The 288,358-nt window shown below is 45.3% G+C and overlaps 1 protein-coding gene and 1 long non-coding RNA gene across 3 annotated transcripts; one reads left to right on the top strand and one right to left on the bottom strand.

Moving 5' to 3' along the window:
- Positions 1 to 55,294: 55,294 nt before the first annotated feature.
- On the bottom strand, positions 55,295 to 235,893 carry GXYLT1 (glucoside xylosyltransferase 1). 2 transcript variants are annotated; one of them, XM_085653073.1, is made up of 8 exons: positions 235,670 to 235,893; positions 190,046 to 190,138; positions 152,956 to 153,130; positions 133,681 to 133,806; positions 115,196 to 115,447; positions 102,800 to 102,923; positions 71,964 to 72,136; positions 55,295 to 57,647 (listed from the first exon to the last, which is right to left on the bottom strand). In XM_085653073.1, the coding sequence occupies exons 1-8, from the start codon at positions 235,891 to 235,893 to the stop codon at positions 57,486 to 57,488; spliced, it is 1,329 nt and encodes a 442-aa protein (XP_085509199.1). In that variant the 3' UTR covers positions 55,295 to 57,485. The 2 variants fall into 2 exon arrangements, with proteins under 2 accessions (XP_085509199.1, XP_085509200.1); XM_085653074.1 differs by lacking the exon at positions 190,046 to 190,138.
- Positions 235,834 to 254,676, top strand: LOC146855351 (uncharacterized). Its single transcript, XR_014981311.1, has 2 exons — positions 235,834 to 235,969; positions 253,172 to 254,676. It is a non-coding gene; the product is annotated as an uncharacterized LOC146855351 (long non-coding RNA).
- Positions 254,677 to 288,358: the final 33,682 nt, after the last annotated feature.

Raw genomic sequence — 288,358 nt, 5'->3', positions numbered from 1 at the left:
ACAAGGTTAAGAAACAAAGAATCCTAAGAGCCACCCTCACCGAGATCAAACTTGAATGCTGGATCCATAGCCCAAATCTCCTAGACTTGTTGTGGTGGAGGAAAAGGCTTGAACTCTATCAGTGATTGTCCCAGTAAATGGAAGCCTCTGTAATTGAATTGGGTGGGACTTCAACATTGTTGAGGCAAGCCTCAACAATGTTAGGAGTTATGCTATCATCCAGAGGTTGAACACAACTGACTGAAATGAGCCACTTTCAGCAGCCAGTACTCAAGGTCTTGGAATAAAGGAACCCTGACCTCTAAAGATGGGCAGAGATTACTGCCATCACTTTCATACAAGGGGCATTGGTAAGACTGAAGGGGGCATAGCAAAGTGACTGAAGGGGGTATAGCAAAGTGAAAATAGCACTGGTCCACCTCGACCCGCAATGAGACTGTAGGATGGATATTTGAAAATACACATCCTGCAAGTCGAAGGGAGCATCCAGTCTCCTCGGTGCTGACAAAAAGGAGAGCATTTTAAATTTGTCCTTCCTCAGGAAGGTGTTTAGGCATCAGCGGTCCAAGATAGACCTAAAGCCCCAGTCCTTTTTTTTAGCAGAAATGACAAACCCTACTTTTCTCTGATTCAGGTCCCTGCTCCGTGGCACCATTGGAGAGAGCAAGAGGAATACCTCCTGCAGAAGAATGGGCAGATGCTCTTTCAAAATTACATTCGGTGAGGGAGGAATATTGGTTGAGGAAGAGAAATCAAAGGTATGTTGTAGCCCTTAGAATCTACAAGACCAATTTGTCAGACTGATGGATAACCAGCCTGGGATTTAGTGTTGAATTCTGCCCACACAGGTTGAGCATGAGCCACTGAGGACAAACTAAAGAGGTTTTGGGCTGCTGTAGTAGAAGGGGAACTGGAGGACTGGTGCCCCTGCTGGCCTGTGCGCTGTCTTCCGGTTCCATCACTGGCTGGGAAGTGTCACTGCGTATATATCAGCCCCTGGGTATAGCACCTACATTTTCAAAACTAGTGGTAAAATTGCTTTGCAGGGTTTAACACCCCCAGAAACATGCTTTAGCTCTGCTATCTTTAATGTTCCAAAGCAGAGTCCGTCTTCACTACAAAGAGTCAAGACCCATCAAAGGGCATGTCCATTAGCAATTACAGTTTAAAGGCTAAGCAATGAGAGTCTCTGGAGTCAGATGTTTGGTGAAAAAATGTGGTTCTCTGGGTACTAGTCTATGTCACCTGGCTACCTGCTCGTTAATAGGCGGGCAAGAACTTGGTTTTGACCAGGTACCTATCAAAGTATTGGTGAGGGATTAAATGGAAGTAAGCAATCTGATGTTGCTGACGCAGTCTGTAAAATGTCTGTCAAAAAAAAATTCTTAGTCTCAGGGGAAGGCAACTGTAACTCAACAACTCCGGCTGCCCTCTGAATCACCACTGCAACTGAGGCCTTTTCTCCCATTGGTGGTCCATGTGTCACTAGTCAAGTTATGTCTCAGCGGCTGTATGAAGCCCACTGACATTTTTTTAAATCAAGGTATAAGGCATCATCAGTATAATGAAGGGGAGTAAGACATTTCCTTCACCATCATCATCAGTATCCACACATGCACATTGCTCAGGCATAGAATCAAGTAATCACCAAAAAGAAAATGGATCCTGTCCTCATAGTCGCAAAGCAGTATAGGCACCGGGTTAGAGTCAGGCTGCATGACAACTGACAATGTGAAGCACATGAGTTCAGTGTCCGACATGGGTGCATGCACTAAATCATCAACAGGTGCCAGAGGAGTTAGTGCTGTCATTAGGGACCAGCATGAATCTCAAATAGGAATAGAAGTCTGTACCAGTTGGAAGTTTTGCAGCTATTCCAACTGGTTGTGTTCCCTACACCAAGGTTGGGTCACACTTTGGACCCCATTTACTCTAATTTATTGAACTTATCCGTTGACCCCCCCTCTCCCATTTCCATGATCTGATCATTTTGAGATATCAGTTCAGGTCCCCATCACCAAACCGAGGCCTACTTCGATTTCTGGTCAGTCGATCAGAGTACGGAAATGGGCAAGAGTGACTGGTGCCGATTTTACACAGTCTTGGATGTGAATTGCCCTATTATAGATAGCTGTACAGATACAGCTAACTCTCAAGTCGAAGATTGAATTACCAAATTGCACCTTTGACAGACTACACCATAAGAAGAACTAAGTCTTCAGTGAAATGGTTCAATGATGAACTACTTGCTCCAAAGAGAAACTGAAAGTACTTAGAGTGTATGTGGTGCAGGAACTGTGGCCTTAAAGACATCGCAAATTTTACACTAGGAAAATTGGGGCAGCACAGAACTCCTCTCGAGACATGTTCTCGATTGTAAAATCTCTATCCTCATTGGACTGAGTTTTGGCATCTACACCACCTTTGGTGGAATATTGTAATTCCTTAGCCCAGTTCTTCTTTGATAAAGGGGCATCGATCTACTCCTCGTTTCATGAAGTCTCCAGAGATGCCTTCTGCTGAAAATGTGTGGTCTAAACCCCTGAACGATAATTTAGACTAATCACTTTTTAAGCCTATTGAATCTGGGGAACTGTCTTCCCTGTTGGTATTGGTTAAGTTGGGCTCTCCCTCTGACCCCGCATCTCCAGCCATTCTGGGACGTGGAATGGTATCAGTATTACCTGTGCTTGGTGATCCAATTAACAATTTTTTTGAACAGGGCCAGGTTCCACAACACTGGAAACATGCTATTGTGGTGCCACTTCTTTAAAAAAATCTTTTAGACCCTACCAAGCCTAAAAACTACAGGCCTATTTCACTGCTTCTGTATTTTCTAAGGAGGCAGAGAAATATGTGAAGCAGCAGCTCTCAGCTTTCATTGAGGCAAAGGAGCTTCTCCACAGGACTCGATCGGGCTTCCGCCCCTTTCATAGCACAAAGTCTGCTCTATTGCTTGCTTTTGAGTCTGTTTTTGCTATCATTGACAGGGGTGATACCGCAGTGCTGATGGAGGACCTTAGTGTTGCCTTCGACACAGTTTTACTACAGCACTCCACTTGTGTGGCTGTGCGATTGCGGTGTCAGTTATAAAGCTTTGCAGTGGCTTGCTTCTTTTGTGCACAACTGCACTTTCCAGGTAGCACAGAAGCAATTTAACTCTCAGGTCTTCACAATGCTGCAGGGGGTGTCTCAGGGCTCTACTTTGAAACCTACTTTATTAAATCTGTATATGCGTCCTCTGGCTGATATCATCGAACGTTACCAGTTTAACATCATATCGTACACGGATGATAAACAATTGATTATCACCCTTTCACAGAATGGAGGCAATGTGGCTGCACTGCTAGGGATCTCCTTTATCAGAGGTTACCAGGTGGATGGAGCTCAATTGCCTTTAATTGAATACTGGAAAGATGGAGGTCCTGTCGTGGGCAAGCAGCCTTCAATTTGGCCCTCTGCTTGGTGGCCAGACTCACTAGGACTATTACCAGTTCCAAAAGCTATGGTTAAGAAACTTAGTATTTGGTTCGATGCCAAGTTCACAGCCTTGGTAGGAAAGTGTTTGGGGATTCTAAAGACCCTCAAAGATTACTGGTCTCCTTCCCGAATCTGGCAAACAGTAGTCCAGAACTTGGTTATGTCCAGTCTGGACTACTGTAATGTTCTGTATTTGGGAGTATCACAGTCTCAACTGATGAGACTCTGTGTGCAGAATGCAGGAGCACGTTTGCTGATGAATCTTCCTAGGCTGGGCCTCTATGGGCTCTGCACTTGCAAAACTGCACTGGTTACTTTGAAGAAAATGATCTCCTTTAAGGCCCTGTGATACTGCTACAGGGTCTGTATGAATAGGGGCCCTTGCTATTTGCACCCCTTTTTCAAGCTTTGCTCCTCCGCAAGGGATATAAGATTTGCAGGGACTTTGCTGGCTCCTATCTCCACTATAAAGAGAGCTCCTATTTGGCGCTGCTCTTTTAGTTTTCTGGCAGCCAAGCTGTGGAACTCTCTTCCTCTTCAAAAATGGGACTGTCATTCCGTAAACAGCTGAAAACATGGCTCCTCAGGCTGGTCTGATTCTGTTCTCCTACTAGTATGCTGCACTGTTTACGTTTCTGGAGAGGGAGATTGGAGCGCTGGGACACTTCGTCAGAAGTAACCAGGCGATTTATAAATAATATTATTATTATTATTATTGTTACCAGAGCCATACAGGCCAGATAATGTGATCCAGGAGTACAGACGGTCCCAGGGAAGGACCCGCCAACGGTAACCCAACAGGAAGCCAGTGTGGGTCCGCAGGGTCCAAAAACACACCAGAGTGTAGCAGTAGCACACTAAAGATTTGCAGTATGGTTTCAGAAGCCCTCAGTCTGCTCTGGCATCAATGACTGGCCAGGAAAATTGGGGCACGTCTGGATTAACTGAGATCTGTGGCCAGAGACCAGGAGGCAATGTGACTTAAATATTGGCACCCTCCGACTTGTCTTTAGAGTCAGAGTGGTGCAATGAGGTCGAGCCCTTCTTCGCTTTCTTATGCTTGCATTTCTCACATGACTGTTAGTCATGCCTGAGCCCAGGCACAAACACAAGATAGACAAGCAAAGTCATATAATATTTTGCGAGCAAGCGAGAGTGACAATAGAGATAAATATTGGTAAGCTATGGGCAGGCTTTAAGCCGACTGTAAGATCTTGGTAAGCTGACAATAGGTCTTTTACAAACAGACAGTCTGGTAGACATGAGCTAAAAATTAATGCATCCCAAAGCAATACAAATATTTTCCTGAAGAAATCTGCATCTTGGTGCAAAGGACGATATGCTGCGTTCATTCATCAATTCCAAGTGCTCTCCCCAACGGGTTGTCAAAGAAACGTCACTCAGGCTAATTGAACTCTTAAAATGAGCACTACCAATCAACATCAAGATACAAACATAAAACATTTTACAAAGTCTTCGACTGGATTTCCATGGCTTTGGGAAAATAAAGGAAGCACAGGCTACTGAGATTACGAGAAAGGAATGAGAGGAACTTCAGTCCATACAAGAAGGCCAACTTTATAGGCTGAACAGGTTAATGAACTTGTTCTCACTTTGAGTGCCAAGAAGTGAAAGAGAGGCTCTAAACATCGAAGAGGATCACATCACTTAGGCAGTGAGCGTGTGCAAGAAAGCAAGACTGCAGCAATTATTGTTCTGCAAATACAATGGACCACCTAGATATCTCCTCAAAGTACAGGAGACGGCATTTCTTAGAACTCTTCCATGATAGTTCTCTTTATGTCGACTACAGAATGACACATTGCTCTTTTGCCACTTTCCATGCCCACAGATGCTCATTGCTTCCTCTGGATCCCCGCTCCAAAGCTCTCTCTCTGAAGACCATTTCAAGGGCATCTTCTTTTGGAGGGAAATGTGTGACTAGGAAAAGGTCTGAAAGGGATGTTTACTAGCAGACCTCCGGTAGGGCAGCTACGAGGTTTGCACCAGAGGTGAGATAACCTGGCAGTGTGGCTGACACAGGAAGTGATTAAATACGTGTGTTGGTGTGCGTGCCTTCAAGGTGCAACAGATAGGTGATCATGGACACGAATTTCTCACACTACCTTGTTGGCATCGAGTATCCACAAGTAAGTAGGAAGAAGTGAAGGCCCTCTTTGCTGCTCATACCAGAAGAATGACCATCCATAAGAGACACAACCCAAGATAATAGTCACTCAGCTACCATGTAGAAAGATGTGGAGCTGGCAACTGGGGACTTGTGGGACTAGCTAAACGTAGGCTTCTTTTTCGACTTGCTGGAAAGCAGAACTGGTTGCCCCGCTTACTGGCTGGGCACGACGGCTAATTACCGCAGCTGCACCTGACCTGTAAGTACTGGACAGTAAACACAGCGTGCCAGGGTCCATCTGCAGGTGTAGACATATGGGCATTGGTTGTATTGGGGGAAGCAGCCCTAGAAAGCCAGTGGGAAGTTAACCACACAATGAAGGTGTGTCTTCTGTGAAGAATACATTCGCACAACTGGATTTTTTAAACAGCAACATCTTGTAATTGTCATCTCTGAAATTATAATTTTTTAAATCCAATATCACTGAACATCAGCACTTTAAACATGGCTCGTAATGTACCAGTGGGCATCTTTTAGCATACCTCGACATAACAAAAAGCAGAACACAAGACAATGAAAAGCTTAAAAAAATCTCTACATTAACGCCGCCTGCCACTGAGCAATTTTTTACATTAAATAGCTTTTGATGTCTGCCTAACACCGGTAATATGTCTCTACTTCAAATATCTTTGTGATATCAAAACACAATCCAGCTGAAACTCAGGAGTTCGACACTGGGTTGCTTAACAAGAAGAATGCTTCTCTGCAGCGCACGTCCATCCCGCACATCTTTTTTATCAGCTTCTTTTCACAGGACATGTAAGCTCTGTGGGATCCGAAACAGATTTCGAGAATCCTTTTGATGTGCCTGTTCCAGACAGCACAGAGCTACTCTCGTTAAACAAAAGTCAGTGATAAATGATCGCCGCACTGAGCTCCATTGATCTTTCCATCACAAAGGATTTTGAAGGATCAGAGATTCTCGAAGCTCTTAACTATGTGTTTTTCTTGAGATATAGACGGATGGCAGTGACTCAGATATTGTGGTATTCTGTCCGTGCCTATGCCACCTGTGGAACATCCTTTAACAGGCGGCAATCATGATTTGGACAACGGATCAGAATCGCCAGTGGCTGCAATGGCCAGCACCATTCTTAATATTCACACTGCAATGTTATTTTGATCCCCCAGGCGGAGTAGAGGTCATACATTTTGTCTGTGAAGAAAAGACTTAATCTGGCGCATATATTGAGTTAGAAATGCTACTAAAATAGCTAGGCGCCTCCTTCCCAAAAAAGACAACAACATGTTTTTCACATATTCTCCACAAAGAATCAGCTACACATCAGAAACTATTCTGAGGCAAATGTGCATTTTGTCGAGTGCATTCAACTCTGTTAAGAGTCACGTAGAGTATGGCTGTAACACAAAAGGACTAACTGTGTGCTGGGCCGGCTACTCGGATAATATCAGGCTAGCCAGTCCAGGTGGGGGTTTCTGTTGGCTGTTCCCAAGCAATGGTAGGGCTCACAGGGAGAGCTCTGGTATGCACTTGCAGTGGAGGATGAAGGGATTAATGAGTTTTGCTGCAATGGCGCTTTCCAAGCAAGAAACAATTGTGGATACTCTCATGTCTCTGGAGTCTTATACAAGGGGTCATGTGGATGCTGACATCACAACTGTGTTTTACATAGCGCAAGCACCTGTATCTACTGGCATGGTGATAGTGCTTTATAAGCAGACGCTTTAGGGATGCTGGCATCTCCATGCTGCTTTACATGCTGAGGGCAAATGAGAACATTCAAGTGGCTGGTGACTTACTTGCTTGGGGTTAGTTGCAAGCGCTGCCATGATTCTGGTGGTTTACAGGTTGAGGAGACACGTGAATACTGGCATAGCCAGGGCGCTTTACGAGGCAGCAGCACCTGCAGATACTGCCATGGCTCTGGTGCTTTACATGTGTGAGGAGCTACAAGAAACTGATGCTGTTTGGGTGTCTCTATGTGGGTAGCAGTTGTCATCAAAGTCACAGTAAGGACATTTCGTGCACACAATAAACATACACAATAGTAAAACTGATAAAACATCCTAATGCCACAGTGCTTATGGTCACCATATAAAACAACCAATCACAACCATCCATCACATCATAAATAAAATCCACAACTGATGAAAAAACTCATTTTCATATATCAAATCAAGACACTGTATGCCCCACTATCAGGTGCCGTCCTCTGACAATAAACCCTGAGATTGCAGACACCACCAAAAGGTAAACACATTCCAACATAATGGTTCATAGTCTGCATGGGGTCTTGCTCTGGGGGAGAGGGCCTCTGTTTTCCCGAGATGGCATTATCCTTATCTGATAATCTCTTACCATGTTTTGTAAAACATCAGCCGTCCTCGCCAAGTCACCCAGTGAGTGAGATCACAGTGTGTGTGCAAATGCTGATTTCAGGCCGACTCGGATTCCCGCGGATGACATCTGTCCCCAGGCGTTCAAGGGAAACCTTTGCAGAGTGAACTGCTTGCCAGGCTATAGGCACCAGAATCAAGGATGCTAAAATGAAGGGAACAAAGCAAATATGCGGGGGTAATGGGCGATATGGATGTGGGATCTAACCTGCATATTTCAGATAAAGCGCATTCCAGAATCTTTCTACACCTCCCCACCGTAACATTCAAGATCTCTAGCTGATCTACTGTCCGACTTCAATCTCTGACCCTCTTGCTCATTCTGGAAACATTGCAAACGTGTGCTGATTTGTATAACAAGACGTAATTGAACAAATCCAAAGCTCAAAATGTCATAGGTAATAGAATAAAATCAGATTTCTTTAATAAACGGACTTTTTTGTATATTATGACATTCAAAAGGGGTGCTACAGGCGGGATTACTAAACAGCTAAGCGGGGTCTTGATGACTGCAAATTGGGAGGGTCAATACAACCTGCACTTTTTTTAATGAGACTATTTTCAAGTGGTATACCATTATTTTGTTGTACTAAAGTCAATGGAAAATAATTTAAAAAGAAAACTGCATTGAAATGAAGCGTGAATTACTTAATAGAAACCGCTTCTCAATCTCGAAAAAGCATGTTAATATTATTATAGGCTTCATTAATGTAGTTAATTAGGGGGAAATGCTCCACAGTTACCATGCTGAGTTACAGTCACATGGGAAAGGGATTACTGGATTTACCCTACACTTACTAAAATGTTCTAAATTAACACACGAGGACTTCTCTTTGCTGTGATTTTCAATATCTTTAGTTATTTATAATTACAGTGTACTGTCAATTAGAAAACCTGAAGTGGTGTTGCTGATGATTATCTCTTGTGTAACTGCTGTGTAAGCAATGTATTGTTACTAGTACTAGAACATGATTTCTCAACTCTTGGATTATAAACGCCCAAATGATGAGAACATTTTATTATGTAGCTATGACTTTCAAATACTGGGACCCCAAACCCAGTGGCGGACGGTAATTAGAGCATGAGGGGGCTGGGAAGGCCACCCAGGCACACTTGCTCACACCCATGCATTCACAAGCACATCCATTCACGCACCATACATTAAATAAAAACACATCACTTGCCTTTTGAAGGTCTCTGGAGTGAAGCCTCAGAGGTTCCAGGAGGGTTGGGACTGCTGCCTCCAGTCCCTCACACGTCCCAAAGTGGGATGGGGTGTTTTCTTGTCTGCTTCTGGTCCTCGTGGTGCTTCTCTGCTACCTCCGCTGCATTTTACTGCCTCTGCCGCATTCCTGCAACTGTTGGATTTCCCCTGGTGGGACGAGGGTCCCAGGGGCTACGCAGCAACTGCTGTACCACCGGCGCCACATTAAGTCTTCACACTCTGGGGTGGACTTCAATCCCCAGAGTGCACCGCTGTTTTCCACACCTGCCACGAGTGAGGGGGAGGCGGGGCCAACGCGCTCATAGCGCAGCCTCTCCCACCGCGATACGGGACGCGCGCGGGACGAAGGCCGGACCAAGGGCGGGCCCGTCTGAGGCCGAAGGAGGCTGCATGGGCCACGTTATTTGGTCTTGGCGGAAGCCCCCTATGCTGTCCTGACCCCTGTCTTGGGAACATCCGGCTTCAAGGTAATGTGAAGCAGTTTGCTACTTATTGCCCTTACTGTATTGTTTGGCGGGTTTGCAACTGGGCTACCCGGTCATTACATGATATATAATGAGTAAATTAAGAGGTGTAGCTGGGACCCTGGATGCATTTATCATAAGGGCCGAGTCGCTCCTAACGCACGAAATCCATTTGACCGAGAGACGGCTGTCTTTGGATCCCACCACGCTACAGTCTCGTCTGTCGCTGGGTGGTTCAGCTTCAGCTAATATAACATGCCCAAACACAATAATCACATCACCAGCGAGGACTGATTCTGTTTCCCCCAATCCACCCTTGCCACTCTTGGACTCTTCCAATATGTGTGCTCCAGGTGCATTCTGTATCGACACTAGGGGACAGGCTGCAAAGTCGCAAAGGAACATTGAATTAAGTGTCCAACCTACCAAAAAGAAGAGAAATGCCGCCATCGCTAAGCTCAATTCCAAAAATGCAAAAGGTCGTCAACTTGCCAGCAGCCCAAATGATCATGTGGCCGTTATTACAAACTCAGTAGCGACCCAGACAGACATTACTTTAGAATTTAGGTGCAATGAGGCTGACACAGGCGCTGTTGGGGGAGCTATACACACAGGGCCTGCAACGGGAGCACTTGAAACTATGCTGGTTAACATCAAGGACGTGATTGACAAAAACTTTGATTTGCTTTGGGGGAAATTAAAGCAATTGGACTGTATCATGGATAATCTAAGCGGTGGAAAGTTGAACAAAGTTCTTGATGAAGCGGGATGGGAGAACCCTATAACTTCTGGGGCCAACAAACATGGGCTTGTCTTGCAACCGATGGGTTACAAGATACCCCCTTTGTTAACCCCAGTGTCTCTTGTCGTAACCGTAATGATTTTTCTGTACCGAACCCCACTCCCGCGCAGAGGGAAAGTTTGGGCATGTCCCAAGTGCGCAATATAAACAACCCAAACTCAGCCCTAGGGAGTGTGAACTGTAATCAGCCTCAGCAGGGTATTATTGCGGCTGACCCAAGCATTGATGTTGCAGACTGTCCAAGGGACACACACTTAAGTCCAAATACTGATGTCCTGAGCCTACCACCGGCCTCTAGTCCTTATGTGCTAGTTCTGACTGGTGTTCCTAATCTTGTTGGGGGTCAGAGGGAGTCCTGGCCAGATCTCCGCAACCAATCTGTAGATTGGCTACGTAAACATAAAGGTTTCCACCCTTCCTCAGTGGATGAAATTATTATATGGCCAGGAGAGTAGGGTGAGTTGGCCAATCGGACAAGAACATCAACGGAGACTGTATCGTCCTTAATGCTCAGGACATCAGTATTTGGACCGTCGTTTATTAAGTGTCCAAGAGCAATCTTTCTCACAAAGCACTGGTATTTGCACACTCCCCTTAGTTTACTTTTACAAACCACCAGCCACACCGTTCAGGGATGTTTATGCACTACCGCTGGCATGCACTTTCCAATTTAGATGCCCAGGACTGACAATCACCGCTGATGACTAACACACAGGATTATGAAGAGGACCAACTAGGTATCATATTCCCATCTTACAACGATAAGCCAGTTTTAACTAGGGCTAACAGGGGAGCTGACCTGAGCATCTTAAGTTGGAATGTAGGGGGGCTCCAATCCAGGCTTGGCGACCAAGACTGGCTCCGTATAATAAAGAAACAAGACAAAGTCATGTTCCAGGAGATCTGAGCCACTGATGAAGGGTTCCACTGTTTCAGTGTAGTAGCCTCAAGCCCCAAAATGGGTAGACCATCGGGGGGCCTATTTATTGGGATCAATGTGGCTGCTGGAGGCAGTTTCAAGGCCCTCCCAACTAATAGTAAAAACTATCAAGTTGTGTTTTTTTTAAAAGAGAGTTTGTATTTACTTGGTACATTTTCATTGGGCTTTTTGATTTTATTTCTAACTTAGATAGCCAGCAAAATATGGAGGGACCCATTGGGATTCTCTTGGGGGGAGATGTTAATGCCAAACTTACCGATATGGAGCATGATGAAGGTACAAGCAATTCTGGTCCCTCATTTCGTAGGGGTGCAGAGCTAGCAATGTTCTTACGATCATATAATTTGGCTAATGTTATGGATCTGGTGGGCGGTCCTAATGTCACCAACCATAAATTACCAACATTTAGGGGAAGGGGAAGGGGATGTTCCTCAACTATCGATTTTATTTTTATCTCCGCTTCTCTTGAAGATCAACTAATGGCCGCAGAGGTCATTGCCACGGATCATGAGGATCATAACCCTATTAAAATAGTAATGAGTTCTGCACCTCGACCCGTGTTTCCTTCTGAATACGGGGCATAAAATCTCACGCCCTCAACCGATAATTTAAGACTAACATGGAAGGGCGTTGATAGTGGCGAACTCTTTAAAACATTAGTCAAGGGCCATATGTATCTCATTAACTCTTGCTTGTCATCACAAACTGCACACACTGAGGTAGTCCAGGATTTTTCTAAACTGTGCATGGCCATCAAAACTCTCCTGTCGAAACCTGTCCCCTCAGCAGGGAACAAGCCTAGATGGTTCGACCGTGAGTGCACATTGGCCAATAGGAATCTCTGTAGGACATTGTCATCTAATCCGAGGTGTGCCACAGCTGTACAAATGGCAAGGCAGAAATATAACAGCAATTTCGAACAGGAAGGGAGCTCTTCTAAACAAACGCTCGGAAACCCTATCACAGGCCTCAAGTATAAAAAAGGGTAACATCTTTTGGTCCGCAGTAAGGGAGCTCCGATTGATGGGTCAGCTATTAACCCCCATCAGCTGTAATATCTCTAGTGAGTCTTGGGAAAATCATTTCTCAAAAATGTATGCTACCCCCAATCAGAGTCAGATCAATATGACCATGGACCACTTACCACCATAGAGTTAACCATCTCTGAAGTTGAAGAGGCCATTCAACAGAGCATTGGGAACAAAGCACCTGGCCCAGATGGGCTACCAATTGATTTAATAAAATGGAAACCAGACTTCTGGGCCCCGTTACTTTTGAATGTTTTAATAGCCTAACCCACGCTACGCTACGTGGGCTAAGAGTATCATAGTTCCAATTTTTTTAAAAGGGGATCGGTCCCAGCCTAGTAATTACAGGCCGATCTCACTAATTGACAATACTCTAAAAATATTGGGAAGAGTTTTGTATAATAAGATCTTAATCTGGACAGAAGAAAATGATATTTTAGAGCCCTGTCAGTTAGGCTTCCGTAGCAAGGTGGGCACAAATGAACAATGTCTCAACCTCAATTTGGTTATTGGGAAATATACCATCGCACGGAAGTCCCCGGTCTATTTGGCCTTTATGGATTTGTCCTCAGCGTTTGATCTTGTCAATAGGTCACAGCTTAGGACAATCCTTCTGGCATCCGGGCTGGATGAGCCTCTGGTACATTTCCAAGCGTACCTTCATAAAGACCTCCAGGCGCAGGTGAGGATCGGCATGGGGGGAGAGGTTTCGAGAGCCATTAAGGTAGGAAGGGGGGTCAGACAGGGTTGTAGCTTGGCCCCCCTCCTATTCATTATTTACATTAATGGGCTGAATAACTCGCAAAAAACCTCGACCTACGATGTTCCCACAATTAATGGTAAAACTCTTCCTGTGCTACTATACGCAGATGATGCGTCCTTATAGGCCGCACTCCCAACTCCCTGCGTATTTTAGTACAGACTTTTGTCAGGTATATGGATAGCTTGGATCTATGTGTTAATTTTAATAAATCATTTTTAATGTCCTGTGGTCCTGGGAAGTGACAGTTAAGTTCTATTGCATTGGGTAGCCAGAAACTGACAAGCACCCGCACATTTCCTTATCTTGGGTTGGTCTTTGCTGCAAACGGCTCCTGGACTGAGCATCTTGCTCACTCCAGAAGCAAGTTCTCAAAGGCCACCAATTAAATTCTTAGTCTTCCCCGCCCAAAGGCCACTGGTGCTATTTTAGCTATTCAAAAATATTTTTAATTACAGTGCGTCCCTGTGGCCACATATGGGGCTGAGATTTGGGGTATTGCAAACAGTTCCTGCATCCAACAGGCAGAAAATAGGTTTTGCAGGAAACTGCTGGGTATCCCAATCTCCACCCCACAATACATTTGCCACAGAAAACGTAATCTTAATTTTATATCGGATTTTATACGCGCACGACCTGCTCTTTTTTGGTTATCAGTATGGAAGAACCAGGCCGCCTCCCTTACTAGAGAGATTATTAATGACTGCGTCATGTGTGAGAAAGGGATGGAAATTCCTTGGTTGAGTGGAGTGCATCAAAGCTTACGCAGTGTCAACAAAGAACGTATCTTTTTAAACCCAAATACAGCTGAAACTGTGTCTAAAAAGGAGCTAAAATATGCCCTCTATTCTTTATACAATATAGAAAGGATTAGATTGGAATCCAAGAAATCTTCTGTTCTTAGCTACATGTCTATTGAACAGTATCAGCATCCCTTACCCATATATCTCACCCTATGCATGAGTCATTGGGAAAGGAGCCTACTATTCCGCTTAAGAGCAGGAACTGTCAGATTTGCACTGTGTTTTCCCCTTGGTTACCACCCTAACCTCGATCATGTACCATGCCCTTGTGATGGGGTGAGTGGCCAATCAACTCTACACTTTTTATTTTTATGTAAGTATTATATAAAATACATAAAGTGGCTTTTATAACCATTTTTTAAAAAGAGAAGGCCTGGATAATGGCTACTCGTGTTTAGTCTCTTTGGCTGACGAAGAGTTGATTTTTCGTACAAGTACATTTTTGAGAATTGCTACTAGAGCACGTAAGACCATGTCCGACCCCTGAGATTTTATTATGACTGACTATCTCTGTACAACCGTAGGATGACATAATGTTTTATATAATAGTAATTTATTTATTATCAATGAAGTTCTTTTTAACTTGTAATCTAATTCATCAAAATGTTATGGTTATATCATTGTAAATGTTCCCATTATCATGTATTTCTAACTCTCCGCTTGTTATTTAATTTGCTATGATGTTGTGCTTTTATGGGTACTAAGTTACCCGAATAAAGTTTATGAACTGAACTGAACTGACTACTATTATGTAGCTATGACTTTCAAATACTGGGACCCCAAACCCAGTGGCGGACGGTAATTAGAGCATGAGGGGGCTGGGGAAGGCCACCCAGGCACACTTGCTCACACCCATGCATTCACAAGCACATCCATTCACAAATAAAAACACATCACTTGCCTTCTGAAGGTCTCTGGAGTCAAGCCTCAGAGGTTCCAGGAGGGTTGGGAGTGCTGCCTCCAGTCCCTCACACGTCCCAAAGTGGAATGGGGTCAGTGAGAGCTGGTGGCCCACCCCAATCTGTGACAAGGTGTAAATGGTAGACACTCGGACCAGGGCACTTCAGAGCTTAACACTGAAGCACCCAGGTCCAATGCTATCAATCACACTCCACCTCATCATGAGGGGGAGGACCGCCAGGCACTTTACCAGGATTGAAGAAGTCACATCATCAGAAGCTGTGACATCTTCAGCTCAGAAGAACTGATCTCAGGCAGCCAGGCGCCTGGCATTTAGCACATGTATAGCACCTGGCTGCCTGACCTGAACATAAAGAGTGTCCGTCAGGTTGACCTTTCCTCAGCCTGACAGACACTCTTTATTTCGGGAAAAAGGTTTGGGCATGGCTCCTCCGTGTTAAGGATGCTGCTCGATCCTTAAATGAGCCCTAAATTGTGCATGCATAACACATTTGAATACTTTCCAAGAAATCTCTACAGATGAATTAAAAAAGTTCATCAATACATGTAACTCCGGCTCCCTTCTAAACCAACGGCACGTTACCGAATTATAAAATTGGTTTAGAAAGTCATAATGAATCGCTGTTTGGAAGGGGTATGTTTAGAGCGTCCAATCCCAATAGCAATTTTTTACAGTATGTAGTAATGTTTTGGAGCTGTAATTTGGTCAAAAACCTTGAACAATTTGTGACTCCCAAGTAACAGTGATAACACATTTGCAAATGAATAGAGGTCCCCTAGGGACCCTTTAAAAAATGTTTGTTGAAGAGTAGGCAGTGGTCCACAGGGCCACTGCTAATTCTCAAACAAACTCAAAAATAATACACTTTTCCTTTATAATGCAGTTCCTTTCATTTCCATGGACCACCAGCAGACAAATGAGATAGATAAGTAGCCTTTTGTATAATGAGCAAGGGTAGCAATGAGGCCAATTTTAAGTCTATGTTGGATACAAAAAATCTGTTTACCACCAGATAGCTCAAACTAAAGCTATGTTTTCCATGACTGCATATTGCAAAACTAGAGGCTATGATCTAAGGCTGAAAGAGGTAGGAGTTGTAAGAAAATAGTTTGAAGGATATATGAATGCATGAAAAATCTTCCCAGCAGTAGCGGTGTAGGCATAAGTAACACATTAATTTACAAAAACTTGAGACAGGTACGAAGAACAAATGTTTTTAGTAAAAGAGATTACATCGAAAACCACATAGGAAATGTGGGGTACGGTATGCAAGAAATAGGATGACTGTTGCAGGGTGATTGATAAACTAGCATAGGGAAATACTCATTAGAAGTCTGAGTGTATTCTGGGTTTTTGCCAAAAGCATGGAGAGTGCCATGACCTATGTCACTTTGTACCTATCGCCTTGATTGCAGACCCAGCTGCTGCATCTACAGAGCAGTGCCCGGCTGCACCACTGCTGCTTCTTTTCCCTAACAACTCCCATCAAGCAGGTAGTCCGGGCTTGCTGCTCGCAGCTTCTTCAATGTTGCGCTGGGCCTCGCATGGGTTGGAAGTGCTTGGGTTGTTAGTGACTACTGCTTGTCTCACCTGCCTGACCCGATTCTTCAGCTCCAGGACATGCTAATGAGTCCAGAAAAAACAAGGAGTGGTCTGTGGACCTCGCAATCAGACTCTGCCATGGCCTACAGTGTTAGGATGCACCAAGGGTCCGGCCCAACATGGCCTACTGACCTAGGACACGATGGGGGCACACTACAGCTTGTAGACAGTTACAGTGTCATGAGTCAATCCTCAGGGCCTGAAAAGGGTCTCAGAAGTGTGGTTAGGGACTACGCCATATAAGATTGTGTATTTGATTGCCCGATGGGGAGAGGAGCATATTAGCCTTTCAGAGTAAGTTCCTGGGAAAGGCTCTAGATAGACTGTATTGTGTCACCAGATCCAGTGAAAGGTAGGGAAATGGGAGAAGTGCTACTTCAGGTCAAGACTTAATTGGTAGTAGAATATAAGATATTGCTTATATGAAGGGCATGTGAACGACTGGAATGGTAAGTGCCGGGGTCATGGGCATACTGCATTGTTGGCCCTTTTGGCAGGTTCAACCCTAAACATTTTACCTCTTCTGTGACCTGGTGATGGTGGTTTTAGGCCTCTGGGCACTTTAGCACTGTGGTCCAGTGTAAAGTGTGTGCGCTCTCTGTGTTACATTTGGTAAGGTTGGCCTGCCCTCCCATAGGAATACATTGGGGATTCCCTGATCAGTGTCAGTGGTAATTCCGGGGATGGGAGGAGCAGCGTGGTCGAGTTTAGTATGTATGGAATTCTAATAATAAATGCTGCGCGATGGTGTGCGCAGATTTATTATGAACATGGGAGAAATGCCACTTTTAGAAGTTGCACGCGCAATAAGACACGTATATTTCGAGCTACCGGTTTCAGTAGCGCGGTAAAGGGGTCATCGTTGTATTTTTTAGAGGTTGGAACAGCATGGGGAAAGGGGAGAGCATTTTTACGATATTGTGCCTTTGCCTTTTAGTTACGATCACTTGGGAACTTAGTAGGATGGATTATAGAGAAACACTTTCTGATTTTAGTATGTTTATATGAATAAGGGGTTAGGAGAGGACTCTAGATCACTTTGATTAATTTAACACAAGAGTCTACTGGGCGTTTAGCAGAGGGGTAAATTTTTGGAGAGGTTTCCATTAATGTTAATATTTTCAGTTAGTATATGTTTTGTACTCTGGACTCATTGTTCATACAGTCTTTTTTGATTTATTACAGTACCCCTGAGGAAGAACTCATGAGAGTTCGAAATGCATGGAGTTTTTACTGTGCTGGCTCGAAAGAATGTTAAAGGCACGTATCTATGTTCAAGCTTATTTGGCGACATATGATATTTGAAAATGCGCAATAAACATTCTAGCACCATCAGGCTGTCTCTGGAGTGATTCAATAAACTGGGAGTACATGGATTATTTTTTTGGATCACTATGAAGTACTACGGATTACTGAGAGAAATACGGTTTACTTTGGAGGAAAGTCTCCTTATTTTGGCAGTGCAGCAGCAGGGGACACTAGAGTTGCCCTCTTGGAAGTATCTTTTGATATGCTGTGAAAAGGGACGGTCATGGCGCTGTCATGCACGCATCTACCTGCAGTTATAGCAAAAATTTAATTATTACAGAAGAGAAGGAGTGCACTCACCATTTCACTTTTTTGCTTTTTTACTTTTAGAAGTTGGCATTTGTGTGTGCTATGTGTCTGCCTGCCTGATGTGAATTGCATGTCTGGCTTTTGAGTGACAGGGGCTGAGAGGTGTGTGTGGCTCCATGAGGGGCAGAGTGAGTCAACGCTAGGCTAAATGGGACATCTGCAGTGGGACTAGTGGGAGGAGTAATCCCCTGTCTCTGAATAGGACTGTGCCCAGCCTGTACAATGCTGGCCCTGCCCCCTGTGGTGTCTCTGATCAACTAGCCCCCACCTGACAAAGGGGAAGAGGAGCTTGGAAAACAAAGTGCTCCAAATCCCCCCTGAACCAGTTGCATCTGGTTCCCCCAAACCCTACACTGCAGACAAAGGAATGCTTCATATTAATATATGGGCTGTGACCCAATGAAGCTGTTCTGTTCTGTGTGTTGGTGCTGTTCCTGGCTTGGGGGCGTGCTGCTGCTGGGGACCAGGAGGAACCGCCATGTAGGCTTAGCTCCCTGCTGGACGGCCCTGTGTGCTGGCCTCCCTGGGCCCAGCTATGCCCCATGGACCTTTTGTTTTTTTTCATCCCCCCGGACCTAAAAGATCTCTTTGCTGCATCTAGCGCCTCGTGAGCTCTATATTTTAATTAGGGGGAGAGCGTGGGCTGCGCAGCGCTGAGCTGCCGCCCTTTGAGAGGGAATCCCCATCGCAGGGATTCCCCCATGATGCCTTTATTTTTGGGGGTGCCCACCCCGCTTATCGATATTTAAATAGAGGGAGCCTACCATGCTTTTATGGATTTTTATCGCGAGCGCCCACCCCACATTGCGGCCGAAAAGGAGAAGCCGCCGAAAGGAAATGCCGGGCCGCTGCTGACTGCGACCCGGAAGTCAGGCGCGTCTACCTGTCTATGGGCGTGGCCTGCAGCGAAGAGCTGGAAGTGAAGGGCATGAATGGCCGGCCCGAGCGGGGCTCCCGTGAGCTGTTGGGAGCCCCGGCGCCAGAAGCAGAGGATGAAGGCAGGCAGGAGCCCACCCCGCCTACGAAGGAGCAGCAGAAGTGCAGCAGGAATCCAGGCGAGGCTCTCATGAGAGAGAGAGCCCCACGTGTTGCTACGCCGCCTCCAGCGCGAAGAAGTGAAGAGGAGCAGAGTTGTCTGCCCGGTGAAGAGACCGGACGAAGCCTCCCCAGCGAGGGAGCAGTGCAGAGTCTGGTGAGTGGAGCCTGGTGGGGAGGGAGGGGTGTGTCGAGGCACGCTATCGGTGCCTGCCTCCGTAGTTGCTACCCCGAGGCACAGAGGTGCCGGTTCAAAGCCCAGTGTCGATGCCCATTTTCTGAGCGGCCCGCATGACAGAGGGTCGCTCCAACGATGGGGGCCATTCTTCCTTTTGGTATTGGTGCTTACGAGGCACCCGGGCAGCCATGCTGGATTTCCCGAGCGTCCCCCGCCTGATAGGGGGTCGCTCCAACGTTGGAGGCCATTTCCTTAATGGAGCCCAAGAGCGGGGCCGCACAGCCCCGTGCTCTTTGTTTCTGAACAGCTGCACCGCCGTAGCGGGCAGCTGCAACGATGGGGGCATTTTTGTTAGAGTCCCAGTGGGGGTTAGAAAGGCACAATGGTGCCAGGCCCTTTACCTTGTTCTCAGCTGCACCAAACCAGCGCGGGCAGCTGCAACATTTTTACATATTTAGTCAGAGGGCACAGTGAGTGCCAGGCCTTCTTTGCATCACAGCTGCACGGCAATTAGCGGCAGCTGCAACGTTTAGGCCAACAGTTCTTTGGGGGCATATTGGAAGAGAGAGGAGTGAGATACACTCCTCTGCCCCAGTGCAATTGCGCACTTATGGATTCTGCTGCATTGGCAGCCACCCTGACATTTGGGACATAGGGCATTTGAGCCATCTGAGGAGGCCAGTTGGCCATGGGGACGGTTAGTTTGATAGGGCGCCAGGCCCTTATGTGATTTATGTGGTGCGCAGTAAATGTGATTCATGTACTGTGTTTTATGCACCGTGATTTACGCCTCTACTGTGGTTTATGTTATGAGGTTTTGCATTTTTTGGTTTGTGCTTGGGAGGTTATTCTGCACTGTGATTTATGCCTAATGTGAGTTATGATTAGGAGGTTATGGTCTAATATATTTAGGCTTGTAAGGTTGGCTGGTAATGTATTTTGCGCCTGATGTGATACTGTGCATAATATGGTTTATGTTGCAGGATAATGCTGAGTACAGTATTTGCCAGTAATTACTGGTTGTGTTCTACGTTTATTATATGTTCTGCATTTACTATGTTCACTTTGTGATGGTTCTGACAGTGGCCCAATTGACCCTGTCAGGTGTATATAATCCCCTGTAAATATTGCCTAGTGCCAGGTGGCACAGTGTATATTGTGTGATTACTTTTCTAATGTGTTTATGATAATACAAAGGCTATTTTTATATATAACCTTGTGTGGAGTTCCTTTTGTGGCGTGCCTAGTATGTTGTTGCTGTGTGTGTGTTGCGCAAACGCTTTACACATTGCCTCTGGGATAAGCCCGACTGTTCGTGCCAAGGTACCAAGGGGGTGAGCAGGGGTGATCTTCAGCGTGTAACTCCCTTGTCCTGACTAGAGTGGTGGTTTCTGCTTTGCTTTGGCACAAGCCTTAGCCAACCAGAAATCCAATTTCTAACATGCATCTTGAATATTTTAACTAAGACTGCCTTTGCAATCTGCTACGCTTTAGAAAAAGCAGGTTACTTACCTTTGGTAACAATCTTTCTGATGGATAATCTACCCAACCACAGACTCCTCACCTTGTGAATACCTCCCCTCCCCAGGTGTTAGACTTGATCTTGAATCTTTTTAGTAGTATGTCTGTGTGCATTAAAGGTTAAAGGGCATCTTCCAGCTCCACACCAACGTCGTTTCGATCCAGAAGTGACGTGTTGAGCCAAAAATAAGCTCCATCCATGCACACTGACATCAATTGCTTTCTAAGCTGTACTCAGAACCCATCGGCAAATTAGTATGACAAGTGTGAAGATCTCTAGATTGGGACCTTTTTAGATGGTAGAGTTCAGTTCACAGAATGGGGAGACGATAGGGTTGATGAGCAATCTGCAGATAGAGTAGCCACCAGAAACGTTGTTAGCAAAGATAAGTAACTTGTTTTTCTCATGGATACTTCTAACCGCCAATTCCTCATATTGTGAACAGATACCAAGGCAGTATCTCCCAACGTGGTTGGTCTGTGAAATGGCTCATACCAAAATGTCCAGCAGGACCAATCAGGCAAAATTCCCTTCTCGATGGACCGGATGTTTGAGGCAGTGGTGCTTCGTGAATGTGTGTACTGAAACCTACATGGCAGCATGACTGATGTACAGAACAGGTAGAAGTTTGTGCCTGGTGTAATGCGCCTGTAGGAATTCTGGAGGCTGCTTCTTAGCAAACACATAGCAGATCTTTATGCAGAGAAACAATCCATCTGGAGATAGTCTGTTTTTGCACTGCCGTACTCTTTGCTCTGGAAAAGCCTAAATAGAACAGATCGTCCAATCTGTGTTCCTTGGTATGGTCAATATAGAAACTCAATGCTCTTCTAAGCTCCACACAATGAAGGCTCTCTTCATTCTTAAAGGCATGAGATGCAGCAAAGAATACTAGAAGGGTGATAGCTTCACCGACATGAAAAGGAGTGATCACTTTTGGTAGAAATGAGGCTCGGTCCTCAAAACCAACATATCAGTAAAGAAAGTGGTTTAATGTGGATTGACACAGAAAGCTTGATGTTCCCTCACACACCTGGCTGATGTTATGGTGATGAGAAAGTCTACCTATAAGATCAGAAGTCTCAAGGTACAACTGGGAGGCTCAAAAGGAGTGTACATCAAAAACATGAGGACTAAGTTCAAATCCCACTGCAGCATCACAAATGGTGTTAGTGGGAACAAGTGTTGCAAAACATCAAAACTGGAGATTGAAATAACAAAGGTTGATCCGGCAACCACAAAAAGGCTGAAAAAGCCAATAAATATCCCTTAACAATAGCCAAAGCAAGTCCTTGATAGGTGAGGGGCAAAACAAATAGCAAAACTTCAGACAACTTTGCCTGTAAAGGGTAAATTTGTCAGGTGCTGCACCAATCCACAAATTTTTCCCAAAGGCTGGTAGTACACAGATTTAGTGGAAATATGTCTTGCAGCAAGGATGACCTCAACAAACTCAGGTTGCACTTCAAAGGAGGTCAACCACTGCCGCTCAATTTTCAAGCATGGATGTTAGAAATGGGGATATCTAGTTGGCAGAGGTAGGTACCTTTGTCCAAATAGGGACCCTTGCTTCTAGTCAGGGTAAGAGGGATACACTTCTAAAATAACCCCTGCTCACCCCCATGGTAGCTTGGCACAAGCAGACAGGCTTATCTCAAAGGCAGTGTGTAAAGCATTTGTGAACACATAGCGTAATACAGTGAAAACACTACAAAGGGACACCACACCAGTTTAGAAAAATAGGTAATCTTTATTTAGCCAAACCAAAGCAAGACCAAAGGACAACAATCCACAATACAATAATAAAAATATGACTTTCAGGCGAGGAGCCTAGCGTGCAACCAAGATGGCCGCGTAGGTGCGAGGCTCCCGAGGACCTCCGCGACCTCCTGCATAAATCCTGATTATATCCTGTCCTTGACGAGGGGACTGTGTTCGTGAGACCGAGCTGAGGTGCCATCCGTTTTCCGTTTCAAAATCGGACCTCGGACACCGGCGGGAGCATCGATTGAGGTTTGCGGCCTTCTCCACGCCGGCCCCCCGGATTGGAGTTGTGGGGCGATCCGGAGACAAAGTGAACAACAGCGGCGGGCGAGGCTGGGAGATTCGCGTACCCCACACTTTCACTTTCGCTTTCGCGCCCTCCTTGCTGCCAAGCGAGGTAGGGTCGCGAGGCGGCGTGCGGTGGTGTGACTTCATCGGGGTGCCCTGCCGGCCCGCCAGCTGTGATCTGCCCTTCGGAGCGGTGGTCGCCCTCCCCCGGAGCCCGTGAACCGGTGTGTCAGCCCCTTTCAAGGAGATTGGCACGAATTGGGGACTGGAGCCATGTCCACGAAACAAGATGGCGACCGGGCAAAGGTGAAATCGACCCGCCGTGGCGCAGCCCCTCAGTCTAACAGTATGGACCGCTACACCCTCCAGAAGGGATCTCCAGAGGCGCCGCGTAGGTCCCCTGTTGGCCCGACTGATGCTCCTGCTTTGCCAGCGGATCTGACCCTCCGGGACGTCATGGGCGCCATCGCCGAGATGAAGGCCTCAGTCGACCAGCGCTTTGACACTCTGGCGCAAAAGATTGACTCGGTCCTCGTGGATGTGGGCCTGGTGAGGGCCGATCTGTCCAAGACGAATGACCGGGTCGACTCTTTGGCCCACACCACCTCGGGCCTCACAACGGACGTGGCGGCCCTCCAAAAGGAGGTGCGCCGACTGGGCCAGGCGAGCGCCCTGATGGATCGTCGACTGGAAGATTCCGAGGGTCGGGCCCGGAGGAACAATGTTCGCATTGTCGGGGTGCCGGAGGGACGTGAGGAGGAGGCGGCGGATCTGTTTGTGGAAGACCTGATCCTCACCCGTCTCCAGCCCCGGGGGCTGAGTAAACTCTTCGCAGTGGAACGTGCCCACAGGGTCCCCGGAGGGAGACCTAAGATCGGAGCCCCTCCGAGGCCTCTCATTGCCCGGATCTTCAACTTTCGGGACAGAGACGCTATCCTGCAGACTTCTAGGCAACAAGGACCGGTTAGACTCGACAATATGGATGTAAACTTCTATCCTGATTTTACTCCGGCGGTCCAGAAGCAGAGACTGAGTTTTCTCGGAGTCAAACGTCGCCTACGGGACCTGAACCTCAAGTATGCGATGCTTTTTCCAGCGAAGTTGAGGGTAGAGGTGGATGGCCGCACGCACTTTTTTGATCGTCCCGAGGCGGCCGGGGACTGGTTGGACACTTTGCCCGGGGATCGGGGCCGGGGGGGGTGGGGGGGGCGCGGTTGGTGGGGAGGGCTTGCCGGATCAGGACTGAGGGACTAATAGTAGGCCTTGCTCTGGACAACATTATTGTCATCATTGACTGATTGTGTAAGTTCCCCTCCCGTGGAGGTCGTTCGAGGTCTCTTGGGGGCTTTCCCTCCTCCTCTGGGGGACTAGTTAGTGTTTTCATCTATGGGGCGACAGGCACACTGCACTTTGGGGGGGGCTGTTCGGGCTCATGCAGGGGTGCAGGGAGGGGGGAGTTCTGTTGGGACGGGTGGGTTGGGGTGGGGTGTTGTTCGTTTTTACCGCAAGGCAAACCCTTTACTGTATTGGTGTTTTTGATGTGCTCTCGGGGGGACGAGTGATGGCTTCTGTATGTGATGGGGGGTAGGGACTTGACTTTGTTGTCTTGGAACGTTAATGGCCTGGGGGACAGGATTAAGCGAGGTGTGGTCCTGCAGTATCTGAAACGAATTTCGCCAGATGTGGTCTTTCTGCAGGAGACACACCTTATTGGTAATTCCTTCTTTGCCATGAATCGGCGTGGCTATCGTTTGGTGGCCCACTCGGGCTTCACGTCTGGCTCGCGGGGGGTGGGCATCATGGTTAAGAACTCGCTCCCGCTGGAAATAGATGAGGTGCGCCATGATGAGAGGGGACGCTATACTGCCTTGGTGGGGAGAATGGAGGGCAAAGTGGTTGTCTTTGTTTCAGTGTATGTCCCACCGGGGCTACAGTCTACCACTTTTGCGGACCTGGGGCGCCTCCTCCTTGACCTTCCGGGGGGGCTTCTGGTGGTTGGGGGGGATTTCAATGCGGTGGTTTCTGGGACTATGGATCGTCACCCCCCTAGGGACCTCCCCCGGGCACAGGCATGGCTGTCCGGCCTTTTAGATACATTGGGATTGGTGGACTGCTGGCGCTTAAAACATCCCACGCAGCTGCAATACACCTTCCATTCGGGTGCCCATGGTAGCCTCTCGCGGCTTGATCATATCCTTGTCCCTGCGGCCTATGCTGGGAGGGTGGGAGAGGTGCGTCATCTGGCGCGGGGTATTTCAGATCACTCCCCGCTCCTGTTGCACTTTGTTGTCCTCCCGAGGGGGGAGGGCAGGGTAGCTCCAATCAATGCCTGGTATCTGCGCGACCCCACTATTCGCGCTGACCTGATTAAATCCTTGCAGCGGTATTTCGAGGAGAATGTGGGGTCTGTCCCTTCGGCTACCTCCCTTTGGGAGGCCTTCAAGACAGTTATTAGGGGGGAGGCCCTCTCCTTCATATCCCATGCCCGGAGGCGCGAGCAGGAGGAGGTGACCCGAGTGGAGGCCGAAATTACTGAACTGGAGGGTGATTTGGGGAGTGGGGTGACGGATGCTGCACTGCATGTTTTGCACCTTAAGCAAGCGGCCTATAGGGCCCTCGTCACGGAGGCAGCCAGGGGCCTCAGCAGAGAGCAACAGGGGCGACTGTATGATGTGGGTGATAAGGCTAGTAAATTGATTGCGTGGTTGGACAAAAAGGAGAGAGCGAGTCGTGTGGTTCCGCTGATTGAGAGGATGGATGGTGTACGTGTCACCGAGCCAGAAGACATTGTCTCTTGCTTCGCGGATTATTTCCGCGAGGTGTATTCCCCGGTCTCTCCCTGCTCGGAGGCGGATTCTCATGCCCTGCTTCGAGATATCGCGCTGCCCTCCCTTTCGGTGGAGGACAGGGAGTCTTTGGATGCTGCTCCTACCTCGGACGAAATTGCCCTCGCTATACGCTCGGTTGCATCTGGCAAGGCCATGGGCTCGAACGTCATCCCTATCGAGTTGTATAAGCTGCGACCGGACGTACTGGCACCCCACATCCGCGCGATGTTCCTTGCGGCCCACTCGTGGGGCTCCCTCCCGCCGGACCAACGTCTGGCTACAATCGTGGTGATCCACAAGGAGGGGAAACCCCGAGACCGGGTTACCTCCTATCGGCCTATCTCGCTCTTGAATGCGGAGCCCAAAATCCTTGCCAAGGTGCTTGCCAACCGGCTGGTCGGCGTGGTGGGCGATTTGGTCCACCAAGACCAGTCTGGCTTTATCCCCCATCGCAACACGGCCCTCAATCTGCGGCGCTTGCACGGGGTGCTCGCGCGTGTTCCGTTTGTGCGGGAGCCGGCCATCTTGGCGTCCTTAGACGCCACCATGGCGTTTGACACGCTCGAATGGCCATACATTTGGGCGATGCTGGCGAAGTTCGGATTTGGACCGGGATTCATCAGCTGGGTCAAATTGTTGTACTCTGGCCCGTTAGCGCAGGTGGTAGTGAATGGGCGAGTCTCGGCCCCATTCGCGCTGGGACGGGGCACGCGACAGGGTTGCCCCTTGTCGCCGCTCCTGTTTGCATTGGCCTTGGAACCCCTGGCGGAGTGGCTACGGTGGCACCCTTCCATCCGTGGTCTCCGTTGGACCCCTGAGTATGAGGACCGCGTGTCCCTCTACGCTGACGATATCCTGTTGTTCCTAGCCTCCCCGCGCAAATCACTGATTGTCCTGGTTGATGTCCTGCGCTCCTTTGGCCGTAACTCAGGCCTAGTCATCAACTGGGCTAAATCGTGTGTCTATGTGCTTTCCGGGGAGGCTCCCGTCCTCCCGCGGGGATGTCCGATCCAGATTGCCTCGCAGGGGTTTCGGTACCTGGGTGTCTATATCACGCTGGACCCGGCGGCCCGCTACGAGCGAAACTTGCTTCCCCCCCTCCAGCGCTTGAAGGAGGACGTCGCGCGCTGGCGGCACCTGCCGCTTTCGCCGCTCGGCCGGGCGGCATTGTTTAAGATGATGTCGTTGCCGCGCTTCCTGTACGCTCTCCAGAACACTATGGACCTAGTCCCGGCGCGCTACTTCCGTGAGGTGGAGAGTCTACAGCGCCGCCTGTTCTGGGACGGGAGGCCGCGTATAGCCCTGGCGAAGTTGACGCTCCCGTGGTATGACGGGGGTATTGCCCTCCCGGACATTAAGCGGTATTACTGGGCCTCCCAGCTAGCTGCAATTAATCACGGCCTCTATGGGCCCGCCTTGAACCCGGCATTTGAAATGGACAAGATGCTCCTGCCCGGTGGCGACTACAATCGAGCGCTCTACTCTGGCGCGCCGGATCCCCGCTTGACGGGGCCCACGCGTGTCATGGTGCGGGTGTGGCACGCGGCCAATGCAGCTATGGGGTGGAAGGACCGTTTGACCCGGGCGTCGCCGTTGTATGCGCCTCAGCGGTTGGGCTCCCTGTGGACCTCGAAGGGCTTCGAGAAGTGGGACACGATTGGCATCAGTAAAGTTGGGGACCTCTGGACGAGAGGGGGATTTAAAACATTCGAGATGCTGCAGACGGAGTTTCAGCTGCAGGGCAGTGAATACTTTCGGTACTTGCAGGTCCGTCATGCGCTGGGCTCCGTCTTCCCAGACGCCGCCTCCATCCCGGAGTCTTCCCCCCTGGAGGATAGAGTGCTGGATGGCCACGTTCCGGATAGCACGATCTCCCTCATTTACAAAAAATTGATTAATGACCGCTCGGGCCTGCTGACCGGCCTCCGTGAGGCGTGGGTTGCCGACGGGCTGGAGTTGGACGACGAAGACTGGATTTCCGCGGTGGCCTCTCCGAAGGAGGTGGCCATACCGGCTCGCCTTCGCTTCGTCCAGCTTAAGATACTCCACCGGGTTTACATGACGGGGCCAAGGCTTCTGCGTATGGGTTATGCTGGAGATGGGTTGTGTAAGCGTGGGTGTGGTGCTTTGGCGACTTTTTTGCATATTTTGTGGGAATGCCCGAAGGTGGAGCGATTCTGGCGTGGTGTGCATGAGGTCCTGCGTCTGGTTACGCATGTCGCACTGTTGCCTGAAGCGAGGAGATGCTTGCTGAATGTGTGGGAACCAACTGATTACTCGGTTCCGCAGACGCGATGGGTGACTCTGGGATATATGATAGCTAAGCGTGACATCGCTCAACTGTGGGGATCCCAGCGGCCCCCGGAGGTATCGGCCTGGAAAGAAAATATGGATTGGTGCATGTTCCGAGAAAAGGTGGTGTATGTGGCGAGGGGCAAGCCTGGGGCGTGGGTGAAAATATGGGGCCCCTGGAACGCCTACCGCGGGGGTATCTGCGAGCCACCACTGCTGCCTGCTGCCTCACCGGCTCCGTCCCCCTAGTTGACCCCCTCCCCCAGCCCCGGGCACAGAGTTCCCCCAGTCCTGGACCTGTTTCCCTTCCCCCTCTTCAGATTCCTGTGGATGGTCGGGGTCCCTCATTCGAGGAGCACGTGTGATTACCTTCGATTGCGGGTTGCCTTGCGGGTGTGTTTTTTCTATGTTGTTGCGTGTGTATAAAATGAAACCGTATTGTGGGCTTAGAGTCATGTGGCCCACGTCGCTGATGTCTCTTGATTTGCTTCTCTGTAACGCCAAGTGCCCTGTTGTAAGTTTGTCATGTGCTCCTGTCACTCTAGCGGCCGGCCGGAAGGTTGTAGGCCCATACATGTATATACTTGAGATTGCAATAAACGGTTTCAAAAAAAAAAAAAAAAAAATATGACTTTCAGATGGTAGAAATAGTTCAGTTCAAAGCAAATTGCAGATGCTACACTTTTCTGACAGAGTACCTGGGAAGCGTCACGCAAACGAACAAAACGGGCCGCAGGGAACGTGATGCGTCGGTTACTTACACTCAGGGAAGGTGATGCGGCGGTTCCTTGCTCCGGGGGAGGTGTTGCGTCGGTTCCTTACTGCAGGCGAGGTGATTAGTCAGTTCCTTACCAGATAGGAGGTGATGCGACAAACTTGGCGCCACGATGCGGCGATCCGGAACGATGCGTAAACTCTTGCAGCTGCACAGCAGGCGTTGCGTCAAACTTGGTGCAATGATCTCGACTTCGGAGATCGGTGCACTCGATGCGGTATGCGGCAAATTCTCAAGACGTGGCAGGCGCTGCGACGGTTTCTTCTGCGATGCATTGGAAACAGGTGCGGATGAGTCTCACTTCAAAATTGCGTTACTTTTCCAGCTCCCAGAGTAAAACAGTCTCTGGAGGTCCAAAACAACAGCAGGCACCTCTTTAAAGGCTAGAATTCCCAGCAAGGAAATTCAGGGGAGCTCATGGTGAAGTCTTTGTGTCCCTGAGACTCCAGAATAGGAAGGAAGCTCAGTTTAAAGCCCTTGGTGACAAAGCAAACAGCGTAGTCCTTTTCTTCTTTCCTTGGCAGCAAGTAGCCACTGCAGGCCAACCCCAGATAGCAAACAGCACAGGGGCAGTATTCCTCAGCTTCTCCTTGGCAAAGGTTTCTCTTGATTCCCAGAAGTGATTTAAAAGTCTGGGGTCTGTGCCCCTATTTTCATACACAAAAATCCTTTGTTCTCTGAAAGCAGAGAGTGTCTGTACCGAGCCAAAACCAGTTCTGTCCTCACTGGTGCAGCTTCCTGGCAGGAGATGGAGGCAGGATTGTGGAAGGCAGACCAGGCCCATTCAGGTGAAAAGAAATCTCCTCCCCCTGCTCTAAATGCAGCCCAGGTCTATTCAGCCCAGCCCAGACTCATCAGGCTCTCTGGAGCCACTGCTTCTCCCCAGCCCCTGTCATCCAAAAACCAGACATGCAAAACACAAACCTAGCAGAGGTACACTGGATGGCTAAGCAAGAAAATACCTACTTTCTAAAAGTGGTATTTTCAAACACAGAATGTAAATATCACCCTCACTAAAAGATGCATTTTAACATTCTGAGTTCAGGCATACTAAACTTTATTTCCCTACCTTGTTCCCAGGGGTTATGTTTATAAGATGTTATAAGCAAACTCCCTATTCTGTCCGATGGGAACAGGTAGCCTTGCAATAGTGAAAAAGGAAATTGGCAGTAATTCACTATCAGGACATGCCACACACACCAGGGCATGTCCTACCTTTCACAAACACTGCACCCTGCCCAGAGGGGTACCTTGGGCCTACCTTAGGGGGTGACGGACATGTAAGAAAACGGATGGATAGGGCCTGGCAAGTGGGTGCACTTGCCAGGTCGACATGGCAGTACCAGACTGCACACATGCTGTGCAATGGCAGGTCAGAGTGACATTTACAGGCTGCTTATGTGGGTGGCACAATCAGTGCTGCAGCCCACTAGCAGCATTTGATTTACAGGCCCTGGGCACACACAGTGCACTGTACTAGGGACGGACTAGTAAATCAAATCAGCCAATCATGGAAACACCAATCCATACAACAATTTACAGGAAGAGCATACGCACTTTAGCACTAATCAGCAGTGGTAAAGTGCCCAGAGTCATAAAACCAACAAAAACAGGTCAGAAACAGGAGGCTAAAAAGCAAAAAGTCTGGGGATAAACCCGCTGAAAAAGCCAGGTCCAACACGACCCCCTTCCAGCCTAAAGTCAGGGTAGACTAATCAATTCCTTAATGGGCTTCCCTGTTTGAGGAGATAGAACCTAGACCTGGCCCACAACGGCGGGGGCAAGTTCTGGTTCTACACCTTTCTGAACCCAGTTGGATCCCTCAGTCCATACTCTCAGGGCCCACCAAGCTAACCCATGGGCAACCCTTCTCCTCACCTGTGGACACCTTCTGTGCAGCACTTAACCTTAGCTTGCTCACAGGTGTGTCCCAAGAGACAGACAGTACCCACATGTCCAACCAACACAGTGGTGTGGCCCAGTCCACCCCTGGGGTGTGACTCCTGGCCCCCCTCCCGGGCCACTCTGTCCCCAAGGACAGCAAGCCACAGTGACCACTGACAGTTGTCAGTGATGAGACACAGGCCTTATGCCTCTGAAGGTTCTCAAACCTCTTTGGCATCAGAGAGCGGGGGCAGTAGCCTCAGGTGCCTGGCTCCCTCCTGTCAGGTAAGGTATGACATCCTGACACTAACTCACCAGCCCCAGGTCTGTACCCGGTGGCTGGACAGGAGGCTGGGGCAGGCTGTCCCACACCCGGTCCTCCTCCATGGGGCTCTGCACCCTCCCACCTGGAGCAGTACCCCCTTCCAGAATTGTCAGGCCACCTGTGGCAGGTGTCCTGCACAATTCACCCACCAGTTCAGATTCTATCCTGCAACTGGGATCCCAGCCTAGGGTCTGTACCCTTAGACTGGGCAGGGGTGAGGGGTAAGGCTGCCCTCCCCCACCCCCCTTATGGGGCCCCTGCACTCTCCCACCTGGAACGGTGTCCCCAGAAGCCAAACCGGTAGGGGCACTGTTAGCAGTTGCCCCTTCCTCTAGGTCAGGGGGGACACCCTGAACCTGGCCCTCGAACCCAGGGACTGTGCCCTTAGGTTGGACCTGTGCCTGGCAACCCAGGATTTCTGGGGGAGTACACCAACCCGCCGCCCCCCTAGGTAACCACGCTCCTCTGCCTGCCTGCCGCAGGTCTCCAGCCTTCTCTCTACCTGACAGAGTATGAAGACCCCTCACCAGGGTCAGTCCTGGGGTGCTCTGACTCCAGAGAAGTGCCCAGAGTCATAATACCAACAAAAACAGGTTCGACACAGGAGGTCAAAAAGCAAAACATCTGGGGATAAACCCACTTAAAAAGCCAGGTCTAACAATGGGGATACAAAGTGTGCAGACTCAGTGCAGAACCCTGCCCTGCTGCTGTGACAGGAGATCCCCCTGAACTGGCAGCTTGATTGTAGGGCAGTGTCACTAGGATTTCCCTGATGATGTTTTTCCTGGAATTTCAGGTCCCATTGATTTGCCTGTAAGTGACATCAGGCACGTGACACAAGCAGAATGCAGGTCAACAAAACCCAGCAGCCTCAGAGTCCTATGCACTGAGATTCATGATTGAGGCTGCAACATTGGGATCATAGCCCGAATGTCCGGGAGTCTCCGTTCAGGGTAAAGGCATGAAAAATTACTTTGGTGAAAGGGAGCATTTGCGAAGGAGTCAAGTGTGACTTAGGCTTATTCACAGGGAATCTCAAAGATGTTTGGAGGTTTGCCATTGTCTGGAGGTGGTTGGCTGCCTAGGGTGAGCACACCTTCCGCAGCCAGTCATCGAGGTACGGGAAGAGTGGTAATGCTGCCTCCAAAGATGTGCTGCGACCAACGCCATCAGTTTCATGACCATCCAAGGGAGCACTGCAAACTGAAAATACTCTTGGCCCACCGTGAACTGCAGGTTGCACCTGTGGGCCTGTAGGAAAAAGATGTGAAAATAGAGGTCATGAAGGTTGAACACTGCCATCCAGTCTCCAGGGTCATGGGCAGACAGGACTTTGAGAATTTGTCCTTCCAGTGGAAGTTTTTGAAAGGGCAGGAATCTAAAATAGGATGTAGGAGTAAAACCCAGTTGCTACGTCCAAGGCTGGAAGCCTCTCTTTGGCCCATTTGGCCAAAACGTCCTGCTGCAAGACGGACAGGCGGTCCTCTGTCAGCTTCCCTGAAGACCAAGGAAGGTGCAGAAGGGTAAACAGGAAAGGGAGAGTGTCAGTTCAGTGGGAAATTTGTAGGACCCACTTTTCTATCATGATGGCCAGCTACCCCTGGAGAAAATATTGGATCCTGCCTCTGAAAGGGTGGCTGTGTGCCATTAATGCGGTTTTGCAATTGAAGCTGCTAAGGTGTGGGGGACTTAGCTGCACGTTGCCCCTGCTGACCTCAATGGCTCTGGGAACTGCGCCCTCAACCACGAAAGGGCTTAAACGCCTAGTGGGCTTGAGGTGGGAGTATGGTGTTGATGGACGGGAAAACCTCTACCATAGCAATGAAATTGCTGGTAAAATTGCCTCATGAGAGTACACAGGACCAAGGAACGTGCTCTTTTAAAGAGCTCAAAGACTGAGTCAGCTTTATCCACAAAAGGCAGGATCTGTCAAAGGGCATGTTGATTAAAGCTACATGGCCGTCACCATAAGAACTGGTGGATCTCCAGGCGTGGAGACGGAAGGCCACAAAGGTGTCCATGGCACGTCACAAACTAACAGTTGTGTCCAGTCCTGAGTGTATCACAGATTTACCTGCATTGCAGCAGTCCTGAATAGCCTGGGTGAGAGATGCCCAAAGGTCACCTGGAACACTCACTAAAACCTGAGCCACCGTATACCAAAGGGCATGGGAAAAAAGGCCAAGGAGATAGTTGGTATTGACAGATCTTAAAGCATGACTTGTGGAGGAGAATATCAGTTTGCCAAAGGTCTTGGTTTGTTTGTTCTCCCAACCGGAAGGTGTGGTAGGAAAAGTGTTTGGATTGAACCTGCTGGAAGAGTAGACTACCAGTCTCTCCAGAGTGAGATGTTGTGTTAGGAAGGCAGGGTCGCCAGGTCAAGGTTGATGGGCAAATTATCTATTGATGGGTGGTCCCGAATTGGTTTTGGCCCAATCTGAAAAGAAGTGTTACACTGAACAAATAGCCCCATCCAAAAATGCACCTAGAGCGGTTTTAAAAATTGTTAAGTCCTTTTTAAAAAAACGGGAGAGGGACCCCAATGACAAAGGAGAGGGGCACCAACAAAGACCTCAGTCAGGAAAAAACCTCCTTGTCGACACACCATTCAAACCTATACTCCTTTCATACCAAGGGGATGAGGATGGACAGCAGCAGCATAAAACACCGATAAGAAGAAATAAGTCAGACAAATTTATTGGACACAATAAAAGCAATGTACACAATCAATAAAGTTACTGGTGCAACAAAAAAACAATTTCTTTGTATCAGTATATGAATATTAAAAAACATGTAATGTACTCAAAATTAAAACACGACCTATACAATAATGAGAAACACAACATTAAAATTGGGAGCAGCATAGGGGGAATATATTTTACTTATAATCCTGTTCACATAAGGAAAACACCAAATCAAAAAGTTGCATTAGTTGTGACCCGAATCAGTGTCCTTTTCAATAATATGTCACACAGATCAGTATTACTGGATTTTGAGTGGTTTCCTTTATAAAAGCATCGACGCGTTTCGGTGGGCCAAGATTCACAGCCAGCACCTTCTTCAGGAATAATATAGTACAGTCCCAACAGTTAAAATCCTATAGAGATACAAAAAAGACATTATGTAGTCCCAGTTGTAGCAGCTCTATAGGGAGCATAACATTAAAACAATCATTGTTAACATATTATGTCTACACCAATAGTTATCAGTGTTATTTCTTCTTGAAAAAATGCTAGCTGTCCAAAAGCATCCTCCGTACTTTATCCATTCTCACCCTAACCAAACAACGATCAAACTCCATTCATATCACACCACGAGGTGGAGTATTAGTGAAATATCACTTGCACATGTACTGATGAAAATTAAATAATGTCATGTGTTAAAGGGACCAATACACGGGCTACATTATGAGTAGCAGTATTGAAAATACCTAGTTTGGGGTCGCATTGCTAAAATATATGCGTACCCATAATCACACAACTTAGTTCACCATATTATAGTGCTAATTCTAGTGTAATACATGTCCCAAATATAATATGAAAAGGGGACTTACATGAATCCTTTCATGAATCCTTTAGTAGGCAATGTCCATAAGGATCCTGCCAACACTTCTGAACTTTAACTTATTTGTATTTTCTTTGACGATTCTTTAGTTGCAAACACCCTATTAGAAAAAATGGAAATACCGTGACAATCTGCTAGGATTTAGTCTGGGCAGTGATATCAGGTTTAAACAATCTCGGATCTAGATATAGCTGATATATACCTGGTATTTGATTACATCTGGGTCTTAATGGACCAAAGGATAGCGCTTCTTGCCTGACTCACAGACATGCCACAGTGTCTATATATTTTGAGCATGGGTTTTCATAAGACCTGAAGAAAAAATATATATGTATTTGGTTTACATTCTATTGTCAGTAGCCCCATGTTACCAATTTTTTTTTACAATTTTGTCTACGTTGAAGTCTTTTCTTAAAATATAGGACTACTCTTTTAACAATGGGCAAAAATTGTGATTAGCACAGCTCAGTGAGCCTTATTAGAGCAAGCCTATCGCTATAGAAGTGCACGCTAAAAGCGGCACCCGACCAGACGGGTGGAAAGAGCCAGCATATCATGAATTGCGAGCCCCAAAGAAAACTAGGCAGTGCCAAATAAGCCTAATATGCAACCTATAATGGTCTCATTATATCTAACCATAATGACATCTATACGCCCACCAGAGCTCACACGTGATCATAAGGCAATATGGAGATATAACCAAAGTATTCCTGACAGGGCATCTAGGTACACAGATGACACAGAATGAAAGTACCCCGGCACGACTGTATGTCGTAACAACCTGAAAATGGGCTGAAACTGGCTATGACCGAGAAAGGCGATCCGAAGGCAAATGGCGATAAACCGGCATATGTTAAGAGACCTAACGTCAATCTGGGGCTTAGCTAGGACCCAGCGACACGGTCCAATCTTCGTTAAGTAAAGTGTCACCCGGTTACTCATAATGAGAAGGCAAATCACAAAACAACACAAGTTGGCTAATATACCTTAAGTGCTGTCTCTGTGGTCGGTAACCGTGCCAACGTCTGATGTATAAAAAGGGATAAGTTGTATCCAGAGACGGTGCCGAAAGATCACTAAGGAAAGAGTAATCTAATCAAGACACGTATACTGAAACTGGTCAAAAATACCAACAACCATCGCTGACTATGCTGCAGCCTTACCTCAGTCTCCACTTGCTCAGATGTACGTGGCACGGTCTTCCTCGTCGGGTAAATATGAAACTCGGACAACGCCGGAATACAATACCGGGCATTAAATAGCCACACAGGTCGGAAGTGAATACATCTCTTCCGGGATGTCCATGCCTAACTAAAGGTCCTATACATAATGCCAACAAACGAAAGCGCCATCTTGGAATGGAAAATTAAAATAAAAATAAAAATAAAAATAAAAACCAGCTGGCATCCATATCAATATAGCTAGCATCCAGCCATATATCTAGGATTCGACCCGAAAAGGTTTAGTGGTATTTAATATCCTATAGGTACCTACACAACGATGTTGAGCTGGGTGACATTAAAGTGTATTAATACTGTCTACATCAGCAATAACAGAACCTATTCCATCCACGGAAAGTACGTTATGTTGAAGAAAAAAAAATATTGGGTTGCAGCAAGCAGTACGATCACGTGGTTGATAGTAAAACCAGCCGGCCCTTGAGAGTTTGAGAACGCCATATTGGAAAGGTGTGACAGATACACACACTCACCATAAAAGTTAGGAGAACACAGAGTGTATAAACGATAATAAATCCAGAAAACTAATTTGTAGAAAGCGTATTGTGCTAAACCTACAGGGATACAGAAGTAGGTGATATACAGCCACTCGCTAATAACACGCACCTAGATGGACCTATATAGAAGATTAAGGTTACCCCAGTACGATACAGGGGTCTGAGTAGGAATATTTAGAGCACAGAGCCGTATATGCCTGATAGCACTAATTACCTCGCAAAAAACGGTGTGAATATAGGTGACATAACAACAAATTGACTCTCCCAGTATTTAGGGAATAATGGATCGCAATTCATCATACTCACTGTCAAACTAGAAAAGTGAGAAGATAGATAACACGACACTAAAGTATGAGCGGCATGGCAAAAAAATGACAAAAAAATGACTCTCCCAGTATATAGGAAAGTATGGCAGCAGACCCTGATTCCTGGCTTAGTCGCGTTTTAATAATACTACTAGCCTGTCTGCAAAGGTAAGAGTACAGACTACACAGCACTAAAGTTATTCTGCCAATCTCGATCATCTTGCAGCCAATAGATTGTCCCATTCCTCTCTTGAATTCAGACCCTTGTAGACAGTATTGAGATGGGAAATGTACCATTGTTCACGAGCTTTGCGTTTGCCGGCAATATTACCACCTCTTCTATCTATTCGGACCTTTTCCAGAATGAACCACACGAAGTCATTCTCGCCGTGTCCAGAATCAAGGAAATGGGAAACAAGAGGGGCAGTGAGCTTTTTTTGTTTTGATTGCCGATCTATGCTCCTGTAATCTAACTCGTAGCTCCCTACCTGTTTCCCCCACGTAGCCTAAACCACATGGGCATCGGAGAAAATAAATCACATTTTTACTCCTACAGTTGTTCAGAGTATTAGTTCTCATAGTGCGGCCGTTATGGGTGATCTCTTTCGTTGGTAGGCATAGAGGGCAGATATTACAAGTGCCGCATCTATAGTTACCAAAGGCGGGATAGTTGTCAATTGTTCTCTGGCTATCAGCCCTTCCATCCCGGTAAGTATGCACTAACATATCTCGTAAGTTGTTGTTCTTTTTAAATGCATATAAGGGTCTTTCTAACTTGACCTCTTCATCATGGTTGAGAATATGCCAGTTTCTGTTAACAGCATTCTTAATTTGATTGCTCAAATTACAGAATTTGCTCACGAACACGACTTTATTCAATGGCTCCTTGGTTGTAGCCGGTTTGTTGACCAAGGCAGTTCGATCATAGAACCGTGCACGTTTCAAGGAATGAGTAAGAAGTTTTTTGGGATAGCCCCTATCTCTAAACTTGCCTTTGAGAACATCTGCGTGTTTATAGAAGTCCTGTAGATCCGAACAGTTCCTCCGAAGACGGAGGAACTGGCTAAACGGTATGCTCTCCCTTTGAGATTTAGGGTGAAAGCTTGAAAAGTGTAATAGAGTGTTTTTAGCTATTGGCTTTGTGAACAACTCCACTTCCAATGCCCCGCTTGCCGCTTTGATTGTAATATCTAGAAAATCAACCTTGGTCCTGCTATAGTGAGAAGTAAACCGTAGGTTGGTATCTCCGAGATTCAACCAATCCAAGAACAAATCCAAATTGTCAGTGGTGCCCTCCCAGATGAAAAAAATATCGTCAATGTAGCGGTACCAACCTGCTACATTTTCGAAGAAGGGGGCCACCTCGTTATAAATGTGCTTGACTTCAAATTGGCCAACATAAAGACAGGCCAGACTAGGAGCACAGGTAGCCCCCATGCTGGTCCCTTTCAACTGTTTAAAGTATTCATCCTTAAACAAAAAGATGTTGTTTTTTAGAATCAAGTCCACACAACTAACAATAAAGTCTGCATTAGCTCCTCCAAGATCACGGTCCACCAGTATATCTCGAATTACTTCAACCGTGTCACTCTGAGGGATGTTAGTGTAGAGAGACTCAATGTCCAAAGTAACTAGACACTGAGTCTCTCCACAAAAAGGCTTCCCTTCAATGAGGGAGATGATATGGGCCGAATCTCTAACATAGGAGCGCAGACCACATACAATGGGCCGTAAAAAGTGATCAACATATTTACTTAAAGGCTCCAGGAGAGAGCCAATACTGCTTACTATGGGTCGCATGGGAGGATCAGTACAGTTTTTGTGAATCTTTGGCAGACCATATAGGGCAGGAGTCCTGGGTTCTAAGTTGTTAAGGAACTTAAACTCGTCTTCACATATCCAGGATTTATCTCTCGCTTCTATGAGCAGGGTAAGACATTCTCTAGATACAGATGCTAGACTTCTTTCATTTGTGCGTATATAATGTTCCTTAACATTCAACATCTCAAGCATCCTATGCTCATAATCAATGGTATTGAACAGCACTACGCCTCCTCCCTTATCGGCAGGTTTGATGGTTAAACTGGCGTCTGCTTTCAAGGAATTGAGAGCCTGTTTCTCTGCCCTACTCATGTTGTTCTGTCCATGAAACTTATTGGATTTATTCAAGATATTTTGAATATCACTTTCCACTGCTCTTTCAAAAACTTCAATATTTTTGCCAACCATAGCCAGACTAGGGGTAAACTGGGATCTTGGTTTAAGGCCTGAATGATTAATACGTTCTTGTGTATCCCTATTCTCAAAGAATCTCCTTAGTCTAACCTTTCTAAAAAATGAGCGCAAATCCTTCTCTAATTGGAACCTGTCAATGGATGCTGAGGGTACAAAACTAAAGCCTTTGCTTAGGATACTAATTTCTGTCTCACTCAAGGGTCTATCAGACAGGTTAATTATTGGTGCTCTGTCTGTCTCCAATAGCGCTGGCTCCGTGTGCGCATGTACTCCTGTTGTTGTGGAGGACCCCTGTTCATCTGGCCTCTCCCCGGGTTCCCATTGAACCGAGCTCCTCTCCTCGGACGTGAGTCTAAAAAAGGAACATAGTCTCTGCTGTTATCCCTATTACTAGGCTCGTCCCTAGACATATCGTCATCTTCACTACTGGAGCCAGAGGTGTTGGAGAAGGTAACTTGTTTTCTCCCACCTCTGTTGTATATTGGTCTATTGTACGGTTTTTCCCAAGCCATATCATTCCTTTGTTGGAAGTAATTTTCCTTCAGGAAAGGATAGACCTTTTCCTGAGGGAAACGCTCCATATCCTTTCTCAATTTGTTGGTTTTTTTGTTTAAAAGGTAATCTCTGTAGCCTTCCACGTCTTTGTTTATTTCATCCAACTTTTTTTTGGCTTCATCTAACGCTGAGCAGTTGTTAAGTTCAGCCTCCAATTTATCGATTGCTTCTTTTTCAATAATGATCAATTCCTGGGCCGTTTCAATGATTAGAAGCATCCAATCACGGCTGCATCTATTAGATATCATGGCCCAGGTTTCTAGAAATTTTTTATTTTCTATAAATAGCCCAGGTTCATTTCGAACCTGTAGCCCAATTGGGATAGTGCCTGATTTGACATATTCTATTAGAAATTCGGCATGAGCCTCTGTACGTATTAGTTTCTTTTTTAAATTCAATAGCTTACCCCAATTATCACCTCTGCCTGATATGACAGTGATCTTATTGCCATTTTTCGTATTAATAATTCTATTTAATTGATCATCACTGAACCCAAAAGTTCTAAAGTGGTCCATGAGGAAGCCAACGGTCACAATAGGACTCGTCAACAGAGAGGGGATATACCCAGCGACAACTCTCCAGCACAACAGGCTGTACCAAGTATTTCAAAAAACGGGAGAGGGACCCCAATGACAAAGGAGAGGGGCACCAACAAAGACCTCAGTCAGGAAAAAACCTCCTTGTCGACACACCATTCAAACCTATACTCCTTTCATACCAAGGGGATGAGGATGGACAGCAGCAGCATAAAACACCGATAAGAAGAAATAAGTCAGACAAATTTATTGGACACAATAAAAGCAATGTACACAATCAATAAAGTTACTGGTGCAACAAAAAAACTATTTCTTTGTATCAGTATATGAATATTAAAAAACATGTAATGTACTCAAAATTAAAACACGACCTATACAATAATGAGAAACACAACATTAAAATTGGGAGCAGCATAGGAGGAATATATTTTACTTATAATCCTGTTCACATAAGGAAAACACCAAATCAAAAAGTTGCATTAGTTGTGACCCGAATCAGTGTCCTTTTCAATAATATGTCACACAGATCAGTATTACTGGATTTTGAGTGGTTTCCTTTATAAAAGCATCGACGCGTTTCGGTGGGCCAAGATTCACAGCCAGCACCTTCTTCAGGAATAATATAGTACAGTCCCAACAGTTAAAATCCTATAGAGATACAAAAAAGACATTATGTAGTCCCAGTTGTAGCAGCTCTATAGGGAGCATAACATTAAAACAATCATTGTTAACATATTATGTCTACACCAATAGTTATCAGTGTTATTTCTTCTTGAAAAAATGCTAGCTGTCCAAAAGCATCCTCCGTACTTTATCCATTCTCACCCTAACCAAACAACGATCAAACTCCATTCATATCACACCACGAGGTGGAGTATTAGTGAAATATCACTTGCACATGTACTGATGAAAATTAAATAATGTCATGTGTTAAAGGGACCAATACACGGGCTACATTATGAGTAGCAGTATTGAAAATACCTAGTTTGGGGTCGCATTGCTAAAATATATGCGTACCCATAATCACACAACTTAGTTCACCATATTATAGTGCTAATTCTAGTGTAATACATGTCCCAAATATAATATGAAAAGGGGACTTACATGAATCCTTTCATGAATCCTTTAGTAGGCAATGTCCATAAGGATCCTGCCAACACTTCTGAACTTTAACTTATTTGTATTTTCTTTGACGATTCTTTAGTTGCAAACACCCTATTAGAAAAAATGGAAATACCGTGACAATCTGCTAGGATTTAGTCTGGGCAGTGATATCAGGTTTAAACAATCTCGGATCTAGATATAGCTGATATATACCTGGTATTTGATTACATCCGGGTCTTAATGGACCAAAGGATAGCGCTTCTTGCCTGACTCACAGACATGCCACAGTGTCTATATATTTTGAGCATGGGTTTTCATAAGACCTGAAGAAAAAATATATATGTATTTGGTTTACATTCTATTGTCAGTAGCCCCATGTTACCAAATTTTTTTTACAATTTTGTCTACGTTGAAGTCTTTTCTTAAAATATAGGACTACTCTTTTAACAATGGGCAAAAATTGTGATTAGCACAGCTCAGTGAGCCTTATTAGAGCAAGCCTATCGCTATAGAAGTGCACGCTAAAAGCGGCACCCGACCAGACGGGTGGAAAGAGCCAGCATATCATGAATTGCGAGCCCCAAAGAAAACTAGGCAGTGCCAAATAAGCCTAATATGCAACCTATAATGGTCTCATTATATCTAACCATAATGACATCTATACGCCCACCAGAGCTCACACGTGATCATAAGGCAATATGGAGATATAACCAAAGTATTCCTGACAGGGCATCTAGGTACACAGATGACACAGAATGAAAGTACCCCGGCACGACTGTATGTCGTAACAACCTGAAAATGGGCTGAAACTGGCTATGACCGAGAAAGGCGATCCGAAGGCAAATGGCGATAAACCGGCATATGTTAAGAGACCTAACGTCAATCTGGGGCTTAGCTAGGACCCAGCGACACGGTCCAATCTTCGTTAAGTAAAGTGTCACCCGGTTACTCATAATGAGAAGGCAAATCACAAAACAACACAAGTTGGCTAATATACCTTAAGTGCTGTCTCTGTGGTCGGTAACCGTGCCAACGTCTGATGTATAAAAAGGGATAAGTTGTATCCAGAGACGGTGCCGAAAGATCACTAAGGAAAGAGTAATCTAATCAAGACACGTATACTGAAACTGGTCAAAAATACCAACAACCATCGCTGACTATGCTGCAGCCTTACCTCAGTCTCCACTTGCTCAGATGTACGTGGCACGGTCTTCCTCGTCGGGTAAATATGAAACTCGGACAACGCCGGAATACAATACCGGGCATTAAATAGCCACACAGGTCGGAAGTGAATACATCTCTTCCGGGATGTCCATGCCTAACTAAAGGTCCTATACATAATGCCAACAAACGAAAGCGCCATCTTGGAATGGAAAATTAAAATAAAAATAAAAATAAAAATAAAAACCAGCTGGCATCCATATCAATATAGCTAGCATCCAGCCATATATCTAGGATTCGACCCGAAAAGGTTTAGTGGTATTTAATATCCTATAGGTACCTACACAACGATGTTGAGCTGGGTGACATTAAAGTGTATTAATACTGTCTACATCAGCAATAACAGAACCTATTCCATCCACGGAAAGTACGTTATGTTGAAGAAAAAAAAATATTGGGTTGCAGCAAGCAGTACGATCACGTGGTTGATAGTAAAACCAGCCGGCCCTTGAGAGTTTGAGAACGCCATATTGGAAAGGTGTGACAGATACACACACTCACCATAAAAGTTAGGAGAACACAGAGTGTATAAACGATAATAAATCCAGAAAACTAATTTGTAGAAAGCGTATTGTGCTAAACCTACAGGGATACAGAAGTAGGTGATATACAGCCACTCGCTAATAACACGCACCTAGATGGACCTATATAGAAGATTAAGGTTACCCCAGTACGATACAGGGGTCTGAGTAGGAATATTTAGAGCACAGAGCCGTATATGCCTGATAGCACTAATTACCTCGCAAAAAACGGTGTGAATATAGGTGACATAACAACAAATTGACTCTCCCAGTATTTAGGGAATAATGGATCGCAATTCATCATACTCACTGTCAAACTAGAAAAGTGAGAAGATAGATAACACGACACTAAAGTATGAGCGGCATGGCAAAAAAATGACAAAAAAATGACTCTCCCAGTATATAGGAAAGTATGGCAGCAGACCCTGATTCCTGGCTTAGTCGCGTTTTAATAATACTACTAGCCTGTCTGCAAAGGTAAGAGTACAGACTACACAGCACTAAAGTTATTCTGCCAATCTCGATCATCTTGCAGCCAATAGATTGTCCCATTCCTCTCTTGAATTCAGACCCTTGTAGACAGTATTGAGATGGGAAATGTACCATTGTTCACGAGCTTTGCGTTTGCCGGCAATATTACCACCTCTTCTATCTATTCGGACCTTTTCCAGAATGAACCACACGAAGTCATTCTCGCCGTGTCCAGAATCAAGGAAATGGGAAACAAGAGGGGCAGTGAGCTTTTTTTGTTTTGATTGCCGATCTATGCTCCTGTAATCTAACTCGTAGCTCCCTACCTGTTTCCCCCACGTAGCCTAAACCACATGGGCATCGGAGAAAATAAATCACATTTTTACTCCTACAGTTGTTCAGAGTATTAGTTCTCATAGTGCGGCCGTTATGGGTGATCTCTTTCGTTGGTAGGCATAGAGGGCAGATATTACAAGTGCCGCATCTATAGTTACCAAAGGCGGGATAGTTGTCAATTGTTCTCTGGCTATCAGCCCTTCCATCCCGGTAAGTATGCACTAACATATCTCGTAAGTTGTTGTTCTTTTTAAATGCATATAAGGGTCTTTCTAACTTGACCTCTTCATCATGGTTGAGAATATGCCAGTTTCTGTTAACAGCATTCTTAATTTGATTGCTCAAATTACAGAATTTGCTCACGAACACGACTTTATTCAATGGCTCCTTGGTTGTAGCCGGTTTGTTGACCAAGGCAGTTCGATCATAGAACCGTGCACGTTTCAAGGAATGAGTAAGAAGTTTTTTGGGATAGCCCCTATCTCTAAACTTGCCTTTGAGAACATCTGCGTGTTTATAGAAGTCCTGTAGATCCGAACAGTTCCTCCGAAGACGGAGGAACTGGCTAAACGGTATGCTCTCCCTTTGAGATTTAGGGTGAAAGCTTGAAAAGTGTAATAGAGTGTTTTTAGCTATTGGCTTTGTGAACAACTCCACTTCCAATGCCCCGCTTGCCGCTTTGATTGTAATATCTAGAAAATCAACCTTGGTCCTGCTATAGTGAGAAGTAAACCGTAGGTTGGTATCTCCGAGATTCAACCAATCCAAGAACAAATCCAAATTGTCAGTGGTGCCCTCCCAGATGAAAAAAATATCGTCAATGTAGCGGTACCAACCTGCTACATTTTCGAAGAAGGGGGCCACCTCGTTATAAATGTGCTTGACTTCAAATTGGCCAACATAAAGACAGGCCAGACTAGGAGCACAGGTAGCCCCCATGCTGGTCCCTTTCAACTGTTTAAAGTATTCATCCTTAAACAAAAAGATGTTGTTTTTTAGAATCAAGTCCACACAACTAACAATAAAGTCTGCATTAGCTCCTCCAAGATCACGGTCCACCAGTATATCTCGAATTACTTCAACCGTGTCACTCTGAGGGATGTTAGTGTAGAGAGACTCAATGTCCAAAGTAACTAGACACTGAGTCTCTCCACAAAAAGGCTTCCCTTCAATGAGGGAGATGATATGGGCCGAATCTCTAACATAGGAGCGCAGACCACATACAATGGGCCGTAAAAAGTGATCAACATATTTACTTAAAGGCTCCAGGAGAGAGCCAATACTGCTTACTATGGGTCGCATGGGAGGATCAGTACAGTTTTTGTGAATCTTTGGCAGACCATATAGGGCAGGAGTCCTGGGTTCTAAGTTGTTAAGGAACTTAAACTCGTCTTCACATATCCAGGATTTATCTCTCGCTTCTATGAGCAGGGTAAGACATTCTCTAGATACAGATGCTAGACTTCTTTCATTTGTGCGTATATAATGTTCCTTAACATTCAACATCTCAAGCATCCTATGCTCATAATCAATGGTATTGAACAGCACTACGCCTCCTCCCTTATCGGCAGGTTTGATGGTTAAACTGGCGTCTGCTTTCAAGGAATTGAGAGCCTGTTTCTCTGCCCTACTCATGTTGTTCTGTCCATGAAACTTATTGGATTTATTCAAGATATTTTGAATATCACTTTCCACTGCTCTTTCAAAAACTTCAATATTTTTGCCAACCATAGCCAGACTAGGGGTAAACTGGGATCTTGGTTTAAGGCCTGAATGATTAATACGTTCTTGTGTATCCCTATTCTCAAAGAATCTCCTTAGTCTAACCTTTCTAAAAAATGAGCGCAAATCCTTCTCTAATTGGAACCTGTCAATGGATGCTGAGGGTACAAAACTAAAGCCTTTGCTTAGGATACTAATTTCTGTCTCACTCAAGGGTCTATCAGACAGGTTAATTATTGGTGCTCTGTCTGTCTCCAATAGCGCTGGCTCCGTGTGCGCATGTACTCCTGTTGTTGTGGAGGACCCCTGTTCATCTGGCCTCTCCCCGGGTTCCCATTGAACCGAGCTCCTCTCCTCGGACGTGAGTCTAAAAAAGGAACATAGTCTCTGCTGTTATCCCTATTACTAGGCTCGTCCCTAGACATATCGTCATCTTCACTACTGGAGCCAGAGGTGTTGGAGAAGGTAACTTGTTTTCTCCCACCTCTGTTGTATATTGGTCTATTGTACGGTTTTTCCCAAGCCATATCATTCCTTTGTTGGAAGTAATTTTCCTTCAGGAAAGGATAGACCTTTTCCTGAGGGAAACGCTCCATATCCTTTCTCAATTTGTTGGTTTTTTTGTTTAAAAGGTAATCTCTGTAGCCTTCCACGTCTTTGTTTATTTCATCCAACTTTTTTTTGGCTTCATCTAACGCTGAGCAGTTGTTAAGTTCAGCCTCCAATTTATCGATTGCTTCTTTTTCAATAATGATCAATTCCTGGGCCGTTTCAATGATTAGAAGCATCCAATCACGGCTGCATCTATTAGATATCATGGCCCAGGTTTCTAGAAATTTTTTATTTTCTATAAATAGCCCAGGTTCATTTCGAACCTGTAGCCCAATTGGGATAGTGCCTGATTTGACATATTCTATTAGAAATTCGGCATGAGCCTCTGTACGTATTAGTTTCTTTTTTAAATTCAATAGCTTACCCCAATTATCACCTCTGCCTGATATGACAGTGATCTTATTGCCATTTTTCGTATTAATAATTCTATTTAATTGATCATCACTGAACCCAAAAGTTCTAAAGTGGTCCATGAGGAAGCCAACGGTCACAATAGGACTCGTCAACAGAGAGGGGATATACCCAGCGACAACTCTCCAGCACAACAGGCTGTACCAAGTATTTCAAAAAACGGGAGAGGGACCCCAATGACAAAGGAGAGGGGCACCAACAAAGACCTCAGTCAGGAAAAAACCTCCTTGTCGACACACCATTCAAACCTATACTCCTTTCATACCAAGGGGATGAGGATGGACAGCAGCAGCATAAAACACCGATAAGAAGAAATAAGTCAGACAAATTTATTGGACACAATAAAAGCAATGTACACAATCAATAAAGTTACTGGTGCAACAAAAAAACTATTTCTTTGTATCAGTATATGAATATTAAAAAACATGTAATGTACTCAAAATTAAAACACGACCTATACAATAATGAGAAACACAACATTAAAATTGGGAGCAGCATAGGAGGAATATATTTTACTTATAATCCTGTTCACATAAGGAAAACACCAAATCAAAAAGTTGCATTAGTTGTGACCCGAATCAGTGTCCTTTTCAATAATATGTCACACAGATCAGTATTACTGGATTTTGAGTGGTTTCCTTTATAAAAGCATCGACGCGTTTCGGTGGGCCAAGATTCACAGCCAGCACCTTCTTCAGGAATAATAAAGTACAGTCCCAACAGTTAAAATCCTATAGAGATACAAAAAAGACATTATGTAGTCCCAGTTGTAGCAGCTCTATAGGGAGCATAACATTAAAACAATCATTGTTAACATATTATGTCTACACCAATAGTTATCAGTGTTATTTCTTCTTGAAAAAATGCTAGCTGTCCAAAAGCATCCTCCGTACTTTATCCATTCTCACCCTAACCAAACAACGATCAAACTCCATTCATATCACACCACGAGGTGGAGTATTAGTGAAATATCACTTGCACATGTACTGATGAAAATTAAATAATGTCATGTGTTAAAGGGACCAATACACGGGCTACATTATGAGTAGCAGTATTGAAAATACCTAGTTTGGGGTCGCATTGCTAAAATATATGCGTACCCATAATCACACAACTTAGTTCACCATATTATAGTGCTAATTCTAGTGTAATACATGTCCCAAATATAATATGAAAAGGGGACTTACATGAATCCTTTCATGAATCCTTTAGTAGGCAATGTCCATAAGGATCCTGCCAACACTTCTGAACTTTAACTTATTTGTATTTTCTTTGACGATTCTTTAGTTGCAAACACCCTATTAGAAAAAATGGAAATACCGTGACAATCTGCTAGGATTTAGTCTGGGCAGTGATATCAGGTTTAAACAATCTCGGATCTAGATATAGCTGATATATACCTGGTATTTGATTACATCCGGGTCTTAATGGACCAAAGGATAGCGTTTCTTGCCTGACTCACAGACATGCCACAGTGTCTATATATTTTGAGCATGGGTTTTCATAAGACCTGAAGAAAAAATATATATGTATTTGGTTTACATTCTATTGTCAGTAGCCCCATGTTACCAAATTTTTTTTACAATTTTGTCTACGTTGAAGTCTTTTCTTAAAATATAGGACTACTCTTTTAACAATGGGCAAAAATTGTGATTAGCACAGCTCAGTGAGCCTTATTAGAGCAAGCCTATCGCTATAGAAGTGCACGCTAAAAGCGGCACCCGACCAGACGGGTGGAAAGAGCCAGCATATCATGAATTGCGAGCCCCAAAGAAAACTAGGCAGTGCCAAATAAGCCTAATATGCAACCTATAATGGTCTCATTATATCTAACCATAATGACATCTATACGCCCACCAGAGCTCACACGTGATCATAAGGCAATATGGAGATATAACCAAAGTATTCCTGACAGGGCATCTAGGTACACAGATGACACAGAATGAAAGTACCCCGGCACGACTGTATGTCGTAACAACCTGAAAATGGGCTGAAACTGGCTATGACCGAGAAAGGCGATCCGAAGGCAAATGGCGATAAACCGGCATATGTTAAGAGACCTAACGTCAATCTGGGGCTTAGCTAGGACCCAGCGACACGGTCCAATCTTCGTTAAGTAAAGTGTCACCCGGTTACTCATAATGAGAAGGCAAATCACAAAACAACACAAATTGGCTAATATACCTTAAGTGCTGTCTCTGTGGTCGGTAACCGTGCCAACGTCTGATGTATAAAAAGGGATAAGTTGTATCCAGAGACGGTGCCGAAAGATCACTAAGGAAAGAGTAATCTAATCAAGACACGTATACTGAAACTGGTCAAAAATACCAACAACCCATCGCTGACTATGCTGCAGCCTTACCTCAGTCTCCACTTGCTCAGATGTACGTGGCACGGTCTTCCTCGTCGGGTAAATATGAAACTCGGACAACGCCGGAATACAATACCGGGCATTAAATAGCCACACAGGTCGGAAGTGAATACATCTCTTCCGGGATGTCCATGCCTAACTAAAGGTCCTATACATAATGCCAACAAACGAAAGCGCCATCTTGGAATGGAAAATTAAAATAAAAATAAAAATAAAAATAAAAACCAGCTGGCATCCATATCAATATAGCTAGCATCCAGCCATATATCTAGGATTCGACCCGAAAAGGTTTAGTGGTATTTAATATCCTATAGGTACCTACACAACGATGTTGAGCTGGGTGACATTAAAGTGTATTAATACTGTCTACATCAGCAATAACAGAACCTATTCCATCCACGGAAAGTACGTTATGTTGAAAAAAAAAAAATATTGGGTTGCAGCAAGCAGTACGATCACGTGGTTGATAGTAAAACCAGCTGGCCCTTGAGAGTTTGAGAACGCCATATTGGATAGGTGTGACAGATACACACACTCACCATAAAAGTTAGGAGAACACAGAGTGTATAAACGATAATAAATCCAGAAAACTAATTTGTAGAAAGTGTATTGTGCTAAACCTACAGGGATACAGAAGTAGGTGATATACAGCCACTCGCTAATAACACGCACCTAGATGGACCTATATAGAAGATTAAGGTTACCCCAGTACGATACAGGGGTCTGAGTAGGAATATTTAGAGCACAGAGCCGTATATGCCTGATAGCACTAATTACCTCGCAAAAAACGGTGTGAATATAGGTGACATAACAACTAATTGACTCTCCCAGTATATAGGGAATAATGGATCGCAATTCATCATACTCACTGTCAAACTAGAAAAGTGAGAAGATAGATAACACGACACTAAAGTATGAGCGGCATGGCAAAAAAATGACAAAAAAATGACTCTCCCAGTATATAGGAAAGTATGGCAGCAGACCCTGATTCCTGGCTTAGTCGCGTTTTAATAATACTACTAGCCTGTCTGCAAAGGTAAGAGTAAGACTACACAGCACTAAAGTTATTCTGCCAATCTCGATCATCTTGCAGCCAATAGATTGTCCCATTCCTCTCTTGAATTCAGACCCTTGTAGACAGTATTGAGATGGGAAATGTACCATTGTTCACGAGCTTTGCACCGTCTCTGGATACAACTTATCCCTTTTTATACATCAGACGTTGGCACGGTTACCGACCACAGAGACAGCACTTAAGGTATATTAGCCAATTTGTGTTGTTTTGTGATTTGCCTTCTCATTATGAGTAACCGGGTGACACTTTACTTAACGAAGATTGGGCCGTGTCGCTGGGTCCTAGCTAAGCCCCAGATTGACGTTAGGTCTCTTAACATATGCCGGTTTATCGCCATTTGCCTTCGGATCGCCTTTCTCGGTCATAGCCAGTTTCAGCCCATTTTCAGGTTGTTACGACATACAGTCGTGCCGGGGTACTTTCATTCTGTGTCATCTGTGTACCTAGATGCCCTGTCAGGAATACTTTGGTTATATCTCCATATTGCCTTATGATCACGTGTGAGCTCTGGTGGGCGTATAGATGTCATTATGGTTAGATATAATGAGACCATTATAGGTTGCATATTAGGCTTATTTGGCACTGCCTAGTTTTCTTTGGGGCTCGCAATTCATGATATGCTGGCTCTTTCCACCCGTCTGGTCGGGTGCCGCTTTTAGCGTGCACTTCTATAGCGATAGGCTTGCTCTAATAAGGCTCACTGAGCTGTGCTAATCACAATTTTTGCCCATTGTTAAAAGAGTAGTCCTATATTTTAAGAAAAGACTTCAACGTAGACAAAATTGTAAAAAAAATTTGGTAACATGGGGCTACTGACAATAGAATGTAAACCAAATACATATATATTTTTTCTTCAGGTCTTATGAAAACCCATGCTCAAAATATATAGACACTGTGGCATGTCTGTGAGTCAGGCAAGAAGCGCTATCCTTTGGTCCATTAAGACCCGGATGTAATCAAATACCAGGTATATATCAGCTATATCTAGATCCGAGATTGTTTAAACCTGATATCACTGCCCAGACTAAATCCTAGCAGATTGTCACGGTATTTCCATTTTTTCTAATAGGGTGTTTGCAACTAAAGAATCGTCAAAGAAAATACAAATAAGTTAAAGTTCAGAAGTGTTGGCAGGATCCTTATGGACATTGCCTACTAAAGGATTCATGAAAGGATTCATGTAAGTCCCCTTTTCATATTATATTTGGGACATGTATTACACTAGAATTAGCACTATAATATGGTGAACTAAGTTGTGTGATTATGGGTACGCATATATTTTAGCAATGCGACCCCAAACTAGGTATTTTCAATACTGCTACTCATAATGTAGCCCGTGTATTGGTCCCTTTAACACATGACATTATTTAATTTTCATCAGTAAATGTGCAAGTGATATTTCACTAATACTCCACCTCGTGGTGTGATATGAATGGAGTTTGATCGTTGTTTGGTTAGGGTGAGAATGGATAAAGTACGGAGGATGCTTTTGGACAGCTAGCATTTTTTCAAGAAGAAATAACACTGATAACTATTGGTGTAGACATAATATGTTAATAATGATTGTTGTAATGTTATGCTCCCTATAGAGCTGCTACAACTGGGACTACATAATGTCTTTTTTGTATCTCTATAGGATTTTAACTGTTGGGACTGTACTATATTATTCCTGAAGAAGGTGCTGGCTGTGAATCTTGGCCCACCGAAACGCGTCGATGCTTTTATAAAGGAAACCACTCAAAATCCAGTAATACTGATCTGTGTGACATATTATTGAAAAGGACACTGATTCGGGTCACAACTAATGCAACTTTTTGATTTGGTGTTTTCCTTATGTGAACAGGATTATAAGTAAAATATATTCCTCCTATGCTGCTCCCAATTTTAATGTTGTGTTTCTCATTATTGTATAGGTCGTGTTTTAATTTTGAGTACATTACATGTTTTTTAATATTCATATACTGATACAAAGAAATTGTTTTTTTGTTGCACCAGTAACTTTATTGATTGTGTACATTGCTTTTATTGTGTCCAATAAATTTGTCTGACTTATTTCTTCTTATCGGTGTTTTATGCTGCTGCTGTCCATCCTCATCCCTTTGGTATGAAAGGAGTATAGGTTTGAATGGTGTGTCGACAAGGAGGTTTTTTCCTGACTGAAGTCCTTTTTAAAACCTGAGTCAAGTAAACAGTGCACTCCGATCTCTCAGCAGTTCACAGAAGATCTATCATATTTTTTCGACTCCAAAGTGGAAAAAATATGGGCAATCTTTGATCAATCAGATAAGGCTCTCCCCCAGGTCTACATTTTGCCACCCCTCACAAACAAGAATGTCTGTTGCTGGAAGCTGTCAAAGGGATTTCTCAGGCAGATTCAAAATTTATCCTTGAAAAAGTTAAATCCGAATCCTTCCTTGATCCATGTCCCCCCCGACACACTTTTGCAGGTAGGTACCAGCATTAACCCTCCTATTAATTATCTCTTCAACTTCTCTCTTGAGCAGAGCAAATAGCCTTCCCTTTGGAAAAAGGTACTTGTTGGTCCCCTTTAAAAAAAAAAAAAATTGATGCTGATCCACTCACATTGAGTAACTATAGACCAATCTCCTATCTCCCTATTTTAGGAAAGGTGTTGGAATCTCTAGATAATTGTCAAATTACCAATTATGTTGAGTGGAACAACATCCTCCATCCTTCCCAGTCTGGTTTCTGAGCTGGATTCAGCACAGAAACTGCCCTCATGGAAGTCTCTTATGCAGGTGACACACAGCTTATGCTGGCCATTCAACAGCTTGATGATTCTATGGCCAGTGATTTTTAGGGGTGTCTTACTGCCGTTGCTGAATGGATGAATAATAGCTCCCTTTTGCCACCTGGATTATACCTGCCCTGATTACATCTAGTTTAGATTATGCTAATGCTCTCTATCTGGGAATCTCTCAAGACCTGCTTACATGGCTTCAGCGCATCCAAAATGCTGCTGCCTGTCTTCTACTGAATATTCCAAAAAGACATTTGACATAGGTCAGGCATAAAATCACTTCAATGGCTGCTAATCGGGAATAGAATTAAGTTTAAACCCCTTTTGATCACGCATAGAGCTTTTTCATAATGGCTCATCCTACATTCAGAACAGCTAAAAAAATATTCTCCCTCTAGGGCACTTCGCTCAGCAAATCATAATTTATTTCATGTCCCAAAAGTGTGTAGAGCCAAATCGGGTGACAGATCATTTTCTGTTCGTGCACCCAGCCACTGTTACTCTTCAATCAGGTACTTACTGACACCCATTTGGGCACTTGAATGAATACAAATCATGTATAGAGTGCAACTGCTGCTGTGCCCTCTATAGAATTAGACAGTGGCAGGAGGGGCTGTTTCAACTTAACATTTTTTTTTTGTTTCTTCTTACTTACCCAAAGAGTTCGAGCACAAAAAGGACCTGCCACTGGAATTCATTTGGGATTGGGGACGGGACCTGACTTTTGACTTCAATCGGTCCCAGTGATGTAGATGCTTGGCAATGTAGAGCATGGCATCACATTCCTGAAAAGCTTTTGGGTTCACCTGGGCACAGTCACCACAGGCCAAACAGACTTTGTACTTGCCGGTCACAGACACTTGAATGAGACAGGGCCAGCACAGATTGCATCCTGCCATTTTAGGGTGTGGTATTTCCCTTGCACGCTGGATATTTTGTTAGAAAAAATATGGTCAAAAGAACATGGAGAAGCTCTCGATCCTCATCTGAAAGGATGGAAAGAAAGGAACTGACATCAGTGTGCATGAGTGGCGCTTACTTGAAAATATACACATCGGAGCAGAATGACGTTGACGCAGAGCCACAAAATGCCACCTACCAGTGCAGCGATTTTGGAGAAAAGTTTCCAGGTCCAGTCTGATGCCTGGGGGGCGTACTCATAAGGTGAGGGATCCGCAGTTAGAAGTATCCATCCGAAATAAGCAGCTCTCTTTCACACCAGATTTATAATTGAACTCTCCTGCTTTGTCCCAGCAAGTAGATCCAAGCACACACAGCTGTATTCCTACGTTTGAAGATAGTATTTGGAGAAAATTATAAAACTGATCTTCAGAACATTAGGACTTTTCAAACAAGGCTGGGAGCACAACTGAGTCACCGCTGCTCTAGCACACTGCTAGACAGTCACAAAACAGCAAACTAGAGCTGGATTAGAAAAAAAGCAAAGGTTTTTCGCTTTCAAATTGCAGATAGTACCTCTCCAAGTAGCTGCTCCACCCGGAACCCAAAGAATATCTGCAGTTTCAACTGCATAGTAGTTAAACATTCCAATCCATCCTTTAATATGATGTAAAAAAAATCATACAGTGGTGGCAATGCATCACGCCACCAGTCACTAACCATCTTAAGTCTTCACAACCCAAAAGACAAGATGCATTGTGCATCATTAAGCAAAGACCAACAATGACTTTTTATCCAAACAACATTACTGACATGATCTGGTTGCAGTTCGCTCTTTTGCCCTTCTGCCCTCTCTTTTCCTGTCCTCATCTCTGTCCACAGAAGAACCCGAACACTACAGAGAGAGGATAGGAAAGGCCAAAGGGATACATTGTTGCTTCTTGTTCATCCTGTACTCCAGGATTGGTGCTGTTATGCCACCTGCCTTAGTCTACCCTCCCAGCATTCTTTCCCTGTTGCTGTTCAGGAACTTAAGTGAAAGACTCATTCCTGTAAAAGCCACCATGCTTTGTGAGGGATATGTGGACAGCATTTCTGTCGGCAACTGAGAGCTTGAAAAATACTGTCCCCGTCATCCTCTGTGTGAAGCCGCAGTGGCTCATGGGTGCTGCTGACTGAGTCAGTCAACGACTTGTGTGTATGAAGTCCATGATGGTGTCCCCGGCCTCACCGTTCACTTGCTTCACAAAGCATCTCGACAGAAGGCAGGAGGGGAGACTGGAGACAGACCTCTTTTCCAATCATGATGCAAAGTATATAAGAATGCAGTACACCTAACGGATGGTACAAAATGTGAAGGAGGCTTCATCAAGCAATAGCTGAAAGGGACTGACCGAAGCCAAACAATGGCTGAAAGGCGTTGACTTAAAGACCAGTCTCTGTACATTAAATACAGGAGGTCTTTGGCTATGCCTGGCCGAAAAATAAAACAGAGAGGAAATAAGAGAGGTGGCGCCGCAGTCAGGATAAAATAACTCATCAACCAGTAGAGGGCAAAGGGCTGGCACCAATCGAATACTTCCTAAGGGGCCCTATAACAGTAGTTACTGACTACTATTAACTAAGCTAACAAAGCATTGTGATTGACTGGACAGTGCTAAATTTCAATTTCCGATGCTTAGTATTTTCATAAATCACTGTTAGTATAACAAACATCAAGACAATGATTAAAATTCATTCACAATAAAACCAAGCAAAAACAATGAACATGCAATATTCTTTTGATATCAAAATGTTTATATAAAAAAATATTATATCATATACATCTTCCATTAATACAATCAGATTTAAAATCTCATTCGGCTTCAAACATATTTCAATATTTGTTATAAAATATAGTTAGCATATTCCACACTTCAATAGTAAACTCAACTGTCCATGTTTAACTATGGTCTACACATGGTCATGTGCACAAACATCATCCAGAAACACCGAAAAATTTAAAAATTAAAATAATCTGCAATTCTTCCACAGTTTGTATTGTATCCCATCATCATATCGCAAGTTGGCATTTACAACAGGTAATAAAATAGTTTAACAGAGTTCCACGGTTCAATTTCACAAATTAATAGTTTTAAAAAAAACTTGCTCTTATATCCCTCCACAACTGTATCAGAGTACACTCTAAAAATATTCTGTCAGAACATAGTGTTAAAAAAGGAATTCTTCTCTAAGAAACTATCAAGAGGTCATGGAGATACAGTACAGGGATTACTTAAATATCAATTATATGAGATGTACACTGCAACAAACATTTAACAAGTACTCCGCTGTCCAACTGCGGACAATTACATAGCCACCTGAAGGGAAAACTACTGTCTAGTTTGTAAGCATGGTAGGAGAAGACAGTGTATGCAAGGAAGCTTCTCTAAATAGCTCTCTGATTGGTGGATGTAAGACTGCAGCATACTGGTCGACACACCTTAAGTAACAAGTAGGGATGGGCAAATGTTATTTGTATGACTCTTGAGAGTTGGACTTTTATATTCATGTGAAAGGAGTTAATGGCATTTTGAAAAATATGTGCACTCTGGAGCAACTATACATCATTTAAAAAGGTATTATTAATTTAAAATTAAAACTGAGATGTGGTTAAAATGTGGACGCAGGTTCATCCAACAGTGTTCAAGGAGCAATTCAAATTATAGTATATGATCAAAAGTGGAATATGAAGACAGGAAAAAAAAAGTTGGAATTCAAGACATCAATCACATTTATCCCAACACAACGGGATAATGCTTGCAAAGGTGATGACATCGCAAACAACCTGATCCCCGTCTAATTTTCGATTTGATCAAATCATTCGATAATTGTGACAAAGGTTTTTCTAAACATGCGCTCGTCTAGGTAAAAGCTCACATTAAACCATCTACTCAAGGTAGAAAATATTTTCATTATTTAACTGAAGGTGTAAAGGACTCATTCATCGCAGGTTAAATATGATGTAAAGTTGTGGGATAAGACCACAATCAAAATGTGAGAAGGAAACTATGCTATTTTTATCACTAAACAACACCAAATAAGGAAAAAAAGGATACCTTCTTTTGCACTTTGGTGAAACTCCCAACTATACATTTTAGAGTTCTTTGTGACATGATGCTGCTGGGACTTTTTAAACTTGATTTTTGCTAGGGAAGGTAAACCTCTGCCTTAATTTGATTTTAATCTTTCCAGTATTGCCAGGATAGCTGAAAACTTTGCCTACAAAAGCACGCATTTCCAAATCAATAGTGATAACAAAATTTAACATAATGCACAAATAGATATATATTACTAAAATCATCCCAGTAGATTTTATATGAAGGCTCAATGAACATAACACGTTTATGTTTTGTCACAGATTTCTGTAGGTAAAACAGGAAACAATTTCCCGATGGAACTGCCATTCCAGTGCTTTTTTAAAAAACATCTGCAGTTCACTTAAGAGCGGCATCAAATTTCTGGGATAAAATGATTGTCAACATAATGGTAGCATAAAAGGCACTTATGGATTATCAAATACAAAACACAATATAATACATTCTTTGATTGTAAACAATTCTCATCTCACACTTTTAAAGTGAGGTTAGTGCTGAGTCCAATCACTGCTGCATTCACAGTTTAGCTGAGTGCTGAGGCTCGAGGCTTGCAACCCATTGTTCACCCAACTGGACACGAGCAGCGGGGATTTAAAGATGGAGTCTGAGTCTGGGTCTGCACTGCTCATTCTCTTAATGTCTCATATACCGAAACTAGAGTCTTGTGTTTTCATAATTCTTTCTTCATTTGGTTACGCAGCAGCGGATCAGTCAACATGTAACAGATTCTTTGAAAACCAGCACTTTGTTCGAGGGTTTCCATCTCAAACCACATTACGAGTCAGTTTTTGACAAATTCCAGTTCTTCCTTCGTTTTCGCCCCCTTAAGATCACCTCCCTTTAGGTGTCCTGTTGTAAATGTCTTCAATACTTTTTGCAAGCTGTTTTAAAAATACACTTGGTATTCTCCCACAGTAAGTGTGCACGGTCCGTTGCAATTCCAGTTTTAAAGGGTCTAACAGGGTTTGGACGAGATCACTCCCAAAAGAGTACTGTCGAAAAATGAAGAGATTAATTTACTTGAACACATAACATCAAGCAATTTGTCATGAAGGATTATCGTAAATTCATGCACGACATCAAAAAGAAGGTATTTACACATTACACAATAGGAACACGTGCCACTATCAACTTATTTTTTATTTTAAGTATTTGTTTATTGAAATATTTTTCCCTAATAGTTAAGTAAGACCGATGTATATATTGCCCATTCTTTTGACTATCGCACTCTTCACACATTTGTAGCAGGTCCTAAAATCTGAGATGCATCATTGCCAGATCTATAGAGTCTTTACTGCCGGTGTGCATTTCGCATTAAACTGCTTTGGGCTATTGTGCTATTGATAGGGAATCAGGCTACTGGGATAGTTAAATGTGGAGAGGGGAGAAGAGGTGCTGCGGGGGAAGGTGGGAAGGGACTGTGTATCCCAGTTTTTTTTTTGTGATTATCCTTCTCTAAAGTGATTGTGCGGGAGCTTTAAGAGTACAAGGATAAACTATTTTGCAGTTTGGGTTGCTCTACACGCTCAGTAGGTATACTTAGTTGACTGATGGTGTATTAGGTCCCGCTAAATTGTTATTACTTGTGTTCACCGTAGCTATGGAATGAGCCACCAATTAGGTCAAACATTGCTCCTTGATATCTCAGTCTAAGAGAATATGCTCGTCTGTCACAAGACATTACAACTCTGTAGTCCATTCTATACCTGTTGTTCTCCTGTGTCAGAGAATACATATGTTGGCTCTGGATAGGGCAGTGGACATCAATATGTTCCAGTGAAAATTAGAGCTTTCTGACTTGGTTGTGTGGTGTAGGAGTGTTAGTGTAGCTGAAGGCTGAGGGGATGTCGTACTTGATTTTTGCAGTATTTGACGAACGTCGTGCCAGCAGATGTTAATTTTGGGTCAAGACCATGAAACATGTAGAAGGCCACATTTCTGTGATCTGCCATTGCAGCAGAGGGTGTTTAGATTTAATCCTATGAGTAAGTAACTAGGGCGCTGTTGAGTGCCATTCATGCAGTATTTTAAAGTAGGTGTATTTAAGGTGTGCTTCTGTTAGTTCTTTCTATGAGTGGGGACCACACTTCCGTATGCACTCTGTTAGTATGACTGCCTGCCACTTGTCTCTAGATTCTGGCTCTACTGTGCTTGAGCATAGGCGGTGGGTTGGTATAGATGCCCAATACCACTCCTTTCCTGTTTTCCCATTTCATCACATATAACTGTATCAGTGAGGGTTGTAAATCTGTGTCTATGAGATTCTGTCCTAGTTTACTCCAAAGACTGGGCATTAGTTGTCTAAACCACCAGGCCTGTGAGGGAGAAACACAGACATCTTTTGGATCTAAGTCTAGGGATGACAGAAAGTCGCCTTGCTATATGACCATATAGAAATGCTCTGACAGGATGCAATGATTTAAAGGCCGTAGATCTAAGAATGGCTATTAGGAAATCGCAAATAGGTAGTGCTATTGCATTCCCACCTATGTGCCAAATATATTTCTTAATAGGAAATCGCAATTTAGAAAATACTAATCCAAGGGTGCCTCTGGTCTAATGCACCCAGAAATTAGTAGTGTACATGTAATTGCACATATACCCTAGGGGCATATGTGAGCTTAAGTTCACATTTAAAAAAAAAAAGCATTTTTAAATGCATATTTAATTTTGTACATGGTTACCATCAACTTTGAGTCGATGATAATAGCATTTCCTAAATGCCCAACTCGTATTTAGGAAATGCTTTGTATATGAGCTTTAGGAATCGCAAATGGGTAATCCCTAATTGTGTTTCCCAAATCGTGGTCGCAATTTGCGATTTCCACCAGGTCGAAATCGCACAAAGCGACCGTTTTTTGGTCTTTGTACATATGAAAAGGCTGTTTTGCATTTCTTAACTGGCCGAAATTGCGATTCGTCCTGTTAAAAAATGCAAAAAGCTTTCGTACATCTGGCCCATTGACTATAAATAAAGGCAGCGAAGAACCTCTCAGTAAAATGTTTCGAAAGCAAATGCTCAGAGGATGCAGAAAAATCACATTTTTATGGAAATACATTTTCCTTCACTGCAAAGAAGCCTCGGACCCCCATAAGTACTTTTCTCCAATGTCATTTCTGATGACAATCATCCATCAAGAACCATTAAAATGTTGTATTGATTTTTAAATGTTCTATACAACAGACTGACTTATGATATGCATTAATCCTAAATTATAGAAGAGTTCAAGAGTAATAACGTGTTCGCTAGAAGCCTTAGGTGCAATCTGGAAAAAAACTGTTTATCTAAAAATCATGGATACATTTAATGACAAATATAAACGGAAGGAAATCAATAGTTTTTTTTTACCCTACCCCCACAAGAAAGAAAGAAAAATCTTCCTAATTATGAAGTCTTGATTGAGAAAACCAAGTCTATGAACATTAAGTGTATAAACAAAAGACGTCTCTTTATAGGATCTATTCTAACTTACCTTATGACAAACCACTGTATACTACAACTGGAATTTCTTTTGCTTTGTGCAAAACTAAGCATGTTTATCCTACGAGAATAACAGAACGTAAGCCAGATACATAGGTAGAATGCACGTCGACAAGCCAGGTGGGGACCATGTAATTCCATGAAAAAAGTAAATCACTGTGTTGTAATTACGGACATGCATTGGAGGGAGATGTAAAAGTCTGGCACTGAAAAATTACAACACTGAGTAATGTGACCTGTGGGGGGCGGCTGTAACAACAAAGTAACTGTTATAGTTTTTTCTTGGTTGCCATTATAAAAAAATGAAATTACATATTAAAAAAGAGGGTTATCCTAAGAGACACGTCACACACTCATCTTTGGTTTTGCAGATTCTGTCAGGCCTACTGTGCATGCCAGCTGAGGAGATACTGTATTGTTAAATGCAGAGGCCAGTGATCCAGAAACAACTTGCTTGACAGTCAAGAGATAGGAATGACAGATCCCCAGAGATTCGAGCAAACAGGGCAGATTCTGTCCTTTGCATATTCTTCACTTACTCCAACAGGAGCTTCTGTCCTGTGATTATAAACACACTTTTTTTTTTTTTTTTTTTTGAAAAACCTTTATTGACATTTCAAGCAATAACAAGTATGGGCCTACAACCCCCCGGGGCCAGCCGCTAAGCAATCAGAGCAGTAAAGATCAAATGTGAACACAGGCGGCACCTCGGAGAGCAGAATCTTCATGCTAACATAGTCCGACCAGTGAGCAGCGCAGGTAGGACACCAGGAGAAAAAAGGTTTTTCATTTTATAATGGAACAAGACAGTAGGATCAGGTGCCAAATAATTTCCCAACAGCGATAAGAGGCAGGCAGAATAATAGACGTAAGCAATAAACAGCAATCTATTGGATCAATGGCGCAGACACAGGAAATTCAGGATGGGGAAGAATATCATAAACAGTTGCGCCTGCAGGCCCCCGCCCTAACGCCCAGAGAACACCCCGGAAACTGTGGCACACATGAAAAGGCAACGATTCACAACAAAGGAGGTGTACCACGCTGATCCCAGAAAAGAAAAAACAAGAAGAAGCGGAGAAGAAAAAGGAGGCCATGGAAAAAGAGATGAGAGACTAAAGAATCCCCTCCCCCAACCCCCCACCCTGCACCTCTGCAAATGAGTACGGCCCCACCCCCCAGCAGTGTGCCTGTCGCCCTGGAACTAGACCCGAAATATAGAAGAAACAGGGAAAAAGGAGTAAGAAAAGAACCCCACCAGACGGGGGGGTAGAGAAAGTATAATAAACTGGAGGAGGGCCTTCAAAACAGACCCCCGGCTTCTCCCTCCCGCACGGTGAGGTCTCCCCACAGCAAACAATAAGCAGCACAAAATCGACCATATCAAGAAAAAAAAAGGGATGGGGAGCATTATTCACCTAATATGCTAATAGCTATGTCATGAGAGTACGCAACCCCTGAGTCCGCCCGTCTACTAGATGACCACCCCCGAAGGATCAGCCTTATCCTTGACCACTCTTTGCCATTCTGCCCATGCCTACCCCTCGACCCAGCGCCATGTCCGATGTTCCAAGGTACAGGAGTGTCCAAAAACGACCGGGAAGCGGTGCACACAGGTGGGGTGGAAGTCTCTGAGTACCAACACAGTCCGCATCATGGAGGGACGTCTTTCCCAGTGCTGCCCCAGGATCTGCACTGCACACAAGGTCCAGGAAGGCGGAATCAGCCAAAGTAGACAACTGTTGCTGGAATTGTCCCTGAGTCGCCGGAGGCCGTGCACGGGACGAGGCCACCACCTTCCACTCAGGTCCAATACCTCCGGAACAGATCAAACCCTCAGCTAGCCGATCACACGGTAGCATACTGTCCGGAGTGTCCAGCTGTGCACTAATCGCAGGGGTGGCCGCGACATTTTCCTGTGTGCAGTGTGGGAAGTCCCTGTATACCTGTGGGCAGGCAGGCCGCCACTGTCCCAACGCTGATGCCACACCATCGAGCTTACTCCCCAAGACCCCGACGCCACGAGCCAAGGAGAAATGAAGGGCACCAAGGGCCTCTAGGAGGTCGCCGTACCCCAGCACAGCTCTCTGCGATCGCTCCGTCACACTCCCAAAAGTCACACACTCCCAATCCTGCTGCGACCCAGTGGACAGGATGGTAGGCTGCATCGCAACAAGATGGCCGCCGGGGAGGCCCGACCCGTATTGGGGCCGGGACCCAGGGACAAGCGCCTCGAGGTCCACGTCGCTGGAGACAGGGTTCCGGGGGCAGGCAAAAATGTATCCGTTGCGTGGTCACGGGCAACAGTCGTCCCCACCACGGACCAGCTCCCGCGAAAATCCGGGAGCAGCCCGCAAGGATCAGGGCGAGCCACGGGCGGCGTCCGGGCAGCTCACAGTCAAAGGCAGGGGCAAGCACCGGAGAATCTGAGAATTGCACCCCCGGGCATGCCCTCAGTCCGCTACGCTTAGCAGTGGGAGCGACCACGGCGAAATGCAGGCCGAGGTTAGCACCGCTCCGGTGGACCGACTCCACCCAGTCACCACAGGCCGCTGTTGTTGAACTGCCACCCGGCCAAGGCGTCCACTCGAGGTCCCGGCTCCAGGGCTGCACGGGCCGCAAAGTTCAAATGCACATTTCTCCGGCGGTACCGCAGCCAGAAACCTCGGAGTCACACGATCGGTTGCCACTCTCATTCACAAACACGATCGCATAGCGCAGACTAAGGATCTCGTGCAGGATATCCGTGCGGGATGCGGAGGTTCACGGAGCCGGGAGTCTACGCTGCCGTCCCGGTCGCCATCTTGGCTCCTCCCTCGATTATAAACACACTTACATGACCATGCGCACCAAGGTAAGTGAACAGTGCAGTAGATTAACCAAGATGTGTCACACTGGGATCATCACATCTAAAAACATGCTACCTGCTTCAAACTAAGCCACAGGTTAGCACACATCTGCTCGCACACAACAGCAGACCCCTTCGAAGCAAGACAACAGCATCATCAATACCAGCCATGTTCCTACTGTGAAAAGCACTATGGACCATGAGCCTGCAAAAAGAGCTCAAACTCGCTTGCAGTTCCAACAGGCACAAATACATGAGATCACTGATCACTGAAGAGGCCGCGATGTCTTCAGACATTCAGAATCACCAAGAGTCTCAAACAACCTGCTGAAAAACATGCTGCACACTATGGTGCCTGAGATGATCATATGCTGCTGCATATCCGGTGATAATTCCAACCCTGAAGGGGTTCCTATAAGTACTGCTCCTGGAGAGGTAGACCAATTAGTCTTGTGTCCGGAGAGCTAAATATGCTTCCAAATATAAGGGAGTTTCTTTTAGAAGAGTTGCCCCATCCGGCAATATTTGTTATTTGCACAGGGAACATGCCGCGGCCTGGAGATCTGAAGGGTTCTACCTAAACATTGCTGGATGGGGCAACTCTTCTAAAAGAAACTCCCTTATATTTGGAAGCATATTTAGCTCTCCGGTTACAAGACTAATTGGTTTACCTCTCCAGGAGCAGTAATTATAGGAACCCCTTCCGGGTTGGAATTATTACCGGAACTAAGAGACTACTTGAAACTGACCTCAGCCCTGAAGAAGTCGCGGGGTAATCCCCTGTAACAGCGACGAAACATGTGTTGGCTAAGAAGGCTTAAAGATCTTGAATTAAAGACATCTGAAAATATAAAGATAAGCATCGTTGTGATATTTAATGTAACTTTATGGATTTACTTTGGAACGTGGGCAGAGGATTTGTAAATACTAATGTAAAATCTGCATGTGATAGATACTGACCATTCAGTGAGTTCCTGGATTGCTGGAATGACACTGACATCCTGGACATGACCAGAGACCTAACACAAACGTGAAAACACATACAGTGGATGATGTCTAACTATGTCAGTTGCGCACAAAGTCAAACACAGCACAGAACCTGCTCCTCTGTGCCAATCCTGAAGGTTATAAATGTCATCATACACGTAACAGAATCAAACCCTTGGTGATATAACTGATGACATCTGACCACAAAAAAACCACTAGGGAGCAGAGGAAATACAACAGGCCACCGATCATTACTAGATGCACAGCCAAATGAGCCACTTGGTGCTCCGAGATTTATGTATCTCCATCTCCGAATTAGACTGGTTTCCAGTCACTGAAGGAAGGGAACCTGCCTAACATTTAAAAGCATCTCATGCTGGTTATTCAGAACCCCGAAAAATCCTTTAGCTTTTAGAAAGCATATGAGATTTTTTGTTAAGAACAATCAATGGCAGAGGACCAGGTAATTTACCATGGAACACAGAGAAAATTGCTTACTGTTCAATGAGATTTCCTGACTCAATAAGGAATAATCCTCAGATATCTTATCTTTTGTGTCCATTGTTGGGAAAATAAGAGTCACATAGAGTGCTTTTCCAGTGAGAGACTGTCTTCCCAGGAGTGTCAAACAAGGTTATTTCAAAATTACAAAATAAAGTGAAATTTTCAGGAGTGTGGGAAACAGTGTCCAAATCTTTAGACAAGACAGCATCACAATTTGAATATTTTAGGCCATTTTGGGAAACTCAAAACAGGGAGAACAAGCGGCATAGGCTGTGCATGCTCAGTTGGAGCCTGGTATGCTGGTGTAAAAGCAGGGTCCCTCTCAGGAGATACACCTCTAGAATTCATTCACACAAAGCATTAGCTTTTCCACAGGTTTGAATAATTTGTATTTTTATTGTAATGTTATCACACAAATTAAGACAGCCATAAATCTCAAGTTCCTTAAGTCACTTCCTGTCACCAACAGTCCTAGGGCTGAATATCACAAACGCACCTAATTACTGTCCTGAAAGTTATACAAAATGTGGAGAAATGACTTCCAGGCCATAAAGGGGGAATGGAGAAAGAAAGGAATGCATCAAATTCCAGATCTTCAAAGATAGGCATTTAAAATGTGCTGAGCTGCAATGCACAAGAAGAAATATAAATCGATATTATTCTGAAATATTCTCCTCTTATCTTTACAACCCCCATTCCAACCTTCCACTGTCCCCTGCAAATCAAGAGCCCTCAAGAACTTCAGCGGAGGAACTTCATGATGGCTGTGAGTTAGAATTCCCTGCTAAGATTTGCTTCTCCTATTCAAGAAGCTACCAGACAGGTGTAAGATGTCTATAGAGCTACAATCTCCTCAAGAACCACTCTCTACCTTGATGACAACCACAGTAATGCTTCAAAAAGGCGGGCTAACATGTTTTTTAATTTTCTGCAACCCAAAATTCTTAAGTAGCATGCTGCGACTCAGGTCAGGATATATGTGCACTTTTGCAGCCTCCATTGTTAAGTTTTCACACAAATTGCCGCTTTGGATGCCACATCTTTCATTTGGTGGCTAAACAGTGCTACCAAAGCATGCCCACCTATGCCTCTGTGTCTGTAGGGGCCCTCATGGCCTCATGGCCACCATCATCACTGGACCCGGCGACCGTCCACCCAGAAGCTTAGTGTTCAAGAAATCCTGCAGTACAAGACACTCAAACCTAAATGTAGTGGAAAAACCTCACTAAAGTCCAAACATATGAGACTCTTGTTGCATTCTGTAACTGCTCTAATTTACCCTAGAGTTCTGAGTTTGAGGTAACCTCACAGTCCTCTGGGTTCCCCACCTCTATAGCACCACATCATAGTCCTGAACCATCCCCTCCAACTTTCAGGTCCAGCAATGTAGATCTAAATCTCAGCTTTATTCTTTGCAACTCTACATCTAACATTTTTCATTGCCTTCTCTTTCAAAGACATTTTAGTTTGTATCCATTGGTTAGATTTGAATGAATGAATGAATGAAACAAATCTTATATAGCGCTACTAAGCCCAATGGGCGTCAAGGCGCCTACCAAAAAATACTGACTATAGGATAAAAGGAACTTACTGGTAGGCCTTCTCAAAGTACCAGGTCTTAAGAGATTTCCTAAAAAGAACCAAAGAGGGTTGAGATTTAATCTCCATAGGAAGTGAATTCCAAAGTAACGGGGCAACGGCAGAAAAAGCTCTGCTACCCCATCTAACCTTCTTGGTTCGGGGGACTACCAGTTGATTAGCATCCGAGGAGCGAAGATATCTACTAGGAATGTAACGGGTCAGCAAAGACCCCAGAGCATCCGAGGGGCCGATGAGAAGGGCTCCGTATGTGAGGCATAGGAGTTTAAAAGAAATCCTGTGATGAATAGGGAGCCAGTGAAGATACTTCCTGGCAGCTGTAGCGGAGGAATCTTTTGGGAGAGCCAAAACGAATTTGGCAGCAGCATTTTGCACAACCTGGAGGCGCTGGATAAGATGTTTATGAATCTCCGAGTATAATGAATTACAGTAATCCAGCCTCGAACCAACAAGGGCAATCACAGTCTGCTTACATGCCGATGGCGAAAGGTAATGGAGAATTTTTTTTAGGGTCATAATGACTCCCCAACAGGTAGATACCGTCCTGCTGACCTGCAAATCCATGGTCAACGAAGTATCAAAGATGACACCGAGGTTTCGAGCCGACTTGGAGGGGGAAGGGCAGGTTCCTAGAGATGTAGGCCACCAATCATTAGACCAGATGTCCTGGTCCTTACCAAAAACCAGGACCTCTGTTTTGTCGGCATTAAGCTTTAATGAGTTTAGGACCATCCACTCTGCCACCATCTGCATACATGACCTAAAACTAGCAGCGGAAGTGCTAACAGAGTGTGCTGGGGACACCATGATTTGAGTGTCGTCGGCATACGACACTACCTCCATCCCCTGAGATCTTACTAATCTAGCAAGGGGGGCCACATAGATGTTGAATAAAGTAGGGCTTAAGGCAGACCCTTGGGGCACCCCGCATTGCAAAGATTTGGCAGGGGAGAGGAACTCTCCCAACATGACTCTTTGCTCTCTAGAATGTAAGAAAGAGTCAAGGAGATCCAAGGCCGAGCCAGCCACCCCTGCCTCCCTTAACCTAGAAGTTAGGATAGAGGGAGACAGGGTGTCAAACGCTGCAGTGAGATCAAGTAGGACCAAAATGGTCGTCTGGCCAGAGTCCACCCTACAACGAATATTATTGATCACCATAGTCAAAGCAGATTCAGTGCTATGAGATTTTCGGAATCCATGCTGAGAACTATCTAGGAACTCAGAGGAATCAAGGAAGGTGGATAGATGACGGTTAAGATGGGCTTCAAGCAACTTAGCAGGGGCAGGTAGCAAAGAAATCGGTCTAAAATTCTTCAATACTCCGGGATCGAGGGAAGACTTTTTAAGAAGAGGCTTCACTATAGCCTTTTTCCAAGCCAGGGGAAAAATACCTTGGATTAAAGCCTCGTTCATTACTTCCAGCAATGGGGGCAAAAGGATCTCCCTGCACTCCTTTAAGACTTTTAAGGGACAGGGGTCCACAGGAGAAGCAGACTTAGTTCTGTCAAGTAGGACACTAAGACCTTCAAGATAGAGAGGCGGAAAAAGGACAAGTGACTTATTAGAGTCCTTACGCCAAAATTCTGAGGCCTTAATGTCCAAGAGGGAACCATCATCTAACAGGTTCCTTTGGGATTCCAGGTCCCCATGAATGTCCGAGATTTTCTTATAGAAGAAATCAGAAATATTGTTACAAAGCTCCTGTGAGTGCACCACTGGGTCAGGTGTCAAGTCCAAATTGTTACCGTAGGGAAAGCTGCGCGGCTGAGTGCAGATTGGATAATTGCCCCCTAGGTTCCAGATGTGACATTGAGTGGCCTCTATAGCATCTCCTCACCAATCCCGGTAAATCAGCAAATGCTGCTTGGGATCCAGGCTCCGCCCTCTCTCTAGTAGAGATAAAGAGCAAAGTAGATGGAGGAGCAGACAAGCTGACCGCGCCCACAGTCACCCTCATCTGCCTGCCGTCTTAGTTCGTTCTGAGATCAGGAGGGACCTTTCATCCAAGATTTTACAAACAGGCAGAGGTTTCCACATAGCAGGAGTCAAGTCAAACATCCTTCATTCGGCCAATAAAGGCCATAAGAGCACGCAAGTTAAAACAAGTGTACCAAAGACACATAGAAACACAAAAAGCTTCAAAGAAACCATGAGTACATAAGCAAGTCCATTTAACATGAATAAAAACATCTAAGACAATTTATGCAAAAGGTCAGGAATAAAACTCAATGTTAAAAAGAGGGACTACAAAGCACAAAATCGGGAGTAAAAAATTGGGCGAATAAAGTGTAGGTGCGCCAGTGCAATTACAGGATATGCTATGCCGTCTTCTGTAACTTTATAAGATATTACCAAAGTATGTTAATGAAGAGCCCACCAGGTTCTGAGGCCATTCAGAAGTAGTTTCCGGATTAGGATATCGCAAGGTTTCTTTTTTCAAATTTCCCATCTTCCAAACATTCACAGCCCAGGAGCAAGCATAGTAGATGAGGCTGTGGAACAGCAGTTTACCATTCAGCATCTCAGCAATAGAGCTATGAACTATTTGTGAGGGCTGAAAGCAGGAAAGATACTTTGTTATTTCTACTGTGTTCAAATTATGTGGAAAAGGACTAATGCCTAAAATCACTAAATGCATGTGTTGGAAATGGGGGTCTCTAGTTAGCAGTGGTATGCGCCCTGTCCAAGTAGGGGCCCTTCCTTATAGTCAGTAAGGGAGTAACACACCCTGCTCACCCCCCTTGTTGGCTTGGCAGGAGCAGTCAGGCTTCTCTCAGAGGCAATGGTTAAGTATTTGTACATAACACACACAGTAACACAGTGAAAACACTACAAAGGGACTCCACGCCAGTTTAGAAAAATAAGGTTTCTTAATCTAAACAAAACACGACCAAAACGACAAAAATCCAACATACATAACTCAAAATATGACTTATAAAAGGTTTCAAGCAATTCTGTCCATAGGACTCTATGGATGCCGTGATTTTACACAAAGTACCTCAGATATGTCAAAATCCACAAGGATAAACAGCCACAAAGGAGGGAAATGTCGGAAAACACAGTGATGCGTCAGTTCCGGAGTCCATGAGGAAGCAATGCGTCAGTTTTGCTGCACACAGGAGAAGTGTTGTATCGAATCTCGAATGTAGGGGGAAGCGATGTGTTGAAATCCAAGACAGTTCTGGTCTGCAAGTGATGCATCAGAAAAACGTGGCGCACAGGTGTAATGCATGGCAATGCGGACGTGCTGGAAATTGATGTGACGGCGGCAACTAGGCGCTGCGTCGATTTCTTCAGGTGTGGTCATACGATCCGTAGATGCTTTCAGCCGCACAGCAGGGCCTGCGTCAGAGTCAGTGAGGGAGTTTTGGACTTCAGAGACATGGAGCGCTGAACTCGAGCGGTGGCGGCTTCTTTGGCCGCTGACATGTGCTGTGTCTATTACTTCGGCCACACAGCGGCGGTGGGTGGACATATCTCCCACACGGCGGTGCTGCATCAGAAAAACAGGCGCTGGAAGGGCGATGTGTCGATTTTTATGGTTTCCAGCAGGTCTTTTCCTCAGGAACAACCTCTCAGGGCCCAGAACTGGAATTGACACCACTTGGCAGGTCAGACCTCCTAGCAGTGGAGTTCAGGGATGCTGCAGGTGAAGGCATTGCTGGCCCTGAGACTTCTAAACAGGAGGTAAACACACACAAGCCCTTGGAGAAACTTCACAAGCAGGATACCAAGCAATGTCCAGTCCTTTTGCTCTCCAACGTAGAAGCACCAACTGCAGGCCAACCCAGTAAAGCAATACACAGCAAAGGGGCAGTATTACTCCTCACAGCTTTTCTCCTTGGCAGAGGTTCCTCTGGATCCAGAAGTGTGCCAAATGTCTGGGGTTTTAGGTCCAATGCTTATACTTCATTTGACCTTTCAAAGGATTGTCTTTGTAGTGCACAAGTTCTTGTTCTGCCTGGTCTTGGCTCTAGACGCACTCCAGGGGGGTGGAAACAGCATTGTGAAAGGCCAGGTACAGCCCTATTCAGGTGCAGGTGACAGCACCTATAACTACACTAGCTCAGGAAGGTCCCATCAGCTTGTTGATGGGCCATCAGGATATGAAGGGCACACCTCAACTCCCTTTGTGTGACTGCCTAGAGGGAATGTACACAGAGGCACCTGTCAGCCTAATCCAGACATTGGTTCCACAGGCAGGAAGAGGCACAGGATGGTAAAGCAAGAATATGCCTACTCTCTAAAAGTGGCATTTTCAAACACACAATTTAAAAAAGCACCTTTCCTAAAAGATGTGTTTTTAAATTATGAGCTTAGAAAGCTCAAACTCCAAATGTCTAGCTGTTCCCAATTGAAAGTTACACTTGTAAAATGTTACAATGCAGCTTCAATTATAGCCTATGGGAGAGCTAGTCTTTGCAAGAGTGGAAAACGAAATTGGCAGTATTTCACTATCAGGCTATGTAAAACACACCAGTACATGTGATACCTTTCACATGCACTGCACCCTGCCCACGGCGGTACATTGGGACTACCTCAGGGGTGCCTTACATGTAGAATAAAGGAAGGGTTAAGCCTAGCAAGTGCATGCACTTGCTAGGGTGACATGGCAGTTTAAAACTGCATTCACAGACACTGCAATGGCAGGCCTGGGCTGGGGCACGTTTACAGGGCTACTCATGTGGGTGGCACAACCAGTGCTGCAGGCCCACTAGAAGCATTTGATTTACAGGCCCTAAGCACATATAGTGCACTTTACTAGGTGACTTACCAGTAAATCAAATATGCCAATCATGGATAACCAATCACCAATACAATTTAAACAGAGAGCATATGCACATTAGGACTGATCAGCCCTGCTAAAGTGCCCCGAGTCCTAAAGCCAACAAAAATAGGGTCAGAAAATTAGGAGGCAAAAGGCAAAAAGTTTGGGAATAAACCAGCAAAAAAGGGCCAGGTCCAACATCATGTAGTAAATGGACATGCTCCACTATGCACCTTTACAAGTATATGTGTAGTCATCCATTTCATTAAGGCTTCACCGACAGTTAAATGCTTATGATCAGTGGGTAGTCAAATATAGGACATCTTGGGATAATATTGAGCATCTTTTAAAATACATAAAATCTAAAAAACACAGAGTAACTAGATATATTATTAAAACATTACTGAGTGACAATAATTAAGATTGAAAACAAAACACAATTATATGGTTTTATTAGAATATTAAACATGTTTTTGTCAGCTATGGTATTTTTCTTTCATATGTGCAGCAAACAAGTTGTGATTTACTGGCAACAGGACTCTTGCAAACTGAGGTCTTGCGAATGGACTACATTAAGGTAAGTGAAGGAAATACAGAAATCCTAAAATATAAATGTGTTGAAAACTCAAGTACAATACGGTTTTATTCATATGTAGAGATATATGGAAGCTTGTGAAACTTACATGATGGCAGGCGCTATTTCAAAGGAATACGTATGAACATCTGAATTTTCCCACAACATATAGTTGTCATAAGATATCTACCTAAACTATGTTAACATTAAAACAGGAATATCGAATGGTCAGTGAACACTTGCAACTGACTGACATTCGAAAAATAGATTTTTAATTAACTATTCTACGTATGTTCAAATCGGGTCAAAAAGTAAACTGTTCAACCATATGCAAAACCTTATTGGTGAGAATTGCTTGAGAAAAAAAACTATAAGAATACGGTGATTAACTTTTTTAACACCAGCTCCAAATGTGACTGCGAAATAATAAGGGTGTATCACAATATTGTTTTAATTTCCACATATTATAGATTAATTAAACATACTTAAAGAAATGGAACAAAAAAGTAAATAAATTCTACTATTCGTAGGGATGAAAAAGCCTCACCTTTTTTATAGCTTCGTATACAGCTCTAAAGGCTGGCTGCTTGTCATCATGGTAGACACCCCTGTTCCCATGCAGGATAAAGATCCCTTCTTCCTCAGATTCACGACAGTTGCTTCCATAAATACAATGATCAGGGCGATAATTCCATTGACAAGGGAAAACATAGAGGCTTTCTGTTGAAAAAAGAAAAACAAAGTTTCAGAACAAAAGTATGTAAAAACCTGAAATGAATGTACCACAAGATGGCTTTTTGACAAATACAGTTGAAAGATTTCATATGAACTTGCCCACTCTAGTAAGTAGCATTTAAACTATTATTAAAAGATGGAGTTTCCCTGGCTAATAAGAGCAAAAAAAGAATATTAGCCCTTTGTAATACTATTCAAATACATAAGTGAAGTCACTCTGCATGTTGCTTTACACTTTGTTAACTAAAGGGTTAGTGTGTAAAGCACATCTGCCACAAAGGGCCTTGTGAGTTTTGCACTGATTCGTCTAGGTCTTCTGGCGTAGACTACAAAAACTACAGACCAAGTCTTGATTGGTCTAATAAAGTGCCTTCTGTGTAGTACCACTGGGAGCATGTCCCCTGTAATTCACACTGCAGTTAATAAGGTTGCCAACTGCCCAGTGCCTGGTAGCTTAGCCCTTATGTCTGGGATGTGCAGTTTTTTTGTGTTGGAGTGGCATAGCGCTATGCCACTTTGCAGGCCGTAAAATAAAGTGTCATTTACGTGCAACTAAAATGCACTGCTGTGTTTGTTGCCATGTATGGCAATTCGCTGCCATCTGCATTGTAGCCTTCCTCACTGACAGGTGTTTCAGGCCTGTGTAAGAGCTGACCTAAGGCCCATGGCCACCAACCTCTGGCGTGTAATCTTTCTTTTTGCATAATGTCAAATAAACTACCACAATGTTTTGCTTATGTTTTATTACTGGCATCAATGTTTATGATTGTTTTCCCATTTTCTATGAATACGTAGCGTAAAAGTATATTAGTGATGCTTACTATTGAAATGTTTACTATCAGGTACATGAGACAAATGTTATAGGCCAATACAAGCTACTTTCTCATGCATCCTTGTAAAGACCAATACGAATAGGGCACATCGCTTTGTATAAGGGCTGAGAGGACTGATCTAAAAAGGTTCCAACATCTCCAAGACACCTTGACCAGACACAGCTAGTATGATTCATGGGCTGTGTACCCTCAGGCTATATTCAGCCTCATCTCTTAGCAAAATATTGTTTTCCTACAACTAGACTAAGGGTCTGATTTAGATCTTGGCAGACAGGTTACTCTGCCAAAATGGTGACAGATATCTAGTCTACCGAAATACAAATCTCACAGGATACAATGAGATTTATATTTCGGTGGACAGGATATCCGTCACCATTGTGATGGAGTGACCCATCCGCCAAGATCTAATCAGTAATTTAAGTGTCAAGGCTAATCAGTCCCAATCTAAGACCACACCAGTCACACTAGGGGTCCCGCAGGGTTCCTCCCTCTCACCCACTCTCTTTCACCTGTTCATGGAGCACCTAACCAAAATTCTGAGCTCATCCAACATCACCTATCACATGTATGCTGATGACACCCAATTATACCTGAACGTTTCCTCCCCTGAAGACATCAGATCCCTCAATTCAACTCCATAGAAAACCCAACATTAACCACCCTCAAAACCGAATTCCTACTAATTGCTCCATCCAACCAGTCACCCATCATTGAGGAATGGCTGAAACAACTAACAGCCCTCAACTGCCTGCCCCAAGTTATGGATTCAGCGAGATCACTGGGAATAACTCAACGACAAGCGACTTAACATGCAGAAGCACATCAGAGCAGCCACCAAAGGAGCAAAGCTCCAAATTAACATCTTGAGGAAATTAAAACCCTTCCTCACCCCTAATGACTTCAAATCTGCAGTGCAAGCCCTAGTAATTCCTACGTTAGACTATGGAAGTGCAATCCAATGCGGCCTGCCCAGACTCAAAACGGCTCCTCTAAGGGCCTCCCTTATCTCTGTGCAAGGCTCATCATGGCATCAAAAAGAAACAGCCACATCTCCCCTGACTTAAAGGCCCTCAACTGGCTACCTTGTGAAGCAAGAATTCAATTAAAAATCCATGACCCATAAAGCCCTACATTTCAATATCCTGAGATACATTGTTTAGAAGTTGGAACTTTCTGGTGGCGACAGATCCACCCAAAGCTCCAGCACCTTACTGCTGAAACCACAGAGATTCTCTATATAACCGAGCTTTAACAGAGGTCGCATTGAGAATTTGGAACTCCCAGCCCCCTGAAACCAGACTGAATCCCTCAACTGTTTTTTTCAAGAAAGAAGTTAAAGTATTACTCGTGAACAAATGTATGCCCCAGATCCTAAAATTTCTTCTCCCCATACCTCTCGACTAGTCAAAGACTCTCATGACTAATGCTTGCTGTTATTGGTTAGGTTATCATTTTTCTTATGGCTCTTGTTTTATTGTTTTTTTTGTTATATTAAAATAAGTTTGTAAAGCGCACATACACCGGGGAGGTTTCATGGTGCTAATTTTGATTGAGACCCCGATCCTGGAGATTTATTCAGAAGGCCTGTCGGAATAACCAGGCTTTTAAGAGACTTCTAAAGCCAAGGAGATTGGTGCAAAAGCGAATTTCAGAGGGAAGAGAATTCCAGAACATAGGGGCCAAAATAGCAAACCTGGCACCCCCAGTACGCTTTAATCTAAAATGGGGGATAGACAACAGCTGCTTGTGGGCTGAACGGAGATTGCGTGTGGGAACGTATTTGTTAATCATGTTATTTGCGAATTTCGGGCTCCTTCCATTGAGAGACTTAAAAATAAGACATCGAACCTTAAAGGCACAACGCTGAATAACCGGAAGCCAGTGTAATTGCTTTAAAAGAGGAGTGACATGATGGTGCCTAGGCTGGTGAACAATCAGACGCGCCGCCTAGTTTTGTACCATCTGTAAACGTTTGGATAGATAAAGGGGGATGCCAAAGTATAATGAATTGGCATAGTCGACATGGGACATAACCATGGCGATTATCACCAGAATCCGGGCTTCATGGGTAAGAAATCTACAGATCTTTTTTATTTTCCTAAGTTGGAAAAAGCAGGTGGAAATCACCGACCCGACCTGAGGCTTAAAAGAGAGATCCTGACTGATTGTTACCCCAAGGCTCTTAGCCGAGCTAGATGGGGAGGGGGACTGACCCAGCTCTCTAGGCCAGAAGTGAGGACCCCATGGATTTTTAGAGATGCCCCCTGTTAACACCAACTCCGTCTTGTCCGGATTAAGTTTTAGATGGTTGCTGTTCATCCACTGACTAATGAACAGCATAGTAGATTGAAAGGTATGAACCGACTCCGAGGAGTTGCTGATGGAAAAGATGAGTTGGAAATCATCAACATAGTTGAACGTACAAACTTGACGCTCTTTCAGGGCTCGGACAAGCGGGAGAAGGTAGAGATTGAACAACAGGGGAGAAAGTGAGGAGCCCCGAGGGACTCCACAAGAAATTCTGACTCTAGGGGCAGTAAACTGGGCAGTACAGACTGCCTGGGAACGATTTTCTAGGAAGGAACTGATCCAGCCCAGAGCATGTCCCGAAATTCCCACGTCCCTCACACAGTCGACCAAAAGATTATGGTCAACCGTGTCAAAGGCCGCGTAAAGATCGAGCAGAACAAGGGCCTGCGAGGAGCCACAATCGACCTCACTACAGAGAGTATCCAACACTGTAAGGATTACCGCCTCGGTAGAATGAGCTGGGCGGAAACCCGCTTGGTGGGGATCAAGCAATTCAGATTCCTCCAAGAAGTCAGTAAGACGTCGTGTGACATAGGCTTCCAAAACCTTAGCCAGGTAGGGAAGGAGGGCGATTGGACAGTAATTTGTCAAAATTAATGGGTCCGCGCCCACGTTCTTTAAGAGGTGGGACAACAATTGTCTCCTTAAAAGTAGCAGGGACAATGCCCTGACACAGTGACTCATTTAAAAGATTGAGAACAGGACTGGGGAGGGCAGTAAAAATTTCCTTCAAGATACTAGGAGGGCAAGAAGATCTACGAAGGTGTGCTCACACATTGTGGGGAAATGCGTGAAAGTACTATGATTTAGGGTGGGATGAGGGCTAGAATCCAGATTTTGGCAAACCGGAATACTGGACTTGATTTTTTTAATTTTATCAATAAAAAAGAGATTCTATACATTACAAAAAATTTGAGGAGGGGTGGGCTTGACTAAAATTCTGTTGGGTTAAACAGCTCCTTCACAATAGAAAAAATCTCCTTCGAGCGGTTTGTTGCAGACAGGATGTTAGATGAAAAATATGCCGCTCCAGCAGTCAAAATAGATTTTTTTATATGTTTTCAAGGTGTTCAAGTAAAGCTGTTTGTCTTCAGATAGGTAGTTACAGCTCCACTTTCTTTCTAATTGCCGTAAGGCTAGTTTTGGTGTTTCAGCTCAGGGGAGAACCATTTTTTAGCATCAAGGCGGCGGGAGGCATGAATCTTCCTGAGAGGTGCAAATTTGTCGCGGGCTTGCCTTTGGTGCGCGTCCGCTGCGCTCCCGCGCTGCGACCGGCATGAAATAACCGGTGGCACCCTTAGCTTTACCCCCCTTCGCACTGATAGGCTCCCAGGTGGGTGTGACAGCCAGCAGCAGCTGTTCTATTGTATCAATTTGTATCTATATTTTGTGGTGATCTCTCCCATATCTTGGTAGCCTTATTGGTTTCCATATGTCTCTGCTCTCTGAATGTATGTAAAGCGCTCTGATACCTGCATGGGTCATGTTAGCACTATATAAAACTTTTTTTAAATAAATAAGATTACAGAGACTAATATAATGATTGCCTTCTTTATTCTGTATACTTCCTTTATATTTGTAATTTTTGTTCCCATAGCACTACATATATTCTGTATTAGGTTACAGTATAAGAAAAGCCTTTACTATTTGTATACTTAAGGTCTAGTGTTTGTGCTGTGCTGGGCGGTAGGCTGAGGGGAGGTCACTAACGTGACCGGACTTATGCAGGAGTGGGTGGCTGTCACAAATGTACCTTCTTCAGGTTAAATATGAAGGAGAGGTCATGGACACCAGTCCATTTTCTCTGATCCGCACGGTTGATATGTATACCTTTGCAGTCTGGGGACCTAGAGAAATCTACCAGGTACGACCAAAATCATCGACGGGCATTTGTCAAAAGGGCTTGACTTACTACAGTTACCCAATGGATAACAGGAATAGCACATATGCAGGCACATGCATCAAAAGAAAAACCGGTCGCAAACGGGCAGATTCTCACAATCTGCCCCTTTGCGACCGTTATTTTTGCATTTGGGATGCATCATCCCAAATGTAAAAATTGCAATTTAAGTAATCTCTAAATTGCGATTACTTAAATTGCGATTGTATTTAAGGAATCCCAAATGGAGATTCCTTAAATTCAATGCATTAAAGTAAAAAAATATCGATTTCGCTAATAGGGTGCGCAAATTACCATGAAGTTGAACTTCATGTAATTTGCAAAACCTTTGTAAAAAGCACTTGTGTGCATTTTTCAAAGTTTCATGTTTCGCACACACATGCCATTAGGGCATGTGTGTGCGCAACATATGTGCACAGGTCAATTCCAGGGGTGCAACAGGGTGTCCTTTTGACACCCTTGCACCCTGAAATTGCATGCGCAATTTGCGAGTACCTATAGGTACTCGCAAATTGCGCTTGCAATTTCCTATTCATTCCTATGGGCCTGTAGGCCCATAGGAATGAATGGGAAGCTATTCCTTACTTGCGACTCGCAATTTGCGAGTCGCAAATATTGAATGTGTAGGAATCGCTATTATTATTGCGATACATGCATAGGATTTTGCGAGTCCTTAATTGCAAACCCTTAATATTCGCTATTAAGGACTCGCAAAATTCTAGCTTGATGCAGGTGCCAGATGGAATTTCTACGGCACAAAAGGAATATGCTACTTACCAGTATGCATCTGTTCTTCGCATGTAGAGCTGCAGATCTACACACTTTTGCATAGATCGCCATCTGGTGTTGGACCCGGATGTTTGCAGTTTGTTTTTCCTCTTGGAAAGTCTTTGGAAGTCACGAGGTCGGTGACTCCTCCCTTGGTTCGTATTGCGCATGGGCTTCGGCTCCATCCTCAGATTGTTTTTCGCCAACAGGGAAAGATGGAGCGTAGTAATAATAGTGAAGAAACCCATGTGTGTTGTATCTAAATAAGATAGACTGGAACAGATACAGGTAGCCGGGGAGGCGGGTGGGCGTGTGTAGATCTGCAGCTCTACATGCCAAGAACAGATGCATACTGGTAAGTAGCATATTCCGTTCGAGGCATATGAGCTGCAGATTACACACTTTTGCATAGACTATATAGCAGTTCCCAACCCTAGCGGCGACCACCGGTATCTGTTGCAGTAGTTTGAAAAAGTGTTTTTAGTACAGCCTGGCCCACACTAGCTTGTTGATTGGTTTGCACATCTACACAGTAATGTTTAGTGAAAGTGTGCGGTGTTGACCATGTAGCTGCTTGGCAGATATCATCTAATGGGATGTTCCCTAGAAAAGCCATAGAAGCCCCTATCTTTCGTGTAGAGTGGGCTTTAGGGGGAACAGATAGCGTGCGTTTTGCCTTGTGGTAGCAAATCTGTATGCATTTTACAATCCACCTAGCTATCCCTGATTTAGAGATGGGGTTGCCTTTATGTGGTGGAGAGAAAGAGACAAACAGTTGTTTTGTCTTTCTTAAAGGTTGTGTTCTCTGGATATAGTAAAGTAAGGCCCTTTTGACATCCAGTGTGTGTAGAGCCCTTTCTGCAACAGTTTGAGGTTGCGAGAACAAAACCGGTAATTCTACCGATTGGTTTAGATGAAAGGGGGAAATTACTTTGGGTAGGAATTTTGGGTTGGTACGAAGGACAACCTTGTTCGGGTGCATTTGGAGAAAAGGTTCTTGTATAGTAAGTGCTTGTATCTCACTGACCCTTCTAAGGGAAGTGATGGCTACAAGGAAAGCTGTTTTCCATGTGAGAAATTGCAGTTCACATTTATGCAAAGGTTCGAAAGGCGGTCCCATTAGCCTTGTGAGAACTATTGTTTAAGTTCCACACAGGTGAGGGTGGTACTCTGGGGGGAATTATTCGTTTGAGGCCTTCCATGAAGGCTTTAATGGTAGGCACTCTGAAAAGTGATAGGTGCTGTCTGCTATGTAAGTAGGCGGCAATTGCTGCGAGGTGTAGCCGGATGGATGTATATGCTAGGTTACACCTTTGTAGATGGAGTAAGTAGCATATGATGTGCTGTATAGATACGTCTAGAGGGTTGATTGTGTTGTTATGGCAATAAACAACAAATCTTTTCCACTTTGCCACGTAGCAGGCTCTAGTAGTAGGGCGCCTAGCTTCTCTGATGACGTTCATACAGTCAGGGGGAAGGTTAAGGTATCCGAATTCTAGGATCTCAGGAGCCAGATCGCAAGGTTGAGCTGAGCTGGGTCCGAGTGTCTGATCTCTCCATGGTTCTGGGTTAGGCGGCATGGTGAGAGGTGTAACTTTGGTGTGGCACTACCGAGAGTTCCAGCAGCGTGGTGTACCACGGTTGTCTGGCCCATGTTGGAGCTACTAGAATCAGTGTGAGGGAGTGCTGTTGTAGCTTTCGCACCACTAATGGAATTAGTGGGAGAGGTGGAAAGGCGTACGCAAATTTGCCTGACCAGTTCATCCATATCGCATTGCCTTTGGACAATGGGTGTGGGTATCTGGCGGCGAAGCTTGGGCATTTTTTGTTTTCGTGGGTGGCGAAGAGGTCTATGTGTGGATGCCCCCACATCTGAAAGAACGGGTGAAGAACCTGCGGGTGAAGTTCCCACTCGTGGATCTGCTGCGTTTGTCTGCTGAACAGATCTGCCATGGTGTTTTGGACTCCTGGGACATGTTGGGCTAGGAGAAAGATTTTGTGTGGAATTGCCCATCTCCATATGCTCTGTGCTAGTTGAGAGAGCTGTGGAGAGTGTGTGCCGCCTTGTTTTTTAATGTAGTACATGGCCGTCATGTTGTCTGTGCGAATAAGGACTGCCTTGCCTAAAATGTGAGTGTGAAAGGATTTTAGGGTTAGAAAGATTGACAGTAACTCCAGATGGTTGATGTGGAGTAACTTTTGTTGCGGCGTCCATGTGCCCTGCACTGTGAGGTGTAATAGATGAGCTCCCCAGCCGGAGAGCGATGCGTCTGTTGTTAGAATTATTTGTGGAACCGGGTCCAGGAACGGTCGACCTCTGGAAAGATTCGTGGTGTTCCACCACTGCAGAGAGCGATGGGTGCGACCGTCTACCAACACCAGATCTGTCAGTTGCCCCTGGGCCTGGTTCCATTGGCGCGCTAAGCACTCTTGGAGTGGACGCATCTGGAGTCTTGCATGAGGCACTATGAAAATGCAAGAGGCCATCATCCCTATCAGTTGCATAAACACTCTTGCTGGGAGAGAGTGTTGAGGTATGAATCTTTGATGCAAAGCCTGAATGCTTGCAATCCTGGCAGGATTGGGGTAGGCTATGGCTTTTGAGGTGTCTACGGTGGCACCGAGGTATTGCTTTGTGTGGGATGGTATTAGCTGGGATTTTTGGTGGATCACCGTGAAACCTAGCTGGTGAAGTAGTTGGATTGTAGTGGCGGTGTGATGTACACATTGATTGTAGGTCGTGGCTTTTATTAGCCAGTCGTCCAAATATGGGAAGACGTGAATGTGCTGTCATCTGAGGTGTGCCGCCACTACCGGTAGGCACTTGGTGAATACCCTTGGTGCTGTTGTGACCCCGAATGGGAGCACCTTGAACTGGTAGTGTTGCCCGTCCACTACAAATCTGAGGTACTTTCTGTGGGCATGGTGTACCGGAATGTGAAAGTATGCGTCTTTCAAGTCCAGTGTGGTGAGAAAGTCGTTCTGGGAGAGGAGCGGAAGTACCTACTAAAGTGTTACCATGTGAAAATGGTCCGAATATATGTATGTGTTTAGAGGCCGGAGATCTAAGATAGGTCGTAGAGTCTCGTCTCTTTTTGGTATCAGAAAATATAGGGAGTAGACCCCTACATTTTGCTGATTGGCGGGGACTTGTTCTATCGCCTCTTTTTGTAGGAGGGAGATTACCTCCTGTTTTAGTAACGTGGAATGTTCTTGTGCCTGGGTGGAATGTTGGGGGGGGGTAGATGTCAATTCTAGGCAGTACCCTGAACGAATAATTTGGGTCACCCATCTGTCTGATGTGATGGACTCCCAGACGTGAAGGAAATTTTGTAGTCTGTCCCCGACCGGAGTGGGATGGTCTGGAGGGAGCAGGGGGAGGTCATTGGGTAGGCTGTGTGGCAGAGCGGGCGGTATTTGTTTTGCCTCTGCCTTTATTGTTATTGCCTCTATAGCCGCCTCTTTGATAACCCCTTGTGAAGGTGGATTGAGCAGGGGATTTGTAGGAAGTGGACGCGCTATCTGAGGAGTAGCCTTTGCCCGTGCCCCGAAAGGAAGAGCGGCGAAAGGAGCGCCTAGGAGGGTGTGACTGTAGGGCTCCCATAGATTTCGCCGTATCTGTGTCTTTCTTCATCTTCTCGAGGGCCTCATCTACCTTTGGACCGAATAGATGTTCTTGATCAAATGGATGATTTAATATGGAGGCTTGTACCTCAGGTTTAAAGCCTGAAACTCTCAGCCAAGCATGGCGACGGAGGAGGACACTAGTGTTAATGGCCCTGGAGGCTGTGTCTGCTGCGTCTAAGGCACAGCGTATAGAGGTGTTAGTTATGGTCTTACCCTCTTGAATTAATTCATTGGCCCTATTTCTGTATTTTTCTGGGAGATGGTGCATGATGGTTTCTAGTTCATCATAATGCGCTCTGTCGTATCTGGCCAATAGCGCTTGAGTGTTGGCGATACGCCATATATTGGCTGCCTGTGACGCAGTGCGCTTTCCTGACGCGTCCAGGAGCTTTGACTCTTTGTCAGGTGGTGGTGCTTCACCTGACGCCTGGGAATTTGACCTCTTCCGTGCAGTGGATACCACTAGGGAATCAAGTGGCGCTGGCCCTTTGATGTAGGCAGGATCTGTGGGGGCAGCTTTATACTTTTTCTCTATGCGTGGGTTTAGGACCCTAGCCCTGACTGGGTCTTTAAAAACCTCTGGCACATGTTTTATTACCCCTTTGAGCATAGGTAGTATAGAAGTAGACCTATGTGCGGTATTAAAGATGTCGAGGAGGAAATCTTCCTCTACTGGGTCGGTGTGTAGCTCTACCCCGTGATAATGTGCCGCCCTCTGAAGTAGGTGGTGAAAACCTAATGAGTCTTCTGGTGGAGATGGCCTGGATGGATAAAGGTCATCTTGTGGGACATCTGGAATGTCTGGATTATTATAATCGTCCCATGGGTCTGGGGATCCTGTAGGGGTGGGGTCTTGTGGCACATCCCCTGGATCGTAATATGGGTCCCCCTGATCATCATCGTCCGGAGACGGGGTCGGGGAGCGATGAGGTGGAGAAGGCGGAGGGGGCAGAGGTGGAGAGGGTGGAGGAGGTGGAGGAGGTGGGGAAGGCACTCTGAAAGCGGAGGTAGCACAGTCTTTCCTCTTTGGAGGTGGAGGCGGAGCTGGTTTGTCCAAATGTCTCTTTTTAGAAGAAAGTGCCAAATGTCCAGTTTTTGGATCCTTGGTAAGTGTCTTTTGCAAAGGATCCGGTTTAAACAGTTCTTGAGACAATGGCTGTTTGGTCGGCGCCGAAGGTTTCGGGGCCGATGGCTTTTTAGGCTTGTCCGTGCCGTGCTTTTTTGGAACCTCCGATTTTTTGGTCAGCGCCGAGGCAGGCTTCGGTGCGGGAGTGTCGGTGCCGAGGGCCTTATGATGTTTGGTCAGTACCGAGAGGCTGGGTTTCGACACCGAGGGCTTTGGTGCGGAGCTCGGTGTCGAGGTAGAGGCCGATCTCTTTTTCGGTGCCGAAGTGTGTTTATCGGCACCGCTGGCAGGCTGGCTCGAGCCCAAGCCGCCGGAAGGCTTATTAGGCTTCTTCACTGGGCCCGAAGGTGGGGTGTTCGAAGCAGTGTCTTTGGTCTTGCCTAGGCCCGGAGGCAAAGGCGTGACCAAAGCCTTTTTGGGTGTCGGCGCGGGTGTGGGAGGGGGTATTTTACTCACGACACTCTGCGCCGGGGTGATGTCTTCCACATCCGAGTCGTCGGCTTCGGAAGCACTGACGAGGTCCTCTTCGGTGTGCTGCTGTCCCGGAGCTTCGACGTCGTCCCCGAAGATGTCGACTGGAACGGAAGTCGAGGAGTGCGCCATGTTTCGTCTGGCCCTTCGATCTCGAATAGTCTTTTTGGATCTGAAAGACTTGCAGGCGGGACAGTCTCGAGCCTCGTGTTCAGGGGAGAGGCAGAGGTTGCACACCTCATGAAGATCGGTGTGGGGGAATTTGGACCCACATCGAGGGCACTTCTTGAATGGAGTTCTTTCCATCAGCCGGGACCGGAGCTTGGATGACTGGAATCGAAGGTGTGTCGAAGTAAAGGTGATTGAGGAGATCAGGATCTGAACAATACCGCGAAGAGCGAGGATTCCGCTTCGATCGTCGAACTGGAAATCTTTGGAACCGGAGCGCGAAGTATTACATCCGAGCCCAATGGCGGAAAAAAACAATCTGAGGATGGAGCTGAAGCCTATGCGCAATACGAACCAAGGGAGGCGTCACCGACCTCGTGACTTCCAAAGACTTTCCAAGAGGAAAAACAAACTGCAAACATCCGGGCCCAACACCAGATGGCGATCTATGCAAAAGTGTGTAATCTGCAGCTCATGTGCCTCGAACATCATGTATTCCAATTTCTAAGCAGGGGGCAATTTTGATCAGGAGTTCAAGCTACAGCCTATCTCAAACTTCCAACAGCAGGCAATCTCAAACGACAGTGTGACTTTTTCAGATCTTGTGTCGCGAGCTAACTAGAAAGGTTGCAACTTGAAAGTGTCTCTGAGTTATGGCCTTGATATTCAGACTGGGCATGCCTACCTCATGTCACATTACTGTTCCAAATCCTCCTTCAGGTCCCAAACTTTATTTGAGATGCCAGTCACCTTTACTGTGATATATGTAAACAATGTGCTATCCCTCTGCCCTTCTTACATTTTCTGCCAGACATTTTCACTTTTGTTTTTGGCAGGGACTGATGTGTCAGGGAAAGACCATACAAATGTCATTTTAACAGAAGGCATGCAGTGTTACCGGGCTTAAACACGATAGTGAATGGAACTATGGGGGATGTAGTCCAGAGTATTAAGAACTTCACAAGCTCTGGGCTCTCTCTCCCTACCTCCGATATTTTGACCTCAAAGATAATCAACCCCCCAATTTCTAGCGTGCTCAACGGTAACGAACTCTGTAAAGAGCCTGAGGGTGACAAATTCTTTTCTTTGTCAGAGCACACAGGCTCTTCTCTGGGTGAAGAGGATGAAGAGGATGAGCACGATCCTGAATGGACTGACGATGGCAGCGAAGCTGGTGATTGGTGGTCGAACGAAGCTCTCAATGAGGAGCTAAAGTCTTGCCGCCTTGGGACGGTACGCAAAAGTAAAGGGCCAAGATCTCGGGCCCCTGAAGCTTCTGTACCGCCGCCTAGCAATAGCTCCCTCATCCAACATGGTCCAAGCAGTAGCATAGTACCTGCCTCCTCCAATCAGCCTGATCTACCGTTGGGGGAAATCACACTTGCATTAATTTATCAGACGATGATGGTGCATCGGGAGGAGGCTAGGCAGGAGAATATCCGTGCACAGGGGGCCTGTCGAAGAGTACAGAATTCCATTCGCAGAGTCGCCAAAACCTGCACTGACATTGCTACTCGAATCGGAGCGGCCGAGGAAAGGATTTCTAATATTGAGGATGCCTTAGCAGCGCAGAAGAGCGTAACGGATTTGATGGGTGCTCAGAAAGATGACATTCTTTGGAAATTAACCGATTTAGAAAATCGAGCCCAAAGAAATAACCTCAGGATCCTAGGGATATCGGAGGGTTTGGAAGGCGGGGATACTAGGCAATTTGTTGTCGAATTGTTTTCTGAGGCATTCCCGGAAGTAAAGGAGTGGGATTGGCAGCTGGAGGTACTGCGTGCGTACTGCGTGCTCACCGCTCTCCGATAAAGCAGCGGCAAAAGCCTGGAATTTCCGGGGACAGACCTCGGGCAATATTGATATGCCTCAATAATTGTTTGGCAAGGGAGAAGATCTATGATTTAGCGAGGCCCGATAGAAAGAGAAGGGGGAAAGACTGTGATTTTTTTGTACGGCCGGACTTCTGTCCTGCCACAGTAGAGCGGAGGTGGCAGCTCCGACAGTTGATCTCTCCCTTCCAAGCAAAGGGTGCGCAGGCTTTTTTGCTTTTCCCGTCCAAATTGAAAATTATTTTCCAGGGGCAGACTAGATTTTTTTTGTCTGAAATTCAGGCTAAGGAATATCTGTGCACCATATAGTTAAGGTTCATCCCCGGTGCTCTCTTTTTGTTTTCTTTTCTTGTGGGAGGGGGCTTGGTTTAAATAGTTTTAAGAGAGATTGGGGGTCGGAGTGACGACAGGTAAGTGTGATTCACTTCGGGTTTATATTCATGGCTTTCCTCAAAGAAATAAAATAGTGAAAGTAGTATAATATATATATATTTTTTTTTATGGGACACAGAACTATTTGAGGTTGATTGTCTCTAGCTCGGATCTCTTATTTACTATTGAGGGGTGAGGGAGGCCAGGGGGGAATGCTTAACCAGCTCTCTCATCATTTGGACTTAGGTCCAGTTGCCACATATGGGTATTGTTAGGGGTGGGTGGGTGAAGGGGGAGGGTTATCTTGGGGGGTTTGGGATTGGGAGGGGGGTTCGAGGGGGGTTATGGGTATTTAGGTCTTGGAAAGATGCTACAGTGATGGCTTCAGTTTCTGATATATGCTTTTGTATAGTGGTTATTTTGGTTATTCTGTTTGTAAACTTGGAGAAAGTGCAGTCTAGGTGGAAACGCTACCCTAGATCTCATGGGGCAGGATAGACTTATTTGTTGCTCATGGAATATATGTGGTCCTAACGATCCTAAAAAACTAGCGCTATTTTCTAAAATTGTCCACGCTATGCATGTTGATTTACTATGCTTACAGGAAACACATATACCCTGAGGGAGGCGTGATTGTTTGAAGCTGCCAGGGTATGATTTAATTGCGTGCTCCAAACAGACCTCTATGATTAGAGGAGTGGCTATCCTTATGAAGCGTGGGACAGGGGTCTGTAGAAAATCTCGTGAGGATAAATTCGGCAGATGGACTATAGCCGAGATTTCAGTTGGGCAAAGATCACTAACCATATGTATGGTTTATGGGTCCAATAGCGACGACCCGGATGTATTCGAATTCCTAAATGTAGAATTAGCTACTTGGCCCTATCCACTTTTAATCTGTGGGGATTTGAATATCAATTTACTTAGTGACTTTAACTTGGTAGCTGATAGTAATTACAGTGGTAGGAAGCCTAAGGTGTTTAAAGCACTTCAGGCCTTAGTACAAGAGCATGGGGTGGCAGATTTGTGGAATCGACACAAAAAAATGGACGATGGGTATACATACTATTCCGCCCCACATAATAAATTGGTTAGGCTTGACTATTTTCTTGTCTCAGAGCAGCTTGCCGAAGCCTCCTCCATCTACGTCTCTCCTAGGACTTTATCTGATCACAATGCATTAATTGTCGAGTGCTCCTGGCCTCGAATTAGGAAGCCTCCCAGGGAGTGGTCTTTCGAAAGGAAGCTTCTGTTTGATGAGGCCTACCAGGCACATATAAGAAAATGGTTAACAGAATTTCTTGATATTAATAGAGGTACAGCCCCTGATCAGGTGGTATGGGACGCTTTAAAGGCCGCAGTGCGTGGAGAGACTAAAAGTTTCTCTTCATTTCGGTGGAAGCAAGGGCAAGAGCAATTGAAGTGTCGTATGGAGGAGCTTAGACTAGCAGAATTAGAATTAGCTTCTAAAATTAAGAATGCTTGTGATTTAGAAAACGCCCAGCAAGCTGTAGCTATACTAAAATCTAAACTTTTGGAGTCTTTCGGCGTGGTCCTAGCTACTAAGTATCTTCAATACCGTACCATGATGTTCGAATTTGGTGAAAATTCCGGTAGGGTATTGGCGAAGAGGCTCCATCAGAAAAGTGTACAGAGTCGTGTTACGCGAATTCAGGATGAAAATGGTATGGTTAAGGATACTCTAGAAGGAGTAAATGGAGTATTTTTAAAATACTATGCAGAGCTTTACACCGAGGACATGGAGAGCAGTCAGGTAGAATTAGAGATTGGGGACTTCTTATCGAGCCAAAAAACTTCTAAGATATCACCTCAACAGAACGAATCATTATCGGCCCCTATCTCATGGGAGGAGGTGGTGCTAGCGGTCAAAGCCTTGGCCAATGGCAAGGCCACAGGCCCAGACGCGGTGCCTTTCGAGTTCTATAAGATTTTTTTAGCAGAGATTCGGTACGGTCTCCTTGCTGTCTTTAGGGCTGCCCAGAAAGGAATGGTTCCTGACTAATGGGGGCGGACTACGATTGTCTTGTTTAAAAAAAAAGGTAAGCCAGAGTTGAGCCCTTCATCTTTTCGGCCAATTTCTCTTATTAACAGCGATTCCAAAATATTTTCGAAAATATTAGCCTCTAGACTAGTCGAGGTAATAGTCCCATTAGTATCCCTGCGCCAACATGGATTTATCCCTGGCCGCGATACAGCAGACCATGTTCGGCGTGTCATTGCGCTATTGGATTGGGCCCAGGCCACGGCCTCTCCCCTCGGGGTGATCCTGTTGGACGCTGAGAAGGCGTTCGACAGGGTCTCCTGGGGGTTCTTGTGGGCCGTGCTTAGGTGGAAGGGCTTTAGTACTGAATTTATCCAAGCTGTTCAGGCATTGTACATTTCTCCGGAGGCAGCACTCCGTATTTCGGGTCAGGAGACTGATTATTTCAATATTAGCAGGGGCACTCGACAGGGGTGTCCGTGTTCACCCCTATTGTTTGCCCTATACATTGATCCGTTTCTAGGTAAAATTGAAGGGGATAGGAGCATAGTACCTATAAGAGTTGGTGCCACAGAGTATCGATCCTTTGCCTATGCAGACGACATTGTTGTGTTAACATCGGAGGTCTCCTCTGCACTTCAGGTACTTAATGTGTCTGCAGCACAGTTTGTCTCAGTGTCTGGGTATAAGTTAAATGTGGCTAAGACCTAGGTTGTTCAAACACCAGATATGCTATATTCTGGGACTTTAGTAGTCAGGGAAGCAATGTATCTTGGGGTAAGAATTTCAGCGGCAGTTGACGCTATTCCGGATTTAAATATTCTTCCGGTAATAGACACAGTAAATACCAAACTTGAACGATTGGATCATTTACACTTGTCTCTTTACGGCCGATGCAGTGTTCTCAAAATGCTTATATTGCCAAAGTTCCTATATCTTTTTAGGACAATTCCTTTAGTACTATCTCAAAGCAGTCTGGCTAAGGCAGACAGGATCTGCTATAGGTTTCTGTGGGGGTATAAGCGCTCTCGCAGGGCTGCCAAGTGGATGTGTCTTCCTCGGAATCGAGGCGGTTGGGCAGTACCTAATCTGGTGCTATATTATTGGTCTGCAATGGTACAGACTTTGGGAGTACCGCTTCTAGGCAATAGATTCGAAGCTTCGTTATGTAACCATCCTACTATTTTTGAGATTGGCTTAGGCACTGCGGCTGAGAGTATTCTGGTTAAAATTCTAGAGCCGAGTTACTTCAAAAAAACTAGATTCAAGGTAATCAACACAACATGTTTCTAATCTGGCAGCGAATTCGGCGGAAATTGTCTATTTACCAGCTCAATGTATATACCCCTTTCAAAGCATCCCGACTTCTCTCTCCCTTCATTTTTCAAGATCAGGTAATGTCTAGATGGCAAGCACAAGGATTGCGGGTTATAGGAGATATGGTGGGGGATGGGCAACTATTATCTTTTTTAGGTTTGAAGGATAAATATCAGCTATATTCTCACGATTTTTTTAAATACCTTCGGGTTAGAAGTGTTTTGTTTGAACAGCTTGTAGGAAATCCCTCACTATTTGATAAAATTGAGATATTTGAACTCATTCGGAAGAAATCTAAAATAGGTATGATATATCAGCATTTACTATCTAGCCTACCGGATGATTTATGCGCACAAGGGTTAAGGTGGGCAGATAAATTAGGGAAGACCGGTATGGATTAAAATCCGGCCTTGGAGTTCGCTAGTAAAGTCTTGGTTTCTGGTAGTCTCCGGACTCAAAGCTACATGTCAATGTTTGACCTTTATTATACACCTGGAAGAATTACAAAATGGGGTAGTAGAAAAGGGGATCATTGCTCAAGGTGTAGGTTATACGCAGCAAATACAAGCCATATGTTTTACTTTTGTCCAAACCTGACTGAATTTATATCAGATATAAAACGTTTTATTAATTCTACGCTTAAGATTCAATGTACTTTGACACCTGAGATGGTGATAATGGGCTATGATGGGGTAGTATCATCGGGTAACTCATGGTACACTTCTGCGTTTTTGTTCATTGCTATATCCATGATCCGTTTATGTATAACTTCACAATGGCTTTCTCCCAAAGCCCCAACATTTATCAATTGGAGAACTAGACTGCTTGCTATCCATAAACTGGAATCCTCAGTCTATTCAATAAAGGGTAGGCGGAGGCGGAAGCTTGCTTCTAAGATATGGGCTCCGGTGGAGAAATGGATTAAATAGTTGTTATGTTAAAAATGTTACCCCCTCTTAATGTCATTGAATATGTCATTGCATATGAGAAGCAATAACCAGTGTAATTGTACTTTAGACTGAAAGCCATGACTGTATTGTTTTGTGTAATTATGAAAATTTAATAAAAATAGTAAAAAACAAATTTAAAAAAGAGCATGCAGTGCCGCATTCCGGAGCATTAAGGGCACCGACTTGGTATGGATTGGGTAGATGGCTGATGTTCTTTTCATTAATATATGCAATAGTTTTACAATTTTATACACCTATTGCAACAAATCCTGCCTTGTAACTCTCCTGAATACTTTTCGAGTCTTTCTGAAGGCTTTACCGCACTGAGGATAGCTAATAACTTTCACAGAGAAAAGGAGGCACCAGACTGGCACTATATTTTCTTAGCTTGTTGTTGGACAACCCATTGGAAATGCTTGGCAGCGCTATTCCCAGTCACACGAGTGACTCTGCCACATCCCTACTAGCCATCTATAAGAAAGTAGAGGTCAGGGATTCTCTGTATTTTCCTGTAGAGGGAGTCTGTCTCTGACCCTCCAAATTGCATGTGGACGGAGAGCAGGGCACTCCTGTCAAGTGACACATATACAGTGGCGGCTGCTCCTGGGCAATAGTTGTGGGGTGGGGAAAGGGGGAAGGGGAGTTAAAAAAAAGAAAGAAGAGACCAATTACCTGCCACTCGGCTGCCGCCTCTCATCCGTTCTCTCCTGTGCACGAGAAGCATGCAGGCTCCTAGACTCCCTTAGCCAATCACAACGGTGCAGCCACAAGCATGACAGCAGCACCATGATTGGTCTGAGTGCCGTGGTTCGGCGCTCAGACATGGGAGTGGGAGCCTGTGCATGTTCTCCACCAAGGCTGTGAAATACAGCTGTGTGGAGAACATGATATGTGCGCATGACTGTTGGCCAGTCCAAGACGGCCGTCCAAACCATCATATGCACTTAGGTGCACTCACCACTCATCCACTTGCTGGCTGCGACGACATCCAAGCCCCGCCCCAAAACTGGCTTCAGCAGGGAAACCTAAAATGACAATAACATCGTTTTATTATCATTTCCTTTCCTTTTTTGGACTGCTGAAAGGAAGTAGGGCGACGCTCCTTCGCTTTAGCGGAGGAGCCGCCCTTGCACATACACTCAGCTCTACAGGATCAGAGAAGAATCTCTGTGCAGGGGCGTGGTCTGGCCACGAATACAGATGGCCGCCTGCTCGGGAAGCTCCGCTCCGAGACGGGCTTTGCCTGGAGGCAGCAGCCTCATGAGGTGAGCAGGGGTGGCCAAAACATCACCCCAGGACAGGAGGGCGATCTGGCAGAGGCGGACCCACGGATTTCCTGCGCAATGGGGCAGATCCTCGCTACCGATCAGGCATGGATGAAGGGCTTGGAGGCGTGACCATGGCCCCGGCCATTGTGTAGACTCCCAGCCCCCCACCCTCCACCCGCCAAAGGCGCGCTGGCTGAACACTAGAACCAGACATCGCTGAGGTGAGTGCCAGCGGCACATATGGCAACAAGCGAACACATCCAGAAACTAGCGGGAGGGGCAGTGCACCCTGCACCCACTCCCCCCCCCGAACTTTTCGTCTAGCCTGGGCACGGGAGCTTGGCCCTCGCTTTCTGCCCCTCCTCCTCTCTCTCTATATCGGCGGCCTACAGAAAACTGCCTGCAGCCAACGGGACGGTCCGGCGGGGGGAAAGTCTGTCTTCTCGATTTGGAGACTCTGTGTCACAGCGAAGACACCTCTGCGCAATGCCCGGACCTGTGGCGGCCTTGACCCCAGCGTGTGCACTCTGTGCTCGGACCTCCACTATCATCGTGCCTGCAGGTGAGGGGGCTTTCACTAGCGGTGGGCGAAGGAGTTGAGGGCCTGACAAGGAGGTCATCTGCCTCATACCCCCCTACATACGCAGACACACCGGCAAGACAACTGGACTCATGGGCATCCAGGTCCAAGTGTGGGATCACACCCTCCACCTCACACATGTTACTTCTGCACCAGCGGGGGAACACGGCTCCAAACACGATGCAGTGCCGTTGAGGTCCTGGAGGGAGGAACACCGGCCACATACCCTAGCCACCAAGTAACATCACCTACATCACAACCAGGCCCCGGATTGCCTTCAAGAGACACTGCTACAACTTCCTAACCAGGGTGGTAGGCCCCCTGCCCCAGACCCTGGCAGGAAGGCGGTGCCCCCCGGCTAACAGGGTGACTCTACCCCTCCATCTACCTACCTCCCCACAACCAAAAGGCAGACGGTGCCTGGGGCTACTAACCGCACTGTGCAACAGCGCATCGTGAGGTCCGAGATGAGCCAGGGACACTACTGAGACCACGAAGGCGGTGAGGAGAGAGTTGCGGGCTGCCACACAGCTCACCTCGGAGTGTCCAGCAGGTTCCGCAGGGACACTCTGCAACTGCACGGAGAGTGCCTCCTTCGCAACCGCCTGGACTCTTGAATCTGCGGAACTATAGTAAGGGCAGAGACGGTGCCCCTAGGCTCCACTCCACCGTACCAGTGTACCACCAAAGGGCATTGACTTGTGATCAGAGGCGAATGTCCACTACCAAATCCAGGGGCAAGACCAACAAGCCCTGACGGCAACTTCTCTTCACGTAGGTCCTCAACAACTCACGCGCCATGGCCACAAAGAGTGCTGCCCGAGTGCAAGTACCCCCCCCCCTTCGCCTCCGCTTACCCCCTCGCAAGGCGACGCTAGGGACCGTATCCTACAGGAAATATCAGCTGTAGGCCGGCGGATGGAGGGAATGGACACCACTATATCAGACCTGGCGGAGGAGACAAAGTCGATCAGGGTAGACATTGCTGGGTTCCACGTGCGTGCGGAATGTCTGGATCGCAGGATGTCCACTGCAGTGGAACGCCTAGACGCAATACAGGACAGGGACCAAGAACTCCTTTTCCTCCGCAGCAAGCTGGTAGGAGGGACAATATCCGCCTTTTCGGTTTTCTGGAAAAAAGTGAAGGATCTGACAGAAGGGCATTTCTGGGAGACACCCTCCAGGCACTCCTGGGCATCACCTTTAACCCACCGCTGGAAATTCAGCGAGCCACAGAAAGACTCGGCGGCACGCCCTCGGCCCATCATCACCTGCCTCCTCCGCCATGAGCAAGTAAGGCAAATTATGGCTGCAGCACGTTCCCAAGGTCCGTTTGCCTAAGAGGGGAACGACATACGCATGGCTGCAGACTTCTCCAGGGACCCTAATGACCACCAGAAGGCATTTCTATCTCTCAGACCTCGACTCCGTCAAATGAACATCAATTATGGCCATTTCGAGCCTGCCCGCTCCTGCATCACTAAAGATGGAGATTCGAAGGACTTTTACAACCCCGAGGACCTGCGTCTGTTCCTGGACAGCCTTGGCTCGCACGACATGGAGGTCCTACATGAAACCTCGGATCAGGCTCACACGACCTCCACCTCCCCGACACTGGAAGGCAGACGGTGGATCAACACCAGCGACTCCCGGAATCGAGGTCGGGACCATGAGCGGCTGGCTCGCACCCAAGAAGGCAAAGCTTCTGTCCTAAAAACTGCTGCAGCTTTCATACATAATCAGCAGAGAAACAAATCCCTCTCTCCACTGAAGCCCGCCGGGGGGGGAATGAATAAGTGAGGACGGCCGCTGGAAAAAGGCTACAACGTTGCAGCCTATGCTGGAAACGGTGGAGGCCCGAGGAGTGGGTGCCCCCCTGGGAAGAGAGGCGGCGATCAGACATTGGACAGCTGAGTATCGCACACGCTTTACTGTTTATTGTGCAGTTGTATTAGTCTTTTCAGTTTTTTTTTTTCCTTTTATGTTATATATGCCATCTACTGATGTTAGCTGTTATTCATGATTAGGACGCAGACTATGTTATTCATGCTTATCACTGTTACTCGGTTTCGAAACTAGAATGCTGTGTGTTACCAGTTCTGTGTCCCTTATGGCATGACACCGGGTGAAGCGACACCCTATTGCACCCACCTTTGCATCCACCCTATATGCACATCCTGACCATTAAGGGACCGTGGGGGTCTGCCTCTTGCCACTCGTTCTCTTGCCACTTATCCTCCGATGTACATCCCCCTTTATCATCAACATCATCATGGTCATCACCATTATTGTTATCTTTCTATGACTATTAGCGTTATCACCATACTTAGTTGCAGCGGCTGCCTCTCAAGGCCACCGAGGCCACCTCGGACTGCCACCCCTCCCGAACAGAGCCAGGCAAGGCTCTGCCTCCTCGTCGGGTCCTACCCTCAGAGCGGTGCCCCTGCACGCTTAGACCCACGGTTGAAAGCTCAGAGCACCTAGAGCTGCACTGCTTAGCAGTTTGCGGCCACCCTACACCTGCTGTTTCCCCTCCCTTCTTCCCCCTTCCTACCCCTCCTGGTCAGATTACACTGAGCGCCCGCTACTTAGGATCACCCTCCCCCCGCCTTCCCCTCCACCCTTTCCTTTTGATACATGCCCTTTTCGACTAATGCACCAACAGAGTGGCGCCTCTCCTACCCCACACTCTACTAGTGTCCCAGGGACACACTGCCAGGGGGCACTGTGATACCCACGACCCTTCCCGCACCTCCCCTCTACGACTCCTGTTCTGTTCTCTCTCTTTACTAATCTCTGACTATACTTAGTGTCCTTCTTTCTTCACGCAGCCCTTTGGACGCACCATCCCTCCCTCCACGTCAACCCCCTTTGCCCCTCCTTTGCACAGAGCGCTATCCCACGTTCTGCTAACACCACACAGGTAACTCTCGCTGCACCCCGACACACCCCTGCCCTCCTCCTTCCGCCTCTGACTCGCATCATGGGTGATTCAAACCCCCTATGGGTCATCACCTGGAACGTCCATGGCCTCACCCACTATATCATGAGAAAGAAAATACACTCTTATCTCCAAACCGAACGGGTCGATGTAGCACTGCTGTAGGAAACCCACCTCGATGTCCTGGAATCTGACTAACTTCGTTGGGACTGGGTGGGCAAGGGGATACACAGCAGCGTACACTTTGGAGACGCCCTAGACTCTGGACCTAGCGTGGCATGGCGATCCTCTTAGGCAAATCTCTCCCGATCACTGTGATTAAGACGTGGTCTGACACAGACAGCCGATATGCGTTTGCTACACTGAGAATAGGAGATCAGTATATCTGCGTGGGCTCAGTGTATGCCCCGACGGGAGCGAAAAAGTCGTTCCTGCTTCAGCTAAACCGCCTCCCGGTGGAAATAGGCACCTTGCAGTAGCTCATAGGCAGGGACTGGAACATCGTGAGGAACCGAGTCCCGAACAGAACAGGACCCCTTGATAGGTGTAATGTTGTAGGACATAGCCCTGATGGATGATGTGCTAGAGGATAACAGGCTGGTGGATCCCTGGCGGCTTAGCCACCCGGCGGATTTGGAGTTTACCTTCACCTCCCCGACCCACGGCACACTTTCCCACCTGGATTACGTCTTCATTTTTCACAGGGTGGTGCAATTCACCCGGGAGTCTCAAATACTGGAGGCGGCACTCTCTGATCACTCCCCCGTCCTCATACTTCTGGAAGTAGGGGTCATTTGATGAGGGATGCAGCACAGGCCAACCGACAAGCCGCCGCCAAACAAAAGGAGCTGGAACACAAAATCCAGACCTATACCCACCTTTACTCGGCAGCCCCCACCCTACACCATCGCAATTTGTTGGAGCAAGCCAGCATAGCGATTAATGGCCTCTTCACCTCCAAAGCAGAATATGTTCTGCAGACAATTAAGGGGAGGCACTATGAATAAGGGGATAAGGCGGGGAGGCTCCTAGCGGCCCAGCTCTGTCAGTGAGAGGCTGCCATGGCCATACTGGCTTTACGCTTGACGGGAGGGGAAACCCTCACCAACCCCCAGGACATCGTGAACGAGTTTGCCAGGTTTTACGAGTCCCTATATACCCTGGCAGAGTTGGCCTCTCTGAACACTCCCCTGTCCTAATACTTCTGGAAGTAGGGCTAGCCCGGCCGGGCCGCAAGCCCTGGCGAATGAGCATTCAGCGACACTAGACCCCCTAAAGGCAAAGCACAATTACAAGCATATCTCAAAGTGTACCTATCTGAGAACCGTGGATCGGTATCCTCAGGTAGAACCCTCTGGGACGCTGAAAAAGCCACCATCAGGGGTCATTTGATGAGGGACGCAGCACAGGCCAACCGACAAGCCGCCGCCAAACAAAAGGAGCTGGAACACAAAATCCAGACCTATACCCACCTTTACTCGGCAGCCCCCACCCTACACCATCGCAAGGCGTTGGAGCAAGCCAGGATAGCGATTAATGGCCTCTTCACCTCCAAAGCAGAATATGCTCTGCAGAGAATGAAGGGGAGGCACTATGAATAAGGGGATAAGGTGGGGAGGCTCCTAGCAGCCCAGCTCCGTCAGCGAGAGGCTTCCATGGCCATACTGGCTTTACGCTCGACGGGAGGGGAAACCCTCACCCGCCCCCAGGACATCGTGAACGAGTTCGCCCGGTTTTACGAGTCCCTATATACCCCAGCAGAGTTGGCCTCTCTGAACACTCCCCTGTCCTAATACTTCTGGAAGTAGGGCTTGCCCGGCCGGGCCGCAAGCCCTGGCGAATGAACATTCAGCGACACTAGACCCCTAAAGGCAAAGCACAATTACAAGCATATCTCAAAGTGTACCTATCTGAGAACCGTGGATCGGTATCCTCAGGTAGAACCCTCTGGGACGCTGAAAAAGCCACCATCAGGGGTCATTTGATGAGGGACGCAGCACAGGCCAACCGACAAGCCGCCGCCAAACAAAAGGAGCTGGAACACAAAATCCAGACCTATACCCACCTTTACTCGGCAGCCCCAAACCTACACCATCGCAAGGCGTTGGAGCAAGCCAGGATAGCGATTAATGGCCTCTTCACCTCCAAAGTAGAATATGCTCTGCAGAGAATGAAGGGGAGGCACTATGAATAAGGGGATAAGGCGGGGAGGCTCCTAGCAGCCCAGCTCCGTCAGCGAGAGGCTTCCATGGCCATACTGGCTTTACGCTCGACGGGAGGGGAAACCCTCACCCGCCCCCAGGACATCGTGAACGAGTTTGCCCGGTTTTACGAGTCCCTATATACCCCAGCAGAGTTGGCCTCTCTGAACACTCCCCTGTCCTAATACTTCTGGAAGTAGGGCTTGCCCGGCCGGGCCGCAAGCCCTGGCGAATGAACATTCAGCGACACTAGACCCCTAAAGGCAAAGCACAATTACAAGCATATCTCAAAGTGTACCTATCTGAGAACCGTGGATCGGTATCCTCAGGTAGAACCCTCTGGGACGCTGAAAAAGCCACCATCAGGGGTCATTTGATGAGGGACGCAGCACAGGCCAACCGACAAGCCGCCGCCAAACAAAAGGAGCTGGAACACAAAATCCAGACCTATACCCACCTTTACTCGGCAGCCCCCACCCTACACCATCGCAAGGCGTTGGAGCAAGCCAGGATAGCGATTAATGGCCTCTTCACCGCCAAAGTAGAATATGCTCTGCAGAGAATGAAGGGGAGGCACTATGACTAAAGGGATAAGGCGGGGAGGCTCCTAGCAGCCCAGCTCCGTCAGCGAGAGGCTTCCATGGCCATACTGGCTTTACGCTCGACGGGAGGGGAAACCCTCACCCGCCCCCAGGACATCGTGAACGAGTTCGCCCGGTTTTACGAGTCCCTATATACCCCAGCAGAGTTGGCCTCTCTGATCACTCCCCTGTCCTCATACTTCTGGAAGTATGGCTAGCCCAGCCCGGCCGCAAGCCTTGACGAATGAGCATTCAGCGAGACTAGACCCCTAAAGGCAAAGCACAATTACAAGCACATCTCAAAGTGTACCTATCTGAGAACCGTGGATCGGTATCCTTAGGTAGAACCTTCTGGGACGCTGAAAAAGCCACCATCAGGGGTCATTTGATGAGGGATGCAGCACAGGCCAACCGACAAGCCGCCGCAAAACAAAAGGAGCTGGAACACAAAATCCAGACCTATGCCCACCTTTACTCGGCAGCCCCCACCCTACACCATCGCAAGGCATTGGAGTAAGCCAGGATAGCGATTAATGGCCTCTTCACCTCCAAAGCAGAATGTGCTTGGCAGAGAATGGAGGGGAGGCACTATGAACAAGACGATAAGGTGGGGAGGCTCCTAGCGGGCCAGCTCCATCAGCGAGAGGCTGCCATGGCCATACTGGCTTTACGCTCGACGGGAGGGGAAACCCTCACCCGTCCCCATGACATCGTGAACGAGTTCGCCCGGTTTTACGAGTCCCTATATACCCCGGCAGAGTTGGCCTTCGAGGACAAGATAACTGATTTCCTTAAAGGAGCCTGTCTTCCCCGTCTTTCGGATAAAGGCAGGAAACTACTAGAGGGAGAGATCAGCAAAGAGGAGATTGCCTCAGCGACTGCCAAGCTACCCTATCATAAGGTCCCAGACAAGTTTTATAGGTGGACTGGAGGAGAGGTGATCGATACTCTCAAAGCTGCGTACCATGAGGCCGAGCAATCTTCCTCTCTAGGCTCCCTCTCCAACAGAGCAATCATTACAGTTCTGCCTAAGCTGACAAAGATCCTCTGCTGTGTGGAAGCTACCTCCCCATCTCTTTGCTGAATTGCGACATTAAAATACTGGCCAGCATCCTAGCTTCTAGCGTCCCGCCTCCGTAGGGTACTTCCCTCGCTAGTGCACCATACACAAGTGGTATTCGTCCCCGGTCAGTCCTCCAGAAACCACTTACGCTCCCTGGCTCATATATTATTGTCGGCCAATGACCTTGAGACAGACACACTGGCACTTTCGCTCGATGCAGAAAAGGTGTTTGACCGCATTGAATGGAGCTACCTTTTCAAGGTCCTAGAGCACTTCGGCTTGGGAGACTCCTTCATTTCTAAGGCACGTCTGTTCTATGACAACCCCACCACGCAGGTCAACTGCAGGGACTTCATATCGGACCCATTCCCAATTCAACAAGGGACGCGCCAGGGATGTCCCCTGTCCCCGCTTCTTTTTCTCCTGGCCATGGAACTGGAACCCGTGGAGGCCACCATACACAATTCGGAGAGTGTCACGGGCATTCCCCTCCCCATCGGGGAATCCAAACTCTACCAGTCCTGGCTCCGTTGGTAAGCAGCGGGCATCCACACATTTGACCAGCTCCTCCTTGCTGGTGAAATTAAAACATTTGCACAGCTAAGGGAGGAGTTTGGCATTCCCACATCACAATCTTGCAGGTAAATCCAAATGCGGCACTGCCCGAGTAAAACTTTGGGTCTGCGCCCCTGGTCCCTGTCGATTTCACCGGTATTAATATACATCCACACCTGGGGGAAATACAAAGGTGTTGTGTCCGGCCTCTATGGAGGCCTCTCTTCTCACCTTTTATCGCAACCACTATCGCGAGCCCTCAGTGCCAGATGGCAAACGCGAATGTCAGTCTCATTTGAAGAAGACGAGTGGGCAGACACCCTCGAGGCCTTGGACAGGGGCACTAGGGAAGTGCAACTGAAATGTTACCTCTTTAAGACTCTGCATGACTGGCATTGGACCCCGTTGAAACTCCACAAAGCCGACTTACTCCCGCATGTGAACTGCTGGAGGTGCGCAGATACGCGATGTGATTCGACGCACGTTATGTGTGAATGCCCTTCGGTGCAGCCCTTTTGGCTGTATGTGGGACAGACACTGGGGGCTTCTATGCCCTTCCACCTCCCACTCACCCTGCCGCCACTGTCCTCCACGACCTGTGACACTCGCCAGAACTTTCACGGGCACAACGACGGCTCTTCCACACAAAGGTCGCTAAAATAAGCATTTTACATCAATGGAGGTCGCCGCCACCGCCCTCACAGGAGGCCTGGCTGGTAGCCATGATTATCTACAACCTGCAGGACCAGTCTGACCTGTTCCGACAGGTGTGGGCACCCTTCTTGCGTGTGGTGGAAGGAATCGGGACAGTCACGCACCAGGAAACCCGGATCCCATCTCCCCCACAGCCGACACATGACACATTGCTCTCCCCATTGCATCTAGCCACCGCAAATGACCCTACCTCCCATACCCTGCCTTCTCCACTATGACATCCCTTGGCACTATGAACTTATAAGGTCGTCCCTCTCTCCCCCTCTCCCTCCTTCCCATGCCCACCAGGTCTCTATGCACATCCTATAGATGGCACATACATCTCATACCTACCTCTCCCTCACCTCTTAGCTATCCCCCACTCGCCCCCTTTCTTCGCCCTCTCATTGCTCTCTCGGCTCTCTTTCTTCTGTTCTTTTCCATATATCTCACACAATGCCTCTGTGATCTGTGCTTAACCGCCTGCCCACCCTATCCCCCCACCTCTACCCCCCACCTCCCGCGCCACACCTACCTGCCCCCTGGCACCGAGACGCGGTACCCGATAGGGGCAGTCGAGGAAGGCCGTACACACCCTGGCCCTAAGGCTGGCGAGCAACAAGGCGTATGCCTTTCCTAACATCGCTTCCGGACAGGACTCTCCATCTCTCTAGTGCCTCGATGACCCCAAAACCTGGAACTGAGACATCTTCCTGACTGGGAAACTCTGGGACCTGATCACCGGCTCCCGCTCTGCCCACCCTAACGGTACCCGTAGACACAAAGCACGAGAGAGGCAGCCGGCAGCACCCCCCCACACACACCCTTCGACTATCCTGGCCCCCTTTGACATGTACCCTCTGGGGGTGGTTGTAGGCCAATGGGCTACCATGTTACTATGACGTGGATACACAGGACCGCCTATACTCACATGTATCTGTATCCATACACATCTTTTTGTATTGCATTGTTTGGGCTATCCGATAGAGCATCCATCCAGTTGAGGATGTTTCCTCATATTGCTGTACAATGTATGACTTTGTGTTATAAGAAATAAAAAATGTCCCCACAAAAAAAGAATCTCTGTGCACATACTATTATCCAGCTACTGTTGTCTTGGTGAGAGAACTGTGCCTAACAGACAACTTTCCAAGAAGATGCAGCTCATTCATTGCTTGTGCCAAACAAAGATAGAAGCAAACCTGCAGACAGCATTAATACAAATAGCTTTCTGAGGACAAGAACATGTCTATCATAGTTATGCTATTAGGCAACACCAGTAACAGACACAAAGATATTGTTGTGCAAAGTATTTGTTGCTGGTTTATTTTCAATACATGGGTGGGATTAACATATAAATCATCCAGTTATCAGAAACAAGTTAGATTAAACAGCAGACATCCATCCTCAGAAAGCAAAAGTATATGCTAACAAACCTTACCACGGTTATTATTTCCAAATTTATAAATTGTATAGTCTTTTAACACATTGCAACATCTTTACTTTATAATGCTGGAGTGTAAGCAGGAGCATAGCCAGGCTAGTCCCACACTGCTCAGGATTCCAACTGTCATTTGAAGGATTAAAGAACACTGTAACGTGGTTTTCAGTACCTTAAAGGTTTCCTGTCATCTAAGGTATAATCTTTGAGACTCCAAAATGTACTACCTTTGTGATTTACTTGTAACTCTGAAATTTCAAGATTGTTAGACAAGCAGAAAATCTTCATTAGTTGGACAGGAGGGTTATTAAACACTGACCACAAACAAGGTCCGGACCCTTGAGATGCGCCCTTAGATGGGACTTGCCTAACAATTCCTCAGATATGACGGCCCCTGGGGAGCAGCTTCAAGGCATACACACCCTGCCTGGTGCTCTTCTTAAGGAATTAGCAATACTATGTTGGTGCCCTACCTAACACCCTACTGTAGCACCATGGTTGACGTGGCCAGTAGCATAGCATTGCTACTCTAGCTTTCAGAGGATTACAACGCAGTTATGCTGTTCAGCAACGACAGTGCCTGACACAAACACAGTGTTTTGGAAAGTATTTCTCGTAGGTTTATTCAACACACAGGTTGTGTTAACTTGCAGGTGATCCAAGTGTCAGCAGTGAGTAAGAGTAACCAGCTGACACATATTGAGAAAGCATGAGAAAAAAGCACGATACAATTTTAAAATTTCCACTGACTGCATAGCACAGGGACAGTACAAACGCGCTACAGTTGAGATTCACATATAAAAACACAGAAACATGTTTTTAGCAATCGTATTTCCACATTGTAAAGATAGGTAGTACTCATCCCAACCAGTACATGGAAAGCCTGCTCCCTCCAAACCCCTAAAGCTTCTAAATGTATTCAATTCACTGTCCACAAACTTCACTCTGCCCTCCCTATAGCTCATGTCAACAGCAGGAAGTGGTTCTTCACCTTTATCACTTGGACGCTTTCTGTGTTTACTACCACCAACCGCCATCTCATGACATATCCTGCCAAGACCCATGATAAACATGTTAGCCCTTCACAATCTGGACTACTAAAAAAAGTCTCCCCCTATGTCTCGCACACATCTGCTTCACACCTCTGGAACAATCCTAAACTTCATGCCACACAGCGTCTTCAACACTTCAAGATTCACTACTCTCTTGGCCTACTGACATCCGAGACACTGGCTGCAGTGCTCCACAGGTTCCTATGAAAGTTTCTCATTCTGGCATTCAAAGCAGCAAGCGGCATGAAACTCCTTCCCTTATGCTGGCCCTGGCTGCACCTTAACTCACAAATCCAAAAGCGTCTCACTAACCTATATTTTTCCCCTTCGCTCATCCCTCCACGAAAATCCTTCCTGCTCAACCTACTCCTGAGAAATTTTAAAATTGCATCTAACAGGACCCTATAAAACCCCAAACAAGCACAAGTTTGATGTATCTGGCACAGAGTATATATATATATATATATATATATATATATATATATATATATATATATATATATATATATATATCTCGAGGACAAATACTAAATTCTAATGTACAGCATTCAATTGAATTGTTTTAGCTCTGGCAAATGCTTATATAAAATACTTTACCAGGATTGTGGTAAAACATGATGTTGAGTAGATCTTGGTCACCCCAAGTTATATTTAACTTGTATTTTTTGAGCAAGGGCATAAGTAATTCCCCCCATCGAAGACGAGCCCCTGTCATGTCATTCTATTAAGAAAGAAAGAAAAGAAAAGTGAAATTGTATTCGAAGTAAAAATAAAACAAAATAGACCTTAATACAAAATTCTACATTTTCATTAATGAAATAGTCTAAGCTTAATTTGTAAAACATTACATGCTCTGATCGCGCGAATCACAACATCGGGCTTTTTTTCCCTAAAAAAGCTTCTTAATTAAGCAATTACTGAATTCTCAATACATTTTCTGCGATTAATCGTCACGAAAAAAGAAGCATTTTCGTTAGGCATAAATGAACAAATGCAAAGGTAATTCAAAACGCTTTACAATACTGGGCATCCAGCCAAGCAAGGCACAAATTTTAAGTCAAAAATGCTGATCTTATCAATCTATTTTTTTCATAGAACCATAAAAGATTCATGGCGATAAAAGAAAATAGCACTTCAAAATAACAAGACCTAAATATTTTGCAAAACTTTTCTAAAGGCTTCTATGCATCATGTTAATTTTAACACAGTATGGTGGAACAAAAATCAACCTTTCAAAACACTGATTGTCCTTAACTCTGCCGTGATGTACAGATAGAAAAGTTGGCTGGACATGGGGGGGACCCAGGGGGTGCGAGGCGTGAGCCGGTCTCCCCCTGGGTTTTTTCGCACAATGGAGCGGCCACACAGGTGGAAGGAAGGGCAATCAGGGAGGCGGGAGGCGCGCGAGGGGAGGTGATATATAGAAGGCTGGCGGGGTGGGAAAATCACTGTGCCCTCGGGAGCTGGGAGGAGGGGTTTCAGGTCAATTTTGTCTGTTTTTGCCTACCGTAGTTACACAGGCGGGATAACGTAATCGGTGGAGGTGCGGGAGGCCGTTCAAGTGCTCTGCGCGGCCGGCAGAAGTGACTTGCTTCAACCAGGAGTTCCAGGCCAGGCGTGGGTTGGCCTGGACCGCACGCCGCAGAAGTCTGCAAGAGGTGTGCAGCGGGCGGTGGCGGCCTGTGTGTCCCCGCAGCCTGTGGTTGGTGTGGAAGACTCCCCAGAAGTGCCGGTAGGGCCGCAGCAGGTCGGGACTCCGTGCGATGAAGGGCAGGCTGGCTCTAGCGTGGTGCCCACAGGAGGGGAGAAGGTACTTGCGTCCGCCCGTCTTGCTGTGGGCGGGCGACGCGCTAAGGTGGGAGGAAGGAGGGGGCGGTCTCTAGGATCGGCTGGGCTGCGGGGGGAACGCTCCGTCGGCCGGTCGGGTCTGTCCATGGTGGTTGGCAGTAGGGGGAGGCGGGCAATGAGTGTGGAGGCACCGGATGTTTTTGGCACATTACAGGAGCGCGAGCCTTCCCCAGCAACAGTGCCTGCTGGTTTAGTTGTTCAAGGGTGTGCTCAGTTGGTGCAAATCAATGGGCAGGCATATGTCTTGAGCCCAGCACCTTCATTGCACAGTGTCTTCCCTCATGCTTTAACCAGGGAGGCCCCCTTGGGGGGGCAGGCAGGTGTATTGCCACATGGCGGAGGAAGTTTGGCCCAAGGTACCTTTATGCCAGTTACAGCCCCATTAGAGGCAGATATGTTGGTCCATGGAAGTGCACAGGATGGGGCAGGGGCCGTGTTGCTGCCTGCAGGGTCTCAGCAATTCTGCGCTGCGGGCCCCATTGTCCCAAGAGCCGATGGCAGCGGTTTGGCGGTTCGGCAGTGCACCAGCCCATCGTTCGGGTCGGGACCACAGGGAGCGCGCTTGGGTGGGTCATCTTCGTCGGCGGTGCAGGAGCCACGGGTGGGTCAGTGGGTATGGGTGGGTACTGATTGTGCAGCTTTCAGGGCACAGGGTGGCAGTACCGGGGTCACTGGGGGTGCAACAGGCGAGAAGGAACAAGACTGTCTGAGCGGCTTACGGGACACACTGCCAGTTTTATCCACACGGAGTGCGGCCGGCAAGCGCAAATTGCGGATGGAGCACGCTGCGGCTCCGTCTGGGGGGCCCCTTGAGGGAGGGCGATCTGGAGCGGATTTCCTTTCCCCTACGGGCCACCCCTCAGATATGACACAGGTTCATTGGAAATTGAGTCCTGGGGGACGGGGTGCTTTGGAGAAGACGGGGGCCAGTGGGGCACCTTATGGTGGATGTGGTGATGCTTTGCTATTGGACATTGACAGTGACGATTTGGAGGAAGGTGAATTGAGGGATGGGGATGGTGTCGGTGGGGAGCATTTTATGACATCTGTGAAGGGTAAGAGGGGTTTGTCGGGGCAACACAGTGTGCTTAGTCTTTTGCAGACGTCTAGTGCGGACCAAGCAAAGGTGCGGGAGCCTGCAGCTGTCAGTCGGCCACAGGAGGTCCGTCAAGTCTTCAATCAAAGCGCAGCTCCGTTGCCAACAGGTACGGCGGGTTGGTAGTCAGTTTGGCAACAAGGAGGTCACCCTCAGAAATTAACCAGGTCCATTGGTGTTGGTGGGGGGGGGGAGGGATTCGGGGGGGAGACATTGGGGGAAAAGGTGCCTGCTGGGGAAGTACAACAAGGTTCTTTGCTGGGGGAGGTGCGGGGGGGGGGGGTGAATCCGTGGTTGGTACTACGGCACTCCCAGCCACGGGTAAGGAGGTCACGGTGTCCGTGGAAGAGGATAAGAATATACACCAAAAATTGCCTTATATGGGGATTGCTATGCCATTGGGCTCCCATTTATCGGATAGGACAAAAAGCTGAATTTGGCGTCATGAGTTTGTTGACGTTTTTAAATTGTTGCATCGCGATATCCAGGCAAAAGAAGGCTCCAAGGAGGAGAAATGGGAGCTGGCCAGACGTCCTAGGGTCCCCAAAACTATTGAGAACTGGACTTCTGCCTTTCTTATTTACGCTTCCATTTATTGTGAAAAGTATCAGGACAGGGGTTTTTGCAGTAGGCAGTTTCGCAGGTACAAGCATGAGTGCTCCCAATGTGGAAGCAAGCATCCCCTCACACAATGTTTCGCGGGCCAGGGGTTCGGTGACCAGGGAAGGGGGCAGCGGGGAAGAGAGCAGGTTTTCAGTTTGCGGAGGCGAAAGGCTCCTACCCCAATTAGGTTTGAGGTTTTGGTGCGCTGGCTGGAGGACTATCCGGACGCTGCAGCTGCCAACAGACTATTTTGGGGTTTCAAAGATGGTTTCAAGATTGGTTACCAGGGCCCACGTCAGAGTAGGTGGGCTGATAATTTGAAGTCAGCTAAGCAGTTCCCACAGGTGGTTCAGCAGAAGTTGCAGTCTGAAGTGGGGGCGGGTAGAGTTGCTGGTCCTTTTGTTCACTGTCCACTGCCCAATTTGATTGTCTCCCCACTGGGGGTAGTGCCGAAAAAGAAAGCAGGGGATTTCCGTTTGATACACCACTTGTCGTGGCCTGAGGGTTCCTCAATTAATGATTTTATATCGCCTGCTAATTCTTGCGTGTCTTACGCTTCTGTGGATGATGCTCTGCGTTTGGTTAGATCAGCAGGGAGAGCTGCGCAATTGGCAAAGAGCGATATCCAATCGGCGTTTCGGTTGCTACTCATTCATCAGTCTGACTTTGAACTCTTGGGAATGCATGTGCAGGTGGCTTTTTATGTGGATAAAATGCTTCCCATGGGGTGTTCTATATCATGTGCCCTTTTTGAAACCTTCAGCACGTTTTTGCAGTGGCGCTTTACTTACGTTACTGGTCATGCCCTCATTTGTCATTATTTGGATGATTTTTTGTTCATTGGAGTGCAGAACACAGGTCAGTGTCAATGGGCATTGCATTCTTTCCAGATCATGACTCAGGAGTTGGGAGTGCCGTTGGCACCGGATAAGACGGAGGGTCTTAGCACAACTTTGGTGTTCTTGGGCATTGAGATTGACACGGTGGAAATGGTAGCACGGTTGCCGGTGGCGAAAGTGCAAGAGATTTCAGCATTTTTGTCCTCCGTGATGGAGGAGCGCAAATTGGAGCTCAGGAAGGTGCAAAAACTGCTAGGATACCTCAACTTTGCGTGTAGGGTGGTACGGGCTGGGAGAACCTTCTGTAGGAGGCTTGGGATATCTATGTCTGGGGAAATTCTCCCGCACCACAGAGTGAGTATTTCAGCGGCTACTAGGGCGGATTTGTCCATATGGTTGACTTTTCTGGCAGACTTTAATGGTGTGTCTTTGTTTTTTGCGGATGAAGATATGATTTGGCAAGTTCCGATTTACTCGGATGCGTCTGGAGCTAAAGGTTTTGGCATATTCTGGGAGGGGCGTAGGTGCGCCGAAAGTTGGCCGAGGCATTGGCTATTGCAGGGTTGCAGTATCGCCTTTTTTGAGTTTTTCCCCCTCCTTGTTGCTTTGTATGTTTGGGGTGAGGAATTTCAGAATCGCTCAGTGCTGTTTAATGTTGATAACCTAGCTGTAGTTGACTTGATTAATAAACAGAAGGCCAGGGATTTGAGAGTCTTACGTTTGTTGCGTGCTTTTATGCTCAAATGTTCACAGCTTAACATTGTTTTTAAGGCACGGCACATTCCAGGAGTACATAACGGAATAGCAGACTCTCTGCCTCGTTTGCAGTGGGCGAAATTTCGCAAGCTGGCACCTGGGGCAGAACCCAACAAGACCCAAATCCCGCAGTGTGTCTGGGAGTGGGGGGACTGAGAATTGTCGCCTTGGTAGAGAACTCAGTAGCGGCATCTACGAGAAGGAGCGATCAGCAAGCCTGGAGCGAGTTCTTTTGCAATAGTAACCTGTGTGCTGGGAATAGGAGGAGGATGAATGATGAACAATTTTTGCTAGACTTTGTGTTGCACCTGATAGGCAAAGGTTTTTCCCACACTACCATTTCTGGAAAATTGGCGGGGATTTCTTTTTACGGGCAGTTGAGGTGGGGGAGGGATCCGGTGAAGGGGGTTTTGGTGCAGAAGGTTCTTAGAGGTTTAAGTAGGTTTCAGGCGGGGTCAAAGCCTTTGAGGCGGGCGGTGACGTTTGGGTTGTTACAAAGGATGCTTTTACAGCTCCCTTTTTGCTGTTACAATGAGTCGGAATGTGGACTGTTTAGGTTATATTTTCTATGGTTGTTTTTTGGGGCATTCAGAGCATCTGAGATCCTTGGTTTGCGGCATAGGACAGGTATTCACAGTGGGGAGGTTTTTCTAAAAGATCAACGGTTGCGCCTTTGGTTGCGGGTTTCAAAAACTCATCAGTTAGGCAGGGGAAAATGGGTTTTCTTAAACAGGAGTGGGGTGGGTCAATGCTGTCCTGTCAAGGAATGGGAGGTTTTCAAAGCCTCTAGTTTTTCTCCTGGAGGAATTTTTTGCCATGCCCAGGGGCGTCCGATTTCAGTTGCCCAGTTGTTGGCTGTAATGAGAAGGGTGCTCCTTCATTTGGGTGAGAATCCTTTATGTTTTGGAATGCACTCTTTCCGTATTGGGGCAGCCACAGAGGCGGCTCAGTTGGGGTGGTCCTGGGCAGACATAAGGCGTATTGGGAGATGGAAGTCCAAATGCTGCAAAAAATATGTTAGGAAATAATCTTGACGGATCATCTGTTCCTTGGTTAATGTTTGTTTTTCTACCTAGGTAAGATTCTGGGGCGTGTAAATTTGAAAAAGACAACATGGCTAATAGGACATTCCTTCGTAAAATGGGCCGCTGTGTATGCTGACCAACAGATTTGTGGGAGATCGCTTGGACTTCACAGTGCTAGCCATGAGGTGGTATGGTAGGGGAAAGGGGGAATGCGCTGGGGGGGATTGTTCCCCCTTTTGGCCAGGATGCGTTCCGGAAGGGGCCCACCGAATTTGCTTATTATCCATTTGGAGGAGAATGATCTAGTTGATTTATCTGGCCTGACTCTAATAAAGTTGATGAAACGTGATCTGGAGGTCCTCACGTCTTCTTGGGAAGGCACCCAGGTGGTATGGACAGAGTTCATAATGCGGCTGCATTGGAGAGGAGCTCGTCACCATGCGGCTATGGAAAAAGCGAGACGGAAGGTTAACCGAGCCATGAGACTTTATTGTGAGGGCAATGGTGTGAAAGTTCTCGCTCACTCTAACATACGGAGCACAGAAGGATATCTTTTTAGGGAAGAAGGGGTACATTTGTCTACGATGGGGCAAGCGTACTATTTACTGGAGTTAAGGGACTTGATTGCGCAAATTTGGAAAGAAAGTATCTGGTGGTCCTGAGAAGGGTCTTCAAAAATTTGCTCAGGGGTGGGGCAGGAAAACTCTTTTGGTTTTCCTGGTTGGCGGGTTTTTGCTGGGTGGGGTGGGCAGCCTTGAGCGGGATTGTCCATCCTCCAACGGGGGAGGTGGAGGACTCAGTCACGTGGACAGGAAATGAAAATGAGGGGGAGTTATCTACAGGGGTCAGTTATTCGGGTTCTGAGTGGGGTTTACATTGGGGGTAGGTTTTGAAGATAGGTTGAAATAAACTTGGGGAATTTATTTCATTATATAAGGACAAATGTGTTGTAAAAAATAATATATTTGGCACCTGTCTTAATAAAGTGACCTTTTTTGCTAAACAAAGAAGTTGTGGGTCGTGAGTTATTGTGCGATGATTCACAACCAAAAGACACTGCAGGGTCAATCTTTCGAAGTTCAAATGAACCACTGGTATCGACCCCATATGTTGCGTGTCAGCGCCCCCCACAGTTCCATGCAAACAAGAGAGCGAACAAGCAAGACGTGCACCAGGAATCGTCAGATATCTCATGGCAGTGCCATTAGATTCCATGAAGTGGTCAGGCACTGTAGATCTAGCGGGAATCTTCAATGACTAGCTTGCAAGTTACCAGCAGCTGTGCACGCAAATCCCAGTGCCACACCTGCACATTGCATCAAACAACGCCACTACGCTTTGGAAGGAAAATAAATGCATTCTCCCGAAATGGATGAATTTTTGGATGTCAAAAATGATCAGGCTTCTGTTTCGAGACAAATTGCTTCCATTTCTAAAATAAACTTAATGCTGATATTTCAGCAATAATTCACGGTGGTGAGTTAAGTGAGTTAAGGAAACTTGTTGGTTACGTCACTTTCTTAGTGACAGCACTTGCTGCTACGGCTATTTTATTACTCAAGTAAAGGCTTTTCACTTTTTTAAAGCTTTTTATGACATGACTGAAGGTAACACTGCCTGATGCCTCAGGGAAAGCAGGGCTGGAAATCCTGCAAGGCACACCCTGTCCTGTAATCTTGTCAGTTGTGGTCACCTATGAAACCCTTGATAGCATTTGTTAGTAGTTCCGGATGATTTTCATCGGTGATCAAAGGTAGGTCTAGTTACAGAAGATGTGTCCCTCTGGATTTGCATATTTTATGTTACCAGAGTGTCCACCATTTGTATGGTACTGTAGCACTTTCTGAGTTCTTCAGATAATGACTTGTTTGGAATGTTGAAAAGACGGGCTAATTTGTATGACCACGAGATTACAAGGAAATCTCGTGCATGCTATGCACTTGTGTACTTTATATGGCTCTGTTTTAACAGGGAAACATGAGTATTTCACCACATTTTGTGAAGCAAACTTAAAACTCTCTGCTAACTACCTAGAGAGAAACCAGCTGAAATTAACTGCTTACGACATTTTCCTCCATTTTGTGAACAAGTGTACGCTTTCTATTGTGTAAAAGATCACTTGTCTAACAGGAGTCGTCTTTAGAAAAATATAATATACACATTATTCTATCAAAAGTTTTTTTCACAAAGATACACAACTGGTTGGCGCAGTTGCCAACTTGATTATGGTACGCTGGGAGTAAACAAATATCTTATTGTGAACGCAAGGTTCAACATTTCTATAAAACCCGCTAAAGAAAACACTTGCTATTTCGTTTCTTCGCTATTACACTACATTTGAAAATAATATAAAAAGTGCAAGCGGTGAAAGAATTCCCCAAAAACACTCAACAGTTCATTTGGAATTAATGTTATATGTAGAGATTTTTAAATAAACCAACTGATATGAATAAATATCACCTTGTTCACATTTCGTCTTTTAGTGTACAAGGCAACCTTGCAGCGCCACCTTCTGGTGCATCTCATGAATATGTGTCTAAAATGAAGCAACGATGTTATTCAGGTGGATTACCAAACTTTCGTGGAAATAATTTCGTGATGCGAGAATATTGTGTCAAAAATACCGTTGTGTTAAAATATCGTGGGACAGAATATAAAAGACAACAGTAGTGTCTTTAGCTATATAGTGACGTTGATTAAATATAGTTGAATATGATACCGCTTACTTACAGTTGTATAAAATATCATTTTTAGTACATATGTTCGGTATTATATTATGCTTAGGTATTGGTATTATGATAAAAGTTTTTTTAATAAAGTTTGACATTTTAAATGTATAATTTAATATATTTAAACTTAATTTCTTATTTTTAATTTAGTAGCAGGTTGCTGGGGCTATGGTAGGAAGTTCTTTAAAATATACATTCTTTAAATTTGTTATGTGTATTGTCATTAATTGGTAATTAACTTTGTTATCTTTTTAACTGATTCTTGTTTTATTTATTTAGTATAGTGGGTCATTTTTAATTTGTAATTCAAATTTCTTAAAATTTAATTAGTAATTTTTCATTTTAGTGTGGGTTGGGTTGTTTGTAGGAGATTAGGGTGCGCAGTTCTTTAAAATATAAATATTTATTTCAAACTTTTTAAGGTAAATTAAGTAATTCATTAGCAACTATGTACATTATTTGACTGTTAATGAAATTATTTTTGTATAGTTTGTAATTTATAATGAGTAGCTTAATAATGAATTACTAACTTTTTGATTTAGTAGAGGGTTGTTGCATTTCTAGAGAGTCTGGATGGGATGTAATTAAAAATATAAATTACAGTTTTTTATTTTTATTAATTGTTTATGTAAATTAATGCCAAATGTTCTGCAATATGTAGGGAGGAGCTAAAGGGACTGAGAAAAATACCAACAGCAATGGAGTGGGATGTTATATGTGAGGCGTTCAAGGGTTGGGAGGTACCTACGCCGGCAATGTTGAGTTGATGGCAACTGTGGCTGAAGCATTGTACGCAGGAGGCGGGTGCCCTCTACAAAATGTATCTAAACTGGTTGTATTGCAAGGGATGGTGTAGCGTGTCCCGGTTAAGTGCAGGTCTCTTTGTGAAATGTTATAGACTTATTCTGTCTGTACTTCAGCCTTTTTATGGTGTTCCCAGTTGGATGAATATGGGTGGAGGTTGGGGGGAGGTGCCCTGGGGGGATTGTTATAGGATTATTGAGAAATGCAAAATGTGGTCTAAAAATACAAAATGGAATATTTAATGCCAAAGTAAAAAATGTCCAACTGGAACGTGTTGTTGTTAGGAGTTATGCACATGTAGGTGTTATACTAACTATACGCTCAGGCGTGTACTAGTGGGGCATATGCCATTGTACCGTATTGGCACAACATGGTCCTAAGGTGGACGTGGAAAACTGTATGTATATTTTAATAAACCGAATAAAGTTTGTGTTAAAAAAAAAAATGTTTATGTTAATTAAAATATCTATTTGTGATTATGTATGCAAATTAGTTTATTAATTGTGTTAATTGTTGTATTGTTTAATTATTTGTTAATCTGTTGACCAGAATATTTAATAATATACTTTTGGAAAATAGTATTATATTTATTACTTGTTTTAACTTTATTTGTTTTATTCATTTTCAATTTAATATTAATAATATTTTATTTATAACTTTTAATAATTGCATGTCGAGTATTGGGGAAGTGTATTTATTTTAAATATCTGTAATTTGTTTTATATTTGTAAATTCATTTTACAATACGATTTTTATATAACATCTAATTTCATTTATCTACGATGAATATATTTTTTGTTTTTTAAATATATTGAAATCGTTTTATTTTATGTATTTAAATATCTTTATCAAAACGTTTAGGAATTGGAATGATTTATCTAACCACTCTAAAGAGCAGCAGTAGGGAAAATGTTGTACAGATCTGAGTGGGAACTGCAAGTCCAATCCATCCAAAGTACAGCACTTTTTCCTTCCTTACATTGTCATGGGAATAGTATTTCATGGGAACAGTGAATCTAACCCATCCCAAATCCAACACTTTTCCTACTGTTACTTACATTGGAGTGGAAATACTAAATCTAATACGTTCCCTGCATTTGCTTATTTTATGGTGTGAACAGTAAATCTAACCCCTGCAAAGTTGTACACTTTATCTAGTATTGTTTGGTTTGGATTATACTTTTTTTAATAGTCGTTTATTTCATGTTTATTTTGTTTGTTACTTTTGTTGGTTTTGTAGTCATTTAATTTTCTTATAAAGTTTAGGATATGTTTTGCTACATACAGGTTTGTTGAGATTCATTTTTAAGGTATTGTTAATATTTTAACATGTTTTTTTTAGTTTATATTAATATATAAAACCATGTATCATTAATTATATTATTTAGTGGTTTCATATTTAATATATATATATATATATATATATATATATATATATATATATATATATATATATATATATATATTCATTCTTGTGTAACTATATTTTTGTTAATGATATTTTGCCATACAAGCACTGATCAAGGGACTTTTCCACTAGTGTCCCAGTTTTGTAGAAAAGCTGGCTTTGAGTCAATAGACTGTCTTGACATACGGAGAAGCTTTGTTCCATTAGCACACAAAGGACCATCTAGCGAGAACTGGGCTTTGGAAATTTCTATTCTTAGTGGGGTGTGCTGACACATTAGCATCTGAAGGAAGACTTCTGCAGTAATCTACTCTGGAATAAGAGGAAGCAGTATTGCTTAGTGTATGGAGAAGAGATGATCCATTGCAAGAAGACCAGAAAGACCAATTCGACTAAAGCCTGTATGTAGGGTATCACAAGAAAGCGAGTCATCCACATGCCACAAGGAGCTTGCAGCCCAACTGCCGAGAACTGAAATGAAAACATTTTGCAAAGCTTTGCAAGAAGGGTTAGAACCTGCAGAAGATGTTCAAGGGTGCAAGTCTGGTAGGCATGTGGCAGCTTAACCTGCCGTTAGCATTTGCTACCAATGTATAAAGCTATTGTCACCCCATACATAGACATAACTAGACAAACTTGTTTCAAGGCTCTCCGTTGTGCTCACAGAGCTATGCACTGAACTGGGCCATTCGCCATCAAAATAAAACTTTGGTGACAGGCTCAAATGAAAATCCACCATTCTAGATGGGCCCACCTATGAATGATGGGATGGCTCAACCATCCCACCATTCATGAAAATATATCTTGGAGAAACTTCTTGCTCTGTTTCTTTGCTCAGACATCCAAGCTCATCCTGAATCTGCAGAGTACTTGGGGCCTGATTACAAGTTTGGCGGTCCTACAGCGGCAACAGACCTCCACTGTCCGCTCCAGGACTGCCAAACCCTTGATGCGACCGTCCGAAATCCTGATCTGGCGGGGGGTGTTGCGGCGGTTGGAATGTAACAGTCTGAAAGGATCATAGAAGAGCCTACAACGCAGACAGCCGCAGTCAGACACCCAACTGCACCTTGCTGCGCAGTGTGGCATACATGCCACACCGTGGAGGAAGTGGGGGTGCAAATACAGGGGGGCACTGCATGTGCCCCCCCAGCCCAAATCCGGCAGGGGGCCTTGTTGGGCACCACTACCTCCAGGATAGGCGCTCCAAACGTGCTATGGCGAGACTGTGCCATGGCTTAGCATTGGTTCCTCAGTGCTGCATTTGAAAAGGCACTATAAATAATCTATAATTTGCTCTGCACACCCATACCCTGATAAATGTTCACAATGAAGAGATTACAGCATACACAAAGATGGTGAGAATGTCTTATTCTTCTTTACTTTACTCCCTCCATAAAGCAGCTACAAGTTAATTGTAACTTGAACGAAGCACCCTTATCGGAGGGCACAAACACTCTTCACAAACAAGTCACATTGCAAATTCAGGTTACTAATCAATCATTCATAATCAACTTATTAGCTTCTTACTCATCCACGCACATTCACTTCAGAGCTTTCTCAGGGGTCTGAGGCACTATTCAACTGCTTTTACACTACAATACAATGGTGATATTTTTATCACCATTAATTTAAATAAAATAAAGAATATGGGAAAAATGTGCAATATTTCTAAATAGAAGTTAGACCCCAGAAGGGTCTGTAGAACACCCTTACATTAAAGAAATAAAGTTGAATTAAAAGCGATAAGCTTCATCGGCCTAAGAATATCAGAGGTACTCTGAACAAAGTGCATGTAAATATATAACAATTATAGTGTTTTGTTCTGTTTCGTTTATTACAAAAGAAATGGACACATTACTCAAAACATATGAAGGATTCATACCCTAAAATGCTTTCTCCTCATGCGGGTCATGTTCATTAACATAACACCAGAATTAATTCCAGTTTTCCCATAGTATGGGTGCCTAGCAAAGCGATTATACCATCCAATGCGAGGCTCTTCGTGTTCTGGCGCCATTGCAGCTATCTGAGTAGCATTAAATGTTTTCAGTAAAGCCCAAATGTCATCCACAGGCCGTAAAAAAAGGATGTCTGTATCGACGTACAACAAGGAATCGACATGTTTAAGTATTAACTGTAAAAGGAGAAAGATAAAACAGCAAATTAGACTTCTACTTCAAAATGCATGCTATTTATAATCACAAAAGCAGTATACAGTTTCAAAAATATAGCATTTTATACAAAACAAGCAATGGCAAATGGTCTTTCGCCGACTGATTTTAGCTTTGTCACTGCTTGTTTTGTTTTGTCATGGTGTTTGTAAAACTTTATTTTTGAGGTGGTGCCTGGCACAACAAAATACCAATGAATGAAGATGGTGCTGATGAAAGCCCCTATATGCAAGTATGTCCGTTTGTATGTGTGTGAGTGTGTGTGTATATATATATATATATTCACTTAAAAAACCATAGGTTTCACGCATGTTATAGTTAGCTGGACATTTCACTCGTAAAAAACCAATGAAATTCCCCCGTTATAGTTAGTGCAGGGAACTATAACTCACGCGACCGCAATCCTCTGCTGATGACGTCAGATATTACATCACTGATGACATATGTGTCTTTATGAAAAATAAATATTTGTAATATATGTATAGCTAAAGATTAATGGAAGAAGACATGGGTAAATAAGTGTCTAAATACAGTGATGTAATATCTGACGTCATCAGCAGAGGATTGCGGTCGCGTGAGTTATAGTTGCCTGCACTAACTATAACGGGGGAATTTCATTGGTTTTTTACGAGTGAAATGTCCAGCTAACTATAACATGTGTGAAACCTATGGTTTTTTAAGTGAATTTGCAAGGTTTTTTAAATGCTAATTCGTAACTATAACGTGTGTGAAACCTATGGTTTTTTCAGTGAATATATAAACATATAAATATAATCTGCATATCTATATAAATATAAATTCATGCAAACATATACATATATGCATACATATGCATGATATGTACATGAAAGTTTGAAAAACTCTAATACAAGCAAAGCTAAAAAGCCACCTAATTACAAACAGAATTGCTTTAACTTAAACGAGGGCGAGACCTATTGCATTTTCAATGCTTGTTTACTTTGATTCCATCAAGAAGGCATTCAGATGTGTCCCACATTTTCCATAAATTCTGAATGGTAGCACTCTAGTTGCTCATTAGATCACTGTAGTAAAGCTACTGCTCACCAGGGAAGTCTGCTGCTGGTATTGAAAGTGCATGTTTCAGTCTGCATGTCAGAATTTTTTAATGAAATAGAAGAGGATTTGATAAGTCACTCAAAATGTGCCCTAATTTTTCTTTTTTCCTCACTAATCATAATTTCTATGGCAAAATGAACCTCCTCATTGTGTTCCTTTTAAATTAAACTACTCACTCTCTACTACTCACTCGCTACTACTTTCTACTACTCACTCTCTACTACTCTCTACTACTCTCTACTACTCACTCTCTACTACTCACTCTCTACTACTCACTCTCTACTACTCTCTACCACTCACTCTCTACTACTCTACTACTCACTCTCTACTACTCTACTACTCACTCTCTACTACTCTCTACTACTCTCTCTCTACTACTCTCTCTCTCTACTACTCTCTCTACTACTCACTCTCTACTACACACTCTCTACTACTCACTCTCTACTACTCACTCTCTACTACTCACTCTCAACTACTCACTCTCAACTACTCACTCTACTACTCTCTCTACTACTCTCTCTACTACTCTCTACCACTCACTCTCTACTACTCTCTCTCTCTACTACTCACTCTCTACTACTCACTCTACTACTCTCTACCACTCACTCTCTACTACTCTACTACTCACTCTCTACTACTCTACTACTCACTCTCTATTACTCTCTACTACTCTCTCTCTACTACTCTCTCTCTCTACTACTCTCTCTACTACTCACTCTCTACTACACACTCTCTACTACTCACTCTCTACTACTCACTCTCTACTACTCACTCTCAACTACTCACTCTACTACTCACTCTACTACTCTCTCTACTACTCTCTCTACTACTCTCTCTACTACTCTCTACCACTCACTCTCTACTACTCTCTCTCTCTACTACTCACTCTCTACTACTCACTCTACTACTCTCTACTACTCTCTCTGCTACTCACTTTCTACTACTCTCTACTACTCACTCTCTACTACTCACTCTCTACTACTCTCTCTCTACTACACACTCTCTACTACTTGTTCTCTACTACTCACTCTACTACTCACTCTACTACTCACTCTCTACTACTCCCTACTACTCACTCTACTACTCACTCTCTACTACTCTCTACTACTCACTCTCTACTTCTCCACTACTCTCTACTAATCACTCTCTACTACTCACTCTCTACTACTCACTCTCTACTACTCTCTACTACTCACTCTCTACTACTCACTCTACTACTCATTCTCTACTACTCATTCTCTACTACTCTCTCTCTGCTACTCAGTCTCCACTACTCACTCTCTACTACTCTCTACTACTCACTCTCTAATACTCACTCTCCACTACTCCCTCTCTACTACTCTCTACTACTCCCTCTACTACTCTCTACTACTCTCTACTTCTCACTCGCTACTACTCTCTACTACTCACTCTCTACTACTCACTACTACTCTCTCCTACTCACTCTCTGCTACTCTCTCTACTACTCTCTACTACTCTCTCTACTACTCTCTCTCTACTCTCTACTCTCTATTACTCATCCTCTACTCTCTACCTTTCTCTACCTCTCTCTCTACTACTCTCTACCTCTCTACCTCTACCTCTCTACCTCTACCTCTCTGTCTCTACCTCTACGTCTCTACCTCTACGTCTCTACCTCTCTACCTCTCTCTACCTCTCTCTACACGCACACATATGCACATATATGCATTTATATATATGTATGTGTATATATATGTATATACATACATAAACATATATATAATCTGCATATCTATATTAATACAAATATAAATGCATGCATACATTTACAGATATGCATCTTATTTACATGAAATTTTGAAAAACACTAATAAAAGCAAAGCTAAAAAGCCACCTAATTACAAACAGAATTGCTTTAACTTAAACGAGGGCGAGACCTATTGCATTTTCAATGCTTGTTTACTTTGGTTCCATCAAGAAGGCATTCAGATGTGACACATTTGCCATAAATTCTGAATGGTAGCTCTCTAGTTCCTCATTAGATCACTGTAGTAAAGCTACTGCTCACCAGGGAAGTCTGCTGCTGGTATTCAAAGTGCATGTTTCAGTCTGCATGTCAGAACTTTTTAATGAAATAGAAGAGGATTTGAGAAGTCAAAATGTGCCCTAAGTTTTCTTTCTGCAGCACTAGTCATAATTTCTATGGCAAAATGAACCCCCTCATTTTGTTCCTTTGCAAATTAAATGTTTTAAATGTTACCACTTTATTCCAATCAAGATGGCTGCAGGTGTGCCATACTTTTGTCATAAGTAAGACTGTTAGCGCTCTAGTTGTTCTTTAAAACACTCTGGGATTTCTGTCATTGGGCTATACTTGGGCTACATCTCGGTGATATTTGTGCTACATTTGGGCTCTTTTGTCTCTGGTGGCCATCTTGGGAGACTTGTTATGAAGTTTCCTAATTTCCTCATTTACTGCAGTCTCCTCAGTAGGCATACTGTCAGTTTTTTACTTTGATTCAATGAAGAAGGCATTCAGATGTGTCACACATTTGCCATAAATTCAGAATGTTAGCACTCTAGTTGCTCATTAGATCACTGTAGTAAAGCTACTGCTCACCAGGGAAGTCTGCTGCTGGTATTGAAAGTGCATGTTTCAGTCTGCATGTCAGAATTCTTTAATGAAATAGAAGAGGATTTGAGAAGTCACTCAAAATGTGCCCTAATCTTTCTTTCTGCAGCACTAATGAATATGCTACTTACCAGTATGCATCTGTTCTTGGCATGTAGGGCTGCTGACATTCATATCTGTGCATAGATCGCCGCCTAGTGTTGGGTCCGGATGTTTGCACGTTGTTGTCCTGGAAGAGTCTTCGAAGTATCCTTGGATAGGTGACTCCTCCCCTGGACTACAGTGCGCATGGGCATCCTCTCCATCCTCAGATTGTTTTTCGCCATTGTGGCAGTGATGGAGTAGATACAGAAAGTGATGACCATGCTTACAGTAATTCTGAGAGCTGCAGCTGCTACAGGCGCCGGGGAGGAGGGAGGGCGATATGAATGTCAGCAGCCCTACATGCCAAGAACAGATGCATACTGGTAAGTAGCATATTCAGTTCGAGGCATGTGGGCTGCTGAATTCATATCTGTGCATAGAATACATAGCAGTGCCCTCTATTGGCGGCGGCTACCCGTGCCAGCTGCAGCGGTCTGAAAAAGTGTTTTGAGAACAGCCTGTCCTACAGCTGCCTGCTGTTTTGACTGCACATCTACGCAATAGTGTTTTGTAAATGTGTGTGTAGTGAACCATGTGGCTGCTCTGCATATATCATGCAGGGGAATATTTCCTAGGAAGGCCATGGAAGCCCCCAACTTACGTGTTGAGTGGGCTCGTGGTGGAATAGTTAATGTGCGTTTTGCTTTTTGATAACAGATTTGAATACACTTAACTATCCATCTGGCTATCCCTGCTTTGGAGATGGCGTTACCTTTGTGGTGTGGGGCAAAGGCAACGAACAGTTGTTTTGTCTTCCTGAAGGGTTTAGTCCTATCGATGTAGTACATGAGGGCCCTCCGTACATCTAGTGTATGTAGTGCCCTTTCTGCAACAGTTTGTGGGTTTTGGAAGAAAACTGGCAGTTCAATAGTCTGATTCATGTGGAACTGCGATATTACCTTGGGCATGAATTTGGGGTTGGTACGTAGTACGACCCTGTTGGTGTGAACCTGTATAAATGGCTCTTGAACGGTTAGTGCCTGGAGTTCACTAACTCTTCTTAGGGAATTGATCGCTACAAGGAAGGCCACTTTCCAGGTAAGGAATTGAATCTCGCATGAGTGTAGAGGTTCAAAGGGTGGACCCATCAGGCGTGTGAGGACCAAGTTGAGGTTCCACATTGGAGCCGGTGGGTGGCTTGGTGGAATGACTCGTTTGAGTCCTTCCAAGAATGCTTTGATGGCAGGCACTCTGAATAGAGAGAGGTGCTGCCTGGTTTGCAGATAGGCTGAGATTGCGGTCAAATGGACACGTATAGAGGTGTACGCCAGATTGCATTTGATGTTTTGGATGGATGCGTCCAGCGGGTTGATGTCATTATTACCGCAATAAATGACGAACCTTTTCCATTTGGCTGCATAGCAAGCTCTGGTAGTGGGTCTCCTGGCCTCCTTAATGATGTCCATACAGTCAGGTGGCAGGTTGAGATAGCCAAACTCTAGGACTTCAGGAGCCAGATCGCCAGGTTCAGCTGTTGCGGATCTGGGTGCTGAACCTCTCCATGGTTCTGCGTCAAATGCGCGGGTTTGATCCGCAGCCTTTGATGCGGCACCACGGAAAGTTCGAGGAAGGTGGTGTACCACGGCTGGCGTGCCCACGTGGGAGCAACTAGGACGAGTGTCAGGGAGTGTTGTCGGAGTTTGCGGGCCACTAGCGGTATCAATGGCGCTGGGGGAAAAGCGTACGCAAATCTGCCGGACCAGTTCATCCATATCGCATTGCCCTGCGACTGCGGATGTGGGAATCTGGCGGCGAAGCTTTGGCATTTTGCGTTTTCGCTTGTCGCGAATAGGTCTATCTCCGGATGACCCCACTGCTGGAAGTACGGTTGGAGTACTGATGGGTGTAACTCCCACTCGTGCATCTGGTGGCTGTGTCTGCTGAGCAGATCCGCCATCTGGTTGTCCTTGCCAGGGAGGTGTTCCGCCATGAGGAACATGTTCCTTTGAATGGCCCACTTCCACATGCTCTGAGCCAGATGAGACAACTGTGGAGAGTGTGTTCCTCCCTGTTTCTGTATGTAGTACATTGCGGTCATGTTGTCCGTCCGGATCAACACGACCTTGTTGCATAGATGTACTTTGAATGCCTTCATGGCTAGGAAGATTGCCATCAGTTCCAGAAGGTTGATGTGCAACTTCTTTTGTTGTGTTGTCCATAGTCCCTGCACTGTGTAGTGGAGTACATGAGCTCCCCATCCCTGGAGAGACGCGTCCGCTGTCAGTACTATCTGTGGGACAGGCTCTTGGAATGGTCGGCCCTTGCAAAGGTTTTGTGGATTCCACCAATGCAGAGAGTTGTATGCCCGACCGCTCACCAACACTAGGTCTTTCAACTGTCCTTGAGCCTGATTCCACTGACGTGCTAGGCACTCCTGAAGTGGGCGCATATGTAATCTCGCGTGCGGGACTATGAAGATGCAGGAGGCCATCATGCCTATCAACTGCATAAACACTCGCGCTGGAAGTGAGTGATTGGGTTTGAACTTGGAGATTAGCAGTTGTATGCTGTTGATCCTCACTAAATTTGGCTGAGCTGTGGCCGCCAGAGTGTCTATAGTCGCACCTAGGTACTGTTGTACGTGTGCGGGCTGGAGATGGGACTTTGGATAATTTAGTGAGAATCCCAGACTGTGAAGAAGGTGAATGGTGCGGGACATGTGGCTTGCACATTGCTGGGCTGACTTCGCTTGAACGAGCCAGTCGTCTAGGTAGGGGTAGACGTGTATATGCTGCCTCCGTAGATGTGCTGCCACCGTAGCTAGGCACTTCGTGAAAACCCTGGGCGCTGTTGTCACGCCGAAGGGAAGGACTTTGAACTGATAGTGCTGCCCCTGAACAGTGAACCTGAGGTATTTTTTGTGTGAGGGGTGGATGGGTATGTGAAAGTACGCATCCTTGAGGTCCAGTGTGGCTAGGAAGTCTCCCTGCTTGAGAAGTGGAAGGACTTGCTGTAGAGTGAGCATGTGAAAGTGCTCTGAAAGAATGTACTGGTTCAGGGGTCTCAGGTCTAATATAGGTCTGAGCGACCCGCCCTTTTTTGGAATTAAGAAGTAGAGGGAGTACACTCCCGTACCCTGCTCGTGGATGGGTACGACCTCTATAGCGCCTTTTAGAAGCATACTTTGCACTTCTTGCTGTAAGAGCGTTAAGTGCTCTGAGGACATAGGACGGCTTCTTGGTGGTATTGTGGGTGGAGTGGAGGTTAACTCCAGACAGTAACCGTATTTTACAATATCTTTGACCCACCTGTCCGTGGTGATGGAATTCCACGTGGACAGGAACCTTTGTAGCCTTCCCCCGACAGGTGTTATGTGGTCGGGAGGAAGGGAGAGGGCGTCACTGCTTGTTCTTGGGGGAGGACCTGGTGTTGCCGTAGCCACGTCCTCTGCCCTTTGTACTGGAGCCACGATATCCACCTCGGGTGTTTTTATCGTAGGTGGTCTGTGTATTGCCTTTGTTATATGTTTGTTGTGACCCCTGTCCTCTACCTGCTCCCTTGTTTCCGGGGCGACGAAAGGAGCCGCTCCGAAAGGACTGAGTTTGTAGGGCGCCCATGGACTTTGCAGTGTCCGTGTCCTTTTTTATCTTTTCGAGGGTGGTGTCAACCTCTGGCCCGAATAAATAGCCGGGGTTGACGGGCTGGTTCAGTATATTGTTTTGTACCTCAGGCTTGAATCCTGAGATCCGTAGCCAGGCATGTCGTCGCAGCAGGACGCTTGTGTTTATGGCTCTGGCAGCCGTGTCTGCAGCATCTAGTGCACATTTGATGGAAGCGTTCGTGAGTAGCTGTCCTTCTCTGATGAGCATTTCTGCGCCTTCCTTGAACTGGTCAGGGAGATGTTGGAATATTTGCTCCAGTGTGTCATAATGCACTCTATCATAGCGAGCAAGGAGCGCTTGAGTGTTGGCTATGCGCCATATGTTGGCAGCTTGTGCGGCAACTCGCTTGCCAGAGGTCTCTAACACCTTGGACTCTTTGTCCGGGGGAGGAGCGTCACCTGTCGTTTGCGAGTGTGACCTCTTGCGTGCATTCGCTACGACGATGGAGTCGAGTGGTAATTGTCCTCTGATGTAAGTAGGATCCCCAGGTGCTGATCTGTATTTTTTATCAATCCTGGGGTTTATCACTCGTGCCCTGGTGGGTTCCTTGAAAATGTCCTTGGCTGGTTTGAGGACCCCCTTCAACATTGGCAGAGTCTTTACATGTCTTTCTGAGGATGCAAAGGTGTTCATTAGAAAGTCATCTTCGATGGTATCAGAGTGAAGCTGTACCCCATGGTTATTTGCAGCACGTTCAATAAGAGCGTTGAACGCCGCAGTATCCTCCGTAGGAGATGTTTTTGCCCCATAGAGTTGTTGGTCCTGTGCATCAAGAGGTGCACTGGGGTCTGCAGGGTCGCCCCAAGTTTGATCAGGGTCCTGCTGGTCATCAGGGTCCGTGTCTACATGGTAGGGGACTTGGTCATCCATGTAGTCCTCCAATGCATCCGTATCGGAGCATGTGGGGGAGAACCGGTGTGGATCCTGGTAGGATGAATGGAAGGGTTCATAAAGGAGAGGTTCCGATTCTACAGGCAACTTCCTTTTTAGTGGGATCCTGAAAGGGTCCAATGGCGGCTCCGAAGTTATCCTTCGGTCGTGGAGAATCATCCTGCCAGTGTCGGCGTCGATGATACGTGCCGGAGACGTCTCAGCAGGTGTGACCGTAGGTTGGGTGACCCGTGTCCTGAGTTCGAACATTTTCGGGATTGTCGACGGAGGCAAGCCGAAGGTAATGTTGGCCGGCACCGAAGAGGCTGCTGGAGCTCCGATCGAACCGGAACCCGACGTGTCCTGGAGGACAGCTGTGGTTTTGCTGCCTTGCGTCGCACCAGGTCGTACTTGGGGCGCCTTTGAGGCTTTGGCACCGGCCAGGTTCGTAGAGGCGGCCGTGGATTTTTTCGGCGCCGGCGGTGCATCGATTCGAGGTGCGGAGATCACCGTCGAAGTGTTCGATACGTGAGGCTTAGGTGTCGTCGAGGGAGCGATGCGAGACACAGCAGGCGGTACGGCCCTTGGTGTCGTTGGTGCCGGTAGCCGAGCAGGTTTGTCGGTGCCGATGGCTTTTTTCCGTTTGTCGACTCCAACGTCGCCCGCTTCAAGTTCGGCACCCAAGTCTCTCTTGGTGCGGTCGGTGCCGACGCGTTGCGCTGGCGTCGAAGGCCTCGATCCGACCAGCGCCACTTTCAGTTTCGGTTTCGGTGGAACCGGAGCAGCTTTCGGTTTCGGTTTTGTGGTAGGGAAACCAGCCTGTTTATGCAGTAATGGCTGCCGCTGAACGTCCGAGGCCGGGCACGAGGGCGGGGCCGAAGAACTGCGGGATGGGTCTCGGGTAAGGCCCGAAGGCGATCCCTCGACCGGAGCCATAGGCTGTGGCACTGGTGTGTCTTCGGTTTGAACAGGTAGGCCTTGTTCATCATTGGAGCTACTCTCTTCGGCCCCTAAGGCCTCCTCGTCGTCTCCTACCTCGGTGTCGTCTTCACCTCTGTGGAAGAGTGACTCGTCTACCTCGTCCGATCCGGGTTCGTGTTCGGAAACGGGACTGGAGGGCAAGACTTCTAATTCCTCGACGTCTTCGGCCTCGTCGAAGATGTCTGTTGGGGCCGGTGCCACGTGCTGCGCCTCGAGTCTCGCCGCTCGTCGATTCCGCAGAGTCTTCTTGGAACGGAACCGGGCACAGGCCATGCATGTCGATTCGTCGTGGTCCGGCGAAAGGCATTTGTTGCACACCGGATGGACGTCGATGTGTGGGTACTTCGCATTGCATACCGGACACCTTTTGAATGGCGTCCTCGATTCCATCGTCGAAGTAGTCGATGGACAGGTAAATGCGAAAAAAGTCGGTGCTGAAAGTTAGTAAACTAACAGGATTGTATCGAAACCCGATCGATAAACAGTACCGACGCAAACTAAAGGCCTTTTGGCCTCGACAAAATATTTTCCTAACTTGAGCTAAGATAGCACATCCGAACCCAATGGCGGAAAAAAACAATCTGAGGATGGAGAGGATGCCCATGCGCACTGTAGTCCAGGGGAGGAGTCACCTATCCAAGGATACTTCGAAGACTCTTCCAGGACAACAACGTGCAAACATCCGGACCCAACACTAGGCGGCGATCTATGCACAGATATGAATTCAGCAGCCCACATGCCTCGAACTCATACATTCTATGGCAAAATGAACCCTCTCATTTTGTTCCTTTTTAAATTAAATGTTTTAAATGTTACCACTTTATTCCAATCAAGATGGCTTCAGGTGTGCCATACCTTTGTCATAAGTAAGACTGTTAGCGCTCTAGTTGTTCTTTGGAACACTCTGGGAAGCTGCAGTAGAACACAAAGGAATCAACTGACAGTCTCTGCCCTTGTTGGATGTACATGTTTTACTGAGAATGTCAGATTTCATTCCCACATGACTGAGAAAGATAATGTGAATTTACAGAAAATATGCTCTCAGTTTAGCTTATAGATCACCTTCCAAACCTCTGTGGGAAAAGCATGTGAAAATAGTTTTTTCTCAAACATGATTCATGATATCCCAGCAGAAGGCTTTTTCACATGGTAAAATCACCTTAGAACAAACTACAATTCCTAAAATGAGTATGGTACCATCAAAAAATGATTTATAATGTAACTAAGGTCTTAAAACCTTCTATTAACTGCAATGCTTTTTAATGAGGTGCTATCATGTATATTGATCTCAAGATGGCTGCCAACACTTCTTGGATGAAGTGCTGACAGCCAATCAGATCTCACAATGAGATGTGCGGTTAGGCTCCGCCCAGATATGTATATGATTTTACTTTTGATTTTCTCAGGAACTACTGAACGGATTTACACCATATATGCAAAAGGCACATGCCTGACCTGAGGACTACCTCTTTGCCAAATTTCAAGTAATTCTGTTCAGCCGTTCTGGCTGTGTCTAAAGGTCCTATGGAAAAATGCATGGGCAAAACGCGTTTTGGGACCCCCCTTTTTTCTCGGCCCCCGCTTGACGAATCACCACGAGACTTTCAGGGTAGGAGCTGAACGGAGCGCCCCATTAGTTTTGAAAATTTCGCGAGGATTCGTCAACCGGCGCCAAAGTTATTCAAAATAGAATTTTGAGATTTCCTATGGAAACTAGGTTGTAACTATAACTATCTACTGGCGACCGCCAATAGATTATTATATATATATATATATATATACCATCCGATCCTCCTTTCCTTCAAAGAGGCACACCGACACTGGCTGGGTTGCAATAAATCATTTATTGGTAGTACACTACGAAGGCAAGAGGCTTTCTTATCCCAACGTTTCTGCTCGGAAGAGCCTTGATCACGGGAGGCAGTCTCTGAATTTTGAATTAACCCACGTGATACACTTTTAAACAGCGTGGGCCGTATTCTCTCACAGAGTGCGCAAAGGAAAAATATTTAGGCTTTTAAAAGAGCATCTCTTTCAATACTTTTTCTGCTCTCAAACTTTCTGATTTTCATGCCTTTTCCAGAACGCATAAATAAAGTCAGCTTCATTGCACAGTTCGTAATTTTGATATTACACTCACTTGATTTGAAAGCAGCACCAGCCTGCAATTTTGGATTTGCATCCTTCTGCTCCCAAACTCGCCACACATCGTGAACACCGTCACAAGGGGCAAGCAGGTCAGGTTCAAAGTTCAATAAATCCAGCCGAAAATGCCACGCAAATAAACCATGACCTTAGTAGGGCGGCCAGTGCAACTGGTGCGAGGCTTCCAGTAAAACATACCATCCGATCCTCCTTTCCTTCAAAGAGGCACACCGACACTGGCTGGGTTGCAATAAATCATTTATTGGTAGTACACCACGAAGGCAAGAGGCTTTCTTATCCCAACGTTTCTGCTCGGAAGAGCCTTGATCACGGGAGGCAGTCTCTGAATTTTGAATTAACCCACGTGATACACTTTTAAACAGCGTGGGCCGTATTCTCTCACAGAGTGCGCAAAGGAAAAATATTTAGGCTTTTAAAAGAGCCACGATGTGTGGCGAGTTTGGGAGCAGAAGGATGCAAATCCAAAATTGCAGGCTGGTGCTGCTTTCAAATCAAGTGAGTGTAGGAGGATCGGATGGTATGTTTTACTGGAAGCATCGCACCAGTTGCACTGGCCGCCCTACTAAGGTCATGGTTTATTTGCGTGGCATTTTTGGCTGGATTTATTGAACTTTGAACCTGACCTGCTTGCCCCTTGTGACGGTGTTCACGATGTGTGGCGAGTTTGGGAGCAGAAGGATGCAAATCCAAAATTGCAGGCTGGTGCTGCTTTCAAATCAAGTGAGTGTAATATCAAAATTACGAACTGTGCAATGAAGCTGACTTTATTTATGCGTTCTGGAAAAGGCATGAAAATCAGAAAGTTTGAGAGCAGAAAAAGTATTGAAAGAGATGCTCTTTTAAAAGCCTAAATATTTTTCCTTTGCGCACTCTGTGAGAGAATACGGCCCACGCTGTTTAAAAGTGTATCACGTAGGTTAATTCAAAATTCAGAGACTGCCTCCCGTGATCAAGGCTCTTCCGAGCAGAAACGTTGGGATAAGAAAGCCTCTTGCCTTCGTGGTGTACTACCAATAAATGATTTATTGCAACCCAGCCAGTGTCGGTGTGCCTCTTTGAAGGAAAGGAGGATCGGATGGTATGTTTTACTGGAAGCCTCGCACCAGTTGCACTGGCCGCCCTACTAAGGTCATGGTTTATTTGCGTGGCATTTTCGGCTGGATATATATATATATATATATATACATACATATATGTACTAAAAAAACAAAGGTTAAAGTGATGTTATAGTTAGATATGATAATCATCTCTTAATTTGCATTTAAAAGTTAGAAATTCACAGAAAAAGACAAAGGTTGAATGTATATTAGATTTAGGTGAAAATGTCAATTAAAACATACCATTTTAAACTGATAAGACCACTGAAATTCATCAGTTATAGTTATCTATAACTATAACTCGTGCCCTAAATTAACGCTAACTCGGTCATTCACCATGCACTGCTAATTACCCCACATATTACATCATTCATGACATGCTCTATGACACCATTAATAACACCAATGCAACATCTAAAATGACAATTGATGGCAACACTTCATGGAGTGGGATCACTTACAGACATTATGAGTTACACACAGAGTGCGAGAGGGAGAGTGTCAAGAGAACAGAGGGGACAAACAAGTATCTAGTCTAGAGTTATAAATAGCTTTGTGACAAGCGCAGTGCTTTAAAACACATTATATGAGCTGGAAGCAGCCAGTGAAGGTGACAAATGTGTATGGAAACGGGCGAACTTCTTTTACGTCCCAAAACTGTATGTGCTGCTGCATTTTGTACTACCTGTATCCAGTTTGGCATGACACTGCCTTGAGAAACAATACCTGATAGCACAATTCAGATATCAAGACTATGAAAAAGTATACATATTACCCAGAGGTGAAAATATAATCCAACAACTGCATCAAAGTGATTTATATTTGACAGAATAAATTAAAATTGTTAAATTGTTTAATTTTGCTTGCTCATCCTCCTGTTTGTGCTGTTTTTTTCCTGCCCCGTTCGCTGTTCCTGCTCCTTACCCTCCCGCCTTCCTGACAGCCTCTCCCACCTCCCAGGGCTACTTATGGAGGCAGCTGTGCGGCCATGCCGCCAGCACACCGAAGGCTTGCTAATGGCAAGCCCGTCTGTCCCCGTCCAAGGCCAGGACCCCTAACCCCGCTGCCACCCGCCAATACAAGGCCAAGGAGCTCCTGGACCTGAACACCGGTCAAAAAAACACCAGCTGCTTCACTTCCTCGCCACAATCTACCCAAGAACTCTTTCTCTGCCGACACTGCCACTTTTACTGCAACACAGCCCCCGATGAATCCTACGCCAATGCATCATGACCAATGCCCGCTCCCTCTGCAAACAGGCCACAGAAATCTGAGACACCATCACCAGCCTCTCCCTGGACATTGCCTTCATCATCAAAACGTAGCTCAACTCCTCCATCACCACTGCCACTCCCGACGGCTACAAGATGATACACTGAGACCACACCGACAAACACTGTGGAAGCATCGCAATCATCTTCAAGGAAACCAACCGATGCACAGTCACCAACGATGACCCAACGCCTCTTATGGAACACCTCAACTTCCAACTACAAACCAACGCTAAGACCACAATAAGAGACACCCACTCCTACAGAACCCCTGGATCCCGTCACTCTTCTGCGACGCCATCCCCAACCTCATCGCCCCCCTTGCCATTGATCCCCTCCACTACGTTCTACTCGACGACCTCAATTTCCACATCGACGACCCCAACAACGCCAACTCCACCGCCCTCCTGGACAACCTCAACAACATTGGCCTCACCCAACTGGACATCGAACCAGCGCAGAAAGCCGGACACACACTCAACGCCATCTTCATCTCCAGTGACAGAATCAAATTCACTCACGTCACTGAACTCACATGGTCCGACCACGTCATCGTTTACTTTACCATCTCCGATGCCCAGCACCCCACCGCCAAGCACCAAAGCACCCCTCACACAGTGGGGGCAAGGTTAGCGAGGCCCTATGGACACAAGCCCTCTGCATCACACAACCCAAAACTTCAGCAAACCTTGACTAGGCTGTCCAGAACCTCTCTGCCTCGATCAACATATGCGTTGACAGAGTCGACCCACTTAAACCAGCAAAAACCAACAGAACCTCAAAGCAAGCCAGTTGGGATACTCCGGAGCTCAGAATCACAAAGCACAACTGGTGTTGACTCAAGAAGCGCTGGCGCGCCACCAAGGACCCCTCGGACAGACCCGCCAACAAAGCAGCCCTCAGCAACTACTACCTGCATATAAATGAAGCCAAGAGAGAAGCCATCATCGCTCGCATCGATACTGCAGCCAACCACACGAAGGAACTCTTCACAATTGTCAAAGAATACTCCAACTCGACAGCCACAGAGAACACCATCCATCCCTCCCAAGAACTCTGCGACTCTTTCAGAACACTTCCACAGCAAGATTGCCACCATCTACAACAACTTCAACACCCAACCCCCACTCTCAGCCTCGACAACCTCGACCAAAGAGCGAATACCAGCCCAACGATAACTACATGGTCTCTACTCATCACCCAGACCACCACAGCCATCATGTTGTCCATCCACTCAGTGGCGCCCAACGACTGCTGCCCCTTCTTTCTTTTAAACCTCGGAGCCAACCCAATCAGCAAGGAACTCACTAGAATCTTCAACACCTCCATTTCCACAGAAGTCTTCCCAGACCTATGGAAATATGTAGCGGTCAGATTTCTCCTAAAGAAGCCCTCTGTCGACCCCAGCGACCTAAAACGTTATAGACCGATCTCCCCGCTCCCCTACACAACCAAAGTACTTGTGGAGGCCATCAACCAACAGCTCACTGTATACCTGGATCAAAACCACCTACTCAACGCCTCACAATCAGGATTCTGTGCAAACCACAGCACTGTGACCGCGCTGATCGCAGTCACAGAAGACATCAGGACTCTCCTCAATTGCAGAGAAACTGTGGCCCTGATCCTCCTCGACCTCTCTTCTGCGTTCGACACCATCTTCTACCACACCCTCATCAACAGAGTCCACAACATCGACAAACAGAAGAAGGCTCTCAAGTAGATCGCTTCTTTCCTTTCAGGGCACACTCAGAGAATCCGACTGCCCCCTTCACCTCTGCACCCAAGAACATAATTTGCAGCAAACTCCAAGCTTCATCCCTCAGCCCCATCCTGTTCAACATCTACATGACCCTGCTCACAGATGTTGTCAGATTCCACAGACTCAACATAATCTCCTACGCTGACGACCGCCCAACTAATACCCTCACTCACCGAGGACCTCTCCAACACCAAAACCAATTTCTGCAATGCCATGACCAACGTGGCAAAATGGATGAGACAGCTGATTCAAACTCAACTCCGACAAAACAGAATTACAGATCTTTGGAAGAAACAACTCCGTATGGGACCAAAGCTGGTGGCTGGCAGAATTCGGACCAACTCCCACACCAACAGACCATGCACGCAACTGCGGCATCATCCTCTACAGCCAACTTACCATTAAATGACAAGTCAATGCAGTCGCCTCTTCCTGCTTCCACACCCTTCAAATGCTCCACAAACTCTCCAGATGGATCCCTATCACCACCAGAAAGACCATCACACACGCCTTTGTCACCAATCGTTTCGACTATGGCAACGCTCTCTATGCTGGAATCTCCACCCGGCTCCTCAAAAGACTTCAGACCATACAAAACACTGCAGCCTGACTCATTCTGGATCTCTCTAAATGGACTCACATCACCCCTCACCTCATAAACCTCGACTGGCTCCCCATCCAGAAGAGATGCCAGTTTAAGAGCTCTCCACAATCAAGGACCATCATATATCAACCTTCAACTGACCTTCCACCTGTCCTCAAGACACCTGTGCTTCGCCTCTCTCACACACACACACCCACATCCATTGCAGCTGCAGCAGGAGGCGCTCCTTTTCCTTCATCGCCGCCAAGACCAGGAACGACCTGCCCCTCCAACTCAGAACAGCACCTCCCTGGCAGACTTCAGAAAGTAACTCAAGACCTGGCTTTTCAAAGGTGACATGGCTCTCTCTGCGCCCAAATACACTTAGGAGTTACAGTGCTGCGCTATACAAATACTGTTTGATTGATTGATTTGATTGACTGAACAGTCATATATTAAATCCAGCAGTATTAAATGAACGCAATTAGGTTTTTTCAGATTAGAAACTGTAAAACAAACTTTTTAGATACTTTATGTTGTAAATAGCCTCAAATATTAAGAAGCTATTGAGGTGGAAGTAATCAAGGAAGCCTCATGTTTAGCAGTCACCACATAGCTAGCCCTACCGGTTCCTACAGTATCAGGAAAGCTAGAGGAACTGTTACAAAGATCTTGCTCATGATTTGTTGTTCACTGCAAATTTGGGGTGTTAACAAGTTACTCACATTTTAAGGAGTTCCAATGTCATTGTTACTGTCATATTACCATTATATTTTTTGATGCAATTTAATTTTAATTTTCCTCCACTCTGCCTAAAATTGTAGAGAGCTTTGCATCTATACTTTTACCTTGAAAAAGTACCATGGGGCAGAAGGGGTTCCAATACGTTTCTTGGCTCCATGAGCCACAGTATTGAAACAAGGTCTTAAGAGTTACTAAGGAAGGTTAACATGAGGCAAAACGAAGACTCACTGAGCAGATTTTCCAGTGATCCACAAAGAGACTTAAAGAGGGAGCTGGTTATTTTTGCCCTTGTCCTAAATAAAAATAGTGGATATCTGTCTTCATTCTGGAGATAAGGTGATATTCTAATGTAATAACTTTGATGTCGGCATGGTTTAACCAAGAGAAAGGGGTGACCGTAATTTCTCCCATTGATTAAGTTTTAACAGAAATCAAATATACAATAAGGAACCAATTACTTGTAGGAGATGACAAGATGCATTGGACAAAATACAACTGTCCCATGGCATCACTCAACTCGATAGGGCATAGGATTATTCAACAATTTATCACATCTCTCAATGGCCTCGCCAAGCTTTGTTGAAGGAGGACTCTATAGTCACATTTCTGGAGAGCAATAGGGCATGAAGGCCTGCACGTATTCTGAAGGAAACTAATTAATAATAGATTAATATTAAATCTCAAAATATATGTCTCATTGGTTGTTGTGGTGCGAGTGGGTAGAGGGAATCTTATTAAATAGTTCTAATAAAACTGGACAGCCCCCAAACTCAACTTCTGTTTAATATGTCCTTCCTGAAAATTTGGTAATTATGAGGCTCTAGCATCTTCACAATGCATGTAATGATTGTACTATAATTCAAGATGTAACCATCACTGAAATAAATAGGAAAACTGGAAAATGTATAGTTGCAGACCTCCTGTACATGACACACTGCAGAGAATGTGTACATTAATAGAAACGAATATGTTTGTGTGAAAATCTCAAACCGTTCTACAGGACCAATTTCAGAACCTCTAGAAGTCCCATGATTAAGCATGGTGATACACAGTAGTTAGGGAGTGTTTGATAGATTAAAAAAACTTAGAAATATAGCTGCAGCCAACAAGAATGCAATTCTAAACTAAGCATCCCCTAGCCTGAAAAACAAACAAAAGCTGGCCATCACATACCCCACATAAACCTCCCTGATTTTTTATATCCAGTATGTAGCCATAAACCTAAAAAAAATGATTATTAATAATGAAGAATTTGACTTTTAGGACAATATGGCCTTACTTGAAGAAGTTACAAAAGATATCTTACCGGTAGAAATAATCTTTGTGATGCACAAGGTTTAAATAGCTTTTTCCATTCTGCTGCATTCTCCGAAGGAAAGGTAATCGGGTATAATGTGTATGTAAATTTCTCTGGAAAAGCCCAGGTATTAAACTACAAAACAAAAACAACACTCAATGTCAGTTGAAGACATTGTGTAAGCTGTGTGCTCTAAAGGCCAACATAATAAAGGAAATTGGTCACTTACCTGTAATACATTTCTGCAACTTAATATCATTTAAAGATTAATGTGCTCTGATTTAGTCTGTCATCTACTGGTTGGATCAGGAATCGATTTAAAACGTGTTTTTATACATTTTTGAAAAAATAGGGTGTCTACTATGGGGGAGGATATATAGAAACTCTCCTATGATTACATCTAGAAGGTCACATCTCTTTCTGAAGGTGAGTGGGCCAAAAGTACATTTGTAACAACACTGAAGCTGTAAAACGTTTCTCAGAGATAAGCAATGGTTATATTTCGCTTTGTGGATTTGATATCGATTCATAACCTTTGCACAAAGTACCAAGAAGCATCCCCCTTGCAGGTGGCAATAGTCGTGAATACGTTTCCTCACCTATTCGAACTCTTGAATCTGAGCTGAGACAGCGATGACTTCTGTCTAAATGTGACAAATAGTTAACTAGCCTCCCTAAATTATTTTGCTTATGTGACCCTTAATGTATGTAGTCCCCTATCTGCTGGAGATAGTGAATGCTCAGAGAATATCAACAATCCCATTGTAAGATTCAAATCTGAAGCCTAACTCAACTTTAGGAGGATTTTTACATGTGGCCTTAAAACAAGATGAGCAGGAGTGAGTGGATTGGTTATCTGTCAGTGAAACTACATCTCTGCTTTGCAGCTAATCAAAAGTCCCCCCAAATAAAGGAATATACTCTGCTGATGACTGTAAAATACCATGAATCTTGTCAGATTTTCAGCACTGACTCAATAAAACTTGTCTGCTAAAACAACTAAAATATAAGCAAAATGAGTGCTTAGGCTCCAACTATCATAATGCACTGTATAAGATATAGGAGGAGTGATGCAATAACTCAAGTGGGCATCCCACACCTTTGAAAGACCATAGGGCCATAGGGCTTGGAATCTGGTGCGGTCTGCTACGACAGTACTCTGGTCTTCGATTTGCCACAGGAAGCTTTCCCTCAATTAATAATGGATGACATCATGTGATACTAATCCCTGATCAATCCCCTGGTGGATATGATGTGTGTCATGGGCACAGATCGGCACCAGTTATTTTTCAAGCACATGAGCAAGAATGAACATGTGGCCGTTCGAAATTGGGGGTAATTGATTACCGCCAGTGTGATATTTTAAGATTGGAGGATTCAACAGATCTAATGCAGATTTTGCAGCAACCCTCTAGGTGGAATAAGCAGATACTTTCTAAAACGCTGCCAACTTGCTGGTACTGGCTACCACCACTTCTAGAATGGATAGCAAATGTTGTGGTTTGCTCTATCATAAGCTGCTGCTAGATAAATTACAATTAATAAGCTTTTTGGTGCCACCGGGGAAGGTGAGATCTTCTGCAGTGTATAGCATAGTGGAGGCAGTTTTAGTTTGTCTTAGGGGCTGGATTGATGGTGATGAAGACAGTGGATTTGTTGTAAGTATTCTTGTATATATTCTAAGAGCACTCTTAAGATTCCTGTTTCCGTATGTGAGAAAGCAAAACAGGCAACAGTTGACAAGTATAAGGGGCCCATTAAGGAGATTTTCATCATACCCATAGTGATAAAAAGTATTGACGTCCTTGGGGAGAGGTGTGGCCTGGTAGAGCAAGATGGCATTCACAAGGCTTTGAGGCTCCGAAATGTGGAACACTTAATCCTAAATATTCATGCTGGTGAGGGACCCCTGGACAACTCAGGTGATTGAACTGCTCTCTGGAGCAAACTGAGCAAGGGCAGTGACTAAGGGCAGTTAGGAGGAAGCTCACTTGCCTGCAGAAAGGCTCACCCTATACAGCAGAAACAGTGAAGTTGGAGGAGAGCTATGAACAAAGTGATCCGGAAAGCGCTGCAGCCCTATTCTAACTCCCATTATAGATCACCACTTAGAGAACAGGGAAATGGACAGATCCCAAACAGCGGACTGAAACTTAAAACTGTGAAGACGACCCCACCTGACACGTAGTGTCCAGAGAATGGACGAACCATGGCCAACGAGAACAGGTGGGCTTATGCAGATGTGTGGCTAGATTGGGACTCACGATGAGTGCAAAGGGGAGAGGCAGGCCAGTGCAGAGCCACTAGGATGACTTGTGCCTAGTCGTTCCTCATCATCTTCAAAACTCAAGCAGGAGAGGCATAGGCAGAAAGGCGTACAGGAATCCTGTGCTCCACTCCAGCAGGAAAGCATCTCCTAGCAAAGGTATTTGCAGGAACTTCAATGTTTTGACACTATGCATTCTCGGCATTGGTGGAAATATCTAGCCAGGATTCTCCTCACTGTCGGGAGATGCCTTGTCCCACCGCGCAATGCAGATGCTATTTATGATCTGCCATGAACTGCCAGTCGAGCTTGTCCGTGCAGTCATTCAAGCATCCCGCCAGGTGGTTCTCAATGTGGGAGATGTTCTATTGCTCCAGTCAACTGCAAAGGGACACTGCCTCTTGGCACAGGCCCCAACTCTGCTCTGCCTGTTGCATGGCAGGGGTGATGTCTGTGAGGTATTATACCAGTCTCTATTTGATGGATGGTGGAAAGGGCCTTCAACGCCAGATGAATGGTCACAACTCCAACTGATTGATATGTAGCAAGGTTGCCCCCAGAGACCAGAATCGTCTAATCTCGATCTCCTGCAGATGACCTTCGCAACCCAGTAGAGATGCATCCACAACCATCGTCATGTCTAGCTGGCTGAAAGGGAAAGGGGTTGTCGCTAGTCTAATTGTGGTCATGCAGCCACCACTGCAGATTATGTACAGTCACCTCCGAAACCTGGATGGCACCCGACAGGTTGCCCCGGTGCTCGGTCTGTAGTGTAGCTCCTATATCCCTGATAGGCTCTGCGCATTGGAATAATATACACTATAGATGTGACGTAGGACTGAGGTCAGTATGTCTCTATCGAATACATTAAACTTAATTACTTGTGTGTGCCAGCTAACTCGGAGGTCACTAGAAACTTCTCGAATAAACAAGAAGGGATTAGTTTCTGACAACTGCATAAACATGACAACTTTGTTTCCCTTAGAGTCGGAACAATCTTAGAACCGTGGAAACAATAGATAACAGTTTCACTCAGTCAATCGTGCATGCTTTGTTTCTACCGAGTTGCATAGAAATAGAGAGACGGGCGTTTCAATAAAAAGGGTTTATTGAACAGTCTTATTTCTCGTGTAAGAGATATGAACCGCTACAATCGTAAGACAGGCTGTAAAATACAATATATACAGGGTTAGCAGAAAGATAAAATAATGCTGCAATAGCATGGGTTGTAGCTATGACATATATTAATTAAAATACATACATAAATAACACAGGCTAAAATGTGAATACTCATCTGATGCGTCTAAATAGTACCTAACCTAAGTGAAGTACGAGGTAAGAAGTAGGTGCTGTTTTCTAAAGTATAGCTAGCTATAGTTTAGTTTTGCCAAGAGTTTCCAAAAGTTTCTCTAAGTTCTAGTCTGCTCCATACCTTAGAATTTGCGAGGTTGGAATCTCTTTCCGGGACTCGATATCTAACACCCCGCAAGGGGAGTCAGAAACACTGGAGCTGGATTCTCTGCGAGGAGGATGACAGCGTCTGGTCAGTGCATCAGGCTGGAACTCGATCTCCTTCCGAACTTGCCGTGGCGAACCGCAAGTAGGCAGTCGAACTGGACCATACCAGAACCGTGGTTTGCCAGGGCAAGTGCAGGTACATTTATACCTTGAAGGTGTTTAGGAATGCCTGTATTGACGTCAAAGTCGGGCATCGGAACATCATGAATGAACCCCTAAGGAATAGATGTTCATGCATAATAATGAGTTCTTGGAGAAAACAATATCCAAGCAAGGGAAATTCCTAAAGGCTTAAGAGTCTGGTTTTCCAAGAACTCGCTGTGACATGGATTGACGGATGTAGGAGACCATGCCTGTATTTGGTTAGCATGGACAATGCCTAAATAAGGGCTGGATTTTCTATGCCTAAATAAGGGCAATATGAATTGTACCTATATAAGGGCATAAATCGGGAAACCTATAAACGGAATCTAAATCTACACACAACAGGTCCACAGGGACTTCAGATTCCTTTGCATAGCACACATATGCCTCCTGGTGTAGTTGACAAGTAGGATGCAGGAGGCTAACAGGCCAAGTATTGGAGCTGCTCTCATTGCCTGAATGTCTTGGACTTTTTGAAATGGTGGGAAAACCCTGAACTCTCTCATATCCAGAACAGATCCAGTAATAGAAATCCTTTGCAAAGGAGTCAGGTGTGACGTTGGCTCATTAATTGTGAATCCCAACAATGTCAAGAGGTTTGCCGTTGTATGGAGGTGGTCTCCGACTGACTGTGGCAAGCCAGTCATCGAGGACGGGGTAGACTGGTTCCCTGGCCCCAGAAGATAGGTGGAGACCACCTCCATCACTTTCATGAACACCTGAGGAGCACTGGTGATGCTGAAAAGGAGCATGATGAACTGGAAATGCTATGGCATACCTTGAGCCGAAGGTATCGTCTGTGGATTGCTGGATAGATAAATGAAAATAAGTGACCTGCAGATCCAAGGCTACCATCAAGTCATCCGGATACAAGGCAGAAAGAACCTAGGCCAGCGTGAGCATTTTGAATTAGCCTTTCTATAGGAAGGCTTTTAAAGGACAAATATCTATGATAGTCTGAAGCCTCTATTCTTCTTCAGTAAAGGAAAAGTGAGGCAATCCAGAGTAGCAACCCTCCCCTATTTCGGAACCCTCTTGATGGCTCCTTTGGAAAGCAAATCTTATACCTCCTGCAATAGACTGGGTAGGTGTTACCCTGAGATTCGCTCTGATTGTGGGGGTGGGGGGGGATATTCAGAGGAGCAGAAACAAACAATCTGAAGGGACGCCACTCTAGGAGGAAATGCTAGATTCTGCCTTCCATGGGGTGGTTGTGCGCCAATAATGGCAAGCTAAAGCAGCTTGGCGGCTGTTGCTGCAGGGGAAAGGGACAGAGAAGACTAGTGCCCTCGATCCTGCACATTGTGTACCAGACACTGATCCCCAGGCTCGAAAGAACTGGGGTGACTGCAGTAGAAGTTGGGGATACTGCGACTGCCTATACACCATTCACTTAAAATAGACTCGAAAACTGATGAAGAAACTGTTTGGTAGCTGTCAAGAGCTCCAAAGAGCATTCTGTGGCCCTATTTTCCGTAAAGCATCTAAAGCAGAGTCTGCTTTTTTACCCAACGGGTGTGATCCACCGAAAGGCATGTCCATGAGAGAGGCCCATACATATGCAGAGAATCGTGTGCAGCGTTTCCACACATGACAGCAGAGCACCACACTTATGCCAACTGTCCTACTCAGGCAATCAGTGGTATCAAGGCCAGCACGAATCATGTATTTGGTTGCATCTTGACCATCCAAATTGATTTGAGCCAGTGATGCCCTAAAGTCTTTAGGGACCACCTGCAAGATCTCGCTGGAGATGTCCCAGAGGGTGTGAGTATATCTGCTCAACAAACAAACTGTGATGACTGACTGCAATGACAGGCTGGCCATAGAAAACATTTATTTTCCAAACTTTTTTATCAGAGCGAACTGTGGTGAAGGAGGTGGGAGTTCATCTTGCTAATTGAAGCCTGAACAACTAGACTTTCAGAAGTAAGGAATTTTGTGAGGAAACCTGGGTCACCAGGCAGCGATCTGGCCACCTTCTCATTTAGTAGAAGCCAAGAAAAGGGCTTTGACTAGGTACCCATTAAAGTATTATTTGGTGTCTTATTGAAGAGGAGCAAGGACTGCAGGATCTTCAGAAAGAAATTTGTCTCAATCTCAATGGAGGGTAGTTGTAGGTCCAACACCTCAGTTGCACGTCAAATTACCATTGCAAACAAGGCACTCTATTCCATTGGAAGGCCAAATGGTGAGTTCAACCCTGTATCAAAAGATGTATCAAGCCGTCTTGCCTTTTGTGAGTCATAATGGGGGAGGTCGGTGTAAATCATCCTCATCTCCACCATCATCATTTCTGGTTGGTGGCAAGCTTTCATCAGAATCTGAGCTGGAAAGACAATGGAGTCTCTGAGGGTGCGTCCGTTCCAGAAAAGGAATAGGACTGGAATCAGGCTGTGCAGTGACCGGATGCACTTCTGTGATTTAATAGCGCAGCATCTGTTGAGATCATGTAGACAGCGGTTCAGGATCAGATATCACAACCAGTGTTCCCTGTAAGGTGCGCGTGTGCACCCAAGCTAATCCAAACGCACACTTCACTGAAGATCAGAGACCATTTTTGCGCCACTACTTTTAAAACGCGAGCGGCGCGAAAACTGTCATTTGCTTGTTGAGGGGGAGCAGCAGCGATCTAGGTGGAGCAGAAAGTAAGCTATCCTCTTCCACAGCAAGTAGCTCTGTTGACACAAAGGAGAAGGAAAATGTGTTTTGTCTAGGATCACAGCATGCTGGGTAAACTGGCAAGCCACGATTACAGACAGGAATTTAACCACTCAGTTGTATCCTGCCTTCCTTGCCTGAACCCGTAGTTAGTCAAAAAAAAGGCATCCCCGCTTTTGGAATGCAGGTAGACCCAACACGTCCCCCCTCAAACTCACCGCTCTCCTTACATTTGCCAGAATGGGAATACCATCATTTTTTTAAATTCTGGAATGTGCGCACTTTCAAATGGCCTTTCTGAGGGCAACAATTCAGGAGGCGCCAGAATGGAAAGGTCTTGCATTTTGAACCTATTGACCTTGCCAGGGATTCTTAGCCATGATGTACAGCATCCCCGATGCTTTGCTACATGTCTAAAGAAAAACAAAAGGTGCTGTCACACTGTCGTTCTGTCATTTTGCAAACGTGCTCTCCATGCATGTGAACGTCTACAAAATGATGTGAGAATTTTCGTATTTACCGAGTTAGATCAGTAAATAAAAAATAAGAAGTACAAATGTTTCTTGTTTTTTTTGGGAAGCACAGGTTGGAGGTAAGACACTTATGGTACAGGCAGAGGGGCAACAAGAAGGGCTCAGGTAGGGGGACTGCAAGCTACACAGAGGGCAGGGTGGGACAGAGAAGCGAGGTAAAAGGAGGGTCGGGGTGGAGTAACACGACACAGAGGGTGTGGATTGGAAAGAGAGGCAAAGAGTAAGAGAGGAGGGCACGCGTGCAGGGAATAAACAGAAGGCGGAGTTTGGAGGAAAAGCAATGTGGAGTGGGTAGGGGAGAAGCATATGGGCAGGGAGAAGCTCCCGGGCGAAAAAGCAAGGAAGGTCACATTTACTTTTACCTTTCATCACATGTAAAGAAAAAAAATGTATGGGAGCGTATGAGACACTTTGGTATCTTCACAGCACAGCATAACGCCTATGTCAAGTGGGTGTAAGTTTAGCGCAAATGGACCGCTTCGTCTTCAAGAGTCAAAAAGAGTCTAGCACTGCTACACCTGGAGAAAAGTACCTGGTCCAGTGTGTCAAGTCCAAATATGGAGACACTTCTCTCCATTACTCAAGGGGAAAGGCAGGAATCAGGGTCAGATTCGGAAGGTGTGCATTGGGCGATGGGCTGGTGTCTTAGGGTGGCCTGTGGTCTGTTTCTTTCAGGGCCTCTGTTAACCGGCCCTTAGCATGAACTACATTGCCTGATTTTGCTTGTGAGAAGGTGTCACTCGTAGTCGTTGAACTGTCACTCATAATTAAACTGAAGTTATGAAAATGTCACACATAATCTGAAACTTTGGTTGCTATCAGCAAGTGGTTCCTGCACATGCCATTTGCTGCATTTCTTTCAGTATTAGGAGCTCAGCTACGGGGGCTTGTGTCGCTTTTTAAATGCATTAGTGATCATGAAAGAGCGCGTCATGATTTGAGATGGCGCCGTTATCTCGCTTTCAAGACCACTAATATCTCTTGTCTCCACCGGGCCTCTTTGGGAAGTTCCTCGCCACTGAGTGACCCTCCAAGAGATTAATTAATCTCAGTTTGTATTCAGGGAGGTTTTGCAAGTTTATTTTTGGTTTTGAAAGCACCGGATGCTGCGTTCCTTGCCTCAAGCAATTTCCTGGCAACAGTATACATGTAAATATAACTCCGGTGATTAATGTTCTTCCTGGAGAAAGATCGGTTTTTTGTCTAGCTGAGGTTTGCCCGATCATACAATAGCACAGAGGGTTAATATGCCTGCTGCAAAGAACATGTACCATGCAGATCACGAAGTACATATAATGTACATAGGTCAGTGGGTTTCTGCTTTTCTAAGAGACATTCTTTTGTTACTTGCAGTTTATGAATTAACACCCTAACATAGAACAGTGATCTAATAACTGCCTGAACTGCATGTACACTACAAAGTATAGCTTAGAGCATTGATTAATGTTGCAAAATGGATTAATTTGGGTAGCAATTGATTCTTATTATTAAAGGCAACCAGTAACTATGGTGTTCGGTTTTCAATTCTGAGTTTGTGCTTCTCCAGACCAAGCACTCTTAAACTAACTATACTGCCTAGCAGTATGGATGACATGTCACTCCTACACCTTGCAGATCTCTGGCTTATGTAACATTTCATATATGCTGATTTAAACATGTATGATTGATTGTCTTTGTGTAATGTGTGTGTGATGCATAGAGCATCTAAACCCCTACACTGGTATGAGTGGCACTATATAACTAATTAAATGCATCTGAAAGAGTGTGGTTATGAAGACTTGAGGGGCACTTAAAGGGTGATCGTGAGGGAATCCGTGGTGGAGGCGGACACTACCTCCACGATGGATGGAGGGGCACCAACACACAGTGTCACACCGAGCACCGCCAGCGTTAAAGCTGGCCCTGTGCAGGAGGGCCGAATGACTCCGCAAATAAATTGAAATGCTGAATCAGACAAAATACGAAACACATGAATTATATGCCCATTTACAGGGCCGTAACATGTTTTTTGCCGGATTACTGGAGAAAACATGGATGGTTGGAATGTATATGTGAAGCCTGTAAAAATAGCTCACTGGATTGGCATTGCAGTGTAATGTAAAGTTCTCATCAAAATAAAAGGATTTAATTAAGCTGTTCACGTGTTGAATGTCTGTCTGTAGCATAAATAATGTGTGGCCTGTGCAGAGTCCATTATTGTTAGACGGGCTGTATTCATTGTAAGTATGCACAATTGATTTACCTTCTTTTGTGAGGAAACTATAGGATTTTTTCCGGGTACTTGTCTGTATAACCAATTAATGTCATGGCATGTGTATCTAAATTGCAACTCTGTCCTGAGACGCCCTCACCTGGTGCTGTATGAGTGGAAAGTCACCTGCTTTTCACTTTTTTAATGAAAAAGATTACAGTGGTATTTGCACTGATATTTGTCGCTGCACTCGCACGCATGGTCAGGTTCTTGGCACACATAGCCTTGGCTGCAGCGCACAGAGACCTTACACTGCCGTACACAAATGAAATGTGAGGGAACATTGATCACAATTAGCACTGGATCTTTCAAAAGAGATCTAGATACTGGTGTCAGCAAGGGAGGGACCAACGTTGTGCAGCCTGTGACAAACCCAATCCAATTAGTCTGTGCAGAGTACAGATCCAACTGATGGCCTGTGTGGATTTTTGAGCACCAAAGAACACTAAAGGGTTCCGGAACAGTGCCAAATATCATCACATGAACTCCTTATATGGTTTGATCTTCTGCGGCTTTGGCGATGGCCTGGGGAACACAGGGTGCACCAGGACCAAAAGAGGAATCGGCTCAGCGACTGAAGATCCAAAGGGAGATCGACTGGCATCTTGACACCTTCTCTTTAGATTGAGAGAGGTCGAATTGTGTTGAGTCTCACTTTGCCTTTTTTGCGTTTATGTTTCAGACTTTGACTTACTGGAGGACTTTGACCATGAAGTTGACCTCCAACAGGAACAACCTCAGGAACGGGAGGGAATCTGCACCCTCAACTTGCAGCATAATCAAAACTTACATGAGGATTGTGACTACTTCATGTGTTTGACAATGTGAAGCTGGTCTTCCCCGTCCTGGATCTCCTTTGGGTGCATAAGGGCGATCTTGTTGCATGACTTTGAATCATGCCCCAAGCACCAGTTACACAAATCATGGAGGTCACCACCGACATCTGTTTCCAACAGCGTCGGCATGGTTTGAAGCCTGACGTTTTAGGAGGGGACATAGTTCTGTAGCACACTGGATTTTGTTCAGATGATGTCAGCAGGCAGGTGAAATTGAGAGTGGAGCATCCAATACCCGTTGGAAGGTGTGGATGGAAAGGAACTGTCATCAGCACATACAGGAGGCACTTAAAGGTGGCTCTGCTCAATTATTTCCAAAGTGGTACAGAGCCAGTGCAGAGCCTCCTAGTGACGCATCAGCATGGCTAAAACATTTCTGGATCTAGTCTGGTGCTTGGAGAATATTTTAAAGGGGAGTAGTCTGCAGTTACAAGTATTTATAAGAAGTGAGCACTTATGAGATTACACTATTAAATCTAACTTTGACCACAGGGGATTTTTAAAGCAGCTTGACCGAAGATTAAAATTTGGGACCAAACCTAATCCTCTCTAGAACTCCTAATATTAATAGCCATTTGAGCAACCCAAGGCTTTGGGCACACCTAGCAATGTGACTGATGTGGGTTCCAGCACTCTTTTGGAGTATTTAGCACCAACTGGCTCTTCCTGTTGTTCTGAGGCCTTGCTGCAAGAATGAACTGCTCTGATCTCAGTATGTCACTAAAACTGTATGTCCCTGGTATTTAGAAGCCCTCATCTCCAGAGATCTGCCTTTCCTTGGGGGGGAGGGAGGTCAAAGAAGGGGGTGGGGGAGAGTCTTGTGGTCCCTGGGGCAGGAAAAAAGTTGCAAAGAGGGAACCCATCATTATGCAAACGACACCCATCTCCGGGCAGCTTTGGTTGTCCAGCTGCCCTGACGAGCTCACTTAGGCCTGTCAACTGCTCATTGGTGGTCCCTTTACGTTCTTCATCATGTACTGTGCCTTCACCACCTCAAGCCTCCCTCAACGTGGCTTTCCAACACTGTCCCAGTCGATATTGATTTGCGAAGACAGCAAAGTCAGTGCCTTTGCCTCAATGCTTTTCTTCCTGAGACGCTGTCTCATGGGCAAGGTAAAGTATAGGAGAGTATTTCTTCACTTGCAGCAGCTTGTCCGGTTTTGCAGTCGGACTCTCTTCCATTCAGAGACTGGACTCATAGCTTCTGCCCACCATTGTTAGGGGTAGAGGGGAGTGAAGAGCCAAGAGACACTCCATTGCTTCTACATGTCAAGCCCACCTCAAGGTCCCAGCTCTCAGTAGTTATTTCAGTTCCACTTCAGCCGCTAGGTGTATACAACTCTGCGTTGCGCACAAAGTTCCCAAAAACTCTGCGGAGTGGAGCAGCGTTTTTTTCCTCGTTTCTCCAGATTATCGAGCAGCATAATGAGAAAGCACACTCGGGCACTGCGCATGGTGCAGTTGCGAAGATTTTACAGCATGGGACAAACACCTGGCACTAAAAATCGGCGTGAACGGCACAACATAACAAACTCTGCCACTTGCGAAACTCCACGAAGCGTGGCAGAGCTTTTTGGTCACCTCGCTGACTTCCGTGTAGTAGAACTCAGCCCAGGCCTACTATTGTCACTCATAAGCAGCCTGAACAAGGCGCCAGCCACCATCACGGCGCTCCTCTTCCCGCTCTACGTGGGGCCTCCCCAGAGTGCAGACACGAGTTCTCCTCCACCTCCCTGCTTTGTGTACCCTAGTGGCACCTGTGGCTCTGTCCACATGCAGCGTTGCGGCTGCTGTCAGTTCTTCCCCATGGGCCCGCTCAAGGCCTGTTTGAGCAGGGCGAGAGGGTCTTCTCACTGCTCAAGAATTCACTGCCTGTCCGTACCTCAATCTGCAATCCCAAGAGCCATTCCACTTCTCTGGTGTTGCAGCTCACACCATGAGCAGCAATTTAGGCAGCCGTCTCAGCTCATGGCTAGCCACGCCCAGTCCGAGAAGCACACCACTTCATGCCAAATACTCGCTGCTTTGGCTTCGATAGGAACAAAAGAATTTGAAAAATAGAGGAGGTCTGCAACTGTATTTACAATAAATGTAACAAGTGCAGCATGAGAACTCGCTACAGGTGGAACCGTTTTTTCAAAAAGCAGATCCGAGTCCAGAGCCATAAACAAAAATAACACAGTGAGGAAGTCCACAGATCTGGGAGATCTTTCTTCGCTGAAATTACGAGGTGCGGAATCACCCTAAAACATGACATTGGGATGGGTGAGTGGAGAGCGATCATATGTAGTGCTATTTTATATCACACCTCTTTAGAAATAGTTCTCCTTTCCTACTACAGTAGATGCAAGAAAGGCGTGCATGGAAGGACTGCGCAATTACCTTATGCACGTGTCAATCAAAATACGCCAGTCAGTCATATGGCACGACCCCGAATTGGTTTTAAAAAAAAAAACAACAGACACAAAGCCAAACAATACTAACCATTACAACGGATTTACAACCAAATGCATGTACAAGAATTATTAAACGCACTGAACTACATATGGTCAAACTCAAGCATTCGCAGGTCTGTGATCGAATCCTACATACCCAAATGCGCAGCTCTGTTCAAATGTCTGTTAAGAAACCACTGTGGGAGACATGCCGTCACAGAGTCCACTCGAGAAAGAAACAGGATTCAAGTAACTGACCCCCGGGAGCAAACTACAGATGATGTCACGGCGATCAGAGTAGGAAAGAAACTCCACGCACTGCAAAGTCAGGTGCAGGCAAACGAAACCTAGGTGCCAATTTATTTTCCCCCTGCCCCCCCCCCCCCCACCCACAAAAAAATACATTTTCGTGGCTCAAAAGTTTAAGTTAAACATAGCTAGAAACCTTGGAGAAAATCTCAGACCAGTACCAAACTCAGATATTCGTAGGTACAAGTTTAAAAAAAAAAAGGAAGGTCAAAAGGCAGAGGAAAATCCTGGAGCGAACAGAAGTGGCTTGGAGTCTCGCTATCCGAATCTGAGAAGCTGAAATGTGGCTACTACAGAGGTAAAGAAAGAGCATTCTAACCGGAGGGCTAAATAAAAGGTGCTCTCATCCTTTGGAAGTAGCCGCGCAAGTTATTTTCGCCCGAGATATTTCGTGGTTGGAATCAGCGGAATCGTAGTATGTGGATATGGCACCATCTTGTGGCAACTTGGCATAACAGATTTGTGAGTGAGTGAATTCCCTAGTTCCAAAATATCAGAACATAAAAACTATAGCCGGCGGCGATTCTGTGGTTGGAAAATATATATATATAATATATATATATATACTCAAACATATATACACATTTATATATACACATAATATAGATAGATAGATAGATAGATAGATAGATAGATAGACAGACAGACAGACAGGCAGACAGACAGACAGATAGAATGAAAATAACAAGCCATCCATTTAGATCTACATCATTACGAGTCTGGTGTGTTGTACATGGCCATACTAAAGGTGCTAAAAATCCATCACTCAGCCATATATACATATTCACAGTTTGCTATAGTGCTGCTCTCGGCCTAGTAATTCACGGTACAAAACTAGACCAGCTGCTTGTAATATGTTTCATTAGGTGTGTGTATGTTATGGAAGTGGTCACATCACAAGTGTACACTCTTTGTAAAGAAGTTTAAATGGGTATTGCCGGAGAAAAAGCTTTGCATGCACACAGATTTCTCTTGAAACTTTTTTCCCTGGCGGGAAACCAGCAAGCAGGATATTTAAAGTGCACAATAGCATTTCCTAGTTCAAGTGTTCTGTTTATGGAAGGAGCCAGGAGAATCTCTAGCAGACAGGAAATGAATGAGGCTAATGTGTTTTGATGTGTGTTTGGGCTAGCATTGTTCAACAGAGAAGAGACTGATAGCCTTCAGTTTGAGCCTCTCTTTGCAGGGCCATGGAACAATTGATAAAAAGGGGGTGTACAAATCGAGAGTTAGAAATCTAGCTGAAACACATTTTCAGAGAACAACTACTGGAAGATAGATGGAATATACCTCTAGGAAGTCATCATCCACTGACACTGCTTTAAGATGTCACAGGAAGGATGACCTGCTATCTGTTGGAGTACCCTCTCTCCACTGTTGGTTATAGCTTGCCATTGGTCGAGAAGAATCCGGGAAAACCGAAAAAGAGACCATTAGGAATATATTAAAAATGGTTGTTTTCTGATTGGATAGCATCTGACAGTTACAGCTTTTGGGTTTTACTTTATGTTTTTTGCACTTAAGAACCAACTGTAGTTGATTTGCCCAGCGCTTTGCCACGGTTCTCTGCCAGATAGGTGAATTATCCATTTACTGTGCAAAGCTGAGAAGAAACTGTGAAAAAATCAAAATTTTGAAGCTTTCAGGCAAGGTATTCTGCTTTTTAAGGACTAACATAGCTAATAAGGCCCTCATTTCACCAATCATGGTAATCCTGTGTTGGTTGCAAAGTGAAGTTTGTGCTCACATCGAGATCGACATGATATTTGCAGTATTATGTGAATTTTGGTGCGTTAAACACCAAAACCCACGTCTTATTCTCCATGAACTCGCAATAGGTGTTATTTATCACACCCGATAAATAATGTACTCCGTGGTACCGTTATTTATCAGGGGTTATAAATAAAAGCTTAACTAGTAATCAGGCCCTGAGTGGGCATCGGAATTTACTAAGTGTGGTATTATAGCAGAATAGGCTTCCTGATTGAATTCTTTTCACATTACTGCACCAAGTTGGCAACTCGGTTACTGAAGGTGAATGAGGCAGCGGTGGCCAATGTGACCATACTGACTTCCATGAGAAAAGCAGTAATCATTGTCCTTCCTAAACCTGGGCGTAACCCTCTGAACATGAAGTCCAACCACCCTCTGTCCTTCTTAAACTTAGACTATAAGGTTCTTGGCAAAGTCCTGGCCAATCACCTGACTACGGTGGTCTCCTCTCTAGTTCACTCAGATCAAAACGGTTTTGTACATGGGTGCAACACGTTCATTAATCTACAGCAGTTGTTCCACACTATGGACTGGGCGAGGCATACGGGGACAGCGGGTTGGGTCCCCTTCCGTGACTATTAGGTACAAGACAAGTACCAGCAATAGTAGTAAACGTGGTTTATTGCATAAATAATGCACCCACGACCGGAGCCATCCAACCGTGAAGAAACCAACGTCCAGAGTGACGTTAAGCAGGAATCTTCACGAGTGGAAAGCACCGCTCTAGAATGCACACAAAGAAATGACATGTTAAGCAAGAGTCGCGTGACACCACGCGACTCGTAATACAAAGTAATACATCTCCATAACACCTTCCCCTCTTCAAAGAACAACAAAAATAAATAAATAAACATACATAACATTATTCCAAAACAAAGTCCCTCAATCTATACGAAATTTGTTTGACACGTGATGATCTTTTTGCCGTTGCCTCAGACAATTCACCAATCTCCGTAGCACTGGGCTGAATTTCAGAAGACGATGGCAAAGAGTCAGGGGCAACAGATTGAGTGAGTTGACTTTCAGATGATTCCAAAACACAACTTGAAAGAGGTATAGACAATGCACCACTATAAGTAACAACAGGTTGAGTGATTCGTGTTGCAGATGGTACCGAAATACCAATGTAAGAAGGTTTCTCATAGATTAAATCAAACCAGTCACAATGTTCAGACTCTGACCCTGAACAGGTATGTTGTCTAATGACATCAGCCTGAATGGGGGAAGAATCCCGCTCGTCGCCAATTTATTAGGTACAAGACAAGTACCAGCAATAGTAGTAAACGTGGTTTATTGCATAAATAATGCACCCACGACCGGAGCCATCCAACCGTGAAGAAACCAACGTCCAGAGTGACGTTAAGCAGGAATCTTCACGAGTGGAAAGCACCGCTCTAGAATGCACACAAAGAAATGACATGTTAAGCAAGAGTCGCGTGACACCACACGACTCGTAATACAAAGTAATACATCTCCATAACAGTGACGTATGGGGTTCGGGCAGCCCTACTTAAATAGTGGCACTTCTGTACACTAGACAGGTTGCCCGGGTACGCACAGGAGAAATGATATCAGACCAGTTCCCAGTGGCTAAAGGCAGGGCTGTACCCTGTCTCCATTGTTGTTCGCCCTGGCGATGGAACCCTTAGCATGCATGATACATGACCGTGCACGACAGTGGGGCTTGTGAAACTAGTAAGCCCTCAGATTATATGTCTATATGAAGATGGCCAATTGATTTACCTAAAGGCAGACCACACTACATTACTAAGAGCTATGGCAGTGTTAGACGATTTTGGGCTGATGTCGGGACTCCATATTAACTCGGATAAGTCCTGCCTTATCCCTGGGTCTCCAATACCCAATGACTAAAGAGAGGCACTACCCCGCACAGAGTCAACCTGGCAGTTTGATTCCATCAAGTATTTGGGGGTACAAATATACTATAAGGCACATGCCGTCATGGAAGGAAATCTCATGAAATCAGTACCCTTCACCAAAAGGTTGGTATTATCCAGATTATTATATTTTTTTGTGGCCATCTTGCTTATTATACGGTAGGCATTCTTTAAGGATCTCACAAGTTTGATATGGGGTACCGGCCAACAGTGGGTGGCACTTAATAAACTATTTGCCCCCTTGAAGGAGGGCAATCTTAGTGCGCCTGACTATGTACTCTACTAAGCATCGTCCCAACTACAGTGGCCGTTAAGATGGCTAGTAGGTGCCCCATCAGTCAAATGTGCAGGGATTCTAGACGAGCTAGCGGGACAAGCCCTTTTGAATAGACACTATTCCCCAGGAAGCTCGGACTGCGTGCTATTGCAAACAGCCCTCCCTGTCTGTAGACAGTACATAGGCCTGCGGGGGCTCATGCTCGACACCAGATGCACTCAGTTTACCAATCTGGACAATGCCTGAATGTGCAGGATTGAAGGACACGTATTGCACGAGGGACTGGGAGGAAGCGGGGATCTAGTCTTGAGGAAATGTGGAGACTGAGGAGAGATTCTGTACTTTTGAAGCCCTATCACTTCATCAAGGGCTGGGATTGGACCAGTTCCTACTGTATTCATTATTAAGGGATGTAATGAGAAGGACATGGGGGTGTGACAGGGTATGTCCTCTTCTGGGGGTGTCATTAGTGGGGGTCTGACAGGATACGTCCTCTTCTGGGGGTGCCATTAGCGGCAGTTCTGACAGGGGGGAACTCTACCAAGGCCATCACGTGCCAATACTCTGCACTGTTGCAACGGCCCAATGGAGTGACTACAGGACTACGAGAATGATGGAACTTGGTGCTTGGAACAGGCTTCCCCACCAAGCAGTGGGACTGATGCCTTCAAGTGGTTAGACAGGTGGCATGCAATGCGCGGTTAAGCCTTAACCAATTTCAATATCTACATCATGCATATCTCACCCCAAAGAGGATTGGTAGGATGTCCCGGGTGCACCTGACATGTGTCCCTGATGCGGCGCAGCAGAGGCAGTTTTTCCTCACATGGTATGGTCGTGTGCAGTGGTGCGCCTCTTTTGGGTGCAGGTTACGCAAGCTGATTCGAAGGTCACAAGCTGCTGGTGCCCGTTAGACCTTGTCCGATGCCTCCTCAATGTGAGGCATATTACCAGAAGAACGAAGGGTTTGTTGCGATCCCAAACTCTAGCACTGATTTTGGCTAAACGCTGCATCACCATGGTCTGGAAATCTGCAGCGGCACCTGCACTGAAACGATGGCTGACAGACATGCATAAATGGGCACTGGTTGTGGTCCACAGATGATTATGCATGAGAGGAGAGGTGGTGGACTCAGTAGGAAGCTGGGACACCTATTTTGAGAAACTAGAGGTGTGCACAGACGACCACCCACCTTGAGGACATTATCACTGATCCTACCCAGGTAGAGAGGGCTTAAGACGCAACTGACGTGGGGGTCGGGGAGAACAGATGAACGTAGGTACCGACCAGACCCTGGAAAGCATCACCTGGTCCGCTGGCTTTGGGACAATCCAATCAATGCATGAGTGCCACACTAGGCCCACAAGCGACACAGATTATGGGGTAGGCTGAGATTCTTCACAAGGATACACACACACGGTCTGGGGCGATTACACAGTTGAATTTTAGCCATATTATTATGTTCAACATGAGAACTACAAGTGCTTGTAACGGTTGCCCTCTCATTGGAGAGGAGATGCTATTTTCGCTTGATATAGGCAAGGACTTTGTGTCATCTTGACAGGGCGTGATGGCTCTCCCGGGACAACGGACCTATGTAGGAGGGTGCACAAACCATGCATGCTATATTAGAAAATGATACAGACAAATGTGTTATGTAATGTACCTGACTTCCTACTGCCCATATGGAGTGGTATTATTGTACACTAGATGTGGTTCTGTTAACTATGTGAAACGAAAAGGCAATAAATAATAAAAAAAATAGCCAGAAATAACTGACAACTAGTATCGAGGAACCATGTGTTATGGGGAATGGATCTGTACTGCCATGTCCAGTTTTTCAACACATGCCAGCAGGTTGTTAACAAAGAAATGGGCGAATACATTTTTACTGCTGAAGCGTTAACAATGTGCTGGTATCTAATCCACTATTTTATGTACCCCCACCCTGATGGAACTCCACTGGCTCCCCTTGCCAGCCCGCACCATCCTCACAACAAGCGTTATTATTTACAAAGCCAATCACAACGGGCACACTTGATTATCTTGCAGTAAGGTTTCCCATCTCTGGTGGTTCTCAGCACATCCGCAGCCAAGAAGTGCAAACAAGAAAAAAACAAGACAACAGGCTTTTTCGATCTATGCACCCAGGATCTGGAACAACATCCCCGTACCCATCAGGACCGCACCAGCGCTGCGCCAATTGAGAAAAGGAGTTGAAGACTCACCTCTTTAAGAACACAACATCACAAAACTTGAAACGTTCACAAATCAGCTTCCTCTATACTTTTTGGCTTTAACCATGTACAGCACTCCGTTGCCTTCTGGCAAGGTTAGCGTTATAGTTATGCCATATACACATATAGCTATACATGCACTTACGATTTCTTTAAAGCCGGCGTGCAGTTGGTCCTCTGCAAAAATGTGAAAGTGAAGTCGTTTTTTACTAAATATAATTGCAGACTTCAGCATTGTAACAGTCTCCTCCAAACGTTCTCCACAGGCCACCACAGCTAGATGCATAGTTTCGACAGGCTGAACCTTGGTAGCATTGTACCTGTGGAAGTGAAAAAACATGGTAAAGAGATAAGTTACTTTAAAATCAAATGTCAGACTTTGCAGCACGATGCCAAGGTTTGCTGCATACGCAACGAAAGTGAAAGAGCAAAGTGTGTTCTTCTAATCCGTTTTTAAATGAACAGGGATTAACAGAAAGGAGATAATTAAACCAACGTGTTTATATTTTCCACAGTATAGCTAACGGCAGGAAAGGTACAATCTCGGTATCTTTCAATACATTGTCATCTGAAGCATTTCTTTTAAGTTGACTTACATTACATTTTTCTAAATCTGACTTACATTCAACTGATTCCAATATGAGAACGATGGGACATCTCAAGCTCATTTTGGCCACATCCTTAATTAGATATCTGCTAATACATATACAATAATTTCTTCATATGGAAAGTTGCCATGCAAGCTGTATAGTGGGCTAGATTCAGGTCTGAGCAAGTTGATACCATTTTTCATCGCAATGACAGACAGCATTAACCTCAGAGAAAATGTTGCTAGTGTCCGAATTCTAATATGGACTTACAATATATACTTAACTCACATTAAAAAAAAACCTCATGACTAGATCGTAACTGATGAAACTGTTCTGTGTTGGGATGTTTGTAACATATGTATTTCATATTTGTGTAGCACGACTTAAGTGAGGGGCGGCTGGTAGTGCTGTAATTATAGCTCTGCTACACGGCATGCACCAACCTGGACTCACACCGATGACATCAACCGAGATGTCTAAATGGAAAGGCTGAAATACAACCATCTTGGCGCAGTAACATTTCTCAGACACATGGCGGTCAAAGACGCATTGTACACGCTAAGGATGCCTGGCCTCCACCTTGGGGGTGCCCAGGAGTGGACGACTCGCAGGGAAAGCCAGGATGGGTTCCACAGCGGTATTCGTACAAGCGCCTTGAGACCCTTGCGGGTGAGTAATGCGCTATACAAGTATCAAATTTACTGGCTAAACAGGTAAAAGCAGTGAGACTCACTGGGGGTGAAACAACCTTTCAGTCAACCAGCCTCTTTCCAAAATACATCACTAACCCCGAAACTTCTGGCTGCCACTGCAGTTAGTAACTGGAGAGTGGCCAGCACTCTCTGGCCCTTTTCTAGATGACTTGCTTTTTACTACAGACACAATGCATGAAGGAGTTCGGATATGCCAAATAAGGGCTGCCCTAGACTCAGATGTCCCTACAGCGGGCCTCTTATCACACCTCACTCCATTATCACTTACTCAGTGCAAGGTGTGCAGCAAACAACTGTAGGAGAGTAGGATCTGCTTCACATGGGTACCCCCACTTTTTGCTGGTGTTTCACTGTTTTTCGACCTTAGTCTGGCAGTGGCCCTGCTAATCAGGACCACAGCCTAGCTGCTTCCTCTCTAAAATGGTTTCCATGTGCATTAGGTACATATCTAATTGGATTCTGGAGTGCCTTATAAGCCCCTAGTATATGGTATACTATGTACCTATGGCATAGGTACCTCAGAGGCCTACCAGGGACTGAAGCATGTATTATGCCACCCCTGGTAAGTACTCCAAAATGGCACCACAGGTCTGCTACTGCAGCCTGGGTAAGGTGGTGCTTGCACCCCTTACAGTGGTATAGGCTACCTATATCACTATTATTGCACACACATATAAAACCTATAAGTCACTCCTATGGCAGACCTTAACAATCCTGAAGGCAGGGTGCTTGGTTTTTATGTGAGAGGGGTGCCCCTGCATGAACAGAGCCCCTCTGCAGCGTTCGGAGTACCTCCTCTGATGCTGTTTGTGGTGCAGCCTTACCATATACTCTTAAGCGCATTATAACCTTGCGGTAAATGCTAACTTTGGATGGCTGCACGGAAACAGGTCGTGTTTGGTGTCAAGCGCTTTGGAATACTACCCTCCCCCGCCAGCTCTGGCGGCGGGGGTAGCATTCCACCCTTCTAGAGGGAGAGACATGTTCACACTGGTCTAACCCAGTAGGACTTTCTAAAGCCCTGGCGTCACAAAATGGATGCCTCTGCCACAGACATGGGTCTGGCCTCCTGCTGCTGACCGAAACTCCGGCAGGGGAGGCATGGACAATTCCAGGGAGGTGTAACCACCTCCCCAGACAGGCAGATATTGGGGCTGGGCGGGAGCACTCTCTGGTGCTTTCAAGTCCTGCACTGGGGGCACACTTGGTGTCCCTGTGCATAGTCCAGTTCAAACCGGTTGCAGGGGCTACCTGCCCCTGCTCTGGCGCGAAACTGGACAAAGGAAATGGGTGTAACCACCCCTCTTTCCAAACCCTCCCATAGGTGGGTCCCTAGAGTATTTCCAACCCCCAAACTTAGTATAAGTATGGGAACCCAGTCCTTGAGACTTTAGATTACCCTGGATGAAACTCTGCAATATATATCCTGGACCTTCGACGTTCTATCCTGACTAGAACACTGAAGAAATCTCCCTTGGAGTCAAGGAGGGACTCCCCTGCTTTGCAGGCACCAAAGAAGCAACTGTCCGGTCTGCAATTCCGAAGCTCCCGTTGGACGCCGAAGTCTCTGCATCACCAGAGATGGATTTCCTGACTTCCCGAGGCTACCCTGAGTCCACAGCAAAGCTGAGGCCCGTGGCTATCGTGGGTGACGAGGAACCGTGACCCCTGGGCACCGCGTACTATTGCTGGTACATCGACTTCCTGTTCATCCTTGAAGTTCTGATTTGGGCTCCGAGTTGCCCCAGCCTTGAGCACTGACTGCACCGAAGATCTCTGGCCTCCACTCCACGAGTGACCCGTGGGCCAGGTTCCAGTGCGACCGCTCGAGGCTCCTTCACGATTGCTAGCCCGTTGGCTAGTGGGTCCCCACGAAGGCAACTCCTCTTCTACATGGGCTTCCCTGGTAGCTCCATACGTGCCCTGACTTACTCTCGCTGGGTGAGTCCCTCAGACCTTGCTGGTCTGCACCGACGTCCTTCTCGTTCCACGAGACTTGACGTTGCTAAGGCTTGTTGGGTCCAATCTGGTCGCCGACACCGCAGCACTCGACAGACTTCGTGGGACAGCTCGACTCCAGCTTGTGGACTTCGTCGACGCCTCCTGGACCTTGTGGCTGAAGAGTCAAGACACCTGTCAACTCAAATGGAGCACACGACATCTGTGGGCATTGGTACATCCTGCCCTCGGTCACTGGCAAGTGACCCAGACTCTGTACCATCTGCTTTCAGGTCCCTTCCATCCTAGATCCAGGCTTGGATCTCTCCGGACACTTCTCCTCTTCACGGCAGCAGCAGTTCTTTGCCAGCTTCCATTGCAATCGACGACGCGACCCAACACCAAATGACACCTATGCACCCGGCTCCCCTGGGTAAGGTAATTCGAGTACTCCGGTGCTCCCGTGGGTGCTAGCCCTAGAACTTTTCAAGTCCAAAAGGGTTTGGTCCGGACTCGATTCTAAGTGTCCCTAATCTTTAAATTTCCAACCGCGACATTGCCCATAGAAGCTGACGGGAACCCACGGTTGTGTTTACACACTGCACACAGTCCCCGTGGGTCCCCTGTGTCACTACCTCGGGTGGTTCCTTGGGGTCCCAGCGATTCTACAGGCTCTAGGCCTTGTGTCTAGTTCAGTCGTGGTTCTTATACCACTTTATTGGTATATGGTTTGGTACACCCTTAGGGCCCAAACGTGTATTTGTGCTATTACTGTTGATTCCAGCTTGTAAATTAAGTACTTCAAACTCTAGTCTCATAAAGAGACTAGAGGGGTGTGTTTTTATCTTAAATACATATATTTTAAATATATACCTGGTGTGGTTGTCCTTTCATTTGATCGTTCAAGAGATTATAGACTGGTAAAACAAGCTGCTTTACATTCCTTCAAGACTTAGCCTGAAGGCTGCTCTCCATAGCTACCAGTAGGATAGCTTTCAATAAAGGTTGTCTTTAACCTATTCACCATAAGGGGTTGTTTCGACTGATACAAGGTGCCCACTAGAAGTAATGGACAACATATATCAGGCCACCTTCTCACAACAACACACTTGGATTATGCCTTAATACAGGAATTAGTCATGCAGCCCTCTGTCTAAAAGCGAAAAGGAGCCACTGCCTTTTAATGTAAGATCCCAGATAAGCAGTGCACATTTTAATGCATAGTTGCTTGTGATGCGCATCCCTAAATATGCTTTACCAAACTTTTAATTTTTTATTCCTGAAACGGGAGTGTAGTGTCCAAACTGCACCATCCACATACAGCGACCCCATATCTACTATGAGACTATCCAATCATCTTCAAATTCTGAAGTTATTTTGAGAGATCCACAATACACTAGGGAGCTAGTCTGAGATGGACCAGAAGAGACAGTTATTGGTATATGGGGATGCCCAAGCCCGAAAGGATTCTGGTTAAAGATAGGTGGTGTATTCAGGAAACAACAGGCACCTCTGTCTGGGTTACAGCGGATAGCTGCCTCTTAGGGCTGCACCCTCGCCCGAAAAGTCAGAGAATGATACACTGAAGGCTATAGATCTGGCAGAGCCCGCTGGCTCCTAGAGAGTGTAGGACCTTGCCCCGCAAGACACTGAGTCCATGTAGTACCATTTACTTGTATAATAGTGTCCAAGAAAGACATATTTAATGTACATACCAGATAAGATGATATACCCCACAGTAATAATGTGCAACTAGACCCTAAGTCATTACATAAGAGAGTGAGCCATTTCATGGGGCGGGGCGGGGGTGGTATAATGGGGAGTTGGGATAGATTACTGAGTTCTGAGATCGATTACTTTACTACAAAGTCACCCAAAACTGTGTATGGACACAACCACCCTAAGAATGGAACTAAATGTGCATGCAAACGTTGGAACCTTATAGTAAATATAACGAAAATGTGTTAAACCACGAATATAATATTAGAAAGAAAATGATGTACTGCTAGATGACTATTTTAGTGTGTAATACCGCCATAATTGATTGTATTGATTCTGAAAATAAAACCAATAAAATTGTGTTAAAAAAAAGACACAGTTATTGGTCTTAGGCAATAGTTGCAGTATAGTACCATGGATAAACAGAACAAAAACACTTGCATATTACTACACATGGAAAGGGATCTGATGTCGACTGCCATGATAGACTGTTTCTGGGCAATCCGCCCTTCAATAATGAGAGGCAAAAATCAGACAACAGGACCAATCGGGACAATATTCTGTCCTTATTCAAAATTTCTAAGCCCTGAGGAAGCCCCAGGCCGGATGGCCATGTAAAGGGGGCGAAACACGTGTTGGCTGTCACCTTGTTCTACTCACTTGAGAGGAAGTCTCAGTCTGAGAACACTGCATAAAAAAATACCATACATGAACAATCGCCTAGTGGAATTTGTTCAGTGTTGAACCAAGATTTCTTCAAGTTTGTCCTGACACTCTCTTGTCGCGAGTGGGGTAGGGGTCTCCCAATGTCAAGGACAAATGCTCTAATTGTATCTAACATAATAATACGGCTAGTAAGGGATTTGGACAATTTTTCCCCCTTCTTTGAATGGTAAGGGATCTCGTATGCTGCGGCAATAGGGAGAATATAATAGGTTACTTGTTCACCCCCAAACAGTGTATCCACAAAAATGGGCTGCCCCTAACATGGGTTCCTACAGTTTCCTACAAAGTAGCCTTGAGATGCAGCATCAGTGGGGGCATCTCATAAAAAATTACGGACTAGCCTCACACACCGCCCGGTGTCATGCTTCATCATCGGCTGTCCTCGCCCTCTAAAAACTTAGTTTGATAGAGGGCGGGCATACACCTGGAGACAGGGATGCACTTCTAAAGCTAAGTGATGGCCGTGAATAGTGATCTGAAAACCATTACATTTGTCAAAAGACAATATTTATTCAAAGAACAAATGTATGGTATTAAAATAGGTGAGCAGTAATCCGGGACGCTATTCTCCCTTCACCGTATAAAGTGTGGTCAACATGTTTCTGCTTTCGTGTACCCGAAGGGTACGTAGCATTCGTCAGGACCAAAAGGGGGGTTTTCTAACTATGGGTGCTGTCTCCTCGCATCTAGTTCAAAAAGAAGATGCCTCTAGGGGACGGGGGCTGTATACTTTGCGCTCCCCACTCGGTTTAGTACCACTATTAGTGATTCTGTAGGAAAGAAGGAAACAAAAAGAGACATACAAACCAGACGTGTAAGTATATGTACAATTGGCACACTTTGTCTTCCATGCAGCGTCATACCTATTGCGCGCGTGGTTTGGTCTTTATGAGACACGTGGCAAGTAAACGTGTCATCATATAACCAATGAAAAGATACCGTTTCTTACCCTAAAATACTATCCTATTTGCTCCATGGGAGGGCGAGAGTGGAAGGGCCTACTGTGACTTTCTGCAATGGAGAAGTACAGTGGGTCAGAGCTTAATTGTGTAACCACACATTAGTGACACACAAAGACACCACAACAAACAGTGCACTTTAAAAAGGTTAAAAACATTTTTGTTTGTATGCCCAGTGTAGGCAACACTCACACATCCTTTCAGCAGGGGGTGAAACACAGTCTGACCCTCATAACCAACTGTGGCAGTCACACTCTTACTGTCTGAATTCAGCGCTTCCAGCCGTTGAATCTACAGGCGTCCTCTCGGTCTCCCCGTCGGTAGAGAATGATGAAAACCAGAGAGTTTAAGTACTGTAGTTAAGTGGCTAATTGGTAATTGCTACGCCCTGATTGGGAGCGCATGGTGTACATCCTGTGTACCTCTCGAGTCGCGCCTGGTCGCCGGGTGCAGGGCGTGACTTCGTGCGTGCGCTCGCATTGGGTGAGGGAGTGGCTATTAACATATTAGCTAGTGATTCCCGGGAGCGCATGCGCTCCTGCATAGAGAGATCATCTGTCTTGACCTCATATCGTGGCTCGCCATGCGCGAAGACTACTGTTCTTAATCCGCGCATGCGGACCTCTCTATTGCAGTCAGCACCCCCAAACAGTACCTATTTGGAAGTAATATTGCAGTGACTAAGCAGGTCAGTGCTTGGGACTCCACTGATGATGGGGCGTGGTGTTGTAGATACCCTCCAGGTAGGGCCGCAGCATTACCAATAGATAAGCAGAGTTTGGATTAGCATTAGAATCACAAAGGTACTGATAAACATGTTAAGTTCTAAAGGCATTGGGTGATTCCAATTATTCCTTCCTGAATGCAACTGAGTAGTGTTTGTGTAATGCGGTTAAAAACTTGGTAAATAAGAAGAAACTTAAACTTGGAAAAAGCTGTTCTTGGTTTCAGTCGGAGGTTTGCAGCTGGAACATGTTCATATTAAAATCGGTGAATAGCTGGAAGCATGCTCTTGTTAAGACTAAACACAGGGTTAGAGAACAGGGACATGAGCCATTTGCAGAATTAGTGAAATCAGGCCTACATAAACAGCATTCTCTTTCTTTATTTTGGTATGTGTTTTACCATCCATATTACAGTTACACTAGTTGTGTTGGAGCAATCGTGGGAATAAACAGTTCAGCAACTCGTTAGGTCTGGCTTGAAAGTGCAGCTGTCGCCAGACCGTATGTGATCAACTTACAAAAGAGCTTTCAGGAGTACTGCAGAAAGAGGTTTGACTCCGCCCATGTTAGTGGAAAGGAGTGCATGTTTAGATAGAGCAGATGTTCTGAGCTTCCACAGAATTAGTTCTTGCACTCCACGAGGCTATGATTCTTTAGTTAGTTTATCCGGCTGCCAAGCCTAGACTCGCTAATAAGAATAAAGTATCAAGACTGAAATGGGATGGAGCTTACATTTTCGGAGACACACACATGGCAGGCACTGCACTGTGTCTTAGGTAAGCAGATAATGTATGCTGCTGTTTTTCTCTGGCAGTAGCACAGTTGCGAGGAGGGCAGGCATGATAACAGCACTGCTGTTTTCCAGTCCCAGAAACCACCTCTGCCCTACCCAGAGTGATGCTGAGTGTTTGAGATCAGCGCTACACTAATCTGCATGCATTGGTATATACTCTAACTAGCACTGCTTGAAAGAATGGGGTTATTTCTTTTTTATTCCTCCAAAGCCTTTATATGTCTGAACCACTTACAGCTTGCCTGACTCCATGTCAGAAATGCAGATGGTGTGAGATGTGCTCATGTTTATGAAATGCTCGAAAAATACCAGAAATTTGAAACTGTACTGTAGTAGCTGCATTTGAAAATTGTTTTCCTCCAAACACTTTTACCAAAAGGTACATATTGCTACTTGGAGCATGTTAATGGTGTCTCCGTTACAGCAGAGAACCGTTTTAGCATGTTTAAGGAGGAACAACGCAAGAAAATGCACAGAGACTGTCTTCAAAGCATAGCTCAGCATTATCGTAAATATCTCCAGTAGAACATCTACTGTGGAACTAGCAGGTGGACAGACATACTGCAGAAAATGTGCAACTTTCTGTTCCCACGAGCCAGATATACAGAATAAAAAATGAGCTGTTAAAAATCAGCGAGATAAGAATGCATTGGCAAGCATGAATGACCAATAGCAGAAAAAGATGTTACTTGGAGCGTCACGGTGCTGGATAGGTATACAGATGTTATTTGTAGCAGGTAAATATCAGGGATGTTATTTAATCGGCTGTTGTGTGTGCAGTGGCAGTCTGTGTGATGAGCAGCCGGCGGTGTGCTGTTAGCTCTGAAATAGCAGATGCTGCTGCAGGATTGAGGGGCATCGACAGAGTCTAAGCAGTGTGATAGCAGGCGCAGTATCTGGATAGAGATTTATTAGGCACACTGTGTGCAAGACCAAACATGGGAAACTCAAGGGGTGTTGCTGAAGAGGACTCAGAAGCATCGGCAGAGCCACAAATCGGTTTAAGAACCGTGGAATTAAGCACTGCCAGACTTGAGGAACATCAGCTGAGCTGTTTCGATATGTGAGGTGTGTAGGACGGAGGTGCACTGCCGGAGTAGCACATGGGTCTTTGCTGCAATAAAGAGTGAGAAACATTATCAGAGTTGTGGGTATGTGCGAGTCTATGCATTGTAAGAGAAGCGCAGACACAACTCTTCATTACGATGAATAGTGCTAGGATTTTAAGCACTCCAGGCAAAATAGCATTTTGACATTGGAACACTCTGAACCTTTTGCCTCCAAATTTGGCAAACGGAATAGGACTGGTTTTCATGTGATAAACAGCATGTGTGTATGCAACACATGTAAACAGCACCTGTGAATGCCTGTGTTCACATGCTTCAGCATGTCAAGGTCGGACCTATTGGCTTTGCCAATACTAATCCCTATGTCTGACGGCAGCATTGTGAATATTCAGAAATCACAGAAAAAAGTAACTAAAGTAACCATTTTTAGAGCGCATCAGAAAGCTTGGGATACTGTAATTGTCACATGATTTCTGGTATTGAGTAGGTGGAATTCAGGAGAAAAAGATTTTTTTTTTTGCACGATTATTAGGTGTCCTACTGAACAACCAAACTGAACAGGAGTCCGAGCAACCTTGGTCGATGTCCGGTGAAGCTGTCCTATGCAGCTATAAAGGAGTTTGACCCTGGTTCACCACCTCGGCCGTCACCTACCCAGCCGGTCATCTGACATTGTTTTCCTCGTCCTCCCGTTATGTTTCCTTCCCGCTACCTTTCTCCTATGTCTATACTTGGAACCTATAACTGAAGTAATTATGTAACCTGTAACTTGCTGATCCTCATGTAAAGCGCTCTGATACCTCCAGGTCTAGCCAGCGCTATATAAAACTTTGCACATAAATAAAATAAACAGGAGTACAATTCCGGATGCTTCATACAAATATTTGGTTCTCAAGTGTGGATTATTTTGTTAAAAACGAAAATATGGACTTTTTGAGGGTCTTATGGATAAAGGTAAATGTACACGTGCAGATTTGCTCACGTATAAACTTACTACTGCATTAGTAGTACACTTTTTTGGTATTCAACATTTTAGAGTGTAAATTCACTAATAAGTGACGTTTACATATCTCCATCCTCTTAAATTAGGAGGTGGAAGCTGCTACAACAGGATTTAGTGTGTAAAGTTACTACTGGAGGTCTCCACCGCCGAAGCAGAGATTTCCCTAAAGTAATTATAGGGAAAAATAATACAGTTCAATATATATGTTAAAAGGAATACTAAAAAATATTATTTTCAAAATTAAAATGTCAATTAATGTCAAATATTTTTTACCTAAAAAATATAACTAGGACACTAAATTTACCCAAATTAAACATTTAAAAAATAATTGCATAAAATATAATAATTTAATATGTGACTATGATTTGAAATAGTTTTTACAAATCCCACCCTACAATTTGTATGTTTATTATTCAGTACTTTTGGTTAAACTTATTTTAATAATTTTTTAATTAAACGTTTTTACAATTTTTTTGCAATTTAAACCTACTTGCAATTTGTGGTAGAAACAGGTGTGAAACATATGGGTGAAGCCAGACGGTACACATTTTAAAAATTGGACAATTGTCCGAATTCAGCAAGGGGTAATTTATATATATCGCTAATGGGTTTCGCAACGAAATAAAAGAATAAGGAAAAAATATAAATTGGTGACAATGTTTTCATCTGTAGCTTTTTGCTCTGAGGGCCAATTTACAAGCGTAATACACCATTACGTTCGTCAGGCCCTTCTGGTCGCAGGAATATGTGGTGTTTTTAGGTTGTCCTTAAAACACGCAAATACCTAGACCTACCATCTGAGTTTAAGCTTATAATGATTTTTCATTGTGCACCATCCAACCATGCAGCAATTCATACCGTAAAATCTAATGAATGAAAAATGGATATCAAGGAAACCTGTACATTTTTTAAATGTGCTCAAAACACTGAGTTTAGGAGTACAGGATATTTGTACAACTCTGAATGTGTGTTACCCATTCTATCTTGGGATTCAGAGAGCATTTTGCAAACTGTGGTTTTTTTTGCACACTGGTTTACATTTAGAAGTCAGAAGTTAAGGTAAATTCACTTCATACTAACAAATGTTCTATTTGGTGTTCCTGCACTTCTGCCAATAAAAAGGTATCCCACTTGCGTGTGTGTGGAAAGGGCTCAGACTCACTGTGCAGACATCACATTTTTACCATGAAAAAAAGTCCAAGTTTGGCTGCAACTTGGGCAAACCTGGATCCACTACCTTTTCTTACCCAGAAAGCCCTGCAAACCTCAAACTCGGTACTAAGATGGATATTGGGCCTTTTAACTTGTTGCCTTTAAAATTAATTACATAAAACTTCTTTTTAAACAAGTACTTTAGCTACTTAATTGAACAGTTTCCTGCATTTTGATGAATCACTGAAAAAACAGGCGCTGGCAAGGCCAATAGGTCTCGCCTTTGGGACCTATTAGCTCTGTCAATGCCTTTTGCTCGAGCTGTACAGTATCGGAAAAATGCTGATATTATACAGCATGAAGAAAGATTAGGCGTGGTAACACGGTCGTGGAATTTTCTAGGCATGTGCAGGTTTCCTGACACAAGCTTGTGATGGATGCATGCACCATTTTTTTACATTTTCCAATCAAAGACGGATTGGTAAAAAAAAAAAATAGGTAGCACAAATGCACTTTTGTTTAGAAAGTGGAAGGGACGGTAGCAATCCGAGGTACCTGATAGGGGAGGAAGAACAAAGATGTAAATGAGGGAGGAAGCAACAAGGATGGCAGAGGGGATGCACATGGAAGAGAACACAAGGGCAAAGGGAGAAAAACATGCGAGAGCCACATGGAGCGCTGGGCGATAAGAAGCACATGGACAAGAGAGCGCAGTATGAAGCGTGGAGAGAAGCACACGTGGGAGACAATCGGAAAACAAACGCACTCTCATTAAGTGCTTTACAAAAAAAAACATAAGTTCCCTAAAAGTGAGCAGTGGAAGGAAACAAGTAAAGAGACTGCTCCAGGGGAAGACGAAACGTAGGATGGACAAGGCAAGCCGTAGAATAAGAACCAGACAAATGAGAGGGAAAATGAAGCCAACCAGTGGTAAGCAATCGGCAGGGTTTAAACCAGTGAAAGTTCTTGGTAAGCTGACTATATCTTTTTGCAACCATGCACTGTCTGGTAGGCTCGACCTAATGACCTGGAAATGGCGGGTAGAAAATGACCTCCAGGTCACAGTGCTCTTCAAAATAACTTCTCTATGCATTAAGGTCTAAAGAACAGGTATTAACGTTCCTATTTTTCCTATGTCTTAAGTGCACGTCACCTATTACAGTGCAGTTTGTGTTACTTCAAAATGCATTTTTTTATTTCATGCTGTGGTTTAGTCACCAGCATGGAGTACATCCACCCAGGCATCTCTTTAAAATATCTGTCACTGTTTATGAGGGAAGCTAAACTAAAGTTGAGAGGGGATTTTCAATAGAATAGTTAACGAACCTTTTCTTTTGCACTAATTAAAGCAAAATCAAGCCTGTACAGATCTGAACAAGGTGGCAGTTATATTAAAATACAATTATGTGACAATTGATTTTGGTATTATCAAACATGTTTATGGTCTGAAAAGTAGTTTACGTGTTTCGCAGCATTAGAGAACGTCACTTTCTGTCAAGTAAAAGGGACTAAATGGTCTCAAATTGGTCCTTGCTGTATAAATTATTAGAATATTACTGAAGGCCCTCATGGTGGTGGTTTGGTAATTACAATGGGAATCCTCTCCAGTTGCAAAATTAGCATAACCAGAATCTATTTTGCGTTCAAAGTCTCTCCATTTCTAAATTGTAAAGAGTGGGCTCTTTCTGAACATGTGGCACAAAATGGTGCACTCAGAATAAAGAAGCCTTTAGACAAGGTGACTTCGAATAAACTCCGATCAAAGTGCACACCTTTGTCTTTATCCAGTAACATTACTGTCCCCCCTGCAATTGACACTAATGTGGTTTGATTATTAGACCTGACAAGTCCTCTAACAAGGATTCAGGATTTAGCAGATAAGCAATGGCTTGAGGGCACTCAGATTGATCTGTCTACCGTATCAAACTGGGCACAAAGTGTGGTTTGCTTATTAGGAAACATTAATACAGCTGTGTCCCAGAAATTATGTAAAGAGTTTTCTACTGAAATCTGACCCGAAACTGGGAATTTTGGAAACTAAATAAGTTGGTCACAAAGCAAATGACCTCCATTTCAGAAATTCTTTTACTAAAGAGATAAACATCAATGTGGCCACTTTTGCATCAATTGATAAGGCCCAAATTCTTTAAGAAACGTTTTTGGGGCAAGGATTTTTTAGACGGGCATGCAAATGTAGGAGTCAGTCTGCTGGTCTTACCTCTCAAGAGGAAATTCTCCATTCAAACGCTCCTAGGCATATCAACAGAATTTTAAACAGCAGTTCTATAGTCAGAGAGGCAGAAGCTTCAGGAGTCGAGGTTACTGCAACAGAGGAATCCAAAACCCAGGCAAGACTTTTAGATTCTGCCCATTCTCCTGTGGAAATGTGGATTTTCCTGGTCAGTTATGTCCCCTATCTTGGACCCCAACGGTTCTATGTGCATGTCACAAGTACATGTATGTTCCCTCAAGTTCCAGTTATGAAGACGCAAATACATGTGCGTCCACCGTCAACATGTCCTCTGTCAGATCCGCCATGAATAGGCCGGATATTCCATTCCTAAATATGAAAGGCCACCGGCTTTATATGGTTCACTTATGCCATTTTACAGTCCAGGCAAGTAGGCCCTGATTCTGTCATCAAACTCCTTTTCCCTTCTGCCTCTGAAAGCTCCAGTCTGAGCCTGCATCTGTGACCATGAACTTTGTCTCATTCTCTGCGCGGCTCACTAAGCCTGACATCAGCCTATTCTCTGCCAAGAACTGTATTTCACCTTCGAATTATCTGCTTCCCCCTCAGCCGATGCATTCCTGCCTAGTAGTTTAAGTAAACATTCTTCCAGTTACCAAGCAAAAGGCCCGGCTTCTCTGTCCTCATGCAAGTAATTCATAGCCCTGTCACCATGGAATATTCCTACCCCCCTCGCATTTAGTGTAGACACTTAGACGCTTGTACACGCACACACAGTCAGTATAGAATAGATTTTGTCCGAGAGTCCTTCTTTTGTGGATAACATAGTTCTTTAAACATAGGATGTTAGATATGATTTGGGAGTAGGTTGACCTGACCCCCCAGACTTTTCGTCTCCACATGTAGAGCTAATGACAAGTCCCCTTCACCCCCTAGTTACACGTCAATTACACGTCATACTGCTGCGCGCGCATCTATGTCAAGTATTATCTTATAGATCCACCTATGCATGACATCATAACCAATCATGTTCCTTTTTACTCCTTATTACACCCATTTTCGGTTACGCAGTACCACGTCAAGTTCCTTATCAATTGTTACGCCTACTGTATTTGCTTCATTATAATGTATGTACTATAAAAGTTACTTCTTGTCAATAAAGTATGTACTTCACTTCCTGAACCCCCGTGGTGATGGAACTTGGAGCATCCGATTATAATCGATTATTGGAATAAAGCCCATTCCGAAACTCTAATATCACGGATTCTGCCTCTCATTTTACTGAGCTATTTTATTATGATTCTGTATCAAATTCAGTCCCGGTAAAGGAATTTTATTTACCACATGATGGCGCCCGAACAGGGACACTTTCTCATCTCACGCGCCGGCGGTGAGTTGTAGGCCCGGTCTCCTGCCACAGCTGGACGGACAATTACGCGTACCAGCAGGATTTCCTGTATCTCCCTCCGGTCAAGCGGGGGCGACTGAGACTACGATCAACACCCAGACGAGGCGGTGCGAAGTATCCCGACCAGAGCCTAGCTGAGAGAGCAAGATCCGAGGTATACCGAGACCCACCAGTTTGAAGTCAAGTCCAGTTCCCGACGAGTCGAGTCGAGTCCAGTCCGGTTCAAGTTCAGGTTACCGAGGCCTTCCGTTTCCGAAGCTACCCGGTGAGTACCATTACTGGGGAGGCATTTCTGACGTGCACATAGGTTGTGCCGGTCAAGACGGGTTTGGGTACACAAATCCGGTCTGCACTGTTTTAGCAGTGTATCTGTACTGTTTAGCAGTATATCAAGTATTCCGAAGTATCTAGTTATTGTCAAGAATTATGCTTGGTGATTAGTTATGCAGACGATCGTCATTGTTGCTTATTCTAAAGGTTAAAAAAATGTTTAATGTTTAATGTTTAATGTGTTAAACGTCCTGCATATTGTGGTATGAATGGTTGTTCATTAGTGTGCTTTTGTATTAAGTGTGTTCAAAATTAAGTATCGGATCAGTTGTCAATATGCCGCTCTTTTCGAAATTAAGACAGATCACTACTAGGAAAGGGGTACTTGAAGAAGCCGTCCCTATTCCTCCTAGGGATACTCCAGGGCACTTCATGTATCACAAACATGGCTTAGACGCTATATTATTTCTTGATTTATGGGTAGACTACACCAAGGTAATACCAGAAAGTCAGAGGTGGCCCGCAGCTGGGACCTGGGATGCAGAGTGCATCATGAAAGTCGAGGAAGAATTATGGAAAAGAAAAGTCAGACAGTCACAGAAAGACGCTGTTGAGTTATGGCGTAAAGAATCTCATAAACGTACAGAAAAAGCACGTAGACAGGAAGAGAAGAGTAAAGAAAGTTCAAATAAAGTTCAAGAAAATCTATTAATTGAGGAAGGTATCCGAGTGAAATCAGAACAAGTAGATAGACAAAGAAATGCCCTCATGAATGGTATGTATCCCCTTCTAGCCGGAGGATTACCTAAGGCTACTCCAGAGATACCGAAAGACTTGCCACCCCCATTATTTCCAATTAAGGTACATCCTAAGGGGCATCCTAGAACCGCAGAAGATGTTTTTCTTTCCTCATATTTAGATGACGTAGCTCCCGAGTATGCTAATTCCGCCCCACATAGACCGCATACCAGGGAGGTCCAACGCCAAGATCCAGCACCCGTATCCCTACAGCAACAAATCGAGTCACAAGTTCCGGCAAGCACATCTGTTTCCGCATCTGTCCCTACAGGTACTTCCATAGCTGTGTCCACACCTATAGTTGCCGTGTCACGTTCGACGAATCCTTTCACACCCGACGCCCCAGATGGGGCCACGGGAGGTGCTACCAATACTTTTTCCACGCCACCTAGAATAAATAAACTTATTTTTCAAGAGTCAGCGCATTCACGTACACCCAAATTCGTAAGTGAACGTGCGCTTAAGGAACTTCTTATAGATTGTAGATATGACCCGGTGATCGGTAAAGAGGACGAAATGATCCTGGCATCATTACGTATCAGACGAGCCGCAGGGTATTTAGCGAAGTTACCAGGAATGACTGCGCATCTAGATAAAATATATCATTTTGTTCAAACAGGACGAGATCCAGAATGTATTAACAGAGCTATGGAATACCAGAAAGTAGAGATACAGGGGGAACTGTTACGTTTCCTCATAAACTGTGTGATTAGAAATCAAGACCGACCGGGGGTAGACCCGGATGCAATGCAAATTCTTACAAGATGGAGCCAGAATATATCAGAAGGGAGACACGATAAGCAAAATTGTATAATAGCCATGTGCCGAAAGATCCGTAAAGAAATAGAACGCCTACACGAAGAGCGATTAGAGACAGACGAGTTCGAACAAAGCGAGGAAGAAGGGTCAGGACCGCCCGCAGGACAGTTGGACACCATAGCCTATGTAGGTAGAGGAAGATCTTGTAATAGAAATCAGACTAGATGTCATACTGACTCAATACGTCCGATATGTCCAGATAATAACAAGAATTTCCAAATACCTATAATTAATATAAGGTCTAACGAGCATTCGTTCCAAACTGCCGACAAACTACTCCGAGAACGAAGGGGTTATCATTTTCTCGATTCTATGGATGAACAAGATTTAGCCAGGGCAGCTGTCCACTGGGTGGACAGTCCCGGAAAATATAGTGATGCTACAGTAGTACGCACATTTTTGAATCTCACCCCAGATGAACAGAGGTTAGCTGGGATTTATATGATTCAACAACTCATTATACTATATCGGAGTCAGCATTCGGATCCTGGTCCTTTACCTGACATATTGACTGAATTGTTTACAAATAAATGGAGAGGTCCAGGTACTGAATTAATTAAAGAAATTCTAATATCAAGAAAGCAGTATATTCTTTTTGTATGCTCAGAGCATGCCTCATTGCCCGGCAAGGAAAGAACCACGTATCACATGGATAGACAGAATCCCTTACGAGAAGTACACCCAATAAAAGGCGAGGACGACGAGTTTAGGCGCGTATTTGTATATACGCCCATATCAAAAATAGAACTGTTACAAATGAAAAAAGTGGTACCCAGTCATGACAAAGATCCAGCGGGTTTTCACCGAGAAATTAAAGACATGTTACTCATGGGAGAGTATACCTATCCCGACATTATGACTATATTAAAGGTGTTGATGCCTGCTGGCATTTATGAGAAACTCAAGGAAAAAGAGTGGGAGGTAGGAGACCAAAAGATAGAATGGTCAGTATTAGAAGCGGAAGAAAAGGCCCGAACTGCAGGAGCAGGACTTGGGGATAAAACTAAAGCACTACCAGGTTTACTAGTACAGGTACTGCCACGTTTATTAACTACGAAAAAGGAAGATTGGGGTACAATTTCAGCCTGTAAACAGAAGCAAGATGAAGACACTAGTGATTACTATGCCCGATTCGAGAAATGTTTTGGTATAAATAGTGGCATAAAAGCAAGTAGCGAATCATACCCGCATCTGTTTGTAACAAAATTAGTAGAAAATGCTCTGCCCCCAGTGAAGAATAGAGTATTAAAATTCGAGAGTACCTGGCAAGGTAACACTCCAACACAAATGTTACAAATGTTACAGTACCATCACAATAGAATTAGAGAGGAACAAGAACATGAACACAGACGCATGAAAGACACAAAAATGAAAATGCTAGTTTCCCAGACAGTACCAGCTGAAGGACATAAAAAGGGTATGACACATTCCGATTCAGCAGGACCTGTAAAAGGGACATGCAATTATTGTAAAAAGCCAGGTCATTATGTACACGATTGTCCAGTGCTAAAACATAATATCTCTATAGGTAAAACACAAGAAAGATCACGGCCATTAAGACAAGATCAGAATGAACAAGGAGCTATGCAGCATGCCCAGGCCATGCCAGCCGCACAACAGCCAATACAGTTTGTGCCAGCTGCACCACCGTTGCCTGCTGCTGCCACACAGACCACAACACGACAAATGTATCAGACTGCACAGTATGAATATCCTGAGTATCAGCGTTACGCATGAACTAGCCTAGAGAGGGAAGTTGACTTACCCCTTATCGAGATTCCTGTAGATCAAGAAGGACCTTATGTACATAGTGAATTATTAGGTCAAGATAGAAAATTTTTACTCGATACAGGGGCAAGTCGAACAACTATAAAACGTAGTGAAGTTCCAGGGGCACCCCTCTCAGGCTCTCAGAATATTTCCCTTGGTTTTTCAGGAAAACCTATTGTTAATGAAGTATCACAGCCTCTTCCACTTACGATAGGACCTTTGACCCGAACTACAGATTTATTGCTTACTAAATCATGTCCAGAAAACTTGCTAGGAATAAAAACTCTGAAAGCCCTAGGAGCCATAATATGTTGTTCTCCGGAAGGAGTAAGGTTGTTTTTACGTGATTTTAAAGGTCACTATGTGTCTAGAGACATGGATCCCCGACTACAGACTTTACCTACACATCTATGGGCACAAGGCCCTACTGATGTTGGTTGCATGAATATTACACCATATCGAGTCACACTAAAGGCAGGAGTGGTGCTACCACGAATGCGACAATACAAGTTACCACCAGATGCTGTAGTGGCTTTACTACAAATCATTGACGAGCTAATTGCCCAAGGAGTAGTTGTAGAAACAGACTCCAATGTATGTAATTCACCGATAATTCCGATTCTTAAACAAACAGATTCTACAGCCCCGCCAGTATATCGATTGGTTATTGATCTGCGCGAGTTAAACAAATGCATTGTGCCACAATTTCCTGTGGTTCCAGATATCTCGTCATTACTGACAGCTATCGATTCCGAAGCAACATTCTTTACTGTAATTGATCTCAAGAATGCCTTTTTCAGCGTCCCAATAGATCCGGAAAGTCAATATTTGTTCGGATTTAGTTTAAATGGGCGCAGCTTTAAATTCTCACGCGCACCTCAAGGATTTACAGAAAGCCCCAGCATCTATAGCCAAGCACTGAAACGAGAACTTGACAGTATCCACATGCCAGTTAACACTGCTCTGCTTCAATAGGTCGATGATCTGCTGATCACCGCGAGAAGCGAACCGGAATGTGAGAAAGCATCACTGACAGTTTTACAATTTCTAGCCGAAAAGGGGCACAAGGTGTCCCCTTCTAAGCTGCAATTCTGTGTCCAGCGAGTTGTTTATCTTGGACACTCGCTGTCCAAGGAGGGAAGGCAGCTTACACCCGACCGCATTCAGTTAATAGCTAACATGCCAATACCCAAGACACAAAAGGAAGTACGAGCTTTCATAGGCCTCACGTCATATTGCAGGCAGTGGATCCCTCAGTACGCATTTCTAGCAAAACCACTCATTCAGTTAACCACACAGGAGGCAGCCACACCGACTGTTCTCCCTTGGACTCAGGAACATACACAAGCTTTTGAAAGCCTAAAGAAAGCTTTATGTCAAGCACCCGTTTTAGCAACGCCATGTTACAGAAAACAGTTTACACTCTTTGTTACAGAACGCGAAGGTACTGCTTTGTCAGTACTCACACAGGAACAAGCAGGAGCACACAAACCATGTGCTTATTTTTCTAGTACATTAGATCCCGTAGCTCAGGCTTTGCCTGCATGCCTGAAATCAGTAGCAGCGACAGCTTTAGCAATCAGACAAAGCGATGCTATAGTGTTAGGACATCCATTGACAGTTCAAGTACCACACGCAGTAGAGGTTCTTGTGAATAGAACGCAAACACAACACTTGACTATAGCACGACTTACGGGGTATGAACTTACATTGTTTCAGCCACATATAGAAATCAGACGCTGTAACACATTGAATCCTGCCACACTTCTACCTGTAATCGGAACAGACCCACTAGCCCATGACTGTATTGAAGTTATTACGATAACGACGAAACCCAGACAAGACTTAACCGATGTCCCATTATCAGATCCAGACCTGACATTGTATGTAGATGGTTCATGCATGAGAACAAGTACAGGAGAGTTAGTGGCCGCTTACGCAGTCACAACAGATACTGAAGTTATTGAAACTAATCGTATAAATACTTTGTCAGCTCAAGCCGCAGAGCTCATCGCTCTGACACAAGCCTGTATTCAAGCCACGAATAAAAAAGTCAACATATACACTGACTCACGTTATGCATTCGGAGTTGTACACGACTTCGGCGTGCTGTGGCGAGAGAGAGGTTATTTAACTTCCCACGGTGCCCACATTCAGCACGGACCCCTCATTCATGCCTTATTAGATGCAATACATCTACCCACTGCAATATCAATTATGAAATGTAAGGCTCATACGAAGGTTACTGATATCATTTCCCAAGGCAATGATCTAGCCGACAGAACAGCTAAACAGACTGCTCAAACTCAAACCCCCGACATGACAAAGACAATAGTCCCGACACCGACATATTGCATGACAGTTAAAGATCCTACTCTTGACGTAATTGACATACAGACACATGCTACACCAGATGAAATAAAGAAATGGACTGAATTAGGAGGGATCCAAACGGACCAAGGATGGATGATGAAGGAAAAGTCTGTATGGTTCCTTCCTGACTCAATGGTCCAAGTTATAATTAACACTATACATAGTCCAGCACATCTAGGAGAAAAAGCTATGCTAGACAGCATTCAACACATTTGGTTCAATAAACATTTACGAGCAGCAGCAAAACAAAAGGTCCGTACCTGTATGATCTGTTGTCAGTTTAACCCAGGAAAAAGCGTTCCCGTAGAACAGGGTGGATTTCATACTCCTAATCATCCTTTTGAAGTACTCCAGATGGATTATATCCAGATGGAACGATGTCGAGGATTCAAATATGTTCTTGTAGTTGTCTGCGCTCTGTCCCGTTGGACAGAGGCATACCCGGTTTCAGATTACACTGCCCCGACTACTGCCAAACAGTTGGTTCGAGAATTCTTCCCACGATACGGTTTACCACGTGCTGTTCACTCAGATAACGGCCAGCCGTTCTCATCCGAATTAATGAAACACGTTTCACTTCTGTTAGGATATCAGTGGAAATTCCACTGTGTCCGACACCCCGAGGCAGCAGGTCTCGTAGAAAGACATAACCAGATCCTGAAAATCAGAATGTCCAAAATATGCAGAGAAAAAGGTGTCGACTGGGTAGTAGCGTTACCCGTTGCACTCTTTTACATGAGAATGGTAGCACATTCACGAACAGGGCTATCCCCGTATGAGGTGATCTTCGGCAGACCACCGAATATGTGGGGGACGCCCATACCACGCAAAATAACTGATATTGACTGTAATATGCTGACAGATTACTTGGCTTCCTTGATGTCTGCACTACAATCTTGTCGTTCACAGGTAGCTGCAGCCTTTCCCGACAACACTGAGGTGAAACCCCATGACGTTGTTCCGGGTGATCTTGTGTTTGTGAGGAATTTCGACCGAAAGACTCAACTGGAGCCCAGGTGGAAAGCACCCAAGTTGGTCCTGTTGACCACGAGGACAGCCGTGAAGATCGAGGGCCGCAAGGGCTGGATTCATTCAAGTCATATCAAGAAATTTCATGGACTATCCTCGGATATAGACACTGTGCCCTGCACTCCCTCACAGACTGATTCAAAACTTCCTTTGGTTGAAAAAACTGAAACAGAACTTTTTAAAGAAAAATTGAGGCCTAGAACGTCAGACAATTTGATTGTTTAAGTCCTCTCCAAGGTGAAGCGGTTGAATTTGTCCCTGACATGTATCCTCTAGACCTGAATCATGAACAGTCGCGAAAAATGTTGAAACGACAGGCGTATTGTAAATCACTGCGTAGCCACTGTATGGGGACATTATTAATTCTGTTTTTATTGAGTCTTTTAATAATTATTACGAGTATGTTGTTGCACATATATTACCCTATTTCTAGACATGTTTATAATGTTACTGCTGAACATTCTTTTAGTGACTTACCTCCGCATGAATTATCTTATAGACTTGCGCTGCGCAATAACACTTTCATTAGTATGTTACATCATTCCCATCAGACTAGTAATGCCACCAATTGTTGGGTGTGTGGCCGACTCCCTCCCTATCAGAATTATGAAGGAGTCCTGCCTTTCTTTCCACATCCATTCACACATAATGGCTCCTGTGGAGCATGGTTTAGTTTAATTAATTCCATAGACTCAGACACAGCAGTTTACCAAGATCATTGGATATGGGGAAACCTGAACCTAGTTTTACTCAAGGTCTGCTACCCTGACAAGGAGGGTCGCCCCAAAAGAACAGGAACTGATCTAGAAAATGAAGTATATGGATTAGGTAATTTTACACCTAATCTCATGATTCTAAATGTCGTATCCGAAGTTGAACTAGTCTTACCCACCATGTCAGTATTCCCAGCGAAGGGTGAATTGTGTGTAAGAAAGGTTGGTTCCATACATATGGGCCATAGTAAATGCACTACTATAGTAGAATTCGGTGATCAAGGCAAATCTTCATTTAAAGCTTCTCGCCACTCCTACTTTATATGTGGTCAGACTGCATATATGCGTCTACCTCCAGATTGGGATGGTACCTGCTACATTGCATTCCTTCTGCCACCCGTTTTTCTAGCTCCTCCTGATTATTACAGAAATATTCATTTAGTACACAACAGAAAGCGGAGAGATCTCCCCATTGTCGATTACACTGAGACGGCATGGGACAAGTATGTAGATTTTAATAAAGGCATCTTTCCCTATATAGGTACTGTTACTAATAGTAAGCTGATACGTAGATTGACCAGAACCCTTGAAGCAGTAGTGAATGAGACTATTTCCGCCTTAGGCAATTTAACAGAAGAGCAGTCTGCTATGCGGATTGTTGTGCTTCAAAATCGTCTTGTCCTTGACGTCATCCTGGCTGACAGGGGCGGAGCTTGTAGGGTCATCGGATCAAGCTGCTGCGTATTCATACCAGAAAATTCGCCATCTGTATATAAAGCCATCACTCGCCTTCATAAGATTGTAAACCAGATACACCAGAACCCAGGCACTTGGACTTGGTCCAGTTGGTTTTGGAGTGTGATATCAGCCTGGGGATGGAGAGTTTTATCCTTCCTTGGTATTGGCCTTCTCATACTATTCAGTTGCTGTCTATGTCTACAATGTGGACCAGCGATTTGTGGTCTGTGTGCCACATCGTGTATTCCACCACCAAGATTTCATTCAAGCTCACGGAAGAAGAAAGAAGAACAAATGATGCTATATGAACAGATCAATGGATTGATGAAGATCGATATCTCTTGAAGGGCAAGTAGGGGACAAGGAGGGAATGTGGAAATGTGGATTTTCCTGGTCAGTTATGTCCCCTATCTTGGACCCCAACGGTTCTATGTGCATGTCACAAGTACATGTATGTTCCCTCAAGTTCCAGTTATGAAGACGCAAATACATGTGCGTCCACCGTCAACATGTCCTCTGTCAGATCCGCCATGAATAGGCCGGATATTCCATTCCTAAATATGAAAGGCCACCGGCTTTATATGGTTCACTTATGCCATTTTACAGTCCAGGCAAGTAGGCCCTGATTCTGTCATCAAACTCCTTTTCCCTTCTGCCTCTGAAAGCTCCAGTCTGAGCCTGCATCTGTGACCATGAACTTTGTCTCATTCTCTGCGCGGCTCACTAAGCCTGACATCAGCCTATTCTCTGCCAAGAACTGTATTTCACCTTCGAATTATCTGCTTCCCCCTCAGCCGATGCATTCCTGCCTAGTAGTTTAAGTAAACATTCTTCCAGTTACCAAGCAAAAGGCCCGGCTTCTCTGTCCTCATGCAAGTAATTCATAGCCCTGTCACCATGGAATATTCCTACCCCCCTCGCATTTAGTGTAGACACTTAGACGCTTGTACACGCACACACAGTCAGTATAGAATAGATTTTGTCCGAGAGTCCTTCTTTTGTGGATAACATAGTTCTTTAAACATAGGATGTTAGATATGATTTGGGAGTAGGTTGACCTGACCCCCCAGACTTTTCGTCTCCACATGTAGAGCTAATGACAAGTCCCCTTCACCCCCTAGTTACACGTCAATTACACGTCATACTGCTGCGCGCGCATCTATGTCAAGTATTATCTTATAGATCCACCTATGCATGACATCATAACCAATCATGTTCCTTTTTACTCCTTATTACACCCATTTTCGGTTACGCAGTACCACGTCAAGTTCCTTATCAATTGTTACGCCTACTGTATTTGCTTCATTATAATGTATGTACTATAAAAGTTACTTCTTGTCAATAAAGTATGTACTTCACTTCCTGAACCCCCGTGGTGATGGAACTTGGAGCATCCGATTATAATCGATTATTGGAATAAAGCCCATTCCGAAACTCTAATATCACGGATTCTGCCTCTCATTTTACTGAGCTATTTTATTATGATTCTGTATCAAATTCAGTCCCGGTAAAGGAATTTTATTTACCACACTCCAGCAGGAGATCGTCTAGTCTTTTTCTACCAGCCTGGCAAAACTTCACTTCAGATTTGTGGGCTTTGCAAACAATTCAAGGTTATTTTTCATATATCTTTACGATCATCAAGTTCAATACATATTGCCTCATTACTTCTTTATTGACAAGGATCATGATTAGCTAGTGTCTCAACAAAAAGACTCTCCTACAGAAAAAGGAGACAGGTTACGTTGTTCGATCTCTACAGATTACTCAGAAAAAGGAGACAGAGGTTACATTGTTCGATCTCTTCAGATTACTCAGCACTTTTATTTTTAGTGCCGAAAAAAATCAACATTTTCACCCAGTTATCAATCTTAGGGTATTCAACAAATTTGCGGAGTGCCCTCATTTTGAGATGGAGAAAATCATCTATCTCAGGGATTCCTTGCGCATGGAAAAATGGATGTCCCACTAAGATCTCCAGCATGCTTACCTTGCAATCCCAGTTCACATTTCGTACAGGAAGTTTCTGCAGTTTGAATGGTGAAACACGTTTCCGGTTCAGAAGCCTCCCATTCATACTTTTCTTTGGCACCAAGGTGCTTCACCAAGGTCATGACCACAATGATTGCTCATTTAAGAGCCTAAGGAGTAAGTCTAATTGCATATCTGTACAAATTTCTCCTTTAGGCTGAGGACAAATATCTATTACTACCTCAACAGACAAACTTTCTCGATTCTTACAAAATTAACTGGAGCAAGTCTACTCTGATACCACCAACCTGATGGAGATTTTGGGTTAACCTATTGCCGCAAATAGATCAAAATTACAACTTCCTTAACAGAAAGTCATAATAATAAAGAAAGAAATTGAACAAGCTTTAAAGATGTCAACCTTAACCCTATTAGAAATCTGGTGCATGTGGCCTCCTCAATACAGGCCATTTTTCTAGGACCTCTTTGTTAATGTACCCTTCAATGGTTAAAGATTTGTCATCTTTGTATTCGTATTTTGATGTAATAAAGTTAGATCACAAATTTCAGTCAGAACTCCAATCGTTTCATGATCATCTAAACCAAGAATACTCATTGTACAGGCCCGGAGGAAGAAGGCGGGGAGCACATATTTGGACCGCCTGACCTTTACAAATACTCCCTAGTAATGCTTAGATGTAAAACAAATGGGCTAGCATTTAGTTAAATATTAACTAAAGCAAAGGAAAAGAAGCACAGGTGTACTGCACCATTTATCTGTAGGAATACCGAGATGTTTAAAGTCCTCATACAACGAACATGAAAAAAGTATACATTCTCTTCTTAATTAAAAAAGGTGTACTTTTGTTACATGTGGAAGTGTTTCACCTTTATACAACAGATATCACTGCACTGAAAGGCATTTATTAGAAATTATAATTTTCAAACGTAAATTTAGAACAATTCATGCCTTCCACATCTCTTTCTTACATCAAAAGCTAATGCTTTGTCTTTTATACTTGACACATAAGGCTTGAGCATGACAGGCAGGCAGAGGTCATGTAAAGGCTAGTTTTGAGCTCGAGGATCCAAGAGAACCTATAGCTAAGCCAGAGCCAGGCATCTGGCTGGGCTCTAGCCTTAGTATCTCACCCACTCTATCCCAGTGCCAGGGCTAAAGGTTTCCCACTGGACCACATCTAGCGATGGAGTTTGGGTGTTTGTGTCTGCCCATCTCAGTGAATTGCACACCTTGTAGTGGGGACTTTGTGAGGAAGATTTTATAGCACACACTACTACCATAACTGAGTCTTTTTCTAAGCACTCCTAGTGTTGCAGATAGGAGACTAAAGGTAAGAAGACTGGGAAGCCTAAGATAAAATGTAATTCCAATTCAATAATCAAGTTACTTTCTTTGAACACTTGACTTACCAAAGGTAGAGACAACAAGTAGAGAAGGCTTAATCCAGGGTGGGCTAGAGGGATAACAATTTAGATACAAGATAACACAGTATTATCAAATCTATGTCTCTTCTACAAATTAGGGGCTTAAATGAGAGAGCAGTGGGCAATGAAACACTCATAATAACTCTAGGTTTCTCAGGTCCAGACTCCTAAACTCACATTACAACCCCTGTCCTCATCCCCAATCATTGCAGGCATAAATGCACCACTTAAGCACACCACAGGCCATACTTTCTGGCCCTTGGGAAAATGTTTGGGAGTACCCATGATCTAGACGCATGGAAATGGAAGGTAATTTTTTTTCTACAGCCCTAAATCATGTATTACAACTTGATGCAATTAGCAATTGGCGCAAGATTCGGTCAGTACTGACTGGCAGTGCATGGTCACAGCAAGACTCCTCTTTGCACGTAAATTGTTTAGAGATATCTGCAATCCAAATTTATGCACAAACAGGATACGTTGTTCTGCAGATGGATAATCTTTAGGCAGTAAGGTACATCAATCATTTGGGAGGAAGTAAGTTAAAACCATTGCAGAACTAGCCAAGAATGTGAGGGAATTTTCCCTACAAAAGAACATTTCGGTACAAGCAGAATACCTCCCAGGTAATCTAAACACAATTACAGATTGGTGTTTCAGGCACCTTCAAGGTTTGAGCGATTTGCACCGTCAGCCTACAATTTTCAAAAATATTTTGTTTCCAGATTAAGACCCTTTTCAATTGATCTTTTTGTATCTCACTTAAATACATAGCTTCCCTATTTTTACAGTTGTAGACCGCATCCTCAAGCTCCGGCAATTGATGCTTGTCTTCAGAACTAGTCCTTCCAGATGAAGTATGCCTTTCCCCCATTTATCATGATTACACAGGTTCTAGCTGAAGTGCAACGTCAAAAAGCAACTTTAATGTTGGTAACTCCTCTATGGAAAACTAAGCCTTAGTTCCCCCACCATTCTGGAATTATCAATAGGCTGCCCCATTTTAATCCCATCATTCCCCAGCCTACTTCTCTACCATCAGCATTAATGTCTCAAAATTATTCTCAATCAGTCCCCAGTATTAGCAGCATGGTAGGCTTCGGGTCAGCCTGGAAAACCCCAGGAATTTCAGCAGAGGCTGCTCAGGTCATCCGCCAGGCCCTAGAACCATCAGACTTCACAGATTTGCATGCATGTTCTGGAATAGCTGGTGGACACAGGTTAAGATCCCTTTTCAGGAGATGTGATGATGATATTAATGTTTTTACACTATTTGGCTTCCCTGGGGAAGGCATATACGACTATAAACACCCACAGATCAGCAATCTCTGCAAAACATGCAGGAATGGATGGTAAACTTGTCTGAGAACATCTACTAATTTGTTTGCTTTTAAAGCAAGTAAGATTTTCTAAACCTCCTTATGAGTCTTACAAGTGGGATGTAATTTTATTTTAATGTTATTTGTGGACTGGCCTGAAAATGCTTCTTTGTACCTAAAGATTTTGTCTACTACCCTGACTGTTCTGTTATATTTGGTATATTTTAAATGTCTTTCAGATGTTGAGGCCGTGGATATTCATTCTGATGTTTGTTTCCAAGTCTGAAGAAGAAAAAAACGAATTTAATATCTGTCTTTTATCCTTATTTTCCTCTTCAACCTAAATTTCGTATGGAAAACTGCTCGAAAGGTTATATTCAGAAGACAGAGGATTTGAGAACGTCCTCCTCAGTTCAGCTCATTATTTTATTTAGAAGACCTCGTTGGCTGGTTTCTTTACCCATCATATCTTGCTTGGTTAAGTTGAATTATGAACTTGGCAGGAATGGATACCATTGCTTTCCATGCTCACTCTACAAGGAGAGCTAAGGCTTCAAAAGCTTTTTGGACTGGAGCTTGTTTAGAGGACATTCTGGGAGCAACAGATTGGTCTAATATCGCCACATTTAGACTTTTTACTCTGAACCTGTTCCTCAAGTTACTAATTCTATCGTGGCTGTGCTTAAACAAGCATTACAGAAGCCTTAGGCCTTGTAATAAATGAACATTTTCCTATCTATCTATAGTGAAGGAGAGTCTTGATTTAAATAAAGACCCAGAGACAAGTATTATACCATCGTATAGTTTAACCCTCCCTTCTTGTTTCAGGGCCTACCGGTTCCACTCCTCCATCAACTTAATGTGGGGCTTGAGTTGGGGAAAAAACTGTAACTTTAACTTCTGTGATATGGAAAGAAAGACATTCTCTTTCCAGAGAGAAATTTCCTTGATATTCATTTTACACTATCGGTCAACAACAAAAGCCAGTTGTTATAAACCTAGCCAGAGGTTTCTTTACATTTTTGAGGGCCATTAAGATTATTCTGGTTACTTATCTTATGTTACAATACCCTTGATCTGCTCACGCAAGGCGAAAAAGAGCTTGTTGCTCCCATTCCAGAGAGTTTATAGGCTGTCTTTTTACTGATTGGTGGGGTTGCACTGACATCATTTTGTAGTTGTTTTCCCAAGGTTTCATGGGAATTGTAGTTTCTGTAGTAGGGGATCTTTGTGTATAGTCATAATCTAGTGAATAGTCCCGCCCATGTGCGGGGACCCCGGAGCAATAAAAAATAATCTCTTAAAGTGTCAAATCATGCAGACCTGCATCCACCTTTAAGAGAGAATTTAATTTAAAGACAGATAATGCAGCCTATACCCACAGGCTACACTATCCAGTACTTCAACTAGAATTCCACCAACATCCACAAACAGCACTGCCTGTCCAGCTTTTCTCCACAAGGGAAAAAACACCCTGCCTCTCCCAGCAAAAGCCTCTGGAATGATAGAGAGGAAGGAATGGACAGACAAGCCCCATAGGCTGCCATTATGTGGCTCAGAACAGGATACTGTGCCTTTAAGAAAACTTTCCAGAACTTTCCCAGTATCCCAGAATGCACAGCAGGTCCCTTTTACTTTCAGTTCTTTTTTCCGGCTCCTGCTAGCAGGACCCTGGAGCATTGAGCTCTCCCTTTTCAAGGGTTTATTGGTTACTTTTCAAGTAATAGTAGTTAGTAAAGTCCTTTCCTTCTGGTGTTGTCAGCATGCCTGGCTTGTTTGACAAGTGTCCTGATTGTGAAAGGAAAAAGGCTAAGTCAGACCCACACAGGGTGTGCATCGTCTGCCTTCCCCAGTCCCACGTGCCGGAGGAGTGTGAGATTTGCCGCTCTTTTTCAGCCAGGACCCTGAGAGAGAGGATGAAAATCAGGCTCCAGGTCCTGGAGGACAGAAGACTGAAGGCACGAGGTGGGTCTGGAGGGGCTGATTCTGCCCATGCTGAGGCCTCTGGGGGGCTCCCCAGGGGCAGGAAGACCAGCAAGCGTCCCCACTCCCCGTTGACGTCGAGGGCGTCGTCGAGGGGGATGACTAAAGTCTGTTCGCCATCTCCCCAGGGCTCTGGGGAGAAGCGGCGTCGACGATCGACGTCGAAGGAGCTGAACAGACCGCCGTCGACGACATCGGCATCGTCTGCAACGACGCCGTCGACTTCGCCATCAAGCCATCGGCGTCAGGATCGGACCCAGCGTCGGCGCTCGCCGTCGAGTGGAGGTCGCCGATCGCCGTCGGCGAAGAGAAGAAGGTCGCAGTCGAGGGGCTCCTCGACGTCGCGAGCCAGCCAACACCCGGCGTCGAGGCGGCGGTCGACGTCGAGGAGATCAACGTCACGAAGGAAGACGTCACGGAGATCGACGTCACAGAGGAGATCGACGTCGAGGAGATCGCCGTCGAGGAGATCGCCGTCGAGTAGATCGCCGCCGAGGAGATCGACGTCGAGGAGGTCGTTGTCGAGACGGCGCAGGGGGAGCCTGGACGCCAGGAGTAAGAGAGGAACGGAGTTGCTGGGATCGGTGTACTCCGTGGTGTATACACCTCCTCCTCCTCTGCCACCACCGCCTCCGCCACCGACTCCTCCTCCTCCATCACCACCACCACCGCCAACACCACCGCCGCCTCCACCACTGCCGCCGGTGTCACCGCCTCCACCGCCCGCACCGCGGCCTATACCACCTCGCACGCCGTTGGGGCCACCTGCGGTTCCGCCACGGTCGGTCTCCCTGCCCAGGTATCCGACTCCACCGCAGGGGACGCCAAGGCCGCGACACCCACGGTCGCCGGGCCCGGCTAGACCGGCAGACAGGCCAAAGCCGAGGAGGTCGCGCTCCCACTCCTTCAGGAGGAGAAGGTCACGGAGTCGTGGACGGTCGTCGTCGTCGACATCGGGACGACACCATAGGAGGCACAGGTCCAGGTCGCGCACAAGGTCCTCGGCCAGGGATTTCTCACCGACGCTGTCGGACTCACCGGGGACTAGGGTGTCTCCGGTGGATTATCTGGTCTCCTTCCAGGAGGTGCTGCTGCGGGGGGCAGCCAAGTTGGGCATCACGGTGACGGTACCCACGACGTCCGTGATATTCGAGACTCTACACAAAACACACCTGTCTCGCCCCCTGCTACCTCTAGTGCCGGGACTGGTGGAACCCGCGTTGGAGTTGTTCCTCACCCCCGCGGTGACGAAATCTGCTCCCTCACGGCTCATGAAAAAGTATCGGGCCCCGGACTCGGACCCTGCTTTTTTACGGATGGACCCGAAGCCGGACTCTTTCATCGTGACGGCAGCGAGGAAACAGCATGCGACTGCACCTTCATCGACGGTCCCGCCTGACAAGGAAAGCCACTGGCTGGACTCGGCGGGCAGGAAGGTGTGTGGGACCGCGTCTACCACCATGAAGGCGGCAAGTGCGGGGGCGCTGTTGGGACGTTACGACCGGGCCCTGTGGGAGTCCCTCCAACAGTATGTGGACCTGCTGCCCCGGGACAGGAAGGAGGACTTCCTGGAAACGGTGCAAGAGGGCATGCTGGTTTCGAACCAGGTCATCAGTGCGGCAGCGGATGTCTCCTTGTTGGCGGCGCACTCTTACTGTCATGTTCAAAGGCGTCACTCTTGGTTGCGCCTGACGTCGCTCAAGCCAGAGGCTCAGCACAGAGTAGCCAATCTGCCCTTCTCGGGGGAAACCCTGTTTGGAAAACATGCGGATGATGAGATGGCCCGCATGAAGGCGGAGGCGGAGACCCTGACGGCTGTCGGGTTGGAGAAGGCCGAGAAGAAGAAGCGCCCGTTCCAGAGGAGGTTCGGGTCTACGGGCAGAGGGCGTGGGCAGGGTTCGGGACAGCAGCAGCACCAACAGCAGCAGTTCCGGAAGCCCTTCCAGAAACGCCAGAGGGGTAGAGGAGGCCAGCAGGCTGCTACCACTACCAAGGGCCCGGCTGGGTCTCGGCCCTGAGCGACTACTTCCCCCTCAACCGTTACCCACTCCAGTGGGGGGAAGCATTCAATTTTTTCCGGCAGAGTGGAGAAAAATTACTCAGGACAAGTGGGTGCTGAATATTGTTTGCAATGGATACAGTCTTCGGTTTATCAGCCCCCCTCCAGCGATTCCGCCGGTAAGCTCTCAGTTTCAGCTGCGAGAGCTCCAGGCGGAGGCAGACATCTTGTTGAGAAAAAAGGCGGTAGAAGAGGTACCTCTGTCTCAAAGGGGAAGAGGTCTGTACTCTCGGTTCTTCCTCGTTCGCAAGAAGGACAAGAACGAGTTCAGGCCCCTTCTGGATTTGCGACAGGCAAACAAATGGATTCGCAGAGAGAAGTTTTGCATGCTATCGCATGCAACGGGGAGACTGGCTCTGTGCCATAAATCTACAGGATGCGTACTTCCATGTGCCTATCGCACGGAAGCACAGGAAGTTCCTGCGATTCCAAGTCGGCGCCAATTACTATCAATACACAGTACTGCCATTCGGGCTAAAGTCTGCGCCCAGGACCTTCTCGAAGTGCATGGCGGTGGTGGCGGCACACCTGCGGAGGAACAAGGTGTTTGTCTACCCGTATCTGGACGATTGGCTGATCAAGGCATCATCTTTCTCGGAAGTGCAAGAACACTTCCGGTGGATGTGCGTTCTCTTGCACAAGCTGGGGTTACACGTCAACATGTCCAAATCGGTCCCGACTCCGGTCCAGTGCATACAGTACCTGGGAGCCTCCATCGATACGCGGTCAGCAAGCGTGTCTCCTTCGGAGGAGAGACGGTTATCACTCCTTCGGAAGGCTCAGGACCTCCGGACTGCTCCATCGACGACAGTGCGGAAGGTGTCTTCGCTGCTGGGATCGATGGCCTCCTGTATCTTCCTCGCGCCTAACACACGGCTGCACATGAGACCACTGCAGGAGTGCTTGGAGGATCAGTGGGATCAGAAGACAGGTTCTTGGGACGACAAGATACGGCTGTCTCTACATGCTCTTAAGTCTCTGAAGTGGTGGTGTTCGGCGGAAAACCTCCTCAGGGGGGTTCCCTTCCACAAGGACATTCCCACGAAGAGTGTCGTGACGGATGCGTCTCTCCAAGGCTGGGGAGTGCATCCCGGGGACTTGCAGATTCAAGGAAAGGGGTCCCCGTTGGAATCGACGTACCACATCAATTTCCTGGAACTCAGAGCGGTCTTCCTGGCACTGAAGGCCTTCCTTCCGTCCTTCCAGACCAACTCGCTACTGATACAGACGGACAATACAACCACTATGTATTACCTCAACAAGCAGGGGGGGGGTCGAGATCGCGCACTCTGTCGCAGGAGGCGCAGGCGCACTGGCTTCTGGCCAGAGGACTGACGATTACGGCCACGCATCTGCCAGGGGTTCAGAATGCTCAGGCGGACGCACTGAGCAGGCTGATTCAGGAAAACCACGAATGGGTCATAAACGACGAAGTACTAGGAGAAGTCTTCGCAAGGTGGGGGACTCCAGACGTAGATCTGTTCGCCACCGCCGAAAACAGCAAATGCCGAGACTTTGCATCCAGGTACTACCAGCGGGGGACGCTGGGGAATGCGTTATGGATCGATTGGTCGAACAGCTTTCTGTACGCTTTTCCACCCATTCCCCTGATTCCTGCAGTGCTCATCAAGCTGTCCCAGTCCAGGGCGCGGACGATCCTGATCGCCCCGGAATGGCCCAGACAGTGGTGGTTCACGGACCTACTTCACCGGTCTCTCCTTCCTCACATACGGTTGCCGTGCAGGCCGGACCTTCTCACGAAGTTCGGGGGGCGGTTGGTGCACCCCAACCTCTCATCTTTGAGTTTGGCGGCATGGCTCCTGAAATAGTGCAATATTGCCATCTGAATCTACCAGCAGATTGTATGGACATACTGAAGGAGTCTAAACGGCCTTCCACTAGGACGTCCTATGCCTATAAGTGGAAGAGGTTCTGTATCTGGTGTAAGTCCAAGAAATTTGATCCTACTACATGTAAGGAAGATGTCATCCTTCCGTACCTTTTGCATTTGGCGCAGTCTGGCCTTAATTTCCATTCCATTAAGGTTCATCTGGCTGCTTTGACTGCTTACAGGAAATGCCCTTCACAGACTTCCTTCTTTCAGATCCCTGTGGTCAAGGATTTTTTGGAAGGCTTGAAGAAAGTGTTTCCTCCTGTCAGACTTCCCTCGCCTTCCTGGGACTTGAATGTGGTGCTGTCCAGACTGATGAAGGAGCCTTTTGAACCCATTCACAAGGCTTCATTGCAGCACCTATCCTGGAAGGCGGCGTTCCTAGTGGCTATTACATCGGCCCACAGGGTGAGTGAACTTCAGGCATTATGTTGTCAAGAACCTTATACTGTATTTCATGCTGCTAAGGTTGTGATGCGTACTCACCCTAAATTTCTTCCTAAGGTTATCTCTGATTTTCATGTCAACCAGACCATAACTTTACCTATGTTCTTTCAGAATCCCTCTTCGCCAGCGGAAAGGTCTCTCCATTCCCTGGATGTTCGGAGGGTGTTGAAATTTTCTCTGGATAAGACCAAGGATATTCGTAGGTCAGACCAATTGTTTGTTAATTATGGATCAGTCAGGACCGGTCTCGCGACCTCTAAGCAGTCCATTTCTCGGTGGATTGTGTCCTGCATACAATTGTGTTATCAAAAGGCTAATAAGACCTTAGGGGGTAAACCTAAGGCTCATTCCACCAGGGGCAAAGCTGCCACGACGGCTTTGCTGCGTAATGTTCCGATTGTGGAAATCTGCAAGGCGGCCACTTGGAAGTCGGTCCATACCTTTGCTGCGCATTACTGTCTGGACACGGATGCCAGGGCAGATGCTCAGGTTGGGCAGGCTTCGCTGCGAAATTTGTTCGCACAGTAGTGGTATTGTCTTGTGTGTTCTCCACCGCCGTTGTTGTGTGGGGATGGGCTTGCCATTCTATTCACTAGATTATGACTATACACAGAGATCCCCTACTACAGAAGGAGTAGTTTCTTTTCTGTAACTCCAGTTCTGTAGTAGGGGTATCTCTGTGATAGTCATAAGCGCCCGCCCTCCTCCCCGGTGGAGAGATGAATACTCATGTAAGGAATGCTACAGGTCTGGCGTGCTACGCCTTCAAAAAGAACTGAAAGTAAAAGGGACCTGCTGTGCATTCTGGGATACTGGGAAAGTTCTGGAAAGTTTTCTTAAAGGCACAGTATCCTGTTCTGAGCCACATAATGGCAGCCTATGGGGCTTGTCTGTCCATTCCTTCCTCTCTATCATTCCAGAGGCTTTTGCTGGGAGAGGCAGGGTGTTTTTTCCCTTGTGGAGAAAAGCTGGACAGGCAGTGCTGTTTGTGGATGTTGGTGGAATTCTAGTTGAAGTACTGGACAGTGTAGCCTGTGGGTATAGGCTGCATTATCTGTCTTTAAATTAAATTCTCTCTTAAAGGTGGATGCAGGTCTGCATGATTTGACACCTTAAGAGATTATTTTTTATTGCTCCGGGGTCCCCGCACATGGGCGGGACTATTCACTAGATTATGACTATCACAGAGATACCCCTACTACAGAACTGGAGTTACAGAAAAGAAACTACTCCATATTATATATTGGCAGCTATTACATTAAATGCAAGAAAAGAATGCATATTATTCGTCTCTGTATCTTTGAATCAAACTTTTCCTTCAATAAAGATAAGAAAATATCCCTTGGGAGCAGAATACACCTCAGAAGACCACGAGGTGAAAACGGAGCTACTCTGAAAGGAGGGCTGGCACAAGAAGGTGTTTTCATTGCTCTATTTACAACTATCATGAGTTCTGCAATTTTAAGCCCTGTGTTAGTCATTTGCAGTCTTAGCCCCAATAATAAGCGTTTGCACTAACAAAGCAGGTGTAGCGCCCTAAATATAGAAATGCACACCATCTGTCTTTGCCAAATACAATGGAAAAATCCTACAAGTAAGTAAAGTCTTTTTAATAGAGCACAGTAATCAGACAGGATACATATGGAATTACCTGGCTAGTATTAACGGATGAGGAGAGAAAGGCATTCAGATAGCAGAGGGAATCAAGGTTTACCATATCAAATATTTTGAATGGCATAAACAAATTTAAATACGAGAAAGCAGTGGACAGATCTAGGGGAATAAGGGAGAGGTACACAGATGGGCAACTAACCAGCAGACACGAAATAATGTTTTATTACTAATCTAGAAACCCAAATGAAGTCTCACCTAAATAATAACAATTCAAGTTAAAATTTGATCCCTGATGTACGTGGTAGTGGTTGTCCCGAACCCATGGCATCATTTGTTTTCAAGAACCTTCTTAAAGGTTTTTCAGTGTGACTGTGACATTTTCTGTATTACCTGCTTTCAATGTATAGTGCTCATTATGAAAGTATTTTTTAAGTTTATCTTTTGGTACCAGACCTTTGGATAAAAGCACATTTTAATTTCAAATAAAAAAACAACTGACATAATCCTTAGGAGAAGGCCTTATTCTTCTCTTGAACAGACCTGATTTCTTACTCAGCTGAGTCCAATGGAAAGTGACTTATATTGCCTCATTGGAACCAGTTGAGTAAACAGCGCGAAACATGGGTTTGCGTACGGTTGGGTTATTGGCAAAGCATCAGCTAGGTCTTAGTAATCCAACTCCTTGGATGAAAAACTTACCTAATCAAACCTCACTCAAGCCCAAAAGGTGTTTTCAGTGGAGTGTTATGTAGTGGAATGACGATCAAAAGGGAGAAGCACTTTTCATATGTGTTCATAGAACACTGGAGTATGAAAACTTAAATCAAATATTTAGAGAAATCTAAGAATCTAAAAGGGAAAACAATGATGACCATCTGCAAGTCCAAGAATGAGCCTCCACAAAACGCCATGTCTGCAGTCAAAATGATGATACATCTTTTGTAGGGTCTTTCTCTCTACACTGAGATATCAATTAAGTAAGTAGTAAGTCTAGGTAACGATATAGCCTACCTAAATGCAGCTTCCCAAAAGCAGTTCATTCCACAAACATCAGAGGGCAGCATCCAATAGGGATTCCAGTTAGAGACTGATAAATCTTTACACCTGATAACATAAGACACAAATAACAAACCTACATGAATTATTTCAGCAAGTTTCCTTTAGCTTTCTACAGATCATTTCTTATACTGCACTTGCACAGGAGCAATTGGGCCTATGATGTGCATGCATATCAACTTGCAAACAACAGTTTTTCACACGAATGGTAAGACCACGAGTGATGTTGCAGGAAGCTGTTCTTGAATGCCATAGAATACTGGAGTGCTACAAAATATTTCCAAGAATTATGACATGCATTGTAACACCTTTAATCCACAAACTAGATTAACACAAATGTCAAACAAAAATTAAAGCCAGACATCAAAGCATGAATGAAAGAAAGTGAAAACACAAAACCATAACCAATTACAACAAGCATTGGCATTGCCAGTAGGTCTCGCCTTTGGGACCTTATAAGTGTTTAGCCATGCAACAACAGTTGATGTTGTTGCACCAAGGATATTGTGCTGGATAACCAAACACTTATAAGGTCCCAAAGGCGAGACCTATTGGCTATGCCAATGCTTACAACCCACTGATACACCGCTCGCATCTTGTACACAATTTCGAACATTATGTGACTAGCTATTAAATAACAGCTGTTAGGCAGGGGCAGTAAACGCTTTCTCTGCTGATTCTGCATAGAAAGTGAAGATGAATCAAACTATAAAAATACTCAGAACTGGTTTGACTCCAATAAAGAGGAATACAGTTACACGTCCTGGGGAATCTATATATTTTAACTAAGGGACACTATTCAAGTGTGTTACCCCAACAACCATAAACCACTAACCATCGACAGTATTTGGACAACAAACTTGTGCACAGTTGAACAATTCCAGAGCCACTGAAAACAGCCACAAATTGCTCCCGAGGATGACTGAAGTGACAATTTGCACCCAATCCCGCCCTCAGACCAGGGCCTCCTACTTTGACCCTTAGGTGCATAAAATGCTGTCCACATGCACAGTTCAGTTTTAGCGATGTGTTAAAAGACACTGTGACTATGGTTGAATAGTTGTAGATATTTATTTCCAAGCTGAAAATAAATCAACCCAAGATGAGTCCTAGGTGCGATTATGTGGGGATGTCGGGCAGGTGAGGGGTGAAGAGCAGAGGAAACCATCCATGGCCACGCCTGCTTCAAATGTGACACTCAGGATTGAGTTCCAGCTGCAGGCTGAGCTATATCCAACTCACATAAGAGGTATGCCTGCCACTTGCCGCGAGCTCCCAACTGCCTGCAGATACGGCGAACAAGCAGCACACACAAGTATATGCCTGTTCACTTGCTACGCGCTCTCTGCTGCCTGCTGGTCGCAAGTACGGTGATTAATCAGCACAATAAGATATATGCCTGCTCTCTCTCTGCTGCCTGCAGATACCGCAGTAAGCACACATAAGCATATGATTGTGAGCTTGGCGATTGTTCTCTGCTGCCAGCAGACAGGATATCAGTCAGCAAGCACAAGAGATATGATTGGGGCTTGCTGCGCGAGATATAATTCTGCGCTCGCTGCTGCCTGAAGATACGCGATCAGTCAGATAACATAAGACATATATGCCTGTTCTCTTGCTATGCACTCTGCTGCTTGCTTGTCGCAGATACGGCAATCAGTCAGCACACATAAGAGACATGCTTGAGCGATTGCTGCGCGCTGTCTGCTGCTTGGTGGTTGCAGATCGGGCAATCAGTCAACACAGACACATAAGAGATATGATTGCGCATTTTCTGTGCGCTCTCTGCTGCCTGCACATTCGACGATCAGTCAGCATACGTAAAAGATGAGATTGCGCACTTACTGCGCGCACTCCACTGCTTGGCGCTGGCGGACACGGCAATCTGTCAGCCAGGATGGAATGTGCTTCTACATCTGCTTCCGGCAGCCTCGGCGCATCCTGCACCTCCTGCACATGTTAATTAAGCTTTGCTTGTTTCATTATTGTGCTTCATTATGCTGATGGACTAATCTGACTGAATTTCTATGTCGAGATAAGAGCGCGCCTGGCAGAATGGGGAGCCCGAGTAAATGAGATGCGGCCTCGGGACAAGAATGGCGTAGCCCGCGGGTTAACAAATGGGAGGGGTGGGGGGAGTGCGGCCGAGAGCACACACAGCGTTATCCTTGCGGGAGTGAGCAGGGGCACCATCTGTTTGCAAGTTAATTACAACCAGTTGTTTTCAAACCTCGCTCCCGCGAGGGAATCGCCAAACGTGCACGTGTTGCCATTGAAAGCAATGCAATGCGTGCACGTTTTTGGCAGAAAAAGCTAACCGACTTCAAGAGGTATCCTCCTATGCAGCGCATGCACGCTGCGTAGGCGAGACCTAAAAAGTAACCTTTCTAATGGCTACAGAACTCCCGCCTTTACCCAGTCTGTGTAGCCTGTCACCTGCTAGGCCCGAGACGAGTAACCAGGGTATAAACTAAGGGTGATGTGTATTACTAGGGAAGAAACTTACACACACCTGTGTCCATTTCCAACTGACTAAATTATGCATAATGCCTGGCAAGAGTATCTAAGAGATAATGCTTGAGATGGCGTGTGGAGTAGCCCAAAGTCACCCAACACATTTATCAAACTAAGGCATGCCTCTCCTAAGCTATGGATTCCACCTTAGCTCTAGTAGCAAGAACACATCTAGCCCGTTGGATACAAGTCTCTCTCTCTTTTCAGGTCTCGCTGAGTCAGCGCGCATGCGCTGCTCGGAGAGACTTTAGTAGGTGAGTTTTCAAAGTGCTGCTGGCTGGCGACAAGCTTGCGTTCACGTGAGCGTGCACGCGTGAACCGCCAGCCTTCAGCAGCACTTTGAAAACTCACCTACTAAAGTCTCTCCTAGCAGCACATGCGCGCTGACTCAGCGAGACCTAAAAATTTGCATTACGCCGGCGATGCTTACGTAAAGCAGCTCGCCTCCAACGGGTCTTCGGGGACGAAGCTTCCCAGCAAGTAATAAAAGCGGCTTGTTTTCTCTTCTCATTATTCTTTCCAGTGTTTTTGAGTCTTCTCCTCTACCATTTCCTCCCTTCTTTTTTCTGAAGTCCATCTGTGGCTCCTCTCGGCCATCCTCCCTTTCATTTTCTTTCGATCCCTTCATGCCTCCTCTCCTCTTCCCGCCACTTTGCCTCCCCTCCCTTCTCTCCTCTCTCCTCCTTTCTCACCTCCTTTTACACCCCTGCCGTTCAGCTTGCTTGCTTCCCTTCCAATGCACGTTTTCCTTCTTTTCCCATGACTCATTGCAGCGTTTCATTTGTACTTTTCTGCATCAATTCCTCCGTTCACTTTGCTATATTTCTTTGTTCCACTGTCCCGACCTCCCTTCTAACACCCTGTGGCCCTGTGTATTTTGTCACTGGCATTCTTTAGTGAAATGTAGCACACATTGCCCCTATATATTTCATCTTGTGTGTATAGCGTCTTCCCAGCTCTTATTCTGTTGTTCTCATTCTTGTTTTTCCTCTGCAGCCTCTTCCCCTCTACGTTTCTATATTATACCGAGGCACATCTCTTTACCAGGCACATGCACTTTTGTCACTTAGGAAGCATGCAGTACCAAGCATGGCGTTTGCAATGCTTGCTTGTTTGTTACTGGGATATAACTGCGTGTTAAAGAGTCAGAAACACGGGTGAGTGCACATGAGATTTGTGTGTGTCAGTGTTGCCGATGAATGTAGGAGTGGCCATTAAAAGTAGAGACAGAGGAGCATCGGTGTGTGAGGGCTTAGATGCAATGTGGGTCTGTGTAGATTGCTTCTAAGTGTACAATGTATACAAGCCTGTGTATGACTGTCTACGTCTGTAAAATGTGTATTTCTTTGTATTCTATATGTGTGCTTGCATAGAGGAGCATGTTTTTCTGTGTGTACCCCACTGCACGTTACTTGTGAGCTTGTGCACGAGTCATTGTGAATGTAAACGCTCATGCGTGTTTGCTTGTGCAATAAATGTGTACAATGATGTGTGTATCACATTCTATGGCGTGTGTGTGCTGTGCGAATGTTGTGCTTGTGCCTTTGTGCATGCCTGTGTTTGTGTAGATTGTGTACGCCTGTGTACTTGGTATATAGCTCCGTAGTAGTGCTACTATGTGTAAAGTATGACTGTGACTTTGAGCTGTGCGTTTGTGCATGTATACAAAAGCTTCTCTAACGCCTTTGCAAGGTGTGAATTATTATTATTTTTTATTTAGGAGTGACTGTGTTTATAGATAAGTATGCGTGTGTAATATGTGTATGCACTACGTGTTTTGTGTGCCCTTCAGCGTATGTATGTCTTTTTTGAGAGTACATATCTGTGTGCATTTGTGTAATGTATGTGCCTTTGTGTGGAGTATGACTGCTCCCTGTTTAGGGCTCGCGCTCTTTTGTCCGGGGTTTAAAAACGGACCCTGGAATCGCACACGCTCGTGCGTGTGCTTTTCCTTTTGGGTTCCGCTATTGGGCTTTGTGTGCGTGTTTTTTTAAAACAGAGCACGCAATAGGCCAAAGGCGGTCGCATTGCACTGCCCATGGCCTATTGGCGTCTGTTACGCGCACCAAAGCCCATATGTTTTCAATTATCGTGCCCAGACACGGGCGCTATAATTGAATACACATACAGCTCGCTGTGGCGCGCACGCGCGCTACACTCGCGGACGCGTTTTTTTTTACATTAGCGATCGCTTTCACGATCGCTTTTTTTTTTGCCTGCTTGACCCAGGGTACCTCTCAGATATCCGGCGATGCCACAGACCTCAGCGTGACCCTCAAGCACCGCCATTTCCGGTAAGAAGTAGCTTGCACCTCGCTTCAGGGATTTCCAATATTTAACAGAATAGCTGTACTGCGTGTCTGGGACCATCAGTTCTCCGGTGAGCTCAGGGTTACCCTTCCACTAAACGCTGCAATACCTTCACTGCCATCATAGGGGGGTGCTTATAGAGATGCTACTAGACCCGTCCCTGGGCGAGTTTTAAATGCCGAGGCGCCATTACCAGCGCACGGTTGTTAGATATGCCCTGGTGGTACTTGAGTCCCAGGCGGCAGAAGCTGCCCTTGCGCGACTTGGAGAGGATATCAGAGTTGCTGTAGCGGCAAACTAAGATGAAGCTCATGATGCCATTTCACCTATACTTTTTATATATGGGTTTGCATTGGCACCCGGCATAGTATTTTTTTTTTCTTTTCAGCTCAACATGCACCAGATAGATGCAGGGTTACAGCGCCGTGAGCTGGCGGAGAAGTCTTGGAAATATCCATAGGGTTTGCCTGAGTGGCCCTGTTCCAGACCGTAGTCTGCTTGAATTAAGCTGTCTCTTGGCTTATGGGCTTCTAGCCCTTCCCTGGCATCGCTTTCCGGGGACCTTTGCATTTTTCCTGACACTTAACCCCGTGATACTTGCAAGTGATAATTAGATACACTGGCATCGAACCAGGAAGGTTGGTGCTAGAGTTAGTGTATCACCGACTCCTGAAGCTGCAAATGGGCCTCGTGAGATGCACGACACCTTCAGCCATTTCTGACTTCTTAAAGAATAGCTTTGTGGGACTTGTAGTTGTACGTTTTCCGATACAACTATGGGCTTAAAATCTCTACTGCGTAAATGTGGTTGATATAAAAAAAAAAAGAGCAGAACCAGTGGAAGGTGTGTAACGTGATGCGAGGCCTCATTGTCAGCAGTGTGAACTCATCAGATCTGGCCGTTTTTTTGGATGTATCTACTCACCCTTCAAATTCATAGGATGCTAAACCATCGCAGATACGAAAACTTTAGCGGGACTTCACGGTTTAGAGAGCTGTCCAGTAACCAAATGTGGTAGGTTGCTAAAGCTTCCATGACACCAAAGTAACTGAAATGACAAAACGACCCTTCCATTTCCCCATGACTCTATTAAGTCTCCCAAAACGTGTTTCCTGTAAGTGGAATATCTTGAGAAGAATTTTCTTTTCGTATCAGCGCGTTTAAGGCTTGCAAGATTTTTCAAATTACGTCTATTCTTTGCAAATTTTAATGCTAATTGTGATATTCTTGTCTTCAGCCCTGTTGTTTTGTCTATATTTTAAAACATGACCTGTCATTTTATGCGGATTCTTTCCCAATGGCCCTTGATGTTGTAAGGTGAAATTGAATATTGCTTTCTGCTAAACAAATCCCTATGGACTCCTTTGCAGTTACAGTTTCTGCAAAATTGGGCCCTAACGTTATCTAAATGATACTGAATATTGTTTTCCAACGTGCTACTCGCATCACTATGAGTTACGATCCTTAAACTGCTGGAGTACATTTGTTACTGCAGTCTGTTACGTAGTTGAGGCACACAGCAGACCTAAAAATGGTGTGTATTTGCGCAGTCTCCTATTTGACACAAGATAAGAGCAAGCATTTGCAATGCAATAGGTCTCGCATTATTAAAGTTTGAGCTATTGGCATTGCTAAATAATACAACACCAATAGCTCAAACTTTAATAATGCGAGACCTATTGCTTGTTTTTGTATGCGTATGATATAATATGTGTGCTTTCTATGTCGTTTTTCGTAAGTGTGGGGTATTGTGTTTGCTTTTGTGCGTGTTTTTGCTTTTGTTCAGAAAGATGACATACGCATTTAGTATATAAAAGTATTCAGATGTATTTGCATAAAATATTCCCGATTTGTGTGCGTTTGCAATATGTGTGAAATGAACAAGACATTGGGAAATAAAAACATCAAGGAATTGTATTTCCAGTGACTGGTTGGAATACGCCATTTTATTTTCCGTACGAATAAAGAGATGTACGTGGTAGGTGCGGTTTATGTTTGCTGCATGGCTACGTGGCACGCATGCACGCCAAGACTCTGCATGTAGAAACAACATGGCGCTCGTTTCCACAGAAATGTGGACACATTCAAATGTTTACAATTCACCATTTTAACATGTAACATATTATTGGCAATCAGTTGGCAAACAGATTTCGCAAATGTTAATCTGCAATGGTCTGGAGCTCGGCCTTTGCTATACTAGCCACTTTCAGAATCCTACATCCGCCGTGAGGGAAACGGCTACCACGCTGATCTCGCCCTGATTACCTTACCTGCTCGACACTCTGTCCAGAAACGCCGTGAGGGGAACGGCAGCGTGAGGCTCGAACTACACTCCCCAGAAGCCTTAGCGCATCCGACGCCGTCACGCATCACGTGACCTAGCTGGTGGGCCTTATCTGGCCGGGGCGCCTCCCGCAGCGCGGGACGCACTTTCAGAATCCTACATCCGCCGTGAGGGAAACGGCTGCCACGCTGATCTCGCCCTGATTACCTTACCTGCTCGACACTCTGTCCAGAAACGCCGTGAGGGGAACGGCAGCGTGAGGCTCGAACTACACTCCCCAGAAGCCTTAGCGCATCCGACGCCGTCACGCATCACGTGACCTAGCTGGTGGGCCTTATCTGGCCGGGGCGCCTCCCGCAGCGCGGGACGCGCGCGGGCAGCGCCCGGGCGAAGCCCGGGCCAAGGGAGGGCCCGTCCTTGCCAGGAAGAGACAGGACAGGGCACCCCCTCTAACTTCTGAGGCCACGAGCCACAAGGTACTGTGTGTTGCGCCTCTGCCAATTCTCGAGACTGGAGTATTTTGAGGGCTGTGTTATGTAACTGTTTCTTCGCTTTAATATACTATTCCCTGTTGCTATAGTTCTTTGGTCACAGTGTTGCATTACTGCCTCAGTGTTTATAGAAAACATAGTTATTCCTGCAGCTGCTAGGAAATGGGTAAGAGAAAGGCAATGGAGAGCAGGGGCCCCACAGGAAGCAAGAAGGGGAAAAAATCTAAGGTTTTAAAGCATGCCGCTAGCAACTGTGTCATGGCCAGAATCGAGAACATAGTTTTGGATTGTGAGGACATTCTGGGTGGGAACTTTATTGGGCCTGTTGGGGATAATGTGGAGGGGTTGGGTAAAATTCCCCAAAAGGGCATACCTTCTATGTTTTTAAAAAAGAAAAAACTTCTAACACAACTGTTTCACATCCCAACCCAATTTCCCACAGCTCACTAATGGAGGACACTAGATTTACCTCAGCTTTGGATTCCTCGGTCTCCCACCCTAAGCCTCCAGCTAAAGGAGATTACGAATCTAAGAAAGCTTTGAATGATTCCTTACAATCTATCCCCTGCTCCAACCGCTTCTCAGTGCTAGAACCTGCATCAGAGATAGTTGAGACTGTAGCCTGCCCCCTCCCCTGTAGATGTGGTCATACCGAGCAAAAGGCTCCCCTGTCGCTCCCATGCACCTGCAAAGAACTCTTTGAGAGCCTTATGGAGAAAGTTGACTCGCTTCAGGGTACAGTGATCACTCTCAGCAAGACCATTGAGGTTCTCAATGTTAAGCTAAATTTTTCCCTGCCTCTTGATACCGCCCAACCCTCATTAACTATTCCCCCTGTAGTTGCACACACTGCTAGCTTGCGGACTGTTTCTCCCCAATTGGTTCCTTTTAGACGACCTTGTGTCTTGCCCCACCCTCCAAGTACGTCTTCCCCCTTGCCATCCAGCCCCATTTCTACGTCCAGCTATGCGAAGAAAGCAAGCGTAATTAGTTCCACCCGTCCTATTGGAACCTGTAGAGGGGGCACTTCCAGGGACTCTGAAACCCACCCCGCCGCTAAGCAGGACGCCCCGGTATTTACTCATAAGGCACCTGGCGCATATCACTTGGCCCTAAATCATAAGAAAACAGTATTCTTGGTCAAAGTCCCCAAACTTCCCCCCAACCGGGGTTTTGAAGGGAGTGTATCACTTTGTAACAAGGCTATACACTGGTTGCGCCAGGTCCGGGGCTGTAGATCTATTATTAGGGAGGACATCATCAGGGTAAAAAGGTTATCGACCCATAATTCCCCGTTTGACTGCCTAGAGTTGGAACTTGTGGATGCAAATCTGGCTGAGAATCTAGTGGCCCTTGAATTTCGTTCTTCTTCTCCCGATTCTTCATCCATTCAAATTAGACGATCACCATTATGGCCCCCACTAGGAGCTAAACCCCATATGCCATCGGGGGAAACAGGGGGGGAATCTGGCTTGAACAGGGTGGACTTACTGCTAACACCACCCAGTACTGGTCTTAGAACCTCAAATATCCCCATCCCTCAAGATGAATATGAGATTGAGGATATTCCCTCTAATTTGACACCCCACGCTCCAAACACTTCCACACTTCACATCATATCTTGGAATATAGCGGGCCTGGAAAAGAAATTAGCCATCCCTGAATGGAATGCCCAGGTTGAAAAATACGAAATTTGCTTATTTCAGGAAACTTGGAGCTTGAAACCCCTACACAAGACAGGTTATACCACCTATTTCTGCCCGGCAGTCAGATCAAGAAAGGGACGTCCCTCTGGAGGCCTTCACATATGGGTTAGTGCTTCATTGAATTGGTCAATTTCTTCCCACAACTGCATTTCTCATGACATCTTGCACTTAACAGTAGGTGGAGCACACAACAAACCCTCATTGGCCCTTTTTAACATCTATGCTAGGGGATCCAAGGGTACCCTGGGATCCGCAACTATATCAACGCTGGAAAGCATTCTTTCCGGCATCTCCCCGTCTTCGTATATTTTTATAGGAGGTGATCTAAATTGCACTTTTGAACCGCTTGGTGCGGAGGATTTTTTGGGTACTGCTGAACTAGATGCTAAATGGAGCATCCCGACCCTTAATCTCCCTTCGATTAGAAAGTGGTCCCAGAGGGTTATCCAATTAAATGCCCTCGTCCAAGAGTTCAACCTTAGAGCTGTAAATGGAAGATCCATCTCAGATCCCCATGGGGCACCCGCTTTTAATAGGATTTGTTCCCCATCTAGGATCGATTATATTCTTTTAGATGTCAGGCTATGGTGTGATCTACTAGATATGGAAGGTAAACGTTCCACAGATAGTGACCACAACCCCTTATGTTTAAAATTAAATAATGTCTGGCAAGCACCTGGTGCTGATGCAATTAGCTGAGCGTTCCTGTCTACTAGAGAAGTCGTCCCCACTAATTGTTGTAGACGCCTTAAATGGCAGAAAGTTGCGATTAAGGAACATAAATTGGCAAGCATAAAGGGCACCCTAGAAGATGAGATTAGCAATTTTACATCTTATGCCAATTACGCTTTGACCCTATTTAATTTTCACAAAATCTATCAAGATTTTATTTTGAATTTGAGCGCCTTTTTCACAATTAGAGGCAAGGTCATCACTGGAGGCCCACAGGTTAAGGCTTGGAATCCCTGGTATTCTGTTACTTGTAAGGAAAAACGGGCGGCACTCATCCTGGAAGTCAAGAAAAAAGACTCAGCCGCAGTTATTAGAGCTAGGAAGGAGTATATCAAGGCACAGAGGGAGGCAAAGAAAAGTTGGGATGAGGACCACTGGGCTAAATTAAAACATGCATCATCCGAGAAAGACGAGAAAGGCTTTTGGGATTTAATTAACAAGAGGGCCAGTACCATCAACCCTCCACTGTCCAACCATATAACTGCCAACCAATGGTTGCTCCACTTTTCTAAACTATACACAGAGGATGTTAATGCTCCCTCTTCCCTTGATATGGCTTACTCATCCCCTATTAGAGCTCCCGGCTACCACGGGGATCCCTTTGCCTTAAGCGAGGTGACGATAGCAATCAAAAGCATAGCCCCTGGTAAGGCGGCAGGTCCAGATGGCCTCCCTGGAGATTTGCTTTTACATTTTGCTGAGCCCTGGGCAGCTCTTATTCTTTTGATCCTGAATTTGATAGCTAGAGGTGCACCAGTACCTGATTCTTGGAAGGGTGCCGAGGTGGTCCCCATTTTTAAAAAGGGGAATAGGGAAGACCCTGCCAACTACCGACCAATCAGTCTAATTGACGTGATCCAGAAAGTTGTTGGCAGGGTCTTACTAGCTAGGTTAGGCAATTGGATGGAAGACAATAATATTCTTTCCCACTTTCAAGCAGGCTTTAGGACCAAGATGGGAACAATCGACCAGGTTTTCAGATTCTTTATGATTCATTGGAAGATAGTACTTCTGGGCAGGGGCAGTTTGTATCTTGCCTTCATAGATCTGAAGACCGCTTTCGATTTAGTTCCCCGGGGGAAACTTTGGCTTACCTTACAACAACTTGGCGCTCCCCCTTTGGTCCTAGACATGATTCAGCATCTACACCAAGGCAATTACGCCAAGGTTAGATGGGGGTCCCAGGGGCAACTGACTGAGAGAATCGCCGTGAACAGGGGAGTTCGACAGGGATGTGTGCTGGCACCCACCCTGTTCTCTCTTTACATCAACGGGGTGGTTGATTTTTTATGCCAGGACCCGGCCGATGCTCCATCACTGGCCGGGGAGAAGATCCCGACTCTCCTGTTCGCAGACGATACTCTCTTGATCTCAAAATCCCTGGGGGGGCTCCAGAAACTTTTGAATAACTTTGCCTCTTTTTGCGATTCACATGGCCTGATAGTTAATACCACCAAAACTAAGACCATGTGCATCAACCCGTCCAAACGCTTTAAAAACCACTTCACCCTAGATGGTGTCCCGTTGGACAACGTGGAGGGTTTTGATTACTTGGGAATCTCTCTTGCTAAAGACATGAAATGGGGCCCCCACCTTGCTAAGATGCTCTTAAATCACAAGAGGACGTCTGGCGTTATTTTGAGAGAGCAGCGTCTTACTGGGTGTAGGCCTGTGGCCCCTGTCCTTGCGGTCTATGCCGGCAAAGCACTTTCCTCAGCCCTGTATGGCTCCGAGCTCTGGGGCTTCCAGAATGTGAGTGATCTTGTTTTGTCGGAAAATAAGTTTATGAGAGATATGCTTTCCCTACCTTCCTCGACGCCATTGAAGCCTCTATTTTTTGACCTAGGGAGACACTCATTCTAGGATATAATACGCTTGCGCCCCCTTTTGTTCTGGGCCCGTATAAAAAGGACTCCAGAACTCTCCCATTACGCTGCAGCCTTTGACGAACTAGTTGCAGCGGACTCTGGGAGTAAGATAAAATGGTTAACAGACCTCCGAAAACTTTTAATTTCTATTGGTCTAAAGGAGGCCTGGCGCACCCAAACACCACCTACAAGACAGGTTATCAAAAAATTGTACTGGGAATGGGTCCAGTTGCTGGTCATTCAAAATCCCAGACTGGGGAAACTGGCGGAGGGATTCTTCCAACACAAACATACCCGCTCATTAGAACCTTATTTGGATTTTATCCAGACCCCCAGCCATAGGGTATTATATATGAAGCTGAGATTCGGGACTCTGCGGACCAACAGCTTTGTTTCACGTTGGAAAGGGCCAATTATGTCATCTTTACCCTGCCCGGGCTGTGCCTACCATAATGAAACGACGGCTCACCTCTTGTTTGCTTGCCCGGCGTATAGGCTCCCCAGAATGAGGTGGCTAAAACCGGTCTGCAAACTACTGGGCCTAATGTGCCATCGTAATGCTCTCCGCATCCTTTGCACTGATACCTCTTCCCTTACTCTGATATGTGGGGTAGCTAAATTCTTGGGATCCGCCTGGCTAATTAGAGGCAAGTTACTAGCTAGGAAGCCTGTAGACGCTGATGGCGTACAGCTGTCCCTCCCTTATACAGGATTCTAGTTTACACATTGTAGACTTAGTCTTTTTCCTTTTAACAACCGAATTACGAATTTTAATCAATTGTGGATATTGTATTATATAAGCTTACTAGACGATGATTTAATGACTTTTTAAACCATTTTATTTATGTAAATAATGTGTATATTTGGAAATGCATTGCTTTTATTATATTTTTTTATATCGAATAAAGCTTATACTACTACTAGAATATTGTTTTCCAACGTGCTTCTCGCATCACTATGAGTTACGATCCTTAAACTGCTGGAGTACATTTGTTACTGCAGTCTGTTACGTAGTTGAGGCACACAGCAGACCTAAAAATGGTGTGTATTTGCGCAGTCTCCTATTTGACACAAGATAAGAGCAAGCATTTGCAATGCAATAGGTCTCGCATTATTAAAGTTTGAGCTATTGGCATTGCTAAATAATACAACACCAATAGCTCAAACTTTAATAATGCGAGACCTATTGCTTGTTTTTGTATGCGTATGATATAATATGTGTGCTTTCTATGTCGTTTTTCGTAAGTGTGGGGCATTGTGTTTGCTTTTGTGCGTGTTTTTGCTTTTGTTCAGAAAGATGACATACGCATTTAGTATATAAAAGTATTCAGATGTATTTGCATAAAATATTCCCGATTTGTGTGCGTTTGCAATATGTGTGAAATGAACAAGACATTGGGAAATTGGGAATTGGGAAATAAAAACATCAAGGAATTGTATTTCCAGTGACTGGTTGGAATACGCCATTTTATTTTCCGTACGAATAAAGAGATGTACGTGGTAGGTGCGGTTTATGTTTGCTGCATGGCTACGTGGCACGCATGCACGCCAAGACTCTGCATGTAGAAACAACATGGCGCTCTTGTTTCCACAGAAATGTGGACACATTCAAATGTTTACAATTCACCATTTTAACATGTAACATATTATTGGCAATCAGTTGGCAAACAGATTTCGCAAATGTTAATCTGCAATGGTCTGGAGCTCGGCCTTTGCTATACTAGCCATACATGTGGCAAACATCCACAAAAATGTGTGCTACCCATAGTGGGGAAGAGCTCTGTTTTATATAGGGGTTAAAAGCCACACAGAAGACAACAATTCAAAATGTACTCCATGCTCATTCAGGAAGGCATCGCTCACAGATACCATTCCATCTCAAGAGCATATCCGAAACAAGCATTGGCATAGCCAATAGGTCTCGCCTTTGGGACCTTATAAGTTTTTAGTTATCCAGCACAATATCCTTGGTGCAACAACATCAACTGTTGCATAGCTAAACACTTATAAGGTCCCAATGGCGAGACCTATTGGCTATGCCAATGATTGTTTATAACAGCTTCTAAAAGGAACTATATAGATAGCTGCTGAGGTGTATTTGGGGGTTTATCACCATAAGTGAGAAAGAGGTCAAATCTCATTAGATTGATCAAAATACAATTCAATTGTCTTTGTCTAACATCTAGTCTATGCAAGGTATCCACTGAGGAGCGATTTCATTTGCATTATTAACAACATGATATATACCCAAATGCACATGCTAATTATTGTGTATTGAAATGTAGAACGCATCGAGTGGGGTGAATAAAAGACCCTGCTATGACTTGCCTAGGTAATCTTCCCTGGTGCAGAAGCAGAGCCCCATTGGTAACTGGTCTGGACTTGTCAGGCTGTAAATCAAAGGTTACTTGTTTCTTTGAATGCATTATACCCAAAGACGCTGGGAAATAGCTGTATCATGTTTCCAGAGGTTGAGCTTTGGGGTAGACCCAGGCCAGTTTGTACAATTTGCCAGGTTGATCAAGACAGCTAGAGAAATCTGGGCATGCTTGATTAGTCTTGGTGAAGAGAGGATTACTATCCAATGGTTGGCCACAACAGTTCCTACCATTCAGGCATGGATTAGAGATATGGCTGAATGTGTACTTGCAGATGAAAGGCCCATGCTGAAATTCAGAAGTGATAATAAGGTAAAGGATGACTGTACAGTCTAGGATGAGATGTTGCAGAAATTGGCCACTGCCACCGTCACAGCACCCTCGCCAGAACACACAAACATGTTACAAGCTCTCCACAATAGCCACACTATGCCTGAATCCACGGCCATGGTCGCATGGACTTTGCCATGCGACTGGTGGTCATTTCACTGAGCGCCTTCAGGGGCGTGCAATGCTGTGCATTGCTATTGACATTTTGATTATCCCTCAATTGCAAAGTGTCTGGTGGAGGGGGTGTGGGCGAGTGATGTGTACAACTTGATACACAAAGAGTGCCCCACAAACGTCTCAAAGCCTGTTTAAAAATAAACTGTAATTCTGTGAGTTCTGAATGTGCATATTCTATCGCAGCAGTTAGTTAAGACATGCAACTTTCTTTTGCCCAAGTTGCATTTGTGTATTATTCACAAATGTAAACAAAAATGTAAAAAAGAAATACCTGTTCTGTTGACCAGTTAACATGGAAAGAAAGTTAAGATGGGCTAAGGACCGTTTTATGAAGAACCTTCCCTAAAACATCTTTAAACTGGCCCTATTTTTATCCTCAAAACAGCTTGGGATGTGATCAAAAAACCTCAGCTCACTGTCCTTTATCAGTATCAATCAGAATCCCGAGAAGAGCCTTATTAACGGAGGGTCCCCTCAGTCATGAACAATGCATCTAAATGCAAAAACTCCAGGCCAGTGGTTCCCAGCCTGCGGGCCAGGGACCCGTGGGGGTCTGCAAAGCCTCCTCAGGGGGTCCGCGACTACTTAGAAAATTGAATAACATCAGATTATTAAGGTGTATATAAATAAGAAAGCTAACTGTAAAATTGAAAATTTTAAAACGTACTGTAAATGTGAAGGAATTTGAAATTGAAAGCTAAAAATGTAATTAGTATCCTTAGATTGATTCATGGGAGCAGTGCAGGTGCATCAAACAGAATACAGTATGGACAATGAGTAACCTCAACTGAATTTAGCAAAGCTCCAACCTTTCTATTGAAATTACATTTTTATTTTGTTTATTTATGTGCTTGCAAATTAAATAAAATGTGCCATCGTTTGTGCATTTGTTTGAGGAATGCTTTTTCTGTATTATTTGTGTATTGTTTTGCAGCTCAAATCATTGACAATGCTTAGGCTGGGGTCCCTGGCTTCCAGTAATGACTCAGTGGGGGGGTCCCAGGATTCCAATAATGATTCAGTGGGGATCCCCGGGTTCCAGTAATGAATGAGTGGGGGTCCTCAGAAGTCAAAAGGTTGAGAATCACTGCTCTAGACTACCCTACTACTCCCCCAGCATAGCTAAAGGAGAAGCTTTATTTATCTCACTCACAAGACTCAATTTTTGGACAGGCATTGTCCGCAGATTTTCATTTTTGGCTGTCACTGCCTATATAGTAGGGACACTACAATCACTCTCCTCACAAAACTGAAGCAGATCATTTCAGTCACTGCACTAAACCTTTAGATACTAAATCCATATGTTTATGTGTTACAGATGCAAAAAATCGCAGCATGGGGACTGGTATGATGCTAAAGAAGACAGAAAGGAGGGGGTGGTTGTTTATGCCTCAAGGGCATTTTGGAGCACGTAACAAAATTATTTATTGGAGAAAAAGAGGCCCCAACTTGCTGATGCAGTTTGTTATATTTCCAGCAATATGGGTGGAGTTCTGAATTTGTTATAAGAACAGATCACAAACTGTTGGTGGGTTTATTCACCACTAAAGAAGCTTGATGAGCTGCACCATTATTAAGTGGCAAATGAGGTTCCAAGAATTTGTGTTTCAGAAGACAATAGTGCCGGGGGCGAAGAACATTACATTTGAATGTTTATCTTGGATTCCTCGGAGAATGATAGAGAAAAGTAGTGCCACAATGACTGTATTCTGGCATGCGGGGGATGTCACAGTGGGATGCTTTTTAGAACAGATGTGGATGGGTTCAAGACAAGCCTCTCAGAGAAGCCCACCTGATACTTTTAAGATTCTCCATAGATGGCATTAATCTCCCAAACAGCTCAATTATAAAGTCATACCTCTTAAGCCCACAACATAGCACTACATATTCCATTCAGGGGCCCACAGGGGCTCTTGCATCGATTATATCCTTACCCTGGCACACCAGCTCCCTTGCTTCCGTGAGGTCTGCCACTTAGCCAGGGGTATTACTGACCACTCCCCGCTGTAAGCAGTCTATGATCTCGGTAACAGGCCTGATCGTCAAGAAATTACACGTAATCCCTGGTACCTAAAGATACCTAGAATTAGAGCGGGCCTCCTGGAGGGTAAGGAACATTATTTCACAGAGGATGAGAGTGGGCTCCTACTGGAGGCATATAAAGCAGTGGATAAAGGACAGGGCCTCTCTTTCATAATAGGACACAAAGGACAAGAGGGCTAACTTGGAGGCGCTTGAGCAGGAGATACACAACTTGGAGACTAAAATTACCTACCAGGGCCAGGCAAACACTAAGCATACCCTGGGCCTCAAACAATAAAGAATATAGGGATGTAGCATCAAAAGCAACCAGGTCGAGGCATACAGCTACACAACACTGCCTTTACGAGCTAGGAGATAAGACTGGGAAAATCATAGCATGGCTCGACAAGGGAGAGCGAGCAGAACGATTGGTGCTGGAAATTCGTACTGACATGGGTAAGCGAGAGAGGGACAGGCAGGAGGTGGCAGACGCCTTGACGCATACTATACCCAGTTGTACTCCCCAGGTGGGACCGCTACGTTGGGAGAATCCACAATATATAGCGTGGATAAGCCTCCTCTACACTGACGCCTGGAGCAAGTAACTGTCAATGGGGAAAAGTTCAGTGTGTTCAAACTCCAACATGGTGCCAGACAGGGATGCCTGCTCTCACCCCTAATCTATGCTCCCATATTAGAACCCCTGGCTGCCTTCATCAGATCAGATCCGTTGGTCCAAAGTCTGCGATTGGCCAAACATTTGGAGGACAAAATATCGCTCTACGCAGATGACATTGTGCTCTATGTAGCAGACCCTGTCCTTACGCTCAACAGAATAATGCAAATACTTACCCAGTTTGGTCGCTGTTCACGTTAAACTATAAACTGGACAAAATTCCTGATCTATACCTCGAGTGGACAGACGCCGCGACTGCCCCAGGGGTGTGATGCAAAGATCACCAAGGATGGGTTACGATACCTTGGAATCCACGACACCACTGACCTTGTCCTGTTCTATACCAATGACTTCACTCCACCGCTGGCACATCACATCAAGCACTGGAGGTCTTTAGCACTTTTCAGATTGATAAATTCCAATAGCAATGTACACCCCAATGTATGCACGCATAGCACCAATAAATGCAATACTGATGTACACTGTAATAGGTAGTCACACCACAAACAGGACCGAGTGAAGACTGGCCATAATAAAAAACATTTGGCCAAAGGTGTGCGCTCCCAAAATACCACAAAGTCAGGTGCCACATGTAGGTAGGAACACTCAGCCAATCAGGACACGACATGCACACCCCACGAGGTGATCACGCGCTCACCACACTAGACATCTTCTAGACAAGCACACACTCTCCCACACTAGTTCTCCCCGAGGTCGAGAGCCATCTGTGCTTCCCTAATCAGATAGTTTTCCATGTTATTTAGGACTTTGATGCTTTTCAAAGAATGTCCAAGTGTTTTATTGTACCCACAAAATTTACATATGTGCAGCCAAAACTTCTGTACTCTGACACTCTCTTCAGACGCGTTTCTGTTGACACTCTCCCGGCTGCTTCGTTTAATTAAAGCAGCTTGTTCCTGTTTTGCCAAACACCTCGTCTTTTCATTTATTTAAGGCAAAATCATATTCTAGCAACATTTTGGCTAGCCAGATAGGAGAGATTGGTTCATTGAGCCCGAATACTGTCGGACGAAGGACCCTGGTCCAGACATATTCACATATGCGCAATGAGATTGGTTAGCAGACACCATAATTGATTAGAAGTTCTGCTGAATCCACGGGGCAGAGGTCAGTCAGGAGACAGCCATCACAGGGTAAGAGACTACATCTGATCCTTAGTCCTAGTATGTGGCGTGTGGCAAACTAGGACAAGCACGTAGGTTTTGCTTTTCCCATAGTTTGCACACTAGAGAAGGTGAAGGTAGCTACAGTTTTGTTGCTTGGACCACTTGGCGTGATCAGAGGGTACGCTTGTCTCTGGGTGTAATGAAATTAAATAGAACAATTGGTTCTGTCGGGTATATAGTATATAGTGTACTGTTCATTTCACTATTCACTATATGTCACTTTTTCACCACGGTCACTTGTTTTCTTGCGGCAATTCAATTTGTATTTGTGACAGCCAGCAGTATCCAATACTCTTTTTTGCAATATAAGATTGAATCAACTTCTCTTTTCGGTTTGTGTGCTTTTTCATTTTTCCAATAACTTTCTTGTTCGTTGAAGTATATACATGAGTCTAAGCAACTACCCGACAGAACCAATTGTTCTATTTACTACTAATACCCAGGTTCTGAGGGACACAGATTATTTCTAATGCTGTCTCTGGGTGTAAGACAGGGATGACTTGGACCATAGGACGATACACAGATGGTACACAGATGGTACGCATAGGCTCTGGGTGCAATATAGAGGCAGCATTTCGATATTCTTTTTTAGTCTGAAGGAGTATTCTTAGTGCTATCGATTTCTTAACACTGGTATTATCTGAAGCAAGTGAGAGGTGTTAATTGCTTGGACCGCTGGGCATCAGGGAGTCAATGTGCACAACTCTTGCGTTTAACATAGGGTGTAACTCGGATGTTATGGAAAAATTCTGCCCTTGGTGAAAAAGCTATAGCATGTGTTTGGCCACAGAGGGCTGAGTTGTCCCTTTTTTCTCTGCACAAATCGTTGCTATTTTTGTCCACCGAGTCGATATTGACAGACTATCGAGCTCCCTTAGCTCTGTGTGTTATACAATGAATACTTCTCCTCGGATTAGAGGCACTGGGAGGGTACTAAGGTTTTTGGGAAAGTAACCATTTTCTTGTGTCAAATCTTTTCTCTTCTAGTCTCTTATATATTTTTACATTTTTTGCATTATTGACGTTGTGGTGATGTTAAAATTTAGCAAATTGTGCTTCATGTTAAATGTTGTGTTATGTTAGTAAGTTTATGCATTTCATGAAGTAATAACTATTTTTCCATAAATCAGAATTCCATATTTGCTATTTTACTGCTAAAAGTCAACTCATATTGTTCTGAACTAACCATTACACTATGTTGCAGGTAATTATTTCATTGCATTTGTCATTCTCAAAGTCTTAAATGTCTGTTGATGCATCAGATTTTTTAGAGTTCGTAACCAGTAGATTGTTTCTGGTAAAACCCCATGTACACAGTTTCCCCACAATTAGAGTAGAACTTGTAATCATTTAAAATCTCAAGACAATCAAAAGTTTGTAAATTCCTTAAAAAACGAGTTCCCTAATCCATCATGAAGACTTCACTTGACCATATGCAACCCCACATAGGGACATCTGGGAAATCGGCTCTAGCACTTCGGGGTCTGATAGCGAGGGCGAAAGTGCAAAATGAGACCCGGCAACCTGGGGGAAATAGGTGGGCACCCGCCAGAGACTATCTAGGCACTCAAACCCGTGTTGACCCTATTGTTAGCCCCAGACTGCCCTGAGAAAGGTCCCATAGTCACGATGTTAATAGGCAAAACACTGTACCACTTTCCAGTGGATACTAGGGAAGCAAGGTCATTCTTGCAGGAAGAAGCAGGTCCCAAATCGAAGGCTACTACCAAAATACAGGAAATCCTGGGCTCCGTGGCCGAGGTCCCTCCTCACAAAGCCCCTCAAATTGGGAATAGGGGAACCCAAGGTGTGGAAACAATTGCTGTATTATGCGTCCTTCCTGTTCAATATATTAGGATGGCACCTAGTGTCTAAGCTAAGAATGTCCATCCAGTTCACCGAGAATGAGACTACAGCCTGAGCCTCCCCTGGAAACTTTACCCTAGTGCACACACCAGCAGGCGATATCCACATTCCACGGACGCCGGTCAGGGTGATCCTAGTCCGTCGAGCCCCCTTCAAAGGGGCAGTCCTGGGTCATACGGGAAGCTTCTTAGAGCTGTATGAGTTAGCTCAACAGTGGGCAGGCCGCGGACATTACCTCTTAGTCGGAGCGGCCAAAAGGCTATCATGCAAAATACACATGGATCAGGAGACGCAGAGCCACAACACACGCATGCTCACTGAGTCCACCAAGGCTAGGTGGGGAGCCGGCCCCAGGTGCATAGGGACAATGGCGCTAGCAACCAGACCGTGCATGCTCCTGGAGATGCCTGGTTCAGCCTCTGGCACCACCCCATCACTTCCCTGAGTGGGGAAGTGGCACAGACAAGGTGGCCACATGCCGAGTGACATGTCCGTAACATTGGAGGCCCCCTGCCTGCTACCTAATGGGGTGTCCCGCCAAACGACCCCTGGAAGAAACCCAGCACACTGGACCGGCAAGGCGACACCCCAAAGAGGTATCCTCACCTGCCCTATGGAAAAAGCTCCAGGGCCCAAAGCAGGCAGGCAACAAACTCCACTCCCCACGCAATGGTCTACTTGGGGTGACCAAGTAGCAAGTGAGATCGCCCAAACTATCACCGCAACCATGAGCATGCAAATAGCACCAGGCTGGAGGAGAACTCAGCCACAGAAACCCAGAGGGATCCCACAGTAAGCCTACACCAGATGGCAACAAGGCCGGCAGACTTCAGGTACCAGAGAATGACACTATAGTTACCAGAGAAACCACAGGACTGACTATTGTCGCCTGAAAGCATACCACAAACAAAAAGACATACTCCCAGGACATTCCACACAGAATACCCATCCACAAAATCAAGTCCAGAGCAATGCCACTGCAGCTTCCAATCAGCCCTAGGGAAATCAGGCAACCAGTACCCCGCCACAGCAAGGAGCTAACAGTTGCCAAGCGCAAGGCCAGTCACTACAGACAGGGAGCCCAGCCCAGCAAGGGCCTGGGCCACAGCCACGGCAGGGAGGGGTAACTGTGTGGGGAGACAAGTCTTTGTACAGTCACAAAATACAAACACACAGTAGCAAGAACACCCCTAACAGGATGTATCCCCCATACACCATCATGCAGATACATTTCTTTACCTACATCTGCAACAGTTGCGTAGGCCGCCAAATGCTGGGTCAATCGGGAATCCACACAAAATTTGACATTGCGGCTGCCTGCAGGGGCCTAGGCCACACTTTGCTGCTAGTCCCCCAGGGTGGGGTAGACTGGCCACGCCCTGTGGGGAGGGCAGTCTGTCAAGGGGCAGAACGGCCCCCAACCAGTGCATACAAAGAGGCACCTAGGTCCCTTTGCCCAAGTCACTAGGGCACGCCCCAAATCGAAAGGACCCCATTCCTTAACATTTTTAGGCCTCCAGCATATGGAGGCCTCTTTTTTAATTCCAAAACAAGGAGTCACTCCAGTTGCAGAAGCCAGGTTTTCGGTGTACTTGAGGTGTTAAGATGACACACAGAACTCTGTAGTTAATGCACAAATTTAGCACCAAGTCAATAGGGAAAGTCACCTGGGTAATTAGCGTTTCAGTTTGTTACTTACAACACAAGTCCCAGCCACGCACCTAACTCCCATCGTAAGCAGGACATTCAGCCTACTTCACTTACCCAGTGCTTCCAAACACATTCAAAGTCTGCTCATCGGGTCATGCCCCTCCAAAGCAGCGGGAGGAGTGGTTCACCTGGTAGGGAGTCCCTGATGTCTGCCGAGGGCGACAGATCCAAAGCATCCTGGATCTGAGGGAGAAGGGGGCGATGGGAGGGAGAAGGGTCCTATGTGTGACTATTGCAGCCCCCACACACGGTGCACGGGGATACTCACCACGTCACCCAGCTTGCCGAATAAGATACACAGGGCCACATGAACATCGCAGGAAAACACAGCAAACAAACCCGATCCCAGTCATTCCACTTCAGAGCCCTGCGGGGATCCACAAATGACCCTCCGACCACCTCTAGTACTCCTTGTTAAAAGCAGCAACGCCCAGACCACAGGCAAATGCCCACCAGAACCCACATGAGGCAGCCTACAAACAGTCCAAAATTCTCAAATCTTCCAGAAAGAAGGCGTAACCACCGTTTAGAGAGAACCTCATTGTGCGCCACGTGCAGAGGCCAGAGAAATGCTCACGTGTCAACAGACAGACCATCAAATAATTAAGACTCCGCTGCTACTCAAAATTGCACTCAGTCCAAGCAGATCAAAACAGCGCCCTCACACCGATTAAAATAACACACCTTTTTAAGGAGCAGCCCACAGAGGAAAATACTGCCACCAACGTAGTAAACAGAGGGGGGGGGGAGCAAAAGAACAAAAAAAAACTAAATCAAGCTTGAAACTCACCATTCCCTAAAAGTGCCACCACCATTCCTCAGCACCGTGCTAGGTAGCCGCATGCTCCAATAAGCCATAGAATATATTCTTTTAAAGGAAACGAGGAATTGTTTTAAAAACTGTCTAACGATGTGTTTTTTCCAAGCTAATAAACAACCCACAGCACTTATTCTACAGGTCGGCAATCTAACCACATGTGCACCATCATTTCAGCAGCTGCCACCTCTTCAGCAAAGCCTCCAAAAGACATTTTGATCACAGCCTCCAAAAGGACTTCCACTAGCCAACCACTCAAGAGCACAGACTACAAATTGACTTTACAGCCATTTTTTGATTACAAACTCTCTTTTTTGCTCTTCACCAAGACAAGATACCTCTGGGCGCCCAGATGAAAGACATCTCCCCCGAAAACCATTCTACCTCAGAGAAATGTTTTTAAGTTATGTAGCTAAGTTATCAAATCAATGCTTATCAATTGCAGATCAGCAGTAAGACATGCAGCTGACATTGCTGACCTCATAGTCTCATATGATTTAGACATCTTGATTTTAACTGAAACTTGGCTCAAGGACAGTTCTACACCAATCCTGGACATTTTAGTTCCCCTTGACTAGGACATCATTAGCATGGATAGACTAGTGAAAATCGGGGGTGGCATTACCTGCATTCATCGATCTAATATCTCTGTGAAACAGATACACTCGGCACCGATGTCCTCGTGCGAACACCATGAACTCGAAATCTTAAACAAGGACAAGGCAATATGTACCCTCCACACGATCAACCACCCCCCAAGAGACAATCCTCTGATCATCGAACAAATAATGGAGACCATATCAGTTAAAACTGACCAATCCCACAACCATAACTGCCTTGGGGATTTCAACTTACATTGGAACAATGAAAATGATCCATTTGTGTACACCTTCAAGACTTTCCTAGCTGACTCTAACTTTGCCGCTGACTCTAGGAATTCTTGTTGAGAGGCGCCAATTAGCCTTCCCCCTCCACTACTACACATTTTCGGGCTCCCCAGATGATCCCCTCAAGCCTGACCAGTTTCTTACACTTCAAGACTGTCTTTAACCAGTTTGTCTTAAACTGATAAATCTTTTGCTTACCATGTCGTCGGTACCTGCCCTGTGGAAACATGCAAAAGTGATCCCTCTATTGAAACAAGCATTGGCATAGCCAATAGGTCTCGCCTTTGGGACCTTATAAGTGTTTAGCCATGCAACAGTTACATAACTAAATACTTATAAGGTCCCGAAAGCGAGACCTATTGGGTACGCCAAGCGGCCGTGAGGCCGCGAAAGTGAAAGTGATCGCGATCACGATCAAACATCAAAACATCAAAGTGATAGTAATAGCGGTCAAGCGCGGCGCGCGCGCCCGCGCACATGCACTGTAGCTCTAGGCTGGCCTGGTTGCACTTTTTGGAGCCCTCTCAATAAGTCTCGCCAGACCAGCGCATGCGCTGGGTCAGGCGAGACCTAAAAACCTGCTTTGGACAGTTCCAAACCTGAACATTTTCACCCTGTTTTCCTACTACTTTTTCTCTCCAAAATCATTGAGTCTCACATCAACACTATTTTAACTAACTTTGTGGAGACTAACAGAATTTTGGATTCTTCTCAGAATGGTTTTACACCACAACACAGCACCGAATCCATCTTCTTGGCGGTTACTGAGCATTTGTGGGGCTCCCCAGGTGAAGACAGCTCCTCTACGTTGATTTTAATTGATCTAAGCGCTGCGCTTGATACCGTATCTCAAGGTATTCTGTTGCAGTGCTTACAGGAGATTGGTATTGGTGGAGCTGCTCTTACCTGGTTTACGTCATTCCTATCTGAAAGATCCTTTCAGGTTGCTTCTTTTCCCCTTTAGCTCTCAGGTTCATACTTTAGGTCATGGAGTTCCCCAGGGCTCCATGTTGAGCCCTATGCTATTTAACATTTATATACAACCTCTGGCTTTGGTGGCTAAAGCTCAGGGGCTTACATAAGTATGCTATGCTGATGATACTCAGCTCGTGATTTCTTTCTCCAATAACTCAACTCAAAACCTAACTAAATTTCAGGATGACATGGTGGCTATCGCTGAGTGGATGGCGGACAACTGCCTTCAGCCGAATTCCAGCAAATCGGAAATTCTTCTCCGGGGGAGAGATATTCAGCAATTGGGCGACCACTGGTGGCCCTCCTCTTTAGGGCCACCCCCCAGCCTAAGGCGGTAGTAGAAAGCCTGGGTGTTGGGTCGACAACACCCTGACTTTTGAAGTTCAGGCAAAATCAGTGGTGGGCGTTTGTTTTGGACTTCTATGAGAGCTAATACACGCCAGGTTAATATCCAGTCTACTAAACTCTCTAGGCTGGACTACTGCAATACTATGTATCTAGCCTCAAATAAGACAGTGATTAAAAGACTTCAGCTGGGCCACAACACGGCTGCACGGCTACTATTTGTACTTCCTAAGACCTGCTCAGTTTCCAGCTTTATCCACAGGCTGCCTCTGGATAAGATAATTCACTACAAGGCTCTATGTATTGCACATAGAATCCTCGCTTCCCAGGCGCTCTCCATTCTGTCCAACTTACTCCACCGGTATGTTCCCCAGTGGGATCTGCCCTCAGCTAATCTCTATTTGGCATGTGACCCTCGTGTCAGAAGAGCAAGAGCATAAGGGTGCTCCTTCTGCACCACAGCTCCTGCCATTTGGAACGCTCTTCCTGTTTCCATCAGGAGCATCCAGAATCACTGGTCGTTTAAAAAGGGGTGTGAAAACCTGGCTATTCTTGGCCTAATACTCTGTCCTTTTCTTCAGTATAAGCTCATTCTGAGACTAGTGATGGGACGCCTCGTTGCTGGGGCAGCCATGCGCTTTACAAATATTTCTATTTTTACTTGAACCTCACCCAGTCTTGCAACAAGCCTACACATAACAAAGGTTCCATACTACATCTTATCATAGCCAAAGATAACATCATACAATTGGATGACATATTACCTTGCGCTGGTCAGATGACCTCCTAATCTCCCTTAGCATCATAGAAAAGGTGTTGATTAGACATGGACAACCTAGTAAAAATAAATAATGGGCAAGCGATCTGAGAAACATCAACGTAAATGACCTTACCATCATGGGCAGTAATCTTCTTCCGCCACCCCCCAACATGACAAATCTGGAGGAACTCACGGATCACTACACTCACTCCATGACTGATATTTTTAACGCACTTGCTCCTTTGCAACTTAAAAGAATCCCTAGCAGGCATTCTAAACCTTGGTTCAACGGGTCCCTTAACAAGGAGTGACGTAAACTTAGACTTGATGAAAGATCGTGGAGAAGTTCTCCCTCCCTAGATAACTCAAAACAACTAAGAAAGACAAAAAAAGTTCATAACAAACATATACTCAGTGCCAAATCTGATCACTTTAGATCACAGCTTGACAAGGCCATAAACAGACCCAAAAAACTCTTTCAAATCATCAATCAACAAGCGAGCCACTCCTCTAACTAACTCGTGGCACTCAAGGACTCAATCCCAAGCAGTGGGGTATTCTCAGGCCACTTCATTGAAAAAATAAGAAAGATCGAATAAGATCTGCAACCTTCTTTACTAGACTTACAGATTCAGGCTCACTCCGCCCCTGCTTCAGGGCCACCTTGGACGATCTCTCCTCTGGTTGAATCGGTTGCCTATACTCCAAAACATTTTGCATCTTGTAATAACTTCAGACTACCGGGTGATGCTGAGCTGCTAAACATCATAATTATATTAAAACCATCAAATCACTTCTACGATCCTATGACCACCAAATTCTTTAAAGAGCTTATTTCGTCCATTTTCCCCCTTTGGTCGAAGACTGTACATGAATCTCTCATGCAAGGCGTGATTCCAGATTGCCTTAAGATTGGACAAGTCACCCCCATTTCAAAGAAACCTAAGGCAGACTTACTTCTGGCCAATTTCTAACATCATGACTTTATCCAAACTACTTGAGAAAAACGTTCATACACAACTCTGCAATCACATTGAACTTTTTCAACTCTTTGACTAATACCAATCTGGTTTCAGATCTGGACACAGTACCGAAACCACGCTAACACACATAGTGGACAATGCCTAAAGACTACTTGACCAGAACAAACCGTGCCTACTTATACTGCCTACTTATACTGCTTGATCTGTCCTCAGTGATTGACACGGTCAAACACAAGAAACTAGTAAACCTTCTAGAAACAAGGATAGTGTTATCAGGTCCAGTCCTAAATTGGTTTGCCTCATTCCTTCAAAATAGAACTCAAAGAATCGAAGTCAACAATTACCCTTCCAACAGTAAGCCGGTCTCAATTGGAGTTCTACAAGAATCCTCACCCACTCTCTTCAACCTCAACTTGGAATCGCTCACCAAACTTCTGAAACGGTCTAATGTACAATATCACATGTACTCGGATGATACTCAACTGTATATGAAATGTCTTCACCGGACGACATCACTTCCCTCAACTGTGTTCTTTTGAAAACCCAACAGTGGTTATCTCACAACCACCTTATGCTAAATACACTCAAAAAGGAATTCCTCTTGCTTGCCCATACCCCACAACCATACTGCACCCATTCAGGACTGGCTCAAACAACTAACAGCCCTCAATTGCATCCCACATGTTGTGAGCTCCACTAGATCATTAGGTTTAATCCTGGAAAAATGCCTCAATATGCGAGATCACATCAGTGCAACAACAAGAGGAGCCAATCACCAACTCTGCACATTAAAGAAAATCAAACCGTTCCTAATCGCCTACTGACCTGAAACAAGTTGTCCAATCACTAGTTATCCCCCGTTTAGACTACGGAATTGCGACTCTCGCAGGGCTACCCAAACTTAAACTGGCCCCTTTAAGGGCAAATCGGAACTCTGCTGCCAGACTCATCACGGGATCAAGAAAGCCTGACCACATCACACCAGACCTAACCCAACTCAACTGGCTCTCTATCGGTACAAGGATCAGGTATAAGATAGCCTGATTGATGCACAAAGTGCTCCATCAGAACACGCCTACTCACCTACCAAATAAACTTGTACTATCGGGTGGAAATCGTGCACTAAGAAGTTCAAACACTCTATTGCTGAAACCACCAAAGTTCAAAAAGAAGAGAATCTACAGCCACGCCTTCTCCAGACTTGCTCTGAAAATTTGGAACGCTCTCCTGGCAGAAATCCTACTGAACCCCTAGACCTCGGCATTTAAAAAAGAAGTCAGGTTTGCTCTTGAACAGCTACATGTGACAATAGTACTGTAGCCTTACAAACTAATGGAATTGACCTTACAACCATGCCTTCCTTTATCCACTATGCAATCTTCATCTTGTTAACTGTTTATGTCTATTCTTGTCTCCAGTGTGATTCTGCTGCATAAACTTAGCTATCTATTATGTTTTACTGAGCCAGCTTAACCAGCTGGCTTCGTTGTACAGCACTCAGATACCTCGCTGGGTCTTTGATGAACCTGCAGACTGCTGGAGTACTTTCTTTTGGACTAAAGATCGCATGTGCTAAGAGCTCTTGTTCTAGCCTTGCCGGGTCTTGTTTGTGCTCTATAAAACTTTTCAAACAAATAAATATATAAATAAATGTACCCTTGTATTTATGCACACACTCTGCTTAGCTGGGATGCTCGTGCCCCGTCAATTCGCGAAATGTGCCTAGTTCCATGAAACCCGCTTTGACAATATTGCAACACATGCGCAGAGATCTCACGTACACATACACTGAATCCCACACTAGCATCCCACACGCACTACACAGTGCGCTCCTACACAACACGTGGTATCAACACATGACCATCGTGGTTACGCAAAGCACAAACAGGTCATGTTACATATGCTCACTGATACCCTCACGCCTTGGGTGCAGACAGACTATACTTACACCAAGAGATAGCCCCAGACATTCAAACAGAGGTAGACAGGATGGGAAGACAGGACACTGTAGGGGAGGACATTGTTTGGCCCGGGGACTTATTAGAAAAGAGTGTCTTAGAGGTACCAAACCACTGCTCCAGTGTGAAAACTAGCCCGCCCGCTTCTGTCTGTGGTCCCTGAATAGCCCTTAAGCTATTTGGGGCGGCTTTTTTAATGTCAAATAGAACCCCAGTATGGAATTCCAGTGTAGGGCCATCCACCTTGATAACACTAGAGAAAACGAGTCCTATGGGAGGCAGGTCGCATTTCAGCACAGACACCCCATGTCAGAAATCTGGGATGCTGAGGTAAATAGTTACACATAAGGGACCTGTAATGGGGCACCTCTACACTAATGGACGTTTACCTTGCCTATGCCCCACTCATTCCCGGATGGCAAAGCTTCTGCGCCTTCGTAACCATACACACCCCAACCCTAGTCATCCCTAGATAAAATCTGTCTGAGCTGTTCCAACATCCGCTACAGAAGAAAACAACTCTGTTGCATCAGGCTTGACGAAGAACTGCTGGTTATTTTGGTTGGCCTCAGCAAAAGGACATTCCAGAATGATTCAGACTGTTCACGGACACTCAAATCAATGCAGATGTCATGAGGCAAGAACTGGAGGTGCGCTGTTCGCATGACCGCAAAACGCCTGCCCCACCATATGGACTCTATGTGAACTACACTCCCCAGAATGCTTGGCGGATCACGCTCCACGTGACCCGCGTTACGCTCGACTGAGCGGATAAAGCCCACCACGTCTAAGGAGCGGTGCCGATGATTCCTGATTGTCCCGTGACTCTCTACCGGCCCCTCGTTCCTGTTTTGCTGCCTCGGCTGTCTGCGAAACCCTCGCCTTTCCGACCCCGAACACCTTCGCTCCAGCGACGACGTCCACGCCGGGATCTCCAGGCTCTAGGGACGACGTCAGAGAAACCTCCGCCCTCGACTCTCCTGACCATCGCAAAGATCCTCCAGCGCTCCTCTGCCCACAGAGTTCCGGGTTCAGAGTCGCAGCGCGAACAGGTGCGCTCCTCTGCCCACGGAGTTCCGGGTTCAGAGTCGAAGCGCGAACAGGTGCGCTCCTCGGCCCACGGAGTTCCGGGTACCGAGTTGCAGCGCCCACACCGTTCCCTGCTCCTCAGGAATTGTGAGTACTGAATTACATTTGTCTTTCAGGAGACATCTTCCTTCGTTCTCTCTTCTGACCCTGCTTTGTGAAGCGCGCTCTGGAGCATTAAGCACTGGTTAGAAGTGCTGTCTGTTGCTCCCAGAGATTTTGCGCTCTTGAACCTGTGGAACCAGCCGCTAGGTTCGCCCTAGCTTCCTGATCATTATCCAGTGCTCCCTTTTAACTGGGTTACGAATCTTCCCCTGGCTTACAGCTTTCCGCAATAGAGAGGTTGAGAAGGTGACAGGTGAGAACCCGACGATCCGAGTCCTGGGAAGTAGACGGGAGGGTACAAGGTATCGTGTATCTTATGGTGTGCTTGTCTCGTTCCAGGTCCCTCTCCCAGCTGTTCCTTCCCTTCCTTCCCTCGCTCACCTGTCTCCATAGTCCGTGTGTGTCATACGTTTTCCGGACTGGGGACGGATGGGAGGTGGACCCCTTTAGAGCTTCAGCGCCATCCTGAGGAGAGAGCATCCCGGCCATCGTGACAGCAGAAGGGTCCACTTCTTTCTTCACCGTTCAAACAAAAGCAAATGCCCACAGGTTGCAAATTACCAGGTCGGAGCTGTTGTAGAGGATTAATGACACTGAGCTTTGCTTTAATGCTATCAGGGAAGAACTGAGAGCCGTACACCCCATGGTGATGGAAAATCAGTTTGCGTAGGACTTGAAGACCGCTATGGTGGGAGGGGTCTGTACCAAGAGTAGTGCTTCCTGTTGTACTTTTATCCCTGGAGACACATGGACAACGGGACACTGGCTCTAGCCATCTAAGCACTACAACGTCTACAAACGGAAGGAGGCGGGGGTTGCGCATAGGCAGGACTGGTTTCATAGTCTTTTCACCTGGCTCCCCTTATGGGAGACCCGGCTGTGCACATCGCTGCTTCCTGTTGTCATTGTTGTACTATTACTGTGTGGTTTCCTACAAGTGGGAGTTGCCTGCTGTAAAAACACAGTCCGCAAACTAGGTAGCATGCAAATATCTGGGGAAGGGATAGCAGACACCACAGCAACACACACCATTTTAAAAAATGTGACTCATGATGTACGAGAAACTTTATGTAGCTGAAAATTCAACTAGCGGGGGGAATGTTGATATTGATAAATACGATAGAATGCATAACCGGGGCAGTACCAATAAATGCAATATCAATATATGCTGTAATATATGACCGCACACTGATGTCAATACCAGTAAATGCAATGTCGATGTATACCGTAACATATGCCGGCATAATTACGTCAATATCAGTGAATGTAATGTTGATCTTCGATGGAACAACTGTACATATAATAATGAGATAATCGGTAAATATGATATCAATGACTGCCATGTTACACGTACACACACTCACGAACTTGTATCATTGCTCTCAGATTTATCCGAGATAACCTCCCCATGAACCCCAAGTCAGAGATACATGGTCAGACAGGCCCTGCGACCCAAGCCTACCGAGTGACAGGTCACAGGTGTATTTACACTGAGTCCCAAGACAAATGCGCACCCAGGGAAAACCCTGATCGATCCCACAGATAGGTAGTTACACCCCAAACAGGACCGAGGAGATTAGACCCACTAAAACACGTGTGGCCAAAATATCACAAAGTTAGGTGCCACATCGAGTTAACACTCAACCAATAGGGCAGGACATGCACACCGCACGAGGTGATCACGCGCTCACCACACCGGACATCTGGAAACACACACACTGGCCCACACAAGCTCTCCCCGAGGTCGAGAGCCATCTGTGTCCCCTTTATCAGATGGCTTACACACAACACTTCTTGCACTTGGCTGGAGGGGCAAGATTATGCGGTCCACTCCTCTATGGGATTCAGATAAATTGGGTACCCTATAGGCACAGCCTGCATTTGATAAATGGATAACGGTCTTTCCAGAGTAGGAGATCACTGGTGACAGGGAGAGGTCATCCCTTTTGTTAACTTGCAACAGGAGTACCAACTAGTCCCCACTGAAACCTATCAACACCGATAGCTATGACACGCACTCCAGGCGGCACTACCTAAAGGAATTGAACTCCCTACATCTTCGCCCCTGAAGGGTAGGTTGCTGGATGACCAATCGCCCAATGGAGCGACTTCCCTCACATATCAAAAGCTTGCTGGAACAATGGGACCGCCGCGTAGAGGGACTAGAGTATGATGAGTGACCTAAAGCCCTAGAGTTCCGAAGAGAGGCGGATATTAAGTCAGGGTTTCATCTAGTGTAGGTAAAATTTCTCCACAGGTCTTAGTTTGCATGTACCACCAAGGAAAACATGTTCATGGGAATTTACCCTATAACTTCTTCTTTCTGTATGTCGGCCGTAATGGCCATGCTTTATTGCCAAAACCAAATAAACTTTGTTGTGAAATAAAATGGGTAGGACGACTGACGTCAGCTGCCGTAGGCAGTACTGCTAGGTGGAAACTTTCTTCCACATTATATGCAGCTGCCCAGTGATACAACACGTTTGGGAGTTGGTGGTTGCCGGAATGAACAATCTATGTGGGAGAAGCATGAGGACCTCTGCTAAACGGTGTCTGTCAAACATCTGGGAATGTATCTGATCTAAACTGCATGGAGCACACTTGGATGACCTTGGGACTGACAACAGACAACTGCAACACTGCACGCCTATGTGTGTACCGCAGGCACCACAATTTGGGGACTGGAAGAGGGATATGGACTGGTGCATGTTGGCCGAGAAGGTGATATATGAAGGCTGGGCTGTCCTAAAAAATGGGTGAGAATCTGGAGGAGATGGAATGACTAGGGGGGGTACCTGTGATGGAGCAAGGACTCTTAGAAAAGAGACTTGCTCGAAAGTAATATTCTCTTTTAACTTTCTAACATGGTATTAATTACGTATTGTGTAAAACTAATACACACCAGATAAAATTGAGGGCTAGAGAAGCTTGCCTATGTGTTTACTAACGTAAATAACTCGAGCGAAGTTCTAAAATGGCTGCTAACGGGAAATCTGTATTGCGCATGCGTCAACTGCATCCACGCAGTATGACGAGCTATCGCTTGGAGGGAAATTCTTGCTCATGAGCAGAAAATACTTACATGGCGGATTGAAAGCTAACATGCATGGCATCTGCTTTGCTGAAATTAAACCAAGCTATTTTACTAATGCTAATGCAGGGAAAGCATTAATAAGTAAATGGGATTAGAGTAGAGATGGGTGGTATACAGTGAAACCATTTATTCTTGAAAATAACATTTGTCTTTCTGACATTCTTATTAGTGTGCACTTGGGCCTCTCGTATGTTTCCAGAGTTTGTTAGACATGTGACCTCCGCGCATGCCTGCTGAAAGTGAGCCAGAGGAGTGACGATACTCTTGAATGCGATCCAAGGACACAAAAGTTACATACCCTGGGAACAATCACTGAAGACCTCTGGTTGAATGGATGTTCACGACAAAATAAAACAAATGTTTCTAATAAGATGTGAATACGGGTGGGAATAATGTTTTGTAATAAAAATTAAGGGGTTGGATCTATGAACAATGGCTTGATAGACTAAGATGACATATAAGCATGGTGTGATGATCGTCCCCCCTTGCCTGTCCAATCAGAATTGGTATTTTTATGATATTGAAACATTAATGGGTGGCACATGAATATCAAAGAGAATAATTGAGGTAGTCTTAGTTAGTTAGTCAGATGGCGATTTGCTGAATGCTGCAGAGCTCGGGATGCTGTCGGAGTAACGAGTGATGCTGATGAAGAATCGAATGCAGAACCATCTATCTTAAATAATTAATTTAGAAGAAGATCGCGAAAGAATCTCGAGGAGAAAGAGTATCAGAGAGGGGTGCTACGCAAGCGTCGGTGTTAGAGAGGTTATCTATCCTCTCCTGAATCCTGTTCTGACGCTTTTGTCGCCTGATCTATCCCGGTGGACCCTTATCAGCCCTGTGGCCAGGGGGTTGGTTTTCACACCATCCTATGTAACAATTATTTCCTGTGAATGTGTAGATGATCTTTTCTCTCTGTCCTCTCCTTTCTGAGCACAAATCATTGCAAGGTACAAAGTATGTGTTTGATGATTGATTGATTGATTGAATCTTCCTTCCTATGAGTGACGGAGACTGTACTGTATTTTGAAGTGGTTCACATGCATATAATTTAGATAAAGATTTTTTTTTAAATCCCAGAGTCTGTGGTTATTTCATTTCAAGAAGAGGATTAATTAATGCAATTTCACCATCAACTAGTTCAGCTAATGTTTCATTGACCAGAGGAAAGAACTTTTTGATCAGTGAAAAGATTAGTTAGGAATGAAAGGAAACTAATCTTGAAGTCAGAAACATAAACTTTGACTCCAGCGGTTTTACTAGACTGTGTGTATGTGTGTTTGTGGACCCAGGTGAGTATATGGTATTTAAGTATCTGTTGCTGGGACGCTGCTGGATCACCTGTACTCTCCTAATTCAGGCTGGCTCCAATATATTGTTAGAAAATGATTCAAGTTTAAATGACATGGTTTGTGACGCAGGGGATAGGAGGGAGGGAACATGATTATTGTTTAATGCTGTGAAATCCATACTTTTGCCAACGCAGTGTATGACGGTGTGTGGTCTACATGCCATCATATTGCTTGACATGTTTCTAATAAAAAGATCTCTAAAAAAAGATACAGTCATACTGCTGGGAGCTACATATTGGAGATGTAATTCAGCAGATAGCGAAATTGTTCACTTTTTATGAGAATGCCTTCACTGAGTCATTAATAGGGGAGTGAGTGGAGGAGGGTCAATATGGGACACGAGTCAATCCCTAAGAGCTTTAGGACAGCTTATAAAGCACGCAGCTCTTCTGCATGTCTACACTGATTATCCTGAGATCACACAACAGGGAATTAGCTGGTTTGCCACTGCCAAAATTAGAGTTATCAGGCTGTGGGACAAATTTGGGGCAACCTGGCGAGGGTTTCTGAAAAATCCCAATAACTTGTTGTGCCCCGCTCCTTGTTGAACAGCATACAGTCACCACTATCTCTGACTCTAGTAAACATGAGGCAGTATTCCACTGTGTGCCGATTCCTGGAGAAAAACAACTTCCTTCCACCCCCTTGCATAGACAAAGACATAGGAAACACATGTGAGGGATAATCATGCCTTGACGAAGATGGAGACAAATCGAACAGTAAGGAACAAGTGTCTGTTTCGAGAATCATTTAAGAGCCGTTGTAGTTCTTAGCTAGTGCAGTTGTTAGTAGCGTATCCTCATTTAAATGGCATAATAATGACGGAACACCAGCATCTGTACCATTCCCATTGAAGATCTGTTCGCTCATTTGGACGGTTGCTCTCTCTTTGTGCAACCTATTTATTTATAGAAAGGGAAATACCATCAGGCAGACAGCTAGATGGAATCCACAGCTTTCATGCTTTTGAACGAACCCAGAGACATTGGGAAGGTGAACAAATGGCATCTGATAGATATTATATATTGTAGAGGGAGTTGAAAAAGAATTACAGTGGTTATTCGAAATGCTCTTCATGAATACAGTGTATTATGGACTGTTCACTGTTCTTTAATAATACAATTAATAAAGAAAATAAGAAACATACATGTAGAGGCATATAAAACGAGAAGTATGAATGCAAAAAGGTGATGTGCTAACTAAAGTGGTTAGCCGAGCAAGAATTGGTTTCATGAAGATGTACTGCCTAATTTAACTTCGCTTTGACACTGTGACGGATGATGCTATTTTGACAGGCCTCCTAAAAAAGGACTAGTCCATATTTTACATGTTTTTTTAACTTTTTACAGATAGGAAGCATTAATTCCCCTCCCTCCTAAATCACATCAGCCACCGCTCAGATTTGTACCATCTACACATCACACATGAGAGAATTAGGAAGGAAAAGGGTAACTGGAAGGCTGGGTTCTCATGCCCATCACTCCAACAATGTGGCAACCTCATCCAAGCCCAAGTCTGAACGTTGGCAGAGACGGGGGACAGTCTGTAAGTACAGTTACCATTTCGGTTTTAAGCAGTCTCTCAACTTCAGCCATTATCTGTCATACATATAAAAAAAAGTGGCACAAGCCTCTTCCCAGCCTCCTTTTGACATATGAGGGATGATTTGTGCCTCTATACACACATTTGTAATTTTTTTATATGACACTCGTTAACATGGTCTTGCAGTATTGTTGCACAATACAATAGGCGCTGTTATTCAAATCAGGAGTTCTCATTTTATCAACCTTTGAAGGAAGAAAAGCAGAGCCAGTCTCAACGAGATGGGAACTTGTGACCTTCAAGCGGCTCAACCATTTCCCCAGAAGGCACACTAATTCACCCGGCTATGTTAGTGGCATGTCTGCTGGCTTGTGTATGATGCAGGGAGACAGTTTCGGGTAAAGACAGCTACTGCGAGCATGTAATGCAGTTTGAATCCCTGCAATGCTAAATTTTTCTTCCGGCAACAAAATGAGTATTTGACGTCTTTTATTAACCACCAACAAACAATTCAGTTTATGAGGTGTTATATAAATGGATGTTTTAGAATAACTGTTTACAGAAAATACATTCGATGTAAGATGCATTTAGTAGACACATTTACTATGCCGTGGCTATTGTGAAGATATGAAACAGTCCATCTCTCCGCCGTTTCTATCCTCGTTGTAGTACACAACTGTCTCGCTTTTATTTGTTTTGTTTTCAGGGGGCCAGAGAAATATACCGATTTCATCTACTAATTGATTTCGTTCATCAATGTTCCTGATCTATTGACAACTCACATCCTCTACCAGCGAGAACAGAGGACAAAACGTGTTAGTGCTTGTTTTAGGGTGCAGTGATCACAGAACGGGATGAGGGCTCCAACAATGTTGTTGAAAATTTGGACAGGCAACAAACAACCTTGCACGGCCAGGGAGGTAAAATCTGCCCCTATAAGGAATCCAGGAGGACACCATGGTATCCTCCAGGCTTACCTACCAGGCTTGACATTTTGCATTGGCAAAATGTCAAGCCTGATCGTGCCCATTTAAACGGAAGGAGCTGCACTTAACCTAGATGGGAAAAGCCATTGTCCAATGGGAATAAAACAAAGGTTTTGGACGGAGAGGCCTCACCCACGTTGTCCATACGTGATTCATCATCAACTAGTCCGTCCCAGCATGGTAAGATATTAACACCTTGATGGTGTCGACCTCAGGGAAATCAAAATAAATGGTAATGGGCATTTGAGGGGACTAGAATGAATTTTAAACTACCTCTGTTTATAACCAAAAGGAGTTTCCTTTATTTTGAGGGTACACAGCTTAGGGTTAAAACTTTGTGCACATGTAAGCTGAGAAAAATGTCTCATTCATCCCTTTCTAAAAAACGTGATGCCAAAATATTTCAGTCTCGATACTAACCAAGAATGGCTCTCAGGCCTTCGTCTGGGTAATACAGTTTACCCTACAGTCCGCTCTATGTCTTTGTATGCACAGGAAGGAATGAATAAGTCTTACCGTTGAGATCTGTCAAGAAAAATGCTATCTACATTTTAGAGGCTCCTTACCCACTGGTCTCATAGGCGGGGAACTCTTCTGTAGTCACACACTTGCCAAGAAGCAGGCCCTGCACTCTTCACTCATACCTCAGGAAAAGTCAGGGAACCAACAAGGAAGCATGTTTGTGAGAGTTAACCCCATTGCAAAAGTTATTTACTATGTGTATGACACTAACATGGCCTCATGACTAACATCTAAGATGTACGAGGATGACCAAAACCCCATCAGGATGGTCATTAGTGAACTCATAGGAAGCAATGTTTAACAGACTAGTAATACAGGATGAGTGGCAGAGCACATTTTAAACTATATAAAGTGTACAAATCTGAGAAACAAAATACAAATTAACCTGCAACTGGCACATGATTTCCAGAAAAGTATGTATCCCCAAACCAGGTGGGTAGAGAGGTGGGTGAAATCCATATATTGTGGTCTTATCTAAATTTTAAAAAGCTGGTGTGGGGGAGATATCGATGGGGGTATGTTGCAGAATGAGCAACACAGAGTACATGAGGTGGGGTGGGTATCTGAGTGGGGATCCGGAACAGTTAAAGAAAGCGCACAATGTGGAAAGAAAGAAAACACATTCACTCACCTGGAAAGTGATAGCAAAAAAAACAACAAGCATAGCAATAGGTCTGGCATTCAGTGCCAGCTCTATGCTTTTGTCAATGCTTGTTTTTTGTAGTAGTTTTTAGAAACCTTGATTGTTCGAAAAGCTCTTGGGCTATCATCAAGTCCCCAAAAATCACAAAACTGGCAAAAATATTTTTGGGGACTCAAAAAGCACACAATGCCATTGTAGATTTTGCACTGGAGCAAACTACTTTGTATATGGACATGGTATCCAGGGAAATTATTTGAAAAGTGATGACGGACATGGGTATCTCTTGGACGTCCTAATTAGATTCCATATCATCTTTGCCCAGGTTTGTTGTGGTTCCCAGGGAGAATTGGCTGACCCAATACCAGTAAACCAGGGTGTTACGGCAGGGTTGTGTCCTTGCTCCAAATTAATTCCCTTTTATTTGTTGATGATTTGGTATGGTACTCCGAGAGCTGCGAGAATGATGTCCCTAGACTAGCAGATGTCAGGGTTCCGGCCCTCCTGTTTGCAGATGATACCCTCCTGATTTTTAAAACCACTATGGCTCTCCAAAAGCTCTTGGATCAGTTAAGGTTGCTCTGCAAATACAAGGGTTTCTAGACCAACATTTGTAAAACCAAGTACATGGTTTTTAACCCCTGTTCTTTCTCTAGGCCAAACCTCTCACTGAATGGAGCTCCACTGGAAAGAGTTCATGTTTTTTTGATTACCTAGGGGTCACGGTCACTGAGCATTTTGACTAGATTCCCCATATTATAAAGCACAGGCTTAAGCAGCATTCCGGGAGAATTACGGGATCACAGAGGGGTTCCATACTTCTTCACATTTCCCCAGCCCTCCAAATGTATAATTTGCAAGCCCTGGGGGGCGCGTTGTATGGTGATGAGTTATGGGGTCACAAAGACATAAGCTGCATGGAAAAAGTAGAAAATCCTTTTTTGCTATTGTTAAACAACCTTCCCACCAGCATCCGGTTTACTCCCCTTTGCCTAGATATGGGTCTGAGAACAATTGGTGACAAAATGGGTCTGAAACCCATTCTGTATTGCTGCAGACTTAGGATGGCCCCTCAGCTGTTCCCTGCAGCAACCCGGAGCTCTGACGATTATTTGGGTTAGGTTTATTAAACACTCTTGCACCCAGTTAGGGTGTGCTAACCTATGGTCTACCTCCACAGATCTTAGCAGGGTCTCTAAGGCCGTTTTAAAGGGCCTATACTGACAGTACAGGCATGCTCCCTTCCTAGGGCAATCAAGAGTGGGCTACCTTGCAATAGTATTTCTTGAGTTCAAATGTGATTTTAATTTGGAATCTTTCCTTGATGAGATAGGTCCCCCCAAGAAAAGACACTACATCTAAAATTTTGTTTAGAGACCATGCCACTTTTTAGGTCTCGTCTAGCCAGCACTTGTGCTGTCTCTTCAAGACATGCTGTATCTAGGATACGAGCTTGAAAAAATGCCTATCCTTTTCATTGGTTCCTGTTGCTGACCTTTGGAAATACTGACTTTTCATTGGTGAATACACTTAGTAGCCCCTAGTTTTTGAATTGGGTATTCTTCTATAAGCACTGTCCCTCTTACACGTGTTCTTTCTGTTCAAGTTATTTATTCATAGAGAGAACCCTTTTTTAGTTGACCTGCCTCTTTTTTGGTTAACGGTTTTGTTTACTTGTGCAATGAAACTTGTTTTATAGTCTGCTTGCTATTGCTTTATCTCCCGTGCCTCCACCCTCCCACAACATGGCTTTGGTTGCTTTATATCCCTTAATCTCCCCGTGCCTCTCCCTCACACAAAACTGCTCGCAGGCCCACACCACCCCTCCTAGGCCACTGCTGTTATGCTTTTTTTTTTACTTTACAAACGCTTTTATTAATGTAGCGCACTTAGCCATGGGCTCGGGGAAAATAAACAATCAGCCCATTAACACAGGATGTCGAGTCTGACAGCAGACTCAAATACGGATCTCCATCTCACCAGTCGACAGTTCTTACCATTGGGCCATATCCTTTACCTAGCCATGTTGCAGGGTGCAGTACCATATGTGGCCAAAAGAGGTCCCACGGGACACATAGGGATAGCTCCAAATCTAACAAATGCAAAACGTATTGCATTTCCAATGCTTGTTTCCTTTATGGCTAAATGTTAGTGTGTTCCCAGGTAGTTTAGTCCATTTTGCATTCGGACTATTGAATCATTTGAATATGCTGTACTTTGTGTCCTGTATATGCAGGGTAGGGAAGGATATGAATCCTCTCGATTTGCCATACGAGACCATGGAGTAGCCATTAGGATCCTCAGAAGTGATGTTAGACAACCCATAGTGTTTGCAGTCTCACGATTTTTGTCATACACGTGGAGGCTCAGGCACAAAAAACGTGCAGTTTAGTGAGCCAAATTAATTTAACTTTATTCGGTTCATAGAAAGAATCATAAAAGTTTGCAGTTCAATACAAATTTAAAAAGAGAAAGTTATTCAAATCATTAAAAACCGATTCAATTAAATACATTTACAAATGTAAGATGCATCAGTTAAAAACTTCCTTCTGGTAATCACGGACCTCAAAAACCTTGCCACTACCACACAAGTAAACAAATCCGGAAGCAGTTGTAAAAATATATAGGCCGGTCTACATTGTCTGAAGTTTAAGGATTTCAATAAAGGCTTGATAAAAGTAGTCCTTAAATCAGAATAAAATTTACAAAAAGAAAACAATACATGAATGGTTGATTGTCTGGAGATCTGGTCACAAGGACAACATATTAATCGACGAGACCAATTATTCATATTAGGGAAACTAGTCAAGCGATGAAAAATATCCAGTCTGAAGCGTGTCAAAACAAATCTATGTTGGGCATTTAAAACACCGATTAAATACGGTTGTATCGTATAACAGGTCAATATCATTTGATTATTTAGTACGGTATGCAGTAAAGATTCAGGCTTTGCATAGTATTCAGGGTGACAAATATCATGCATGAAATTTTTTATGTATTTGAACCATGTTATTTTCATTGCATGATCAGCGCCACAGCAATCCTGTAAAATGGCTCTATTAAAACTCGTGTGATCCGATGTCCATAACTTGTGCACCCTTATCAGGTCCTCCAGGTAGGTTAAATCCAATTCTGCATGACAGAAAAAGTTAGAACAGCTTTTAGGCAGCCCTAACAGATTTTTAAGGAACCCATTTTCAGACCCGCAATTGATCTGAGGAACTGTATTCTTCTTAATTTTACTGCACTTTTCCAGTTACCATTACTATCAAACATTATTCCTAAGTACGAAAAAGTTAGTGTTTGAGGTAAAGTCTAGTTTCCTATTAAAATGTTGCATCCCTTAGCTGACTTACGGCCAGCTTTCATTACAAACGTTTTACTCATGTTAATTAAAAGACCCAGATTCTCCATAAAATTAACAAATGTATCTAAAAGATATTGAAGTGCATTAGGTGTACGGGCCATAAGGACTGCATCATCAGCATACAGTAATACTGGTACTGGCCTGTTGCCAATTTGGGGCAGGTCCATACATGAGTCCACAAGGGTAGCACCCAGGCCATTGATATATAAATTAAATAAGAAAGGCGCGAGCACACACCCCTGGCGGACCCCCTTTTTGATGTCGACTGGGCTTGTACATTCACCGTTCATACCATATCTGATCTTGGCAGAACTCATTGAATATAAATATTTAAGAAAGTTAATGATGGCACAGTCAACGCCCATGGAGGTCATAATAGACCAAAGTTTATCATGGACCACACAATCGAAGGCGGAGGATAAGTCCACAAACGTCAAGAACAAATTACCCCCTTTTATTTGTGTGTATTTGCTCACTAACAGGTTCAGGTTAATGGCCTGCTCTACGGTCCCAACACCCTGGTGGAAACCATATTGGAAGTCAGTCAAGATATTATTACAGTCTGCCCACTCCTGTAGTCTGTCTAACACAATACGGCCCACCACCTTAACCAAAGAATCCAGCAAGAAGATGGGTCTGTAGTGTGCGGGGCAGTTTCGATCTCCCTTTTTGAATATTGGTACAATGTGTGATTCCGACCATGACACTGGAAAACCAACTTCCCGAAAGGACTTAAAAACCAGGGTCACGAGGACCCCAGAGATAAATATTGTCCTTAAAGATATCAATCGGAATCCCGTCAGGGCCGGGTGCCTTTCCTCCCTTGCTCGCTCTGAGGGCCCGTATCACCTCCTCCAGTGTGAAATTAAAATCAAAATATTGCCATGAAACAAAAATGCCCAGTAGGGACACCACTCATCCCTATCATAGAGTTATCTTGTCTTTCTTCAGTCGGGCCCATATATAGTTTCGCAAAGTGGGCCATCCAATCTTGTTCTGTGATTGCTACCTCTATACTAGGCTTATCGTCATCACAGAAAAATTGTGAATTTACCACACGCCAGAATAGTTTAGAGTCCTTGTTCTGGCTTGCCTCCTGCAGATGATCCCAGGCCTCCTCTTTCAAAATCATTTTGCGATGATTTAAAGCTTGCTTATAAGCCCGCCTGCAGTTCTGTACTACGGAGATATTCCTGGGTACCTCCTTCAAGGCCCGCTTTAACTTCTTGTGCGCAAGAGTGCACTCATGATCAAACCTCCCGTGCTTTTTCGTGGCCCTACTAATCTGGTTAGTAGTCAACCCTGCACTAATTTCCTCCCTAATCTGACCAAAGGCCTTCACTACCGCGTTGGCATCCACAGTTTCGTCCAAACAGACCTCAAAAGCCCTACTCTGATTTGTACATATTTTCTGTAGAAATTGAGATGGATCGACCATTGACCAGCGCAGGGCAAAGCCGTTTAGACGAGAGAGGGCTAAATTTTCCGGTGCAAGGGTGGGTTGCCCTATGCCAGGCTTACCTTGAAAACTGATCTCCAGTGAGAAACTCTGTGGAAAGTGATCACTTAATGCGATGTTATGTAGTATAAAGCTAAAAACTAGGGCTGAGTAGCGATTGGAAAATAAGAGAATATCAATCAAACTCCTTCCTCGGCTACCATCAAATGTACAAGGTACAATGACCGGGCTGCCTCCAAATTCGTTGCTAAAGCCTAGATCATATTTAAAAAGCAACTCAATGAGTTTCTCTCCGTACCCTGAATGAGAAATGTGAGTCATCCTATGTAGTCTGCCTCAAAATGTACATTTTTAATTATATGCTTTGAACTTTGTACATGTACATTGCACTGATGTTAGGGGATTTAATATTTATTACCTTATTTATGTATTTTATATAATTTTACTACAATGGATATTCTGTGCTTTTATGGCTATATAAGCTGAATAAAGATTTAATGATGATGATGAATCACCTGAAATGAAGAAGGATGGTGAAGATGTGTTTTTTCTGCTAAGACAGACCAATAAACTAGGAATCACGGGTTCCTATTCTGTACAAGCAAAATACTTACAACTGAACTCAAATGACATCCCTCCAACATCACACATACAAGCCGGTTGTTGAGACTGCAAGCGCCTCATTCTCAACTTCAACCATAGCAAAACCCATTGAAATGGATCCACAAATAGACAATGCACAAGGAAATAACAAGCACTGTCAAATCCAATAGGGCTGAGATTCGCGTGCTAACGCATCAGCCCAGGACACACATGGTGGAGCCAGCAGGAATACAGTTGTAAAGTAGGCTTGCATGCTTCAATTCAAGCACTTAAGTTTAGGCTGAAGAAGGCTGTTCGAAACAAAAACAATGACATGGACGCAAAGCCTACTCAATGTAGGTTGTGAGCAACAGGTTTGTTTGACAACTGTACTTTAAAAAACCTAAAAAGGGTATTGCTTCACCACCTGGAGTTGGACTGCTATACTACAACAAAAATGATCAAAGCCATCTAAGAAACTGAAACTAATGTTGCATAATTTTACACACTGCATTACAGTTGTAAATGAGGTACTGCTGGAATTTACATGAAGTACAATCACATGTATGAATCTTTCTTCCTAAATATCGATTTGCTATCAAAACACAAACGCATACTATACCTCTCAACGTCTACATCTTTCTCTGATGCACTAAGTAACATAGGCTACCACCACAACTAATGGCACTAAAAAGTATGCACTAATGGCACTATACCATAAACAGCAGTATAATCTATGCTTTAGGCATGAGAATGTTCCTAATAAGGTTAAGCATCCTATTAACGCAAATACATGAAATTGTCAACACACACACACGACTTCTGCGCAGCTAGTTTACAATAAACTCAATGGGATGAATAATACAAAGTGCATGGGACGAAGTCTAAATGACATAATAAACTGCAAGTCTTTTCCTAGACTAACTCAATAACATCAGTGCACCTACGGAGTAGCTTTTTACCCATCCATAAACCGCTCCTGCGCTTTAAGGGGTTGTCTGAGCCACATAAATACCAACAACTTACCATGCCACTTAAGGAGAAAAAGAAGGGATACACATGTTAGATTTGCGACATATATAGCAATTAAAAATGAATATTTCTGCAATAGAGCCAGATGCTGGCGACAGACCCTTCTCATGTTCGTGGCTGTGCAGCGCTCATTCACGTCGCTGCAACTGTGCTCCTCTGTCAATGTAAACAAGATCCAAACGCATGCAAGTGAAAGGCTAGAAATGTCCGTGCCTAATAAAATGTAGATTTCAAAATCTAGACGGTATAAATCATCATATAGGTTGATCGACTGGCAATACACTCGTTTCATGCTTTTTGGGTATCTCCCCTTAATTTATAATAATTTAAAACACTTTAATGCAGACTTAAAAATACGCCTTTCGGTTGATTTTTGTTTCAAGTTTTCGAATAGACATTAACACATGAACATAGCGCAGCTTGCGATGTAGAAATGTCATAAATGCCACAGGTCTTTTTAAAGTAGCTTTGTGTTCAAGGCTGTCACACTTTCTTCGACCAACCACTTTGAACGTTACTGTTCTGTTTTCTGGATGTCTGTAATAACGATTATCTATTATTTCCCTCAAATGTGTCTACGGTTTAAAATGCGCTAATCGCCTTCCGTCACATTAGGGTCAGGCGTTAGCCATCTTTAATACTGGCAGTACGTCACATGCTTTGAGTAACACTTTCCAATAGAACAGCGACAGGTTTGCCAGGATTTAAAATGGAGCAGCACAGCAGTCACCTTTCGCCCCGCCCTGATTCACAGCGTAATATTTAAACATGTCTGCTGTTCGAGCTCTGATAGCAGAGAGGGTGTGTGTAGCTGCTCTGCGGCGGCATTTACCTTCGCCGAAGATGGTCTCCGTGATTGGTCTCGAGCCCGGCAGCACCATGTCCGCGCTTTACATTCCCATCTACATACGCCCTCTGGAGCATCCAGTCGCGTTGAAGGTGTCTGCTGGCCGCCGCTGCTTGCCCGGAGCCTGCGAGTTGGCAGAACGCGGCGTAAAGAAGTGAGCAGAGTCCACCGAGCAAGCAGAGCAGCGCCAGCCGCACATAACGTCGCATTTCCTCGGGCCCGGCAGGTTAAAGGGAGAGCGGCCCTCCGGCCAAGCGGTGCCGATCCCGCCCGCGTGGAGTGGAGGTACGCCGGGAATACGTGCGGGCAACGACCCCAAACAAGTCATAGGGCAAGAAGGGGGCGGGTGGCCTCTGAGGTGTCAGAGGCGGGTGAGAGGAAAGGGGCGGAGCCAGTACTACGTGAGAGCTGCTGTGCCAAGTGACAACCTCCTGCTTGCGAACTGAATCCAGTGCATGTAACTGCACCAGAGGCGCAACTAGAGCCACATTTCAGGGGGGGGGGGCTAAGAAAAAATTTCGAGGGTGGGGAGCTAATTCTTCCAGCACTAGGCAGAGTGGAGATGCAAGGGCTCTAAGAAGGGGTGAAAGAACAACAAAGCCTCATTAATAAGCAAATGGTCTTTTAAAGACCTGTGAAGTACTCGGGTGCTGTTTCAGCCCGGGCTGCTACACACGAGGTGGGTTGGGGGGGGTCTGAAGCCCTTTGAGCCCAGTGGGCGTTGCACGCCTGACTGCTACATCTAAGAAGACTATAACAAGCATTGGCATAGCCAATAGGTCTTGCCTTTGGGACCTTTTAAGTTTAGCAAGAGCTATTGGCAATGCCAATGTGTTAAAGTTAGGTTGTAGAAAAGTGTGGCTGCTGTCTAGCATATCGAAAAATTGTAATAAATAAAAACAATAAAAAAATGTGTTGGTTCCTCTGGTCCACTTCGTAAATGGAGAGCCTGTCATTGTCCTTCTGGCTTCTGCTTATGTTACAGTTCACTGGTGTACATTAGTGTAAAAATTGGTGGTGCAACAGCAAAATTAAATATTGCCTGTTGAAGTGCTCCATTATATTGGATTGTGGCTGTTCTTGCCCACCCCATCCAATTCTGCAGCCAGTGCACATTTTTAGTTGCCCTCATTGTTTGTTTAATTTATGTATTTTAAACTTATGAAACTTGGCATGACTTTTTCGGTGAACCCATGAAGCCTACTGCACCTACCATTGGCTTTACACCTTATCCAGGGCCACTGCAATTGTGTGACGGAAGAGGACCAAATTTATGTGGCAGGGTTGCACAAATTATGCAACAAGAAAAGGCAAATTATGCAGAATAATTCGGCACATTTTATCATAGTTTTACTTCAATACATGTACACCTGGCAATAGTGTCTGGGAATAGGGTGCACGTTATTAGTTACAATTTAACATCCAAATACAGCAAGAAGGAACTTAAAAATGCCAGTCAAATCTAGCGAGAAGCATTCCGGTGCATGCGCAGGAATCTGAGTCGCTATAGGTTTTGCAACTTTTCATCAGTTTGAAACATAAAAATGTGTTTTTATTACAATCTGCAGATGATGGATGGCGTGGCAAATGCGGCAAATACAAAATTATGCGAAATTCGCCATGGCAGCAGAATCGCATAATTCCAGTGGCCCTGACCTTACCCACTACCATCCTTTTCAAGTGCAGAGTTAAGGAGGTATAGCTGGGGAGGAGGGGAGAGAAAGGCCCTGATGTGAAAGAGGGGTGCAGAGAGGGATCGCAGGGGAAATGAGGGAGGGAGAAAGGAGTAGCAGCGCCTGGGTGTCAGAGAGAGGGCTAGTAGACGGGCGAGGAGAGAGAACAGTACTCTCCCACTGTGACATGGAGAGCAGGAGCGTGGGGTAGTAGATGGGATGTTAGAGCGAGAGGGAGAATTTGAGAAAGGGATAATTAGTAATAGAGAGACAAAAGAAACAAAAGGGTTAGATTAGATAGAATGAGAGGCTGAGAGGGAGAACAGTATAAAGTCGATGTGATAGAAAGAGGGAGAAAGGGGTAGCAGAGAGGATGGAGCTAGAGAGAGACAGAGAGAGAGAGAGTGAGCGGAGAGGGGTAGATGGGATGGGAGAGAGGCATAGATGGTGGATGGCAGGAGCCGCAAGAGAACGAGGACAGCGACTAAAGTGAGGGCACAAAGGAGGACATAGAAAGAGGGGAGCTGAGAAAAAGAAATGCAGACTGTTCTTGTCAAAGGAAGGAAGGACAGACGGGCTAGCGGAGGGGGAGACAGAGGGCAGAGAGAAAGAGAAGAGGGCAGTGAGTGACGGCGGGGGTGGTCTGTCAGAGGGAGACTGGCAGATGAGCTGGGTGAGAGGGACGGCAGGATGGGAGAGAGAGGGTAAGGGAGATGATAGGATGGGAGAGAGAGGGTGAGAGATGACAGGATAGGTGAGAGAGATAGCAGGATGGGAGAGAGAATGAGAAGTGGCAGGATGGGAGAGAGAGTGAGAAATGGCAGGGTGGAAGAGAGAGGGTGAGAGATGGAAGGATGGGAGATGTGGTGAGGGAGACGGCAGGATGGGAGAGGGTGTCAGACAGTGAGGGAGTGTGAGGAGGCACTGGCGGACAGGAGCGGGAGAAGCAGTGACGCTGTTACGGACAGAGCGAGGGAAGGAGGGAGAGAGTGACGGGAGGGAGGAATGGCTGCGATTACTGACACTTCAGGCGAGAGGGCGCGAGAGGAGAGCAGAGAGTGACAATGTCAACAAAGGACGGGAGGGCATGAAGAAAGGAGACGCTTGCAGAGGTGATAGGGAGAGAAGAATAGAGAGACAGCCATTGGGGAAGGGCCAGAGACTGAGGGTACTGGGAGAGAAAGGCGATATTGGCAGGGAGAGAGAGCAGTGACGGAGACACAGTTCAATAGACATGAAGGGAAAAGGATGTGAGGTTGGAGCGGGTACCAGGTGCGGCCACTGGTTGTGGGGGGGAGGGGGGTGCGAGACGAAGTATAAACAGAGAGAACTCCACAGCCAGTGGCAGAAGATAGGGCCAGGGTTGAGGCGAGGAACGAGGGGAAATTGGGTACAGGCAACAGTCCATAATAGGGCGTGAGTGCCAACCCATCCTGAATAACAGACAGCAAGGCCCAGCTGCAGCCCACCCTGGCCGGGCGCCAGCCCCGGGAGAGGGGCCTGCTTGTTTCTGAGAAGTGCTGGTAGTCTCAAATTAAAAGTATTACATCACTCTTGAAAAGTGTTGGTACTCTTCCTCTCAAAATAAAAGTACTGGTACTCCGTACCGGCCCATTTAAAGCACTGGTGGTAGTGAAGAAAAGAAGAGCCACCCACATTACGGAGAAAAGTTAGATGAGAATTTGACCAAGAGAAGGACACCAGTGTTTTGTGTGCACAAGATTTCCCGCATTGAGAAGTCCGAAAACCTTAGAAAGAAACCATAAATAAATGTTGATTCATCACCTAAATAAGAGTCCTTCGATACGAAGAATATCATAAAATCCTGATTGACATGGCATGAAAATTGAGGCCCATAAGTTGGTAAGATACCTCAGTTTGTTAAATACTAGTTGCTGACGCTTTCTGGGACCAGCAGGTCTAAAGCTGACTAAGAAAATGCAGACTTCCAGACTTCCAGCCTCCCAGGGTTAGTCATTTGAGAAGCTTCACATTTTGCCACCCTGACACGTGTTACTGCACTTAAAGAAACTTAAAGAACAAAGCCACATCTAAAAGAGATTTATTAGTGGTTACTCCTCTGCTCTTTCTTTATTTGCAAGGCAATAACATAATAAAGAAGGTTAATATGAATGTTCATTAAAGGCTACCTAGAATTGTGTTCATCAGAGAGCATTACTGACAGCTCGCAACTATCAGGACGAAAATCTTATCAGATATATAATTTGATTTTATGAGCAATCCCACAAGCTTCATTTTCTTTTGATTACATTTTGACTGCTGTAGAGGAATAAATAACAGCCCAATCGTTTTATCTTAAGCACGAAAGTGAAAGCAATTTCAAAGCAAAGCAAAGTAACGCGGCTCACTAAGAACATCAAAGCAGCTGCAAAAGTGATCCCAAGCATGGCCAGCGCTGCGCTTAATGAGCATGACGAAGAAAGCCATATGGCGCCTCTGCTCATAAGCGCACGCACATGCACTCACTCGCTAGGCTGGCCATGGTAGCATTTTTTTAAGCCCTTACTAAAAGTCTTGCCAGACCAGCGAATGGGCTGGGTCAGGCAAGACCTAAAAAGGATGCCACAGATGTCAGTTAGAATGGTAAAATGCTCGCTTCTACAGGATCTCCTGTGCACCTTAGCATTGAACAGGGAAAGGCATTTTTGGATATATTATGGTGTATGATACTGGACTTGCGACCTATACATTAGAAACGGCATGTTTTGTAAGCAAATAAAAATAGAGAAAAACAGGCATCTGCAAAGCCAATAAATCTCAGCTATGCAATAAAAGCATTTCCTGTTTTTTTCCCCAGTTCTTAACTTGGCTGCCATGGCGAGAAACATTTACAAAGTCACGTAGGGGAGGCCTATTGGATCTGCAATGCTGTTTATTTTGTGGCAAGTAACCCTTATTTAACTTTACTGTAAAAAAAAAAAGTGTGGTATGGGTAGAGGCTGAAATGACTGGCGGCAGAGACCGGACAGTTTTATTCTGATAACAAGATTAAGTGCAGGAACCCACAGCATACAGGCCAGCAAAGACAAACTGAACTCTTACTAGGCAACCCATAGAAAGGTTCCAAAGAATCAGAACCACAATGCATATTAAGATTCTGAAAGAAGTTAAAGGAACAAACACAATTAATACATACCCAAACATAATAACAAACCCAAGTATGACATACCACAACACCCCTCTTCCTCCCATAAAGGAAAAAAAAACATTGGCTAAGTATGAAATCATGCAACTTAGAAGGCAGCTTGATGTTACGGTGGCTGCGAGTGAGTACATCAGAAACCAGTCTCACCAACAACATAAGGATTGGAGTTCGAACAAGAACCTCCATCACTGTGTGCAATAAGTGACGGGGAAGTATGAGTATTTGCAACTTCAGAGAGACCATGCTCAGTACGAGCAGATTCAGAAGTGACCGCAGAATATAGATCAAAAGCTAAACTAGAGTAATTCCCTTCTTCTCTGTCAGCATATACACGTCTAAAAATTTAAACCTTATCACTAGTGAGCTTCACCACATGATCCTTATTCCACCAACCGCTCCCTTCCAAAAGAACAGAAGGGTTACTAACTCTCATCACATATACTGGAAGAGAAAAGGTAGACTGTCCTTTAAAAACCCTAAAAGGTTTCTTAATGCGGACCCAATCATTGACTGATAAATGACCAAGCTGGACTCCTGATTTTCTGTCATATAGTTTTTTTGTTGTTGCATAAATTGGCTTGAAAGCACCTTATTTCTGACAGGATGTTGATCTTCCTCCAAATGCCTCTCACTGACCAAGGCAGATCCAGCGAGAAAATTAGAGAACCAGCCTGGCATTAATTTGGACCTTTCTTCCCTCGCCCTGAGAGCTTTGAAAGGAGTGACTCCAGTGGTGGAATGAGGTGAAGTGAGATATGCCCACATTTTCTCTTGTAAGACATCCGCAACATCGATGATGTCTGCAATGGCAGTTTGGATACCCTCCTTTAAGATACGATTGGCCCTTTCAACCAGTCTATTAGAGGATGGGCTGTACAAAGCAACTTGGCAATGCTTGATTTCAAACTTTCCCAAGAAACTGGTCATTTGCTTGGAGACAAAAGATAAACCATTATCAGTAACCATGGAACAAGGTGCATCTTCAACCTTTAAAATGTTTTGAAGAAAAGAGATAACTGTGGAGGAGTTAGCCACTTCAACAAAAGAGTAATAAAGCCATTTAAAAAAAGAATCAATGGCCACAAGGAGATACCTCTTATCAGATGGAAGAACATTGAAAGAACCAGAGAAATCTACGGCAAGTCATCTCAGTAAAGGGAACAGAAAAAAAAGGTTTCTTACTTAGTTTCCAGTGTTTATCTGAAACAAAACACATTGAGGACCTTTAGCCACAAAATTAGCAACGTGAGCATCCAGGCCTGACCACCAGTAAATTTGCTTGAGTTTCTTTGTAGTAGCCAAAATGCCCATATGCCCTTCATGAGTAATGGCAACAATTCTTTCTCTTAAGGTGAGAGGAGGCACAAACAATGCATTACGAATGCAAATGCCGTTCTCAAGAGCAAGTTCACCACTGACTCGCTGCAAAGCTTCTTAATTCCCCTGAGAGCACTTTACTATTGGGCCACTTATTTCTAATAAAGATTTCCACTTTCTTCAATACTTCTTGTTTTCCATAGCAGATAGCCATTCATCTTGCGATATGGTTCCGCCACTGGCAGATACAATATCAACCAAGCCTACAATGCAGTCATCATCACAGCCGTCCAAAATATTAGGATCATAAGGGAAGGCGAGATAAACCGTCCACACGGACATTTCTTCCTCCTTGGATGCACTTGACTTACAAATCATACTCTTGCAATTTGGATAGTAATCTCACCAGGCAAGCAGGAGCTATACCCAAACCATTACCTGCTGAGAGAAATAATAACTGTTTGTGATCAGTAAAAATCTCACTTCTTGCCCCAAATATAAGTTTAAAATGTTTGCACTGCCCACACAATTCCTAACACCTCTTTCAATAGTACTGTAATTGCACTCCGCTCCAGACAAATATCTTGAAGCAAAAGCAATGTTGTTCTCTTGTCCATCTAGCCATTGTTCAAAAACAGCTCCAAGGCCTTTGAGACTAGCATCCACAGTTATATAGGACTTACCAGTGGGAGCAAATTAACATAGAGCGGGAGCATTAATAACAAGAAATTTAAGTTTCTCAAACACCTCATTAATAGAGTCACTCCAAACAAATTGCACTCCTTTCCTGAGAAGATATCTCAAAGGTTGAACCAATAAAGCATATCTTGAGATGAACCGAGTGTAGTACTCACAAAGGCCTAGAAAAGAATGCAACGTATCCTTGTCCGTGGGAGAGGGAGCATTTCTAATTGCCTCTAGATTGCATAATTGGGGCTGAATCCCTTCCCCCAGAGATGATGACCTAGGTACTCAACCTCTTTAACCAAAAGTTTACATTTTTTAGGTTTGACTGTCATGCCTCTAGAGTGTAGAACTTCCAGAACCTTACGTAGAGTGTGTATATGTTCATCTTTGGTCTCAGTAAAGATTAGGATATCGTCCTGGAATGCTTGAACATGTGGCATATCACCAAATAACCCATCTATTAATTTCTGAAAAACACTTGCCGTGGGTGCAAGTCCAAAGGGTAACCTAAGGTACTTGAAGACACCTAAAGGAGTCACAAACTTGTGAAATCCTAAAGTCTGAAGTTCTTGTTTTAGAATCTGAATCTCTCGTTTTTGAATTAAGCTGTGCTTATCCATGCTCACCTTTGACCTGTTTTTCAGCCTGGCTCTATCCTTGTCATCACAACTGCATAAACATTAGGTAACTAATCCAAATTGAGACATTGTAGGCTGTGTAAACATGAAGAGTCAGCTTGCTCGAAGGTTTTCAGGCAATAGTTAATCCTTAAGTAAAGTCTACTTAGAATAGCACATTTTGTTGTTCAGCCTTAAAACATAGAAATTGCACAAGACACCGAGGCTGTCAGATTCTTGCCTTAGCTCATTTGTGTGTTCTTTCCCAAGTTCTATTTACCTCTGGGCGTTCCTAGTCTGTGTGATTTTCCCTATATAAACCCATGTAACCATTGTTCAGTGTGTTCTATCTTTGGAGTATCTTGATGGTACTTGTCGGATGGAAACCCATTCATGAATGATTGAATAAACTATCCATGGTTTGACTTTGCTCTACTGTCGATTCCTCCTTACTTGATAAGAAACCGTGGCGAAGTGGTGATCCCTGCACCAGCGGGTTATTAATTATTCTGCTCCACAAGTTGGCGCCCAACGTGGGGCCCCATCAAGGGCTGGTAGTCGTACTGGGGAGGAGATCAGGTCAGTAAGACGAACTTTGCTTAGGGGCGCACCACCTGATGAGATTAGTGTTGCTCGTGGTCCAAGGTGATTTTTCAGCCCTCCAACTCTGATCTTCCTGGTGGCTGCTAGCCTTGAATGGGGCCTTCGTCGGTGAATTTCTTTGGATCAGGGAGGATCGACAGGTGGGAGGCGAAGACTATGCATGAGGTAAATCTGTATTGAACCGGTTCATTTGGTTAGGATTTGTTTGGTATTTGCTTGACTTGATTTTCGTCTTGACTTGGTATTTGTTTGGTAATCCGTTCGGAATTGATACTCCGTTCGGAATCTGTTTGGAATTTTGAAACCTAGGATCTGTTTGGTATTTTGAAACTTAGACTCTGTTTTGGAACTTGCTATTTGTTTTTGCTAACATTTTTTCTTACAGGTAATGTGAGTATTTTTTATTTCTCTCTGTTTATAAGTATTTTTAAATCTTAAATATCATGCCTGTGATTAGCACTCTTAGGAAGTTTTGTTGTTACTGCGATAAGCAGAGCATTTTGGAAGCAAGTTAGCTGGCGCCACCAGAAGGTATGCCGAATTTTGAGATGTACATCAAATATGGTATTTGTCCCATCATGTATAATGCATTGTGGAACAAATATACAAAAGGGGATCCCTAGTTAGAATGGCCATTAGAGGGAACCATGGACCCTCACAAACTCGAGTATTTAGAGAAACAATTGTTTTTAAAGAAAGTTAGGCCAGCTATGTTTGACAGTTTGCGTATATGGAGGAAAGAAATGAAGGAGCGGCAGCTCAAAGCAGAGAAGGTACAAAGGAAACAGGAAAGGCAGACAGAGTATCAGAAGTATAAGGAATTGAAGGATAAGGAAGTTCAGGAGAAAAAGGAATGTTTAGATAGAGAGCATAGATTATTAATATCTAAAGAATATATAGTAGTAGTAGTTAATACTTTATTCGAGTTCAAAATTCATGAAGTCATAAAAGCAACAAGTTCTTTACAAAGACAAAGATAAAACACAAAGCAGTTATTATAAAAACATGCGAAGTATCCTAAAAATTAATTAAACTTTTCCTTTTCCTTAAAATACTTTTTAAAAAGCCCAGCATAATTGATACACAGTATTCATCACTTAGAGAGACTAAAAACAATAAGGCAGGGCGGCATTGTCTCCATGAACCATGTTTTTTTAAGAGTGGCTTGATCCATCTTGATCGTTCCAACGAATAAAATTTACAAAAACAAATTACATGCAGAGAGGATTGGGAAGACAAGTTATCGCACGGGCAGTTACAAAGATTTCTAGCCCAGTCATTTACAGCGGGAAAAGTAACTAGACGGAAGAAGATGTCGAACCTAAGTCTAGTTAATAGATAACGGTCAAAGCCCTCCTGACACCAGATTAGATAAGGCTGGATAGTATAAGAGACTAGGGTACATTGATGTTGCATAACCAGGTTCTTATTTAGTTCTACACCTAGTCTAAGAGATTCAACATGATACCAGCACAACTCCTTCAGGTCCTTTCTGGTAATCCTGCACATTGACTCGGGTTGGTGATAAAACTCAGGTCTTCCAAGGTCTCTAGTAAAATTGCAAATGTACTTCAGCCAGGGTATCCTGAAGGCCCTATCCAGCCCCATACAATCTTTGATAATATTTCTGTTTAACATTAGGTCCGGTGATGTCCAAATTCTGTGCCAGAGCAGAACTGGTTGGATACTAATCAGGTCACTCACATAACGCACACCCAGCTCTGCATGACAATTAAAAACAGGGGAGCTAACCGGGGTTGACAGAATAAATCTCAGAAATGCATTCTCTACCTTTTGTATTGAGGAAGAGTTATGGATCCCCCAGATACCTGCCCCATATATAGCAGTGCTGATACACTTTGCCTGATAGATTTTTAAGAGAATCACGGGTGGTCTCTTCCCCAGTTTTTTCGAGAAGGACATAAGTGCAGCAGTGGCTTTCTTAAATATCAAAGTCCTATTTCTAATGGCAGGCCCCCAGGACCCTGTTTCTTCAAGGACTACACCCAGGTATGAGAAAGTTTTAGTTGAGGCAAGTTTCTCCTTCCCAACAAACAAACAACACTCTTTTTTTCTTTGATCTGCCACAGGTCATTACAAATGATTTGGATACGTTAAGTTTTAGCCCCCTGTTATCCATAACATTTAAGTAGGTGTCCAGAGCAGTTTGAAGACCTCTTTGAGTCCGAGACATGATCACTGCGTCGTCTGCATATAAAAGGGACGTGATTTGATGCTGGTCAACCTGGGGAGAATCGCGTGCCACAGCAACTAGCTCCTTTTCTAGGTCATTAATGTACAGATTGAACAAAAATGGGGCGAGTACGCACCCTTGTCTCACTCCCCTTTTTACATGAAAAGGCTTGGAGCATTCACCATTGGTGCCGTATCTAACTTTCGCCCTGGCCCCAACGTACAGTTGTCTTAAAAAGGAGATAAGTACTTCGTCCACCTTTAAGTCCCTCAGGATCTGCCATAAACTATTGTGAATAACACAATCGAAAGCAGCGCTTAAATCTACAAACACTACAAAGAGTTTGCCTTCTCTGGCCTGGGTGTATTTTCCTGAAATTAGGGTAAAGTTAAGGACCTATTCCAAGGTGCCACATCCCTCACGAAAGCCATATTGTACCGGGGATAAAATGTTAGCCTCTATAGCCCATTGTTGTAGGCGATTCAGAATAACACGCCCAGTGATTTTCATAAAAGAATCCAGTAGGGATATAGGGCGATAACTGGAGGGTTTTTCTCGGTCCCCTTTTTTGAATATAGGTATGATTATAGAGTCTGCCCAGGTATCAATAAAACCCGCTCGCAGCTAGCTTCCAATACACGCATGAGTAGGGGTGACCAGAGCTCAGGCTGATATTTAAAAAGATCTATAGGGACGCCGTCTATGCCTGGCGCTTTGTTGCCCCTACTCTGGGTGATGGCGTCAGAAATTTCATTAACAGTCACAGCTAAGTTGATCGGTGTAAAGTTACCCTCGTTTTGTTCCTGGGTAACAGTCTCCAACTCTACCAGTTTATCTTTTCCCTCCTGGGTTGTAGACCTCGGCAAAGAAATCTATCCATGCATCTTCTGTGATAGCCACTTCCATTCTAACAATTTCACCTGATGAAAAAAATGGAGCCTTGACAGCTAACCAAAAGGCAGAGCAGTCCCTTTCCAAGGACGCGTTGTACAGACTTAGCCACGCGTCATTCTTAATTTCGCGTTAACGTGACTTTCTGGCCTGATTATATTCATGTCTAAGAAGCCTAATTTCAGATTGGTTTCTTGGGTTTTTTCTTAGAGCATACTTTAAGAGACTGTGAGCCTTAGTACAGGCGGAGTCAAACCACCCTTTACTACTTACTTTCCCCTCTTTAAAAGGACGTTGTAGGACCTCTTTAATAGTCTTAGTGATGTTTGCAAAAGAGTCCAGGACGTCTATTTGTGATACTTCTTCCTGGAGGCATACATTAATAGAGGTTAACGCCTGTTTGATGATATTTCTATTAGTAGCCTCTGGGTTGATCTGTGACCATCTTAAGGGCGTACCCATTCAAACTGCTTAAAGTGCAGTTTGTTGTCCAGGCTAATTTCTCTACCGAAGGACGATCTATTTTGCAGGGGAGCTGAATACAGAAACTAAGTGGGAGATGGTCGCTCACCCCGATTGTGTGTGTAGCAAAATCTGATGGCCAGCGTGAGTGAGAGTTTGTGACGGTGATAAAATCGATCAGCGTACTAGACCCTCTCCCCACGTACGTTGAGCTAAACTCCACCATGGGCCTACAGAGCAAGTTGACAAAACCCAGATCAAATGTGGCCATCATGTCATTAAATGAATCGCCCCCGCTATAGTGGGCAAAGTGGGGTTGATATTCAGATTTATAATTTTCCTGATCGCCACATCCACTCAAATACTGTTTACACAGATGGTGGTTGAAATCACCTCCCCAGATGATGATTGAATCCCTTAAAGATTTGTCTACTAGGGCCCTTAGTTCCTTAATAAGGGTATATATCATACCATTTACAGAGCCCTTCTCAATGTTGTTATACATGTTGATAATAATAATTTCCACCTTGGGGGACATATAGTTAGACCAACAGTAGCAGTAGAGGTCTACCAAGAAGATGTGGACTCATATATTGACGGATTGTTGATAGAACGACCCCTGCCCCCATATGTACCCTTAACACCTCTTACCCCTAAATATTGCTCCCCTTGTACCCCTGGCTCCCCCTCCTTTGCTCGTGGTTGTCCAGCTCCCTATTTTCCAACCAGTACCGGTACATTCCTTACCCCCTCCAACCCAGGCTACTGCCCACCCATCCTAAGCCTCTACGCTTCCACCTCAGGCCACTGCATTTGAAATGACTAATGATTCTGTGCTTCCTGCATCTGTCCAGACCCCTTGAATTCTTTGCTCTACTGTACCTCAGTTTCGTCAGGACGGGATAAGGTTGGTGGTATTAAATTGGTTAAGTGATCTAGAAATGGAAGTAGAAGAAATGATAGATCAGATTCCAGAATTCTCTGAGGGTGAGCTTCTTTGTCTTATAAATAAGCTTTCTCATCAATTTATGGTTCAATGGGAGATGATTACAGGACAGAATGGCCCAGATGATGTTAGAGCTATTAATTGACAATGTCAGATAGAGGCCTTCTCTGTAAGTAGAGTTAATGCTGCCAAAGCAACAATAATTGGATTCCAGAATGAACTCTCTTCCTCTCCCCGAATAAGATCTATGAGGGAAGCTGCGCCACAGATCATTCCTGAAAAAAATGCAGATAATGATGACCCTAATGATCCCAATGCTAGAGCCCATTTTTTATACAATTGGATATATTCACCCTGGAAAAGGATGGCTGTACTTACTTTAAAAGCCTCCTAACCAGACATAAGGAAACATCCTAGGGGATTTTATGATGATGTACAGGCAGCCATTGATTCTTGTATCATGACCTTAGCAGATATTGATATGTTTTTGTTTTTTTGGTCTGATCCTGCCACCAGATATGTGGCGACTTACCCGGAAACAGGATCATGCTGTTGATTTGGGAGGAGATTGGGCTGCCATAATAACAGCTGATAGAGATAGGAAACCTGTCAGAAACCTAGTCAGCTCATTCTGGATCTGCCTGGTAACATACTTACTTATATAACCAGCATTGGCATAGCCAATAGGTCTCGCTTTTGGGACCTTATCAGTATTTAGTTATGCAGCAGAATATCCTTGGTGCAACAACACCAACTGTTGCATGGCTAAATGCGAGACCTATTGGCTATGCCAATGCTTGTTCTTCCAAGGTCCAGCTCTTCCCACCATAAATGTTGGCTTTCCCCATTTGGGGGGAGAGCCTTGGTACAATCTACAGTAAACTGTGTAACATCTAGCAGACAAGGAGATGTTAACCTTCTGTCTAATGTTGCACCAGATGAAATGAAATGTTATTTTATTTCATGAGAAGATATCACACTAAGTTCCAGTGCTTAATTTTAGCCAGTGGTGTCCTGTGCTGGCACCGGCACTTAATTGTGAACACTGGCACTTATGACAGTCTGGCATATGGTGGCACTGTCTATCAAATGTTAAGATGAGCACAACAACTGTTGTTTATTAATTCAATTTACATTTAGAAATACTAAAACCTGCCGCCCGACCCATTCTTATAGCTTTGGGGCATGGAATAATTCAAATTGTCACTCTTGAAGGAGTGTGAGGGTTAGTAGTTGTGGTGTTACGGTCATTGGGAGCACAGGCAGGGTCAATGGTGGTGCAAGCAGCAGTGACCTCCTGATGAGGTCCCTGGCACTGATTTTATTTATTTTTACGAATTAAGCACTGCTGCTAACAGAGAATTGATATGTGCTGTCATAATGTATTTGGTAGGCAACAATTCTCTAAACTCTCTTGAAATTATTTATTACTGACCTGAAATAAAACAATTTGTTACTTTGAAGCGCGCCACAAAATCAATGTTCTTATATTTTAGGTGAAAGTTTCACCCAGAAGCATTCCCAAGAGTACATCAAAGCCGGTCTTTGCTAAGACAGCGCCCTGGGCGTAGGTGGAGAGAAATGTGGCACCCTAGCTGACAATAGTGAATTAAATGAGGCAGCAGGGGTCCCTTTTGTGCTCACTGATCAGTACCTGGTTGAGTAGGAACTGACCCCTGAACACAAACCTCCCCGATCCTCCCCCAGCTCACATAAAACACTTATAGCTTACCTGCCTCAGGCAGATGATGGTTTTGTTGATGTGTGTCAGCAGGGGTCAGAGGGTGATGGGAGGGCAAGGAAGGGGGTTAAAAGTGTGTTAAAACCTCACCCACCGCATGATAATGAAGGATTTAAACAGGCAAATCAACCAGAAATGAACATCAAGGGACAAAGCTGGAGGGAGATGAGAAGGGCGCTGCCGTTGGCCTAATACTTAATGCACGCAGCTCCATGCACCCTTCAGAAAACTGGCGACCCAGGCCATGGCACATCTCGACCCTGGCTAAAGCCGGCGCTGTGTCCAATCATAGATATTAAAAGAATTCCTCAACCACAACATGCCAATGTGTCCCCTATGTGGCACTTGCAGTTTAGAATTTGCTTTCATTAATAAAGGACTACAAGTCCCAGAATGCAATAAGATTATTTGAAACGAGTTGATTTACTACTAACATCTCAAATTGGGCACTTTGACGTCTCCGAGATCTATTTGAAGAGGTGCCTCGGGGTTTTCCCCATTATGTATTAAGTTATTGGTTTTGCTCTCATCCTGAACGTGTGGGTCGCACCTGGCATTTAACAGATCATTTAACCGCTCTGTAAAGTAATAACTAATTTACAATTCCCCGTAAATAATTGGCATGACGTACAGAGAAACTTGCTACTTTCCCCACGTGCAATAACCTGGTTTGGTGTATACAAAGACTACAGTCAGCGCCGCCGCCCTAAAAACAAGCATTGGCTCACGGAGGACATCAAAGCGGCCGCGAAAGTGAAAGCGATGGCGATCAAGCGCAGCGCACGCACATTCACTCAAGCTCTAGGCCGGCCATGGTAGCATTTTTTTAAGCCCTCACTAAAAGTGTCGCCAGACCAGCGCATGCGCTGGGTCAGGCGAGACCGAAAAACGATGGTTCTAGCTAGGAAAATAGATTGGGAACTCCTTACTGCTTGTAAAACGAAAACAGGGAGAGGCCGTCCCTGATTTCTTTAATCGCTTTAAGGAAGTTTCCTCTAATGTATGTAATAGCCCTATTCTTCCTGTCCTTAAAAGGGGGGATGGAATACAGGATAAAAGTTTATCAATTTGTGATTGATTTGAGAGAAAAGTAACAAGATAGTAGTCCCTCAATATCTTGTTGTTTCTCCGGTAAAGTTAATACACCTGTGGGATTTTCTGGCATCCCCATTCAAAGTCCTATTTCACAACAAGGGTACAAGGGTCTCCAATATTTTCTGTAACAAAAGTTACTAGTAATGTAAAATGAGCACCCCATCCAAGAGTATCAGCAGTGATCACAATGGTGCATTTGGCAGGGTTTTCAGCAGTAATGAAAAAAAAAAAGCAAAGCTTTGACATTTTAAACTGAAGAACTACATGTGTAGTACATACAAACCATAGCTACAATACCCCTTGCACCAAGGTATAAAAATGAGTAATAAATATCTCCAACTGAAATAATAGCTTTAAACACATTTTCAAAATGTCACCTATTTTCTCTGTAGGCATCAGTTTATGAGTTGTGAAAATACACAAGAAATGTTGTCTTGAATGCCTGAGTTTTTTTATTTTTTTTAAATACAGGTTGGACCGTACACTGGTGAGCTGCTGGTAGTTTATAAACTAGTCATAGGAGACATAGCAATACAGCAGAAGGTTTGAAACAAGTTACAGTGAAATTATTGCATCACTTAGCCTTCTTGGGACAAAGTATCTCTTTTCCAAATGCAGTATTGTCAACAGAAGGTTACCTATTTAGGTCTCCTCCCATCGGAAGGGGGTAAGACGCTACACCAACATAGGATATAATTGGTGCAGAATTTGCAGAAACCACTGACTCAATCTAATATCTGTGCGTTTATTACCAAATGTTTCACTAATTACAAAACCCCTGCTTGCTTTTAACATTAAAGCACATATGCATGCTGCTTCCTTGGACTAATCAGTGTGAAGCTTTCTTTTTGTAATTGAAAAAATGCTTTATGTAATACTCCTGCTTCAGGTAAAACCTGATTATTAAAAAATTTTGCATGTAAAAGATGGTTGCAGCTTGGCACGGTCCCATGTAGGAAGGAATAGGTCATGTGCATATTTCTCCTCCACATTGGACTCCACCGCGATAAAGCAATCTGAAATGTATATTTAAGGTCACAATTTGACAGTTATGGTACCACATTTAGTGGATATCTAAAAATAAATAATTCAGACGCAGCACCTGACCAGTGCGATGTTAACAGGGTATGAGTTGACACTTTTTGCTCCAAAACATCACTCTGAAATGCTGTAAAATTTTGAATCCAGTCACTGTACTACCCCTTTCTGAGTCCCAACAAGATGAGAAGCATGATTGCATATTTATTACTGAGAAGGAGACTAAGGGACGGGTAGACCTGGCAGATACCCCTATATCTGATTCACTAGGGGAACTGTCCGTGTTTGGTGCATGTTACACACTACCTGATGGCTCTAGTACAGCGGCCTATATAGTTACTCCCTTGAAATCTGTGGTTGAGTTATGAAAAATACAACAAATGTCAGAGCAATCTGTGGAGCTGACAGCTTTGACTAGAGCCTGTAAATTAAGTAAAGACTTAACTATAAATATCAATATATATACCTTTTGGAGTTGCCCCCTCATTCGGATGACTTTGAAAAGAAAAAAAAAATGATTTTGCATAGTGATAAGATACAGTATGGGGAATGAATAGTAAAGATACTGGATACCTTGATGTTAACAAAAAAAAGTTGCTATTGTTAAAATTTTATCCATAAGAAAATTATAGATGAGGTCATACAGGGAAATACTTTTGCCAATGAACCAGTTAAACGAACAGCCTATTTAGAGTATAGTTTAATGTATATTTTAGGGACAGTTAGATAGACACCAGAAGTAACTATGTTTAATCAGACTCTAGATTGCATTAGGGAAGTACAGGAAGAAGCTACGGAGGAACAGAAGGAACAGTGTAAAAGATATGGGTGTCAGGATGCGACAGGATGTTGGATAGATCTGTCAGGAAAGCAAAGATGAATGCTTCCAAATTGTTATGTGAATGTTATTGTTACCATGGCCCACAGTTCAGCCCATATCAGTGCTAAAGGAATAGTGGCTATGTCAGATCATGTATGGTTCAATAATCTGACATTGAATTTACCATTCTTGTTGATTACTGTGTTGACTAAAGATCTGCATTTGATCCATTCACAGGGGAAGGCCAGTCTCCCTCCTAGTCTTGAAGGTCTAGGTCAAAAGCTGAGGCCTAGAGACTGTCTTTTCCCAACAGTTTCGGAGGAAGTCCAGCCTTGAGCCACACTAGAAGGGTCATGTGCAAGTTCTGTTCGCCACCCAGACTGCTGTTAAGTGCACAGGGCACAGACACCGGATCCATGCCAGTGATGTGGAGAAAGCAAGCGCCACTCCCTTTGGACATATGTTTTGAAACATGGGGAGGTGGCACCATTGGAACAATAACTTGCTGCTATCATGCCTCACCCAGATGAACAGATTCTGTTTGAACATCATGACATTGTTCAGCCCTGATACAAAATGCGGCCAAGAGCCAAAAGAACATTAGACTTTGATTGAAGAAACTATCTCTGGAGAGGTGGCAACCCATGCCGGTGGTCAAGACCGCCAATGTCCGGACCGGCACATAAGCTTGCAATTGAGGCTTTGAAGCAAAAGACACTTGGGACTTAATGCTCTTTGATAGTGTAGCGAGGGAATTTTGGGAGAATTAAGATTACATTACTCTGTTTCTGGCTGATCGTTACGCTACTCTTTGTTACCTTGGCAATCAAACAACAAATACTACAGTAAGAGGAAGAAGGTTAAGAAACATACAGGTTGAATATAAAAGATCAGTATAGGGAATAGTGTTGAGTGTTCTTCTGAAATAGGTATTGGTATATAGATTAGGTTGAAATGAGTAGAGTTGTCGATTTGCTTGGGGTTGGAAATTATTAATGAGAATGGTAATTGTAGGATCCATTTTTTTAACTTGCTGCTGCTGCATTCAATGTGTCCCTATGATATGCACCACTTGTATAAATACTTGCAATAGTATTAAACCTTCCCCAGTCAATGTTCATGAACTAAATAGAGAAATGATGGTACAACTTGAAATTGATGAAATAATGAACATTGATATATAAATTAAAACATGTACCTTCCAAAATGGATTCAGCACAGCTGAAAAGGAATGACTGTTTATAAAATCCTAAAATCTGAAACTCTTGTTTTAGAATCTGAATCTCTCATTTTTTTAATTAAGATGTGCTTTATCCATGCTCACCTTTGACCTGTTTTTCAGCCTGGCTCTATCCTTGTCATCACAACTGCATAAACATTAGGTAACGAATCCAAATTGAGACATTGTAGACTGTGTAAACCTGCTGAGTCAGCTTGCTCGAAGGTTTTCAAGCAATAGCTAATCCTTAAGTAAAGTCTACTTAGAATAGCACATTTTGTTGTTCAGCCTTAAAACGTAGAAATTTCACAAGACACCGAGGCTGTCAGATTCTTGCCTTAGCTCATTTGTGTGGTCTTTCCCAAGTTCTATTTACCTCTGGGCGTTCCTAGTCTGTGATTTTCCCTATATAAATCCATGTAACCATTGTTCAGTGTGTTCTATCCTTGGGGTATCTTGATGGTACTTGTCGGATGGAAACCTTTTCATGAATGATTGAATAAACTATCCATGGTTTGACTTTGCTCTCTTGTCTTCCTCCTTACTTGATAAGAACCCTTGGCGAAGTGGTGATCCCTGCACCAGTAGGTTATTAATTAATCTGCTCCACAAACTCAGTAAGGTGTTGGGATTCCTCAGAAAGCTGGATTTGGTGATACGCTGAGTGTATATCAATAGTGGAGAAGAACTTAGAACAGCCAATATTCGCTATCATCTCTTGAATATGCGGGAGAGGATGGCAATCAACAAGAATGTTATGATTGAGAGACCACAAGTCCACACAACCTGAGATACCCAGTCTTTTTCTTAGCCAAAATGACCAGGGAAATCCATTCCGAGGCATCCGTGGGTGCAATGATACCTTCCGATTTGAGTTTGTTCATTAAAAGTTTAAGATCATCCCTAATACTGAGAGGAACCGGTCTAACTTTGTGCGCAACTGGTACAGTGTCATTCTGGAACCTAATGCAGTGCTCAAAACCTTTAACCGATCCAACAACATCCTTGAAAACCTCAGGAAAAGACTCAATTATACTGCACACATTCTTTTCTTCTAGGTCCAGAGACAAAAGGTTAGACGGAGGAGGTTCCAAAATTATAGGGGGATTCTGCCTGGACACAAAATGATTCCTAATCAAGCAAGATCTTTCAACCCTACAATATCTCTCCCATTCCTGGCCACATACACTTTAGTTTTAATTGATCTGCCGAAGCATTCCTCAAGGCCCCAAAAGAAACCCAATAAGTTTGTCTTGCTCTCCCAACGCTTTGGGATTAATGTCAGGGGTCAACAGAAGAGTTCCAGATGGCCATCATTCATAAAAAATACAGTCTGCCAGAATGATAACCTGAGCACCGGAATCAGCCATGACAGAAATGGGCTTCCCATCAACAATTGCATCAACAATGGGCCCTTATTTCTTTTCATAGAGAGTAACATTGGAACAATCAGGGATATCGAAAGTAAGTAAAACATTTGAAAAATGTTCCCCACATTCTTGTACCTCACACTCAGAATCATCCACACACACATTGGAAATTTTGGCTTTGTTTAAAGTGCTGCACTGCAAGCGCCCCCTCTACACACACCTTGAAAATGGCCCAATTTGCAGCAGCAATTGCACTTCCTACCAATAGCAGGACAGGTTGGGTTGTTCCCTATAAGATTCTTGGAACCACAACGAAAACAAACCAGCTGTCCACGAGCAGGTTGACCCCTCTGGGTTTTTCCTGTCATAAGTCTGCTTGTTGCTAACAGTGCAAACAGCACCCTCATCCATTAAATCATTGACGGATAATGGAGAGTGAGTAGTGTGACTGGATAGGACTTTGGAGGTATCAATAGATCTTTCTATACTTTTGGCAACATCTAACACCTCAGCAAGAGTAGGATTGCGACACGCTAGTAAAAACAGTCAAAGACATATTGATCCCTTATGTAAGTGTCAACATTAGCACCAAGTTCGCACTTTCCTGCCAGGACTCTTAGCGTAGCTATGTAGTCCTCCACTGATTCCTCACAGGATTATTTGCACATAACAAAGTCAAATCTTTCCAACAAGACATTTGACGCATCTGAATACTGTTTCCTTGTGTGTTCCTTCCCTTTCAAGTTAATATTCCAGGGAGTGCCTTCTGAGACTGGCACAGTAGAATGAGGAAGATTGACAAAAACCTTTTTACCAGCCATACCCAAATGGTTAAATAACATTGCCATTTTTCTAGGAGGGGAATACGCCTCGGCATCAATGGCTGCAAGATAATTTTCAAAAATGCGAAGCCACTCCAACCACGTAATATCCGGCTTACCAGCTTTCTGTAGAAAGGGTGGTTGTTGGATGACACCATGACTGCTAGCCATATTGAAGGAGAATAAGGATGTTTACAGTAAATGTGAATGCACTGCTTGGAAACAGAAATTAACTAGTGAGATAAATAACTTGCCAATGAGTATGAAAATAGTGATACAAATTCTAATATCGCACAGCTGGTGTGCGAATCACCTTCGCAGCAAGCACAAATGCTGAAAGGAACTGCAAGGCTGCACATCAGGTGTGCAGATCACCAGTGCGGCACAGCCGCAAAACAGTTAAGGGAATAGCGAAGTTGATGCGCAGAGATTGTGCCACACAGTTGGTGTGCGGATCACCGATACTGTGTGGGGAGAACGATCTCCCTTGTGCTGCCAAAGGATGATGTAAGGGACGAGTTGAAGGTAAAAATCCTCAACAAAGATGGCCAATGTACGTGCTGTGTCCGCACGCACACCCAGAATGCCAAGCGGCGGATGCCCCAGGAAGCTTGAGAAGAAATCCTGACAAAGCTGTTAAACTCAGGCTCCCACTGCTATGAGAGACCCAAGCTGGAGTGTGACGGCTGCAGTGGACGGCAACAAATGCAGACACAACGTGAGCGGCTCTCCGGTGAATACAGCGCTCGGGGCAATGGTCGCGAGGAGGGACGACTGTTAAACAAACAGTCAGCGCCTTGAAAGTAGCAATCCTTAAAGTAAATTCTAGCCTCAGATGAAAAGGACGGGCACTCTGGTCCAAATCAGCACTGGGGTCCAAATTGGGGATAGAAGAGAAACAGCCGGTGGGTCCACAACTGCAGCACCAAACGTCTGATGGTCTCTGGCATAACAGCTTGCCCCACTCCTGGTACCAAATGTAAGATGGGTAGAGGCTGAAATGACTGGAGGCAGAGACCGGACAGCAGATGAGCGTTTTATTCTGATAACAAGATCAAGTGCAGAAACCCACTGCTACACATCATACTGGCTGGCCAGTAGAGACAAACTGAACTCTTGCTAGGTAAGAGTTTCCAAAGAATCAGAACCACAATGGCATATAAAGATTCTGAAAGCAGTTAAAGGAACAAACGGTAATAAATAAATACCCAAACATAATAATAACAAACGCAAGTATGACATACCACAAAAAGTTTCAGCCATACTGCACAGAAGACGTGCTGCTGTGCAATATGGTTAAAAACATTAACAGAACTAGTACCGCATGTTGGCATGACCTGACCGATTGGCTTAATCAATGCGTGTTTGTTTTTACGCAATCCTTACCCACTTCTTGGTCTGCTCATTTGGCACAGGCTGCACCGTTTCTAGAAGCAGGTTAAAGCCAAAGAAAAACATATCACTCCTTCTGCAACGTAAGTTATGAAAAACAAATTTTCTTTATACAGCGCTTTATATTGAACTTGGCAATGCAGTGTCACCATCATTAGTTTGTGCTTAATGAGCTGTTAACCTGTAACACGCCTAACCTCGTATATATGTGCATGTTATTTTTCACTTAGATTGAGGGATACAAGTGGTTTATATGTTTTTGATTAACATGAGTCAACAGAGGTCTTAGGCACTCATCTCCATATTGAAAATAAAAAGATGCAATGCATTTCTGCTTGCTTTACATAACTCTTTCTGTTTCATGCACCAGAGACACCATGTTTTCATTAAATGTATCATTTTTTTTTCATTGGCTTACAGTGTGGAAGTCATGTTTGTTGCAAATAAGTGGTCTGCCGATGTTTCTCAGCACCTGTATGGGATGGAAGGCAAAGGAGGTGAATACTCCTTTGTGAGATATTGTGAACCTTACGATGATGAAATAATTTGGCATTCTTCTATCTGAGAGAAGACAGGCGACACCAAGTAAAGTGCGAACACTAATTTTTGATGGTTCTTACTCGGTGAGAACATATGGAATGTATCTCTTAGACTTAATGTCATGATTTAACTCTGTAAAGCTGACTTTAGTTAGTGAGACTTGTCTCTGCCCATTCTTGCAGGTGAACGTTCATTCCCTCCCTTGAGAACTGCTGCTTTATACGTTCCTGTGTATAGAGTTACTCTTGAGAACAAGCTATTAGAGGAAGAATCTGTTGAATAAACACCAAGAAAACAAGTTTACAAAGCGATATGTGTTTAATTGGTTACAATTCTGCAGAGAAAATCAGTTGCTACAGGAGAGAAGTTCACCTCCATGGAAATGCACTTTGATGTCTGAAGTACAACTTAAAAGCAGCGCTATTTATTCCCCCAAACCACAAAGGAAAAGGTTACAAATTCATCTTTTACGTAAGCAATGGTCACACAGGATATTAAAAATTACATCAGTAGGCATAGTTCTTTCTCAGAAGTAGGCTTTGCCTCACATGATTAGTGTAAACCCCCCTATGTGGGTATTGGTTCTCGGAATCAAAGTGGAGGAAAGATATAGTTATCAAACTGCACAGCACATGGTTATATCCTGCTCAACGCTGACTGGCCAAGCTTATGTGACCTTTTTGCATGTGGTTTCTTTCTCCAAGCCATCTAGCCGTTAATTGTGGTTTTCCGTAGAAACAGGCATGTGTATCATTGCGTTCCAAGGCAGGACGTGCACCTGGTCATCCATCCTATGTATGTGTTCGGGCCAGTCTTGTCACGTATGAAGACGGGTTGTGTGATGGACCACAGAGAAGAAGTGGACTCTTGCATGACTGGTGCATCTCAGTAAGGTCCCTCTAACAGTTGGATATTGTGGTGACCTATTTCTGTGACATCTGCACAATCCACCAATGTTCTGTCAAGTTTCTGCAGGCTGACTGGAAATGTGACCTATTTTCGGACAGAAGCTCGGCTAACTAACCACAAGATGTTTCCTGACCTTTAAGTTGTGATGTGACCTGTTTATTTCTGCTAAGCAAATTGCTTTTCATCACTTCTCTGCTTCAGTGCTGCAAATGGGCCTGTGTTGCTTACAGGGGCTTAAAACTATCTTTAACCTGAAAGATTCACCTGGCAGTCTCAGCCCTTAAATCTGTGTGTCTTTATATGCTGCAACCCATTTTTCCCTATATAATTCCACCCCTCTGGTTGATTTTTCAACTACCTCTCCTAACCACCCATCTTCTAAGGGACAAACCTCATACTCCCTACTCTGTTCCTTGACATCTTTAGTGCTTTTCCTAACCAGAAATGCTCCATGTTAGCTGTCATCCTCTTGCAGCATGTGAATATCACCTGAAAAATAAGACACGCCAAGAGCAACACAACAATCGGAGGCAACAAGGTCTTGAAGAACCCCAACATCCAGGATGGCACCCATTCAAACCAGCCTTCTAACCACTCATCCAGATCACCCTTTTCATTGACCGTTTTTGTGTGTAGCTCCTGCAATGTCTGAAAGGCCTCCGCCAATGTCTACTTGCACACCCCACCTTAATGGCTGCCATTATTGGAAGAAATTAGTTAAATGTTGACATTAGACTTCTAAAACATTATTTGTACTGCACCTTTAGAAGGCATTTAAAAGATGCTGCAGAAATATTTTCACTTATGAATGGCATGCAGAAAAATGTGCTTGCATTATAAAGCGAAAATTATTTCTAATGTATAACCAATACCTTCAAGAGTTATTAATAATTAAGATAATGCAAGGAAAATGTACCTGCAAATAGAATGTATGTGTAAAACGTTTTTGTACCAAGCTATTATTCTTAATTACGTGCACCTTCGTATTAGTCCTCAAGATACTATCATTTCAACATTTGCTCATAGCTTAATAAACATTTATTTAGAACATTTGCCTAGCACCAGCATCTTGCTTTGGAATTTGCTTACTTCTATCATGTGTTTCACTCAGCTTCCTCACTCCATATTAGATCATTCACCTTAGTACAAGGAGACTTGCTGTATTTGCTATATTAAATAATTATTTAGATCTTTATGTATGTTCCGTTAGAATACATTGATAGTTTGCCTCCGCTTGTCTTAACAGCCTTTTTTCTCATATTGAAACACATAGAACATCCTTAAGCTTAGGTAAGAAGGTTCTCATGAGAACTTTCCTCTATGTAACAACCTTTCCAACAGTGTTATACTAATGTACCAGCATGAAAACGTACTGTGGCATTCAAGGGAAGGGACATCGGAAGCTTGACAATACCATTGGATGAGAGACTGTAATTGGACTAGAAGGATCATCGCCTAATGTTTGCTCCAATATTTCTCAGTTTATATTAATGAGTGTTCCTAGCTAGTTAGTTTTAGATGAAGCTTTGGAGAAGCCCGAATGTGGTGCTGATAGACCCATCATTCTTGCCTTGCGTCTCACCTCCTAGAGAGTTGTGATTGCTCTATTACTGACAGCTACTGCTAAAGGTGACTTACTTTCTATACTTAAATCTTTTCTTTTGGATTGATGCTACTGCAGAGATCATCTTATTATGGATGGTTGCTAATCCAACTGTCGGGAACTCGGCTGAGACCCAGAGTGATTCAATTGACGACGTATAGATCCACTATCAATGTGGGATCATCACCAGGACAATTAATAGTTTGCCTGCATCCATATTACATATACATCAAAGTAAAAAACCTCAATGTAACCTGGCAATTCTGGAGAACAATTGGTCCAATAAGGGGACATAGTAGTCATTCACCTACCAAGGAAGCGAGCTGAACTCCGTACTCTGCAGTCCATGTCCCTTGAGACAGGTTCCTATTCTTGGCTCTGCAAACGGTCCTGGTTCATATTTCTAATCAGGGCATCATCCTTTTCCCTTAGAAATATTGTTTATTATCACCATGCTTCCCTGTTAGGTGGACGTCTACTGTCGCCCCTTATTGAACCAGTTGTTGCCCAAAATCACCAGGTTAAATTGAGGTTTTAAACTTTGACGTGTATGTAATACGGGTTCAGGTAAACTATTAATTGTCGTGATGATCATCCCCCTTTGATAACAGATCGAATCATCGTCAACTGCATCACTCTGACCCGCATGTCTATGTTTAATTGGTTCCTTGGGTGCAGTAGTGATGTTTAAATATTAAATGTGACACTATTGTTTTATGTAATCTCATCTGTCACAAATTTGTTGCTTGTGTTAAAAAAGCTCTGTTGTTGCCATACCCATAAAAAAGGGTGTTGTTACCCGTCAAACTTGTTTTATCTTCTGTTTGAATAAATTACTGAGTGAGTACTACTCTTCAGGGGCATAAATTGTATACCCAGCTCCGATTGAGAGGTACTGGTGCCCACTCTTGAAACACTGCGCTACCCATATACTTTTCTTTGTAGGCATCGTGGTGTTCTTTCCAGGAGGTGCCTGGCTCCTGTAGGACCGGGTGCCATCTTTTAGTGGGTATTAATACCCTTTTATTGATTGTATTTTTATTTTTCTCACTTTTATTTTGGCTTGCATTAAGCTACCAGTAACTTACCTTACTTAACAGGGGAGCCTGACTAAGGTATGGGGTTGCTAGACCCTGGTTTGTTTCTTAATTGTCCAACTGCTTTTTCGGCCTCACCACATCAGCATCGGAAACTGGCCATGCCCCATTTTGTCACGCTAACAATGGAGGGATATTTAAATGGACAGGGAATGCATCCACGCAGCGGGTGCGCCAAAGGCAAGACCATCTGCTCCAGTCCGCGCTCGGACCATGCTCAGCACCCAGTCCTGCCAAGTACCACGTATCAGGCATTAGACTAACGCATTTCAGTGCGGTACTACGCATTGTCACGCATGTGCATGGTGTCTGTTAGTGAAGCGCAGCCTGCCTAAAACTTAAGTCGGGCAGCTGGCAGCGCGCAGCCAATCGGGTGTGTGCTGCTTTCCCAGGCTTGGTGCTCACAGCTGAGCTAAAGTTGCTCAGCGCTGGCAGGCTCGCACTCCCTGCTAAGACTACAATGTTTCATTATTAATGTTCCCCACGGAATGGCTCTCACTTGTCAGCCTGACATCACCAGGCCCAGTCGGGTTTTGTGCTATATGCCGGCGCCGCGGGGGACGTCACATCCAGCGTGCTAGTGTGGGAGGCTGAATTTGTGCGCCCGCAAACCAATCATGGCGCTTGCAGCATCCCACTGCAGCTCGCACCTGCCCGGGCCACAGTGTGCTCTCTGCTGTGCAGCACCCTGCCGAATTCAGTTCTTAACGCAGCCGAGGGTAACTGAGAAGGAGTCAGTGGCCAGGGTTGCAGCGACCGCCAGGACTGTCTGTTACTGGATGGTCCTGCCCGGGACGCACTGGACAGCCTGGACTAGGAGTCTTATCTCAATTAGGAAACCTGAGTGATCAAATATTTTCACAAAATTCAACTCCATTTACTTTTGTTCGCTTTTATTAGTAGTACTGCACCACGTGTCAGCCGTTTGTTTTCTGAGTGCTAAAATGTCAACACAGAATAAAGCCTTCCTGACAGGTTCCTGCAATCATACACTTATGCTACTTACTTTGAGTCGGAGTTTGAGCAAGGAGAGAATAGTCTACTCTGGACAATCCCCTCTCCATCCATCTGATTACGAACTGCGGAAATCAGATGGCTCCGCATGTTATTGGCTGACAATATGCACAGTGGTCCTGGGCCATGTTTGAATGGGAGTGTATTTTACAAACGGGGAAGGGGCATAAGGCAGGCATGTTGGTAGTGCTATAAAATGTGCCCAACAGAGATACAAATGCCTGGAGTTTCCTGGTAAGCTTGAAAGTGTGCAATAACCCCATTGTCTCGCAAGGGTAATGTGGTTTCTGCATCATTGACCCTGTATAATACCATTGTAATTGTGGTGGTTTCTTCATTAGTGATCCGATAAAATAGCGACATGACTGCAAAAGCTTGTCTTTAAAACTAAGAAAAGACTGGCAGTACAATTTGTATTTGTTTGCACTACCACGTGTTTAGAGTAAAACGCTGCCAAGTTTTGCGCTGGTGTTTCCAAGTATTCTTTTTACCTTACTGCATTAGCAACCGATTATGCCTGTGATTGAGTGACGAAGCAGTACAAAAGGGGGTGGTGATGGACGGAGCATCAGAACCAATCAAACACTCACACCCAGTCAACAGATCTGGGTTTGATCCATCACCGTTCTTTAGCCCACTCTGCCACCCCAGTTCAGACATGGCCATATTCAAATCAGTCTGACCCTGTGCCTCATGGGAACAGTCCAGCCCGAACTGCCAAGCCATGTCTTCCCTGGACCGGAAACAAGCTTCCTAGGACCGGTTTCTGGCATTTCAGTGATTGAGTGACGGCATAATAGAAAGGCGGGGCCGTGCTCGGCCCCGCCGCAAATATGGCGGGCACCGACCCCCTCCCCCCCACCCTCGCTTGTGCACCCGGCAGCACGCGCCACCGCGTCATCATGACGCGGTGGGCGCGCCCCGGCCGGGATCGGCTCGCGATGGCGACCCCCATGCCCCGGATGCGATTAATGCGCTTCCGGGTCATGGGGGGGCTGGGGGCAAGGCCAGTTAGAACTGGTCTGCCAACCTGTTTGCATAAAAGGCTGGGGAGCGCGGGACTCGGTCTCTTTGTCCCGCGCTCTCCCGGCATACGAACGCAGCCCCAGGAGGCTGCTCACGTTTTGTTTTTTATCTTTGCTGCAGGTTCCAGGTCCGGAAGAAGGTCGCGGCTCGACGGTTTTCGCGGACAGCGTTCCTGACGGTGCCCATGTGCGGCGAGGTCTTCCAGAGCGGCGTGAAGCGTTCGCATGTCAAGGACGGCGTAATCCCTGCAGCGGTGTCGCATCGGTGGGGCAGCGGCGCGAGTTCCCAGGAGAGGCTCCCGAGGTTCGCGTGTCAACTGCAGTGGAATACCGGCAGCGTTGTCGCATCGGTGGGGCAGAGGCGCGAGTTGCCTGGAGAGGCTCTCGAGGTGTTGGCTGTAAGGCGCGCGCACGCGCCGATAAGGTAACGGTCGGGGGGGGGGGCTCAGGGTGCTGATTGAGCGGTGCATCGGAGGCTTCTACTAGCAGAAGCTGTAGCTCAGAGGCATTGGGTTATCCTCGCTGTGTTGAAGGCTTCCTAAGAGGCACGTTCTCAATCCCCAACAGGGAAGCAGGGTTATAAAATGAAGGTGGCTTTATTGTTAAGGTCTGAGACTCTTACTTCCAAGGGTGCAGGTTCAATTCCCCTTGCTTCTGTTGAGTAGATCTTTTTAACTACTGTGGGTATAGGCTATACATTTGGGAACTGTAGTGTGGGACTTATAGGAGCTTTTGCATAAAAGTTGTTGTGGCGCAAATTCCTCCGCACTTACAGGTACATACCTCCATGTTGGATTATTAAGGGGGCTTGTACAGTCGATTACATGCTGTGATTGCAATATTGCGCTAAGTTTGTGTTGCTTTATTTTCCCAGGTAAAGAGCAAATTGAACTGTATTTGACTGGCATATTGAGGGGTAGGTGTGAGGGTACTTGGTATCTTAGCATGTCAGGTAAGCGAGGAGCTAAGCGTTCTCGCATGGAACATATGCTTGAGGCAATGATGCGCAGGATGGCGACTATGGATAGGCGATGGGGGAAGGTTGAACAAATGGGACATAGCTTAGCAGAGCTCAGGCAGAAGGTAGAGGATCAGGGCGGGCCGTCTGGCAGGCCCAAGCGGACGATAGTGCCACCAAAACTGAGAGGGGAATTGGAAGCTCTCCCTAAGCGGGTTAGACATAGGAAGGGGAAGAATCAGGACCCAGAAATACCTCAACCTTTAGAGACACCTGGAGGGGGTGGTCCTCCCGGGCTTCCACTAGTGCCGGAGATCCCAATAGGGAATCCGGATTTAGTGCCCAATGTTCCAAAGCCAGTGGTGCCGGTATTGGCACCAGTTCCGGTGCCTCCATCAGTAGAACCGATAGTGCCAGGGGGAATTCCAGTTATACCCACATTAGCCCCACAAGTTCCGGTCTTGAACCCTATCGCCACGGTGTTAGCACCGGCAGGGAGTGGGCAGGTGCCGCTGGAATTAGTTTCTCAGTTAGCGGCAGTTCTTCCATGGTTAGGAAAGGGGGGGATGTTGCCTCTGTCGGTTGGCGCCAAGGCGGTGGGGGAGTACCCTCTTGCGGAGGCACAACGAATGGTGGCAAAGATTATGGCAGCACCGAGCGGTGAGCAGAGCGTGGCCGCGGATAAGCGAGCACAACCAGTGCCCCAGGCGAGTGACAGCGGAAAAGACAAGAAGGCGGAATCAGTGGGAGCTGGGGCAACGGGTAAGGAGCTGGCTTTGCCATTGCTGGGCGCCGGGGTGTTGCCTTCCAGGAAGGAATATTTAGCGCGGCATGTTGCGCGCGTTGTGAAAGAACTAATCTGGTCTGGGGCGTATATAAACATGTTTTCCTTGCTGGAGGACAACAGAGAGATTGAATATGCGAGGAGGCAGAAGGAGTGGATGCTCCCCAGTGAGTGGCGGGCGGAAATGTCAAGATTCAGGGTAGAGGAGACACTGACAAACTGGATAAGGGCATTTTCTGTGTTCATGGCCATAGTGGCTGTATGTACTCCTAATATGCAGGCGGAAATGGCATGTTACCAGAGCAGAGTGACGATGACTCATGATAAATATGGTGGCGTGGGTTGGAAGGAATATGATATGAACTTCAGGAAGGCGAAAGAGTTTGACCCTTCACTCACATGGGACCAGGTTGATTCTATCTCCTGGTTTGACCAGTTTGGCCCAGGGCAGCCGGGCAGTACAGGCCAGAATTGGGGCAAGGCACACATTCCGCCGCCACATCAGCCCTTTCGGCCAGGGCACACCGGGGGCTCTGCACCGGGTACCGGAAAAGGGGTAAGCGAAAGGGAGTGTGCTGGGATTTTAATAGGAAGTCATGTACCAGAGCTCAAGGCACTTGTAAATTCAGACACGCATGCTCCATTTGTAATCACCCCTCTCACCCAGAGTCCAAATGCCTCAAGAAGGGGAATGCTTTTACAGGGACTGAAGGGGGGGAAGAAACAGGATTGAGGAGGAAGGAGAGAAGGTAATGCATTCACCCATTGATGTCTTTGCTATGAACCCTTGGTTAAACAGGTATCCAGACCATGCTTCAGCTAGGATGTTGCAGGAAGGTTTTTTTGTATGGTTTCAGGATTCCAGTGGGGGATTACAAGGGGACACCGGGGTGCAGAAATCAGTTGTCTGTCAGATCAAATCCAGGGGTTGTAGTGCAAAAAATCAAGAAAGAATTGGGGTTAGGGAGAATAGCGGGTCCATTTGATTGCGCCCCGGTGCAAAACTTTCTCTGTTCCCCCTTGGGGGTAGTCCCTAAAAAGGAAGAGGGAGAGTTTAGGTTAATTCACAATTTGTCAGCACCAAAAGGCAATTCATTGAATGACGCCATCAATGAAGAACTGTGCAGTGTAAAATATGCTTCATTTGATCAGGCAGTAGAAATGTTGAGGGTGTTGGGACCAGGGGCCTTGCTGGCAAAATCGGATATCGAATCAGCATTCCGTCTGTTGCCGGTCCATCCTTCAGATCATCACCTGCTAGGTTTTTCATTTCAAGGCAAGTTTTACATGGATAGGTGCATGCCCATGGGTTGCTCGGTTTCCTGTGCTTACTTTGAAAAATTTAGTTCATTTCTGGAATGGGTTTTCAGACAAGTGACTGGACATCGTTTTGTGATGCATTACCTCGATGACTTCCTTTTTCTGGGACCGGCGGGCTCCCAGGATTGTTTCATGGCATTGGAGGGTTTCTGTGTACTCATGCGTACATTCGGGGTCCCCCTGGCTCAGGGGAAGACAGTGGGGCCGACAACCACAATTGAGTTCTTGGGTATCGAAGTAGATTCAGTCCAAGGCTGTTTTAGGTTACCTGAACAAAAGATTATCAAATTCCGGGCAGCTTTGCAAAAGTGTTTGTCTAAGGATAAGGTAACCTTACATCAGTTGCAGCAGGTGGTAGGCCAGTTGAACTTCGCGCTAAGGGTGATACCTATGGCTCGACCATTCTCTCGTTCCATCTCATAGGCCATGACCGGCTTACACGAAAAACATCATCACACGCGACTGTCATCTGAGGTTTGCCAGGACATGCGGATTTGGATTGTATTTCTGGAGGGTTTAAATGGCTGAGTAGTGTGGCCCGGTCCCCCCACTACTTCTGCTGAGTTGGGTTTATGGACTGATGCAGCGGGTAGCGTGGGATTTGGTGCCATACTAGGGAGCAAGGGGGTTGCCCAGCAGTGGCCGGGGTGGTGGTGCGAGAGTGGGTTAACCGCCAACATTGGATTCCTGGAGCTGTTTCCCATTTGGGTTGCATTGACAGTGTGGCCTCAGGATCTGCAGAATCAGTCGGTAATCTTTTAGTCAGATAATATGACAGTGGTGGAATGCATCAATCAACAGGTGGCAAGGTGTAAGATGATTATTCGCCTGTTGAAAGAGATAGTGCTGCTATGTATGAAGCTGAATGTACAGTTTAAGGCTAAACATGTCCCGGGGGTGCGGAATAATGCTGCTGACGCACTCTCTCGCTTCAAGATGCAGGTTTTCAGGGAACATCTACCATCTGCAGAGACAACGTCAGCATACTTTCCCGAAGTTCTTTGGCAGATTGGTGCCCCCAACTACAGAACCTCGTGGCTGCTAGCCTAGCTCCCAGGACCAGGAAAGCTTATGAAGAAGCGTTTTGGTCTTATTGTGCTTTTTGGGCCAGGACTGGGAGGATAGATGGGATAAGTCAGGCGCATTTCTCTTGTTTCTAGATCACTTGCATAGGGAGGGGTGCACTGCGAGGGCAGCCAAGCGACACGTTGCGGCAGTTTCCTTCTTTGCACAGATCAGAGACACAAAGGACCCCACACATAGTTTCATTGTGAGAAAGGCATTGAAGGGGTGGCGACGCATCCAGGGTGCGGCGCCTGACACCAGGCAGCCGATAGGTTTGGAGCGGCTGAGTGCGCTGCTGACAGCATTGGGCGCCATTTGCAGTTCCGTGGGGGAGACCTTATTATTCAGGGCTGCCTTTGCATTGGCCTTTTATGGGGCATTCAGTGTGGGTGAATTGGTTGCACGCAACAAGCAGGATGGCCAGGGAGGGCTTCTGATGAAGTACGTAAAGATACAGGGGCGCTAGGTGGCGCACAGCGGAATGGCTGCCTTCGGGTGAAGCTCCCGCAGCCCAGCGAAGAAATCCTTAATAATCCTTCCTGAAAGTCGCATTTGATAGCCCACGCGGGCCTGTGTGGGTGGACCAACATCCCCACCGCAGTTGGAGCGCTGTCTCATCCCTGGCGACCCGGAGATATCGGACTGCGAAGCCGCCACAAGTTGTGCCGGCTGTGGAGGACGTCTTGCTGGAGCTGTGTCCGGGAGGCTGCTGCGACGCGAGGCCGGTGCGTCTCACGTGGGTGACAGGCCCCACCTCCGGATCCACGGCTGCGGGCGGCGGCCCTGCGACGTGTCAGCTGGGGGCTCGCTGGGACCCGCGTTAGGTCCCCCCGGCCGGGGGCAAGAGGACGGACTGGACTACGGCGTGATGCACAACAGGCGCGGGCGTTGGTGAGTGGCGCGCCCGGCTGAATCCCCGGCTGGGGTCGCCGCCTTCCCTGCCCGCTCCGGATCCTTACTGCGGCGCGGTGCCGTCCCGCTCGTACCGGCCTGCGCGGACCCCCCCCCCCGGCTGCTGCCCTACTGCTCGCCCACTGGGGGCGATTACACGTCCGCCGGAGGGACAGATCGGAAGAGGTGCGAGGCCCGGAGAGACTGTTACCTGCTGCGCTGACCGCTGACCCTCCTGCGCTGGGGCCTTCGAGGTGGTGCCTACGCTGGGGAGAGACGACACAGAGGAAGTAGCCATCGAACAGAGGGGGCTAGACGGCGGAGTGTGCCTCACGATCGCGAGGCCGGCGTGTGGGGCCCCGACTTGGATCCTCTTTGCCCCCATATATCGGACTCTCTTCTGCTGACGCTCCGCGCGGAGCTCATCCCGTTCACTCACGGAGAGTCGCTACTGGCCGTGGAGGTGAGCGGTGTGCTTGTGGGGTCGCGGTTGGCCCCGGGGGGGCGGCTGGTCCCCAGCGGGATCCTGCGTGGCAGGTAGAGGGGGTTGCACGAGGTGCTGGTGGTTGAGCCAGTGACCTGCTACACGATCTGGCCGATCTCCCTCTTCCCTGGGCTGCCGCTCCCCCCCTCCTTGGCCGCTTGCCCCCGGGGCCCACCCGGGCGTCCCCCCTGCTCCCGCCGCGGGTGGCCTGGTGGCGCCGCCATGGAGAAGCCGGACAGCCGACAGCCTCGCCTTACTTTTGAGTCCAAAAAGCAGACCAGGCCGCAGACGGAGGCTACTGCGGCGGGGTCGGAGCCGGTGGAGGCCCCGCCGGGGGATGATGTCAAGTCCATCTTGCTGGACATGCGGCAAAGTCTTGCGACCATAGTCGACAAAATGGATTCCATGCAATCCCGCATGGACTCGATCGTACATAAGGGTGACAGCCACGGCGAACGCATCACGGAAACGGAGAGACGTATCTCAGACACCGAGGATCGCACAACGGAAATGTCCGCCGCTATGGCGCGCATGGACAAAATCCTCCATGTAATAGCAGCCAAAAACGAAGACTTGGAAGCGCGTAGTCGGAGGAACAATATCCGTATAATTGGCATACCAGAATCGACCCCCACGGGCAAGATGGAGGACTATGTGGAGGGTCTCCTGCGCGAGGTGGTGGGCACGGACTCCCTATCCCCCCAGTTCATAGTGGAAAGGGCGCACAGATCTCTGGCCCTGAGGCCACCGCCGGGGGCTCCCCCTCGCCCTATTATAGCACGCCTGTTGAACTTCCGTGACCGAGATGTCGCGCTTCGGACGGCGAGGGAGAAGAAGAGCCTATCCTATGGCGGCAACGCCTTCACCATTTTTCCGGACTTCACCCCGGTGGTTCAGGAGGAGCGAAAAAAATTTGTCCAGGTCAAGCATAAACTACGCGCTGCACAAGTTGACTATGCGCTTCTTTACCCTGCCCGCCTGCGCATCACGCATCAAGGGAAACAAATCTTTTGCACTAAACCCCAACAGGCGGAGGAGTTTTTGAAACGACTCAAGAAACGTGACCAGGACTGCTCCTCACCGCTGGCATCAGACTGATGGGCCTGGAGTGTTGACCTGTCGATTTTGAGACTGAGGCCTGTCGGCTGGTAAGGCGGTGCGAATATCTGCTATCAAGGGACTTGATATAGTGACCCATGGGCCCGGCTTTATTCACTGTGAGGGGCTGATAGCGGGGTGTAGAAACTCTTTTTCTTGCACTAGACTCTCAGGAAATTATCGCCTCGCTGGGCACCCTCTTTGATCATGGGGTGTGCCCGGCCCAAGGGAGGGAGACTCTCTCCTGGATCGAGGGGTTTATTGTGTATTCACCTAGACTGTCCTCCCAAGGGTATTACCCAATTGACTTTAAGTTTTCATGTTGCTCCACTGTGGCCTTTGCTATGGATGGAGTTCGTTAGGGGGGGGGGGGAGGGGGGCCGTCCAGATAGCATGTTTGGGATGCTGCTGTGGGAGGGGGGAGGGGGGGGGGGTGTTGGGGATTGGTACTGTTTGTTAAGTTTGTATGGGATGTGGCGCTGTTGGCATGGTCTTCTACATACGGGTCGGGGGGTGGCGTTTGTACTATATTGCTGGGTGTGAGTCTTTTGGTCTTCCATGAGTGATCCGCACACACACAGGGTCTCTACTGGGCAGCTTAACTTTTTATCCTGGAATGTGAGGGGCTTGGGGGACCACAGGAAACGCAGGCACGTCCTAGCATACCTGGACAGGCATCACGTGGGTGTGGCCTTTCTTCAGGAGACGCACTTAGATCCCTCCAGGCCGGTGCTATTTGCCTCGCGCTGGGCGGTGCACCGTACCTTCTCCTCCTACTCCACTTACTCACGTGGGGTGGCCATCCTCATTAGGAAACATACCCCGTTTGTGCACATGGGCGAGCGTATAGACCGGGAGGGCAGGTATTGTATTGTTTGGGGGCGCATGGGCACGGATACGCTCACTTTAGCGTGCTATTATGGTCCTAACACTGATGATCCGTCTTGTCTTCAGGCGCTGTGGGGAGAGATTCTGCGTATCGGTTCCACCCACCTAGTGTGGGGGGGTGATTTTAACATAGCTGTTGACCCCGGGAGTGATAGGTCGAACCCGAACCCACACCACTACTCCCGCTCGCAAGCATATGTGCATGACCTTCTTACTGAGCGTCATCTATTAGACACGTGGCGCTCTAGGCACCAGGTGACAAGGGAGGGCACGCACTGGACTGCCGCGCACTCCACATGGGCGAGACTGGACTATATCCTGGTTTCACCGGGGCTTGCCCCCGCGATAGGCTGGGTAAAACACCTCGCTCGCACGTACTCCGATCACGCCCCGGTCCTGCTGAACTTTGTCATGACTGACCTCGCCGGGTCTCCAATGGCGTGGAGATTGCAGCCCACTGCCCTGCTGGATGACGTCTTCAGATCAGAAATAGCGCAGGAAATTGAGAGCTTCTTCCAACGCAACGGTGGCACGGTGGATAGTGTTGCCGTGGTGTGGGAGGCCTTTAAAGTCACGATTAGAGGACTATGCATCTCTAAGGGGGTGGGGGTCCTCAAGGTTTTACGTAGCACCCTTTGTAAACTTGAAACTGACTTGAAGGACTTGGAGAGTGCCCCCACGTTTCATACTGATGCTGGGGCTCAAGCCCGCTTTCGGGAACTGCTGACGGAATATAAAGACACAGCGGACAGAGAGGTCCGATTCAGGGGGAAACACTTTCAAGCTCGTAGATACGGAGAGGGGGAGCGCCCGGGTAAATACCTCGCTTGGGCAATCCGACCGCCCCGCTTTAACAACCAAATCCTCGAGATTCAGGATGGGTCGGGGGAGCTCCACAGAGACACTCGGTCTATTATGCAAACATTCGTCACTCATTATACTGACCTGTACTCCTCCGCTCACACGGCACCGCCGGAGCTGGCTCCCTATTTAGGGGAGACCACATTGGGATGGCTATCTGATAAGCAGAGGAAGTTCCTCATGGCACCGCTCGGGATTGACGAAATTCGTGAGGCCATCATGCAAATGGCCTCGGGGAAAGCCCCTGGCCTCGACGGGCTCCCGATCGAGTTTTATAAGTCATACATAGATATCCTTGCCCCGATCTTGAAAGAGGTGTTTGAGGAGGCCCACACGCTGGGAAAGCTCCCCCCTACCATGAGAGAGGCATTGATTACTTCCCTTTTGAAGCCGGGTAAACCGGCGGCCTCCCCTGACTCCTACCGGCCTCTGTCCCTCCTTAACTGTGACGTAAAGATCCTCTCTAAAACTCTGGCTAACCGGCTGTCGCTCCTTATGCAGGGGCTAGTACTCCCGGATCAGTCGGGTTTCATACCGGGCAGGGCGACGTCGCACAACCTGCGCACGCTATTCGCCACTCTGCAGAACGTTGACCCCAGCCTACAGATGGTGGCCGTCTTTTTGGACGCGACGAAAGCGTTCGACTCCCTGGAGTGGGATTACCTTGTGGCGGTGCTGACTAGTATGGGTTTCCCCCTAGTTTTCCTGGGCTGGATAGCTATCCTTTACGGTGGCCCCCGTGCCAGGGTATTGATCAACGGTAGGACGTCGGAGCCCTTTGGAATCGCCCGGGGGACCAGGCAGGGGTGCCCCTTATCCCCTCTCTTGTTCGCGCTGGCGGTGGAGCCCCTTGCTTCGCGGTTGCGACAGCGTCATCGCCATAGGGCGCTGATCTGCGAGCAGAGGCAGCTTCTGCTGTCGCTCTATGCAGATGACATAACTTTGTATGTGCGAGACCCCCAAAACAACCTGAACCCGCTACTCAGGGAATTCATCACGTATGGGGAAATGTCAGGCGTGCGAATCAATTGGGCCAAGTCTCAGATCCTCCATTTGACGGATGGATGTCGGAGGTTCTCACTTGACTATCCCATAGAATGGTGTGAGTCTGACGTAAAATATCTAGGCGTCAGGATATCTCGCGACAGGGACGAACTGATGCGCTCTAACTATGGTACGACACTGACACAGGTCTCCTCCTGCGTAGACCGCTGGATAGCGCTCCCCCTCTCGATGGCAGGACGTGCTGCCTTGATTAAGATGGTGGTGCTCCCCCGACTTTTGTATCTGTTCATGAACATTCCCTTCCCACCGGGTCGGCACTTTTTCAATCGACTGCGCTCGGAACTGATTCGGCTAGTTTGGGGCGGGAAGAGACCTCGGCTGAAGTGGGAGGTGATGACCTCCCCCTACTCCCGGGGGGGTTTGGACATACCGGACCTGGAGTTGTACTACTATTGCGCTCAAGCACACTATGCATATTACTGGTTCCACCCCATTGCATTTATGCCCCAACTCGCTGCGGAGGACTGGCTGGCGGCTCCCCTGCCTCTGCACGGTCTGCTGCATAGTACTCTCCCTTATAATACTTCGGACTATAATGCGTTGCAGGGAACGGTACGGGCATGGCTGGAGATATCTAAGCGAGTTGCGAGCTCGTTCTTGTACTCGCCCCTTCTCCCCATTGCCTACCACCCGCAGCTGCCTCTTCTACAGGAAAGACTGTTTCAAGACTTGATCCACAAACTGGGGATTCAAAGGTGGGGTGATCTATTCTCGGCTGGGCGCTTTCGAGATCGGGAACACTTCTTTGATGGATACGCGCCTACCCCCTTGGAGCTATTCACCTACATGAGACTGAGGCACGGCATGCGGTCCATATTACAGACATTCCCGGAGGAACCCGAAATCACTGACCCATTGCACAGAGTCTTACAGGCGTCCTCGCCCTCCCACCTGGTCTCCATACTATACCACACAATCCGATCTGACACTGCACTTGACGCCTCGCGGGCTCGTGGGGAGTGGGAGCGGGAGTTGGGGCTAGAGCTGGGGGATGACAGGTGGTCATACTGTTGCATACAGACGGAGCAAATTTCTGCAAGCAGCAGACATCGTATCATACACTTTAAGTTCCTAAATCGTCTGTACTGCACACCGGTCACCAAACACAAATTCAAACTGCAAAACTCGGATAATTGCGAGAGATGTCATGCCCCACATGCGGACTTCCTGCACTTGTCCTGGGGTTGCCCCGCAATTCAGACCTACTGGACCCAAGTGTTCTCCGCTGTCTCACAGATGGCGGTCTTACTCCTTGAGCCCGACCCGGTGCAGGCCCTATTGGGGTATACCAAACACATTCCGTGGGCAAGCCGCAGGTTTGTCACGGCGGCGCTGTTGTTGGCGAAGCGGAGGATAGCATGCCGTTGGGGGCGGGGGAGGGCTCCGAAATTTAAGGAATGGCTTAAAGACCTTGTCTACTGCCAAGAACAGATCCTGGCATACTCCGACCTGCTCCCGGCTCGATCCCGCCCCGCCGATATATGGGGCCCACTACAATGTTACCTACTGCAATACCCAGAGGCCCTGACCGGGGATGCCCCTCCCCCGGCCCTTGATGGCGCTGCCTCTGCTGCTCATGATTCACAAACTACGCAAGGGATCGGTTGAGCTGTTGCGGTGCTGTGGGGGCGGGAGTTCTTCCACGATTGCCAGGCTGGGATGATCGGGTTGCATATCTGTTACACGTGTCTTAAGGAGTGCGGTCATGCCCTGGGAGAGGTATACTGTATGGGGAAGGTCCGCTGAAGAACCCCTCAGGACTACACTGTTCGCTTTTCTTGTGTGTGGCTCTGTTGCCGGTTTTTCCTGCCCAGGGTCCCTGTGCTCAGACTCATGATAATGTCTATTTTGCTGTTCCCGCCCCCCCCGGACATGCATTGGATATACTGATGTAATGATTCAGACCTTGAAATGCCACCGAAGTTTGATTATGATAACTGTGTGATTGTATTGTTTTGATGCAAAATCCAATAAATAAAGTTTAAAAAAAAAAAAAAAAAAAAAAGTACGTAAAGATACAGGGTGACATTTTGCTGTTAATCATCAAAAAATCAAAAACTGATCAGGAAGCTAAGGGAGAAGGGGTGGTATTGCATAGGGCAAAAAATAACCCGTGTTGCCCGGTAATGCATCTTGAGAATTACCTCAGACACAGAAGTAGCGCATCGGGTGAATCACTGTTATTACACGCAGACGGTACCCCACTCACCATGTACCAGTTTAAAAAGGTATTGGACATGGCGATCAGCAAGGCGGGAATGGATCCAAAGGTCTTTGGTACGCATTCTTTCAGGATAGGGGCGGCCACTGAGGCGACGGCTAGGGGTTTGCACTCCAGTAATGTACAAAGGATTGGGCGATGGGTTTCCAATAGCTATAAGCGTTATATGCGGCTGCACATGTTGTGAAGCCACAATACGATGGTGTACTGATGCTTTCCTTGTCTGTCGTTTTCTTCACAGTTTCTCAGACCTGTCACGCAGGGGGGGAACTGCCATCATCTCCGCAGCAACACTCTCTTCAACAATCATCAAAACTTCAGGGCATGGTAACACGTAATGTGTGGATTGTAGGGCATTCATATGTGCGGTGTATGAAATCTGTTTTCCTTGCATGTAATTACGGTAAAAGGGCAGAGCAGATGGGTTTCACGATTTCTTTCCACGGAAAAGGGGGCCTTTGCCTTAGTCAGTTCAGGGGCTTTATGAGTGATCTTCTGAAGAGACACAGTCCTTCTCCCTCTATCGTGATTCTACATTTGGGGGGCAATGACTTGGTAACGTTGGGCAGGAGGGTCTTGTTCGAGAACATAATCTCTGAGAGTGGTTGGTTAGCCAAGGCGTGTCAGGGTTGCTGCATAGTTTGGTCACACATGATACCCAGATTTAAATGGAGAGGGGGGAATCTGTGAGGGCGTTAAACCACTCGGTAAGGAGGGTTAACAACAAAATAGGGAAACTGTTCATATCTTCGAAATTACAGTGCATTGCACATGGGTGTGTCAGGGGGGAACCGTGCTTCTTAAAAGACTGGGTCCACTTGACTAGGTTAGGTAATGACATAATGTTAGAGAATTTCATGGCCTGGCTAGAGGGTATGAGAGGGGCATGACCATTATGAGGGATAGGTTGGGGGGGGGCCAGATAGTCGGGCAACTATGCTGGCCTGTGGCGGTAAGGTCATGACTAGTGAGCAGTAATTTTAAGGTCCTTAGGGGGCGGCCTCATTCTCGGATGGGGTCGCCCAGGGGGAGGGGCAAAGGGTCTCTCCTATAACTCCAGGGGCGGTACATCCGGTTGGCTGGATGGGTGCGGGGAAAGGGGGGAGTCACGCTTTCTTTTGGGCTGGTTGGCCACCCCGCACTGGCATGGACGTCACTAAATGGCGCAGAGGGCAAGACCCCCCAAATTTGCATGGAGTTCAGGGTACGTATGGGGGTAACCGGGGGGGGGGGGGAAGTACCCTCTCGGTAAACAGGCCCTCTGCGCATGCGCAACCCTACGGGGGGGCGTGGTAGGTTGATAAGGATCTGACACCAGTTAGTGACCTTGCCGTAGGCCCAAATAGGATACGCAGAAAGTAATTAATGTATGATTATGATCATTATGTTAGATTCGGATAGGAGAACTATGTATTAGAGATATGTTAAGGTTAGCCATCTGGAATCTGTACATATGAATTGTAATCAAATGCCGTGTTATGTTTCTGCGTATAATTTGTAAATTGTTTATTTCAAAATTTTAATATTGTTTTCATATTTTAATAAATACGGCCGGGGGTTGTTCGACCCCCGCCTCCAAAAGTACATTACTTCTCATGTCCCTCATTAAAATGTGTTTATGCGTAGGGGGGGTGGGGGAAATTCGGTCGTCCCAGACCATATAGAAAGGCGGGGCCGGGCTCGGCCCCGCCGCAAATATGGCGGGGCACCGACCCCCTCCCCCCCACCCTCGCTTGTGCACCCGGCGGCGCGCGCCACCACGTCATCATGACGCGGTGGGCGCGCCCCGGCCGGGATTGGCTCGCGATGGCGACCCCCATGCCCCGGAAGCGATTAATGCGCTTCCGGGTCATGGGGGGGCTAGGGGCAAGGCCAGTTAGAACTGGCCTGCCCACCTGTTTGCATAAAAGGCTGGGGAGCGCGGGACTCGGTCTCTTTGTCCCGCGCTCTCCCGGCATACGAACGCAGCCCCAGGAGGCTGCTCACGTTTTGTTTACCCACCCTCCATCCCCTGTTGCAATGTATTTTATTGGTGTTGAGATTGACGGTGTGGTTTTCTTCCTTAGGCGTTTTTCCCATTTACAGGCTTCAATCGTCGTATTTATTGCTATTCCTTGGTCAGGCGGTAAGGTCATGACTAGTGAGCAGTAATTTTAAGGTCCTTAGGGGGCGGCCTCATTCTCGGATGGGGTCGCCCAGGGGGAGGGGCAAAGGGTCTCTCCTATAACTCCAGGGGCGGTACATCCGGTTGGCTGGATGGGTGCGGGGAAAGGGGGGAGTCACGCTTTCTTTTGGGCTGGTTGGCCACCCCGCACTGGCATGGACGTCACTAAATGGCGCAGAGTGCAAGACCCCCCAAATTTGCATGGAGTTCAGGGTACGTATGGGGGTAACCGGGGGGGGGGTACCCTCTCGGTAAACGGGCCCTCTGCGCAGGCGCAACCCTACGGGGGGCGTGGTAGGTTGATAAGGATCTGACACCAGTTAGTGACCTTGCCGTAGGCCCAAATAGGATACGCAGAAAGTAATTAATGTATGATTATGATCATTATGTTAGATTCGGATAGGAGAACTATGTATTAGAGATATGTTAAGGTTAGCCATCTGGAATCTGTACATATGAATTGTAATCAAATGTCGTGTTATGTTTCTGCGTATAATTTGTAAATTGTTTGTTTCAAAATTTTAATATTGTTTTCATATTTTAATAAATACGGCCGGGGGTTGTTCGACCCCCGCCTACAAAAGTACATTACTTCTCATGTCCCTCATTAAAATGTGTTTATGCGTAGGGGGGGAGGGGGAAATTCGGTCGTCCCAGACCATATCTCCTAGTTGCACTTGCTATGCTAAAAAATGTCCTTTTTGGGCGAGCTCAGGTCATGAATGATCACATCAGTGAGATCATCAGCACTGCCTGCCTGACCTCTGTTACTGAGAACTGCAGTCATGCAGTCTGTGTCCGGTTAGTGCCCTTCCTTCTGTTTCTGGTGCTTTGCAGATATGTTTTAAGATCTTCCTAGAATTTGTCGTTGCTCCAGTTGGTGTAATTTCTGATATTTATATGTTTCCTTCATCTTCATTGCTTGATTTTGCCCGTGAGAAAGTGTCACTAATAGTTGTTGAAATGTCACTCATAGTTACTCTGAAATTATGAAAATGTCGCAATCTGAAACCATGGCAGCAATTAGCGCCAGCCGCTCTGCTGGTTTCTCACCGTAACAGGTAACTCCTCTTTGCTACTCACGAGGCAAACTGCTTTCTGTTATGGATTGTGGTAAACAGTGCTTAGGACCCACACTGGTACTACTGGACCCTTCAATTCTCTGGACCACTGCCCATACTGTAAGCTCACTTTAACTAATATTAAAATTCAAGGTTTAAACCCCACCCCCCCCCCCCCACCCTTGCCCTGTTCCACTAGTGCTAATACTGGGCCTAAAGCCTTTAAAGCAACACTTATAAATGCCAGATCTCTGGTAAAAAATGCTTTTGCTTTCACACATTTTTCATCTTCGACTCTCATTCATTGGACATGGCGTTCATTACAGAGACCTGGGCTGATGCCACGTCAACCCCAGACCTCATCATGACCTTACTCCATGGATTTGTAATTTCTAGGCTAGATTGCTTAAAAATAAGGGGCGAGGGGATTGTGTTCACATATCAAGACCATCTTAAAGCATCTTTCAAGCCTCTACAGGCTATTCCAGATTGTGAACCTTTAGCTTTTTAAAAATACCCTTAACCAACCACTATTCTTTTAATGGGGCTCTAATATATAGACCCTCGGACCCTAGGACGGCCTTTCTGAACAACAGCAGTCAATTGATGGCTATTAAAATTCCCTCCTTGAATTTCACAATTTTAGGCAATTTTAGCCAGCACCTGGACAGTCCTTAGACAGAGATACTTCTTTTTTCACAGATCTTTTGGAAAGCGCAGGTTTTGCATAGTTAGTTTAAGGTCCCACGCATGTTGCTGGCCATTCCTTAGATGGCATTTTCCCTGATGACCCTCACCGTAGAGTCTTATCCGTTCTTTCTCTTGGTCTGACCATTCAGCCGTCATGTTCTACATCACTTTGTAATCGGAAGGCGATATTGCACGCTCTCTTCCGATTGAAACTATAGGACACCCATGGCATAATATCACCCCGCAGACCTTCAATACATGTTTTAATTCATTCCAAACCTGAAATGTTTAATGACCTTGTGTAGTGTAGTTCCTATATCCCTGATAGGCTCTGCGCATTGGAATAATATACACTATAGTTTTGACATAGGACTGAGGTCAGTATATCTCTATCGAGCACATTAAACTTAATTACTTGTGTGTGCCAGCTAACTCAGAGGTCACTAGAAAACTTCTTGAATAAACAAGAAGGGATTAGTTTCTGACAACCGCATAAACATGACAACTTTGTTTCCCTTAGAATTGGAACAATCTCGGAATCGTGGAAACAATAGATAACAGTTTCACTCAGTCAATCGTGCATGCTTCGTTTCTACAGTTACACAGAAATAGATAGACGGACGTTTCAATAAAAAGGGTTTATTGAACAGTCTTATTTCTCGTGCAAGAGATATGAACTGCTACAATCGTAAGACAGAATGCGAAGTATAATATGTACAGCGTTAGCAGTAAGATAAAATAATACTGCAATAGCATGGTTTGTAGCTATGACAGATATTCATAAAAATACATACATAAATAACACAGGCTAAAATGTTAATATTCATCTGATGCTTCTAGCTAGTTCTACCCCAGTGTACGTAACCAAAGTGTAGTACGAGGTAAGAAGTAGGTGCTGTTTGTCTATAGTCTAGTTTAGCTATAGTTGCCAAGATTTGCCAAAAGTCCCTCTAGGTTCAAGTCCGCTTCATACCTTAGAATGAGTGAGGTTGGAATCTCTTTCCGAGTCTCGATCTCTTAACACCCCGCAAGGGGAGTCAGAAACACTGGCGCTGGATTTTCTGCGAGGGAGATGACAGTGTCTGGTCAGTGGGTCAGGCGGGGACTTGACTTCCTTCCGAACTTGCCGTGGCGAGCCGCGTCGTGCAAGTAGGCAGTCAAACCGTGGTTTGCCATGGTAAGTGAAGGTATATTTATACCTTGAAGGTGTTTAGGAATGCCAGTATTGACGTAAAAGTCGGGAAGAAGAACGTCATGAATGAACCTCTAAGGAATAGATGTTCATGCATAATAAATGAGTTCTTGGAGAAATCAATATCCAAGCAAGGGGAAGTCCTAAAGGCTTGAGAGTCTGGTTTTCCAAGAACTCGTTTTGACGTAGATGGACAGATGTAGGTGGCCATGCCTGTACTTGGTTAGCATGGAAAATGCCTAAATAAGGGTAGGATTTCTATGCCTAAATATGGGCAATGCGAATTGTGCCTATATAAGGACATAAATCGGGAAACCTATATATGGTATCTAAGTCGACAAACAACACCCACTCCACTTTCGTATGAACGACATTACTAAATCCTAAACATGCTAAACATATCTAAAATATAGCTACATATGGATGGCTAAGAACATGTCTAAAAATACATTGTAAAATGCATAAAAACTGTTGCCATGCATAAAAATGCACTGGTTCTGTACATATTAAAGCAATGTTTCATACTAAGCATATATTTACATTGAATGCTAAATGAATGAACATACATATATATTCACATTCTGAAATGGCTCGTAAATACAGAAGGAAAAAGGCCGAAACCATTTCATGCTAAGTTACATAAATCAATTGGTGTTGACAAGGTGACATATTGTCTCTAAAAAGTGTATCAAAGAATACCGTTCTTTATGAATAGTTTTACTATAAGCAGATTACTGTGCCATAAAAAGAAAAATTCGAATTTGGGAAAAAAAATTAATCATAGGCAAAAGTTCCAAGTTTAGTCTTTATTTTGAAAGATAAAAGCCAAATTCAGAGTCTTCCCGGTACACTGTGTGCTGAATCAAAAGGCAGTGTATGGGGATGGAGAAAACATGAAATCTTCGAACCCTGTAGACAAAAAGTCGTCTACCATTGTAGGTGAAAGTTGGATTACCTAGTTTAGAATACTTACCGCACATAGATGAGAAGCATCGCCTTCAGCATTGGTCGCAACAGCAATGTTCGAATCGGATGTTACCTGCGTGCCTGTTGTTTCCTCTTGTACCTCAGCAGTAGCAATTTTGCGTCAATGAGATCTCAATGAATGCCGTCATCAGGATTGGTAGCCGCTGGGGACAACACACAGCATGGGCCGTTACCGGGTCCAGCAGAGTATCGATATCCATAGGCATGACTGATGGGAGTGTTAGACAGATGTCTAGCACGCATTCTTCACCGCAAAGCAGGCAGCGTAGAACAGGTAAGATGCAATCTTGCCTGATTCGTCTGAATGACAGAAACCATGTGGTATTTAATTCTTGTAGACGAGGTAACCTAAAATTTGGACGATGCGTCTCACAAGACTTCATCTCCAATAGAGCTCTCTCTATGGTGCTCGGAGTGACGCTGATGATTTGGCTTGCTATATCAGACCAGTAGGAGCAAAAATAGGATCCCTGCAACAAGTCTAAAAAGTAGTGGTAGTCCACCAAACACAGAGTCCCCGAAATTGGGAACTATTCCGAGAACTGCTTGAAAAGGTGCTAACAGTCCTGAACACACAGTCTTAAATACATGTACAATACTGCTCGTATCAGACATGTTTAAGATATGTTCCAACATTTCTGAGAGATGTATAGGGCAGTTTGTATTCAAAAGGGCATGTATCTCGGCAGAAGTCCTTGTGACTTGTAGATCATAGGTTTCTTTGGCCGAGGTCAGTGGCACAGTTTGTTGTAAAAGAATGGCTTTCATTCTGCTTAGAGTATCAATATGTATAGAAGAGATGTTCAGTGAAGGCCATAGAGGCGACTCCCTGTCTGTCTGTATTTGTGGAAACAAGACTTGCATACAGCAAGTGACCCTGGATGTAACCGTTACTAGATATGGGATACCTGGCAACATGCCACAACAGCTGTGATCATTCAACATGAGGTAACTTTCATTTGAAAGTAGTCAAAAAATTGGATTAATCACTGCAGCTGGTGAGCCTTGCAGGTGACAGGATAAGTTTGTAGTGGAACCATCGCAGGCCCCGTGTAAATTAATACCCTGACAAAGAAAAGAACCGCTTAGTGCATTTTCACAGTTTGTACCACTAAGAAACACTTCACGTCCCCCACTCCAACATCTATGTGTGTAAGGTAAATCCCAAGATGTCTTGATGTATTCTTTACCCAACCTTTCATATTTGCCTGCTGGTATATGTTTTAGGCAATATTGAAAATGGAAAGTTGTAACAGGCAGAGTAATTTTACCATGTATGATCCACTCAGTTGCTGTTTTTTCTGCCACCGTGAATGGTAATTTTTCCAGTTTTTCAATGCTCAGCACTGTATAGTCTGCTCCCCTTTGTGCCAGTTTGATCTGTTTATCAGTGAGATTGAATTCTGAAAACAGTGACGTAGTGTTGATTAAATACCAAGGCACATAGCCTGAATGCAAGTTTTGGATCGTCCAGCCTAATAGCATTACAGAACGTAATTGAGACTGACCATGTGTACTGCTCGATTTTCCCGGCCTTCTTGTGTTGTAGAGCGATTAATATGACTTCAGTCTCTTTCCATCCAAGTCTAAGGATTAGAGTAGTGAATAGAGCCTATTTATTAGACACTTTGACACGATCCTGTGCTCCTCCCCATAGATCAGGGCTTACATACATAGCCTAGGGGATAGATTCGTTAGTATTAAGGATAACCTGCCCTATAGTGAGGGTATTTCATGGAGTCGTGCTGAATTCAGGCCTGGTAGGCCTCAGACAGGAGAGACTCCATCTTTCTTTCTGCCCCGGCAGCTTGGGACATTTCTAGGTGAAGGGTGATATTTTAGTTATGAGGTGTTATTCGCTCGGAGAGAACCGGTTCAGGCCGGCCCTTATCGAAGGAGTGTATTTTTCCCCTGCCGAAGACACTACATCAGGCCGGCCGGCTGGGAACGTGTCCTTGGCACGGGGAGGTACAGGAATTTGGTGGGCGGCAGGTTTCGAGCTGGAATTTTCCATGAGAGAATGCACCTCTATATTAGTGAAAGTCTGAGTTAGATATTGGCACTTGCTTCTAGTCCATAGGCGGCACCTGGCCGTTAGCAGAAAAGCTACTACTTATTTCAGGGAAGACAGATGATGAACTTGAATCTAAAGAGGAGAGAGTAGCCGATGAGGAAGAGGTTCCAGTGACTCGGAGAGGGAGAAGGGAGTAGATCCGCGACTGCGGAGGTGTGACTTCCAGGCGAAGCCGAGGCGCAGACGAGAAGGGAACCTAGATGACCATTGAGCACAGGCTACATACGACTAAGGTGATGTCGACCCCTTTTTATTGAAGTGTATAACTTAACCTTTTACTTTCCTTGCAGGTTGTATATATGATGTATTCTGTGAGTGTGCATGTAGCAATTAAATAAAGTATTTAGCTTGTTGTGAGTCAGCATGTGTTGTGTATCCTTGTATAGGAGGATAGCCTATTCTTCTAGTCAGATTCAACTTGACATGAACAGATGTTAATCCTGATCAGGTAAGTGGTAACTGAATGAGGGAGAAAAGAGCCCCTCGAACTAAAGAACAGGTTGTGCTCAACTAATAGTCTTTGTGTGATCTGATACATAGTAACCCCGATTCCCCTATCGTGTACTACGGTGATAATAGGATGAGCTCGTGCTAAGGCTGCCGTCTGGGTAGGAAGTACTGGGTCTGTTCGAGACCGCGAGGCTAAGGCTGCCGTCTGGGTAGGAGGTTCTGGGTCTGTCTGAGACCGCGAGACTGTGGCTGCCGTCTGGGTAGGAAGTTCTGGGTCTGTCTGAGACCGCGAGACTGTGGCTGCCGTCTGGGTAGGAAGTTCTGGGTCTGTCTGAGACCGCGAGGCTGTGAGGTCTGAGACTGCGAGACTGTGGCTGCCGTCTGGGTAGGAAGTTCTGGGTCTGTCTGAGACCGCGAGACTGTGGCTGCCGTCTGGGTAGGAAGTTCTGGGTCTGTCTGAGACCGCGAGACTGTGGCTGCCGTCTGGGTAGGAAGTTCTGGGTCTGTCTGAGACCGCGAGACTGTGGCTGCCGTCTGGGTAGGAGGTTCTGGGTCTGTCTGAGATCGCGAGGCTGTGAGGTCTTGATATATATATATATAATAGGAATTCCCTGTCCTTAGGTGGTACATATATATGTGGTTATTTAGGTGTAAAAAGGCCCTAGGGAGGGGGTAACGTTCTGGTTTGGGTTAGAAAGGCTCCGTTGAGCGGGTTCCACCTGATCCGAAAACCCAAGCAGAACATTTGGCGTCACGAACTGTTTACGAAACCTGTGTGCGTTTTGTTTGTCTTATGTTTGCTTTCGGTGTGTGCGTGGTTTTCTTTGCATTCTTTTTTATATATTTGCGTGTATAGTTTTTTTTCTCTCTCTCTTTCTCTCTTCCTTTCTTTTCTCTGCGTTTCTTTTTCTTTCTTTTTTCGCGATGTTTTCTAAGAAATCTAAATCTACTCTTAAATTGTCCGTTGATATTCCCGGATGGGATTCAACGCCTTATGGAGCCTTAGCCCGTGAGTGGGCTGACTCTACTGGTCTGAGTGAAAATTGGAACTCTTCTTTGGAGTCGGCGGAACCGGCTGACGTGATTACTTGTTTGCAGACGGCACCTGTATTGAAGGGTGAGGAGGTTCCCGCTTTGGGGCGCAGAGGTTGGGTTATTCTGTCTGCGTATCGGATTCTGCATGAGAGATTGTTGAAATTACAGATCTCTCTTAAGGATGTGGAGGCACACTTTGTTGAGATTCAGAATTCTAATACTCTACTGCGATGTCAAAATAAGTTGCTTTCTGACAAACTTGACACTTACCAAACGGTTGCCGAAAGGGCGGCTGTGCGGATTGCTCGTTATAAGTACAAGAACAGGCGTGGTCGAGTTTCGACGCGTAAGGTGCGTCTGGTCGTGGCGAAAGCTGGACTAGATTGGAATCCTGATGAATGGGATGGTAATATCTGGGACTCGAGTACCTCTTGTTCCTCGGGTGAGGAGTCTGTTACGCACGAGTTTTCTCGTTCCCGTCATGAATGTAAGTCTGCTTCTCGCACCTCTGATGGTGCACCCCGTGATTACGCTCGTTCTTCGGGCGGGATCGATGCTTCTTACACTGATTGTCCCTCTACTAGTACTGTTCGGGCTCCTTGTGATGCTCGTTCTGTGGTCTCTGCGCATCCGGTTTTTCGTCGGAAGTTGCAGCAATCTCCTAATGCTCCGCAGGGTGTTTCTTTGGACTGTTTAGAAGATTTTACTCAACAAGAAATTAGTGATATTTTGCAGCGCTTTCGGCAGCGGACTGGTGAGGCCTTGCTCACATGGATGGTGCGCCTTTATGAACTAGGCGCTGCCGGTATTATGCTGGATACTGGCGACTGTTTGAAATTTTGTTCTTTGAGTTTGGATTCTACTGTGCAAGATCATTTTCGTAACTATAATGGTGGTGGTCAAATTTCTTTGCTTCAATTGGCGACTGAGGGTTGTAATTTGAAGTATCCTACTGAATCTGACTGGCCTGTCAATGACAAGCCGTGGTATACCTTGCGTGATGCTGCGCAACGTCTTAAGGAGGAAGTGATGAAAACGGCTATTTTTCTGGGCACTGCTGACAGGTTGCTTGATGGGATGTTGACTTCTTCTGTGCGGAATCGTATCATTCGCTCTTCTCCTGTCGCCTACAAGCAGGTCATGATGACTTTGTTGATTAACCAGACTGGTAATGTGCTATCTACGGTGTTGGAATCGGTGCGCCAACTCGGTGAGTTGGGTGAGTGGTTTAAACCTGAACGTCAGCCCCGGTCTGACACTCGTACTCCTGGTGAATATAAATTTACTAGACGTGATATCTTTACTGGTCTTTTGGCTGATGGTGTACGTCGGGAGGACATTGATGGTGAGACTACTGCTCGTTTGTGGGAGTTGTTTCGCAAACGGGGCTTGGATCGGAAGGAGGGTGCCCGGCGTGTTCGAACGACTGAGTGTGATCGTGGTTGTTCTGATGGTAGCGGTGATGACGATCGCCGTGGGCGCTCTGATCGTCGTGATGATCGGCGTCCTGTACGTGATCTGTCCCCCCGTCGAGAGCGGGACAGGGAGAGAGAGGGGGAAAAGGAAAGGGGGAGAAATGATCATGCTTACAGCAGGCGTAGAGATGATAGGGATCAATCTCCTGAGTTGAGGAGGAGAGAGAATCGTCACAGCTTGGTTGATCGTAACCCACGGTATAATGCTGAAGACTTGAATCCGTTCCGTACGGGGAATGGATATGAACAGGAGGTACCGATACCTAAGAAACGTGAGAGTCTTTATCCTGATTTGTCCTGGTACACAGAATGCAGTAAGAATGACTAGGAAATAGGTCAAGCTCCGGTACACAGATGGGCTCATAGAGATAATAGACCCTATGTAGATATTGATATTTATTGGAGACATCGTAATATCCAAAGGGCCCGAGCATTAGTTGATACAGGAGCGGAGGCCACTCTTATTCATGGAAAATCAAAGAAGTTTACAGGGCAGCCTTTTACTATTACCGGATTAGGAGGAAAAGAAACCCCTGCAGTTCAAACTTTGCTTGAAATGAGAATAGGTAGAATCCCTAGAAAGGAATATTCTGTATTAGTGGTGCCACTCTTAGAATTCATAATTGGAATTGATATTTTGAAGGGAATGACGTTGCATCTTGATGATGGGTGTTACCAATTTGGAACGACGCATTATATCTCGTCCAGACCTATACGGGTTGGTCGTTTAAGGATGCCCCCCATACAAGTTCCCCAGGCGACCAAAGTGGTTTGTCAGAAGCAGTATCGTATTCCGGGTGGTCATGAAGAGATTAGTACCACCATTCAGGAGTTGGTTGATGCAGGTGTTATAACTCCAGTTACTTCTGCTTGGAATAATCCTGTTTGGCCGGTGCGTAAGAGTGATAATTCTTGGCGCATGACTGTTGATTATCGAGAATTGAACAAACACACGCCCTCTTTGACTGTTGCAGTACCGGATGTTATTACCCTGATTGAAAGAATCCAAACACATCCAGGTACATGGTATGCGTCCATCGATATTGCTAATGCTTTCTTTTCTATTCCAATTGCCCCTGAGTGTCAGGAACAGTTCAGTTTTACGTGGAACGGGCGTCAGATGACGTTTAGAAGTCTTCCTCAGGGCTATGTGCATAGTCCTACGATTTGTCACCGGCTGGTGGCAGAACATTTGGCTGAGGTACCAGTTCATCCCAAAATTCAGATATGTCATTATATTGATGATGTTTTGATCCAAGGCGAAACACAAGAGGATGTTCAGACACAATTAGATAGAGTCATTGAGTGTCTGCGTGAGAAAGGTTGGGAGATCAATCCGGATAAATTACAAGGTCCGTCCCAAGCTGTAAAATTTTTAGGTATTAATTGGCATGAGGGACTCCGCGAGGTGATCCCTCAAGTTAAACAGAAGATTCTTGATTTTTCGGTTCCGAGGAATAGGAAGGAAGCCCAGAGCTTCATTGGCTTATTTGGTTTTTGGCGCCAGCATATTCCTCATTTGAGTCAAATATTGGCCCCTTTGTACCGAATTACACGTAAAAAGAATGCATTTGAATGGGATAAGCAACAGCAAGATGCATTTAGTCTGGCGAAAGAGGCAATTCAACATGCTATGGATCTATGGCCTGTACGTGATGGTGATGTGGATTT

This window comes from Triturus cristatus, chromosome 4_1, assembly GCF_964204655.1.
Source record: "Triturus cristatus chromosome 4_1, aTriCri1.1, whole genome shotgun sequence".
Classification (NCBI taxonomy): Eukaryota; Metazoa; Chordata; class Amphibia; order Caudata; family Salamandridae; genus Triturus; species Triturus cristatus.
The sequence above is the reverse complement of the archived record's forward strand: the minus strand, read 5'-3'. Positions and strand labels throughout refer to the sequence as shown.

Coding starts and splice junctions, on each gene's coding strand:
- GXYLT1 (XM_085653073.1), bottom strand. CDS start 235,893: ATGCGACGTTATGTGCGGCTGGCGCTGCTCTGCTTGCTCGGTGGACTC. Junction 190,139..235,669: donor GGAGACCATCTTCGGCGAAG/GTAAATGCCGCC, acceptor TTATGTTATCAG/GTGTAAAGATTTATCAGTCT. Junction 153,131..190,045: donor TTTTGGGAAGCTGCATTTAG/GTAGGCTATATC, acceptor TCACTTCCACAG/GTACAATGCTACCAAGGTTC.